The sequence below is a fragment of the Schistocerca gregaria genome, chromosome 1, assembly GCF_023897955.1.
Source record: "Schistocerca gregaria isolate iqSchGreg1 chromosome 1, iqSchGreg1.2, whole genome shotgun sequence".
Classification (NCBI taxonomy): Eukaryota; Metazoa; Arthropoda; class Insecta; order Orthoptera; family Acrididae; genus Schistocerca; species Schistocerca gregaria.
Window position 1 is genome coordinate 869911354 of NC_064920.1, and position 288358 is coordinate 870199711.

At 40.7% G+C, this 288358-nt stretch overlaps 2 protein-coding genes across 2 annotated transcripts; one reads left to right on the forward strand and one right to left on the reverse strand.

Moving 5' to 3' along the window:
• Nucleotides 1–13807: 13807 nt before the first annotated feature.
• On the reverse strand, nucleotides 13808–172980 carry LOC126273233 (venom carboxylesterase-6-like). Its single transcript, XM_049976780.1, has 10 exons — nucleotides 172740–172980; nucleotides 125657–125806; nucleotides 106989–107145; nucleotides 71426–71611; nucleotides 64048–64238; nucleotides 55048–55213; nucleotides 32446–32630; nucleotides 27353–27503; nucleotides 27053–27188; nucleotides 13808–14143 (listed from the first exon to the last, which is right to left on the reverse strand). The coding sequence occupies exons 1-10, from the start codon at nucleotides 172953–172955 to the stop codon at nucleotides 13942–13944; spliced, it is 1740 nt and encodes a 579-aa protein (XP_049832737.1). The 5' UTR covers nucleotides 172956–172980; the 3' UTR covers nucleotides 13808–13941.
• Nucleotides 172981–224836: 51856 nt separating this feature from the next.
• On the forward strand, nucleotides 224837–250386 carry LOC126279162 (uncharacterized). Its single transcript, XM_049979657.1, has 2 exons — nucleotides 224837–224866; nucleotides 248977–250386. The coding sequence occupies exons 1-2, from the start codon at nucleotides 224837–224839 to the stop codon at nucleotides 250384–250386; spliced, it is 1440 nt and encodes a 479-aa protein (XP_049835614.1).
• Nucleotides 250387–288358: the final 37972 nt, after the last annotated feature.

Below are 288358 nucleotides of genomic sequence, written 5' to 3' on the forward strand. Positions count from 1 at the left end.
AAACAAAGCAGGAGACAAAGAAAGGAATGTTGACTTCTGTGATATGTGGAATCCATCATCCATTAAGAAAGAAAGAGTAGACCAGGAAACTGTATAACTGAGAAATGTAACTGAGAAAACCGAAATTGAAAGTAGTAATTTATTGGACATTCACGACTTACTGAGAACATTAATTCAACAAAATAGTAACCTAGAAAAGCAAATGAAAGCCCGAATTAAAGAACAGGGTAACCAAATCAGTACACAAATTAGAGCACAAAATCATCAAATTAAGGTACAGGGTAACCAAATTAGTAAACAGGGAGTATACATTATTAAGAGAATTGATGATATGGGCGAAGTATTTAATATAGTTATAGGCAAAGTTAAAGGAGTGAAAACCAGAATTCAAGGGGTCAAGGACAGAGTAACAACTGTAGAAAGTCAGGTCAAGGGAATTAATGAAAGATTTGACTCTGAAATTGAACAGATTCAAGAGTATGTCAAACCCCTCATTAATGAGACTCTAATTGAATGGTTTGAAGAAATTAAATCTGAAGTACATATAAAATGCCAAACAGAAGTCTCAAATTTGAGAAAAACTGTTTAGAAGTCTGAAAAGCTTTTAGCAGAGAAAGTAGACAATTGTAAACAGAAGTGTAATAGCAACACTTCTAATATTCTCGGTCATATTAATGAGCCAGAAAAGAAAATACATGTGACACGTAGTCATGTGGTAACTAAAGTAGAGTATCATAAGTTACTGGAAGGGAAGGAAAAATTCAATTCTTCCAAGAAACATAATGAATGGCATCCATTAGACTTTTTGAAAAATTGTGAAAGAGTTTTCCCCGGGAATGTGAGTGATCAGGAGAAAATAAATTTGGTAATTAGTTCTATGATAGGAGACACCAAAAGATGGAGTATCAATCTAGTAACTGAACATATGTCTTTTGATGAATGCAAACACCAATTCATCAACGAATACTGGCCCACACAGAAGCAGAATTGCTTGTGGCGTGAGTTTATAATGGCTAAAATGTATGATGACAGCGGCAGAAGTCTATGAAAGACTTCTGTGAGTCATGGTACAAGAAATTGAGACATTTAAGGGGTCGCAGATCCAACTCCGAAATTGTCTGGGAGATTTGGAAGAAGCTTCCAGAAGACTCGGAAAGATATGTAGGAAACAACCATCGCAATTTTGCAGTCTTCCTAGAGTGCATTGAAGACGAAGACCACTGGAGGAATAACCATGACAATCGACCGAATAATTCTAATAGGAATTATCAGAATGTAGATGATGATCACAGGGACGATCACGACATTCGATACCGAATAAACGCCATAGTGTGGGGATGTGGGTGAGGCCACGGTCAGGGTGGACAAAGTGGTCGCAGGAGAAATTATCGCCTGTGAACACAAGAATTCAATGAACAGGAAAACTAAGGCCTGCGTGGGTGGAGGGTCATAGGTACGCAGAAAGAAAAAAAAGACCTGATAGAGAAAAGTTTCAGCCGCTAGGTAGGCTGCGTATGCAAATTAATGGAGAGCGCAGCCAGGCGAGTAGAGTGATGCAATGTAATGCTTACAACACGCCATATGGCGCTGGCAATGGAGCTGCCGGCAAGCCAACTCTTGTCAACAGGGGCCAGGTGAGAAACAGTACAGAGATATGTCGCAGAACGACGTACCGCAATACCGCGTCACGAGGTGGAGCAATTAACAACCATGTGTGACGACACAGGAGAGTACGGTGAACTCATAACCAGCAGGGATGATCCAGTATGCGTGAAAACAACACAGAATTGAAATCAAGTAAATCATGCTCATATCAGCACAGCAAATAAATATGAAACAAAACATACACAGAGTAGTTTCCAAGATCAGCTGGTACAGGAATGGCGTGAAGAAATGAGTAATTTAGTCACAGACTTAAAGCAATATGGATGGGAAGAGGTGACAAAGGAAGAGTTAATGAAGGTTGAACAGAAGGAAGACGAAAAGCAGTTCGTCCTAAAGCAGACGATACTTGCTAATATTATAAATGAGGAAATAATAGATGCCGCGCAAAGATCGCGAGCAGTCGACATAAATGATAGGGAAAGGTAGATGATATATTTGAATATGTATTTGATGAAGATGACAATTTGCTAAGCGTGGCCAAACTCGATATGGAAGCCACCCAATATCCTTGTGATCGGGAAGTAAATGAAATTCATGCATATAATGTAACAGGAGAAAATGAGAATATATGGATCATCAAAATAGGAGAAGATTATACAAAGTTTGAAGCCAAACCGGAGGTTCATAGGTTGTGTAATTCAGAAGATGATGTAAGAGAAACAGCTTTGGAAGAAACTAGCTTGGCTGAAACAAGTAAATCAGATACTGTATTGTCAGACAAAGATGTTGAAAATAAAACAAGTTTCGAAACAGAAGAATTGGAGGACAATTTCAGTCATGATAGATTAGGTGATGAACAGGTCACAAAGGAATTTGCAATCCGTAAAAGCAAGGAACCACCTGATATAGTACAGGTGGAAGGGCATGTTGCAAAAATCATTGCAAGTCCCACAGAGAAGAAACCACCCGATATTGACCAAAAATGAATAAGCAACATTTCTTGGGAAGACCTAATGGTTGAACAGGATCTGTTGTGTGAGGAGCAGGAAGGCTCCGATAAGAAGAGCAGTAAACAAACTGTTATACCTGTCGATATTTACAGGTGTAAAGTACAGGTTTTGCTGGACACTGGTTCTCAAATAAGTGCCATATTGAAATCATTTTTGAATACATCAAAGACCAACCAGGGCTAGTCATTATGTCTGTGGTAGGGGTATAAATCATAGGAGCTACTGGAAAACCAAGCAAGCCTATCAAACATCAGATACTTGCTGAATTTAGCATTAATGGACAAAATTTTGAACAGATTTCCTAATAGTGCCGGATCTAAGTACTGACATGATTCTGGAGATTGATTGGTTGATTAAACAGCAAGTAACTATTGAATATGCTAGTATATGATATCTAGTTGTTGTAAATAACAGTGTAGAAAATTAATTATGTCAAAATTTCTAATACTGGTATATAAGTTTCAGGTTGAATGCTAAATATGTAACAAATTAGTCATTACTAATTGGACCTAATGACACGAAACAAACAGTACAGAAATATAAAATATGTATGGACTGCCAAAGATTGCCAGAGGCAGCAAAGTAACTAAGTGAATAATATGCATATGGTGCAGTACCAAATGGACTGCACAAAGCAGCGAAAAAGGTGGTACCAAGTGTCTTTGTAATGGGAAGTGTGCTGCACTGTACAGTATAATGTAATTGGATTTGGAAGTAAATTGATTTTCTTTTCTTGTGTATGTGTAATTGAAAAGGAGTGCACTGTGCAGCATAAAGTTGAAAATTTTCTAAAGTAGGTATTTGTTGATGAAGAGAATAGTAAATGGACTGCTTTAATTTTTTCATGTTGCAGCTGAATTTTCTTACGAAATATAATAAGGTTACTGAAATACAGTTGAAACTAAGGTATACATAAAGATCTGGTATATAACAGAAAGTTACGAGAAAAACAGTAGGTTGATAAATTTCTTGAAAAATGATTACCTGATAAGTTGCTGTAGGTAAAAAAATTGTGTATTTAATGGTAAAGTTATGCTATGAAACTTCATTTGTAGTTGTTATGTTGAAATATATGTAAAAATAATTTTGTCTACTATTGCTTTGAGATATTTATGTATAAAATGTGATGTAATAAGTTTTAAAGAAGTGGCCCCTTTATAGTCAGTTGCATTTGGATGTTTTGGTAAGATTGTCTTGACAGAAATCACTACCTAAACAGGGGCATATGTAATGCTAATGTAAATATTATGCTGCCATTAATCTGTATATTTTAAAATTCTTTTGGTTTCATAATAATTTTGAAAAATTAAGAAAATACTGTAACGAGAGTAAGCTTTTGTTAAGTGTAGTTTATCTGTTTGAAATTACCTCTTTGACATAGGTGGAATAAATGTATTAAAATATATTTTGTAAATAATTATGCAATATTTCAAGTACAACTGTAATTAATTATTCCAATTTTGTATGTATATGCTGTCATGAAATTGTAGATGGTTCATACTTAGGGTTTTTGTAAGCATAAGTGTAAATTGAAAGGGTGTAAGGATCATAGGTAGAACGGAACTCTGTTCTGTGGTGGAATGGAAAAGGTGGTGGGGCGCGCGAGTGAGAATTGGCATGCAAGTGGCTTATACAGTTGGTAGCTGCCCTGCAAGTGGTGAACAGGCGTCACATTGCTCAAACACTAGAGGCCCTGAATTTACCTGAAAGACTGGATTGTTGGCCTCGGACGTGTTCTACATGATTGGCGCAGTATGGCAATAAATTAATAGCTCAGAAATTTGCAGTTTTATTGTCACCATCAAGAGGAAGACAGAGCTATGTACATCAAGAGCTGTACCTGTGCAGTGTTACTACGCAGCACCTCCTCCACCACCTTCGATATCAGCAACAGGCAAAGTACTTTATTTAGCAGTGTATCACAGTATGAACCATCCAATCTTCAATCAGTGGAATATAAGTGTTAAATGTACCTTTGTGTTTAACTGTAGTTTTCCTATTTTCTTTACCTCGGTAGGGTCCTTACCTAAACAAATTTATTCCGAGCATCCTGATGTTTATTGAAGCTTGAATAATAGTAAATTACTGGCAATAGTACTGTTTTGGTAGTAAATTCTGAAAATCATTATTAAATACTAAAGTTTGAACGTGTCAGTGTAAGAGCCACCAATTTGTGTGACCATTAGGATAAATTTTCAATAGTATTTCTGAAAGTAAAGCAACATAATTGTTTAACTGCAACAATCTTAACAGTAATTGTTCATGTTGCTGCTCCATGTCAAAGAAAGCCAGACAAAGATTGGTGTTAGTAAAACATTAACAAATAACAGTCCTAAAGAAATGAAATTTAGTCATGTTAAATAATAGTTTTGGTCACATGAATGATAGCTACAAGTTTAATATTTTTTTGTATCCTTGTTGAAACATGTGTGTGTCTTCTTTAAATAATTACTGAAGTATAGTGATAAATTCCATTAGTAACAGAAAGTGGGATTAATAGTGCTTACTGCCAAGTGACTGTAATAAGTGAAAGTAGTTATTTATTCAGTGTTGAAAATTGACTTCATCTCTTTGTGTAGACACTGTGCCTACTTTGGGCTGGTGTCTATTTTATTAATCAAAACAGTTTATTGTTATAACAGGCTTTGTCTGCTAAAAGGTTTCCAAAAGTAATTATTCTCACTGCTAATCCCCCAAACTGTATGATACAGAGAAAAATAGTTCAATACTTTACCAGTGGGTTGAGCATGGTTAAAATTTCTCTCCAAGAGTCGATGGGTTGGAATGTTAGTTCTGCGTGATTTTGTGATGGTGTTCCTGCCGCTACTTACTGCACAGTTCTGACATTCCAAATCATGGATCTTCCATCTTTACAGTGGTAGAACTTAAACGTTCTGGTACCATATTGACGAGAATGTGAAAGCACCGTTGCAACTTGACAGCAGTGTCATGAGCTTGGTTCATCAGATGAGACAAACATGTAGTGTACGTTCATCAAATTATACAATTCTTTTTCCTTTTTTTTCCTCCAAAAGATAATATATTTTGGCCAAATTGTTTGAGGCTATCAGTTCTTCAATAAGTCTAAATGTGGGCAGACTCTTTGCTCTAGTCCATTAACTTTATAATAAGCACCACTGAGATAGATTTTGAGGACACACCTTATATTAACACTATGCTTTGTTTTCAGTTACATGACACTATAAATGGATAGTGTGTTGTACTTTTCAAAAGGACTTTGTATACTTGTTAAGGTTTCAATATGAAGTTCTGTATTTTGGTGCAAGTGTATTAAAAGATGAAATTGGGCCCCCTACAAATTCAAAGTAAAACTGAAAGCTTATTGTATTATCCTGTTTGTATTGTTGTTAGCTGTGTGAGAAGTACCAACATTAATTGTTTGTAGGCTAATATTCTTAAAGTAAATAAATAATTTCTTTGCTAAACATCATTATTGCTGTGTAAATATAATACTAGTAATTGGGGGGACAGATGAGGAAATAGTACCTTTATACAAGGTAACAGCTTATGTGCTAGTTTCAGTAATTCACATTTTGCCTCTTTAAGCACAAATCCTATGTAGCAATGCAGGAAATTTATTGTCAATAAAGTCTACAGAGCTAGTTTCTAACAGCTGTTACACTTCATTGATTTATATGCTGATAAAGTCTCCTTCATGATGACATCCATGAAACAAAGTAAGTAAATGAATAAGTGGTAGCATGAAGTCCGCAATGTTAGCAGTAGTGGTTGCTTGAGAGCAGCAATCTGCAAGCCATTTACTGATGCTATGTCAACTTTCTGCCAATGACCAGAAGCAAACACATTTTCGGGATGATGAATGTACAGCCCTACATGAAATCAATCATTCTGGAGCATCTACAGCTACATCTTTACTCTGAAAACCACTGTGAAGCTCATAGCAGAGGGCAAGACCCACTGTACCAGTTATTAGAGCTTCTTTCCATTCCCTTCATGTAAGGAGCTCAGGAAGAATGATTGATTGAATGCCTCAGTGTGTGGAGTAATTATTCTAATCTTAGCCTCATGATCCCTGGGTGAGTGCCATGTAGGGGGTTTTAGTATATTCCTAGAGTAATTATTTAAAGCTGTTTCTTGAAACTTCACTAACAGATTTTATCAGGATAGTACAAGGGTTGGAACTTTAGTAGTGACAACTATATATTGACTGCCTGAACAAAATAGATACATGTTTCAAAGTTTTACTGACCATCAAAGTAGCCACTAGCATTGTGTATAACCTATTGCCACCAATGTGGAAGTAGCAGGATACTCTTAGCAGTCAGTGCCAGTTGTGTTGACAGTTCGAGCAGCATGGTCTATTGCCCGACCAAATTGTAGCAGTTCTGAAACAAATGCCATGAAGTGATTCCTTCATTTTAGAAATCGAGTTGAACTTATGAAGGCTTATGTCAGGGGAGTGCAGTAGGTGGTATAGCTCTTAGCAGCCCCATCAGTCAAACAAATCAGTAACAGCTTGCATTGTACATGACTGAGCGTTGTCCTGGAAAATGATGGTCAGGTCCTGCATAACATGTCATCACTTCTCTCTCTAAGCTGGCCGTCAGTTGTGTCCCAAAAATGAACAGCAAAGAGACAGAAGTGGTGACTCTTTCTGAAGGACCTTGACATGGAGGAATGGCATTTGTTTGGTGGTAGTTTTAATGTAGACAGAAGTGTGTAGCTGACCTTTGGAGGGATGGCTTGGGACCATATGAAATTTAATTGGAGGAAGATATTCAGAGATTCCATGAATTTTAACTGGTCAGTCTCATCTTGGATCCATATGGTAAAGATACCATCAATGTATTTAGTCCAAACCAGCGGCTGAAGACGTATGGATCCCAGGAAAGTCCCCACCAAGCGAACCATGAAAAGGTTGGCATAGGAAGGAGCCATCCTGGTTCCCATGATATTTTTCTACATCTGCCCCTCAAAGGTGAAGTAGTTGGTGGTAAATATAAGATTGATTAAGGTGATTTGGAAGAATGTCATAGGTTTCGAAACAGAAGAGAGTTGACTCAAGAAATGTTCAACAGCAGACAGACTATGTATGTGGGGGATGTTGTATACAGGGCAGTGGCATCAATGGTCACAAGGAAGGTGTATGGTGACAGTGGGAGAGGCACGGGTTTCAGATGATGTAGCCAAGTTCAAAAGCAGATTTCCTGAGCCATCAAATCCAATACTGGTACAACTGTTCCCTCCACAAAACATATTCAGAGCACAACATTGGTGACACAGTATTTTCCTCAACTGGAAAATATTAATCAGCTACTATAACAGGGCCATGACTTCCTAAAACAATGCTCTGAAATGAGATGCCCTGAAGTGAGATCCAGTCTGTGTGAGATATTGCCCTTCCAATCTCCTCAATATTCTTGTCAGCACCTATGTTCCTTCTGCACCCATCTCCCTACCCTATGGCTCCTATCCCTGTGACAGTCCCCATTGCAAGACTTGACCTATGCACCCTCCTTCCACCACCTATAGCAGCCCTGTAACTGGTAAAACATACCCGTACACTATCAAAGGGAGAGCCACCTGCAAAACGACACATGTCATTTACCAGCAGATATGTAAACACTGATTGTCATTTTACACCAGCATACGACCATCAAATTATCAGTGAGGATGAATGGGCATAGGCAGAGGGTATAAACTGGCAACACACATTCTCATGTTGCAGAGCATGCCCTATAGCATGGCAATTGTGATCACATGCACCACCTGGATTCTTCCCCAGACACCACTTTCTCAGAACTCTGTAGTTGGGACCTAGTACTACAACATTTCTTTGATTCTCACCACCCACCTGGCCATAATTGATATTAATTTCGTCTGTTCTCAGCATTTCTTCACAGTAACTACTCTTTTCTTCACACCATTTTAGTTTTCTATATCTTTCATTGTCTTTCCAATCTATTTTTTACCATCCCCCTCCCACCTGTTACACACAATGCACTTAGCTTTTCACTCTTATTAACTCATGCATGGTGTTTTAGTAGTAATCTCTGTCTTGCATATTACCCTGTCATCCACCTTTAAGCTTTTAGGTTTTCAAATCTCATCTGATATAGTGCCCAACAATCACTCTTTCCTTCTCATCCCATGCAGTAAATCTCCCCTGACCTGCCCTGATTTCCTCAAATCTACCCCTTTTCCTAGACCTCTCCAGTTCTTTTCCTTCACACCTCTTCCTTTCTCTTCAGTCCTTCTGCCTGAAGAAGGAGCCAGTGGTTCCAAAAGCTTGCCTAATTATAACCCTCTTTTATGTGTGACTTCTGCCACTGCTTGTTGAGTACATTTTTTATCCATACAATTAAATTATTTTGTCAAAAATTGATTGTTTTCATTGTTATATTAGCCCATGTGGCCATCATTTCAGTTATGTACCCCTCTTGGCAGTCTTTGTTGTCTGTCTTGTTGAAACTGTAACCTGTTTTCTATCTCGTGTGCTAATCTGTTCCTTTATTTATCTGTATCACCAAGATTAATCAACACTTTGCCCCTTTACATCTTTTCTAGTAATGATTTCTTTGGACGTAGATGGGTCCATTTTTAATTGCATATGACAAGTCCATTGTTATTTACGAATTTTCATGTAACAACTTACAGTTCACTGCACTATATGGCCTTCTGCCAACCGTCTTTCGCCAATTTCTTATCAAATTTGATAGCTATTATCTTTCCCACCCTCCACTTATCATGTTTATATGTAAAACTTTCACATTTTTGTGCATTGGTTTTCGGCAAACCGCACTGATTGATTTTTAAGTAGTTTACATGTTCTCACTTTCTATTTACCCAGTTATCAAATATTTTGTCTATCTTCACTACTTTCACAATCAGTTTCTTTTTCCCTTTTTGCCAATCATTTTTCTTGTTTCATCTGGACCACCCACTCATTGTTCACCATTTTCTATGTCATGCTTTTTTCTGATTTTTCCGAATTGTTTCCTTGCTTTTCTTCCGTTTTCCTGTCTTTTGCACCTTCTGCTTATTTATTTATTTATTATTATTATTTATCTTTTTTTGCAATTCCAACGATTTCTAACTCTACTAACTGTCCTCTCTTGCCATGATGAATCCCATCTCGTATTGCATGCATTCTTTTCGAAAACATGCTTTTGAACTACACTCCTGGAAATTGAAATAAGAACACCGTGAATTCATTGTCCCAGGAAGGGGAAACTTTATTGACACATTCCCGGGGTCAGATACGTCACATGATCACACTGACAGAACCACAGGCACATAGACACAGGCAACAGAGCATGCACAATGTCAGCACTAGTACAGTGTATATCCACCTTTAGCAGCAATGCAGGCTGCTATTCTCCCATGGAGACGATCGTAGAGATGCTGGATGTAGTCCTGTGGAACAGCTTGCCATGCCACCTGGTGCCTCAGTTGGACCAGCGTTCATGCTGGACGTGCAGACCGTGTGAGACGATGCTTCATCCAGTCCCAAACATGCTCAATGGGGGACAGATCCGGAGATCTTGCTGGCCAGGGTAGTTGACTTACATCTTCCAGAGCACATTGGGTGGCACGGGATACATGCGGACGTGCATTGTCCTGTTGGAACAGCAAGTTCCCTTGCCGGTCTAGGAATGGTAGAACGATGGGTTCGATGACGGTTTGGATGTACCGTGCACTATTCAGTGTCCCCTCGACGATCACCAGAGGTGTACGGCCAGTGTAGGAGATCGCTCCCCACACCATGATGCCGGGTGTTGGCCCTGTGTGCCTCGGTCGTATGCAGTCCTGATTGTGGCGCTCACCTGCACGGTGCCAAACACGCATACGACCATCATTGGCACCAAGGCAGAAGCGACTGTCATCGCTGAAGATGACACGTCTCCATTCGTCCCTCCATTCACGCCTGTCGCGACACCACTGGAGGCGGGCTGCACGATGTTGGGGCGTGAGCGGAAGACAGCCTAACGGTGTGCGGGACCGTAGCCCAGCTTCATGGAGACGGTTGCGAATTGTCCTCGCCGATGCCCCAGGAGCAACAGTGTCCCTAATTTGCTGGGAAGTGGCGGTGCGGTCCCCTACGGCCCTGCGTAGAATCCTACGGTCTTGGCGTGCATCCGTGCATCGCTGCGGTCCGGTCCCAGGTCGACGGGCACGTGCACCTTCCGCCGACCACTGGCGACAACATCAATGTACTGTGGAGACCCCACACCTCACGTGTTGAGCAATTCGGCGGTACGTCCACCCGGCCTCCCGCATGCCCACTATACCCCCTCGCTCAAAGTCCGTCAACTGCACATACGGTTCACGTCCATGCTGTTGCGGCATGCTACCAGTGTTAAAGACTGCGATGGAGCTCCGTATGCCATGGCAAACTGGCTGACACTGACGGCGGCGGTGCACAAATGCTGCGCAGCTAGCGCCATTCGACGGCCAACACCGCGGTTCCTGGTGTGTCCGCTGTGCCGTGCGTGTGATCATTGCTTGTACAGCCCTCACGCAGTGTCCGGAGCAAGTATGGTGGGTCTGACACACCGGTGTCAATGTGTTCTTTTTTCCATTTCCAGGAGTGTATCAGAAATAATGTCACACATTCTATTTCCTGAAACCTGCTTGTCCTTTGGAATTACTCCAAAAGGCCTAACACTTAAAGTCCCTGTTTCCGATGTAATCCCGCTCTACACCAGGCTCTTTTACAGCTTCAAACACAGCAAACTCTTGCTGTTACCCAGCTAATCTGTAACCAGTACCCCTCATCAGCCAGTTTCCACTTCACCAGACTTCTCTCCTTCTACAAAATCCTGCAGCATTCTGCCCCTCATGTGTCCTTGGATAGTATCATCTACCAAGCCAACTTCAAACTGCAACAATGTGCCCAGCTTCACCTCAAAAAGGTATCCCACCTTCACCTAAACTACCTGAACAGTAGTGTTTCCTTCCATGTCCCTCCACAGCTCCCTAAAAAGCCACACCAACCACCATCATTTGGCCAATCTCCTTAACATCCCATATCCTTCACCACTGCCTCCCAGACCAAGAATAACCCATACACAAGAACCAGTCACAACAGTACAGTGTTCTTCACCTCTCGTCTAAAGCATTCTCTCCTCCTGATTATTTGTATTATCTATGGATCTTCTTTTCAGCCCTAAACCTGCATTGATCATGCTGCTTTGATGAAGGACCTACTCCCCTTTACAAGTACTATCAATTGGAAATATTACTTTGCAACTCAATCCCAAAACCTTTCCAACAAAAACCTAATGTTGAACTCAGCCTTGAACAATTCAGACCACAATCCCAACTTGATCCACCACCACTGCTCCAAAATCATCCCTTCCAAGCCTTCCAAGAATTCCTCACATCCAACATTGCTTCAAAACCCTCCCTCAGGTCCTTACAACATGACCCTAACCTGTCCTTTGCAAAACTAAAGGCTCTGAATTCCCTAAAAGCTGATGGCTCCATCATTATCCTCCCAGAAAAGGATCTTCCACTGCAGTACTTGACCAAAAGGAGTATGTTACTGAGGGTCTACTCCAGCAGTCTGACACCTCTACATACAGTGTCTGCCATCAGGACCCCACCCCTGTGATTAAAACTGACCTGCAGTTCCTCCTTAAACCTCAGGCTCCTCACAAGGACTAACACCTCAATCCATAGAACTTCTCACCCCTCCCAAGCCACGCACACACATCTTTTACCTTCTCTCTGAGATCCACACACACAATCATCCCAGCTGCCCTACAGTTGTTGGCTTCAAAGCACCCATCAAATGTATATATGCCTTAGTTTACCAGCACCTGCAACCCATAGTACAAAGACTCATCTTCTATATCAAAGTTACCAAATCATTTAAATAAAATAGAAAGAAACTTCCACATGGGAAAAATATATTAAAAACAAAGATTCCAAGACTTACCAAGCGGGAAAGCGCCGGCAGACAGGCACATGAACAAAACACACAAACACACACACAGAATTACTGGCTTTCGCAACCGATGGTTGCTTCTTCAGGAAGGAGAGGGAAAGACGAAAGGATGTGGGTTTTAAGGGAGAGGGTAAGGAGTCATCCCAATCCCGGGAGCGGAAAGACTTCCCTTAGGGGAAAAAAAGGACAGGTGTACACTCGCACACACACACACATATCCATCCGCACATACACAGACACAAGCAGACATATTTAAAGGCAAAGAGTAAGGGAAGAGATGTCAGTCGAGGCGGAAGTACAGAGGCAAAGAAGTTGTTGAAAGACAGGTGAGGTATGAGTGGCGGCAACTTGAAATTAGCGGAGGTTGAGGCCTGGCGGATATCGAGAAGAGAGGATATACTGAAGGGCGAGTTCCCATCTCCGGAGTTCGGATAGGTTGGTGTTGGTGGGAAGTATCCAGATAACTCGGACGGTGTAACACTGTGCCAAGATGTGCTGGCCATGCATCAAGGCATGTTTAGCCACAGGGTGATCCTCATTACCAACAAACACTGTCTGCCTGTGTCCATTCATGCGAATGGACAGTTTGTTGCTGGGAATGCTTGTTTTAGTTCTCCTTTGTACTATGGAAATCACTGTTGCCACAACCAAGTCATGTTCAGTGAAACCAATTTTGATTTGGATATCCCCAAAGAGGTCAGGTCTGTTTGGTGCCATTAGATCCAACATATTTCCATCATGAGTGGGGTTCTGAACTATCTGTTCTAGGTAGTTTTCATAGAAGGCATTTAGTAATGTTTCAAGGATGCCATATCATGCTCACCTCTAACGAAACTGTAATTTTCCCAATTGATTGTTGGATGATTATAAAGTCTCCATTAATTATTACAGTATGATTGGTGAACTTAAGTACAAATGAACTGAAGTTTTACCAAAAGTTTTAGGTAGTATGAGGAGATGAGTACTGGCTGATAGAAGGAACACAAGAGCAACACCTCTGGGAATCTTGAAGTGAGACTCACATGGTAAACTTATTTTTAGACAAATGGGTTTTGTGGCTTGTCCTTTACTGAGATGAAAGTAGCCTATCAGTCAGGAAAGTAGCACTGTAAAACATTTGTTTGTGCACACATGCATGTACTCACAATACTGCCCCCTCTCATCTTTCACACGGAAAACACACACACACACACACACACACACACACACACACACACACACACAGACATGTGCATACGAGCAAAGGCTGCTCTGCCACTGAGTTTGTATGAAACACTTTTATTGTAAAATAACATGCTTACAATTTTTTTCAAATGTTTACACAGATATAATTAGAAGCCGTTAATATTTTTCACTTGCACTATTAATTCATGGAACATGTATGGAAAACATTCATAGTTCATCTTGTGGCTGTTTCATTTTAAGCTGTATTTGTGGTTCTTGGATACCAAGAGAGTCCCAGAACCCACGATTTCCAAGATCAGCACTTGAATCTGGAATAATACTTTTGCTGCTTGATATTCTGATGAAAGGAATGTTCTTGGTATCATGCTTAACAGTTGGCCATTTCAGATTCTTCACTGGGGCTGGATTTCTGTTCAGAGAGGTAACAAATTTAAAAATGAGTTATTGAACATACACTGTATCTATAAAGTATGCAGTCCTTAGTATATAAATTGCACTCTATTTTAGAAAAATAAGAAAATAAAAATTACAAAACAAATGTTAGTTTCAATATGATATACAGATATCAGTATGCACTATATTAATTATGTATATGCAGTCAGACAGGATTTACACAGACAGGACATACTGTCTACACTGCCTTCAGGGAACACAGTGTAGCAATAGTGTAAATGAAACTCTTTTATTATGCATCTCAGGCTTTGATTATGACAACGTATCATAGCTGGTTTTGACTTCTCAGCATGTCACCATCAGATGACCTGTCTAAAGAGAAATGAAAAGATGAATACTGAAATACTAAAGTAAAAATTACAAAGTCAAACTTCTATTCACAGCTACACAGATTTGAATATGTTACAAAGTACAACTGAACAATCTAGGAGAGACCCTCAAATTGTAAACATGCATGTGTTCTGATTGTTTGAATTAAAGTACACAGTTAACAGCGCAATAGAATAAGTTGTAAGGCCAGTATTGCATCACATGATCCTATGTTTCTCTGAAAATTAACCTGATCTTTCCCAAGGTTGGCTTCCCACAGTTTTCTCAGTTGTCAGTGAATAACTCATGTTACTACTTGCAACCATGATTTACTTATCTGGTGGTTTAGTAATATTGATAGCTGTCAGCAAAAGCCATCTTCAAAATTGGAATTATTGGTTTCTTTGTGAAGTTCGAACGTATTTTGCCTGTCTTGTATACCTTGCATACTAATTGGAGAAGTTTTGTCATGGATGGCTCTCACAAGTATCTGAATAATTTTCTGGGGGAATGTCATCTCCTCCAGGGACCTGGTTCCGACTTTGGTATTTTAGTGCATATCTCTCATCCCATCTTCATCTACTTTCTCTTCTCCATGCATAACATTGGCTTCGAGTTTGTTTCCGCTGCATTGACTCTCTATATATCCCTTCCACCTTCCACCTTTCTCACTTTCATCAGCTAGTCACTTGAGGTCTGAGCTCTTCCTATTCATACAGCTGCTCCTCTTTTCTCCAACAGTTTATTTAATTTTTCTAGAGGTGGCATTTATCTTAACAATTGTCATGAATGTTTCTACACTTTTCCATATGTCTTATAGCTATTTCTACTTTGCACTTCCTCTCAATATCATTTTTCAGATGCCTACATTTCCTTACGTCCGCTTCACTTGCTGTGCTTTTGTGTATCAGTTAAATACAATATCTTGCAGATTATGTACCACAAACTTAGAGAGAGAATAAATATACAAATTTATTAAGTCTGTGATTGTACTCATCCAGATGTTGAGATAAACTGTGAAATCTGTCAGTCATACGCCACAAATGTGCTACTCACATTTTGGGTGCTGCATACATTTCTGAATGATTGTAGCATCTTAATAGGTCATCTTATAGTAGACAGAAAGCTTGTGTTTCACAATAAAATTCTGTTGACCACGCAAATATATTGTTATTTTGCTTCATCAGCTTTGACAAATTAATTGTTGTCTTCAAAAGATTACAGAATTAGGGAAGTTATAAATCAATAGTGTATAAAATGCATGTTTGACTGTCAGCTGCTTTCATTTTATTACCAAATATCAACTGGTTTCAATCAAGGACCATCTTCAAGGATAAGGGTTAAAATGGTTCAAGCCACAATTTCACATTTGTCATTGTTTAAATAATGTGTAGAGCATGTCATATACTGATATTCGTGACATGCTCTACACAGTATTTAAGTAATGAAAAATGTAATAGAGTGGAATGAACCATTTTAACCCTTATTCGTGAAGATGGTCCTCGACTGAAACCCATTGATGCTTAGGTTTAAATTAAAAGCAGCTGATGGGCAAGCATTTAATACATTACTTGACAGCTGTTGATAGCCACCTTCCAAAAACATATAAATCTTTAGACCTTGGCTACACATTTATGTAAAGTCCAAAATGTACATATTGTATGTGACTATTGTAAACATATATGGACAGAATGATAATTTACAGTAATGGAGTCATATCCATGTGTATGTCAAGCTGTTGTGTCAGCATGTGAAAAGTATACTAAGGTACGTTAGGAAGAAATATGCTCCTTTTGTCAGAAAATTTCCAGGACATGCTTTCTTAAAAATAAAAGATTTCACGCACCAAGTAATGATTCTAACTATCGAGGTAGTCTCCTTGGCTATCTATAAACAGTTGCCAATGTTTCTGGAGGTGTTGGGAGCAAGCAGAGAAATTTTCAGCTGTGATGGTCATAAGCTCATTTGTCACAGCCCATTGGATGTCTGCAATATCTCAATGAAGCTCTCCTTCCAGTCACATTTTCATTCACAGAAACAAGAAAAACTCACAAGATGAGAGGCTAGGCAAATGTGGTGGATATGGGATGGCAACAAAAGAATGTCTGATCAGATATTGGTATTTAGTAACAGGTAAAGCAGTGTGGGGTCTTGCATTGTCATGCAATAAGAAAAAGTCCTGAGAACGCACAAATCAGGACGGTGACACTGCATTGCTAGTCACAAACTTTTCAAGTCTTTGATGTAAAGTGTTTGGTTCACTGTTCAACCTGAAGGAATATACTTATGAGGACCTAATATTTTACTCTCAAAGAATGTGGTCAAAATTGTCTTTGTTCTCAAAGGTTGTCATTTGACTTTCTTTGAGACATGTGATCCACGACTCCGCCATGCAGCACTTTGACACTTTGGGGGAGAGTCATACTGGTAGCATCAACTTTCTTCCCCAACAATAATCTTTGACAGAAATGAGAGATTAGGTCTGGCTCTATCCAGTAGTTCAGCAGAATGTCTTCTTTGTCTTTCCTCTTTCTATTTGTCGGTTAGTGTGTGACAGAAGAGTTTTGCATGAAGTTTCTATTTCCCTAAATCTTCTTGTAAAATCCTATGACATAAATCATAATTGAAAATAAGTTCTTCTGATATCACATGCACAGTTACCTAACAGTCTTCTTGCAGTAACTGGCTTAAGCACTGCATGCTTGCATCAGTATGTGCTGTGACTGGTTACCAGCTCTGGGATCATCTTTCACTGAGAATCTCTCCCTTCATGAAACCATTTGTGCCATTCAGAAACATGACCTCTTGAAAGTTCCTTGGCTGCATATGCTTGCTGAATCACTACCCATGTTTCACTAGAGATTTTCCTGAATTTAATGTAGATCTTAATGTTCATTCTTTGCTAACAATCAGCAGCCATTGTGCCATCTTAACTAATGTGCTGAACAGGCTAAGCACAGCCCTGCCACCTAGTGAGTTTTCATGCAAACATGGCCAAGGTAATTTCAAAGATGCGCAGATACCAGGTAACATAAAAAAAAATGTATGTTCTTTTTTATTATTGCAAACTTGAAAAAAACTGCCCTGGAACTTTTCTGACAAAGGGAGTATAATACATCTGAGAAAAACAAGGCACATATTTCTAATATTTCTAGGGAATGGGCTAATTTACACATTTTATAAGAGATGCTATTCAATCGAAATAGAGCCTGTTTTTTAATGCAAGTTGATCAGAATGCTCTAAAGCAGTCAACACAGTTTCTTTTAAAGAACAGTGCCTTCTGCAAAATCTCATTCATAAATATGTGTCAGTTATGAAGAAATGTGTGTCTATCTTCATTAATAATGAACTTTAAGAACTATATCTTAAGGAAGGCTCTGTTACCTATAAAGCTAATCTGTCACATTCAATACTTAGTAAATTATTACATGCCACACAATTTGACATTATTTTAAGAGGCGTTTATGAGTGGTTAATTGTAGACCAAGAGCTCATCATTCAATTACACCATGAAAAACTCTTGAAGCTTGAAGATGCTCCAAAAGTCATTGTTATAAAAAGAAACCAATTTACAGTTCACCTTGCATTCCTTTCTATGAGTGTGTTATTAACAATACGGACATGTCCTTTGATGCAGCAGAACTTCACATTTTAAGTAAAGGCCTTTAATATAGCATGAAAGTTTCTCAAGGTCAAAATATTGCCCTGGCTGATTATTGATGTGAAAATTGCCAATGGTACTGCCAAGCTTGACAGATATGAACAATGTAAGATAGATTGTAAGGTTAATAAGATAATAACAAATGAAACTAAAAAGAAAAATAGTTATCTTTTTACAGTAATGTCCATTAAAAGAAACTTGAAGAAGAAAATGCTCTCATCATAAAATCAGGCGAAGGCAATTCTTCTGTTATCTTGTACAAAAAGACAATGTAAATAAAACATTAGAATTCTTTCCTGATAACAATATTCATACCATTAGCAAGGACCCCACTACTAACTTCACTAAATAGGTTAAAGAGGCTTTTGATTTCAGTAATTCTCTTTCCTCCCAAACACTGTGTTAGATTACAAAGCATGAATCCTAAGACACCAACTTTATGTTTGCAAGTTAAGATTCATAATAATATTTGGTCTATTCTTCCAATCATTAAAGGAATTGTAGCCCTGGTGTCCAAGAAATTACTCGTCATTTTCATGAAATACTATACATACACAACATCATTCTCTGTGAAAAATAGGAGAGGATTATTAACTCCTTAAAAAATGTTACTTTTCATCCTGGCCATACACTTGTATTTCTTGATATTACACATTCTACCCCAACATTCCTGTAGACAAAACAAGCCATATTATTGAAAACAATTTCAGTATGTACAATAAATTGAATTCAAATTAAATTAAAGAATTTGTATGATTTTTAAGAATCTTTCTAAAGTGCAAATACTTCAGTTCCAATGGTCAGCTACAAAGGCCTTGCTGGATTTCTAGCAGCCATCTTAATTAGTAAATTTGTAATACATTTTTTAAATTCCCAGCTCATCTAGCCAACAGCATTTCTTTCTATGGACAATATGTCGATGATACCATCAATCTATTAAAAGGAGATTTGACGGGCATTAAATTACTTAGTTAGTCACTGAACTGTTTTCACACTAAAATTAAATTTACATATTAAATAGAAAATCAGCATAATAAAGTTAGTTTCCTGGACAAGAAAAAATGTTTAGTAGGTGGTAAAATTAACTTCAACATTTACAGGAAACCTCCACAATGGATAACATCATAATACCTCTTCTTGCTAACTCTTTAAGTGCTATTTGGCATTCTTTCACACAATGATCAACTGTACTGTTAAGGTTCCTAGCCCCTGTACTATTTTTACTCAAGCTTTGTACAAAAACTTCATAAAAATAAAACTAACGAGAATATATATTCCTCCACACTCAATGAAATGATCTTATTGCCAAGAAATACACTACAATCTTTGTCTTCACTTATCCTTGTACCATGGATGCCCAAACAAGACTAGGTTCTGACATTACATATACCTCAAGAACATTATATGATTCATGCCAGCCAAGCAATACAGAAAGAAATACTCTTGTGGTATGTCTCGTTGGCAAAAATGGTAACATTTGGTGTAAGCAGAGACAGATACAGTGTCATCAAGGACTGACAGACTGCAGCATCTTAACTCAATGAAAATTAGCAGAATAAATATTATAATTAAAAAGAATACACCGGAGGGAAAGAATAATATTTTAGTGAGCTTCAATCTGTGAAGATAAAGAAAATGAACAATTTTATAAAAAATAAATAGATATATTTATTCATTATTAATGTAGAATGGATGAAGGTCTACATTTTGCCTTCCTATTTGGTGTAATATTATGAATGAGGTATGTAATTATCAGCAGTATTTGAGTTTTAAAGAAAATATAAAAGAAGGAATTGAATAATGGTGTTCACATAAAACACACTCCTTCCTTATAGTGTTTGGTATGCTACTGATTTGCACAGTATAGTTGTGGAGAAATACCCTTCTGGAATTATTTTTTGTTATTCTCTTGCAACCATTATTTAAGAAACAAATGGTATTATCCATTAGCACTGGTCACAAAGATAATTTGTTTCAGATGAAGATAGTATTACAACATGCCACTGCTCTGTTTTCTTTATTCTTAGGAGTAAAATCTTTCAACTTTATAGGAAAAACAGCCTTTCCACATTTCACATTCATGTGACTTAGAAGACACTCCCACCTGGAGTTGAGCCACAAGCATGAAATTACAAGAACTGGTCTCACAATATCATCAAATTTCATTCACAACTCAGATGTGGTTACTTTAATAAATGAAATAAGAGTCCAGTTAAATAATGATGCATTCATCCACCAAAAGGCAAGAGGTTTATTAATCAGCACTAGTTTTCTTTCTATTGAGCCTATCACTGTGCACAATGTAGCCAGCTTTAGCTTCTATAATATTCTGTTCCTTGTTGCATAGGCAATATGTCAGAATTATAAATCTGCACGGCAGTTTGTGAGAACATTGGAACTTACATTCTCTAAATAAATACTTGAAAGAGTACTTAACGGAAGCAAGTGCTCTCACAATTTAAACTAATAGACAATTTTTCAAGAAAAAATTACAAACGTGGAGATAGTTGCATATTTGCAAGGGAATGCATTGCAGACCATCCACTCCAAATATCCTGTTCTTACAGTGTTGAAAAGGATATAGAATTACCTGGGATTCAACTTATGACCTCAATTTACTCTTAATAACTGTTTACAGATCACACTCTGGTAACATGCGGTCATTCTTTAAAAACTTTACTTCCCTACTTGAAACTCTAACAAAGAGAACCATTCAAAATATCTTACTCTGTGGTGATTTTAATACTGACTTGTTGAATGATGGCAGCACCCATACAACCTTTATAAATTTGATGACTTCTTTCAACCTTCATTTGAAATTAAAACCTGCAACTAGAATCACATGCCATAGTAGTAGCTGCATTGAACAAGTAGCCGCTAACATAGAATCTGTTGCAAACTCTGTACACTTAGGGTTCTCAGATCACAATGCTATAATTGTAAATGCAAAGTTACCATATAGGGATGCTTTAGTCAAAAAAGTAGTAAGAGAAAGCAGAAACTATTAAGAAAACAATATTCTAAATTTTATATCTTGCACGAGTAAAGCAAACTGGCAGACAGTCTTCACGTCACAAACAGTAGGTGATAAGTATGAAGCCTTCCTAAATATTTTCTCTTATTACTTAAATTACCATTTCCTTTTAAAACTGAAAAAAGGTGTTCCTGGTTATTCCAGAGAGTGGATCACTTCAGCCATTATTACTTCCTCCAAAAGAAAGAGATAGCTTTTCTCACTGAGCAAAACAACATTGGCAGGAGTGTTCAGTTTAAGAAATACATAAAAAGACATTCAGAAATGTTGTCAAGGCAGCCAAAAACCAACATTATGACATACTTCTGAAAAACTCAACTAACAAAAATAAATGCGCTTGGCAGATATTTAACAGTAATACAGGTAGAACTAAAAACATTACAAATAGCAGTAGCCTAGAAATAAATTAAAGATTGATTAATAGCAAAAAGAAATGGCTCATGAATTTAACTTCACCTTCACAAATTCTGTTGAAAACCTTACTAGTCACTTAAAGAATAACCCTATGCCAGCCTCTCTTTCGAGCAATCCTACTGCTTCACTATTGTTTTCACCTACCTCAGAAGCAGAAATCGAAAACCAACCAAAATATTAAAAAAGTTCCTAAAAACATTACAAATAGCAGTAGCCTAGAAATAAATTAAAGCCTGATTACTAGCAAAAAGAAATGGCTCATGAATTTAACTTCTCCTTCACAAATTCTGTTGAAAACCTTACTAGTCACTTAAAGAATAACCCTATGCCAGCCTATCTTTCGAGCAATCCTACTGCTTCACTATTGTTTTCACCTACCTCAGAAGCAGAAATCAAAAACCAGACAAAATATTAAAAAAGTTCCTTCTTCTGGACAGGATGAAATCCCTTGTTTCCTTGTTCACAGATGTTCAAGTATAATACGTAAGCCTCTATGACATATGATTAATACTTCATTTATGGAAGGCATAGTCACTAAATTACTTACCATAGCATAAATTATACTGATACACAAAAAATACTATAAACAATATCCCAATAATTATCAGCATATGGCAGTCCTCTCTGTTTTAGCATATTTGTAGTGGCTGACAAACTAAAAGCATTTCTGAATAGGTTGTTGATGTTGTGTTCTTCAGTCCTGAGACTGGTTTGATGCAGCTCTCCATGCTAATCTATCCTGTGCAAGTTTCTTCATCTCCAGGTACCAACTGCGACTACATCCTTCTGAATATGTTTAGTGTATTCATCTCTTGGTCTCCCCCTCTAATATTTTTATCCTCCACGCTGCCCTCCAATACTAAATTGGTGATCCCTCGATGTCTCACAACATGTCCTACCAACCGATCCCTTCTTCTAGTCTAGTTGTGCCACAAGCTCCTCTTCTCCCCAATTTTACTCAATACCTCCTCATTAGTTATGTGATCTACCCATCTAATCCTCAGCATTCTTCTGTAGCACCACATTTCAAAATCTTCTATTCTCATCTTGTCTAAACTATTTATCGTCCACGTTTCACTTCCATACATGGCTACACTCCATACAAATACTTTCAGAAACGACTTCCTGACACGTAAATCTATACTCTATGTTAACAAATTTCTCTTCTTCAGAGACACTTTCCTTGCCATTGCCAGTCTACATTTTATATCCTCTCTACTTTGACCATCATCAGTTATTTTGCTTCCCAAATAGCAAAACTCCTTTACTACTTTAAGTGTCTCATTTGCTAATCTAATTCCCTCAGCATCACCCAAGTTAATTCAACTACATTCCATTATCCTCATTTTGCTCATGTTGATGTTCATCTTATACCCTGCTTTCAAGACACTGTCAATTCCATTCAACTGATCTTCCAAGTCCTTTGCTGTCTCTGACAGAATTACAATGTCATCGGCAAACCTCAAAGTTTTTATTACTTTTCCATGGATTTTAATACCTACATCAAACTTTTCTTTTGTTTCCTTAATTGCTTGCTCAATATAAAGATTGAACAACATTGGGGATAGGCTGCAACCCTCTCTCACTCCCTTTCCAACCATTGCTTCCCTTTGATGTTCCTCGACTCTTATAACTGCCACCTGCTTTCTGTACAAATTGTAAATAGCCTTTTGCTCCCTGTATTTTACCCCTGCCACCTTTAGAATTTGGAAAAGAGTATTCCAGTCAACGTTGTCAAAAGCTTTCTCTAAGTCTACAAATGCTAGAAACGAAGGTTGGCCTCTCCTTAATCTTTCTTCTAAGATAAGTCGTAAGGTCAGTATTGCCTCACATGTTCCAACATTTCTACGGAATCCAAACTGATCGTCCCAGAGGTCGGCTTCTACTAGTTGTATCCATTCATCCGTTAAGAATTCACATTAGTATATTGCAGCCATGACTTATTAAACTGATAGTTCAGTAATTTTCGCATCTGAACACCTGCTTCATTTTGGGATTGGAATTATTATATTCTTCTTGAAGTCTGAGGCTATTTCACCTGTCTCATATATCTTGCTCACCAGATGGTAGAGTTTTGTCAGGACTGGCTCTCCCAATGCTGTCAGTAGTTCTAATGGAATGTTGTCTACTCCTGGGGCCTTGTTTCAACTTAGGTCTTTCAGTGCTCTGTCAAACTCTTCACACAGTATCATACCTCCCATTTCATCTTCATCTACATCCTCTTCCATTTCCATACTATTGTTCTCAGGTACATCGCTCTTGTATAGGTCCTCTATATACTCCTTCCATCTTTCCCCTTTCCCTTCGTTGCTTAGAACTGGATTTCCACCAGAGCTCTTGATATTCGTGCAAGTGGTTTTCCTTTCTCCAAAGGTCTCTTTAATTTTCCTGTAGGCAGTATCTATCTTACTCCTAGTGAGATAAGCCTCTACATCCTTACATTTGTCCTCTAGCCATCCGTGCTTAGCCATTTTGCACTTCCTGTCAATCTCATGTTTGAGTCGTATGAATTCCTTTTAACCTGCTTCATTTACTGCATTTTTATATTTTCTCCTTTCATCAATTAAATTCAATATTTGTTCTGTTACCCAAGGGTTTCTACTAGCCCCTGTCTTTTTACCTATTTGATCCTCTGCTGCATTCACTATTTCATCCCTCAAAGCTACCCATTCTTCTCCTACTGTATTTCTTTCCCCCATTCCTGTCAAATGCTCTCCCTGAAACTCTGTGCAACCTCTGGTTTTTCAGTTTATCCAGGTCCCATCTCCTTAAATTCCCACCTTTTTGCAGTTCTTTAGTTTTAATCTACAGTTCATAACCAATAGATTGTGGTCAGAGTCCACATCTGCCCCTGGAAATGTCCTACAATTAAAAACCTGGCTCCTAAATCTCTGTCTTACCATTATATAATCTATCTGATACCTTCTAGTATCTCCAGGGTTCTTCCATGTATGCAACCTTATTTTATGATTCTTGAACCAAGTGTTAGCTATGATTAAGTTATGCTCTGTGCAAAATTCTACGATGCGGCTTTCTCTTTCATTTCTTAGCCTCAATCCATATTCACCTACTATGTTTCCTTCTCTCTCTTTTCCTGCTCTTGAATTCCAGTCACCCATGACTATTAAACTTTCATCTCCCTTCACTACCTGATTAATTTCTTTTATCTCATCATACATTTTATCAATTTCTTTGTCATCTGCAGAGCTAGTTGGCATATAAACTTGGACCTACTGTAGTAGGCGTGGGCTTCGTGTCTATCTTGGCCACAATAAAATTACGGCTGTAGTTTCCTCTTGCTTTCAGGCGTTCACAGTACCAGAATAGCAAGGCCATTTTGGTTAGTGTTACAAGGCCAGATCAGTCAATCATCCAGACTGTTGCCCGTGCAACTACTGAAAAGGCTGCTGCCCCTCTTCAGGAACCACCCATTTGTCTGGTGTCACAACAGATACCCCTCCATTGTGGTTGCACGTACGGTACAGCTATCTGTATTGTTGAGGCAGGCAAGCCTCCCCACAGACGGCAGGGTCTATGGCTCATGGGGGGAGGTTTGAATAGGTATAGTATCCTTTCTCCAGCTCAATAAGGATTCCAGAAGGGGAAAATAACAATAGATGCTGTTTACAAATTTCTAGATACCACTCTCACATTTGAAGATAAGAAACAGCCAGTTGCATTGTTGTACCTTGATCTTACGGAGGCATTCTATATAGTAGACCACAGAGTATTATTACAAAAACTATATAACTATATATGATTGGTTTATAAGCTACCTACTGAACAAAAAGCGGTATGTGCAGTTATGTGAGGTCGCCCCTTCAGGAAAATCCACAGTTTCATGTTCTGATATGCAAACTGTAAAACATGGTGTTCCTCATGGATTGGTTTTAGGCCTCATCCTATTTCTCCTGTTTATTAATGACCTTTCTCTTCACTATCGACTTGCAACACCTTCCTTTTTGCCAATGACACTGATAGCTGACTCAAATGAACACAATGAAGCCACAGACAACCAATGTACAGATCTACTACATTCATGGCTTGCAGCTAATAGGCTACTTCTTAATGGAAAAATGACTGTAGGCCTAATATTTCATAAAGCCCAGAACAGAAATCTCATTATCCCAACAATACCAATAGGTGGAAATAGTACTGAACTGGAAAAGGTAACTAAATTCCTTGGAATGCCTCTGACACTCTAGCCTGGAAAAGGCACACTGACAGCATAGCTACCAAGCTAAATAAAGTACATTTTATGCTTCTGTCAGTCAGGGAAGTGACAAGTATAAATATGCAAACATCAGTGTACCATGCTCTTTTTCACTCAGTCCTATTCTGGGGCCACAGTTCTGAGCCCAAATAAAGCTGTCAATATAAAAATTATTTAAAGAGCAGAGAGATTTGTGTAAACAACTATTCCAAAAACTAGGTATTCTTCCACTTCCATGCCAGTACATATTGGAGACACTAAGTTTCACCAAGCCAAATACTGGCAGCCTGAAGCAGAATTGGGACTGTCACCAACACGACACTAGAGGGAAATAAATGTAGACACAGTTTCCCCATTCTATCAAATTATTTGCTGATAATGTAAAATGCATGGGGATTAAACTTTACAATCATCTACCACTAAACATGAAAACACATCAAGAATCCAGGACATTTAACAAGAATGACTAAATTGAAATACTCCTTTTATAACTTACATTAATATTTTGTATGTGATTTTTCTAAGTAATATATTTCCACACTTACCTTTCTGCATTATAATTAATCTCCAAAATGTAAATTCCATACTGACTAATAAAAATTGATCTACTTGTATATACTTATTACATTTATCTAGTAAATCTTAAACATTGTATAAATTATGTAATGCTTATCTGTAATTAACTTGATTTTAAATGTATCCACAAATTTTAATATTAATTAGGCCCTGTTGACCTGAATTTTGGACAACTTGTGAGTATACTAATACTATATCCTGTACTTTACAACTGTCATAGAATTGTGTGCATGTGGGTGTATTTAATTAAGTGTAATGCATTTTTTAAATGTTTAACTACTGTAATGACTTGTCCCATATCATATAATGCTCTCTGTTTGCAGAATGATGCAGTGGATCAGTGAAGAATGAATGAATGAATGAATGAAGGGGGTAGCTAACAGAATGATACAAACACCAATAACTAATTAATCAATAGAGTGCACGTCTAAAACCAAGATTATTTGCTGCCTAGGTATTCATATTTATTACCAAGATGTCTTCACTACTAAATGTATAGGACTAAACACACGATAAATAAATATATTTTATTTTTGTTTCCTTTTTAGAGTGTTGTTTTTCAATCAAATTCATGTGTAAGTTTCTCTGACTGAAACCATTGTCTGTATCTTGGACATACCAAGAACATTTTCAGAAAGATGCAACGTTCAGACTCACCCAGTTTTGCTAAAATTAATGCACATTTCCAGCATAATATTCATCATCTTTCTATCTTCTTCAGTTTCAAGTGGTGTTAAGCCAAACTTGTCATTGACATTCATAATATAAGCTGTGTCATCTGCATGAGATACTCCTAACAACAAGAAATTGAAATAGGGATTACAAATGTAAAATTTGTGAACATATTGTTACAAATTACTTTGTAAATGTCATTTATGAACAATTAATTATTTCTGCTGATAGCATGGTTTGATGGCAATAAAATTTGCTTTTAAGAAGATGAATACAGCCACTTACCAAGGTTAACATCAGTTTCTGCCATGCTTTCTGAGAAACTATATTTGCCACGGTACCCAAATACATAGAAATAAACAGGTGACTTATTGATACTAGCCTGCAGTCTTGCTGCACGTTCAACTTCTACCACAAAAATTCGATCACCAAATAACTGAAAATAAAAAAAATAAAAAAAAAGACATTATACATTACATGACACATACACCACCTGAGCCACAGATAAAGATACTTATAGTTCAAGTCTGGGAAAACCAACCAAAACTTAAAAGATTCGATTCTCTTGTGTATTACATAACTTAATCTATATGGAACATGAAATGATGTATAAAGAGTTGTAAGAGTGAATTATTCTTGAATGATGGTTCTCTACGGCATCCAGTTTACCGGAAATCCACTCATACTGATTTGTACCTGCAAGCATCGAGTAGCCATCACCCATCACCAACCATGAGTTTGCTTAAAACACTTGTTCATAGAGCACATACTGTCTCAGATCTAGATAGCTTACCTCAAGAACTCGCCCATCAAAAGACAGAATTCAGCGAAGATGGGTATTCCATCCGGCAGATTAACAGGGCACTAACAGTTAAAACTAAGAAGCAGGAAGTAAATAAAGAGGAGAACATGCTGGAACAATCTTTAGCTTTTATTCCTTTCGTTAACAACACTTCGTTTAAAATAGCAAGAATCCTCTGAAAATTTCAGGTGAAAGTGGTTTTCCGCCAACCATCGAAGATTGCGGACCTTGTGGGATCAGTTAAGGACAATCTGTTACTATGAAAGGCCGGAATTTACAAGATATTGTGCCAATGTGGTATGGCTTACATAGGTCAAACCACACGCACTGTGAAAGAACCCTGCACTGAACATGAACGTTACACTCGCCTTTTGCAGCCAAGCCAGTCCGCTATTGCTGAACTTTGTATTTCTACTGGATGTTCAATGGAGAATGAGAAAACAATGATTTTGTCCACAGCAACATCTTTCTGGGACTCCATTATTAAAGACTCCGTAGAAATACGACTGGTGGAAAATGTGTTAAACCGTGACAGCGGCTACCAGCTGGACAGTGCATGGAATCCCCTCATCTCCACGATTTTCTCAAATCAAAGGCGACAGAGTGCGTTGACGGCTGTGGCAAACAGCAACGCAGAGGGCGACTGAGTTCCGCTATTCCACCAGCGAGGGCGCTGCTGGTGGGCAGTGTGGTTCAACTATCAAGTTTTCGACGCATGCGCAGAATAGTTACAGTACGCTATATATTGTAGAATGGAGGATGTTTTCACCAGTCTGCGATGGCTCACCTGAAGATGACTGGCAGGTGTCCATTTGAAATATTGTGTGAAGTATTGAACGACGACCGGCTGCAAGTCCGAAATTTGTTTGAACAGTCAATTCACCGGGAAAATTTTATTATTCACAACTGGGCATACTAACCACAGCTTCTCAGTATGTTTATTCCTTAATGAAGTTTGTTGTAAATAGTACATCTCTTTTTACAACTAACTGCTTAGTACACAGTATCAATACTAGGAATAAGAACAATATACATAAAGATTTAAAATCACTTACTCTTGCCCAGAAAGGAGTCCAGTATTCAGCAATGCATATTTCCAATAAGTTACCAGCAACCATTAAGAGTTTAGTTTCAGACAAGGCACAATTTAAGCGTAATTTAAAAGAATTTTTGGTGGCCAATTCCTTCTATTCCATCCATGAATTTCTCAACAAGTGCAGTAGACCATTTTAATGAAAATTTATTAGACTTTAATTTTTGACAATACTTGGTTGTAAGAGCAAAGTAACTACCTACTGTGTGAATGATGGATGCATGGAAAGCAAATGTAAGTCTTAAGCCTGTAAATAGTGGAAGTTTAATTTTTAATCTTGTACATAATTTGACTGTTCTTAACTGAATAATTTACCTTAATTTTTTGACAATACTTGGTTGTAATGCCCAAGTAGCTAGCTACTGTGTGAATGATGGATTTAATGAAAGTAGATGTAAGTATTAAACGTGTAAATGTTAGAAGTTTAATTTTACTTCATGTACATAATTTTACTGTTTATTGACTGAGGATCATTAAAATTAATGAAACTCAAGTTTTTCTAATTACATTTTTGTAATGTGTTTGTTTATCTGACATGTTCCATACCCAGGAGAATCCCCTCTTATATGGGTCTATGGAACAAGTAATTAATCTAATCTGATCTTATCTAATCTTTGACATGAAGTAAGCTAATCTGAACTAGGAACAGTCTTAGGTTGGTACAACCTTGTGTCAGATGTAAACATTTCTCCTCAAGATATTCCATAACATGCTGAAATTTTTGAACTCTTTCTCACCCAGGATGCTAACACACAAAGACATTTCCTTCTTTGTTCCAATCATATTAAATTGTGTAAATAAAACATGGGTGCAAAAGTGTTTTGAGAAACCATATTAAAAAGATATTTGTATTCTAATGAGAGACTTATTGATAATTGTTATAAAATTATGGTTATAAAACTTGCAACACAATATTAGTTGAAACACTTAAGTTGGAAGTCTGTCTTGGTAAGCAGAGAACAACAAGCACAAAATGTACAGCTTGTTGCCAACAAGGAGTCACTTGGCTCAGGAATGTCCTGGATAAGAAAGAGGGTGGAAATTGTCATCATTTTATGGAGCATGTTGAGGAGAAAGCCTATTGCAGAGATGGTCATCTTCAACAGCAGTGTTTATTTGTATAAATGACTCTGAAATTACATGAGAGCTGTTACAATGTGATTCATTGAGCAGAATGAAGGTTGCTGCTAGTGTCATTACCATTAGATCATTTAAGTTGCCACAACTGAAAAAAAGAAGACAGTCAGCAGGAGATGTTCAAAATTGTTCCATCATATCATAACAAGAACTTCTTGTTGCTAAGCAATAAAAAGGATTACTGCATATTTAATTAAGAATTCTGAAACAAAATGTGCCATTAGGTTCAACTTCACTAACAGTAGTTGTAAAATTTATATTCTACCTTTTCCATATAGTCACTGTTTTACTGATAATACTGTACCAGTAATAATAAGCTCACAAACTCTAGTGTAAAAGTCACATTGTAGTAATGTGAATCATTGTCAATGAGTGAAATGATTGAATAAAATACAATTTCTTTTGAAAGAGTTTGTGAAACTTCAGCTGGCATTCTCTTTATTTCATGTACATTTTGTACAATTTCAGCCTTAGGCCATTTTCAAGTATCTAAATATCTATGTATCTAAACTGTAAATCATACATGAAATAAAGAGAATTCCAGCTGAAGACATCATGAAATCTTTCAAAAAATACTTCACAGCCACAGACCCTATCACATTGAAAATTATAAAACAGGAAATGGAGTTTTAAATTATGATTCTTCAATATATAGATTTGCAAGTTCTATTAGCAAAGGACCTAGAACTTTCAGCTTCCACTATGAACACAATTATCAGAACCTGGCCCAACATCAAAGCCAATATGAGACAGTCTGGTTCCATGGCAAAACAGCCAAATACATTTGGCCATCAGCATGTGATCATTTGGATAAACACACTGGAGAGTGGATTCTTAGCAAAAGGGCATTGGGAATTCCAACTTCAGTTTGCTACAGAAATGGAGATTACCAACTTCATTGTGTTGAATGGTTAGATTGATCAATTTAAAACTCATCATAACATTGTTTACAACCAACTGTATGGTGAAAGCATAAGTGCTGATGGTGGAATTGTGGAACAATGAAAAGAACAATCGCAAAATAAGTTTAAAGAGTGTGATCAAAATATTTTTCTTTTTAAATTTTGATGAAACTGGTCTTTTTTTTATAACATATTACCAAGTAAGACCTTATGTTTAATTTCTTATTTTGAACAATATAAAGAGAAGGACAGTAAGAGTAATTTATTCATTTTTGCTTGTTGTATTTCCTATGCTTTCTGGGTATTTTACACTTTTCTGAATTTTACACTGTTTTGGGTAGATCTGCTGAAAAGTGTAAAAAAAAGAGGTTTTACTGCAGCTACAGAATTTGCAATCGTGAATTTGTTACAATCATTGTAAAATCCTCTTAAGTCTTAATAGTATTTGCTGCTAATAATAGAAAACATAATTCAGAGTGGGATTTTGTATTTTCGAGGAAATGTTTTCAGTGATACATAAAACAAGAAATTAAGAATATCTACAGTTTTAAAAGATAATTAAAAATATACCTTACTAACCATGCATTACATAACTTACTGAAATATTTAGAACAATGTTGGAAGCTGAAGAAGTGAATTAAAATTTGTGCTGCAGCTGGGACTCAAACCTGGGTCTTCTTGTTTACTAGGCAGATATGCTAGTAAGCAAGAAGACCTGGGTTCGAGTCCTGGCCGCAGCACAAATTTTAATTCACTTCCTCAGCTTTCAACATTATCATAGATAAATTAGAGACTTAAATGTCTCAGGGAAAATTTAATTTAAGATGAAATATTTAGATTAAAGACTAAACATTTCTATTAGCTTGTAACAATCAGTGACAGTCATTGTTAAATGATACCTGTCCTTATGGCACATAAATAATGACTTATCTGTAAAGAATGAATATCAATGTGACCACGCAGATATTATACTAGGCCTATCTGTAGGGAAAAATGGCTGAATTTAATTTAGCTTATAGGAACAGAAATAGTTCACAACAACATCATAAAAGGTAATTGTCAATACATATAAACAGCTGCAAGAGGTAACAAAATATCTCCTGATTTTGGTAATTTAACTGAAGAAATAAAGTGTAAGCTCAGAATGTAAATAACCTTTAGCCAACCTCTCCAAAAATACATGAAAACAAATGATTTGTCATGAATATCAAAATAAGCGGTGTTTTCATAAACAGTAACAATAATAAACAAACTACTGTAGCATGCAAAGTAAAATTAGTTACTACTTTCAAACATGTTTATTATGAAGAAACAAATCTCAGCAGACAGATGAAAAAATCAAACATTAAGGTTTGATGATATAAGGTATAATTAATTTAACTTAATTTTAATAATTCTCCAATACAGTTTTATACAAAAATAAACTCTCGTTGCTTCTTTTTACCTGTATTACTTCAGCAGCAGTACTTGTTGATATTTTTTTCTCTCCCAAGTAATGTTTCCGAACTTTCTTCCCTATTTCATGGTGTATTTCTTGTGGAGCTGTATAATTGTAGTCCAAGAGGTATGCAGACACTTCCTCAAACCGAGCATCCAGTTCTTTCATTACATCATGTTTGGTCACAAAATCTATCATAATAAGAAGAATGAAAGTGAGGCATGTATCTGAGTACCCAGAGATATGGAATTGATATACAACTTGATTATAATTTATATTTTCATAAAAAATGTAACCAATTACACTTTAAGACTAATGACGCAACTGGACATTGCATATGCTTTGGACCTATTGAAAAAAATGGTACAAACTTTATGCATGGCAGAAACATACAAGACTGTTGGAGGTATACAAATAGTCATTTTTTCCTTGCTCCACATATATATTGAATAGGGCAGTGAGTGGCAACAGATTCTGGGGAATATTTGTACATGTACAACTGTTATCCAAATAGAAATGATATTGGAGGCCAAAACTGTATTTTTGCTTAATGAGTGGGATTTGGTGTATGTAGCATATTGCCACAGTCAAATTACATTAGTGGTATATCTAATAATCAAAAGAAATTTGCATAGGTAAGCACACAGTAGAAAAAGTTATTAACCCCCAGGAGACATCATATTAATACCATGAAACACTGCCTGCATCCTTTATTATGGCCTCAATGCATTAGAGAAGAGAGTTCACAAGTTTATTCTGATGTCCTACCAAAATCTGAGGATCTTAATTTATATGTTTGACCTACTTTTCTAAATCCTGCTAGACATGTTCTATGGGATGCTTATCAAGTAATTTGGGAGATCTGTCAAGTTGCAATAGGGTGCTTGAGTGACTGTAAATTGCATGCAGACCTTGGAGATGACTGATGCCACTTTGCATGATTGTAGTGTCCACAGCATACACATTATGCATATGTAGAAGAAAGGGCAACACTTGGTCATGGTGATTGTTGAAATAAATATCTTGATTCATGATCTCAGTAACCTGAATGAGGCAGTCCACACCATAGTACAAATAACACACCCAAAACATCACAGTGAATCACTTCTTGTCTGAACTACATTCTCCATACATTGCAGTTTAAAAGCCTCTTTGGATTATTGGTGTACTTCACACCTTGAATCATTTGCAAACAGGCAAATCATAACTCATCAGAGCACACACCTCCAGTCAGCTAATGTCCAATTTCTGTGTTGTTTGGTGCATGGTATATTTGCAGCTTTATTTGCCACTGTGAGAAATGGCTTTTTGAGAGGCACCCAATTCCATAAGTCCACTGCATGGAATTCTCTTCATAACATTCCCTAAGAAACTGGCTGTCACTGACAGCAGCAAATGCTGTTGATATACCAACAAATTGAATAACTTCAGTCATGGTGTGGTCCTGAGTGCATCAAGAGGCTCCTGGTCATTCTGTCACCCCTACACTTAAACACAAGTTTTTGTTTTCAAACAACTGACTGCCACATACACACTATTTCAGTTCCTTGACTTAACCCAGTGTTGGAGGATTATGTGACCATCTGGTATCAGTTCTACAGAATATACAGTACTCTAAAGCAGCCAGCATGCTCTTTTAAGGGGGTAATGAATGTTTTGTCAGGTAAGACTACATCAAACACACAACCTTTCCTGTTAAGTAGCAATTTATACTCAGTAGCACACTTTTTGTTTCAAGAGAGACACAATAAAATGTAACACAATTCATTTTCTAACAACAGGAGGCCTCACAGCATGGACTCTCCACAAAACAAATTTATCCACAATAATTTGGTACCAAATAAGAAGAGTTATCTCAGCTTTACCAAGAGCAAAGCATTGATCAGTATTGAAGGCACATCTATGAGACAGATTTTAACACAGAAATACTGTATTTTGAGCATAAAGTTGATCCTACAGTGATAAAAGATTGCACCATCACAAAAGCAATCAAAAAATATTGTATCATGTCAATGAGCACTTAAAATGGATGAAACACTTCTTGGAGTTTACACTTATTTAAATTACTTTTTCATAAAATCGTGAATAATGGGGTAATTTTTTATCCCTGTTTATTGTTTCTTCTTATTTAGAAATGTGTAGCATAAGGTGTGTAGAACCAGTATAAATTTTAGCATTTACTAAGCTCTAATACTTTTTATTGATGTATTTACTTACACAATTATTTTATTGACCTTGAAGACTACATGCTGAGATTACAGTCCACCTCCATTAACTCTTTGCATCAAGTTATCTTTGGCCTTTAACCACCATAGATCTTTCAGGATTTCATTCTCTCGTTGCTTCCATGGTCCATCTAGCATGCATGTTCTATCATGCATTCCTACCATCACAGCTTTGGGTTCAAGGCGTTCAGGCATCTGAGGTACATGTTTAATCCATTCAAATCTTTTTGCTTTCATTTTCTTGCCAATATTTGATTGTTGCATCATTTACAATACATTCTGGCCCTCCTTCTTCTCTACCCATCAGTAGCATCTTGCCCAAGGCCAGAGGCCTTCCTGGAGATTTAGCAGGATACCAACATGAGTGGTGATGATGGGTACAGACTCTTATCATCATGGTTCCAGCAGCACCATGCCTACAAGCCAACAGCTTTCGTGAGGTTGCACCATCAGGTACAGTGGCTGAAGGCATCTAACTCACTGAATTTTGGCAGCTACCACTGGGCGCCCCGGGAGCAAAACATTATCTTACTGTACTAGCCCTTCATTCACTGCCACCAGTTAATAACAATTAAAATAAAAACTGTTATCAATAAATGTTGCCAGCACTCACCTCCCCACTCCTGTCATCCAGTCAAAACAGAGTTCAGTGATATCCCTAACAAACTGTTAAGTGTAGTATGAAATTACATACTTGTGTCACTAGCCTAAACAGTGGTTTTATCTGCATTTATATACGTACTCTGCAAGCCACTGTATGGTGCACAGTGGAGGGTACATTGTACCACTACTAGTCATTTCCTTTTCTGTTCCACTCATAAATGGAGTAAGGGGAAAATGAATATCTATGTGATTCCACACAAACACAAATTGCTCTTGCCTTGTTTTCACAGTCCTTATACAAAGTGTACATTGGCAACAGTAGAATTGTTCAGCAGTCAGCTGAAGATGCTGGTTCTCTAAATTTTCTGTCTGGCAGCTCATCTCTGAATTGCTTCAATGTCTTCCTTTAATCTGACCTGGTGGGAATCCCAAGCACTCAAGCAGTACTCAAGAGTGGGGTGCACTAGTGTTCTACATGTGGTCTGCTTTACAGATGAGTTACACTTTTCTAAAATTCTACCAATAACCTACATTCAATTGCTTGCGTTTCCTGCTGTGGTCCTCATATGCTAGTTCCATTCCGTTTCATGTATTGAGCAACATACCAGTAATATTGTATTCAAATATTAGAGGCTTGTTTTTCCCACTCATCTGCATTAACTTATTTTTTTATACATGTAGAGCAAGCTGCCATCTATCACAGCAAATAGAAATTCCATGCAAGACATCCTATATCCTTCTACAGTAACTCAACAATGATACTTCCCTGTATACTACAGTGTCATCAGCAAATGGTCAAATATTGCAGCACACCTTTTCAGTCAGATTATTTATGTATAGAGAGAACATGAGCAGTCCTATCACCCTTCCTGGGGCTCTCCTGATGATACCCTCATTACTGTGAATAATGTACTGCATTCTATTACTTAAAAAGTCTTCAAGCCAGTCACATATATGGGAACCTTTTCTGTGTGCATGGATCTTTGTTAACAGTCTGCCATGGGGCATCATGTCAAATGCTTCCTGTAAATCTTGGAAAATGGATTACACCTGTTGTCCTTCATTCATGGTTCACAGAACATAATAAGGGAAAAGGACAATCTGAGTTTTGCATGAGTAATGCTTTCTGAACCCTAGCTGACTTGTGGACAGAAGCTTTTTTGTCTCAATGAAATTTACTGTATTCAAACTTAGATTATGCTCAAGAACATTGTGGTAAATTGTTGTTAAGATATTGGTTTGTAATTTTGTGGGTCTGTTCTTTTCCCCTTTTTATATACAAGAGTCAGCAGTGTTAAGCTAGTAAGGGAACAAAGACATAGAGTACTCTTTGTAGGACTGAGTTGAAATTCCATTTGGACCTGGCAACTTACATGTTTTCCACATTATGACTTAGTCACATAACCATCAACATTTACTGAAGGAACCAGTAAATGTTATCAAACAGATTTGTTCATCTCACTATACTACTCAGGTGCCACATAATAAACACCAGATCTATGACTGCTTTCCCTACCTGAAACTGTATCAGATAATTTATAATTAGTTTAAAATTTTTTCAGTCACTCACTCACTTGAGAACAAAATCTTTTGCAGCAGCACTGTTGTATAAAACATTCTTGGAATTCTTCCTGTGTCAGTTCAGGGTAAAACCTCAAGCTTTCAATGATTATACTCATCATCTTCATCAAGAGCAGCTAACCATCAAAACTGCTGATGTGATGCCCCTATATAGCTCAAAGATGGCTTCTGATTGGTCAGTAATTACATCATGCAGTTGCAGATGGTGTCAGTGTCTGCACTGGTGATGCCACTGCTCCCACCAAAGTGTAAACATTGCGACAAATATCTCTGGCTCTTCTCTGCACTGACAGCTCATTTTCATACCCCACTAATGTTACACTACTGGTCATTAAAATTGCTACACCAAGAAGAAATGCAGATGATAAATGGGTATTCATTGGACAAATGTATTACACTAGAACTGACATGTGATTACATTTTCACGCAATTTGGGTGCATAGATACTGAGAAATCAGTACCCAGAACAACCACTTCTGGCCATAATAACGGCCTTGATAGACCTGGGTATTGAGTCAAACAGAGCTTGGATGGTGTGTACAGGTACAGCGTACCATGTAGCTTCAACACGATACCACAGTTCATTAAGAGTAGTGACTGGTATAGTGTAACGAGCCAGTTGCTCAGCCACCAGTGACCAGACGTTTTCAGTTAGTGAGAGATCTGCAGAATGTGCTCACCAGGGCTGCAGTCAAACATTTTTTGTATCCAGAAAGGCCCGTAAACGACCTGCAACATGCGGTTGTCCATTATCCTGCTGAAATGTAGGGTTTCACAGGGATCTAATGAAGGGTAGAGCCATGGGTCGTAACACATCTGAAATGTAACGTCCACTGTTCAAAGTGCCGTCAATGCGAACAAGAGGTGACCGAGACGTGTAACCAATGGCACCCCATACCATCACACCGGGTGATACGTCAGTATGGCGATGACGAATACATGCTTCCAATGTGTGTTCACTGTGAAGTCGCCCAAGACAGATGCGACCATCATGATGATGTAAACAGAACCTGGATTCATCTGAAAAAATGACCTTTTGCCATTTGTGCACCCAGGATCGTCATCGAGTACATTATCGCAGGCACTCCTGTCTGTGATGCAGCGTTAAGGGTAACCGCAGCCATGGTCTCTGAACTGATAGTCCATGCTGCTGCAGATGTTGTCGAACTGTTCATGCAGATGGTTGTCCTCTTGAAACCATTCCCATCTGTTGACTCAGGGATTGAGACGTGTCTGCACGATCCAATACAGCCATGCGTTAAGATGCTTATCATCTCAACTGCTAGTGGTACGAGGCTGTTGGGATCCAGCACGGCGTTCCGTATTACACTCCTGAATCCACCGATTCCATATTCTCCTAACAGTCATTGGATCTCGACCAACGTGAGCAGCAATGTTGCAATACAATAAACCACAATCACGATAGGCTACAATCCAACATTTATCAAAGTCGGAAACGTGATGGTACGCATTTCTCCTCCTAACACAAGGCATCACAACAACGTTTCACCAGGAAATACCAGTCAACTGCTGCTTGTGTATGAGAAATTGGTTGGAAACTTTCCTCATGTCAGCACGTTGTAGGTGTCACCACCAACACCAACCTTGTGTGAATGCTCTGAAAAGCTAATCATTTGCATATCACAGCACCTTTTTCTTGTCAGTTAAATTTCACATCTGTAGCATGTCTTCTTTGTGGTGTAGCAATGTTAATGGCCAGTAGTGTAAATCCAGCATCACAGTTGAAGACCTTTCTACACAATCTCGTTTCTTCAATTCTTTAGTTGTAGAATCCCAGTATGTGCCAGCCTGGGGCAAAACGTTTGTTACATCAAACAGAATTTTATGTTTGTTTGTGGGTCTGTGCTCAGCAGCTGCAGATTTCTTCAGTTCTCAAATTTCCTTATCCCAATAGCTTTTTTTTCACTCTCTTTAAAAGTGTATTTAAATTTACTGTCTTCTAGACTAATAGGTGAAAACTCTGGCATTAAGATATAAATCAGTGAGCATTGGCTTGTGGTACATTGGCCAAGACACCCAGCTATCTTTTGTTGTACTAAAAAACACCTAAAAATGGCAGCCTTCCCTTTTTCTCTATCTCGATAGTGAACCAGACGGTCGGATGCATACTGTTCATATACTCATGGAAGTGTTCAAGAAATTCTGTCTCATAAGACCAGAACCAGATGCAGGAGTCGGTTTAATAATGAACAGGACAATAGGAATGCAGGTAAGCTACTACAAACAGCATAGTGAATGCATTATTGTGGCCAAGATAGATACGAAGCCCACACCTACTACAGTAGTACAAGTTAATATGCCAACTAGCTCTGCAGATGACGAAGAAATTGAAGAAATGTATGATGAAATAAAAGAAATTATTCAGATAGTGAAGGGCGACAAAAATTTAATAGTCATGGGTGACTGGAATTCGAGTGTAGGAAAAGGGAGAGAAGGAAACATAGTAGGTGAATATGGATTGGGGCTAAGAAATGAAAGAGGATGCCGCCTGGTAGAATTTTGCACAGAGCACAACTTAATCATAGCTAACGCTTGGTTTAAGAATCATGAAAGAAGGTTGTATACATGGAAGAGGCCTAGAGACAATGGAAGGTTTCAGATAGATTATATAATGGTAAGACAGAGATACAGGAATCAGGTTTTAAATTGTAAGACATTTCCAGGGGCAGATGTGGACTCTGACCACAATCTATTGGTTATGACCTGTAGATTAAAACTGGAGAAACTGCAAATATGTGGGAAATTAAGGAGATGGGACCTGGATAAACTGAAAGAACCAGAGGTTGTACAGAGTTTCAGGAAGAGCATAAGGGAACAATTGACAGGAATGGGGGAAAGAAATACAGTAGAAGAAGAATGGGTAGCTTTGAGGGATGGAGTAGTGAAGCCAGCATAGGATCAAGTAGGTAAAAAGATGAGGGCTAGTAGAAATTCTCGGGTAACAGAAGAAGTAGTGAATTTAACTGATGAAAGGAGAAAATATAAAAATGCAGTAAATGAAACAGGCAAAAAGGAATACAAACGTCTCAAAATTGAGATTGACAGGAAGTGCAAAATGGCTAAGCAGGGATGGCTAGATGACAAATGTAAGGATGTAGAGGCTTATCTCACTAGGGGTAAGATAGATACTGCCTAAAGGAAAATTAAAGAGACCTTTGGAGATAAGAGAACCACTTGTATGAACATCAAGAGCTCAGATGGAAACCCAGTTTTAAGCAAAGAAGGGAAAGCAGAAAGGTGTAAGGAGTATATAGAGGGTCTAAACAAGGGTGATGCACTTGAGGACAATATTATGGGAATGGAAGAGGATGTAGATGAAGATGAAATGGGAGATATGATATTGCGTGAAGAGTTTGACAGAGCACTGAAAGACCTGAGTCGAAACAAGGCTCCCGGAGTAGACAACATTCCATTGGAACTACTGACGGCCTTAGGAGAGCCAGTCCTGACAAAACTCTACCATCTGTGAGCAAGATGTATGAAACAGGCGAAATACCCTCAGACTTCAAGAAGAATATAATAATTCCAATCCCAAAGAAAGCAGGTGTTGACAGATGTGAAAATAACCAAACAATCAGTTTAATAAGCCACAGCTGCAAAATACTAACGCCAATTCTTTACAGACGAATGGAAAAACTAGTAGAAGCCGACCTCGGAGAAGATCAGTTTGGATTCCGTAGAAATGTTTGAACACGTGAGGAAATACTGACCCTACGACTTATCTTAGAAGAAAGATTAAAGAAAGGCAAACCTACGTTTCTAGCATTTGTAGACTTAGAGAAAGCTTTAGAAAATGTTGACTGGAATACTCTCTTTCAAATTCTAAAGGTGGCAGGGGTAAAATACAGGGAGCAAAAGGCTATTTACAATTTGTACAGAAGCAGTTATAAGAGTCGAGGGACATGAAAGGGAAGCAGTAGTCGGGAAGGGAGTAAGACAGGGTTGTAGCCTCTGCCCGGTGTTATTCAATCTGTATATTGAGCAAGCAGTAAAGGAAACAAAAGAAAAATTTGGAGTAGGTATTAAAATCCATGGAGAAGAAATAAAAACTCTGAGGTTCGCCAATGACATTGTAATTCTGTCAGAGACAGCAAAGGACTTAGAAGGGCAGTTGAATGGAATGGACAGTGTCTTGAAAGGAGGATATAAGATGAACATCAACAAAAGCAAAACGAGGATAATGGAATGTAGTCGAATTAAGTCGGGTGATGCTGAGGGAATTATATTAGGAAATGAGACACTTAAAGTAGTAAAGGAGTTTTACTATTTGGGGAGCAAAATAACTGATGATGGTTGAAGTAAGGAAGATATAAAATGTAGACTGGCAATGGCAAGGAATGCGTTTCTGAAGAAGAGAAATTTGTTAACATCGAATATTGATTTAAGTGTCAGGAAATCATTTCTGAAAGTATTTGTATGGAGTGTAGCCATGTATGGAAGTGAAACATGGACGATAAATAGTTTGGACAAGAAGAGAATAGAAGCATTTGAAATGTGGTGCTACAGAAGAATGCTGAAGATTAGATGGGTAGATCACATAACTAATGAGGAGGTGTTGCAGAGGATTGGGGAGAAGAGAAGTTTGTGGCACAACTTGACTAGAAGAAGGGATCGGTTGGTAGGATATGTTCTGAGACATCAAGAGATCACCAATTTGGAATTGGAGGGCAGCGTGGAGGGTAAAAATCGTAGAGGGAGACCAAGAGATGAATACACCAAGCAGATTCAGAAGGATGTAGGTTGCAGTAGGTACTGGGAGATGAAGAAGCTTGCACAGGATAGGGTAGCATGGAGAGCTGCATCAAACCAGTCTCAGGACTGAAGATCGCAACAAGAACAAGACCAGAACACAAATGTGTTGTCAACATAATGATACAATGAAGATGGGTGAAGGGGAGCCGAATTTAATGCATGTTCCTCAATATATTCCATAAAAAAGTTGGCCAGTGCTGGAGACGACAAAGTACCCATAGTCCATCATTTCACAAAATTTACCAACGTAGAAGAAGTAATGGGTGCAAATGATATTTTAGTCAGCCTGCATGTGGTCTCACTATTACAAAAGATCCCATGGAGGACACACTGAGATTTTTGGCAAAGCATTTTCCTAGTAAAATGATAAAGTTGTCTAACATGTTGTAATGCCCATCTATTTCATGTACAGCAGTAAATTTTCTGAAATAATGGGTGGAATGGCTACGGGTTTTCCATTGTCTCCAGCAATAGACAACTCTTTTATGGAAAATTTTCAGGAACTTGCATAAATTTGGCTCCCCTTTGCTAATCTTCATTTTATCATTATGTTGGCAACATGGTCACATGGCATATAAGCTCTTGAAAACTTCCATAAACAAAACTTCCTGGCATAGTAAAACTGTGTGCCCAGCCGAGACTCGAACTCGGGAACTTTGCCTTTCGTGGGCAAGTGCTGTACCATCTGAGCTACCGAAGCAACTCACGCCTGGTCCTCACAGCTTTACTTCTTCCTGTATCTCGTCTCCTATCTTCCAAACTTAACAGAAGCTCTCCTGCGAACCTTGCAGATCTAGTGCTCCTGAAAGAAATGATACTGTGGAGACATGGCTTAGCCACAGCCTGGGGAATGTTTCCAGAATGAGATTTCCACTCTGCAGTGTGCGCTGATATGAAACTTCCTGGCAGATTAAAACTGTGTGCCCGACCGAGACTCAAAGTCGGGAACTTTGCCTTTCGCGGGCAAGTGCTCTACCATCTGGGCTACCCAAGCATGACTCACGCATGGTCCTCACAGCTTTACTTCTGCCAGTATCTCGTCTATTACCTTCCAAACTTTACAGAAGCTCTCCTGTGAACCATGCAGAACTAGCATTCCTGAAAGAAAGGATATTGCGGAGACATGGCTTAGCCACAGCTTGGAGGATGTTTCCAGAATGAGATTTCCACTCTGCAGTGGAGTGTGTGCTGTGAGGACTGGGCGTGAGTCATGCTTCAGTAGCTCAGATGGTAGAGCACTTGCCTGCGAAAGGCAAAGTTCCCAAGTTCGAGTCTCAGTTGGGCACACAGTTTTAATCTGCCAGGAAGTTTCATATCAGCGCACACTCTGCTGACAGTTGTTGAACAGGAATCTGAAATAATGAGGGGTAATACAGACATGGGAGACTTAAAACATTAATCAGCGTGTACTACACTTACATACAAGCCCACCTAAAATATGGTGTGATATTCTGTGGAAATTCTCCAACTGCCCTGAGCATATTCAAAATCCAGAAGTGAGCAATGAGGACGTTTACTGGGAGCAAACTCAGAGACTCCTGCAAACCCATCTTCAGAAAGTTTGAAATCCTTACACTGCCTTGCCTATACACTCTTAATTCATACTTAACTGGAAGAATGCAGAAATCTGAAATAAGTGGTTCATGTAATGTTAAAACAACAGCTGATTCCTCAAACTGGGGGGCTATCAAGTACGGGATCCCACAGGGTTCGGTCTTAGGTCCTTTACTGTTCTTGGTATACATAATGACTTACCATTCCACGTTGATGAAGATGCAAAGTTAGTTCTTTTTGCTGATGATGCAAGTATAGTAATAACATCCAAAAACCAAGAATTAAGTGACGTAATTGTAAATGATGTTTTTCACAAAATTATTAAGTGGTTCTCAGCAAACGGACTCTCTTTAAATTTTGATAAAACACAGTATATAAGTTCCATACAGTAAATGGCACAACTCCAGTAATAAATATAGACTTTGAACAGAAGTCTGTAGCTAAGGTAGAATTTTCAAACTTTTTAGGTGTGTCCATTGATGAGAGGTTAAACTGGAAGATGGCAGTTCGGCTACGTATGCTATTAGAGTTATTGCAAATTTTGGTGATAAGAATCTCAGTAAATTAGCTTACTATGCCTACTTTCATTCACTGCTTTCATATGGCATCATATTCTGGGGTAATTCATTGTTGAGTAGAAAAGTATTCATTGCTCAAAAACATGTAATCAGAATAATTGCTGGAGCCCACCCACGGTCATCCTGCAGACATCTATTTAAGGATCTAGGGATCCTCACAGTAACCTCACAGTATATATATTCACTTATTAAATTTGTTGTTAATAATCCAACCCAGTTCAAAAGTAATAGCAGTGTACATAGCTATAACACCAGGAGAAAGGATGATTAAGGTTAAATCTGACTTTGGCACAGAAAGAGGTAAATTAGACGGCGGGCTGGTGAGAGGTGGGATGGGAGGTGGGGGAGGGGTCGGGGGGGGGGGGGGGGGCAGAAGGAATGGAAAAGCAAAAAAATAAAAAGACTGGGTGTGGTGGTATAATGACAGCAGTGTAGTGTTATTTCCGTGCTTTTTCTAGTCATGACATTTGTGTTAGAAGACTTGGAATCTGAAAAATGACCACTAGAGCATTTCTTTTTGCTTTCTAGAATTATCTGTCTTCTAATAAAACTTTGATATTGGTTGTGTACTAGTCTTGGTAGTATGTGTGGAACACCACATCATTTCCCATAAATAACTGCAATTTCTTGTACCGTATACAATTTACTTGTGCTTGTTATGATAGATATATTAGCTAGTGTTCAATATAATTTTTGTACTTGTATTGAATTTTCATCTTGCCCTATTGAATCAATATATTTTATTTAAATGTAAAAGAAGAATTTAAATTTGTCAGTGACACATAGTTAGGAAAAAGGACATTAAAGCAAATTTCACTGTTGTCACATTTTTGGCATAAATTATGACCAATTTTGCTAGACATTTTGCAAAAGAACTCAGATTTTAGAAAAAAAATGTAAGAATGAGCGAGCTGTTTTTTTCCTGTAACAAGATTTGAAAGATTTGGAAAGCAGTATTTTGTATGTTGGTATAATCCATTATGTGACATGAGAACTAATGAATACAAAATGTTTGTAGCAACCAGAAACTAAAGGACAAAATGGGTGATAAGACTGCTGGTCTAGCACAAGGAAGAAATGACCTAAAATCTCTTGAATATTCTTTTCCAAAGTGACGTACCTAAGGATGATGTAAGGTGTTGTGAAGGCCAAGAAGATATTAGTGAAAAATGTAAAAGGCATTGTAAAATATTGTTTCGAAAAGATTTCATTTGTGTTCTAAGCCAAAGGAGTAAGTTCCTATCAAAGTACTTTAATTTTGTTCTGTAATCTAAATTATTTTGCTATATTTTCTTTATCGCATTGCAAATAACTCTACATGGACTTAGATGTTTTCTTTTGGCCATAGGGAAGTACCAGTCAATACTAATTTCACTAACCGAAGACAGATTTATAAATGTTGATATATGAAAGAGTATAAAGAAAATGTTTATGTGTAGTGGTTACTTACAGAGGTTGGTGATGGTCAGAGGACCCAAACATCCAGACATGACAGAGAAAGAGAGAAGGCTGCCAGTTTTAGATGTTTTGGTACATTTCAATCAGTGTACCACAAGTCAATGCACACTGATTTATATCATAATGCCCAGAGTTTTCACCAACCAGTCCAAAAGAGAGCAGCTTTAAGTACATTAGTACACAGAGTGAAAAACGTTTCTGACATCAATCACTTGGGTTCTGAAATTAATCATCTGAAGTATGTGTTCCAAAAGAACAACTATGGGTCACATGATATGACGTCAGCATGTGCCAAGCGAAGGAAATATGAAAATATTAAACATTCACATGGTGAGCCAATGACTCCATTCCTTCCATTCTGCAGCACCACATCCAGCAAAACTGGAAGAGTACTGGGAAGACAAGGTACCAGATTTATTTTGTGACCTCCTATGAAGATCAAGGAGATGCTATGCCCTGTTAAAGACAGTCTCAGTCTTGGGATCCCTGGGATTTACAACATCTCTAGTGAGCGTGGAAGCAATTCCATCAGTCAGTTCATGTGCACCATTTCTGACCACTATGCAGAAGTTTTGTCTCTGGCTACTGTGTACTGGGTTTTCATGATTAATGAGGCTATAGAAATTTAGGATAAGTGAGAAAATCTTCAACTGTGACAGTGGATATAATCTTAGCAGGGCATGGAAGGTAGCTCTCAGTACAGAGAAGAGCCAGAGTTATTCGCTGCAATGTTTATGCTATAGTGGGAGTGGTGGAACCTCCAGCACTGATGGTGACATCATTTACAACAGCATGACATAATTACCAATCAATCAGAAGCCGTCTTTATGCTATATAAATCCATCACAACAGCAGTTAAGATAGTAAGCTGCTCCTGACAAGGACAATGGAGATAATTGTTGAAAACTGGAGACATTAACCTGAAATGATCCGACAAGAAGTCTGAGAATGTTTTATATGCTTGCTCATTTGTTCATTGTGTTGCATAGATTCGTCTAATAAATGCCTTAGATTTTTTCCTAATAGGATTAACAAAAGTACTTTGTGAGATAAATTTAGTAGTGAACTCTCTTTGCAGTTTTTACAGTTCCTTCTATTCTGCTTGTATATCCAATAACTGTAAGTAATATCCATTCTTCTGATATTCCCCTCTCATGTCCATTTTGCCAAAAATAAGATTATGCAGTCTCTCTACAGTCTTGGTTTCTGTTTGCAACATACTGGAATGCAAGAGCATATAAAACACATTCTGCTGTAATATGGTATATATAGGTAAGACCAACTGCACTTTGGAAGAAGGCTCTGTGGAACATCAACACTGCACTTACTTTTAGCAACCTACGAAGTCTGTAATTGCTGAACATTGTTTTTCTGCTGGTTATAAAATGGAATGCAATAAACCAACAATTTTGACCGACACTAACACATTTTGGGATACCATTATTAAAGTTCCATTGAGATAAGCATGGTGGAAAACCACAGTAACTGAAACAGTGGCTTATCAATTGGGTATTTGCACGGGATACCATTATTTCCATGATTTGCTCTCAGCAAAAACAACAGAGTAAACTGTGCTAACAATCAGTCCCCAGAGCCTAGGTCCCAGAGCAGTACAATGCCATACTTTAAACAAATACTTTCAAAAAACTACTTCTTATTTTAGGGGTGTTACGTTTTGAGGATAATGTCTTATTCTTTGGAACTTTTAGTTTGTGCAGTTTTCCTTTTGATTTCTTATTTGCTCCTTCCATAGGAAGTGATAATGTTTCCCAAATAAGTAAATGCCTGTCAAATACATGTACTCAAACCATGACTTTCCCTTACTTATGACATATTGTCACCCCTGTTATAGACTCACTTATTTTTATTTTATATTATTTTCACATAAATTGTTGATCCATTTTATTTAATATCATTGAAATGTCTTCTTCATTTTAAGATAAAATAGCTTTGTCATCATCACATTTGTTCTTTTGTCATCTATTACTTCATCTGTGAGGTGGCTTCACCTTTCTGTTGCATTTGGTAGAGAATAATGTTCGTTATTATTTTCAATTGACATATGACTAAGCAAAGCATCTGATAATTTTTTTACTTCTAGGCATTCACCCATTAGGGATGGGCATTATGAAGTTTCTCTCAACATCAGTGGGTAGTTTTCCCTTTTCATATAAGTTACACAAAAGAGTATCAAACAGTGGAAACTCCAGGTAGAAATAGCAACAATGTAGGAAAAGAGAGATTGCTGCTTACCGTAAAGAAGACACATCAAATTGTGGAGAGGCACAATTAAAAGACATTCACATATTGCAGATGGCCACAGCTTTCATCTGTAAGACACACACACACACTGAGGAAGGGGAAGGTGAAGTGGAAGGGGAAGAGATAGTAGTGTATGGGTGGGAAGAGAGATGAATGCTGTCTGGTGTAGTGTGCAGGGACTAGACTGCCAACAGGCAAAGCATCAGAAGGTTGTGGGGCAGGGTGGTGTGGAAGAAAGGATCGAAAAAGAAGAGGAGTGTGGGAAGATGGATGGGTGTGTTGGTAGAGTGTTGCACATAAAGATGGTGGGAGTCAAGAATGAGGAGAAAGTGGTAGGACAGAAGGGGTGAAAACTGTAGGGTGTGGAGACAGTGTGCACTTGTGAGCACAAGTGTGTTTGTGAATCTCTGTGTCTAGAACTGGTATAAAAATATATTTTTTCTAGCAGATGCTTTTCAACCTTTTAGTTGCTTTAAATTCACTCACCTTGCCATCTTGAACCCCCTCATGAACCATGAGCTTGCCATTGGTGGGGAGGCTTGTGTGCCTCAGCGATACACATAGCCGTACCGTAGGTGCAACCACAATGGAGGGGTATCTGTTGAGAGGCCAGACAAACAGGTGGTTCCTGAAGAGCGGCAGCAGACTTTTCAGTAGTTGCAGGGGCAACAGTCTGGATGATTGAGTGATCTGGCCTTGTAACACTAACCAAAACAGCCTTGCTAAGCTGGTACTACGAACGGCTGAAAGCAAGGGGGAACAACAGCCGTAATTTTTCCTGAGGGCATGCAGCTTTACTGTATGGTTAAATGATGATGGCATCCTCTTGGGTAAAATGTTCCGGAGGTAAAATAGTTCCTTATTCGGGTGTCCGGGCGGGAACTACTCAGGAGGATGTCATTATCAGGAGAAAGAAAACTGGCATTCTATGGATCAGAGCGTGGAATGTCAGATCCCTTAACCGGGCAGGTAGGTTAGGAAATTTAAAAAGGGAAATCAATAGGTTAAAGTTAGATATAGTGGGAATTAGTGAAGTTTGGTGGCAGGAGGAACAAGGCTTCTGGTCAGATGACTACAGGGTTATAAACACAAAATCAAATAGGGGTAATGCACGAGTAGGTTTAATAATGAATAGGAAAATAAGAATGCGGGTAAGCTACTACAAGCAGCATAGTGAACGCATTATTGTGGCCAAGATAGATATGAAGCCCACACCTACCACAATAGTACAAGTTTATATGCCAACTAGCTCTGCAGATGATGAAGAAATTGAAGAAATGTATGATGAAATAAAAGAAAGTATTCAGATAGTGAAGGGAGATGAAAATTTAATAGTCATGGGTGACTGAAATTCGTCAGTAGGAAAAGGGAGAGAAGGAAACGTAGTAGGTGAATATGGATTGGGGGTAAGAAACAAAAGAGGAAGCCGCCTGGTAGAGTTTTACACAGACAACAACTTAACCATAGCTAACACTTGGTTCAAGAATCATAAAAGAAGACTGTATACATGGAAAAAGCATGGAGATACTGACAGGTTTCAGATAGATTATATAATGGTAAGACAGACATTAAGGAAACAGGTTTTAAATTGTAAGACATTTCCAGGGGCAGATGTGGACTCTGACCACAATCTATTGGTTATGAGCTGTAGATTAAAACTGAAGAAATTGCAAAAAGGTGGTAATTTAAGAAGATGGGACCTGGATAAACTGACTAAACCAGAAGTTGCACAAAATTTCAGGGAGAGCATAAGGGAACAATTGACAAGAATAGGGAAAGAAATACAGTAGAAGAAAAATGGGTAGCTTTGAGGGATGAAGTAGTGAAGCCAGCATAGGATCAAGTAGGTAAAAAGATGAGGGCTAGTAGAAATTCTCGGGTAACAGAAGAAGTAGTGAATTTAACTGATGAAAGGAGAAAATATAAAAATGCAGTAAATGAAACAGGCAAAAAGGAATACAAAAGTCTCAAAAATGATATCGACAGGAAGTGCAAAATGGCTAAGCAGGGATGGCTAGAGGACAAATGTAAGGCTGTAGAGGCTTATCTCACTAGGGGTAAGATAGATACTGCCTACAGGAAAATTAAAGAGACCTTTGGAGAAAAGAGAACCACTTGCATGAATATCAAGAGCTCAGATGGAAACCCAGTTTTAAGCAAAGAAGGGAAAGCAGAAAGGTGTAAGGAGTATATAGAGAGTCTATACAAGGGTGATGTACTTGAGGACAATTTTATGGAAATGGAAGAGGATGTAGATGAAGATGAAATGGTATATATGATACTGCGTGAAGAGTTCAACAGAGCACTGAAAGACCTGAGTCAAAACAAAGCCCCGGGAGTAGACAACAATCCATTAGAACTACTGACAGTTTTGGGAGAGCCATTCCTGACAAAACTCTACCATCTGGTGAGCAAGATGTATGAGATAGGCGAAATACCCTCAGACTTCAAGAAGAATATAATAATACCACTCCCAAAGATAGCAGGTGTTGACAGATGTGAAAATAACCAAACAATCAGTTTAATAAGTCACAGCTGCAAAATACTAATGTGAATCTTTACAGACAAATGGAAAACTAGTAGAAGCCGACAGTTTGGATTCCATAGAAATATCAGAACACGTGAGGAAATACTGACTCTACGACTTATCTTAGAAGAAAGATTAAGGAAAGGTAAACCTATGTTTCTAGCATTTGTAGACTTAGAGAAAGCTTTTGACAATGTTGACTGGAATACTCACCTTCAAATTCTGAAGGTGGCAGGGGTAAAATACAGGGAGTGATATGCTATTCACAATTTGTACAGAAACCAGATGGCAGTTATAAGAGTCGAGGAACATCAAAGGGAAGCAGTGGTTGGGAAGGGAGTGAGACAGGATTGTAGTCTCTCCCCGATGTTATTCAATCTCTATATTGAGCAAGCAGTAAAGGAAACAAAAGAAAAATTTGGAGTAGGTATTAAAATCCATGGAGAAGAAATAAAAACTCTGAGGTTCGCCGATGACATTGTAATTCTGTCAGAGACAGCAAAGGACTTGGAAGAGCAGTTGAACGGAATGGATAGAGTCGTGAAAGGAGGATATAAGATGAACATCAACAAAAGCAAAACAAGGATAATGGAATGTAGTCGAATTAAGTAGGAAGATGCTGAGGGAATTAGATTAGGAAATGAGACACTTAAATTAGTAAAGGAGTTTTGCTATTTAGGAAGCAAAATAACTGATGATGGTCAAAGTAGAGAGGATATAAAATGTATACTGGCAATGGCAAGGAAAGCATTTCTGAAGAAGAGAAATTTGTTAACTTCGAGTATAGATTTAAGTGTCAGGAAGCCATTTCTGAAAGTATTTGTATGGAGTGTAGCCATGTATGGAAATAAAACATGGACGATAAATATTTTGGACAAGAAGAGAATAGAATCTTTCGTAATGTGGTACTACAGAAGAATACTGAAGATTAGATGGGTAGATCACATAACTAATGACGAAATGTTGAATAGGAATGGGCAGAAGAGAAGTCTGTGGCACAACTTGACTAGAAGTAGGGATCGGTTGGTAGGACATGTTATGAGGCATCAAGGGATCACCAATTTAGTATTGGAGGGCAGTGTGGAGGGTAAAAATTGTAGAGTGAGACCAAGAGACGAATACACTAAGCAGATTCAGAAGGATGTCGGTTGCAGCAGACACTGGGAGATGAAGAAGCTTGCACAGTATAGAGTAGCTTGGAGAGCTGCATCAAACCAGTCTCCGGACTGAAGACCACAACAACAACAACTATCTTGTACCAAAAGAGTCCTATCATCATACCTAATAATCATAAGAACAAAACTGTTGGTACAAAAAGTTTTAAGTCATAGTTCAAAATCTACAGTTGACTCACAACAGTTATCTGCTGCCAAGCTGCTCTTTCTACTGTCTGCAAACTTCATAAATTATAGTACGCTTTAATATGAAAACGCACTCTCTGAATACAACTGAAATAGAACACTTTTTGGCATATTCCTTTTAATGAAAAACGAGTTGCAAATAAATCATAGGTGCTACTTTACAGTTTGAAATTTCCAGATAAGAGACAAGGTAACCAAATGTTCATGTCACAATCAATGTTAACTCTTTCATGACTAAATTAATTAAAATTTCACATATTACTATAAAAAATGGTTTTCTGCTTTTGGAATGGATGCTGAGGGAGGCAACATTTCTGTATTATTGTTGTTTATAGGTTTATAATCATTTTAAATGGGACATATGTGTCCCACTGAAATTGAGGAAGAATAAATGGTTCCCTAAATTTATTCCTCCTTGAGTCCAGAGAGACATTTATGCCCCACTTAATTTTTTCTTTAACTAGGGATTCCGTAAAAAGAAGAAAGTAAGTACCATTATTATATCACATAAATTCCAAGACAATAAGTCAAGATAATAAGCATTTTCAGCTGCTCACCAGCTGAAAAATATAAGATTCATCACAACAGAGACTGAGATGGTACACCCTTAACTATAGCCTGCTCTGCATTCACAGCAGAACAGAGTATCTCACTGCAAATAATATACTGTCCAAGTCACAGTATGGGTTTCTTAAGGCTTCTGATATACGGAAAGCTAATTACACTTACAGTGACAATGTACTTACTTCATTAGACAATAAGTTAGCCGCTACTGGCATTTTCTGTGACCTGTCAAAAGCCTTTGACTGTATGAACCACAGCATTGTCTTAAGTAAATTAGGATATTATGGTCTTGCTGGCAGTGCTGTGAAATGGTTGGAATCTTAATTAACTAACAGGAAACAAAGTGTGTCATTGCAAAATACCTGTGTAGTAAGCAGTCGGTCTTTAACTGGTTGGGAATGAATTACATGTATTTTTTCTCAAGGTTCTATCTTGGGTCCACTGCTTTCTCTTGTATACAATAATGACCTCTCATCTGTTACATTGCCAAATGCTAAGTTTGTTTTGTTTGTAGATGATACAAATATAGCAATAAGTAGCAAGTCGAGTACAGATTTACAAATAGTGCCAATCAAATTTTTACAGACATTAATAAATGGTTAAAAGCTAATTCACTGTCATTAAACTTTGAAAAGACCCACTATATGCAGTTCAGAATCTATAACAGATTTCCTTCCAGCATGTATATAACATATGAAGACATGCGGATTGAAGAGGCTGACAGTGTAAATTTGGGGGATTACAACTCAATACTAAAATCATTTGGGAAGGGCATAGCACAGACTCGCTGAAGTGCCTAAATAAGTCTGTATTTGCAGTGAGAATGATATCACATGTAGAAGATATAAATATAAAAAACTTACATACATTTCTTACTTTCATTCTATTATGTCATACAGGAACATATTCTGTGGTAACTCATCAAAATGAGCAAAAGTTTTTGGTGTGAAAAAGTGTGTAGAAGAATCATTTGTGGTTAAAATCAAGCTGGCCAGAATGGCCGTACAGTTCTCGGCGCTACAGTCTGGAACCACGTGAATGCTACGGTCGCAGGTTCGAATCCTGCCTCAGGCATGGATGTGTTTGATGTTCTTAGGTTAGTTAGGTTTAAGTAGTTCTAAGTTCTAGGGGACTGATGACCACAGCAGTTCAGTCCCATAGTGCTCAGAGCCATTTGAACCATTTTTGTAAATTCAAGAACGTCACACGGAAACTGTTCAAGGAACTTGGCATTCTAACCACTGCTTCTCAGTCCATTTCTTCCTTAATGCTTTTAAACAGTAAATTGAAGGATTCATCATTAACTGAGATATTAATTTGTGTTATAATGTACAAAGGCATAATTATATTAAAAACTGTTAATATTAACATAAAAATCCAAATATCTCTTGCACATTGTGCAGCTGTAGATGAAAATGGATCAATAAATGAAATCAAATGGAATGAATTTAGTTGCAAATAATATATCTCTATTTCCAGCCAATAGCTCAATGCCAAATATCAATACTAGGAATAAGAACAATCTACATAAAGACCTAAAATCACTTACCTTGGTCCAAAAAGTGGTTATATATTCAGGAACACACATTTTCAATAAATTTCCAACAATCATTACTAACTTGGTTTCAGATAAAGTGAGGTTCAAAGTAAGTTTGAAAGAGTTTTTGATAGGCAACCTCTTTTACTCTACAGATGAATATCTTAACAGGAGTTATTAGACCAGCTTAAGTAAAAATGTCTGTTGGATTTCAGTTTAGACATCTCTTGGTCACTACAGTCAATATTATGTATTTTGCGCATGATAAAGTTATTAAAAATGCAGAACAATATTTCATTCTGACAGTGTAGTAATTCTGTAAATAGTAGCAATTCCTAGTTAACTGTAATGTATTCACCTATTTTGATAATCTCCTGACAAATGATTAGAGTATTAGATATTGTATTCAAATGTTTTATGTTTTTTATGTTATTATAAATCACCACAAGTTTTTAGAGTTTTCTGTTTCATACCAAATCAAGGCAAATAAAATAAGATTACAGAACTGAATAAAATACATTAATGTAAAAAATTTGCCACAACTATGGACAAAAGGCACTAATAGAAATTCTCTACACACACACACACACACAGATCATAAGGCAAACCAACTTAACAAATTTAAAAGTGTTCTACCACTAAATAGGTGCACAAATCTAAGTATTTCTCGCAAACAGAGTAAAAAATAGCAATAAATACCTTTATTGAGTTTAGCTATTGCAGTAATGTAAAAGAATTACACAAAACTGTCAGAACACAAGGCACTGAACATGCAACTGAAACAATTAAGCAATATCTCATGAGTTAGGTGCCACACAATGAGCCTGTTGGTTCCAAACAGTTGATAAATTCAATGTTAGATCGCAGTAGCAAACAGATGTGGGGCTTTTGTGTCCCTGTGAACTTAGAGAAATAAATTTCTGTGTGGGCCACATGTCCCCCTGGTCAGGAAATGTGAAAACATGGTATTAAGGTATATGTTTTTGTATTATTTGATGTTTTGTGCCTGATCTTTATCATGGTTTCTTGATTTATAAGTGTCAATTGTTATTAATTAAGTTAAGAAAAATTTAAATGATTTAATCTCCTTGATTTACACTAAATAATTAAAGAAATTGCTTCTTCACAGGGCTTCTTAGGGGATCAGTCAATTTCATACCTTATACTGCCTGATTCTCAAGCTTTCTGAATTCATTACTGACTCCATTTATTCTTAGAAAAAAATAAAACTATGGCTGGCCTTGACAACAGAAATTACTATTAGGCTTAATACTGCAGTACTAGTTAAAGCTGTACAAATACAAGTAACTGGAAAGTATGTCTCTGAAACAAAGTAAATATATCCATATTCACAGTGAGAAGAAAAATAACTTTTGACACAAATTAGCATAAAAATAGCGTTTACTGTGGTACAACTAAATGATAAAACCAAAATAGCAAAAAAGTCAAATTAAATTTTAATATTTGGTATTATTAGATTCTAATATTGTTAATTTATTAATTATATTTTGTAATTTAACTTAAATTATTATGAATTGATGGCTTCATTTGTTTCACTCTGTTAACTATGTGAAATGAACATTACCTGCTGCAGGGTAGAGCCCTTCTTCAGTAGTGACACTTGTCAGCCAAGGCAAGTCTTGTACAGAACCTTCAGTTATTAAGTGTGCTGGGTGTTTACTCAAGAATGGCTTTTTCCCTGCAATTTCCACTGTTGGTCCAAAGGGAGTGAATGGGTTGTATCGCCACACCTATCAAAAGCAGATTACTGTAACAATTTTTGCTAGTTTAACCACTCATGGAAGATGCAGTTGAGCGCAACCGTTATAAAGATAAGGAATTTCATTGATGATTGGTATCTGAATGTTGTTTCTTAATTTGTCATGTTACTGCATTTTCTGAGGGCCTCAACTCATACATACATTCAAACGTGGTCTTTTGGAAATCCCATAATAAAGCACACCCTGGAGGGATGTGTTTAATATAGGTCAACATAATACAAGATGATTAACTTTCTTATCCTATAACAGCTTATCAAGAATTGTACAGAATAATGATAGCCAAGAACATAATATCTGTGAAGTAGAAAATGAAAGTTGAAGTAAACTACTCCCTTCTGCTCATAACAGTGCTCTGTAATAAAAGTGCTTATGTGGAAAATATAATTGCCAACATTGCTAAAAGCAAAAGTTTCTTACTCATTTCTCTGTGAAACTACGAGGAAAAATTATTGGCGTACAAAATTCGCAGCCCGGCAGAATACAAAATCACTGAATCACTGAGTCTAGGCTACACACAAACAATATAAGACATGTTGACCAAACCACAATTAACTGACAGAAACTGAAATATGATAAAATGTCAAGGTAAAAGCTGATCTTCACTATTTTCAAAGCCATAGGCACCAACATTTGTCGAGAAAAGACAGATATCTAAATGTTAAACTGTTTTACAAAAGGATCTGTAAAACTTTTATATAATGTTGCTATTGTTACTAACAATATTTCATATATTATTCTAATTCATTAGACTGGTAACCTGAAAGGGACTGTGCATGTGGGATGTTGTAAGTACTATTGTTCATACTATTGTGCAGAAGTCGAAATCTAAGCTACCAGTAGTATATATTTCTCAGAAAAATTATTTAGTACTGTTTCTTGTCTGAACATGTCCACCACTTGCAAAACTTTATTTATCCCACTCAAATGTTGGATTATTGAAGTCCTCTGGAATGATGAGGAGATTTGTAGTAGTGAGATAGTATTCCCTCCAAAGGTCTTAGTTACTTATGGAGCTTCAAAGGTTTTACTTACTTATGGAGGTAAGTCTAGTCATCAATATAAGGGGCCAGTGATAAATTTATGCCACCCTTGATACTGAAAGTTGCCTAAAAAATTCTGCATGGAGCCTCAATTTCTATTTCAGTGGAGCTGAGTTTTTTTGTCTACTATGAGTATGTGACCTCCATTTTCCTTTTGAATATATACTTAGATTTACTCCAAAAATATCACTACTGTCAATTTTGGGTTTTAGCTAGCTGTAAGTACTTGGTATTATATGGGTTTCACTACTTTTTAGGAGTGATTTAAATTCTGTCATTTTGTTTTTAATGCTTCAGCAGTCTATACCTAATGTCATAATATTTTTTGTGTGATCAGAGAATGTGAATGGCAGGAGGGAGGGGAGCAGACAACTCGTTTGGATCTTACATTAATACTTCAGGGTCTCTATCTGGATCAAGGCAGAACTGCTTTGTTGCCCTTTTTACTTTGCTAATCATTGCTGCTACACCTCTTTTGCAGTCACTGACACAATTTTCAGTTTAATCATCTTCAAAAATGTCAGGTCTGTTTGTTTCTGTTAGATTAAAATATTTCAATTCTAAACTAAGCTACTAGTAGTATGTAGTTCTCAGGAAAAGCATTTAGTACTGTTTCATGTCTGGACAACACAACCACTTACAAAACTTTAAGTATCCCACTTAAATGCTGGACGGTTGAAGTTTGCTTGAATGATGAGAACATTTGTCGTAGTGGGGTAGGATTTTCTCTAAAGGTTTCTGTTACATCTTGAGGCGAGTCTAGTCATCATCATACGTGTGTAGTCATAAATGTATGCCACCCTTGATACTGAAACTTGCATAAACAATTTTGCATGGAGCCTCAATTTCTCAAGTTTTTTGTCTATTGTGAGTATGTGACCTCAATTTCCCTTTTGATACATACTTACACTTACTCCAAAACTATCACTGCTGTCAATTTCAAGTTTGAGCCAGCTTTACGTACTTGGTATTATATGGGTTCCATTACTTTCTAGGAGTGATTCAAACACTGTCATTTTGTTTTTAGTGCTTCAGCAGTTGATAACTAAGGTTATAATACTTTTTTAGTGTTTGGAGAAAGAGGGTTGGTGGGAGGGGGGCATACACATTATTTGGATCTTACATTAATACTTCAGGCTCTGACTCAGCTATCATTCATTATCTGTATCATATGGAGAGCTGCTTTGTTGCCCTTTTTACTTTGTTAACTGTTGTTGTTATAACTGCTTTGCAGTCACTGACACAAGTTTCAATGTGAACATCTTCAAAAACGACATGTCTATTTATTTCCATGAAACTAAAATATTTCTAATCTGAGTGGAATTCTAAGTTACCAGTAGTATGTAATTCTCAGAAAAATCACTGTTTCATGCATGGACATGTCCACCACTGGCAAAACTTTGTTTATCCCACTCAAATGTTGGATTATTGAAGTCCTCTTGAATGATGAGAACATTTATAGTAACGAGATAGAATTTTATCTAAAGGGTTAGTTTTGGAGGTAAGTCTATTCATCATTATAAGGGTGCAGTAATAAATGTATGCCACCCTTGATAATGAAACTTGCCTAAACAGTTTTGCATGGAGCCTCAATTTCTATTTCAGTAGTAGAGCTTAGTTTTTTGTCTATTGTCAACATGTGACCTACATTTCCCTTTTGAATATATACATAGATTTACTCCAAAAAATCACTACTGTCAATTTTGCGTTTTAGCCAGCTTCACATACTTGGTATTTTATGGGTTCCACTACTTTTTAGGAGTGATTCAAATTCTGTCATTTTGTTTTTAATGCATCAGCAGTTGATAACTAAAGTTATAATATTTTTTGTGCATGCTGAGGGTGTGCATGGGAGGGGGGAAGGGAGCAGGCAACACGTTCGGAACTTACATTAATACTTCACGATCCCAAATAGCTATCATTATCTGGATCATACGCAAAGCTACTTCACCTAAAAATCCCATGTATGCTTCCCACAAACAGTCAGCTACCTTGGTAGCATACTATAATATGTAGTGCATCCCTGACCCATTTATCAGTAATCTATAATAGTGCGCATTTAGGACACTGCAGCTTGTCACAGAAACTTTACAGTCGTTGGTCCTAGCATTCCAGTCAATGCATGGGGTCACTATCAATGCTGGGGAACACTAGAAATTCATTGAAATTCCATGTGCTAGGCTGGACATTTCAGCCTTTCTTACCATGCATTGAAAGGATCCAAGTTTTGACTTTGAAATAGATCTTACTTTGGTTTAGCCATAAAGTATATGTCTTATAATAAATACTGAAACACTGTGCAGGGCAAATACAAAATAAAAATGCCTGTGCCAAAAGGGAATGCATGAAAAGAAAAATGAATGTGTATCTATAGTCTTATGTTTACTTAAGTTTATGTCAAATTTTTCACTCTTCATCTATCTGTCTCTTTTTGTCCGTGACTCTGGGTGGCCGTATTGCATGTATATCAGACAACAATATGTATTTGTGTAGAAATTTTTCAACATATCTTCTGGTAAGGGAGGCAGTTTCTTTCCTTTTTTAATTGTTTCAGTCTGAAAATACATTGTAGTTTGCAGACTTGGAACATATGGCAAAATTATTTATGATTGTATTATACTGAATTCTTTATCATGGAGATGGATGCTGTATCTTCTTCTCCAAGAAAGAAGAGGTAGATACCACTCTGTTCAACTTAGACTGTTACTGTGGCAATCATGGCTAGAAAGTGTGAAGGTCTGAAATTAGATGTGTGAATTGCTGCTGGTGAAAGTATCCATCAGCCACACACCTTGAAATAATTCACATTATTCTCACCTGCTTACAGCACCAGTGCTTAAATTTTAAGTATAACTTAGAGACCAGATGAGAAGAATTATACATCTGGTTGCACTCTGCTCCTTCAATGGCTCCCAGAACAGCCTCTTGAATATGTTGAATGAAGTTTCCAAGAATACACACTGAATACATAAGTTCACATTTCTTATCCCTTGCTTCTTTCTTCCTAAAAATACTATTACTCATCAAACAAACTTCTGATGGTTAACAGACATATTTCTTTTAGCGCCTGCTTCTCCCTGTTATGCAATACAATATATTTCTCAACAAGTGAAAGGTATTGCTCTGGTTCAGTTTGAATGAAAGACTGCACCACATAGTTTTTGGTTACAGAGATGATTATCATACTCGAAGTTCTTCCTGGTCCCTACTTCCGTACTGGGCCTCTAAATCTACCACTGCCACTGCCATTACTAGCATAGAGTGAACAGCACCAGTTACTGACCTCTATGACCTCTGGATCCTTTGAACTTGTCAACAGCCTATCTGCAACACCCTATCCCCCTACTTGAATCCACTGATGAAAGCAGTGCCCTCCACAATGCTTCTCCTTACACAATTGCACAAGTCAACATCATCTGTGTGAATGGGTTGACAGTATGTGACATAAAAGTGTGTAAATAGAGAAGCGATTCAAAGCAGAATAATCATTAGTTTCAAGTGCAGTGCCACCAGCGACATTTGTGTTTATTCTCTTCCCCTCTTCTCTTTTTTTGTTTGCCTGATGTTTGCTGTGCCATTGCCCTTTTCTTTAGGATTTCATTTGCTGCATTTGAAATTTTCTATTTACAGTTATTTATATTGTATGATGTTTATGTGGTCTGTGTACAGTCGTTGTTATACCAAAAAAAAAAAAAAAAAAAAAAAAGATCAACAGGGATCCAATATTAAGGATTAGTTTTCAAAATTTTGAATATTCTCTTCAACCTGACATGTACAGGCTTGAGTCTTGTGAGCAGGGCATTTTAAGATCAGGTACATGCTGAGGATATTGTGCAGTTGAGCGGCATTATGAGTACCTATATATTTGTATGTGTGTGGGACATTCAATAATTTATTCTGAAATTTTGTGTTTTCATGGCAGACACAGATATTTTTCATGTCTGCTTAACGTTTTGCATCAAATGGGTTTGTAAAAGATTAGATAGTTATTTCTCCAAATGAGTCTACATCTGTTGAGGTAGCATCAAAGAACTGGCTTATTTTGATATCTACAGCTACATATATACTCTGCCAGCCACCATATGGTGCACAGCAGAGAGTACACATGCCAGTACTAGTCATTTCCTTTCCTACTCCACTCATGAATAGAGTGACAGAAAAACTGCTGCCTGTATGTCTCTGCGTTAGTTCTAATTTCTCTTACCTTATCTTAATCGTTCTTAAGTCTGCTTCAAGTGCTGGTTCTCTAAATTTTTCTCATTAGTAATCGTAGTTTGCAGAGACTGCACCTTTACATAAAACAGTTTGTTTTCATTTGAATATTCTCTGTTGTGAATTTTTAATTATTGTTGTGAAATATTTTCTTTTTAGATTGGAAATAATTATTCCTTGCAGACAGTGTACTTTACAATTTTTTACTCTTTTTTGGGAATTTTGCACTCAATATTTTATATTGTCATAAAAATCCCACATTATGATTTCTTAATTTGATAAGGGGCTGCTATTCTCAAGACTTGCTTTAGCGGGTGTAATAATAATAATAATTAGTTTATATTGCTTCAGTGTATACATTTGTTGTTATTGCTATTATTGACAATATTATGAAAAGGAAAGTTGCTACTCGCCATATAGCGGAGATGCTGAGTCACAGATAGGCACAACAAAAAGACTGTTACAAATAAATAAATAAAGTTTTTGGCCATTAAGGCCTTCATCAACAATTGATGTAGACACACACACACACAAACACACACACACACACACACACACACACACACACACACACACACACACACACAATTCAACTCACACACATGACCGCTGTCTCAGGCAACTGAAACCACACTTCAGTGTGACAGTCTTTTTGTTGTGCCTATCTGCGACTCAGCATCTCTGCTATATGGTGAGTAGCAACTTTCCTTTTCATAATATTGTTACATTCCATCCTGGATTTTCCATTGTTTGATTGTTGCTATTATTTCTTTTATCCACAGACTGGTAATATTTCACAGGTATCTGAGTTTTTAAAGAGCATCTGCACACTGGTACAAGTGAAAGGTTAGGTCTGCTGGCTATAATGAGCAAAACTGGAACACTTTTCACTATTACTATGCTTATCTTGTCTTGACTGACTCTTGAGGAGACCAACTTCCATTTTGGCATATCCTGTTGCACGGACTTGTCAGCCTTCACTTTAAATATATATTTATGTAAGAATTAACTTGTGTTTCAGCATTACCGTGAGTTTAGCTAGAATTAAGGTTTTTACTGTACATAGGATTGAAAGAAAATTGTGTTGGTTTATAATTCTTATAAAAAGAATTATGGTATTCATTGCAAATATTAAGTCAGTTTTCAAATGATTACTTGATCACTTGCACATCAATGTCTGAATTTTGAAGAAAACCTATGGTATAAATTGTCAATATGGAAGAAGGAAGATTTCTTCTATCCTTAGTAGATGTACAGGTTTGTGTATGCTGCTCACTTTGTCAACATGCCTAAAAGGATCATTTCAAGTTTAAAATGTGAGCACAATGTCACTTAACAGCAACAAGGTTTGTCAAAGTGAGATGCCACACCCAGTTAGCACGATGACAGCTAAGTGATCTGAACATCCTACTTCTCTTGTGAAATACAAAATACTGAAATCTGCTCCATTGTTGTTACCTGGTCAACAACGACAACTGATAACCACTAACTACAAATTATGGTTCATAGTTACCCTGAAGAGAATACAGGATAACTATGTACTGCCTTTTTTGAGCAACCTGGGGCAGTTGTAAGTGTAGGGGAAGTGGGGGAAGGGGGGGGGGGGTTGAAAGAGTGGGAGGGAGTGTCGAGAGAATCTCAGGCAGTACGCAACTATCTTCACACATTCACTGTAGTCTCTAGGTGCCCATTATGAACAATAGATAAAACCCTCACAGCACCACACTGTGTAAAGAAGGTGGGTAAGGGAACATCTGAAATAGAATCTGGATCAGTGTCACTGAATTCTGTTCATGAGTGTAGGATTTGTCCAATGTGTGATGATCATTACAGAAGACTGAGGAGGTGGTCAGTTACCAATGAATGTCTCCACTATGCAGTCCCATAGGTTCAGCAGGGATGGGGGTCAATCACGTTATTGGTCATGGATATTTAAAAACGTCAGATGCTTCTCATTGGTAATAAAGGTAATTAATTTTGGAGACAGGACCCTAGAATTTCAGCAACTGCTTCAATATTCAAGACGCCATTCCATAAGCACTCCATGGCCATCTTGTAAACATATTCTTTCAGCTGGCAGTACTCAAATGAATGGAATTGTTTGTTGCATCTGCTGAGATGGATTCAACTGAGCATGCTTGCGATCACTTGAAATTTACAGTGTGCTGTTGCAGGAATCATCTCACATACTGGATAACCTTGTGAGAGCTGCTGTTGAGAGTGGGAGAGATTTGAGTAGCAACGTTTTGATCACCCTTAGGATCAAGAAAAGTCCAAGAGTCTTACAATGCATGGGGTAAAGGAACATGTTATCCAGTGACAGATTCTGATTTCACAGATATGCAAAGCTAAGCATATTTCAACAGATTAAATGCCTTTTTGTTCTTCTTTTGCTTTTATTTTACAAGAGGGTTTTTCAGGTTCATAAGGCTATTATTTCATTCTCTGCTTCCCTTGAATGTAAACCTACACATGTTCACATATATGCAAGTGCTGTGAAACTAGTTTTAGCAGTTGATTCTTGATTTATACAATATTAGTTTTTAATTAATATTACAACAGATTTTACTTTTAATTTAGACATTGTATTTATATTCGTAAAAAAACTTGTAGATAAACTGACTTTGTTTTTATACTATAGACATCAAATTCCTTTCCCCATCTAATGTAGACTAGGATAAATACAAAACTAAGCAATGTAAAGTGACTGACTATAAAAGATAAAATGATAAGCAACCTGTATTTTTACTTCACTTATTCAAACAAGAGTATTTATCTTTATGTTAAAAACTAAGCAATAATGTCATTAATACAATACAGTGGTCTGTAGAATGTAAAATTGGAGTATTTTTCATGTTTCCAAGTCATTGGAGAAGCACCAACTTTTCATCATTAGTGATGGGTTTACTTATATTTGTAACACCTCCTAGTACTATATGGATGATTATTCCAACTTGGACTATATCAGATCACATATGTAAAGACATATTTTTCATGGATCCCACTTTCTTCATAAAGTAAATGCTAATACTACTGCAAAGCTAGACGTAGGATCTGTTGTTTGCATAGCTTAGGCCTTGTGAAGTATATCAAGTACAGGTGTAAGTTCTTTCTGAGGATGCCATTCATATCTTCTTGTGACATCATAGTTTATTATTCACAGTGCATTGCAAATACCTGTGGCCTCATCAGAAATTTTTCTTTGGTGTAATTCACATCCTCAGCTATAGTTTATGATCTACCAAAGTGGAAAGCATCATACATTGTTAGGTACTCAATTATGTTGTGGGAATGTCATGGATGTATTGAACCTAACATGTGATTTTTCTTTCAGTAATACCACTCTCTTAAGTTAAATTAAATAAGTAACAGAATCTGTATCTATCTGTGAGTTTTTATAATTAAATGAAAAGAAAATGTACTCAGACCATCATATGACAATTATTGGATAACAACAATATGTAGAAATATACATACAAAAATCTGATGATAATGAAAGATGACACACTCACATTCACTTGACAAATACATCCTATTTTGTTTTTCTAGTACCTGGAAGTGTTTAGTCATCTCAACAAGTTGCCTTGCTGGTCTTGACTTAAGACATTTCAGAATATCCTTGTGAGCAGCAGCTTCACACCCAACAAGACTGACTAACTTATCTGACTTCTCCCTTGAACCTTCAGCTATTGCCCATGGTACAAGGCTTGATCCACTAAATGACATCCCCTTCTGAAACAAGCCTGTTACAAATTATGGCAGTAGAAAATGACATGTTATATACATAAGAATAACTGCCCATAACACTAAAATAAATATTCAAATATTCATGTTAGAGACTATTATAAGGGGCAGCACAAAAATGACACTCATTGAAAACTACGCACTGTATTCAACAGGAAAGCAAATAAATAAATATTCTCAAAAGTACAACTGTACGATTTGTTTACATTTACATAAACTTCAAGTCAAATACACTTCAACCATTGTCAAATGGTGATTGAATCTCATTTGTTTATAGCACTGTCATTATGTGTTCACACTGCTGGCTATAATGTTACTGATGCACTGTCCATCACGAAATAAGGTAATATTTACATCCCACATATGCTGCACCAACTTCAACCTCATAATGGTCAGCTCTTGCTCTGTACATGTTTGTAAGCTGCCATCTTTACTGAAGACATTATGTGTATTGTAAGTGTAGGGCAAAGAGTGCACATGTGCAAAAAACACCAGAAAGAACACATGAGGTTATATGCTTGTGCTACCCCAAGAAATCAGTCATGCCAAAATACATTTTACAAAATGGACTCTGAATTATGCTTAATGGCAGTTCTTTTTTAAATAAGTACATGGTTTCCATTACAGTATAACATAAGAAGTGACTGAAATTAAAACCTTAAAAAACACCCCTTTAATAAAGATGATAACTCAGTACAGCATGGAATCTGGCCATCATGACACTGAAGAGAGTATGTCAGATATATGATGTAAATACTAACTTCTTTGATGATTGAGCAATAGTATTGTGGTGGCAGCACACTTTTACTGTGGCCGACGTCAATGAGCTGATCCTGGGTGCAGACTTTCTCGGCCACTACGAGCTGCTAGACAACATCGCAAACGGCCAGCTCATCAACGCAACAACGAATTTAAAGATAGCAGGACAGCGCCGACATGCTGCATACTACAGTGTTAAACCTGTGAAGTGTCCCGGACCGTACGCTGACATCCTTCAACAATTCCCTGACCTCACCCGCCCAGCTGGTGCACTGAGAGACATCAAACATTCAATGTTGCACCACATAATAACCACACCTGGACCCCCCACATAGTGTTGCCCACGTCGACCCGCGCCTGACAGACTTGCAGCAGCAAAGGCAGAGTTTGAGGCCATGCTGCGGCAAGGCATTGTGCGACCATCGAGCAGCCCATGGTCATCAGTGTTGCATTTAGTGCCCAAAAAAGACAATTCGTGGTGCCTGTGTGGGGACTATCGTGCCCTTAATTCGCGAACGGTGCTGGACGGATACCCAGTCCCACACCTTCAAGACTTTAGCTACGCCTTGGCGGGCTGCGCGGTGTTCAGCAAGATAGATTGCACGAAGGTGTACACCCAAATTCCGGTGACACCAAATGACATTGAAAAAACAGCCATCGTAATGCCCTTTGGGCTTTTCGAAAGCCTGTTTATGACTTTCGGTCTTCGGAATGATGCCCAGGCTTGGCAGCAGTTCGTGGACGGCGTCTTGCGAGGCTTGCCATTTTGTTTCACGAACCTCGACGACATTCTGGTGTATTCTAAGTCACCAGAACGCCACCGCCGCCACTTAACGACCGTCTTTCAGCACCTGAGTGAAACCGACATCGTTATTAACCCTGCTAAATGCGAGTTCGGTGTGACGGAAATCGAGTTCCTCAGCCATTTAACTATGCCCACCGGATCGACACCACTACTAGAGAAAGTAAAAGCAATACTGAACATGTCGCATCCGCAGACACACAAAGAATTACGACGTTACCTCGGCATGTTGAAGTTTTATCGTCGACACCTTAGCCGTGCAAGAGCCGGTGTCTAAGGCACTGTAAGGTCCTACCTCAAAAGGAAAGACACTCGTGACTTGGACAGATGCAATGGAGCAGGAATCTCACGGAAGTGACCCTGCTCGCGCACCTAGTACATGACATGAACTTAGCTGTAGTCATGGACGCGAGCGAGGCCGCCATCAGTGCAGTGTTACAACAGTGCATTGGCGGGAGTTGGCATTTTCTAGATTTTTTCTCTAAAAAGCTTTCCAAATTGCAACATGCTTGGAGTGATTATGACCAAGAGTTGCTTGCGGTGTATGCGGCAGTAAACTACTTCCGACCGTCCATAGAAGCCGAACAATTCGTCATTTTCACCGACCACAAACCCATTACCCACGCGTTCAAGAACAACTACACTAAGTGTTCACCACACCAACTCCAGCAGTAGGAGTACGCGTCGCAATTCACGACAGACATCTGACACATTTTGGGGATAGACCCAAGCATGTGCCATTATTTCACCCCCTGTGAACTTTGAGGACGTGGACGTGGACGTGGACCAAGTACAGGAGAGTGATGAAGAACTGCACCACTTCCGACATGACACTTCCAGTGGCCTGCAACTGGAGCTGGTGCCCATCTGTGGCTGTGCACGGATTTGGTGTGACATCTCAACCGGCATGCACCGACCGTTCCTCTCAGAGAAATTCCGGTGCAGTGCCTTTGACCGTGCCCATGGACTGTCACACCCCAGCACCAACACCACTGCGATGCTTGTGGCTGCGCGTCTCATCTAGCCCGGGCTTCGGAAGGACTGTCACGAATGGGCGCACACTTGCACCGCATGTCAGTGTGCCATAGTTGGGAGGCAAACCTACGCACCCGTAGGCACCTTCCCGGATTTGCGCACGTTCACGTGGACCTTGTCGGCCCACTTCCTCTCGCACAAGGCATGCGGTACCTCCTAACGATGGTGGACCACTTCAATTGCTGGCTGGAAGCAATGTCCGTCATGGACATCACAGCCGAGACCATCGCCACCACATTCATCGACACGTGGGTGGCATGATTCAGATATCCCAGTCATTTGACAACTGACCGTGGCCGCCAGTTTGACTGTGCATTGTTTAAGCACATCGTCAGACTGTGTGGCACCTGGTTACACAGGACAACCAGCTACCATCCAGCGTCGAATGGCATGGTCGAACGGTTCCACAGGACTCTGAAAGCCGCTCTAACCTGCCATGACACCTCATGGCCAGAGGCACTCCCACTGGTGCTGCTCGGCCTGCGAGTAACTCTGAAGGAGGAGATCGGCACGTCACCTGCCGACCTTGTTTACAGGCAATTTCTGACAATCGCGGGCAATTTTGTCGAAGATGTAAGGCTCCCACGTGACGCCGTGGAACCCACTCTGGCAGAACGTCTGCACACTCACATGGCTGGCCTCTGAGCACACGCACCGACGCAGCATGGCACTGGGATGATATTCGTCCACGTCGACCTGCAGCGCTGCACACACGTCATGTTGCATACCAACACAGTACAGCCACCTCTCCGACTGCCCTACAGTGGACCGCACCGCGTGATCACCCGAGGAGACAAAATGCTGGTCATCGAGTGTAACTGTAAGCCGTCAACAGTGTCAGTCAACCGCGTCAAACCAGCCTACATCTTGCCCGCTCCGTCAGCCACGCTCCATCACCTGGCAGAAGATCTGATCACGGACGACACTCCCTCTGCCAGCGGTCAGATGGAACCCGCACCCGTAGCCGGCAGTGACGCACAGCTGCAGCGTGCTGTCATCACGCCACCACGTGCGCCTCCCACCACCACGCCCAGGCAGCTGGCACGGACACCCGGACCGCGCCCACCACAGGCACACCGGTCGCCCCCACCACAGCTGCCAGCACATTACGTCACGTGCGCCGGCTGTTGCGTCTGATTCAAACAGCCGTGCTGCGTCACCAGCGCGCCATGACACCCAAACCAACAATCACGCACCTGAGCTGCCAAACTCCGTCAGAATCCGGTGCCCATGAGCCACTGTCCACTGTAGAAACCTGGCCTCCAGCTGCAAGTGCCTTTGGCCGGTAACTTCAGTCGAGCCCCGGACACCATCTCCTGCATTCCTCACAGCTCCTGGACCCGCGTTCACGTCATTTTGCCTCCACCACATCGGGCGTTGAGGCCGGATCAGCATCCACACCAGTTTACTGCATTTGATTCGCCATTGAGCTCCGGACATCGTGCTGCACACTGCCCGGCTTGTACGTAGGAGCTCTACGTGCGAGTTCCGACGGTACGGAACTCGCGGAAGTGCCTTTGAGACATCACCACCAATGACCTGCAATTGCTACGGACAGTTGCAGCCAGTGCCTGCAACTGCTGTCACTAACTGACAGCGCGAGGACACACCTACTGCACGCTCGCTGGTCCAGTGTGCTCACATCATGGGCCGCCCCCCTTCCAATGCCAACTGACCCCCACCAACGCTGCGGCACTGCCATCACGCAGCGTGCGAACTTTAAACACACACGCGCCACCGAACGATCGCCACGTTGTCGCAGCTATGGAGCTCCGCTCTCCAAGGGGGTATCTGTGTGGTGGCAGCACCGTCCAATGCACGAAGGGCTGAACTACAGCACTGCCAACACAAGTAGGGGCAGCTGTACCATTACGCCAAATTTCGGCAACAGTGTGTCGCACGCCAGACTGCGCGGGGACAAAGCAGGTGGACAGTGCGAGCTAGTCGACGCAACGTGACACATCTCTCAATTCTCCCACTGTGGACCATGTGCATCAAGTCAACATGACTCCACCGTAAACGCGTACGCTTGGTCGTAAACACAGTCGCTGTTCCGGCATGTGCGCCATACTGTTAAAGTGTCTTTCGCTTCTTCGCGGACGTTACGGTGCCTCCGATCGCGCCAGAAGCAGAACATTCAGTGACATGGCCTTTCGTCTCCCTCAGTCCACGCGGTCGGGCCACAGCTCATCACTGGAGTGTATACCCTCTGGGATCGGTGATCGACGCACCTGTATGGATGGACATTTGCGACCAATGGTTTTTGTCATTTATTGTAACGCTAGGAGGAATAAATGTGCCCTGATCTTTAGTCGTTTTTTGTCACCAAGCCTCTACTTTGAGCATAGTGTGTGGGTGCAGCGATAAAGCTGGTTCACTGCACGTGAGTGACTGTAAGCGGAGATACCACACGTTTCTGCTTAAGTATTATCACAACTGAGAACACGAATGAGGCCATTTGTGATACAACTGTTAGTTACCTCTTGACAATGGCTGGGGAGAAAACTGCTTCATCAAAAGCTCATGGGAATTTAAGCATGTGATGCAGCTGAAATCTTGGGAATATTTTATTGCTTAATATTTCCATGAGACCATTAATCTAAATACTCAATAAAATACATGATCCCAATGTTATAAAATAATCAGTTATTGATAATACAATGTAAAAGAAAAGATTAAAAAAAGTTATACAGCCTTAGTAATCAAGGCAAATGTATTTGCTCATATGCAGAATCTTTACAATTATACACAACCACTCTCACTTCATCCTTCACCAGATGTAATTATCCCAACTTCCTAGTTCAAAAGAAGATTTATTGGGCCATCGCATCCAATCCTGGTACTGCTAATTGTACACAACCACTCTCACTTCATCCTTCACCGGATGTAATTATCCCAACATCCTAGTTCAAAAGAAGATTTATTGGGCCATCGCATCCAATCCTGGTACTGCTGATCCCTCCAAAAAGCAACTTCAGGACACACCACTTGTCACCTAGTATTATCCTAGTCTTGAAGGCATCAATCAGATATTTCGACAAGGCCATGACTTCCTAAAATCATGTCCTGAAATGAGATCCATCCTGTCTGAGATTTTTCCCACCACACCTAGAATAGCTTTTTGTTGACCTTCCAATCTCAGCAATATCCTTGTCACACCCTACACTCCTTCTGCACCCATCTCCATACCCTCTGGCTCCTACCCCTATGACTGTCCCTACTGCAAGACTTGTCCTGTATATTCTCCTACAACCATCTATTCCAGCTAAGCAATTGGTAAAACATATACTATTAAAGGGAGAGCCACCTGTGAAATGGCATGTCATATACAAGTTGTTATGTCAAGACTGTTCAGCCCTTTACATTGGCATGACTACCACCAAATTATCAATTAGGATGAATGGGCATTGGCAGAGGTATATAATGGCAACACCCAATATCCTGTTGCAAAGCATGCTCTACAACATGACAATTGTGACCTCAGTGCCTGTTTCACCACATGCACCATCTGGAGTCTTCCCCCAGGCACCAATTTTACAGAACTCTGCAAGGTGGGAACTAGCGTTACAACATGTCCTTGGTTCTCACCAGCCACCTGGCTTTGATTGCCGTCAGTTTCTTTTGACTCAGCGTTTATTCACAGTAACTACTCTTTTCTTCACTCCATTTTAGTTTTCTACATCTTTCATTGTCTTACCCACTTATTTTTCTCAGGCCCTCTCCCACCCATGTTATGTACTATTTACTTAGCTTTCCCCTCTTGTTAGCTTGTGAATGATGTTTTAGTAGTAATCTCTGTCTTGCACATTACCATGTCTTCCACCTTTAAGCTCTCAAGTTTTCAAATCTCATCCGATGCAGTGCCCAAAATCAGTTTTTCGTTCTCATCCCCTCTGGTAATATTCCTCTGACCCATGGTTCTAGGGGACTTTTCTAAGCTCTACCACTTTCCCTAAACCTCTCCAGTCCTTTTCCTTCACCCCTCTTCCTTCCCCTTCAATGCTTCTGCTTGAAGAAGGAATCACTGGCTCCAAAAGCTTGTAAAAGTTAAATCCTGCCTGCTTGGTGAGTAGACTTTTTTTAAAAAAAAAAAAAAAAATCTATAATGTTATAAAATGATTTAACTGTCTGGCTCACAGCAAGCTAATATTTTCACTTCCAAATTCTTACTGTAATGTGTTGGCTACAACTTGGTGATGGATAGGTGTATCTGTCTTTAGGGAAGAAATGACACCAAAATGATAGGTCAATATTGCAAGGACTTTTCACATGGGCAGAATAAAAATACAACAAGACAACAGTTATAACATGCAGTAGATAATTAACTGCATTAATCATGTATGCTACTCTCTATATTGACCAACGATACCACCATCATTTTCAAATAATAGAATCAGTATGTAATATTTGATATTATTAAGACTGGAGCAAAGGAAAGACAGGAAGATGCTGGGCAACAGAAAATAATGGAGAGCTTTTGTTCCAAATAGACTTGGTCACTAGCTGGAAACTACACAAGATGATGATGGGCTGCAAAAAGAAAAGAAAATGTTACTTTTTCTAAGGCTTAAACAAAGTTCCATCACTTACCTTCAGAATATGGAGATAAATAGTGGAAATGTACACTGGCTCCTCCAGCTGACGTCCCCGAAATAGTAATACTTTCAGGGTTACCCCCAAATCTTTCAATGTTTTTCTTGATCCATGATAAAGCCATTGACTGATCTTTAAGACCATTATTTCCTGGAAGCAATTCATGTTCCATGCTTAGAAAACCTGAAAATAAAAGAACAATGTCAATCTATTTCCTTCTACTGTTAACTTCTGTATTCAGTACAGAAATTCCAAATAAAGAAATAAAAACATTTCAATAAATTGGGTAATTTTACAGCACTTAATATGCCAATTATTACACTGGAAATAATTACACCATGCTAGGAATGTTGTTGGGTAATTTTACAGCGCTTAATATGCCAATTATTACACTGGAAATAACTACACCTTGCTAGGAATGTTGTTAATTTAATTTTTCATCCTGGAAAATGTAAAAGGACAAAACATCTTAGGATAGTCTCTTGCTCATATCTGAGTCATATACTGGGTGTCCCTCCTAAGAGCTCAATCAGTGAAAACAAGCACTGTTCATCATGTCTTTCTACCCAGTGTCAATGGAAAGTGTCAGTTCATTTCCCATTACAAACAAAATGTTTTGAATAGGAATTTTGTTTGCCCATTCAATAGTGTGCTCCCAGGTTAGTTTAGTGTCATATAAAAGAAACAGTAAAGCACAAAGAATAACCAGCACTCCAGCAGCAACATGTGTGCTGCCCTTCCCCAGCTGTTTCCTACCATCATACAGCAGAGCTATTTCACATTCAAAATAATTTTATTTATTAGACAAAACAAATCAATGCTTTCATTTGATATCAGATGTTCCATGAAAGAGGTGATAAGGAGCATTTGTTGGGGCTGACTCCAGGTACACATTCTTAAAACCAAGTTTAAATGGGGACCGGGCCATTGGAAGACTGAAGCAGGTGCGTTGGCCCACACAACACAAACATTACCATATATGGTGATGGAGTAGGTACCAGTGATGTTACCGAATGCAGCGTGGCTATATAAGGATGGCAGCAGCAACCAGAAGACAGTCACCACTTGACAATGGCCAAGGAGTTCTCAGCTGGAAGCTCATTGATTTTAAACTACTTTACATGGCTGTAAGCCCGAGAAGCCTTCATTACTAATGGGAATGTTACTTCTATCAGGAAGTGTTTTCAGTAAACCACAGTACTGTAAAAATATATGCAGAGGTGGAGTGTTGCATGATAGCTTGGGCAAATAGAAACGATTACAGATCTCTGGTGGATACAGGGGCACATGCATTGTTTGTGAGTCTGGATCTCATGGATGAGAGGAAACTGTAAACCCCAAGGTACAGATTGCATGCGATACAGGATAATAGTATAGATTCAGTAGGGGCAACACAGTTCAAGTTCGAGGTAGGAAACATATATTTTTGTGGGCGTATGGAAGTGTTGCTGGCTGTGGGGCAGGGACTTTCTGCAAAACGTGGTTTTCAATTTCTGGTTAGGCACCATGCTAAAATCGACCTTTAACATAAAACAATTGAACTCAACAGGAATTCATTTCTAATGCATACAACAGATGTAAATGTGTTTCTATGTCACAAGGTACACCCATTGCTAAGGTAGCACCAAATAAAATGTGTACAAGGGCATTAAAAGTTGTTTTGTGTCACAGAATACCGGCAGGTATAGGAATGCTAATTTGGGTTACAATAGATCTCGATGTACCACAACAAGTTTTATGTTTCATAGAACCATTGTCTATTAGTGGCTCTTTGAATGAACAGTATTGTTTAATGCAAAGTAGAAGAGACATGCTAGGGACATAAATGGCCAATAAACCTGAATGGTTTCGGAGTGGATGAAGTGAGTCTTCCAAAGGGATCGGTAATAGCTACAATTGAAGTACTTGATGAAAAAGACATCACTATGTCAGTGGTAGCTAACAGTATCAAGCAAACCATCAGTATATCTGTATTGTAGTAAAGTCAGTCATTTAGAGAGTAACACTCAATTGGTCATGGAGTCGTTGTTAATTAAGTACAAAGATTTCCTAATTCAGAAGGTCCACTACCAACCATACTCATTACTCAGTACTGGATTTCAATGGTAATCACACACCAGTTACCAAGGCACCCACAGCCATTGATAGAACAGTTCATGGATCAGAAGCTTGAGAAAGGCACAATAGGATGCAATTGTGTTGCGATTACAGATTCTGAAATGAACATACAGTAACTGATGTGTACCCAATTTCTAATGTAACCAAGACTTTGTATAACCTGGGGTAATGTAAATTCTTTTCCACAATATATTTAAGAAGTGGTTATTGCCAAATTGGAGTATGTCTGGAAGATAGGCCTAAGTCAACATTTACAGCACCACCCACTCCCTATCAATATTCCAGATTGCCTTTGGGTTAAAGAACGCACTTGCAACATTCCAGGTCTTGTTAGAAGGAGTCCTTTAGGGTTAGAAAATGCATGGTCTATTTGGATGACACGATAGTCGATCCTACAGATTTAGATTACAATGTGAAATGCCTAAGAATAGGCTAAGAACAGCTCATCTCAGGCTGAGCATTGACAAATATCATTTTGCATAGTCACAAGTTAATTACCTTGAACATATCATTAGCCAAGATGGGGTAAGGACAGATTCTCATCTCACTTCATCTGTGTGTGATTTTGTGGTTTCACAAACAATAAAACAGTTACAATCATTAGTTGACTTAGCAAATTATTACTAAAAACTCATGGAAGGGTTTACAGAAGTTGCACAGCCACTGACCGGATTATTGAAAAAGGGGGCTACGTTTCATTTGACATCAGAGTGTCAGATTTCATTTCAAAATTTAAAAGTGATATCAACTTCAGATCCATTATTAGTTTTTCCTGATTTTACCAAAGAAATTATATCATCATGTGATGCAAACATTACTGCTTTAGGAGCCATTTTAAATCAAAATGTAGATGGTCAGGAACATGCAGTAGCAAATGCATCTCATCAGCTAAATATGGCTGAGTGCAATGGTTTCACTACAGAAAAAGAGATGCTAGCTTTAATATATGGTATTTCATATTTCTGTTATTATTTATATGGTTGCAAATTTAAAGCAGTTACAGACAATGCATGCTACAAGTGGTTATTGGTGCTAAAAGACCATTCAAGTCAACTAACAACTTAAGCACTGAAATTCAGTGAATTTCAATATCAAGTAGTTCACAAGCCTGCTGTTAAACACACAAATGCAGACAAACTTAGTAGGACAATTGCAGTGTTACAAGAATCTGCATTAAGTTTGATGAACTGGAAGAAGGCACAAGCAGCTGACAAAGAATACCAACTGTATTGCAAACAACTGCAATTTCTTAAGCACGGAGGTTTAGATCAACAAAATGCAGTCTATATGTCATTGTTCTGGCAGCTCTACAAACTGAAGTGTTTCAACTAGCACATTACCATGTGTAGTCAGAAGATGGAGGTAAAAGAGCTACCAACAGACAGATTGAAGAGTGATTTTGGTGGAGAACATGACTTAGTGACATGGAGCTACACATTAAAAGAAGTATGGCAATGAGTAAAACATCATAACACAAAAGCATTTGAGCATCAACAATGCAATGGGCAGGGTACGAGTAAGTTACCAGAGTATGTAGTACGACTGTGGATCCTACTGGCCAATCCTTATGCCCCAAAGGGTAAAACTAAGAAATTCTTGACAAAGTTTCAAGAACTGCATCAGGTACTGGAGATGACTTCACTGGACAGTTTCAAGTTGCAGTTGCCAATGAAAACATCAATATTACATGATAACCAGATGTTGTTGTTGTTGTGGTCTTCAGTCCTGAGACTGGTTTGATGCAGCTCTCCATGCTACTCTATCCTGTGCAAGCTTCTTCATCTCCCAGTACCTACTGCAACCTACATCCTTCTGAATCTGCTTGGTGTATTCATCTCTTGGTCTCCCTCTACGATTTTTACCCTCCACGCTGCCCTCCAATTCCAAATTGGTGATCTCTTGATGTCTCAGAACATATCCTACCAACCGATCCCTTCTTCTAGTCAAGTTGTGCCACAAACTTCTCTTCTCCCCAATCCTCTGCAACACCTCCTCATTAGTTATGTGATCTACCCATCTAATCTTCAGCATTCTTCTGTAGCACCACATTTCAAATGCTTCTATTCTCTTCTTGTCCAAACTATTTATCGTCCATGTTTCACTTCCATACATGGCTACACTCCATACAAATACTTTCAGAAATGACTTCCTGACACTTAAATCAATATTCGATGTTAACAAATTTCTCATCTTCAGAAACGCATTCCTTGCCATTGCCAGTCTACATTTTATATCTTCTTTACTTCAACCATCATCAGTTATTTTGCTCCCCAAATAGTAAAACTCCTTTACTACTTTAAGTGTCTCATTTCCTAATCTAATTCCCTCAGCATCACCCGACTTAATTCGACTACATTCCATTATCCTCGTTTTGCTTTTGTTGATGCTCATCTTATATCCTCCTTTCAAGACACTGTCCATTCTGTTCAACTGCTCTTCCAAGTCCTTTGCTGTCTCTGACAGAATTACAATGTCATCGGCGAACCTCAAAGTTTTTATTTTTTCTCCATGGATTGTAATACCTGCTCCAAATTTTTCTTTTGTTTCCTTCACTGCTTGCTCAATATACAGATTGAATAACAAGGCTACAAGGATAGGCTACAACCCTGTCTCACTCCCTTCCCAACCACTGCCTCCCTTTCATGCCCCTCGACTCTTATAACTGCCATCTGGTTTCTGTACAAATTGTAAATAGCCTTTCGATCCCTGTATCTTACCCCTGCCACCTTCAGAACTTGAAAGAGAGTATTCCAGTCAACATTGTCAAAAGCTTTCTCTAAGTCTAAAAATGCTAGAAATGTAGGATTGCCTTTCCTTAATCTAGCTTCTAAGATACGTCGTAGGGTCAGTATTGCCTCACGTGTTCCAATATTTCTACGGAATCCAAACTGATCTTCATTATTAAACCTACTCCTGCATTACCCCTATTTGACTTTGTATTTGCAACCCTGTGTTCGCCTGACCAAAAGTCTGGTTCCTCCGGCCACTGAATTTCACTAATTCCCACTATATCTAACTTTAACCTATCCATATCCCTTTTTAAATTTTCTAACCTACCTGCCTGATTAAGGGAGCTGACATTCCCCGCTCCGATCCGTAGAACGCCAGTTTTCTTTATGCTGATAACGATGCCCTCTTGAGTAGTCCCTGCCTAGAGAACTGAATGGGGGACTATTTTATCTCCGGAATATTTTACCCAAGAGTACGCCATCATCATTAACCATACAGTTAAGCTGCATGCCCTCGGGAAAAATTACAGCTGTAGTTTCTCCTTGCTTTCAACCGTTCACAGTGCCAGCACAGCAAGGCTGTTTTGGTTAGTAGCCAGATAAGTCAATGATCCAGACTGTTGCCCCTGCAACTACTGAAAAGGCTGCTGCCCCTCTTCAAGAACCACATGTTTGTCTGGCCTCTCAACAGATACCCCTCCATTGTGGTTGCACCTATGGTACGGCTATCTGTATCGCTGAAGCTCAGAAGCCTCCCCACCAACAGCAAGGTCCATGGTTCATTTCTCACAGAAAACAGACACGTTTCTCAAAAATCACAAATGGTCATTAAACCTCACCACATTTGACATCTAGGAGGTAATAAATGAAATCTAATAGTTACAGGATATATTCATAGACTTATCTACTGAAGCAACCAAAGTGGAGATGTTAAGAGAAGGAATGAGTATCACGAGTTTAAGTTTTACTATGAAGAACTTGGAGATCAGTTACAACAACTGACATGGATAGTTCCAGAAATGCTAGCATGAAACAAGAGGATGGCTAGATGCTGGTGGAGAACTGTTAAAAACAGTATTGGTGATAATAGATAGTGAGGGCATCACAGATTTAAATAGTAGAATAGGGACAATACAGGAAATGGCCATAAACACTTAAGCAGCTGTAAATTGGCATACAACACAGAACACTAACATGGAACAGGGAATGTTGAACATAACATAACTATGCAAAGAAGAACAACCAAGTTGAAGCAGTATACAGAAGAAACAATGGAAATGGTAAACACACATTTGACAGAGACCCAAAATCATTTGAGGATGCCAGATGAGAAATTAGTAGTAGCCAGAATGCTACAGGAACTAGCTAACAGTTTGGAAGATACCAGAATGGAAGAAGAAAGGGTACAAGAAACAGTTCACAGGCCACACAAGGTCAAAGAAGTACAACTCTGTTATCACCACAGCAGAAAAAGAACTTCTGACAGGGTTACAACAAGTTGTACCTATAGTATAAAGTAATACGGCATTTTTCTTTTATGTTTCTACAGCTAAGGTTTATTTGGATCAGGCTATGGTATACATTAAGATACAATTCCCAGTAGTAGGGTTACACTCTCATTACTTGTGTTTTATGATCCAGTCATATACAGTCAAATGCAAGCTTATCAATATAAGGTGGAAACTGGTGAAGTGTTACACCTTTTGGAACAATGGGATACACATGATGTTATGTCAGTGAGGGATCTTAGCAACTGTGTCAAGGCGTTGACAAGTTCACAAGGTATATACCGACAAGTGATCATGTGAAATGCAGTTATTCCTAAGAAATATGGAAGCACCAGAGGGCAAAGGGTAGTATCAATGCCACACTATACTTACAGCAAGTTGGCAGTCACTTAATATATTATATGTTCTCACCAAAAACAGTAATAGTAAATTGCTACAATGATAACACATTTAATGGTATGAAGAAACTAGAGTTAAGACAGAGCGAGTTGTTACTTAATGGACCACATATGATCTAGCTAGAATTCAGTTCCACCTTCCGGTTACACTTACAGGTATCGTGATAACTACAGTAACTTGACCAATGTTGTACTGGCTGAAGAGATCTTTAAATGTGTTACCCAAATGAAACCTAACCTTTCTGAACAGTACCTTTGATCCCATTTAACTACAGACAATAGATGAATTAATCATTTCAGAGAAAGGACAAATTTCATCAGATCAAATGTTATAGCATATGTGGTAATATCAAGAGAAACACAGATGGAATATCATTTCTATCAATGTATCAAATGCTAGTGTTACTGTTATATTTGCATTTATCTGTGCAGTTTATTTTTGTTTAGTAAGGGAAAGCAATCATGCAAAAGACAAAGTTCTTCATGAAATTTCCATTGAGTGGAATCATACTAGTAAATAATAGATTTGAGAGGCATAATCTGTGAAGAAGCAAACTAGGAAGATAATATAAAATTAGGATAAGATTTTTTTGTGGTTAAAGGCTCCAAATATTCAGAGAAAGTTTAAATAAATAAGACAGTTCACTTGGAGGTTAAGAAAGAGTAAAATTTGGGATGACTTTTATTTAAGTGGAGAGGAGTATTACACATCAAAAAAGTAAGGAAAAATGAGAGTGAAATTTTCTAAGTGAAAATGGAATAGCCTTGTTCAAGCACAAGGAAGTATTAATAGAAGGCAGCTGCTAGGTGTAAACATTTCAACAAAATTAGTTGCTCACTGGAGAGCAGCATCAACATGTCTGCATGGCTGTGGGGAGTACAAGCAAGGTCAGGAGAAAATTGTTAGAGGAATGCAGACTAACCTGCCTCTGTTACTTTCATAACATAATGTAAGAAATGCTAAGGAGGATGCAACAATGCATATCAGAGGTTTGACAAAGCAATTAAGACACTGAAACAAATTGGTTAAGCAAATGTAGCAAACGAAAGACTGCTGACAACTTGTAGAGAGTGGAACCAATTCAGCCATGATGAATGACATGGAAAAGAGTGTCTCCTCAATGTCATGAGTACTCCATTTCACTTGACTAGAGTCCGTCAATCAGTAAGATTGATGGTCTTCATCTCATTGCAATCAATTCTCTCATTATCATATTTTGACATCTTGTTTACAAGATTTTTCCAATACTGGTCATTCTCCTGCATCCTTATGAGATGACCACTGATTCACAGCCATAGGTAACAGAAGACAGCCTCCACTACCAGCTGCCACTGAAGGGTAGTAAAGGCACTTACCAACACCGTTCCAACCTGGGGTACAAACTTCTCTAAAATCCAGGCTTGCTTGTGGCAGACAGCCTACTAAATCACAGGGTCAGGATCAGCATTCAACACAACCTCACACCATATGACATCACAGTCCATCTCCTGGGACGACACAGGCAGTCACCTGTGAGGGACAGTGTACTTCCAGAGCAGTGTGTGAGAGACAACATACATGCTCTGTGGTCACTGTCATCTCCTTGCAAATTCAGATTCAGGTTCTTTATTGGTCATTCTGCATTATTACATGCAACAGACTTCATGTGTTCACTTAATCTATTAATTTTACAAAATAAATTTTTACATATTTAAGTTGATATTGGGCATTTCTAAAAATCCTTCTAATGAATAGAATGGGTTAGACAACAAGACGTTATATACATTTTCTTCAAATAATTTGTCAGGCTTGATTAATGCATTCTTAGACAATATGTTATATATTTTAATTCACATATACTTGTGACTATTGTTAGTTTTAGCTAATCTATTTTGTGGCACCAGCGGAGAAGTACAGGTTCTTGTATAGTAGTCATGACTTTGATTTGTTACACTTAAATTAGGTAGTTCAGCAAGTATGTAGTTAACACTGTCAGAAATATATAAATTAATAATTGTTAAAATTCTATATTTAATGAACAATGGTTTACAATGTGTCCTGTTATCTACCTTAGCCATTACTCTGATTGCTTTCTTCTGGACCATCATAATTTCATTTATTTTTCTGTCGTTTCCCCAGAGTATTAACCCATACCTTAAAACAGATTGAAAGAAGGCAAAGTACGCTGTCATTATGTATTCAAATGTCACACAACACATCAGTCTCTTCAACAAATATACAACTCTTGACAACCTAACCACTATGTGATCAACATGAGAGTTCCACGTTAGACTGTTGTCAAGTATGATGGCTAAAAACGATGTCTTTTGTTTTTCTATTTTTGTAGTTTTTGATAGAGTGAACCACATATTCTGGGTCTTTCCCTCATTTAATAGTAGACCATATGCATTAAACCATGATGTTGCATTTTCTTTTCCCAATTTCATACCACTTACAAGATTATCAAATACATGGTTTACAGATGGAAAAGTTGTATCATCTGCATACATATACGTCTTTACATCCATATTTCCTGGTAAGTCATTTATGTGTACAAGAAAGAGAAATGGTCCCAATTTAGATCCCTCCATGTTGAACCTCGAGTGTGTTTGACAGATGACTTCTTGAACTCACCACCTGTTTCTTTTTATTGAGGTATGATTTGATGAGTTTTAAACTTTTATCACATATTGCATAGTACTCAAGTTTAGAAGTCAAAAGTTAGTGGTCAACACAGTCAAAGGCTTTGCTCAGATCACATAAGGTTACCTGTGTGTGAGCATGGTCCTCGAATGCATGATCCTCGAATGCTGCTAAAATGTCTCTGACTAAGAGCTCTATGACATGTATAACTGACCTTCCTTTTCTGTAACCAAACTGTGATGCACTTAACATATCATTTAGTTCTAGGTACTCATACATCTGCTGATATATTATGCCTTCGAAGTCTTTTCCTAGTACTGGAATTAGTGAAACTGGTCTGTAGTTTGCGGGATGTGATTTGATTTCCTTCTTAAAGACTGGAGTCACATTGGATAGTTTGAGAGGATCAGGAAAAACCCCTTCTATGAGACACAGGTTTATAGAATATGTTAATGGTGCTGCAATGCAATGTACAATTTCTTTCAATAGATTGTTTGACACATTAAAAATACCTGTACTGTATTAATTTTTTTAAGAACTTCATGTTGGCGTACATTTTTAAAGTGTTTCAATAATGATCTGGCCCTATTATGATTTAGGTTTGCTCTCTTAATATAATCTATATATGTTACATAGGGTTACTGATCAACTCTTTGATATCATTAGCACAGCTTACAAAATATTTTTTGGATGTATCTGCTGGTATTGGGACTGTCTTGTCAAAGTTTCCAATGATGCATGCCTTCCACAACACAGGCAGCAACCTGCTGTGGCCTGTGCACATGGCTGATACTGTGAACTATGGCAGCCTGAAACAGTCACTGGGTACAGCATATTTTCTTTCAACTTGCTACATGACCAGCTGTCACTGCAGATATGGCAGCAAGTTGTATAAAGAGAAATAAATTAAGTAATATTTAATTCTTTATTATTGCATCTAGCGATGCCACACAAGTTTCTCAGCCTCCATCCAGGCGATACAGTAGTGAATTCCAGCCTGGGAATGGGCAACTCCCACTAAATGCATAGCTCGTGCTATGTACCAATGAGTTGTGCTATCTTTGTAAAGTTTTCTTGTAATATAGTCTTTGTTCAGCTTTCAAGGAGGACTGTCTAGCCTTGTTGATGCTATGGAGTGGACTTCCATTTTTGAACTGATTATTGTGAACTCAGTGTGTTGCACAATTACCATTTTTACCTCATTTCACAAATACTAATGACACATGGAACTGAAAGGCAATTTTGGAATCAGTATTTATTTACCTGTGCCCTCTTTTGTGAGGTTCATGAAGCTGAATATACAAAGTTCATTGTTTAAAATTTTGTAACTGGAAATACACTCCTGGAAATGGAAAAAAGAACACATTGACACCGGTGTGTCAGACCCACCATACTTGCTCCGAACACTGTGAGAGGGCTGTACAAGCAATGATCACACGCACGGCACAGCGGACACACCAGGAACCACGGTGTTGGCCGTCGAATGGCGCTAGCTGCGCAGCATTTGTGCACTGCCGCCGTCAGTGTCAGCCAGTTTGCCGTGGCATACGGAGCTCCATCGCAGTCTTTAACACTGGTAGCATGCCGCAACAGCATGGACGTGAACCGTATGTGCAGTTGACGGACTTTGAGCGAGGGCGTATAGTGGGCATGTGGGAGGCCGGGAGGACGTACCGCCGAATTGCTCAACACGTGGGGCGTGAGGTCTCCACAGTACATCGATGTTGTCGCCAGTGGTCGGCGGAAGGTGCACGTGCCCGTCGACCTGGGACCGGACCGCAGCGACGCACAGATTCACGCCAAGACCGTAGGATTCTACGCAGTGCCGTAGGGGACCGCACCGCCACTTCCCAGCAAATTAGGGACACTGTTGCTCCTGGGGTATCGGCGAGGACCATTCGCAACCGTCTCCATGAAGCTGGGCTACGGTCCCGCACACCGTTAGGCCGTCTTCCGCTCACGCCCCAACATCGTGCAGCCCGCCTCCAGTGGTGTCGCGACAGGCGTGAATGGAGAGACGAATGGAGACGTGTCGTCTTCAGCGATGAGAGTCGCTTCTGCCTTGGTGCCAATGATGGTCGTATGCGTGTGTGGCGCCGTGCAGGTGAGCGCCACAATCAGGACTGCATACGACCGAGGCACACAGGGCCAACACCCGGCATCATGGTGTGGGGAGCGATATCCTACACTGGCAGTACACCTCTGGTGATCGTCGAGGGGACACTGAATAGTGCACGGTACATCCAAACCGTCATCGAACCCATCGTTCTACCATTCCTAGACCGGCAAGGGAACTTGCTGTTCCAACAGGACAATGCACGTCCGCATGTATCCCGTGCCACCCAACGTGCTCTAGAAGGTGTAAGTCAACTACCCTGGCCAGCAAGATCTCCGGATCTGTCCCCCATTGAGCATGTTTGGGACTGGATAAAGCATCATCTCACGCGGTCTGCACGTCCAGCATGAACGCTGGTCCAACTGAGGCGCCAGGTGGAAATGGCATGGCAAGCCGTTCCACAGGACTACATCCAGCATCTCTACGATCGTCTCCATGGGAGAATAGCAGCCTGCATTGCTGCGAAAGGTGGATATACACTGTACTAGTGCCGACATTGTGCATGGTCTGTTGCCTGTGTCTATGTGCCTGTGGTTCTGCAGTGTGATCATGTGATGTATCTGACCCCAGGAATGTGTCAATAAAGTTTCCCCTTCCTGGGACAATGAATTCACGGTGTTCTTATTTCAGTTTCCAGGAGTGTAAATCCTGATGTCTATATCCAGTGAATTAATATCTCTACTGGTACTATACAAAACCAGACCTCAAGAATCATCCCCTACATTACATCAAGATATTTCTACAAAATCAGTATGAGTGTTAGTAAAATCTTCTTGGCTAATGCAAAAACCACTGTCCAATTAGTAGTGTACACTCCTGTTCCTCATTACATCCTGCATAGCATTTATATGTCAAATAGGTCTGATAAAGAAATGCAAATACATCTTTCAAATTTTAGTAACATTGCTTGTTGATTGGACTGTGGGAACAGAAGCCAATTACATATGTGGTCTCATGATGGCATCCTTTGTTGTCTGCAAAGATATTAATTTCAGATTGTCTTTCAGATAAAGATGATTTACAAAAGCGATTGTGTAGCAATAAAATGTAAACATTTTGGAATTAACCTGAATTTGAATATAATGAACCAAATTTGTGTCTAGAGAAATTGTTAATCATGAAATAAAAAGGAAACAGAGAACTTCTAAACAACATGCCAGCATAAAAGAAAAGATAAATACATAAATTTCAAATCATGATATTTGTGGATTAAGTGGCTTGTGATCAAGTTAATAAAAATTATAACAAACAAAGATATAGTGAGTCATAATTGGGGGTGGGGGCTGCTAGGAATCAGGATTTAGACAATTCTCCAGTTGATTTTTTTTAAAAAAGAAAGAAAACAGCTCAGGGTGATTTACTGAGAGTGGCTTTATCCAATAGGGGAGAGAAGGAATTGAAGCTGCAAGCTGAAATAAAATCCAATAATGACATTTTGAAATCTGAAATAATATCCTATAGCATTTTTTTATAATCTGAATTGCTATCTACAATAAAATCCAACAATGACCTTTTAAAGTCTGAAATGCAAAAGAAAAGTAAGCAAATCAATAGTCACATCTCAGAATTAAAGCATGCACAAAAATCTGCCTTAAAGGGTATCCAGAAGCATTAAAATCTGTACAAAAATCAGTAGATGGAAAGGTTAATAATTGTTATTATGTTAGCAGTCTGACCTCTTTTTTTTCTTTTTTTTCCTTGTGCTCACTGTCTATGATGTGTGAACCATCTTTGTGTAGAAGTTCCTGTCTGTGTGGGTACCATGTAATATGTTCTCTCTGAATACAAGTATTATTTATCTTTACCACCACAGACCTATCTCTGCTACAAAGTTTTGGTCCTACAACAGTATATCTGTGCAGTAACCTAAGTATGTGATGTGGGCAGGAAGATAAATAACTGAACAAGCATTTCAACTCTTGGTTTTTAAAAGAAATCAGTTATGTAATTTAGCATCTGTGAATTTGGGTTTCAAAAAATATCTTCAAATGTAAGTTTAACCAAAACCACTACTCCAGTGGTACACAAACTAAGAAAGAAGGATAATTACAATACATGGAAGTTTGGAATGAAACTACCAGGTCACAGGTTTTTTCAAACCTAGTGCTGGACTGGGGCAGGTTACAGAGGATTTAGGTTCACTATGTAGAGGCTTTACTAAGGAAGATACCGTGGTTATTGTGGGTGGGCCGAGCAACAGTATTGACAGAGATCTGGGGTACAGCATAGTGTGTGACCTGGCAAATATTGATTGGGCATCGAGTCATACCAGTGTTGGGTTTGTGTCGGTTCTGGAGCGCCACGACCGGCCTCATTTGAGCTCTTCTGTCAGGAGAGTTAATTTGGAGTTGGAATGGCTACTTGGATCTGATGTGGGGTCACACATTGGTGTGGTTCCTGTTGATTCACTCTGTAGGTGGGACTATACTAGACATGGCCTACACCTCAACAAGAAGGGAAAGGGTAAACTGGCTGGGCTGATAGCAGGAAATTTAAAGGGGGGAGGAACTACATCTCATGGTAGTAACTCTTTTTTAGTTTAAGATCAGTGTCCAGTGGGAAACTCAGCCAGGCAAGTACTAAAGATGTTAAAAAAGTTCAAGATACTCACAAAAGTAAAATGAAAAATGTTAGTATATTTCATCAAAATATTGAGGGATTGAAGAATAAAATTGATGAGCTTCTGCTTTGTTTAGAAGATATAGAAACTGAGAATGTAATAGATGTACTATGCCTGTCTGAGCATCACATTGTCACTGATATGCAAAAGGTTAGCATCAATGGGTACAAATTAGCTGCACATTAAGTAGAGATAATATGATGAGAGGAGGAGTTGCCATATATGTCAAAAGCTTCCACAGCGCAAAACATTTAGAAACTAAAAAATTTTGTCTAGAGCAACATATGGAAGCATGTGCCACTGAACTAAAACTAAAAGATGGCACTTTCATAATTGTAACAGTGTATAGGTCCCCCTCAGGGAATTTCCAGCTATTTCTAGAAAACTTGGATGCTTTGTTGTGCTAACTGTCAGACACGGGGAAGCAAATTATCATTTTTGGGGATTTCAATGTTGATTCCCTGAAAGAGTGTGATAGGAAGAATGACCTTGTAGTATTACTCAGTTCTTTCAATTTGAGCTCCGTCATTGATTTTCCTACTCGGATAACAAAGAACAGCACGACATTGATAGATAACTTTTTTATAGACCAAGATAAGTTTAAGGACATAAATGCTTATCCTGTTGAGAATGGTCTTTCAGATCATGGTGCACAGCTAGTTACAGTACATGGCATAGCTCCACGCAGTATAACAAATCAGAAATTCAAAGCAGTGTGTTCAATTAACAATATAAATACTGCAAACTTTAGGGAAAGACTAAAGGAGCTAGACTGGGATGAAGTGTATATGGAACCCAATACAAAGTTGAAATATAACTTATTTCACGATACATTTTTAAGGGTATTTGAAAATTGTTTTCCCAAGAAAACAGTGAAACATAATTCCAAGAAAACATATAAAAAACCTTGGCTAACTAAAGGAATAAGAATATCTTGCAACCGTAAAAGAGAACTGTATCTAACAGCAAGAGGGAGTACTGACCCCGAAATTGTTCAATATTATAAAAACTATTGTGCAGTACTAAGAAAAGTTATTAAAAAGTCTAGAAGCATGTGTATCATGTCTGAGATCAGTAACTCTGATAATAAAATTAAAGCAATTTGGAATATTATTGAAAGGGAAACAGGGCAACCAAGAGCACAGGAAGACTTTAGTGCCATAAAACTGAATGACAAGTGTGCTAACAAACAATCTGAAATTGGAAATATTTTCCATAATCATTTTTTAAATGTTGTGGAGAAAGTAGGATCTAGATTTTCACTAGAAGAGGCAAGGCTTCTAATAGAAGAGGCCATACCTGTGCAGTTTCAAACAACTGTATTTCCACGAACCTCTCCCGCTGAAATCAGTAAAATAATAAACTCACTGAAAAGTAAAAGCTCTTACGGAATTGATGGCATTTCCAGCAAGATACTTAAAGCTTGTTCCCCACAGATAAGTAGGATTCTCAGCCATGTATGTAATACCTCTTTGGAGCAGGTTGTTTTTCCTGATAGACTGAAATATGCCATTGTAAAACCATTGCATAAAAAGGGGGATACATCGGATGTCAACAACTATCGCCCAATCTCTCTTCTGACAGCTCTATCAAAAATTTTTGAGAAAGTAATGTATTCAAGAGTAGCCTCCCATATATGTAAAAATAAAGTACTAACAAAATGTCAGTTTGGTTTTCAGAAAGGCTTTTCAACAGAAAATACCATATATGCTTTCACTGATCAAATATTAAATGCTCTGTATAACCGGACATCACCCATTGGTATTTTTTTTGATCTCTCAAAGGCCTTTGACTGTGTAAATCATGGAATTCTTTTAGATAAGCTAAATCATTATGGTTTGAGGGGGGCAGTGTACAAATGGTTTAATTCATACTTAACTGGAAGAATGCAGAAAGTTGAAATAAGTGGTTCATGTAATGTTAATACAACAGCTGATTCCTCAAACTGGGGGGCTATCAAGCACAGGGTCCCACAGGGTTCGGTCTTAGGTCGTTTACTGTTCTTGATATACATTAATGACTTACTATTCCATATTGATGAGGATGCAAAGTTAGTTCTTTTTGCTGATGATACAAGTATAGTAATAACATCCAAAAACCAAGAACTAAGTGATGTAATTGTAAATGATGTTTTTCACAAAATTATTAAGTGGTTCTCAGCAAACGGGCTCTCTTTAAATTTTGATAAAATGCAGTATATACAGTTCCGTACAGTAAATGGCACAACTCCAGTAATAAAAATAGAATTTGACCAGAAGTCTGTAGCTAAGGTAGAATTTTCAAAATTTTTAGGTGTGTCCATTGATGAGAGGTTAAACTGGAAGCAACACATTGATGGTCTGCTGAAACGTCTGAGTTCGGCTACGTATGATATTAGGGTTAGTGCAAATTTTGGTGATAAGAATCTCAGTAAATTAGCTTACTATGCCTACTTTCATTCACTGGCTTCGTATGGTATCATATTCAGGGGTAATTCATCGTTGAGTAGGAAAGTATTCATTGCTCAAAAACGTGTAATCAGAATAATTGCTGGAGCCCACCCACGGTCATCCTGCAGACATCTATTTAAGGATCTAGGGATCCTCACAGTAACCTCACAGTATATATATTCACTTATGAAATTTGTTGTTAATAATCCAGCCCAATTCAAAAGTAATAGCAGTGTGCATAGCTATAACACCAGGAGAAAGGATGATCTTCACTATGCAGGGTTAAATCTGACTTTGGCACAGAAGGGGGTAAATTATGCTGCCACAAAAGTCTTTGGTCACCTACCAAACAGCATCAAAAGCCTGACAGATAGTCAACCAACATTTAAAAATAAATTAAAAGAATTTCTAGATGACAACTCCTTCTACTCATTGGCTGAATTTTTAGATATAAATTAAGGGAAGGAAAAAAACTAACTTAAGCATTAATGACATGCAATATTTTGTGTAATGTAATATCTTGTACAGAAATCTTTCATTAACCTGACACGTTCCACATCATTGCGAAGTGTCGTATTCATGATCTATGGAACAAGTATTAATCTAATCTAATCTAATCTACTCCTTCTAATGTGCGAAAAATTATGGAAGTATGCCATAGGTGCAGGAACTCTATGGATGTAGAGAAGGGTACAGATTGTAAAGGGACAACTTCCTCTAGCATTACTTCTCATGAACAGAAGTAACCAATACCAAAAATATTTTTTTGAGTTTTGAGTGGGTTAACACTATCTCAGCTGTCTTTTAAGAGAATTTCATATGATTTTGTATATGATGTGTTATAATTGAAACTAAAATCTGTATAAAGAAATTACTTTATTACAATCGATATGTACTAGCTCTGTATATACAATTATAATTACTCTTTTTAGAAACATTTGAAATTTCGAATATTTAGCACACTTAAAATTTCTATTATTATTTATGCAGTTTGGCATTATTTAAAAAATAATAACATAAGTTAATAGAAATTCATTTGTCAAGAAAATCTGCAAACCCTTTGGAATTTTGTTAGTACCACAGAGTGAAGTAGTAGTGGGCATGCCTCCAATGTGATCGGATGTGTTTTTACTTTTGGTAAGAACAATGTAATCGTCAGATTTGTTGATATGGAAATTGTAAAGACAGTCTGATATAGAAAAATTTGATAGAATAAAATTTTGAGTAAAACAAAAATTCAGAGAAGGATCACTTCAAATTTGTTACATCTGTTGAAACTATGAGAATATATAATGACAAAAATTTTGGCTTCAAGAATCAGCCCTTAAAAGTGAAGAACTGGAGCCAACTACAACAAAAGAAAATAAGTAAAAAGTTTATTTTAAATCTTACTCCTCTCAAAGCTTATTAAAAGAGTTAACCATAAAGACAGTGACAATCAACAAATGGCTAGATAACTATTGGTGGCGTCACCTGGGATAAATTGACTAATAATGAAGTTTTGTCTGCTGCAGTTTATATATGAATGGATTTCTGTTCATGCAGAGGAAGAAGGCCGAGGGCTGTCCAACAAAGTTGTACCAACAGTGACGATGTACTACCAAGAATGATAGACTGGATCGAATGAAAGAGGACTTTACAACTACAACCAAGGACATAAAAAAAGGTAAGTATGAACTATTAATTTGTTTGTGCACTCATGTGCTTGTTAACAAAATGAATAGAGATGAGGGCAGGAGTGAGGTAGAAGGGAAACCTGTAGGATCCAGTCAAGACATGTCTGAGTCGATTGGAATCGTAGTCAGCAAAGAAACAGCACAAACTGATATTTTGCAATTAATTTTGTGAAAACTAGAGGAAATGAAGACAGATAACAATAGCAAATTTAGTGCAGTTAATTATCAGTTAAGTTAAATAAGAACCAAAAACAATAGTAAAATGGACAGGGTCAAAGAGCAAATGTACCAACTTAGTAATCAGGTTTCAGAGCTAAAAAATGGGTTGTCAGAGGGGTTAAAAAGCGTGAATGAAAAAGTTGATGTTTTAGAAAATAAATTTTTTGTTTTCAAAACTGTGGTAGTGAGTGAATCGGCAAGACACTTGAAGAATGTTAATGACATCAGAGTTCAACAGAAGGCCATAGTGGAAAGAATGGAAAAAAACATCACCAGTTTAGGCCACAAAATTTCAAATTTTGAAAACAAACTAACATAAATGCTTTAGATCAAAAAATTTCAGCAGTTCAGTAAAACTGCATTCACAAAAATCTGTATTCAAACAATCCTATCAAAAGTTTTTCCATCTGACAATTTACATCCACGAGATTTTCTGCACCACTGTAGAGATAGTTTTGTCAGGCATGTATGACAATCAAAAAATTAAATTTCTTAAAAGGTATCGTGAAGGTGAAGCTCTATTATGAGTAATTTTTAAATTTACGTCAGTAGGAAACATATCAAAGTTTCGAAAAAAAATTTATTAAATTTTTGTCGGAAGCTGAGTAGGGGAGAATTAAAATTGAATTTTTGAATGGTCCTAATTATAGGAATAGGGATGGTACTTTGAAAGAGTTTTGTAAGAATCCACTTAAAAATTAACACACCTTGGAAAACCATTTGATAAAATGACCTTGATTGATGCACTTCAAAGGAGGTTCCAGATAGGTTGCAGTGAGATATAATACATGGCCCTAACAACTGTCTTGAACGATTTTTACGATATGTTGATAGGCCAGATAGGGCTGTAGAAAGAAGTATGTATCATAACAATCAGAATGATAGAAATCACAATGGGAAAAACTACATAAACTGAGATAATGGTAACTTCTATTAGGATCAAAATATCAACAGGGACAGATATTTTCAACACTAGCAGGATAGGAATAACAGGGATAACCTTGGGCAATTTAATAAAAGAAACAATCATAGAGGTACTACTCAGGAAACGGCAGTCCGTCTCAATGAAGGTCCACAGTTTTGGAGCAAAGAACCACAGTTACACTCACAATTAGACAATAATAACAGTGTTAACGATATGGCACAGATACCTGAAATTGAACAAAAGTAATATCACACTTCTCATTTATGTTTTGATCAAAAATTTTGGGATATCACAATTAATTATGATGACGTAGGTGCTAATCGCAAACCACAATATGATAGTGATGAAAATTTTAATGTAATATGTATTAATGATTTCTTCTCATGGTCAGAAAACAGTGTTATTGATGTATGTAAATAAGGTGATGACTGTATTTGGTCAATGTGAATGAGAGTTGTGGCATAACTGAGGTTGGTAAGTTTTGAGGCTGGTAGCTTATTGTAAATGAATGAAGGTGAGGTAAGTAACTTTGATGGAGGTGGGACTTATGTTGTTGATGAAGTAATTTTGGAAGAACCTGATAATGATGATGATGATGATGATGATGATGATGATTTTGAAGAGTGTCATGTATTTGTGGAGTTTAAGAATAATGAAGTTTCAGAGTTATTTGTGATTGATGTTGACAATACAGGTAAGATAAGTGATGTATGTGATATTGTAGGTGAGAGTCATGGGATACCAGTCCAGTCAATACAGTTTTTCATTAATGTCATGCAGAGTAATGATCCAAACAGTAAAGTCGAGTTATCTGCAAGCCTGGAGAATAAAGGTGGAAACTTTTTGAAGTTTGTTTTATACCATATTGATGATGACATAGATAAATTTACATTCTGGAATAAGTTAGCAGTGGTTAGTCAAAATTTGTATCCAAACTTGCTGAATGAAGTGAAAGAAGATCTAAGCAGAAAATGTAATTTTGACAGGAAAATGTTTTTTGTTCCTTCGTAACAAGTGATGTTAGTGGTGCCATGGTAGCCATTCACTGTACTCAATCTCTACCTGACAATATGAGTAACAAAAGTAATTCTATGATACCAGAGAAGTTGATAAAACCCTGTAAAAACAGTGTGGATATAGTATTTGATGAAATTTATAGCGATCTTTTACACAAAGTGTCTAACAACAGATAGGATGATCCAGAGTTTTGGTGTGATTACACTAAAATTAAAATTGATCTGCGAGAAGGCAACTCTTTGATTGATACAGATAGCCAGATTTGTGGTGTATCTGAACAATATAGAGATAAGATTAAGTATAGTAAGAATTTTGTGGAAATGCCCATTGTATATGTAAAGATAAGAGGACTACTGGTAAGCAACAAAAACTGGTAAAATCCTAGGTACTGTTAGCTTTTAATATAGAAGACAAAGCCTTTGAACACATATGATTAGTAGTCCCTAGTCAGGAAGAAAATATATACTAAATTTGCAGATTTATATGACTATATAAGTGTGTAAAAGTTGATCAAGAATGCAGTATGTTAGATGATGTGATTTCTAAAGTTCTGCCTAATCTATTGATTGAATTTAAATCTATGATACACTATGTTTGCAGATTCATTTGACTGTATAGTTCTGTGTTTTTTTTTTTTTTTTTTTTTTTTTTTTTTTTTTTTTTTTTTTTTTTTTTGTCAGGAATGTAGTATCTAGGATGAAGTGATTTCTAAAGTTTTGTCTTACATATTGACTGAGTTTAAATCTATGATGCACTACATTTATAGGTTCATACAACTATATAAATATGTTTTGTAATAGATTTGTGCTCTAGAATTTGATACATATATGCCATGAGACTAAATGAATAAATACTTTTATAGTTTTGAAATGGAACAATGTAATTAAATGTCTAGTAGTGAGTCCTCACATTTTGTACTGTAAAAAATTAGAAATAATATATCTGTATATCTGTGTGTATCACCTTATTAATTCATTTTTTTTGTCATTGTGTTTAGCTCTGTTTATTAAAGTTTTGTATGTGAACCATTTTAATCATATCTGACATAAATCCTATATACCTGCTTTTGCAATATAAATAGGGAGAGCATATGCTGAGTGATGTGAGGGAGATATTGAACAGCATCTTTAGTACACAAAACAATGTTTCAGAATTTTATGTAAATGCTAGATAGTAAGCCAACAGGAAATTATCTATCCTTTGGACCATGTGATGAGAAATCTAGGGGAAAAAAGGGTCACAATAACTGCTGATTTCAACATATATCTAGCCAGTGAAGCCAATAACTCAACAAAATTCATTGATATGATTCATATATTGGGTTTCAGTGCAAATTTCACTGATTTTACTCAAGTAAACGAAATGTCTGCAACATGTATAGTTAACATTTTAACCAATTACACTTACAATGAGGCAAATAAGTATTGTTTAGATTTAGGACTTTCTGATCATTTTGCTCTGTTTATGGAGTTACCAAAAACAATAGAAACATGCTCGAAAAAAATCCTACATCAAATGCCAGTTCAGAAAAGAAAATATGAAATTATTCCATAATAGATTAGATAAGGTCGAGTGGAACTATACAGTCAAATGAATCTGCAAACATAGTGTATCATAGATTTAAATTCAATCAATAGATTAGGCAGAACTTTAGAAATCACATCATCTAACATACTGCATTCTTGATCAACTTTTACACACTTATATAGTCATATAAATCTGCAAATTTAGTATATATTTTCTTCCTGACTAGGGACTACTAATCATATGTGTTCAAAGGCTTTGTCTTCTATATTAAAAGCTAACAGTACCTAGGATTTTACCAGTTTTTGTTGCTTACCAGTAGTCCTCTTATCTTTACATATACAATGGGCATTTCCACAAAATTCTTACTATACTTAATCTTATCTCTATATTGTTCAGATACACCACAAATCTGGCTATCTGTATCAATCAAAGAGTTGCCTTCTCGCAGATCAATTTTAATTTTAGTGTAATCACACCAAAACTCTGGATCATCCTATCTGTTGTTAGACACTTTGTGTAAAAGATCGCTATAAATTTCATCAAATACTATATCCACACTGTTTTTACAGGGTTTTATCAACTTCTCTGGTATCATAGAATTACTTTTGTTACTCATATTGTCAGGTAGAGATTGAGTACAGTGAATGGCTACCATGGCACCACTAACATCACTTGTTACGAAGGAACAAAAAACATTTTCCTGTCAAAATTACATTTTCTGCTTAGATCTTCTTTCACTTCATTCAGCAAGTTTGGATACAAATTTTGACTAACCACTGCTAACTTATTCCAGAATGTAAATTTATCTATGTCATCATCAATATGGTATAAAACAAACTTCAAAAAGTTTCCACCTTTATTCTCCAGGCTTGCAGATAACTCGACTTTACTGTTTGGATCATTACTCTGCATGACATTAATGAAAAACTGTATTGACTGGACTGGTATCCCATGACTCTCACCTACAATATCACATACATCACTTATCTTACCTGTATTGTCAACATCAATCACAAATAACTCTGAAACTTCATTATTCTTAAACTCCACAAATACATGACACTCTTCAAAATCATCATCATCATCATCATCATCATCATCATTATCAGGTTCTTCCAAAATTACTTCATCAACAACATAAGTCCCACCTCCATCAAAGTTACTTACCTCACCTTCATTCATTTACAATAAGCTACCAGCCTCAAAACTTACCAACCTCAGTTATGCCACAACTCTCATTCACATTGACCAAATACAGTCATCACCTTATTTACATACATCAATAACACTGTTTTCTGACCATGAGAAGAAATCATTAATACATATTACATTAAAATTTTCATCACTATCATATTGTGGTTTGCGATTAGCACCTACGTCATCATAATTAATTGTGATATCCCAAAATTTTTGATCAAAACATAAATGAGAAGTGTGATATTACTTTTGTTCAATTTCAGGTATCTGTGCCATATCGTTAACACTGTTATTATTGTCTAATTGTGAGTGTAACTGTGGTTCTTTGCTCCAAAACTGTGGACCTTCATTGAGACGGACTGCCGTTTCCTGAGTAGTACCTCTATGATTGTTTCTTTTATTAAATTGCCCAAGGTTATCCCTGTTATTCCTATCCTGCTAGTGTTGAAAATATCTGTCCCTGTTGATATTTTGATCCTAATAGAAGTTACCATTATCTCAGTTTATGTAGTTTTTCCCATTGTGATTTCTATCATTCTGATTGTTATGATACATACTTCTTTCTACAGCCCTATCTGGCCTATCAACATATCGTAAAAATCGTTCAAGACAGTTGTTAGGGCCATGTATTATATCTCACTGCAACCTATCTGGAACCTCCTTTGAAGTGCATCAATCAAGGTCATTTTATCAAATGGTTTTCCAAGGTGTGTTAATTTTTAAGTGGATTCTTACAAAACTCTTTCAAAGTACCATCCCTATTCCTATAATTAGGACCATTCAAAAATTCAATTTTAATTCTCCCCTACTCAGCTTCCGACAAAAATTTAATAAATTTTTTTTCGAAACTTTGATATGTTTCCTACTGACGTAAATTTAAAAATTACTCATAATAGAGCTTCACCTTCACGATACCTTTTAAGAAATTTAATTTTTTGATTGTCATACATGCCTGACAAAACAAAGATGCTGTAACTTACCAAATGAAAGTGTTGGTATGTTGATAGGAGACAATAAAAAACACACAAACACAAACACAAAATTTTGAGCTTTCGCAGCCTAACGTTGCTTCATCAGGAAAGATGGAAGGAGAGGGAAAGACAAAAGGATGTGGGTTTTAAGGGAGAGGGTAAGGAGTCATCCCAATCCCGGGAGTGGAAAGACTTACCTTAGGGGGAAAAAAGGACAGGTATACACTCGCACACACACACACACACACACACACACACACACACACACACATCCATCTGCACATATACAGACCCAGGCAGACAGTGCAAAGCGAAGGAACTTGCCCCCCTTCTTGCAGCAGTCTACCGTAGGTCTCTAGAAGAGTGTAGCATTCCAAAGGATTGGGAAAGGGCACAGCTAATCCCCATTTTCATGAAGGGATGTCGAACAGATGTGCAGAACTATAGACCCATATCTCTAATGTTGATCAGTTGTAGAATTTGGAACACATATTATGTTCAAGTACAATGACTTTTCTGGAGACTAGAAATCTACTTTGTAGGAATCAGCATGGGTTTCAAAAAAGATGATCGTGTGAAACCCAGCTCGCGCTATTCATCCATGAGACTCAAAGGGCCATAGACATGGGTTCGCAGGTAGATGCCGTGTATCTTGACTTCCGCAGGGCATTTGATACAGTTCCTCACAGACGTTTAATGAAAAAAGTAAGAGCATACGAACTACCAGACCAATTGTGTGAATATATTGAAGAGTTCCTAGATAACAGAACGCAGCATGTCATTCTCAATGGAGAGAAGTCTTCCGAAGTAAGAGTGATTTCAGGTGGGCTGCAGGGGAGGGTCATAGGACTGTTGCTATTCACAATACACATAAATGACCTTGTGGATAACTTCGGAAGTTAACTGAGGCTTTTTGCGGATGATGCTGTGGTATATCGAGAGGTTGTAACAATGGAAAATTATACTGAAATGCAGGAGGATCTGCATTGACCCATGGTGCAAGAAATGGCAATTGACAAGTGTAATGTGCTGTGAATACATAGAAAGAAAGATCCTTTATCATTTAGCTACAATATACAGGTCAGAAACTGGAAACAGGTAATTCCATAAATTATCTGGGAGTAGGCATTAGAAGTGATTTAAAATGGAATGATCATGTAAAGATGATCGGTAAAACAGAAGCCAGACTGAGATTCATTGGAAGAATCCTATGGAAATGCAATCCAAAAACAAAGGAAGTAGGTTACAGTATACTTGTTCGTCCACGGCTTGAATACTGCTCACCAGTGTGGGAGTCATACCAGATAGGGTTGATAGAAGAGATAGAGAAGATCCAACGGAGAGCAGCGCACTTCATTACAGGATCATTTAGTAATCACAAAAGATGTGGGTGTAGTTCTACTAGATGGTGTTTGAGCTGCTGCTCAAATTTGGGAAGCTCCTGGACAAATGGTTTCAGTGATGGTGGGAGAGCACTGAAAACCATGCAGTTTTTGTAATGGATTTCTTTTTGTACAATACTACGTTTTTTAATTCATAATGGAAGTCCATCTTCCTCCAGGTATTGTGGGTATGGTATGAATCATTGGCTTTGCATAGTTTCTCCTTTTCACCAAGGAAACATAACAGGGAGTAGATATATATACAATCAGTTGTTAGTATCCATAATTTTCTAAAAAATGTTTCTGCAAGAATACCTAGGCTGGACTCCACTCATTATCATCATAACTCTCTTTTTGGTAATGAATATTTTTTTGGAAAGTGGCTGATTACCCCAGAAAACTATGTCATACAACAATGCACATGGTAGTAACTAAAGCAAGAAGTTTTTGTGGTGTCTCAGTCACAGACAGTGGAAACGGTGTGAGTAGCAAATGCTGCTGAGCTGAGTTTCTTGAGAAGTTGTAAAATATGTTCAGATGATTTTAGATTGTTGTCAATGTGTACACCTAGGAACTTGGATGACTCAACTTGTAGTAATCCACTACCATTACATTTAATACTTAATTGATCCTCCACTTTTTTACTTACTTGGAAATGAACAAACTGTGTCTTATTAACATTTAGTTATAACTCATTGCTTATGAACCAATTAAGTACTTCATTAAAGACGATACTGGGCAATTCCTCAAGATTGTGGCTGGTAGTTTTGTTGATGAGGATGGAGGTGTCGTCAACGAAAAGAATAAAATGAGTTTTGAAGACATTATGCAAGGGAAGGTTCATTGATAAAGAGGCGGAAGAGATGAGGGCCAAGTACAGAGCCCTGAGGAACATAACAGCCAATAGAGTCCCAGTTAGATGATACAGAGTGCCGCCCAGAATCGTTCAAAATGGCCTTCTGCTTTCTTCCAGTTAGGTGGGATTTAAGCCATGAGTCAGCTGATCCACTTATGCCATAATATTCAGCCTTTGTTATGAGGATTTCATGGTTAACACTATCAAAGGCCTTAGAAAGGTCACAGAAGATACCAGTTTATTATTAAAAGACTCAAAGATTTGATGGGTGAAGGAGAAAATATTCATATACCCTGTTGAAGTCCAAACTGGCTACTGTCTAATACCTTGTAATGAATGAGGTGGTTAACAAGTCTTTCTCAAGAATTTTAGATAAGGTTGTTAAAAGGGAAATCGGCCAATAGTTGGTAATGTCAGTTTTATCACGTTGCTATTGTGCCAGCATACTCTGAATGAGGCATGTTTAGTGCTATTGTATGCTAGAACATCCACAAGAAAATGGTTCAGATATTTTAGCACCAATTAATGACCTTTTGGCACTTTTGCAAGATTACAAATTCGTTTTCTCTTGAACATATTTGAAGAGATATTTACTTTCACTGATGTGTTATACAACATTCATTAGAACCAAACAAGTCATATTTTGCAATGTGAACAGAAAATCCAAGAAACTTGTCACTCCATCGCCTTGATGACTGTGAACAAGTTTTCCAAGAAACCATGTTGCAAGTAGGAGAACCTTCAAACAAGAAAATATCAACTATAAACACATCTATTGGGAAGCATTTGATAGCCACTTGGATTTAAGATTTCGAGATCTTGGATTTAAGGTTTCAAGATCTTGGATTTAAGATATCAAGACTATTCTAAATAAAGTTTTGCCATTTGAAAACTATGAACAATATTCTAAATAGTTCCTTGAAAACAACTACCAAAGTTTCTTAGATACACATGGAAAGTTCTTTAATGCCATTCAATTGAAAAATGAGCAGACTGCAGGGTACAGTACTGAAGGGTTAGGAAATAAAACCTTGAGTGAAGCTGCAAAACCACAGAGCACTAATTCAATGCTAAACAAAAGTTTTCAGCAGTTTAATATGTTAATGTCATTACTGTATAGAATGCCTGAGAGCAGTGCTGTTTTTTGGGAGGAATGCTGGGGGTTGCGTACCCCTAAACTATTTCATCAACAAAGTAATTTTTTTAAGATGTTAAGAGCTTGGAAGAGTGCCAAAGATTTATTTCAAGGATGTAAATTTTTTATTTAACTTTTTCATGTTGGTAATCACAATACAAATGATGCCAGTGCAGCTTTTGGTGGGAAAAGTGATGTCATTGGCTGTTTCAAGCATTTTGAAGCTGCGGCTACCGTTCTCGACAACTGAATTGCTAGCAGTCAGTTCGACAAGCATCTAGTGCCATCGCCCGCTAATAGTGGGTGATGGTAGTGCTAAACAGATATGTGTACACTCAAATGCTGAGCTACCGATAGATGTCTCTACAGTCCCGCTACCATGATGATGTTGATGACTTCATGGCTAAAAGCAGACGGGTGGTATTCCACGCTTCAGTTATAAGTAATTTCCACTGCATTATATTCAATGTCGGAGAACCCTCAAACTATTTTTTAGAAAAAAAGCACTGCCTGAGAGTTTTTTTTGAATCGAAAAATGTTTTCAGAGGTGATGAGCATTTGTAGCTACTCTCAAAATTTTTCTTGAAAAGAGAGAATGTCTCATCTAGGAATTATTTAAATCGGAGCTCACAGAAGCTCACAGAAGGAAAGAAAATTTCTTTCAGGAGATGGTTACCAAATCTGCCAATCTGTCAGGGGTGAATTTAAAGCCAGAAACCATTTATTTTCTACGAAACTTTGCTTATGGTAGTATAAATTGATATTAATTCCAATTATTTCAATATTTATTCTTTCAATTTAAATTACTACCAGCTGTGCCTTCACTCTTTAATATTTATTCTTTTATCTTCAAATAGTAGGGTACCAGCTGTGAATCACAATGAGCCTGTCCATTGATTTACCATTTGATGGTAGCCACAAAATGCATGGCTACTCTGTACTGCCTGGCTCTTTCCACTGTCCAGATGAATGCATACACTCATTGCAAACTAAAGGTGTTCAAAATATATCATTGGTAAAAGGGGACTGTGCATTTTAACACATTGCAAGACACAGTTACAGGTGCATCTGAACAGCTTGGCAATCATGGCCAGTCTCCCCTAGCTCTTCCCTGGTGTGGCTGTCCCATTATGTGGAAGGCCAGGTAGAAATTCTTACCTGCAGCAAATGTGCAGGTGCTGCACTCTTGTGACGCCTTGCACCAATACAGAACATTCTGCCCACCTAATTTATATAAATTACACCAACACAAATAAGCACAATAAGTCAGATCAAATAACCAAACAACCAAGGAAATAAAATCACTGCAAAAATAATGTCCACTGAAAACAAAGGAAACATAAATTCAGTTAGTAACTGAATAGTTATGAACCCTGAGGCCTATGTTCCTCATGGAACAACACAGATCTTTTAAGATGTAGGGGCCTGGTGAGTGTGGTCAATTCCCAGCACAAATGAAGCTATAATGTGTAATCTCTAACTTATTTACTTACTATCTGTCGTTTGATGACTCTGCATGTTTGGACTGGTATGAACATATTAAAAAGGAGAGATCTGTTCACTCAACATTATTGTGGTTCATGAGAAACATTAAACACACTTGAAGAGTCATTACATGATTTTGTAGCTAGCTGCCAGAGAATATTAACTTTATCTTACTACCTTTGACCTTCTGCAATTCAAACTTAAGTCCCGCAGTACAATTAGTGGCACTGCATTGCAGGATCACTGCATCAAGAAACAGCATAAAAGTGACTGTAAGAAGACATTCAAGGTAAACAAAATGAACTCTTCATGGAGGTACCCTCAGGAAGACAAATATAAATCTGAGTCAACCATGCAAATTTATTTCGGTGCCCTGAGGACATGGATAAGAGGTATGGAAAGAAGAGACTTTTATCAAAAATAACAATTTTCAGAAATCAGTAGAAGAAAATATGGCATTGCCTTGAGCTGAAACCACACTGCAAACAGCAGCATCAGTGCATGATGGGAGTGGCGACTGGGTGGGGTTAAGGAGGAGGCTGGTGTGGGGTGGGGAGGGATAGTATGGTGGGAGTGGCTGACAGTGAAGTGTTGCAGTTTAGATGGAGGGCAGGAGAGAAGATGCATGTGGAAGGGGGAGGGGGTAAGTAGTGTAAAAGAGATAAAATAAAAAGAAATTAAAAGAATGTGTGTCGCGGTGAAATGATGGTTGTGCAGTACTGGGATGGGAACAGGGAGGGTGCTGGATGGGTGAGGACAGTGACTAAGGAAGGTTGAGGCAGAAGGGTTACGGGAATGTAGGATGTATTGAAAGGAAGTTCCCACCTGCGCAATTCAGAAAAGCTGGTGTTGGTGGGAAGGATCCATATGGCACAGGCTGTGAAGCAGTCATTGAGATGAGGGATATCATGTTTGGCAGCGTGTTCAGCAACAGGGTGGTCCACTTGTTTTTTGGCCACAGTTTGTTGGTGGCCGGACATGCAGACAGACAGCTTGTTGGTTGTCATGCCTACATAGAATGCAGCACAGAGGTTGCAGCTTAGCTTGTAAATCACATGACTGGTTTCACAGGTAGTCCTGCCATTGATGGCATAGGTGATGTTAGTGACCGGACTGGAATAGGTGGTGGTAGGAGGATGTATGGACAGGTGGTACATCTAGGTCTATTACAGGGGTATGAACTGCCCCACTGCCATTGTCTTTGTCCCATTTTTTTCTCCCCCATTGCTACTGTCTCTTTCTTTCTCATTTATAGTCTGCTGTCTTTATCTTCAGTCACCACTTTCTCCTCTCCACAAATGTTCTTGAGGATGGTTTGTTTGGGGTTTTGACCCTTAGACTGCGAAATTTTAACAGCTGGGTTTAGGGGATGGGAGAAAGTGGACAAATTTTTTCCTGTTAAAGTTCACCGTTCTGTGGGGGAGGAATGGACAGGTGTGGAAGGGGAGGGCCTGACACACCCCCTTCCTCCCCAAGCCTATATACAGTTTCCACTCATCTCTTTTTTTCATTTCCACTGTCTCTCCTTTCTTTTTCTACCATTGCTACTATACCTACCTATTCAAATAGCAATCATACTCATAAGTGGAAAGAATTTACTTACCATGTAACAGTTTAGAGTTCAAAAAAGCTGCTAGAATGAGAACGTCATTTATAAATTCACTCATCAAGCAGTAGTGCCTTAAATAATAATGTATTATCAGCTGGTATTTTTGCGATCCTTCCAAGGTGTCTGTATAGATCATGATACTCTCTTAGAAGACTCAAGTCCTCTGGTATTGATGGTATTATGCACAGCTGGTTTGAATGATGCCTGACAAACAGAATGTGGAAGGTCATGCTGAATAATTCTGACAGTGTCAGAAAGGTAGAAAATTTTAGTGACTGGGGGGAGAAATCACTGAGAGAGTCCCAAATGATTCCTTTTTGGGTCCACTCCTATTTCTTATTTATGTGAACGACCTTTCACTAAATGTTCAACCAGGAAAACTGGTACTTTTTTCAGATGATACTAATGTTATAATAAATCTCATTACAGAAAAAGCAACAGAAAAGTTGGTGAATGATATTTTCCAAAGGATTATTAAGCAGTTCTCTGAACATGGACTCTCCTGAAATTTTGAAAAAAAAAAAAAAAAAAAAACACTAAATTCAGCTCTGTGCAATGAGTAGAGTCATATCAAAAATTGGTGTGACACATTACCAGGAGTCAGTAAATAGAGTAGAATGCTCCATATTATTGGGTGTACCTGGCAGAAGCATATTACTGACCTTCTCAAACAGTGAAATGCAGTTACTTTTGCCCTTCATGTAATTCCTAATCTTGGAAACACATGTATCAACCTCCTGACATATTCTGCATATTTTCACTCAGTAATGTTGTAGAGAATAATTTTCTCAGATAACTTATCTCTTAGAAATAAAGTACTGTTTGCACAAAAGCAAGCAGTAAGAATGATACGTCATGTTCACTCATGCATGTCATGTAGGTATCTTTTCAAGGAGCTGGGTATTTTAACTTCACTCTCACTATAAATACATTCAAAAATGAAATTCGTCATTCATAATCCATTACAATTTGAGGAGGACAGTGACGTACGTGCCTGCAGTGCTAGACAGAAAAATGATCTTTATTACCAATTGGTAGAGCTGTGAGTGGCTCAGAGAGGAGTTCAATATACAGCAACAAAAGATTTCAGTAATCTGGCCAATAACATAAAATGTCTGACAGGCAGTGAAGCAAGCTTTAAATCTAATTCATATTCAGAAATCCTGGACAACTCCTATTCCACTGAGAAGTTTCTACTTAAAAACAGGTAGCCAGTAAAAAAATAAATAAAATAATAAAAATAAAAAATAAATTAAGTGTAGATGCATGAGTAGGACTAAAAATAATAATGTCTTCATTAATACTGACACTAATCACCTGTAAATATCCCATAAACTGACTCATTTCACATTGTTTTGGTAAAAGAGTCATTCAAATGCTCTATAGCACAAGTAACTAACTAAATAATTAAATAACCACCACTCTTTCTTTTTTACTGCCACCATCAGTATCTCCTCTCTCTTTTAAGTCCACTACTATTGTCTTCATCCATTCTCTTTTCCTTCCACTGCCAGTTTCTCTGACCCACCAGCACTCTCTCTGCTCTCTATCTCTCCCACTAGTGCTGTCTCCTATCTCTTCCAACATCACTGTCTCTCTGCTACTCTCTTTTGCACAAAAAAGTATGAATATGTTAAAATGCTGAAATTTTTGCTGAGGAAGGCACAATGAAGTTTGAGGCAGCTGGTTTCCCACTTTTTTGTCAGAGTCTTTTAAAGAGAAACCTATTCACCCTATATGTGCTCTGACAGGAGCACTTTTCAGCAGTTCCCTTCTGTTCCCTATTACAGCATGGTGTAATGCTTATATAAAATGAATTCTGTAGATCAGTAAAGTTTTTACCCTTTACTTGTATATTATGACACACTCACATACTTTGACACTTAAACACAACAAAGAAGTATGCACAATATGAGGGAAACACAAAATTGTCTCCCATCTAATGCAACACTACTTTACAAAAAATGCACAACATTTTAGGCCACACTTACAGTATAACAAAAAATGCAATGTTTTATTTGTAAGTACAATGAATTTCATACAGTCACACGATAAAATCATTTCTTGTAAAGTGTTTACCCCATCTTGTGCCCGTTATAGAGAGACAGTGCACTGTAAAATCTGATTGGTGAAATAACTGCAACGAAAAACATAGTCTGGTGTCCTCGGAACCGACCCCAGAACCCTTGTCATGTGTTAACTAGATAAGTTAAAACTACCTTTATATGTCGAACTGGAGGCTGAAAGTCTGTAATTGATAATGGTATTGAGAAAGTTTTAAAGCTCTTTGAGAACATCATGTTAAGAATATATAGGAAAATTTTGATTATTTGGCATGAGCAGAAATCATACAAATGGCATCCCTACAAACAGGTACTCTTGGTACCAAAAATTCCTGTTTTTTGTTTTTTTTTTTTCCCCAGGAACTGCCAGTGAACAAATGGTGCATTTATGAGCCAACTAAGCCAACCATACACAACACATAATGCACAAGAACCAACCAATTTTTTTCAATTTGCCCAGGCTAGAGGAAGTGTGTAATATTTTAATTTTGACCCTTTACTGAAGGGTAGCTACAATATGCCTGTTCTCCCTATTGGTATATAAATGGCCACTAGGCCAAGGGGTACCCAAAACACTTGATCCTTTATCTCTATGATCAGTAGAACCTGAGATATGACCTCCTGATAAATTGCATTGTCACATATGGCATTTGGGAATATATTGGTGCTGTGCACTGTCATGCATGAACCAATGAAACAGAAGAACAAGCACTGTTGTGTTGCTGAACTACTGAAAAAATTCTTGAAGAACAAACAACATAATAATCACTTAGGAATAAAGGAGACAACTCACCAAAAGTCAGAGGTGCTGCATTGTCAGTAGCTACACAAACAGATGGTGCAGAGCATAGCTAGCTTTCAGTATGCACTTCTTTGTTCAAGCTTGGGGGGGGGGGGGGGGGGGGATATGTAGGGGCTTATCAAAGAGTGGGCAGCCATCTATGGAAAAGCCAGGGATGCAGGTAGAGGGAGCAAGTGGCAGATAGGTGGGCACATGATTTTGTAGTCTAGGGTGTGAGGTAACAGCATAACAGCATGCAACTAGCTGATTTGGAGGCACAAATTCAGCGGCAGTAACGGGGCAGGGGACAGGGGATGGTGTACACACACACACACACACACACACACACACACAATTGGGTGAGGGTGGGAGTGCCTTAGGTTTATGCCAGGAGGTTATGAGAACAAAGGATGTGCTGTAAGGATGATAGGTCAGAAATGCTGGTGGTGGTGGGGAGGATTCATGGGGCATGTATTGTGAAGCATTCACTGAAATCTCACATGTTGTGCTCTGCTGCATGTTGTGCCACTGAGTGGTCCACTTTGTTTTTGCCACCAGTTTGACAGTAGTCATTCATTCCAGTTGACAGCTAGTTGGTTGTCATACCACCACCAGCATCAGTTTTTCTGAGCTGCACAGATGGGAGCTATTCTTATAGCATATCCTTTGCTCCTGTAACCTTCCTGGCCTCAACCTAAGGTAACTTACTGCCCCCCACCCTCCTCCCAATTGTGTGTGTGTGTGTGTGTGTGTGTGTGTGTGTGTGTGTGTGTGTGTGCGTGTGTGCGTGTGTGTGTGTGTACACCATCTCCTGCCCCAGAACCCTGACCCAATTTTTGTCTCCACATCAGCTACTTGTTGCTGTTATTTCATGCCCTAGTCTATGAGATCACATGCCCAATCATCTGCCACCTGCCTCCTCTGCCTGCATCTCTAACTAGCCAACAGACGGCTTCCCACTCTCCCATGAGCTGCTATATGCTCTTCCAACCCCCTCCCTGCCTCCCACCTCTCTCCATCCCTCACCCCATGCTACCACACACACACACCTCACCCCAGCACACTCATAGTGGGCTGGGAAAGAGCTGGCAGTCAACTGAGCACAATGAAGGGAGATAGGAGTGTGCATGTAGGTGAGTGTGTCTGTGTTTGTGTGTATATTTTTCCTGCATGCTTGAAAAAGTAAGTGCATTCCAAAAGCAAGTAATGCTCTGCACCTTTTGTTTGTGTACCTATTGAAGTTACAGTGCTTCTGCCTTTTGGTGAGTTGTCTTCTTTATTCCTAAATAATTTGTCATTCTCTACCAGAACTTTCCATACATTATTAAACAAAATAATAAGATATTTCTATGTAATTCTGAGATATTATATGATGAAACATGAGAGAGAAAAATAATATTGAATTGTTTTGGAGCTTATGGAAAATAAATAATAAACATCTACTAACTTGTTCTCTTGTTAAAACCTTTGGTGTGACATATTAAAGAAAAAAATAAGTGATATAAATCATATAGTTAAATGAAAAATGTCTTAGTAACTTGCGCATGATAATAGATTATGTATTAAATGTGAATATCAAAATAAAACTATAGCCTAGTTGCATAAATCATGTTTCCTACCCAACTTCGGAAGTTTTGATAATAGACATTTATTTATGTAACTGTAACACATCATCAAATTCTTCACAAATATGAAAAACTGATGTGGAGATACAGACAACCCATTCTTTCTGTAACAGACAGTTGGCCAAGTGTAGAATCACAAAATTTGCACAGAATTTTCGAAAGTAAGTTCTAGTATGTAGATATTATTATAACAGCAATTGGTTTTGAACTAAGAAAGGGAGAAAAACTGTAGGTGGTTGTAATTTAAGCTACAGTTTTGCTCCCTTTCTCAGTTGTAATTTAAGCTACAGTTTTGCTCCCTTTCTCAGTTCATGTGAAATTTCTCCTCCATCCTCAACTTTGCTTAAATTTTGCTGAATTTGAATTAAGTGAAAATACCACAATTATTTGTTTGAACAGACTACATTAAATACTATGGCTCAAGCAACATACTTTATAAGATAAAGTTTTGTTATTTCAGTCAAACATATTTTATAAAAATATAGTGCAGTTTTTTAATACAAGGGACTAAAATAAGAGATGTATTAAAATGGACATTTATTGGTTCTGACCTAAAATTCCGAGTCGATAGTTGATGGTAACAACAACAACATCTCGATCCATTAGATGTTCAGGTCCATAGTAGCTACCAGCTCCACTCATAAATCCACCACCATGTATATAGACAAATACATCAAATAAAGATGACGGATTGTCTGCTGACGGTAGCTGAAACAGATAAGAATCTCATGGATTGTTAATTTTGACAGGATATATAATTTTAAATTCAATTTCTGAGAAGCTTCTAAGTATTATTATGTGATAATTTTTGCTAGTGTGTAGGCACACAAACAAAATTCAGTTTCAATGAATACTATGTGACCACAGTAAAATGGAATGGCAACCATAACTGATAAAATTACAAACAGAAAGGATACATAACAGAATCCAGTCGTACATCAAAAAAAAAATTATGAAAGGTGTACAACTTTGCTTCCACATCAGGCAGTTAGCTTGGACCTCAGTCTACATAACCTCATTCAAACATTAGTCAGTTTGTGTCTGCCTCACAAAGTTGTTCTTGACTGAAAATATCAGTTTATGAGCCTAATTCTTGTCATTTGCGGGAGGTGTTACTGTTTTGTTTCAATATGAAGAAGAAAACAGCAGCCGAGTCTCATTGAATGCTCTCAAGTATGTATGGTAAGGATGCTATTAGTGAAAGAACATGTTGTGAGTGGTTTCAACACTTCAAGGACGGTGATTTTAACATTGTAGATCAGCATAGTGGTGGAAGGGAGAATGTTTTCGAAGATGTAGAATTGGAGACATTGCTGAGTGAAGACTCACATCAAACTCAAGAAGAATTGGCACAATTAGAGGGAGTGACACAGCAAGCCATTTCAAAATGTCTCAAAGCTATGGGCATGATTCTGGAAGAAGGAACTTGGGTCCCGTGTGATCTGAAACCAAGAGACATTGAACAGTGTTTGTGTGTTTGTGAACAGTTGCTTCAGAGGCAAAAACGGAAGGGATTTCTGCATTGCATTGTGACCGGGGATGAAAAATCGGTTCATTACGATAACCCTAAACGCAATAAATCATGGGATATCTCGGCCATGCTTCCACATCAATGTCCAAACCGAATATTCATGGCCCCAAGATCATGCTCTGCATTTGATGGGACCAGCTCGACATCATGTACTATGAAATGTTAAAACCAAATGAAACAATGACAGATGCTCGTTATCAAATACAATTAATGTGTTTGAGCAGAGCATTAAAAGACAAATGGCAGGAATACAGTGAGAGGCGCGATAAAGTGATTTTGCAGCATGACAATGCTCGATCCCACATTGCAAAAGAGGTCAATACGTACTTGGAAATGTTAAAATGGAAGTCCTACCTCACCCACCATATTCTCCACACATTGCTCCCTCTGACTATCACCTGTTTAGATTAATGGTGCATGGCCTGGCTCACCAAAACTTCCATTCTGATCTCATGAAGAAGTCACAAATTGGATCAATTCGTGGATCGCTTCAAAAGATGAAAAATATTTTCGTACACTGCCTGAAAGATGGGAGAAAGTAGTGGCCAGCGATGGAAAATACTTTCAATGATACGTGTGTAACCAATTTGTTTCATTAAAGCCTCAAATGTTGGGGAAAAACAGTGGAAGCAAAGTTGTACACCTTGTATGTAATGTAAAGCTGAAATCAAATAAACATACACATACAAAATTAGAATATTAGTTCATTCCAGAATACTCATTCCATAATTTCATAATTTCTTGACGATCTTGTGATATGTTTGAGGGGTTGAAAAAAAAAGTCTTGATAGGGTAGCCAGATGCTTAGATCAGTTAACAATAAATAACATATATTTAATTGAGTATCAGGATAGAAATGTTAATGGTGTAAACCTATTCAGATTTGATAATATCTTTGTTTCTTTATACCTATGTTTTATACATGGCCAAGGTGAAAGATGCTCATTCTGCAGTGAACAGATGCACCAAGGTGGAAAAAGTCATGGGATTCCTTCTAATATCATGTCAGACATCGTTTTGCTCATCAGAGTGCAACAACTTGACATGGCATGAATTCAACAATATGTTGGAAGTCCTCTGCAGAAATAATGTGCCAAACTGCCTCTACAGCCGTGCATTATTGGATACTGAACTGTAGAAAGGTGGTAAGTGCCAAATTCATGAAAAATGTGATAAGTGGTTTGAAAGGCCCAGGATAACATGGAGGATTACATATTAAAAGTACTATGTCCACCAAGAATTCCAATTGGTTACACTTGCCACCGCTGTATGGCAATGGTGCTAAGTTGCCTGATTTCATAATAATGGAACAATGTGCCATTCAGCTGTGTTTGTTTCACTTTGCTGCTATGGTAATTTTATGCATAGACTGCTTGTCTGTCCTTTTTTGTAAATCATTGCTCTTCAGCTTATAAGGTATATGTATACACATTGCAGAATATTATGATCATATACAGTCATATAACATTCTTAAGAAATGAAATATTATACACCTACATGTTATCTTCAAATCATTTTGTACATATATGATGTCCATATGTTAGGTTATGGTGGATGAAAGCCACATGGGTGGGAGACAGAGGAAGAATGGTAGCGGATCATTCAGAGATGAACAGAAGAAATTAAAGATGAAAGGTTTCCTGTATGAAACACACAAAGAGAGAGAGAGAGAGAGAGAGAGAGAGAGAGAGAAGAGAGAGAGAGAGAGAGAGAGAGAGAGAGAGAGAGAGAGAGAGAGAGAAAGTTATACCAACTAGGAATCATCCCTCACCACAGGTACAGTTCTAAGCCCTTTAGTGGCTGTAAATCTATGTAAGGAAATGTAGGGAATGATGGGTCTTCTTAGTGTCACATCAGTACAGCATCATCAGTATGGAACCTACAACAAATCTGCTGAAAGTTGCCAGCAGGGAACAGTTTGGTTTTCTATTCCAAATGGTACAGAGGATCTTGTTGCAGTTTTCAAAACCATTTTTATGAATATTTTTGCTGCTGGAAAGAAAAGGGTGAAAATATTTATTAGGAAGAAAAATCTTGGAGAGAGAGCATTGACCAACCACAGAACAATACATATTCAATCACAATACAGAAATGAAGACAAAATGTGTATAAAACAGCTCATGAATGACTTTCCCTGGGAAGTTAGTCATTACAGCTGAGCAAGATCAAGCAAGAAATACCTCAGTCCTGACCTTAATATTTCAAGAATGTACTCCCACTTTAAAAATGTGTTTCCTGAAAGCACCATAAGTTCCAGTTATCATTGTAGAGTCTTTCTGGAAGACTTTCACAACCTTTCCTTCCACAGACTTAGGATAGACACCTGAAAGACATATGACCTACTGAACATTAAAGCAAAAGCAGGTTCACCACAGTCACACATGCGTTTAGAGATTTACCATAGAAAGGCCAAGATGGCACAGAGCCTTCTGAAGAGTTACATCAGTTCTTCTCATTTCCCTGAGAGTGACATCTGCTAGATATCGACTGATCTGTATCATGTTATGTTTTTGGCCACACTAATGCATTCCCAGATGTTTTATCACCACCAGTTATCTTGTTACAACTTGGCAGTATCTGTAGGTGACACCCTTCAGTCTTACATGCACATGTGGGATAAGAGTATCACTAGTGGGGGTGGAAATGAAATCACGTCATGCATTCTGAAAGTATTAAACACCAGGATAACAATGAAGAAAAACCTTATTGTTTGGAGTGACAACTGTGCTACGCAAAACAAGAATTGAAAGATGGCATTTTTTTCTTTTTTTGGTGGCAAATTGTTGTTCATATGAATAGAACAACTTCCTAGTTAGTGGGAACCACTTCCTCCCCTATGACTCTGAGTTTGCCTTGATACAGAGAGGAAAGTCAGTGATGAAGGCATTTGTACCCAGTGACCCATGCAAAATGGTCAAGGAAGCAAAGGTTGTTAGACCTTTCAAAATAATGTCTATGAATACTTCCAATTTTTTAAATATTCAAGATGTGGCAGATGAGATACTCTCTACAGAAAATCTGAACACTTCAAAAGCTGTCAGCATCACATTTGATTCAACAGATGTAGCACGTGTAGCAATAAAAGAATGTTACACCGGCATGGAAAGGATCCATAAGGTGAATGTGCTCAAAGGAAAACATGCAAGAAACATTCAATCTGCTACCTTTGAATTTATTTCCTAAATCCATTCAATTACAGATGAAAATAAGAAAGATTTAAAGGCTGTGATACCTTAACTGGAAAAAAATTAGCAGAAAGAATATTATATGCTGATCTGTGAAGACTGACTAAGAACATAGCACCTAGAATAATGTGATGGGACTTAGCACCTTTCATAAATGTTTCTGTTTCAATTGCCTTCAGCACCAAACACTTCCAACTGTGTCATGAAACCATCACTTCTTTATGACAAAATACTCTATATTCAAAACAAAGATTCCAAGACTTAGCAAGTGGGAAAGCGCCGGTAGACAGGCACAATAAATAAAAAAACACACAAACACACACACAAAATTTCTAGCTTTCGCAACTGACGGTTGCTTCTTCAGGAAAGAGGGAAGGAGAGAAGCAACCGTCGGTTGCGAAAGCTAGAAATTTTGTGTGTGTGTTCATGTGTTTTTTTATTTATTGTGCCTGTCTAACGGCGCTTTCCCGCTTGGTAAGTCTTGGAATGTTTGTTTTGAATATATTTTTCCCATGTGGAAGTTTCTTTCTATTTTATTTACATGACAAAATACTCTCATTTGTAATGTGGAAAAGTTTGAGGAATAAATAATTAAAACACTGCACTACAGACAGTTCATTTGTAATAACTTCAGTTCATAAATCTGGCACTCTGTACCTTTCTACAGTTAAGTATCAAATTGTGAAAGTGTTGCTGGTGCAGGAGTTTCTGCACAAACTGACCTCTTGATCATGTCCCATAAATGTTTTATGGGATCATGTTGGTGATCTGGGTGGCCAAATCGTTTTTTGAACTGTCCAGAATATTCTTTCAAACCAATTGTGAACAACTGTGGCCAGGTGACATGGCGCACTGTAATCCATAAAGATTCCACTGTTCTTTGGGAACATGAAATCCACAAATGGCTGCAAATGGTCTCCAAGTAGCTGAGCATAACTATTTCCAGTCAATGATTGATTCAGTTGGACGAGAGGACTCAGTCAATTCTGTGTACACACACCCCACAACATTATGGAGCCATTACCAGCCTCCACAGTGCCTTGTTGACAACTTCGCTCCATGGCTTCATGGAGTATGAGCCACACTCGAACCATGCCAACAGCTCTTCCTATCTGAGATCACAGCTCATCTGACCAGGCCACTGTTTTTAAGTCATCTAGGGTCAAACTGATATGGAAATAAGCCAAAGAGAGTTGCTGCAGTTGATATCATGCTGTTAGCACAGGCACCTGGGTCGGTCATCTGCTGCCATAGTCCATTAATGCCAAATTCACTGCACTTTCCTAATGGGTATGAATTTCATATGTCCCACATTTATTTCTGCAGTTATTTTATGCAGTGTGATTTTCTGTTAGCACTGAAAAATCTACACAAATGCTGCTGCTTTTGATTGAACTACTTAATGGAAAATCTCATATAAAGATGTGAAACAATTACTAACAAAGAGATAGAGGGGCTGGCTAGTACTTACCTCAGCTCAGTACAGCCGATAGAAACACAAAAAACAACCGAAAATTTAAGTTTTTGTGTTTCTATCGGCTGTACTGAGCTGAGGTAAGTACTGGCCAGCCCCTCTATCTCTTTGTTAGTAGCTGCTTTTGATTGTTAAGTTAAGGCCATCAGCCATTGTCATTGGTGAAAGATAGTGCTTGGATTGCTAAGTTAAGGCCATCAGCCATTGTCCATGGTGAAAGATAGTGCTTGAAATCTGGTATTCTCAGTACACTCTTGATACTGTGAATCTCGAAATGGTGCATTCCCTAACATTTTTTTTAAGTGGAATGTCCCACACATCTAGCTCCAACTACCATACTGAATTCAAAGTTTAATTCTTGTTACGTGACCATAATCATATCAGAAACTTTTTCGCATGAATCACTTGAGTACAAGTGGCAGCTCCATCAATACACTGCCTTTATACCTTGTGTATACTATACTCCTGTCATCTGTATATGTGCATATCACCATCCCATGACCTTTGTCATCCCAGAGTGTATTTTATGGTCAACAGGCCCTTATTTTTTGGTTTTTTGGTGTAGTTTCCTTTTAAGCAAGTAATTTTGTCAAAAATTTATCCATAGGTAACAGATTCATATATATCTCACAATCATTTCTATGGTGTCATCATATTTTCCAGTTGACACAATGTAGTATCACAGGAGGTAGTCAATGTTGTAAAATCTGATGAACAGTAAGAACAATCCAACAATTCATACTACAGATACACCAGTACTCGTCCTTTTGCAGCAGCTTTGTGAGCAGCTGTATGTTCCTTATAAAATATTATATTTTCCTATTGTAATCCAATTGCTCCAGAAGATATCTGTACTATTCAGCTGTTATTTTTTACTCTATTCAAGATAAATAATAGGAGGAATCCCTTTCACAGCACAGAAATCAGTGGTCAAACCCATTATGACAAATGAAATCAACTTCACCTTCATTGATGAAGTTGAAAACTATATTTTGCATTTACACACTGTTTTCATCTGTGGTAGTGGTTTTGGGACATCCTCCGTATGAGTTACCTTCAAAAGACTGTAACCACATTCACATAAAATTGTCCATTCCTTAAGTGATAAAAATGAAAGAGTAAACACCTTTCAGATACTTGCTTGCCTTGCTGAGTACACTGTTCATTCATGCACAGCAAGGACTTTGATTGTAACCTCCTATGGATAGCTATTGTGCTCACTGGTTTCAGACTTTTTCTTCCTGCAGGAATTCTTGTTTTGCTCTTCACTACCTAGTTGGACATGATCACAATCTGCTCACAACATGAGGACTGGGACTTTTAGATGTGTTATTGGTGTAAACTATATCATTGTCAGTGAATTAATAAAAATTAGCATGGCAGCAACAAAAAATATAGTCTGTCATCGTCAAACCAAACAATCTTGCAAAATAATACTAAATTTGTTTTCCAACAACTACTTTCAACATCTAATCTGATGGCTCCCATGTAAGAGGAATACCGTATTTTAAACACGTCTACAAACAGAACTAACCTTCTGAGAATGCCATTCAGAATACTGAGGGCCACTTTCTTACAATAAACAGTAGTATCACAGCATAACTACAATAAAGTCCCAATCTAAAACCAGGGTTGACAGTTAAATATGACACCAAACAGTGAATGCATGTTTGTTACGAATGTCAGCATAGAGGTAGGATAGAACTGAACTCCAGAATAAACATTATAAACATAATATACTTCATGAACCTTCCAGAAGTGATAAACTGTAGGTAGCAAATATTTGCTGGTTGTCTGGTTTGAACTGATGACCACAGAAAACCAACCCGTTATGCTAACCACTATGTTACATTGCATGCATCACAGCTTGCAGCATTGCTTCCTGTCCTCATGAAAGTTCTCATTAGAGCTGACTGCAGCGCGCCTGGATCTAGATTTACCAATGGTCCCTTGTCTGATGACACAGACAGATCCTCGCATTCTCATCATGTTGTTTCACCCTCTTCACTATGATGAGCATTGTTTAGCTTCTTCCATCAAAGCTTCATGATCGTTGAGTGGGTCTTCAGTTATCCTGAAGCCCCCATTGTGCCTCTGGATTGCAGTAGGGCTTCATACAGAGGACATAGATGACATGTCTGCACTGTTGTCTTCTTGATGAAGGGTCATAATCCTTGACTTATTATCCAACAACTGATGTAGGATATGATATGGCCCAAAGTATTGCTTTAGTAACTTTTCTGATAGTTCCACTTCCTGAATAGGCATTAAAACTCATACCAGGTCTCTTAGGCTGTATTTCACTGGTCATTGCTCTTTTTTATATCATTCTTGCTCTTTCCCCAGGGTGTCCAGGATCTGATGTCAACCAGCTGTCTTCTTCAGTCCTGGAGTTTAGGTGTTTCACACAGTCATCATGAATATCATCTGGTTGAAATGGAAACAATGAACCCATTACTGCTTCAACCTCATGACTTTGGAGCAGAAAGAATGGTGTCTTGCTGCCCTGTGTTACATGCAAAGTCTCTCTGTTCAACATCAACATACGTTGAGAGTATATCTTAAAGTATTCTGTGAGTCCACTTGTCTGTGGATCGCAGGAAGTTGTCTTTCCATGGTGATGTCACAATGTCAAATTACCTCTGGTACTAGTCTCAACTGGAAAACATTTCCACAATCAGAGATCATCACATAGGGTGCTCCATGTTTCAAAATGATAATTTTTACAAGGAACTTAACAATTAACAGTACTCTGCAGTCAGCACAGCTTCAGTGACAGCATAGTGGGTAAGGTAGTCAGTGCAGAATATTATCCATCAAGTCTCATTTGTCAACTTTGGGCCAGTTTGATGGAATGGTGACCCAGAGGTAATCTGTGACATATGCTTCCATCATTGCGATTCCTTGCAGTTGCTCTCCTAATGGTTCAGTAGACACCTAGCAGAAGACACCTGCATTAGCTTCTGTCTAACATCTTTACAAACCCCAGGTGACCAGATTTTGGAGCAATGTGGAAATACTGGCCATAGATGAGCTGGGATGGTGAGCAACCCTTTCCATCCCACTGGATCGTAGGTCCTCTTGTACAACACTCGGTTTAATAATTGGAATTCCCTTTTGGTTGGCACCTCCTTCTACAAGGCTTCTATGGCTTTCAGCAGTGCTGGAATTCCTTCTGTTCAGCAATAATGTCATTTCATCCAGTGGAGACTGAGATTTCATCTACACAGCTGTTTTCTGCCAAAGGATTCCTTATTTAAAGCAGTTAGCATCCTTGTCTTTGTGTTAACTTTTCTACACCAATGTGACGTCATATTCCTAAAGCCTCAGTATCCATCTTGAAAATTGACATGACGGGTCCTTCAAGCTACTCAGCCAGCACAGAGAATTTGGGTCATCGCAACAGTGAATAGTTTGTCAAATGAATATTGCCAGAACTTGTTGATGGTCAAAACAACTGCAATACTCTCTTTCCACTTTGTCAAGAAGTTCCTCTCAGTCTTGGAGAGTACTCTTCAAGTGAGAGTACTCTTGAAGCATAAGTTATTATCATTACAGCAGCTTTCTTAATCTTCACTAGAACTGCAATTATCTCATAATTCCTAGCAGTTGTGAGAAGTTCTGTCTCATCATTATCGTCATACAATGCTAGCACTTGATTAGACATTAGCACCTCTTTAAGGACAAGAAAGATCTTACAACCCATTTCAGGAAAATTTGCTGTCTCCTCACAATACTTCTTGCAAGAGATATGCCTGGATACAGGGGTCCAGAGGTTCTTTTTGAATCACCAGTAGAATGGGTACATGTCAAGAAAACTTTTCACATCATTAATTTGCTGAGGTGTTAAAAAATCTGTGACTGCTCTTAATTCCTCTGGATCGGGACAGACTCCATTGCCAATCCCTAAGTGCCCAAAGATTTTTATTTCTTTGGCAGGCAACAGGCACTTTTTCAGTTTCAGGTGGAGACTTCCGGTCTGAACACACTTTAACACAGCTCTCAGTTGATCTACATGTTCTTCATAATTTATCTGTATCAAGACCGACTCCATTGCCATTCACTAGGGGCATCAAGGTTTTTATTTCTCAGGTGGGTACAGGCATTTTTTTAGATTCAGGTGGAAGCCAGTGATCTGAACAAGCTTTAACATGGTTTTCAGTTGACTTAAATGTTCTTCAAATGTCTTCTAAAAACAACACTGACACCCAGATAGCAAAGACAAGCAGTCCATTGAAGGTATCAAAGTAGGTTGTGCATCATATGTTCAAAAGTTCCTAGAGTGTTACACAGTCCAAATGGCATAGCTTTAAACTGATAGATGCCATCAGGAATTATAAAGACAGTGTTTTCCCAATAAGCCTTGCCAACTTTGATTTGGCAGTAGCCTGAATGCATGCCCATAGTTGAGAAACACTTTGTTATTTTCAAACAGTCTAGAATGTCTGCAATGCATGGCAATAGATAGACAACTTTCTTCAGGATTTTGTACAGTCATCGACAGTCTATGCAGAAATGCTATGTGCCAACCTGCTTCTTTACCAGAAGCATTAGAGAGGACCTAGGACTGTGAACGTTCAATGATGTCATCATGTAGCATCTTTACAACTTATTCCTGGATTATCTGTCATTCATCCAGTGACACTTTATAAGATTGCTGGCTCATTGGTGGATGATTCCCACTATTGTTACAGTGTTCTATTGTGAGCCATTTTCTGTTTTTCCTCTGTATTTGAAAACATTCAAAAATTGATGCAGACTGGCTATGTATCACCAATGTTGTTCCTCAGTCAGATAGGGCCTACTGACAGTTGCCTTCCCTGCATTTACTGTAGTGGTAGTGATACATGATCTATTGTTGATGACACTAAGTTACCCATACTGGACTGGTTCAGTTCTTTCTACACACATACTGTTAGGAATTAGTTGTGGTTGCTCAGGAAATTAGTGATCCGAAGTTCAGCTCAATCACCTACAAGCTTATTATCCCCAATGGCATGTAGATTTATTTTGTGAGCTTGTAGGGTAACATGATTGGTTTCATAAAACAGATGAACTATAACTGTGTGCAGTTGACAGTCATGAATATAACTGTTAGGATGGTGGACATATGGCAGTGTAGTAGTCAGCAAAAACTTGCCTGCTTCCTCTGCAGTAGAGTATATGTTCTGTGTGTCCACAGTGGAAACACACCAGTGTGTTGTCCCTGTCCTCCAAATGCCCGTTTTTCCATGGGGCATCACACTTGGCACCAAATTTGGTAGTGCTTTTGTTGGTCAGGTGTTGGATTGTTGGCTGCAGCATAAGTCCAAGTTGGCCAAGTCGTTTGTTCATGGCGCATTTGGCTGGTGGCGGAGATCAGCACTCCTATTCATTAACATTCTCTACTACCTCCTGATGTGTCAGTTCAATATTTATGCCTGCTACATCTTGCTTAGTTGGTCTGACAGTTCTGGATGCCATAAAATATGTATCTCTTCTCTCACTCCCTGATGTATGAGAGAAGTGAAGTCATTGTTGTCTCCACAACTGCCTTAGTGTGACGAAAAAAGCTAGGATATTTTTACCTCCTCTTGTTTTGCCATCTGCCTCCTTAAAATTCGTTTTTTCACTTTTAACTAATTACCATTAATAAATGCAAGTGTAATGAATATTTTCATAATAGAGAAACGGTGACCCTCAGTTTTAAAGTAAATAACACCAGATCTAAATTTGTGGTTAGTTTTATGTAAGTAAGTGATTTTCTTATTTATTTTGACTATTCCTAGTTAGTATCTTTTGTTATAGGATGAAATTGTAATTGTTTCATATCTTAAATTCTATTGTTGATGTATAAACAAATATAAATTCTGTACTAGCTAAAAACAAGTAATAGTATTCTTAAAGTATTTATTTGGCCCTATTCAAAAACATATTAGCAAAACCAGGCCTTAATTAGTTCCAAAGAAATTAACAGTATTGTCAAAAGTACCTATTTTTTATGTAACTATAGTTGTTAATTTCATGATTTAAACAAATACTTTGGCTTAACCTTTCTAGTAGAAGTAACTGTTAAAAAGAACCAATTTTTCAACGTATTCAGTTAATTTTTATGAGTTAAGTTTTAATTGTAATTTCTGTAAATTTAACTTTGAACAATGTGTAGTTTCAGCACCTATTATTGTGGGGATGTATAAGGGCCCAATTATTGGTCCCAAAACATTCAGTCCACAGCCGAGTTTTGGACCAGAAACCTGTGTTGGTTAGAACAACAACAATCCTTCAACTTAACAGTGGAATAAGGGTTAAACAATTAGGACCATGTGTAAAAACAATGACAGTGTCTGCTCCATATGTACCTTTCTGTTCTTCAAGAACTGCAAAATTTGTGGTTAGGCACTGAGGACACCAAATAAAATAAATAAAGCAGGCAGAACCGCTACAATAGGCATCACATTTGGGGGGTTGGTCACACATTTTTCATCTGATTATTTTCTGTTGCATTTCCTTGATGCACTGGCACAACTTGATGAATTCCTCAGTTGTTGTATCACTCTTTAGCACAACAGATTGGTACATGTTTCCTGCAGCTTCTTTCATGTAGTGTGAGATTTTGTCAGCTTCCATCAGATTTAATTCCACAATGTGGCATACACCAAAACATTCTGTTTGCAGGACAATGTTTCTTCCCCATGACATTGGGCCCTGTTCTTCAGATGTTCTTCCAATAAGTAGATTTGCTGTTGATTGTACCAAAACATTTTCCTGTGTTCAGCTTGGAAGTGATCCCAGCTACTGAGCTTTGTTGATCTTGAGCCACTGCTGGACTCTGCGGTCCAAGTAGGAATACATATCTGACAAACACACCATGCAATCCCATCAGTTGTATATGCTATCCCATCAGTTGTATTTGGTAAATCAGTTCAATACCTTCAGCCATTTATCAGCTTCTGACCAGCATCTCCACAGAACACTAATGGAGGCCTGAAGTGCAGCTGATTTACTGGTACCTTGGAATTGATTAGTCACCTCTATTTATGGACTGTGGGATCAATGTACTGCTTGTATTCTGTTTCCTGCCTATGTAGGCAAAGGCTTTTACATTTCTTAATGGGAGCCATTGTAATGTAGATGTTCTTAAGTAGTTGGAACTCCACCAAACAATGTCATGTCATAACCAAACTCAAATCCAAATTGAAAGGGAGAGTTATCAGTGAAATACAACACTTAGTATTGAACCCAAGTTTACTATAAATACCAATGTACAGCCAGAACAGAACCAAAATCCGAGTTGGAGGGCTCAGTTATTTATATAAACATCAAATATATCAGATTGCTACTATTTATACAAATATAGATTATTTCAGAACTTACAAAAATTATAGAAAATATTGTGAAAAGGACAGTTGCTATCCACCATATAGTTGAACTGCTGACTTGCAAATAGACACAACAAAAATACTGCCACAAATAAGATTTCAGCCAGCAAGGCCTTTGTCGGAAATAGATGACAGACACAGACACATTCACACAAATGCAGCTCACACACACACATGACTACAGTCTCTGGCAACTGAAGCCACACTGCAAGCAGCAGCACCAGCGGCAACTGGGAGGGTGTAAGGAGAAGGGGCAGGTATAGTGGGATAGGGATGGGTGACAGTGAAGAGCTGCAGGGGAGCATGGAGGGATGAGGTGGAGAGAGTGTAGGGCAGCTATGTGTAGTCAGGAGGGCAGGGGAGAGATAGGGAAGGGAGGTGGGTTAGGGGAAAATGAGAGAAGTAATAAGACTGGCTGCAATGGTGGAATGAGGGCTGTATATATATATATATATATATATATATATATATATATATATATATATATATATATATATATGTGTGTGTGTGTGTGTGTGTGTGTGTTATCAATTTCTGATGAAGGTCTTGCTGGACGAAAGCTTATTTGTGACAGTCTGTTTAGTGCCTATCTACAAGTCAGCTTCTCCGCTTCATGGTGAGTAGCAACTTTCCTTTTCACTATATTGTTATATTCCATTCTGGATTTTCCATTGTCAAAAACTATAAACATACGATACTTCAAGAACCTCCCAGAAATGAAAAACAATATGTAACACATAACTGCTGAAGATCAGGTTAGAACTGGTGACCAACATCGTGCCAGCTGGCGATGCTAACCACTAAAATGACTCTTAATGCACAACAGTTCATGGCAATAGTAATAACACATGAACAAAGACTCTTTCAGCCTGTCTGCATTATGTCCATGTGTAATCATGAGTAATATAAGTCTCTATAGCCTATAGTGGCATTTAATTAGACTGTTTACAATTTAAAATAAAATTAAAGAATAACTAGTGCACACAAAAAATCTATCTACTTTTCAGATACTAAATGGGAGCAACTAATTAAAGTAGAAGAATATCTAAATTTAGGAACATGATATGTTCCAAAGGTTCAAGAACAAGAAAAGAGAATTTTCATAAGTGTTAGACAGTAAACAGGAGAAAAAGGGCAGAAGAAAAGTTGTTAATCAGTAGTATAACATTTTCCAAACACTGACTAATTATAAAGACAAGGAACAGTGCATGACTGAAAACATCAATAAATAATGTACTATGTTTCAGTTTCCAGAGCACTGCTGACTGTGGAATGTTGGTAACTAATTATTCAGAAATAACAGATAAGCCCAAAAAAATTCATTGTATGTGTTGAAACAAAACACAAACAATGGCAAATAAGTAATAAAGATAGAATGGCAGGAGTCAATGAACAGGAAATCAATAAAATGAAGGTGTACAAACAGGAAATTAATAAAATATACACTAAAAGCACATGAGCATCTCTAAGACATTTCCTTATGGAATGAAGAAATGACAGAGGGTATTTAACACAATTATTAAAAATGAATCATTGTGGAGGGAGTTGAAACTATATACAAAGCCTGAAAATGCTGGTTAAAGTTCTAGATGGTCCATCAGCAAGTGTATACTTCACCAGTCTTCCTATCACCACTCATCTTTCTGTAATCACTATGCTGATGAAACTGGCAGGATGAACAGAACAAAGTTGTTTTTAGTGATGTGAACATATGCAATGTTAGAGAGGTGTGACAATTCCCATGAGCATATTTCTTGCATTACTCAATGTACCATCACATCTCCAGTATGATATAAATGAAATGAGCATGTGGCATTGTCGGCTGGGAGGCCCCATCCAGGGAAGTTCGGCCACCGAATACAATTCTTATCTCAGTCAATGCCACATTGGGTGATTTGTGTGCCAGTGATGAGGATGAAATTATGATGTGGACAACACAACACCCAGTCCATGAGTGGAGAAAAACTCCAACGTGGTCAGGAATCAAACCCGGGCCCTCTGCTTAGCAAACACGTAACCACTCAGCTATGCAGGCAGACTCCAGTATGATCACATTGTCTGTCTCCAAAGGAACATATGTGGGACTTGATGGATCAGCATTTTTGTTGGGCTTATATTACAGGCAACACCTTTAACAACAGAAGGGAAGTAGCACCAAACATTATCTTTCAAAATGACACTTCATATTTCAATGATAATTAAGTATTATTGTAGAACTTAGTATTAACCCACAGCTGACTGAGTCCAGGATTATAAGCAGATTTGCTGACAACACAGATAATATAAGAATAATTCATGTTGGACCCCATTTTGTGCTATTTCTTGTTTCCCACTAGGATACCCAAACTTTTAAAGAACAGTAAGAAGAAAATATTGAAAAAGGAGACAAACCTGACAGAAACATTAAGATATAATTTAAATAGATAACTTTTGGAGAAATGTGGAAACTGGGAGGAAATAAATTAGTACAAATTAAAACTAGTGGTATGGCAAGAAGCAAGAATACAATGCAGAGTAAGCTTTACCCTTCAATGTTCAAAATCACTGTTTCTAGGAGAGTGACTCAGTTCGACCCAAGTGTCACAGAATAAGTATCTCTCTCTGTACTGTTATGGACCCATGGCACACCACGTTGCAGAATATTTGCATAAAAATCTTTTTCTACTCACTGTGATAGCCAGGCACTGTTAATGCCATATAATAATAATAATAGCTATATTCAACATTGAATGGTACGCTGCACATGTACAAAGAAACAGTAATGATTAAAGTTATTTGTACAATACGCAAGGCACACTCTTCTGAATACGTCATTAATTTACAACAAAATTGCAATAAGATGTTTACTGATTTCTATTCACATAATTTCACAAAGCATTTGTTGTTCTTCATATAAGTATGGTACTCTTCTAATGAGTAGAAAGGGTGTTTTACTGAAAATTTCTTAAGTTGATGTTTCAGTCCAATTGTAGGAAGAACCATGACTGCACAAGGCAGTGCATTAGCTAATTTTATACCTGCGTACTGAGGTCCCCTTTTGTAAAGTGCTGTTCTGTGGCTGCCAATGTAAATTCATTTTTTATTTCTTGTATTGTACTGGTGGAAATCTGAATAAGTGTTTGGGTGCAGTCTTTTCACAAGCAATATGGCTTTTAGAATGTATGTGTTTATAACAGTTAACACCTCTGTTTTTGGAAGCAAGTTGCGACAAGATTCCCTATATTTTGCTCCACAGATTATTCTCACACCCCTTTTTTGAAGAATGAGTAGCTTATTTAGATTAGCTTTGGTTGTTGCCCCCAAATTTCAATACCGTAGTTCAAGTGAGAGGAGAAAAGAGCATGGTATGCAGTCTTAGGACTACGGTGTCTCTACAGAACTTGCTAATAGTACTGATTGCAAATATATTTTTTGACAACTTAGTTGCTAGGGAGTCAATAAGTCAATATGTGTGTCCCATTTCAGGTTGCTTTGGATTGTTATGCCAAGGAACTTTACACTAGATTCTTTCTTTACCAATTTGTTGCTCATGTATAATTTAATTTCAGTATTCAAACTACTTTTGTTAAACTCCATAAAACATGTTTTACTGTTGCTTACATTTAAATGGCTTTCATTAAAAAACTGAACAATTTCTTTTGTCTCATTATTGCACTCAGCCTCTATTTTATTACATGATTCCTTTTTACATACAATGGACATGTCATTAGCATACAGAACAATTTTGGAATTTATAGTACAGTATTTAATATTATTTACATAGATCAAGAACAGAAGGGGGCCCAACACCGTGCCCTGGCGCACACCATATTTTATGTACGTGATCTCTGATTTGTAGACACCACTTTCCATTTTAAGTAGAACAAATTGTTTTCTATTGCTCATATAACACTTTATTAGGCCATAAGCAGCACCTCTAATGTCCATTTTCCATAGCTTGTCTAATAGGATGTCAATGTTCACACAATCAAAGGCTTTTTCCAGATCTAGGTATACACCTGCCACATGTTCCTTGCTTTCAATATCCCCTATCACCTCTGCAATTAGTTGAGCAGCTACAGTTCAAGTTGATTTACCTTTTAGGAATCCATTTTGATTTTCGAACATCAGGTTGTGTTCGTTAAGAAAGTTTATAATCCTGTTGTATATAACTTTCTCAACTATTTTGGAAAATACAGGAAGGATTGAGACTGGTCTGTAGTTTTCTATTTTGTTGTTGTCACCTTTCTTAAAAATGGGTGTTACCTGTGCTATTTTGAGTCTGTCTGGAAAGGTGCCTGATTCTACTATATTGTTGACTGCTGCAGACAGAGGTACAGAGACATTTTGCTTACAGGCTTTTAAAACATTAGTATTTAGGCCATCATGCCCAGCTGAATTAGAGGGTTTTAGAGAGCTTATGATGCCCATTATTTCTGCACAGTTTTTGGGGGCTAGATGGATACTATGGTCACATGTATTACCTTTAAAACTGTAGTGCATGTTTTTATGTTTGTCATATATGGCTTCCCCTATGGTAGAAAAATATTCATTAAAAATATTTGCAATTTCCAGTTGGTCTTTTATGAGCATACCATTGTGGTTAATAGTAAAGTCCATACAGGATTTGTCATTGCAGGTTCTAAAACTGTTTATGACTGCCCAGATGCCAGCAGTTACATTGTGTGAGTTTTGAAGCTTATTTGCAACATAGTTGCTCCTGGTCTGTGAGAGTAAGTCCTTATAGTGTGCTTGATATATTTTGAAGGCTTCCTTTACCTCAGGAATCTCTCTATTATTCAGCATTGCACTGTGGAGTAGTTTTAATTTTTCCCTCACTTCAGTGACATTACTATTTACCCAAATATTTTTGTTAATATTTTTTGTTTGTTTCATTTTTGTGATTACAACTGGGCATGTGGTATCAAGGCAGTAATAGAAGTCAGCAGCAAAGGTATCATATGAAAAGCTATTATTTTCAAACCATTTTATTTGTGCTAGCATGCAGTTTAGTCAATTTATGTTGTCATTATACATTATTCTTTTAGTTACAAACTGTTGCTTTGTAGTGACACTGGGGGCCTCATGGAGCTCCAATTTAAGCTGTACTGCATGGTGATCTGAGATGGCTAGTTTTAAAACTGATGCACTGTTGGATAGGTGGGTCATGTTTGTTATTATGTTGTCAAGACACGTTTTACTATTGCCAATTTCTCTAGTGGGTTTCCGAATGAGTGGGGTCAGGTTACATTCATCACACAGACGATGTGAAACTTCTATTCAGATGATAGATCACATATACTCTCTCATAAGTTATCCTATGTTTTACTGTGTTCTCTTCACCAACAGTGGGGATGGACCACAAGAAATTGTCTGTATGTACAGAACATTACACAATATCATCAGTACAAGAGCAACCCCATAATATTAGAAGCTACATTTAGAGGACAACCTGGTAACTGTATTATGGAAGTCATTATTAATCTGATTCATTTACTCTCATATGAGGGTAGTTTGTAGGTTGAGGCTCCTCTCTTGTCACAACTATTCTTCAGTAAAAATAGTCTTCAGTTCTTGACTTCATTAAAGAAATATATGTTAGGTCACATACTTTTCACAGGTAATAGGTTAAGCACCTAAATTGCAAAAAAAATGATAGAACATGAAACTCTCAGTTCTATTGCATATCTACCTTTGGAGTGAACACATTGAGATGGAGACAATCTTCATCACCAACAATACGTGACTGCTTTGGATTAGCTATGAAAACATACTGGATGCAAGGGCTACCATAATTCTCTGCATCCCATACACCCATCCATGACTTCATTGGCTCTGGCTCCTGCAACCAAAGGACAGATAGTACACATATGTGCTCACATGTAGTGTTTTGTTTTGTAGATACAAACAGTGTGAGAAAATGAAAAATATTTTTATGTTGTGCACTGTACTCACAAATGATATTTTTATTCTGCAACCTATAGGTAACTATTAATGAATGCCATATGAGCTGTTCAAATTGGAATGAAAAGTCTTACTCATGTATTTTACTGAAGAGTGTTAAGTTACACAGATGATATTCAGCTGAGAACAGCTATATCTCAGTACATACTATATATATAAAAGTACTGAAATACTTCAGGCAAAACACAACATTAGCAAAAGTAATTATTGAAATAGCAAACTGAGGGGATGTACTCAGTATATTAACTGAAACAGGAGAAAGGTAAATGAAGTTTTCAATCTGCTAACATTCATACAAGAATAAAAAACTTGCAATTCTGGGTCATCTTTATTTTATACAATTTATCAATTCATAGTGAGACTTCAAAATGCAATAGCCATACCAGCAATTGTGACAAGAGATATTCGCTCAGGACCGTGGGTTTTTACTTTTCATATACACTCCTATTTACAAATCAAGTTACTAGAAACAATTTTAGAATGCTGTACTGCAACTGTTCTAAGAGACAACTTTAGTACACAAAGGTAATCAAGTACATTAAATTTCTGTTACTTTATGACAATGCTTATGTGATGCAGACCCACAAAGAAACACTTTAATTGAAAATGTACATGCAATTATTAAAATTGTTATAAGTGATACAGTTCACAGTTGACTTCTGGTTCATAGTCTCCAGCAGACACAATTTTTGGTGACATGTCACCGTCCTGAGGAGCATGGTTGACTTATCTCCCCTCCTCTCCTGCACAGTGCACCGTATGTGGTCTATGTCAATGGTCATGCATCAGTCTCTGTAAAGGAGTTGTTTGGTGGCCCTCCCCAGCTGTGCCAGAGTCGATGTAGGCACACTGACCACCTATTCTGGCAGCTCATTCAGTTTCTTGAGTGTCTTATCTTTAATGCTGGTTCCAAAGCCTTGCTGAGAGTATAGCCATACTCCCAGTCGACAAAATAGTCCCTGTAGCAAGTTTGGATGGCCTCTCTCACAACACAGCTCCAGTATTTCAACGTCTATGTCAAAATCACTGTGCTTTTATATTCATTGTATGAGTCTTGGAAAAAGAGTACTCTGTGACCACTGACTTTTTTGACACATTAATGGAGTGTCCATAGTGGTTCTTAGCAGTGATATTGTAGAGATTCGAGAATTTCTGTGTAAATTCTAGAATCACTCGGCTTTCTACTGTCTCGAACACACAATATTCTAGATAAGAGTGTGGGATGGTAAAATCCTACCTTCTGCACGTCACATGTTTGTGTGTGCAGGTTTAGAATTAGTCACGGTAAGAACATAGAGGCGGCAGTCAAACGGCACAGACGAGTACTTGTCGGGTATTCCGTAGATGTGTTAGTGAGTGTGTAATGAAGAGCCATGGAGTTTACATGCCGCTCTGTGCTTATTGTGCCATTGACTATTGTTAACTATAACAAGAACAGTTGAAAAGGTACTCTTGTAGATCTTGACTCAGCCTTATTAGAGGCAAGACGTATTTTAGACTCTTTTTCTGAAAGTCATTGTGGCTAAGCAGACTTTCTTTTGAATGCAACACAATTTTTGCTTCTAACGACTGTACGAGAGACTTGCTGGAAGTTCCATATTTTGTTGAAAGTGAGAATTTGTTATTGTACTTCATACTCAAATACATCGTTGATTGCATGGATACTTCGAGTAGAAAGAGGCTTGGAAGTTCCTGTATCTAGTGTTATTCCAAGGGGAAGAAGTGAAGAGAGTTTCCAGCAGCTGGCTATCCAGTAAGATGAAGTGGCTGCAAACCCCAAGTAAGTGGAATGTGGTTTGGGGAAATAATCAGTATAACACAGACTCACTCACACTCTTTAAGTCGTCAAAACGTTCGAATATGTAAGCCCTTATGAAGCACCTTGGTCTTGTTCTTTACCTTCATGTCTGGGTCAGCACTGATTTTCCTATAAGAGTCATCATCTAGCAGCTTGACATTTTCTCACTGTAGTTCTTGTGGCTCAGCATAACAATAGCGTTTACCTTTGTCAGCAGAGAAGACAACAATGCCAGATTAGATTAGATTAGATTAGATTAGATTAGATTAGATTTTCGTTCCATAGATCCGTGCTGAGGAGATCCTCGTGGATATGGAACATATAAATTTTTTTAAGCTGAAATAACAATACTACGATTATGAATATATACAATACATCATTTATTTCTATTAAAAAATTCTTCAATGGAGTAGAAGGTGCTTTTAAGTCCTTGTGCAGATCATTTTTGTTCCTAGTATTGTATGTATGAACTGAGCTGTTTGTTGGTAAAAGAGATATATTATTTAGGACAAAATATACTGAGAGGCAGAAGTTACTATGTCCAGTTCTTTGAAGAGGTTTCTACAGGACATCCGTGAATTTACTCCGCAAATAATACGTATTACACGCTTTTGGACTCTGAAAACTTTTGTTTGACTTGAAGAGTTACCCCAAAATATTATACTTTATGACATTATGGAATCAAAGTAGGCAAAGTATGCAAGCTTTTTCATTTTTATGTCGCCTATGTGTGCTAACACTCGAATTGCAAATACAGATTTGTTAAGGCGTTTCTGCAGTTCTGTGGTGTGCTCTTTCCAACTGAATTTATTATCAAGTTGTAATCTGCTCTTCTTCGTACTTTTTGCATGTGCTGGGTGGAAACCTCTTCCAGGTTCTGAATTGCATCTAGTGATTCTTTTCGAAGTTTAATGTCGGTGAGTTGGCTTTAAACCATTTATTAATATCCATGAAAATATCATTAGCAGGTCTTTCTAGAACTACACTCGACATACTACTTATTGCAATACTTGTGTCATCTGCAAACAAAACGAACTCTGCTTCTGGCAGTATAACTGATGAGAGATCATTAATGTACACAAGAATAAGCAATGGCCCTAAGGTGGATCCTTGTGGGACACCACATGTAATTTCTTCCCATTTTGATGATGACTGATGACTTAATTCACTAGTCCCTTGCACTGATACCCTTTGTTTCCTGTTAGCGAGGTATGATTTAAACCATTTTGCAACACTGTCCATGACACCATAGAATTATAATTTACTTAAAAGAATGTTGTGGTTCACCCAATCAAATGCCTTTGACAAATCACAGAAAATACCTGCTGCTTGTAATTTGTTATTTAATGAATTAAGCATATTTTCACTGTAGGTGTAAATAGCCTTCTCGATATCAGAACCCTTTAGAAATCCAAACTGTGTTCTTGATAATATGTTATTTGCGGTCAGATGGTTGAGCAGCTGCCTGTCCATTACTTTTTATAAAAGTTTTGAGAATGCTGGCAAAAGTGAAATTGGTTTGTAGTTTGATGGTATCTCTTTATCCCCTTTCTTGAATAGATGCTTAACATATGCATATTTTAGCCAGTCAGGAAATGTCCCAGTTATAATTGACTGGTTATACAAGTAACTTAGAATTGTACTAAACTCACAAGAACATGCCTTAATTAAATTTGTTGATATTTCATTGTACCCACTAGAATGCTTTGTTTTTAAAGATTTTATAATGGAAGTTATTTCTTTTGGTGAAGTGAATGATATATTCACGTACTTGAAGCTATTTGTGAAGGCTAGTTTCAGATATTCAAGGGCATTATTTACTGATCCTGAAAGTCCCATTCTATCAGTAACGGATATAAAGTACTTGTTAAATAGATTTGCCACACTATGCCCATCAGTTACTAATGTGTCATCTAACCTTAGTGCTATTTGCTCCTGTTCCTTTCTGGTTCTACCAGTCTGCTCTTTCACTATATCCCATATTGTTTTTATTTTGTTCCCTGACATTGCTATCTTCTTCTCGTAGGGCATTTGTTTAGACATCTGAATTACTTTTTTAAATATTTTACAGTATTACTTGTATTTACCTAGATCATCAGCATTGGAGCTATTCTTGGTCGATAGATACATTTTCCTTTTTGTCTTACAGGAAATCTTTATTCCTTGTGTAGTCCATGGTTTTATTATAGACTTGTGTTTAATTTGAGTAACTTTTAGAGGAAAACAGTTTTCAAACATGGTACTGACATTGTTCATGAATGTGTTATATTTTTCATTCTTGTCATGAGCACTGTAAACATCTTTCCAGTTCATATCTTTGAGCAGTTTTCTAAAACACTCAGTGTTTGGTTGATTGACTACTCTCCTGTACTCAGATTTAAGAGTCTTGATAATCTGCTTAGAATTTACATCTAAAACAAGGAGCTGCATGTCATGATCTGATAGTCCATTTATAACAGGTTTCATGATATGGTTTTGTTCCTTTGATTTGTCTATAAAAATGTTATCAATGGCTGTCCTTGAAGATTTGGTGATCGTAGTTGGAAAGTTTACAGTGTGAGTTAGATTGAAAGACAACATTACTAACTGCAGTGAATGTTTACTGGAAGATTGCATTAGAAAATCTGTGTTAAAGTCACCAGCAATAAAAATTTCTTTGGTTATTCCTGTTAAATAACCCAAAAGAGCTTCTACATGTTTTAAGAATAGATTATAATTTCCTGCAGGTGCAGTCTCTAAGGTCCCAAACAGCTGAACTGTCACTATTGGCGGTGTTTGATGTTGCACGTTTAGTTGTTGTCTGAGAAAGACAAATTTTGTGACATATTTCTTCAGGTGCTTCACGCAAAGTCACTTTACAACTCATTCTGCTCTCCTGACGTCCACAATCTGTATGAATGTATGAGAGGGGCCCTACCACTACAACCAATGGAGAAAAACGATGTTATGGACAAAGGGAGATCCACAGCATTTTTCACTATACAGCAGCATGCTATTGGTTGAAATTGAGAACATCCTGAAAAAGTATTGAACAAAAACTGTCTTCTGCCCAACAAACAGTACATGGGCATTACTGTGGAGCATCATATCTGATCATGGTTTATGGAAGGCAGGAGTATACTAGATTCTGTGCTAATGTGACTCAACTAACACAGACCAAAAATGCGGCCTGTCTGCCAGATTCGTTTAATTGAATACGACTGTAACAGGATTTTTGTACGAGTGTCAAAATATTGGTACAGTGTTGTCAGAACGACCATTGGAATACTTTCCAGGATCAATTTTATTAACTAGGACTGCATCTGCAATCTCAGAATTAATATTTATCGAAAGAAAAGAAACGTTATTTATCATGATTTTCCGAAAGACTAGCACTTGGAACGTGAGTGGATAGCTGGATGCAAATGTGCGGACAATATGAATGTGAAAACTGCAAGTGTGTTCATTCATCTTCAGCTTGAAGACTGTGAATGAGGTTTGAGCAATGAACTTGTAGGGCTACCCTCAAGAAAGAAGTTGTACCCACAGCAATCCATAGTGTAAACATTCCGAATTGGCATTGGGGAGAAATTGCAGAAAACGGGGAAATAACATTCAAAATAATTATAACTCAAGAAGATCCTTAAAATAAATAGATTGACATCAATTGAATCCTGTTTTCAGGCAGTTCTGAATTACTCTCTAACATCGAATGACTCGTTATATTGTGTAGAAAATAAATAATGATGCCCAGGTTATTATCTTTTGCTCCTTGATATTCTAGTGTGTTTAATATTAGTTGGGACTTTTGACATTTGGCTGGCCGGAGGGAGACGTAACGCCATTCCCCAGGTAAAATCACCGGCCGGAGTAGACGAGCAGCTCTAGGCGCTACAGTATGGAGCTGAGCGAACGCTACGGTCGAAGGTTCGAATCCTGCCTCAGGCATGGATGTGTGTGATGTCCTTAGGTTAGTTAGGTTTAAGTAGTTCTAAGTTCCAGTGGACTGATGACCTCAGAAGTTAAGTCCCATAGTGCTCAGAGCCATATGAACCAGGTAAAATCAATGGCGAGCCGGCTTTTCTTACAACGATGCCAGCAGTTCGGTTGGTAAAGCGAGACTGTTGTCACACCTCACACGATTAATAAACGATACCACGTGGTACCACACATTAGATGCTCTCGTTGTAAAATCGTATTGAAGTGCTCTGTGGTAGTTAAGTATTGTGAACAAGTGTTCTCTGTTGGGGCTGCATTAACAGTGCACTACATATGAATACGAAATTTGCAATAAAAATTTCGTCCAAGAACGCGTTCACTGGCTGGAAAGATAACGTTCTGCTGCAAAATATTCTTCGGAATTCGACAATAGTAATGAAGAAATGATACGTGATGTTGTGTTACTGCTGCAACTGGAATAAATGGTAGGGAAGATACTTTGCAGGTGTCCTTTACCAGTGGTAGTGGAATAGAACCACTTTTATTACATCTAGGAGAAACACTATCCACTTCCATTTTGATCTTTTGACTGAGCTGCGATTTGCCCCATTTATTTAAATGCATACCATGTGTTATGAAGTGCTGTCTTTCAAGATCGTCAGTACTGAGGAAAAAAGCATTTGTTGTGGTCTTGCAGATCTTTTTATACACCCTGTTTGCTTTTTGAATTTCTCTGTTCACACAAGAAGATTCAGTAAGGTCATGTCTGTGTGGTATGCCTACAACAATAACTTTTTGATCCTCTGTTTTACATAGCGCATCTCTTAGCACTCTGTTTGCTACTATTACTTCATTCTTATATACATCATTTGCGCCGCCCAATATTACAATGCATTCACTTTGTGTCACGTGATTATTGTTTTTATAGTCTTTCAAAACTTCTTTTAGGCCTGCTCTAGGTTTCACAACACTTGTAACATTGAGATCCTGCTGGAAACGAAGAATTCCTGCAATTCCTCTTCCGTGGCTGTCAGCAAGCAAAACTGTAGGCCTACTAAAGTTTTTAGGAGTCACTTTGTTTGCAACATCGAGACAGTTACGTTTTACTGACTTATTACACTTTGTAAATTTCCCTTCCGCCGATCCCGATTCGTAGTCTTGGTGTGAGTTGCTTGTTTCAACATTTTTAAGTTCACAATCCGTAATAAGGTATTGAAATAGATTTCTTAACGGAACTTATAACTCACTGGAAACAAATTTAGGTTTTGCACATTTCTTTGGTTCACTGTACTCCTGAAGTCGACCGAGTTCTTTATGTGATGGGTCAGATAGACTTTTAATAATGTTTTCCAACAACAGAGCATGTTCTCTTGTGGCTTTCAGTTCTTTTTCCAGTGATTCGAGTACTATGATTTCACGATTTGCGCGGCACATTTCACTCGCTGCCAGGCGTCCGTTGCACTTTGTTCCACACGTACACGAAATGTCTTCTTGATTTATTTTCGCGAAGCACTGCGAATGATACCAAATATGCAACACTGAACAAATTCTAATGCCACTTGATACGATTTTGTCGCATCACTTGAACTAATTGTGGCGCGCTTTGGGGAATAAGTAGCTTCTCTTGTTGCCATGTTGAAATCTGCTTCTTTTGTCAAAACACAACAGAGTATGTTAATCACGCAAACAAAGATTTGACACTCGGCGCGGTGGCTGACGGGAGGTACTGCTAACATTCTACTGTACTTGAAATTGCGACAATATCCTGAAGAAGTGTATTATTAAACTAACAACTCAGTGCAACAGAAGTAAATATTTTACGAAACAGCCCATTCTCAGTATAAAATAAACTTGTAATTTCATCACTTATATTGTTACAAATCCCACAGCAGTTCTTGTTTCACCAGCTATCGATGGCTGTCAATAATTACACTATTTAAATGGAAATATCTGTAGACGCTTGAATATCGCAATAGATATGGAAGTTTCGTATATTAATCGTATGGCAAAACACTGGCATCTTTGCGCACTATCATTTGCCAAAATCTTGTATCGATATCTACCATTTTGAGATGCGTCCTCGTAGAAATCGAAACAAGATTTTGGCAAATGATAGTTCGCAAAGACGAGAGTGTTTCATCATATGATTAATATGCGAAACTTCCATATCAATGGTGATATTAATACAAGGTGTAAAACTTTGCTTCCACTGTTTTTCCCCAACATTTGAGGCTTTAATGAAACAAATTGGTTACACATGTATCATTCAAAGTATTTTCCATTGCTGCCCACTACTTGTCCCATCTTTTGGTGGGTAGTGTATGAATCCCGCGACGAAAAAATTGTTCATCTTTTGAAGCGACCCAATTTGTGACTTCTTCATAAGATCAGAAGTGTTGGTCAGCCAGGCCATGCGCCATTGATATAAACACCTGTTAGTCGGAGGGAGCAATGTCTGGAGAATACGGCGGGTAGGGTAGTACTTCCCATTTTAACATTTCCAAGTATGTTTTGACATATTTTGCAACGTGGGGTCGAGTGTCGTCGTTCTGCAAAAGCACTTTATCTTGCCGCTTGCTATATTGCTGCCGTTTGTCTTTTAATGCTCTGCTCAGACGCATTAATTGCGTTTGATAACGAGCATCTGTGATTGTTTCACTTGGTTTTAACACCTCATAGTACACGACGCCGAGTTGGTCCCACCAAATGTAGAGCATGATCTTGGAGCTGTGAATATTCGGTTTGGCCGTCGATGTGGAAGTATGGCCGGGATATCCACATGATTATTTGCGTTTAGGGTTATCGTAATGAAGCCATTTTACTACCGGTCACAATGTAATGCAGAAATCCCTTCCGTTTTTGTCTCTGAAGCAACTGTTCACAAACACACAAACGCTGTTCAACGTCTCTTGGTTTCATTTCACACGGGACGCAAGTTCCCTCTTTCTGAATCATGCCCATAGCTTTGAGACGTTTTGAAATGGCTTTCTGGGTCGCTCCCCCTAATCATGACAATTCTTCTTGAGTTTAACGCGAGTCTTCACTCAGCAATGTCCCCAATTCTGCATCTTCGAAAACATTCTCCACCACTATGCCGGTCTACGACGTTAAAATCACCGTTCTTAAAACGTTGAAACCACTCACGACACGTTCCTTCACTAATACCATCCTTACCATACGTACGTGTGAGCATTTGATAAGATTCAGCCGCTGTTTTCCTCATATTGAAACGAAAAAGTAATACCTCCCGCAAATGACGAGAATTATTCTCGTAAACTGACTTTTTCAATCAAGAACAGCTTCATGATGCAGACATAAATGGACCAATATTTGAATGAGGTTATGTTGACTGAGGTCCAAGCTAACTGCCTGATGTCTGCGATCTGTTTCTTTCGACCACTACTTACCGTAGTCCCCACCTACCAGCAAACGGCGGAAGCAAAGTTGTACACCTTTTATATATAGCATTGTATGTGATTCATATGAAATATGAATATTTCAATCTAGTTTTTTCACTGATGCATGGGTTCGTGACTGTGTGCTTTACATACATCCCATTTTCTCGAGTTTGTAAACAGACAGCGAAATCCTTCCAAGTTTAAAGATTAATTCAATACATTATTTACATTTATGCAGCAACATGTAACCTAACACGCACCAAACACAAATTTATAGCAATATCTACTTTTCACTGCAATCTACGAATTCCTTGCAGTAGTTTATCTACTACCGAAGTATCACAATATCTATGACCATTAACGAAACGAGATGCGATTCAGCATGAAGCTGACGAGTTAAACTATTAAGATGTGCGAGAATTAGAGTTTATTACAGAAAAGTTTCTTTAAAATCGTTTGAGATAGATTGCAGATTGGAGCAAAGAGTTGTCAAAATGTTTTATAATGGGGAATATATGGTGTCTTTTAAACGAAAACAAAAGGGTAAAATGGAATTCAGAAGACATCGCCCATTCACTGACTTTAAGAGCTCTTTCGCCAAAAGCATATTTAGCTGTGGCCTTGAAGTATGTGCTTCACAAATATTGAAAGTGATTCTACTGAACTCGTTAATGACATCTTCGATGGCCTGCACTCTAGAATTAAAAAAACATGACTGTTCACCTCTGCGTAGGGGATGTGGAATGAATCTCACAATTGTGGAGAATAACCTAAAGAGATTCCTAGACCTTTGTTCACGAATGTGGGTTGGCGACAGAGAAAGATTGATGCCTTTCCAAAAAGGTTCTATCGCATCAGTACAACCCTTCTTTGGTCTTTTTGAAAGCGTAAAAAGTATGAAAGTCCAGATTAAATCAAGATTGGGTGGAAATTTGTTTTCTAGGGTACATGGATTAGACATATTTTACAATAACCCTATGCCATTCGAAGTAATTAACACCGCGCATCTTCTTACATTGATGGGTAATGCAAGTGATATTTCTTTCTCAGGAAACACATCAGTTACTAAAAAATTAAACACAGTCTTCTCAGTGTGAAATCGACTCAGTTTCTGTCTCCCTAAGTTTCATTACAAATGACCTATGTGTAAATGTTGTTGATGTATAGCCAGAATGAGAAATCTCAGAATCAGTGAATTTCGAAGAAAATTTATTAACGGATATGGTATCAATGTGCAATGAGTCTGTAGTCCCAGACGTGGTGAAATACACTGCAGGTTGTAAGTGCCAAAACATTGATAAATCGTTAGGTTTTCCAGTAGAAAAAATTGAAGTAGGAGAGCATTATGCAGACTGGATATCAATTATATCTAATGGGGGTCTCTACTCTCCAACGCCAGCATGGGCAAAGTATTGAAGTTTGAAAAAGAATTTGTTACTTTTCATGGAAATGGAGTGTGCGAACAAAAAAATGTCGTAATATATATATAACAGATGTATGAGGACAAGCCATAGACACATGGTTGACGACATACGCAAGTTAGAGTCTGGCCGTGAGTCATCCACGAGTAGCCAAATGGCAAGGTAACTGCCTGCAGTAAGTGGGAAATCTCCGTTCGAGTCCGGGTCCAACTCAAATTATCATTGCCATTTCAGTCTACAGTTGATGGTTGTCCATAATCAATTGCAAATACCATCAAACTACAGACCAATTTCACTTTTGCCAGCCTTCTCAAAAATTTTAGAAAAAGTAATGTACAGGCATCTTCTCGACCATTTGACCACAAATAATATATTATCAAGAACACAGTTCGGATTTCTGAAGGGTTCTGATATTGGGAAGACTATTTACACCTGAAGTGAAAATGCACTTAATTAATTAAATAACAAGTTACAAGCAGCAGGTATTTTCTGTGATTTGTCAAAGGCATTTGATTGGGTGAACCACAACATCCTTTTAAGTAAATTAGAATTCTATGGTGTCATGGACAGTGCTGCAAAATGGTTCAAGTCATACCTCACTAACAGGAAACAAAGGTTGTCAGTGCAAGGGACTAGTGAATTAAGTCATCAGCCATCATCAGAATGGGAAGAAATTACATGTGGTGTCCCACAAGGATCCATCTTAGGGCCATTGCCTTTTCTTGTGTACATTAATGATCTCTCATCAGTTACAGTGCCAGAAGCAGAGTTCGTTTTGTTTGCAGATGACAAAAGTATTGCAATAAATATTATGCCAAGTGTTGTTCTAGAACGATCTGCTAATGATATTTTCATGGATAGAAATAAATGATTTAAAGCCAACTCACTGACATTAAATTTCGAAAAGACTCACTATACGCAATTGAGAACCTGTAAGAGGTTTCCACCCAGCATATGCATAAAGTATGAATAACAGCAGATAGAAGAGATTGACAGTCTTAAATTCCTGGGATTACAACTTGATAATAAATTCAGTTGGGAGGAGCACACCACACAACTGCAGAAACGCCTTAACAAATCTGTGTTTGCAATTCGAGTGTTAGCACACATAGGCGACATAAAAATGATAAAGCTTGCATACTTTGCCTACTTTCATTCCATAATGTCATATGTTATAATATTTTGGGGTAACTCTTCAAGTTAAACAAAAGTTTTCAGAGTCCAAAAGCGTGTACTCCAAAAGCTACTCAGATTGTCTCCTACGTCGTTAATATAGATCAGTAACAATAGAGAGCCTATAACACTTCCTTGGGGAATGCTGTATATTACTCCTGTTTTACTCGATGACTTTCCATCTATTAGTACGAGCTATAACCTTTCTGACAGGAAATCACGAATCAAGTCGCACAACTGAGGCAATACTCCATATGCACACAGTTTGGTTAGAAGACACCTGTGAGGAACGGTGTCCAAAGCCTTCTAGAAATCTAAAAATATGGAATCAATTTGACATCCCCTGTCGATAGCACTTATTACTTCATGAGTATAAAGAGCTAGTTTTGTTTCGCAAGAACGATATTTTCTGAATCTGTGATGACTGTGTGTCAATAAATCGTTGTCTTCGAGGTACTTCAAAATGTTCGAATACAGTATACATTCCAAAACCCTACTGCAAATCGACCTTAGTGAGATGGGCTTTTAATTCAGCGGATTCCTCCTACTTCCCTTTTTGAGTATTGGTGTGACTTGAGCAAGTTTCCAGTCTTTAGGTACGGATCTTTCTGTGAGCGAGTGGTTGTATATAATTGCTAAATATGGAGCTGTTGTATCAGCATACTCTGAGAGGAACCTGACCGTTATACAATACGGACCAGAGGCCTTGGCTTTATTAAGTGATTTAAGCTGCTTTGTTACACCCAGGATATCTACTTCAATGTTTCTCATCTCGGCAGTTGTTATTTATTGGAAGTCATGGAATACTTTCTTCGTCTTCTTTGATGAAGGAGTTTTGGAAAACCGTGTTTGATAACACTGCTTTAGTCGCACTCTCGTCAGTGACTTCACCGTTGTTATTACGCAGGGAAGGTATTGATTGCGTCTTTCCACTGGTGTGCTTTATGCATGACCAGAATGTCTTTGGGTTTCCTGCCAGATTTCGAGACAGAATTTCGTTGTGGAAATTATTAAAATCATCTCGCACTGAAGTACACGCTATATTTCATTTCATTATCTTCTTGTACATCACTTTCATGGTGTAGGAACTGTCACAACAAAGTTATCAAACAAGTACAAGTACTACAAACATAATAATGGAATATCACTTACAAGGCAGTTTTAAAAGTACAAATTTGGACATATAAATTAAAATTTTTGGCAATAAATTTACACACAATCAAAGTACTCATCTATGTCATAGGAAGTTTTGCTTAAAAGGTAATTTTTAAGCTCAGTCTTGAATTTTACTTCATCTATTATTTCCTTCATCTACACTGGCAGAGCATTGTAAAGTTTTATTCCAAAATAACCAACATGCTTTTGGGTTTGTGTTTTCATTACCCTTTCTACATACAAATTCTTATGACTTCTAGTATTATAATTGTGGCAGTCCTCATTTTTATGTAGATTTTTCATATGTGCTCTTGTACAGAGAATGCTTTCAAATATATACAGTGATGCTATTGTGAGTATTTATAGTTGTAAAAAAAGGGCCTACAATGAGTTCTTGGAGAATTGTGTTATAATTCATATAGATCTTTTCTGAAATTTGAAGATATCTATTAAGCTCGATTTAGTTTTACCCCAGAACACTATGCCATAAGACACAAGGGACTGAAAGTAAGCAAAATACACTAGTCTAGTACATTCTGTGCTGCATACTCTAGATAATGTCCTCAATGAAAAACACACTGAACTGAGCCTGTGGGATAAATACTTGGGATGACCTTCCCAGCTTAAGTTTTGATCAATGTGCATGCCCAAAAACTTTGTGAATTGCACACTTTCTATCTCCGTATCAATTATATTTAACAAGATGTCCATATGTTAGGTTGCTTTACCATACTGTTTATAATTGATTTTACTTGGATTAAGTGTTAACCCATTAGTATTAAACCTTTGTTGTATATTTTTCAGGACTATGTCAGTCGTGGAGTTTAATGATTTTTTATCATCACTTACAATTACGCTCATATCATCCTCGAACAACATTATTTTGGTAGAAATATTTAGATTTTTTATGTCATTTATATAAATCAAGAATAATAAGGGGCCAATAACCCTGCATTGTGGGATGCCTACTTCCAATTTCTTTGCATCCGAAACCCACTTTATTTTTCTGATTTTTACATTCTGCGATGACTGCTATCATGTGAGTTCTATCTTGAAGGTAAGATTCAAACCATTGCCTCACAACTCCCCTGACACTTATTGCCTCCATTTTGTTTAACAGAATTTGGTGATTTACTGTATCGAAAGCTTTAGATAGATCCAAGTTAATTCCCACTACACATTTTTTAGTGTCGAGATTCCTGAAAATCTCTTCAGTATAGGCATGGATAGCTGATTCTTTACTTAGGCTTGAGTGAAAGCCATGTTGATTGCAGTTCAGAAGTATGTAAGCACCTAAGTAATTTATGAATCTGGTTTTCATTAATTTCTCTAGAATTTTTGAAAATGATTGGAGAAAAGATACTGGTCTATAATTTTCTACCTTGTGTCGATTTTCTTTTTTAAACACAGGTCTAACCTGAGAGATCTTCAACCTCTGAGGAAACACACCTTTGCTGAAAGACAAATTGGCAATATGTACCAAGGGCTTTATAATTTGTTGGGCAACTTTGTTATTATTGACACAGGCACTTCATTCACACCTGCAGACATGTTTGATTTTAGACTCTTTCTCACCTTTAATATTTCATTATCATTTGTGGGAGTTAACAACATACTACTGTCTACTTTTGAGGCTGTTAATTTCTCATGTTGAGTAAAGTTTTTACTTAAAGACACAGGTAGACTTAAAAAGTAACTATTTATGTAATTTGCCAGAGTTTCACCTTTTAATTCAATATTTTTACTGTTTTTGAGTACTATTTCCTGATCCTTGAGGCCCTTACCTATTTCCCTTTTCACAATTTCCCAAGTAGTTATTGATTTATTACCTGATCTTCTTATTAATTTATCACTGCTTAATAATTTTGCTTTGTAATTACTTTTCTATATATTTTTTGTAGTTTGCTACATGTTCTTTAAACTTGGGGTCAGTACAACTTTTTAGTTTATAGTTAAGCATTTTCATGATCCTGGAGGAATTTCTAATACCTGTTGTGATCCAGGAATTAGCATGTAAATGCCCATATGAGTTTGTTTTGACAAGTTTTTTTTTTTTAGGAAAACACATTTTAAAATTCAACATAAACATGGAAGTAAAAACATTATATGCAGCATGTGTGCTAGTTTGTAACAGTACTTCTGCCCATGATTGGTTGGTTAATCAGTGTATTTATGAAGTGAATGCAACTATTTGTGGAGATGGTTCTTCTGTACATTTGATATGAACTATTTTTGATCACAGGGGCTATGGGAAATCCAAGAATGAGTGCATTGTGATCACATATTCCTAGGTCAACATTTATTACATCTGTATCTATGGCATTTATATTTGTGAAAATATTATCTATGAGACTTTTTGAAGAGTTTGTTACTTGTGTAGCGTCAGTTATATGCAGACGCAAGTTGAAGGTCTGTAAAACATTCAGGAACTGACCTTTGGATGCACCTTCTGTCAGTAATTGACATTAAAATCTCCACTTATAATTATTGATAATTTTTTATAATGTAATATATCGAGCAATATCTCTAATTTATTTCTAAAAATTGCAGGATCACCTCATGGTGATATACACTGACGTTATTATTTAACTGTATGGCTGCAGCCTCAAAATGTTTTTCTTCGCTCAAGGACTCAGTTACAGCCACTTTTAACCTTTACTCCAGGTTTTACATAAATGCAAACACCACAATGTCTGTTTCCTTTCCTGCAATAATGACTTACTAATTTGTACAGGGAAATGCAAATATATTCTAGTTCATAACTCATGCACTAATGTTACTGAATACAAACACATTCTATACTAGCTTTACTGGCTACAATCTGAAGTTCTAATATTTTATTTTTAATGCATTGTATATTATGGCTCATTATTTTTAAATGATTGAAATTAGCTTGCGAGGAGTTTGTACTTATGCTTCCCAATGTTACTGGCTGTTCCTTATTGAGCCTGGGTATCAAAAACCCTTAAGAATTACATGTTTCCTGCTCCTTGTACTTCTTACCACTATACCTGTTGTTCTGGCTGCTGTTTCATTGGATGCTGGAGGTGTTTTTGAAGCTGATGTTTCTTTGGATGTTGGAGATGCTGCCAGTTTTGATGTTGAATTCGTTTTTGTAACTGATGTTCCAACTGATACTGGAACTTTTGCTGAGACTGTAGTTTCATTTAAAACTGGAACTATAGTTGGCACTGACGTTACTGTGGATGTTGAAGCTGTGTATAAAGCTGATATATAATGCTTTGATGGTGTTGATTGTTCTTCTGTTGATGATGTCTGAGTGGTACTTTGTACCACTGGTCTTGCCAATGTTCTTCAGATTGCTCAACTAGTCACAGATACTGTGCTTGAATCTGAACCTGCTGGAGAAGGTGGTACATATGCTGCTGATGATAATGGTTCAGCTGTTTGTGATTATTTTGACAACACTGATGAGTTGGCTGTTTTGGCTGCTGTACTGGGTGACTCTTCAGATTGTTTTACTTCTTCTAACGTCGAAGAATCTAATGTTGTTACCAATGATTGTGGGACATCAGGTCTTCCTTTTTCCACTAATACTGATACTGTAATAAGGTCGTTTTCAGACAGTGTGATAGTATTTCGTCCTACTTTTTTCCCTTTCATGTTTCTGTGAAGTCCATGCTCTGTAAAATGCTCTCTGCAATCACTATTTATCCTAACATGTGTAGTATTAGGCTAACCTTGACATATCTCGGCGATAAAACTGTTGGCGGTAATAAACTCAATATTCACGCAAGAGGTTTCCATGAGATCATACCTACGAGGGATACTAACAACAACAAAATATCACTTCAGATATTTTACAAATTACTTGTTTTAAAGCTGTTGTAGCACGTTAATTTTATTGAGGTGTATACCGTTGGCGCCTCCAATTATTACACATGTGCTGCTATTCATCAAGATTGTTTGGAGCTATTTAAAATTTCATATAGGAGCGCTCCCCAAGGGTGATATAGTGTTTTTAAATGAGCATTGCTCTCCCAGTTTTCAATTCCTTTCCTTAAGCCTAACTGGTGCAAAGCAACAACTGTCATCTTGTTAAAAATAGACAATACTAGTTTCACACTTTGCTGCTCAATTGAATTTGGATGTAGGGACTAAAGTATGAAAGTGCTGTCATATTACAGCACTTATTTCTTTTCTGCTACATGTAGTTATTTCAATGTTGTGACACAAGTACTTGTAAGACCTCACTTCAAGTTATCAACGATGTCAGCGAAACAAAGCTTGTACTCCTTTTGTTTAAAGCACTTGTTGCAAGTATATTTTAAAAGATGAACAGTATCCACAAAATATATTCCACAGGATGTATACATTTTGTCTTTATATAAAGTGTGTCAGAAAAGTATGACATGGCTTTTTTATTAATTATATTATTGTCAACTACACGAAGAAACACAAAAAAGTCGAGTGTTGTTTATCCATAACTTGTTTCAGTTCGTCAGTCACATTCATAAGAGAGGTCGCCATCCTGCGATTTTCCTGGAAACCCAACTAGTATTCATCTAAAAGGTTATTTAATGTTAAATAACTGATAAGCCGTTCGTAGACTACATATTCTAAACCCTTGGATATGCTGGTAAAATACAAATGAACCTGTAGTCGGAAGGTTGTTTGGCAGATTCCTTCTTGTGTATGGGTTTTCATGAGTCCTTATTGGGAAAACGCCAGAGTTCAGAGAATGGTTGAAGATGACCGTTATTATGGGCAGCAGAGAATCGTCAACAACAATGATCATTTGTACTGTTATATTATCATGTTCTGCGACTGCCGAACGAGAACACGCACCACCCTTACTGAACGTCAGGTCTTGTCAGTTGCAGACAAAATTTTTCTACAGGACGATGTTCTTTAAAAGTCCTTAGTTAGTGAGTATTGTACTTCTCACAGATTGCCTAACTGCTTTTAGGTAAGATATGGTTATGATAGAGATAGAGATATTACAGAGATATGATACTGCTTGAAGAGTTTGACAGAAAACTGAAAGACCTAAATCGAAACAAGGCCCCAGGAGTAAAAAACATTAAATTAGAACTACTGACATCCTTGGGAGAGCCAGCCCTAACAAAACTCTACCATCTGGTGAGCAAGATATATGAGACAGGCGAAATACTCTCAGACTTCAAGAAGAATATAATAATTCCAATCCCAAAGAAAGCAGGTGTTGACAGATGTGAAAATTAACGAAATATCAGTTTAATAAGTCACGGCTGCAAAATACTAACGCGAATTCTTTACAGACGAATGGAAAAACTGCTAGAACCCGACATAGGGAAAGATCAGTTTGGATTCCCTAGAAATATTGGAACATGTGAGGCAACACCGACCCTACGACTTATCTTAGAAGACAGATTAATGAAAGGCAAACCTACATTTCTAGCATTTGGAGAAAGCTTTTGATAATGTTGACTGGAATACTCTCTTTTACATTCTGAAGGTGGCAGGGGTAAAATACAGGGAGCGAAAGGCTATTTACAATTTGTACAGAAACTAGATGGGAGTTATGAGAGTTGAGGAGCATGAAAGGGAAGCAGCAGTTGGGAAGGGAGTGAGACAGGGTTGTAGCCTATCCCCGATGTTATTCAATCTGTATATTGAGCAAGCAGTAAAGGAAACAAAAGAAAAATTCGGAGTAGGTATTAAAATCCATGGCGAAGAAATAAAAACTTTGAGGTTTGCCGATGACATTGTAATTCTGTCAGAGACAGCAAAGGACTTGGAAGAGCAGTTGAACGAAATGGACAGTGTCTTGAAAGGAGGATATAAGATGAACAGCAACAAAAGCAGAACGAGGAAAATGGAATGTAGTCGAATTAAATTGGGTGATGCTAAGGGAATTAGATTAGGAAATGAGACACTTAAAGTAGTAAAGGAGTTTTGCTATTTGTGGAACAAAATAACTGATGATGGTCGAAGTAGAGACGATATAAAATGTAGACTGGCAATGACAAAGAAAGCGTTTCTGAAGAAGAGAAATTTGTTAACATCGAGTATAGATTTAAGCGACAGGAAGTCGTTTCTGAAAGTATTTGTATGCAGTGTAACCATGTATGGAAGTGAAACATGGACGATAAATAGTTTCAACAAGAAGAGAATAGAAGCTTTCGAAATGTGGTACTGCAAAAGAGTGCTGAAGGTTAGATGGGTAGATCACATAACTAATGAGGAGGTATTGAATAGAATTGGAGAGAAGAGAAATTTGTGTCACAACTTGACTAGAAGAAGGGATCGGTTGTCAGGACACATTCTGGGGCATCAAGGGATCAACAATTTAGTGTTGGAGGGGAGCATGGAGGGTAAAAATCGTAGAGGGAGACCAAGAGATGAATTCACTAAACAGATTCAGAAGGATGTAGGTTGCAGTAGATACTGGGAGATGAGTAAGCTTGCACAGGATAGAGTAGCATGGAGAGGTGCATCAAACCAGTCTCTGGCCTGAAGACCACAACAACAACATGGTTATGAGAAGTCGGGTGCCGTTTGTGTCTCCTGGGAGCTGCTTCTCTTACACTCATAAGGTGTTTCAGGTGCTCCGTAAGCCATTGTGCAGGTTTTCTCCTTATCCTTACAGGTTTTAGAGGAGTATGATTACTGTATAAATTATTAAGGCTGTAGGTGAAATTAGATATTTCGTTATTAATGGTGAAGCTATTTGATGTCATTGTCCGCCAAGAAATATCTTAGGCATCAGTTGTACGTTCTAAAAGCCGCTTCTTCCGGTTTCTTATTTGGGCTTTGCGACGATCAGCTCACGATAAATACATCAGGAGCGGACAAGCCAGGTGCAGTGATCTGAACCATAAGAATTACACTATTTGGAGAGTCAAGTGTGAAAATATCTGTAAACGTATGGGAGTCAGTTATATGGTGAGTGGACCCAAGTGGAATCGGTGGCCACAACTTGTAATTTAGTGGAATTTTGTCGGCTTGGAGAATACTTAATTCATTCTTTTCAACTTTTCCAAACTATCATAGTGAGTTGTCATAAGCCCCACGTGAGGAAGAGGATTAACTACATTTTCCAACATGGATCAGCTGTTTTTTGCATTTATACAAGTTCTTACGCCAGTGACGTTATTCTGTGTGGCTTTTGTACCACTTGTATTGGTACACTCACAGTCGAGGAAGTTCTTTGAATTGTGATACGTGGCATCTTCGATTTTATTTCGATGTAATTATGAATGCATTATCACTTATTTTGAGGCCCTGGGTCTCACAATGTAGATAAGTTAACCAGAATTGCCGGCCGGGGTGCCCGAGCGGATCTAGGCTTTACAGTCTGGAACTGCGCGACCGCTACGGTCGCAGGTTCGAATCCTGCCTCGGGCATGGATGAGTGTGATGTCCTTAGGTTAGTTAGGTTTAAGTAGTTCTAAGTTCTAGGGGACTGATGACCTCAGAAGTTACATCTCATAGTGCTCAGAGCCATTTGAACCATATTATTTTTAAATACAGAATTAGTTTCTCTTTATTTGTAGGTGTACTGAAATTCTCGACGTGAAGTTATGTTGAATTCTTTATGGATGGAAAGTCACATGTTGGAGTGCAGCATACTGTCATCTGCACTGGAGGTAACGACAGCAAGTGGGTTTGACAGGTTGAGGAACTATGACTAGATTTCTAGAACAAGAACTGAGTACTGGAAGGTAGGTCAGTGTCAATACAGTATCATGCACCCCTGTAAACTGTCGCTTAGTGTTGACAGTGCATTATGTACAACAGTACATTGTGAAATAGGTTTGGATGTTATAAATTATCTCAGAGTTAGACGAAGTACCTTTGTTGTGTTCATCTGCAGCTTAATTGTTAAATTCAGAGTAAGAATTTATCTGGCCATGGCAGAGGCGTAATTATGAGGGTACAAGGAGAGTCTATCATGCCCCAGGTTCCACTTGCAGAGGGGCACCAAATGGTCTCCAAGACGAACAAGATTTCCCAGAAAATATGTAATTGTTAGAGTAAATTCTAATACTCCTTTTAGACTTTTAGAGGTTTCTATTTCACTCAATATTTATTTTGGTATCAGTGCACATGAAATGACTACATTTTACAGATCAAGAGCACATGTGGCTCTGAAGTACCAGGTACCGAACCATATTAGTAAGTGGTGTAGCCCTCGCAAGCAGCAATGCAGGCGTTGATTCCGACATGTAGTCGATCGCGCAGATGGCGAATATTGTACTGGGATACTATATGCCACGCCTACTCGACCTGTTCACATAGTTCAGTATGAGTTGTTGGTTGACAGTTCTCATGTATCACTTCCAGCCCCATCACATCCCACACACTCTCTATTTCAAGTCGAGAGATCATGGTGGTCAGGGATGTTGTTGCGTTTCTTGCAGAGCACGTTGGGTTTCATAGGCAGTGTGTGAACGAACAATTTCAAGTTGGAACAAAATATTAATTTCTTTTTGCAAGAATGGCAAAAGAATGAGTCCAACAACATTCTATAGGTATCGAGCGCTGGTTAGCATCCCCTCCAGAAACACCAAAGGTGAACGAGAGTTGTAGGTTATTGGACTCCAGATCGTAAGGCCTCAGGAGGGGCCAGTGTGTCTTCGACAAATGCACTCTACAAAACAGCACTCACCAAGGTACATTGTCCGCACGAATGACCATCACTTTCATGCAGACAGAATCTACTTTCATCACTGAGGACCCCAGCACGCCATTCCATCCTTCAAATGATCCTCCGACAGCACCAGACGAGCCACGCATATCTATGCTGTGGTATGAGCGAAAGACAGACTAGAGGTTTGCATGCCCGTAGTCCCACTGCTAATAACCAGTTTGCACCAGTTAATGTTGACTCATTTGGGCTCACAAGCCCTCTTATCTGTGGTAACTGAACGATCTGCCACTGTTGCCCTTACAATACGATGACTCTAACGAACATCTGTGCTGCGGGGACGTTCAGAACCTCGTCTACAGGTGTGAGAACGTTCACATGAGCACTGATACCAACGTCGTTGCCCAACTGCCGCAGCATCTCCAATTTGTGTGGCAATTCTCTGAAAGCACCACCTCGCCTCTCGGAATGCCACAATTTGACGCCTTTCAAACCCGCTCATTTAGTTGTAGGTAGCACGAATGCATCTCCATCGGATGGTTGCCTCCTTGCCTCATAAATTTGCCCCACACTAAGCCTTCTGGCTGTGAGCACTCCCTATTAATGGATAGACACAATGGCACTCTGTTAGCTATGCCACTGCGCTATTTTTTGTCTGACGACTGTGAAACCATTATCAGTACATTTACTACACCCCATGTGGCACACGCCACCATCAGATCAAAATGTACATCGTCTTTGCAAATATCTGTTTCTGGAGGGGATCGCCGATGAAGTGCAGTGTTGTGACATGGGCGCCGTGGATGATGGGGAGGGGGGGGGGGGAGGTGCCAATAAAGTTTTATGTCGAGGTGACGAATGGGTAGGGGGGGGGGATATCGGCAATAAAGTGTCATGTCCTAGGCGCCAGTTACGTTTGCTACGCGACTGGGTTCAAATGGGTCAAATGGCTCTGAGCATTATGAGACTTAACTTCTGTGGTCATCAATCGCTTAGAACTTAGAACTAATTAAACCTAACTAACCTAAGGACATTACACACATCCATGCCCGAGGGAGGATTCGAACCTGCGACCGTAGCGGTCGCTCGGTTCCAGACTGTAGCGCCTAGAACCGCACGGCCACTCCGGCCGGCTACGCGACTGGGCCACGGGAGATTATCAGAAATGTTTCAGAATTGTACATCGTGGTGCCAGGAAATGGCATGCAAGTGCGCAGAATCCGTATCCATAGTTCGATACTAATATCATAAATCCGAAAGTAACTCTCTGTTGTTGAAAACGATCTGCCCTCAGATCACCAACCCGTTATGCTATACATTGAAGAAACACTGCAGCACATTGACCAACGCAGGATGCTCGACTACAAGCGCGCGAATTGGACATTGTTCAAGGAAACGCTTGACAGTCACATCCCACCTACCCACGCAATTAATGAGACAGCCCAAATAGATGATGCTGTTGAAACCCTTACTAAGGCCGTCCAAGACGCAATAGCCGGCACCATACCAATCCGCACACCACAACAATACAGTGCTGCCCTGCCCCAGGAGATCCTGGGCCTTATCTCAATGAGGAACCGTCTCAGGAGGTATTGGCAGCGTACCAGGCGCCAGCACTTCAAACGGCACATTAACAGGCTCCAGGGAATAATCCGGGACAAAATACAAACATTTAAAACACAACAGTGGGACCAAAAACTCGCAGGGCTAGACACCACGCGAGCTGGCGTGTGGCAGATGGCCCGACACTTCACCAGGGAGAAACACTACACACCCACGCTACAAGGACCCGACGGACCGGCGTATTCTGCGGAAGAAAAAGCTGAACTGATGGCCCTCACACTTGCAGCGTCATTCACACCGAACATGGACCCGTCAGATCCAGCGTTCACACTTGCAACAGACCAGGAGGTCACTCGCATCCTGGCCCAACCAGCGCGCAACAACATCCGCCAGGCTAGCACAGCTGAAGTGAAACGGGCCATCATGCATACCACTGCTAGGAAGGCCCCTGGTCACGATGGCATTCAAAACCGTGTCCTCCAGGAGTTCACGGATAAAGCAATAGAATATCTCACGCACATCACGAATGCCATACTCAAACACCAACACTTCCCCGCCTTTTGGAAGACGGCCAAGGTCCTGATGTTCAGGAAGCCGGGGAAAGACCACTCCCTCCCACAAAATTACCGACCCATCAGCCTGCTGAGCGCGCTCAGCAAGATTGTTGAGAAGGTAATACTAAAACGACTCACTAGGCACTGCATTACAAATGACACCCTGAGGCCGGAGCAATTCGGCTTCAGGAATCACCACTCGACAACACAACAACTCCTCCGCGTCGTCGAATACATCACACACAGATACAACATGAACAAAGCAACTGGTGCGGTGTTCCTGGACATCGAGAAGGCTTTCGATCGTCTATGGCACAACGGCCTCATACGCAAACTAAATGACGCAGGGTTCCCTGACGGGCTCGTACGTCTCATACACAAACTAAACGACGCAGGGTTCCCCGACGGGCTCGTACGTCTCATACACTCATATCTCACGGACAGGAGTTTCAACACTGACGTGCAGGGCAAACAATCAATACGACATGGTATACAGGCAGGGGTGCCCCAAGGAAGCATCCTAGGGCCCTTACTGGTTAACCTCTACGTTAACGACCTCCCAGATACACATAACACGACGATGGCAATCTACGCGGATGACACTGCCATCCTAGCGCAAGATTGGAAGCCGTCTAACATTAACTCACGACTACAGACCGCACTCAGAACGGCAGAGCCCTGGTTGGTGAAGTGGCGTGTTAGAGTAAACGTCGACAAGTACGAAGCCGTTCTGTTCACCAGAAGACCGAAACTACTGCGCAAACATCAACACTGCAATCAAATAACACTACACGCACGCCCAATACGTTTCCGAGAGAAGGTCAAATACCTCGGTGTCTGGCTGGACCGGAAACTACTCTGGGGGGACCACATCCAACACGTGACCAACAAAGCAAACGCGAGGCTCAAACAACTCTACCCTATGCTTAACAGGCGTAGCACACTGAATAGGAGGGTGTCCAGGTCCATGTACACCACACTTATCAGACCTCTGATGACGTATGCTGCTCCCGTTTGGGGATACGCTGCGCCCACACGTGTGCGCCGTCTGCAGCTCATACAGAATAAAGTACTCAGAATCATAAGCAACGCTCCGCGCTACACGCGCACCGCGGACCTTCACCGGGAATATCGGCTAGATACCATCTTGCAGGTATTCCAAAAACTCTCCACACGACTATACAGAAACACGAGACACTCGCGTAACCCGTTTATCCTTTCTCTGGGTAACTACGACCACAACCATAGATGGAAACATAATAGACCAAAAACACTATTAGCACGAAACTGAACATCTATGGTCCATAGCACGCTAACATGACAGTACTGGCGAGCCCCTGCAACTCAGCTACTACTGGCAACACCAGATGCTTAACCCGCCGAAATACCGGCAATCGCAGGGAAACCGTACTGCACACAGCACGCAAACCGGCCACACACACCCCCCACACTGTGAGCTGATCTATGACCGATCGCCCACTAATATATGAGGACAATGAAATGTTTCAGGGACGCAGCAGCAGCAGATCCTGGAACGAGCGCCAGCAACGACAACGGTAACGATGCACGATACCTCGCACTAACATAACCACACCTTGCATGCGCTGTCGCAGCTAGCAATCCGCTGCTGCCCTTACTACCCGTCCTACTGTCACAGAGGTTTTTTTCCCTTGGCGCTTGCCTTGGCACTTTTTTCCCTCTGCCCTTACAACCGCTACCCTTCGATCGTTTTCGACCACTTCTATCTCCTGATGGACCATGTAAATGAGTAATCTTACCCAGACGCATGGATAACATCATAGCCTGCATCCTGTGACTCCTGATTCTAAAACTAACGTGTTATACGGAGGTGACAGGAGAACTTTTGGTTTGGTCACCACGTTGGTGCGGGCGTGGAGGGGCCCCATCCTTAAATTAAAAAAAAATCTCTGTTACCCTTTCACGACTAAATCGCTGAACCAGTTGTGATAAAAATTTGTATGGAGATAGCTTGAAAGCTGAGGGAGAACATAGGCCACTTTAGAAAGCGTGTAATATAACAGTGTTATTGATTTGAAGAATATAACACAAAATATGGAACAACAATTACTCTTGAAAAAGCTTTCTATACTTTGACGTTTCAACTTAAGCAAATTTGTGAAAATGCTTTTATTGTTCGGCATGTTCTATATAATATGATTCAACTTAATGAATAAAATATTTACACAACCCTTTACGCCGGCCGCGGTGGTCTCGCGGTTCTAGGCGCGCAGTCCGGAGCCGTACGACTGCTCCGGTCGCAGGTTCGAATCCTGCCTCGGGCATGGATGTGTGTGATGTCCTTAGGTTAGTTAGGTTTAAGTAGTTCTAAGTTCTAGGGGACTAATAACCACAGCAGTTGAGTCCCATAGTGCTCAGAGCCATTTTTGAACCTTTACGTGTTTAATCTACACTTTCTTACTAATATCAGTCACAAACCTGCCACATTTTAGCCACTGAACGTCATGCGTCTCTTAGAACTTCTTTGTTGCGTTGAAAGTTGCGTGAACACGTTGTGGACATAACGTTGCTGTTCCACAATCTTGGGTTCCTGCATTCAGTACCAGCACATAAAAAGCTTGGTTTTTGTTCTGGTCACGTCTGGATGTGTACACTATCATCATCATCATTATCATCATCGATGTGCAAGTCACTGAAGTGGCGTCAAATAAAAACACTTGCACCAAGCTCCAAATCTTTCCAACCGGGGTATTCTGGCCAATAAAGCCAAATACATATATGATTTCATTTTACTGATATGCGAGTGTTGCCATGGGTAACAGCTTATACAATCCTCAAGGCCTTTAGTCCATACTAATATAATAAATTCGAAAGTAACTCTGTCTGTTACGTTTTCACGACTAAACCACCGACCTAATAACCATGAAATTTGGCGTGAGATAGCGTGAACCTTGATGCAGAAGATAGGCTACTTTACAAAATGGGTAGTACAAGACATTTATTGGTTTGAAGAATATTGCGCAAATTAAGAAAAAATTTTTACTCTTTGAGAAAGCTATTTAGTTGAAACTTCCTGGCAGATTAAAACTGTGTGCCCGACCGAGACTAGAACTGGGGACCTTTGCCTTTTGCGGGCAAGTGCTCTACCAACTGAGCTACCGAAGCACGACTCAGGGCCGGTACTCACAGCTTTACTTCTGCCAGTATCCGTCTCCTACCTTCCAAACTCGGTCGGGCACACAGTTTTAATCTGCCAGGAAGTTTCATATCAGCGCACACTCCGCTGCAGAGTGAAAATCTCATTCTGGAAACATCCCCCAGGCTGTGGCTAAGCCATGTCTCCACAGTATCCTTTCTTTCAGGAGTGCTAGTTCTGCATGTTTCGCAGAAGAGCTTCTGTAAAGTTTGGAAGGTAGGAGACGGATACTGGCAGAAGTAAAGCTGTGAGTAGCGGCCATGAGTCGTGCTTCGGTAGCTCAGTTGGTAGAGCACTTGCCCGCGAAAGGCAAAGGTCCCGAGTTCGAGTCTCGGTCGGGCACACAGTTTTAATCTGCCAGGAAGTTTCATATCAGCGCACACTCCGCTGCAGAGTGAAAATCTCATTCCAGCTATTTAGTTTTCCACTTTTGAACTTCATCATATTTGTGAAAATGCTTTTATAGGCTGATATGTTGTACATAATATGCTTCACCACAATAAATACAATGCTTATTTAGTTCTCAATGTGCTTAATTAATATTTATATACTAAACAGCAGTATTATTAATTGCAAAAGTAGCCCACTCTGTTACATTTTCACGACTCTATAGAACCGCTGAACCGATTCCGATGGTATTTGTTATGAAGATAGCTTGAACAATCAGAAAGACCATAAGCTAGTTTAGAAATTTATATATTTTTGAATATTATTAACATTTTTAAATATGATAGACTTGAGCGGCTTGTAGGCAACGCTGACGCGATGGTCAGCGACTTTTAGTGTCTATAGATTTTTCTGTGACAGTGCAAATGCAGTGTTATTGTGCGTGTGGTTTATGATTTTGGGTTCCTACACCATCTGGTGTAGGTGGAGAGTATTGGTGGAGATACAACAATAAAATCGGACAGTGAGCCCGATACCCATATATAATAATCTTCGCAGATGTAAATCTGATTTAATGCATAAGTCCATGAGAGCTCAAAGTGTAAAGGCTACTCGAATCAAACAAACCTCAGAGCAAATCTCTAGTCCGCTGTAACTTGGATGCAGAACGTCAGGTGGCCTTCAGAGCTACAGTCATTGGAACATTTACAAGCCCACCGCATTTTAGACATTGAGCGTCATGTGTCTCTTACAGCTTCCAAGACACTTGAAGATCCACAACAGCGTCGTTTGAAGGCTGTACAACAAACAGAGTAGTACCTTTACATGTGGAGTGAGGGAGGCTTACGGTGAGGCTCCATTTGATTATGATCTATTAACTGACTATGTTAATCACGCATTAGTCACAATACCGGGATGGAACAAAAATATAGGCAACATAACACAGTCAAATGGAAGGAAGAAACGGTTGGTTGGTATGAGTCTCTCTGGTGGCAAAGTCTCACATCCAGTACTAGGTGAACCAGAGGAACACATTAGGAACCCTTGGAAGCGAAAAGTCAGATCACAATGAAGACCCAGTACACACCAATGTGCCACTAAAGATGAAATGTTTGGTATGAAAACTAGTGTGAGAGAATTAAGTAATTCCCTAAAAACTATTTCTGCATTAATGTAATGAACTAAGACATATTTAAATATAATTAGATAATATATGGCATTCTTCCATATTCGACATACAGCAAAATTAATAGAAACACATTCATCAGGTATGGACATACTGGCACTGCATAGATTTTTATACATATGTCTCCACACCACCATATACACATACATCTCATAAAACTACTAGCTTACTTACTCAACATCATTCATCATAACAAAACTATTGATATGCGAGTGAAACAGTGGGTAACAGCTATTACTTAATAATTGTATATGTAGGTTTCTTCAGATATTCTCATAGTGTAAATTAGGAATAAGCAAAATTTGCGTAAAACAGCTGAGTTTGAGATGTATCACGCTTTCCGCATGTACTTGGAAAGTGTTGTGGTGCTCGAACACTTCAGTGGGTACAGATAAGATCGAATGTCAGTAACAAAAATATAGTGGTAGTCAGTCCCACTTGAGCCAGGGAGCAGATGTACTGATGCCTAGCAGATATAGCAGCAGGGACCCTTCCAGCTGAGCCAAGGGGTCAGTGCATAGTGACGGCATCGCAGTATGTACGCTGCGTACTAGAGTCCCACAGTTGCAACTAAAGCTAAGCTCGCATACTCTTTACCAACTGCATGGCACACTAGAAACCTTCGAAAGCAAAAACTCAGATGAAAATAAAGACCCAGTAGACTCCAATGTGGCAGTGAAGATGATGAGATATTTGATATGGACACTGGTGAGAGAGAATTAAGTAATCTTGATCACATTGGGCACCACAGCTGATACTAATGGTAATGATTAATGAAAACCAGCTCACTTGTATTATTACACATTTATTGTGTTAAAACCATTTTATTTCATTGAACATCTTGGCAACCTGATGATATTCAACATAATGAAGCTGGCCATAACACAGTAAATTTATAATAATACAGATTAATCATTAACAAGAGAATTAAGTATTACAGAAGTTCATAGTGAGATACAAATTCAACATAATTATTGCTTGATGAGGAGACAATAGAAGAATCGCCCTGTGTTGAGTTGGTAGAAACAGAGAGAGGAGAATCATTGGAAGTCAATCTGAGTGGGTCAATACCTGCGGGGATTGAGGAGACTGAGGTAATTGCAAAATTGGTTGTGGAGTAGTTGGCTCCAAATGTCCAGCAAAAGGTGCAAAATGTCTTACTGTGGCCACTAATTGCAACACTAGCTAATCTCAAGGAGAAATTACGAAAATATAATGAAAACTTGAATACCAAAATAAAAAAAAACGAAATTGGTAAGGGTAATGACAAGGTCATTTCAAATATACACGCTGAAACTGAGGTAGCCAATGCTAAGGTAAAATTGAAATTTTTGCAATTAAAACGGAAGTGAAGTTGGGCATTGATGAAAAGTTTTCACAGTGTAAGTTGCAACTGGTAACAGGTAGATACGTTATTAACTAAGATTGTTGCCCAGGTATATTCCGATACTGCTGCAGTGCTTAGAAATTGTGATGTATGCATTAAAGAATTAGTAGCAAAAATCTTGGAAAGTCTGCAAGAGAATGAGACTGTTTATCGCATCTTCACGGCAGCGATAGAGGTAAATCAAGCAGTTTATGGAACTAAAATTAACAGCTATAACTAGCATAAGTGATAAAATAAGTATGGAACAGAGTAATAATTTTAAAGTTCATGTGAAAGAGAAGATTCATGAGCTGGCTGCAGAGTGATCAGCAGATAAATCATTTCAAACGGAACAGGTTGTGCATAATCGGACAATGGATGTGCAACTGATTAAAAATGAACAAGATATCTCTCTAAGTTGTCAAGAAGGGGAGTACAGGTTTTGTATGGTACTTCAGTGGAAGCAGCTTCTATTCATGTACTAAATTTAATTTCTTCGATCCACACAGAAATGTGCTACCAAAATGGTTCATAAAGGAATTCCTGGATGCATTGCCTGTATCTTGGTCAGAGAAACAACAAATTTCTTTTGTGGTACGGCAGTTATGAGTGGTACCATTAGATAGGCTAATGATGTGTCTAGTAATTTACCGATTAAAGGGAATTTAAGGGCAAATTTTTAAAAAGAATATAGATCTGCAGAAATTCAAAAGGAGTTGTTGGTCGATTCCTGGAATGGTAGCAAATATCAAGCAAATCACGGGATCACGAAGGAATTTTGTGAATTTTGGTGGAAGTCGATAAAATATCCGGTACGGCTATCAAATTGTTTGCAGCACGCGCAGAATGAATACTGCTGTTCTAAATACATTGTGAATTGGTAGCTGCGACTGGGGACAATTACGACCAGTATGTGAAATTCCTGGAACTGGTTGAACGCAGCTGTCAGTAAAACACGGAGTCCTGGTGAAAAGAGGTGAGAACGGCACCGCTCGTGTGCGGCAGGGGCCACATGCCGACCACATGTGGCAGGCGACAGAACATTGTACAGTGTGAGGAAGAGATGGAATGCAGTAATTAGCCTGTTCCTGATGACACATTAAACTAGACAGTATCTTGGTGCGGGATCAGACAGAGGTAGAGCAATCTGGGGTCCCACTAGGTATTGGAAATGTGATGAAGAGTAGCTATGGAATGTGCATAAACACAGGACAACCAGCAGTTCCTGCAAATAACCTGAGGGGCGAGATGCAGCCACTGGTTGGACAGCACGCCCAGGAGCCAGCACACCAGAATAGTTAGCAAGTTCTTCGAGCGCCTTTGGAAAAGAAATGTGGTGATATAGCCTCGGAGTGAGCCGTCACAAAACAAGACAGAAGCATCCACGAAATAGCAGAAGGGGTGACCAACACAGGCAGCATGCAAATGACCCTGACATAATAGAAAGGTCTGAAGGGTGGTGATGTGATTGGAATCTTGAGACTGTTTGAAGAGCAAAGACCAACAGCAGCGGAAACAGTAAATGATAAATGTGAATTGACTAAGTGTGGGAATGTGCGGTCTCAAAATTAGATACTCAAATTGGTAAGAACGAAAGTAATATGAACAACAAACTTGTGAATTTGCATAAGCAGAAGAAAGTAAAAGCACGAGTGTACAGAGAGAATAAAGCGGTGTCATCCTTATACGTTTGCGTTTAACGACAATTCCGAGTACGAACGTGCCTTAAAATTAGAAACGACAAAACTGAGCCGCCTGCTTAAAGAATAACAGTGTCTGCAGGTAGGAAGAGCAAAAGAAAAAACTACCCTAGTTAGACCAAATTCTGGTGTTGTTGTTGTTGTGGTCTTCAGTCCAGAGACTGGTTTCATGTAGCTCTCTATGCTACTCAATCCTGTGCAAGCCTCTTCGTCTACGAGTAACTACTACAACCTACATCTCTCTGAATCTGCTTACTGTATTCATCCCTCTGTCTCCCTCTAAAACAGTTCTCCCACCCCACGCTACCTAAATTGGAGATCCCTTGATGCCTCAGAATTTGTCCTACCAACCAATCCCTTCTTTTAGCCAGAGTGTACCACAAATTTCTCTCCAATTCTTTTCAATACCCCTCAATAGTTATGTGATCTACCCATTTAATCTTCAGCACTCTTCTGTAGCACCACATTTCAAAATCTTTTATTCTCTTCTTGCCTAAACTGTTTACCGTTCTTGTTTCATTTCCTTACATGACTCACTCCATAGAAATACTTTCAGATAGGCCTTCCTGACATTTAAACCTTTACTCGAAATGCTCTTCTTGTCATTGCCAGTCTACATTTAATATCCTCCATACTTCGACAATCATCAGTTAGTTTGCTCCTCAAATAGCAATACTTTAAGTTGCTCATTTCCTAATCTAATTCCCTCAGCATCACCTGATTTAATTCGACTACATTCAACTATCCTCGTTTTGCTTTCGTTGATGTTCATCTTATACCCTCGTTTTAAGATGCTGTCCATTCCGTTCAACTGCTCTTTCAAGTCCTTTGCTGTCACCGACAAAATTACAATGTCATCGACAAACCTTTTTTATTCCTTCTCCGAGGATTATAATTCCTACTCCAAATTTTTCTTGTTTTTCCTTTACTGCTTGTTCAATACACAGATTGAATAACATCGGGGATATGCTACAACCCTCTCTCATTCCCTTCCCAATCACTGCTTCCCTTTCGTGCCTCTCGACTCTTATAACTGCCATCTGGTTTCTGTACAGATTGTAAATAGCCGCCGGCCGGGGTCGCCGAGCGGTTCTAGGCGCTACAGTCTGGAACGGCGCGACCGCTACGGTCGCAGGTTCGAATCCTGCCTCGGACATGGGTGTGTGTGAAGTCCTTGCGTTAGTTAGGTTTAAGTAGTTCTAAGTTCTAGGGGACTGATGACCTCAGAAGTTAGTCCCATAGTGCTCAGAGCCATGTGGACCATTTGTAAATAGCCTTTCGCTCCTTGTATTTTACCCCTAACACCTGTAGACATTGAATGAAAGCATTCCAGTCAACATAGTCAAAAGCTTTCTCTAAGTCTACAAATGCTGTAAACGGAGGTTTGCCTTTCCAGGTCATTACTGCCTCGTGTGTTCCAGCGTTTCTCTGGAATTCAAACTGATCTTCCCCGAGGTCGGCTTCCACCAGTGTTTCCATTCTGTTGTAATGGATTCGTATTAGTATTTTGCAGCCGTGACTTATTAAACTGATAGTTCGGTAAATTTCACGACTGTCAGCACTCGATTTCTTTGGAATTGGGATTATTATATTCCTCTTGAAGTATGAGGGTATTTCGCCTGTCTAACACATCTTGCGTACCATATGGAAGAGTTTTTTCAAGGCTGGTTCTTCCAAGGTCAGTAGCTCTAATGTATGTTGTCTACTCCAAGGGCCTTGATTCGACTTATGTCTTTCAATGCTTTGTCAAATTCTTGTAGTTTCATATCTCCCTCCTCATCTTCCTCTACGTCCTCTTCCATTTCTATAATATTTCTATCAAGGATGTCTCCTTCCACCTTTCTGCTTTCCCTTCTTTGCTCAGGACTGGTTTTATTCATATAGGCGGTTCTTTTTTCTCCAAAGGTCTCTTTAACTTTCCTGTAAGCAGTATCTATCTTACCCCTTGTGATATATGCTTCTATATCCTTACATTTGTTCTCTACCCATTCCTGCTTAGCCATTTTGCACTTCCTGTCGATCTCATTTTTTAGACTATTCCTTTTCGCCTGCTTCATTTATTACGTTTTTATATACGGAAGGGTCAAGGAAACGGTACACCTGCGTAATATCATGTAGGACCCCCATGAGCACTCAGAAGTGCCGCAACACGTCGTGTCACGTACTCGACTAATGTCTGAAGTAGTGCTGGAGGGAACTGACAGTATGAATCCTGCAGGCTGTCCATAAATCCGTAAGAGTACGAGGGGATTGAGGTGTCTTCTGAAGAGCACGTTCCAACGCATCCCACATATGCTCAACAATGTTCGTGTCTGGGGAGTTTGGTGGCCAACGCAAATGTTCAAACTCAGAAGAGTGTTCCTGGAGCCACTATGTAGCAATTCTGTACGTTTGGGTGTCGTGTTGTCCTGCTGGAATTGCCCAAAATGGTTCAAATGGCTCTGAGCACTATGGGACTCAACTGCTGTGGTCATCAGTCCCCTAGAACTTAGACCTACTTAAACCTAACTGACCTAAGGACATCACACACATCCATGCCCGAGGCAGGATTCGAACCTGCGACCGTAGCAGTCGCACGGTTCCGGACTGCGCGCCTAGAACCGCGAGACCACCGCGGCTGGCGGAATTGCCCAAGTTCGTCGGAATGTACAATGGACATGAACAGATGCAGGTGATCAGACAGGATGTTTACATACATGTCACCTGTCAGAGTCGTATCTAGACGTATCAGGGGTCGCATATCACTCTAACCGTACACGCTCCACACCATTATAGAGCCTCCAGCAGCCTGCACAGTCCCCTGCGGAAATTCAGGATCCATGGATTCATAAGGTTGTCTCCATACCCGTCCACATCCATCTGCTCGATACAATTTGAAACGAGGCTCTTCCGACCAGGCAACATGTTTCCAGTCATCAACAGCCCAATGTCAGTGTTGATGGGCCAAGGCTTTGTGTCGTGTAGTCACCCTGGGTACACAAGTGGGCCTTCGGCTCCGAAACACACGTCGATGATGTTTCGTTGAATGGTTCGCACGGAAATGCTGTGTCCCAGTGCTCGTGCGCCGATTACAACATCACGTTCAAACTACTTAAATCTGGATAACCTGCCATTGTAGCAGCAGTAACCGATCTAACAACTGCGCCAGACACTTGTTGTCTTATATAGGCGTTACCGACCACAGCGCCTTATTCTGCCTGTTTACTAATCTCTGTATTTCAAAAATGGCTCTGAGCACTATGGGACTTAACTTCTGGGGTCATCAGTCCCCTAGAACTTAGAACTACTTAAACCTAACTAACCTAAGGACATCACAAACATCCATGCCCGAGGCAGGATTCGAACCTGCGACCGTAGCGGTCGCGCGGTTCCAGACTGTAGCGCTTAGAACCGCTCGGCCACCCCGGCCGGCCTATCTCTGTATTTGATTGTGCATGTCTATACCAGTTTCTTTGGCGCTTCAGTGTATTTTCTCCTTTCATCAATTAAATTCATTATATCTTGTGTTACCCAAAGATTTCTACTAGCCCTCGTCTTTTTACCTACTTGATCCTTTGCTACCTTGACTATCTCATCTCTCAAAGCTACCGATTCTTCTTCTATTGTACTCCTTTCCCCCGTTCTTGTCTATCGTTCCCTAATACTCCCTCTGACGACTTTTACAACCTCTGGCTCTTTCAGTCTATCCACATCCCATCTTCTTAAATTCCTGCCTTTTTGCAGTTACTTCAATTTTTCATTACGAATAAATTCTGGTCAGAGTCCACAGCAGCCCCTGAAAAGTCTTACAATTTAAAACCTGGTTCCTATATTTCTGTCGATCCATTATATAATCAGTCTGTAACAGTCTGGTGTCTCCAGGTCCCTTCCACATTTACAACCTTCTCTCATGATTCTTAACCAAGTGTTAGTATTCATTAAATTATGCTCTGTGCAAAATACTACAAGGTGACTTCCTCTTTCATTCCTTTTCCCCAGTCCATATTCGCCTACTACTTTTCCTTCGCTCCATTTTCCTACGATCTAATTCCATTCGCCCATGATTATTAAATGTTCGACTCCCTTAACTATCTGAATAATTTATTTTATCTCATGATACATTTCCTCAATCCCCTACTCATCTGCGGAGCTAGTTGGCATATAAACTTGTGCAACTATGGTAGGCGTGGGCTTCATGTCTATCTCGGCTACAACAATGCATTCACTATGCTGTTCATAGTAGCTTATCCGCATTCCTATTTTGTTATTCATTATTAGACCTACTCTTGCATTACCCCTATTTGATTTTGTATTTATAATTCTGTATTCACCTGACCAGAAGCCCTGTTCCTCCTGCCACCGAATGTCACTAAGTCCCACTATACCTAACTTTAACCTAACCATATCCCTTTTAAAATTTTCCAAACCTACCTGCGCGATTAAGGGATCTGACATTCCACGCTCCGATCCATGGAACGCCGGTTTTGGTTCTCCTGATAACGACGTACTCCTCAGTAGTCCCCATCAGAGATTCGAATGGGGGATTATTTCACCTCTGGAATATTTCACCCAAGAGCATGTCTTCATCATTCTGCCATACAGTAGAGCTGCATGCCCTCCAGAATAATTACAGCCGCAGTTTCCCCTTGCTTTCAGCCATTCACAGTACCAGCGCAGCAAGGCCGTTTTGATGGATGTTACAAGGCCAGATCAGTCAATCATCCAGACTGTTGCCCCTCCAACTACTGAAAAGGCTGCTGCACCTCTTCAGGAACCACATGTTTGTCTGGTATCTCAACAGAAACCCCTCCACTGTGGGTGCACCTATCTGTATCACTAAGGCATGCAAGTCTCCCTACCAATGGAAAGGTCCTTGGTTCATGGGGGAGGGAGGTAGATTTTGATAGGGGGGTCGTAATTAACAGTCTTTTAGCAGAAGATGACCCAGTTCCCCTTGCGTTCTATGTAGACCCTATTGTTGCCATAACTATATGGTATTTGAAAAGTATCTTAGTGGTTCTAAGGTTTTGGAATAAAAATAATATAGCAGTGTCATCAGTCCCTAATGTGATAATTTTTGGGGCTACGGGAAAGATAAAAAAAGCTAATAAATTAAAAGCACCAGTTTGCTTTTGTTCTAAACTATTACTTTTATTGTTAACCGGTTTTCGGCTTACAAGGCCTTGTAGGCCTTGTTGCTGTTTATCAAAAAGTGACACCTACGAAAATTGTGGATGTAGTACTTGACACACATTCATAGTCACTCCAAAGCTCAGTGTGAACTTGATAGTTGGAGTAGATACTTTGAATATGTGTATCTATGGAACAAATTTTGATTTGGCTGTTATGAAGCTGCATATACAAGGTAGATCCGTAATAGAATCTTTTATACAGCAAAAGGGTTGTGTGAGGAGTGCATGAGGAGCCCAATATCCCTAAAACAAGGACAGTAAGTAAGGGGGAGGGATTAGTTCTGGTACAGAGAACCAGTTGAGAAAAACAGAACAGGACATGGTCATAAGAGCGCAGAAGCATAGTAGAGAAGAGGTAATGTAGAAGCATATGGATCTTCTCACTCTCTGAGAGACTTCTCAGTGCTGCAACTGGGCACATCTCAACTGTCTAGATCAAAAGTTCTCTCCTTGTTCTAGCCTCTTCTGTGATCTATTTGCTGTCATTCTATCTAAGAAGTATAGGAAGTTAACATATCATGAATCTAGCTGGTGGTCTAAAGGTTAATATGGAAATAAGGCAAGTAAACTTACATGGAAGGGTATAAGGAATGGGTGATTGCCTTGAAACGTTAAAGCACAAAATTAGAAACCAGTATATGAGTAATATGAACAGAGCGGTTGAACGTGATTATAAAGTGGGGAATATATTTTATAGCCATATGGTTGACGGCATTGTGAGGGTGTAAGGAAGTGTGGACGCTGAAATACGATGTGAGGTGTTGATGAGATGACAGCATTGGAAATTTTTTGATTTTAGTGAAAAAAAGGTTAGTAAAGAAGTCTGATAAAGAAGCAAGTATGAAGCAGAAGTAGGTAACACAAAACTGTGCTTTATATTGGGCCAGCTGATATTAGGTTAAGCAAGTGACTAAAAAAACGTGTGATTCGGACTGAGATGTATTGGTCTCCAGAGTAGTGTAAAATTTGCATGTTGAGAGAAACGTACATTTAAGGTTATGATAGGTGTCCACAAAGATTGAGCAGACATGAGTGCCAGCAATACTTTAAGCTAATATAGCATATATAAATACATGTGCATATATGTTTGTGTGTAAAGTTCCCAGCGTTGCCAACATTTTGCGTCTTTTAATTTTCCACTGATGCTATCTTGGATTTTTGAATTTCCCACGAGTTCTATCGTGGATCCAGTGACTGTGACACAGTCTAGCAGCGTCCATGTGAATTACGCACCAGAACAACATAGTCGTAGTACTATCTGGTAAACCCGCCGAAAAGTGAAATTCGAAGTCTTGCTATGAGTAGAATGAATGAAATATATCAAGGACGTGTGAGTTGTGTAAAATAGGAAGAGAGAAGAGAGACTAGTTTGGGCAGAAAATGGAGGTTGAAGCAAGGGGTTGCAGTATCCCCTCTACTTTTCATCGCTTTATGGTTGAGATAATGACAGGTTCAAATGGCTCTGAGCACTATGGGACTTAACATCTATGGTCATCAGTCCCCTAGAACTTAGGACTACTTAAACCTAACTAACCTAAGGACATCACACAACACCCAGCCATCACGAGCCAGAGAAAATCCCTGACCCCGCCGGGAATCGAACATAATGACAGGGGTGGCAGTGTGAACAGGAGACAAAAATGTGAAAGCAATTATGTTTGCTTATTATTTATTGGCGTGGTGAAATTCAGGAGGAGAGTACAAAAGGCTGAATCTACAGTAGGGTGTGGTTGGAGAATATGAATTGAAAAGTAATGCAAAGCAGTGTGGAGTGATGGTTAGAATGATGAGGAAGAGGAGCGTAGTAGCAGATGTAAGTAGGAGAGTGCAAGTACTAAAGAAAGTGGAAAATTTCGAACATCTGGACTTTATAACAGAAGACAGCAGGAGGAATGACAAGGACATAAGTGAAAGGAGATGGCAACCCCATGTTTTCCCGCAGAGTGTAAGAAGCTTCATCTGGAGCACGGAAAATTTTATATTGAGCGTTTTCTGATCTAGTACTGCCATAAGCATCAGAAACGTGGGTAATGAAGAAAAGGCAGGTGAGCGCGATGCAGGCTTGCGAAATGAAATTTCAAAGAGACAGATTGGGACATACTACAACACACAGAGTGAGGAATGTGGCAGTGAGAGAAATAGTAAGAGAGAATCCCATGCAAGGGACCATAGAAAAGATAAAAGTAATATGGTACAGGTTTATTAAAAGAATGAGAGCTTGCAAATTCTGTAACGGGCTCAAGAAATAAGAATAGGAAGTGAAAGATCACGAAGAAGACTGAGAAACAGACGGCTTGTTTCAGCGAAGAAATGTGTGATGAAGAGAGAAGACTGCGACAGAGTGGAGGAAGAAACGAGGTGAGAGGACAGAAAAAGATGGTGAGAACTGTGTTCTAAACAGTGGCTAGAAAATGTAGACGATGGTGACGATGACTTGATTCAATCACAAGTTATACAACGATGTGCTGTGCAAATATTTTCTTTAAAAAAACTTTACAAAGAGAAAAAAAATGATGTGCATGGCACAAAACATACAGTCATGTATAAATGAAAGAAAAAGTGGTCATCTGGCAAAATAATAAACTCAGTCTATTACGTTAATTACTTGTGTTATGAGGGGACTTCATAAAGCAAGTTTCTCTTTTTATGGCAGGTCAAGTAGCTTTAATTCAATTCTGTACGACGCTTCAAACTGAAACAGACACATCACGCTGTTGCCATTGGAGAACCGCTGTAAGAACGTCCACATCGTTGGAAAATCGCCTTTCCCTAGATGTTTTTGCAGCTTTCTGAGGAGATGGAGGTCGGCCGCTGGTGGCCGAGCGGTTCTAGGCGCTTCTGTCTGGAACCGCGAGACCGCTACGGTCGCAGGTTCGAATCCTGACTTGGGCATGGATGTGTGTGATGTCCTTAGGTTAGTTAGGTTTAAGTAGTTCTAAGTTCTAGGGGACTGATGACCTGAGATGTTAAGTCCCATGGTGCTCAGAGCCATTTGAACCATTTTGAGAAGATGGACATTGCATGGTGCAAGCTGTAGGCTGTACGACGGATGCGTCCAAATCTCCTATCGAAAATATTGAAGAAAACTTGCGTTTTGTGTGCTTTTTGGGATGTTGTATTGTCGTGCAGGAGAACAGTTTCTTTGCTTAATTTTCTATGCCTCTTGTTCCTTATGGCATTGCACAGCGACGTCAGTGTTGCATAGAGCTCTTTGTCATAAACTCTGCGTACCCAGCTTCTACATAGTTGAAGAAACGGTGTTCATGACATTCTCCGCTGATGGCGCAACTTTGCATTTCTTCCGCAGAGATGAGGAGATGTTCCTCCATTGGACAGACGCTCTCATTGTTGCAAGTGAGAACTGATGGACCCATGTCTCATCGGCCTTAATGATTCGGCTTAGGAAATCATTGCCTCCCACAGAGAAACCCTTGAAGACAATCCAGAACCGCCATAAAACTTGCGCCTTTGTGTGCAGGTGACAGCGATCACTGAACCCAACTCGAGTCCAATTTCCGGTACTCCATACGGTCGTGGACGATGGAATGAGCTCTGCCTCTTGAGATGTGCGTCTGTTAAATAACGTACGCAATAGTTGCACTGCAATTGCTGTGAATCACTTCCTAGATTGCCTAGGAATTGTGATCTGTGGTCGATGTTAGTGGCCTTCCTCCGCAGTCAGCGTCACCCAAGTCTGTGCGGCCTTGGTCAGATTGTCGCCACCATTTCACTACGGCTGGACGTGACATTGCATGCGGATCATATTCCGCCTTAATTGCATGGTGAGCGTGCGCAGTCTAGAAGTTTTGCCCACAAGATTGTACTGTCCCGAGTACTTTAACTTTGCAGTACGTTTCCAGTTGTCACACCGCTACTCGCACCCTTTGATGCACCTGTTACGGTCATAATGGCGTCACGCGTGACATTGCTAGTGTGCAGTAACACTCACCCTTATACGCACCGCAGAAGAACTGTCTCTAATAGAAACCTGGCACATGTACCCTCTTCTTGCAATGCGCCACTCCCGTTACATAATGGTCTTGCCGTAGGACGTCATGTATAAATTAATTTCCGAAGTCCCAATATATTTCATAATATGAAACGTTATCATTACGCGCCAGTTCTTCCCCTCCTCCACCCCCCTCCCTTGGCCATGGCTATGGCTCTCTCTCTCTCTCTCTCTCTCTCTCTCTCTCTCCCTCTCTCTCTCTTTTTCTCTGTCTCCTCTCGCTTCCGTATCTGTCTAGCAATGCGTATTTGTATACGCCAATATGCTTTTAAATTAAAAATGAGGATCCTATTTATCTTCTCAAAAAGTGACAATACCATGACGACGAATTTTGGAGTAAATATTTTATAAGTTTCCGCAGCTGTAATGTTGTTCGTTTTCGAGGAAAATTATTATTATTATCATTACATATGGAGTAAAGGTCTGACTTGGTTACTTAATTGTAAATTTGATTTGCACCAAGGATATGCCATACGTGCATGACTGATAAAACTCGGTATCTATTGATGTTATGCTTCTAAGGATACAGGATACAACTTGGTAATAACTACAATTTTTTATGAGTTCCCTTACGTTTTAGGAACTAATGCGACGGAATATGCATTACTCTGTTAGCCGTCGAAAGTTTCCGCATTTGTGTACATGTATATAAGAGCGATTGATGCAGCGATGCCGGCCGCGGTTGTCTCGCGGTTCTAGGCGCGCAAGCTCTAGGGGACTGATGACCACAGCAGTTGAGTCCCATAGTGCTCAGAGCCATTTGCGGTTCCAGACTGTAGCACCTAGAACCGGTCGGCCACCCCGGCCGGCAGGCTGGTAGAAGCAAGCGAACAAGGTACAATAGATGTAACTTAGTCTCCCCTCCAACCAGTACTTTTCCTGCGAACAAGGTACAATAGATGTAACTTAATCTCCCCTCCAACCAGTACTTTTCCTGCTCACGATTTTCGGTCGGTAGGATCTGCCGCATAAATTAAAAAGAAAAAAGGAAGTTGGCAGTCGTTGTGCCTGTAGAAGCTGTACTCTCTTCCAATAAGCTGAACCCTCGTGTAAACAAATGTACAATCTCTTCCACAAAATTTCGGGCGAACTGCCGGATATTTGTAACTTCCTGCCACAATATTTCGGCACAGAGTCTTATGGCCATCTTCAGGTGGTACTGGAGAAAACGCACTGAGCTCTGGTATTTAAGGCCCCGCCGGAACATGCGTGGTGGATTCACTTGGGATTGCGCATGTGCTACTTAGGGCGTTCGATTCTGCTGCGCCGCGCGCCCTCCGTGGTGAAAACTCGCCACACCGATATCAATTCGATTTTCTTTACGCGGTTCTATCTCAGGACTACTCACGAAGTTTTTCAACGATTGGATTCCATGCCGAATTCAACTGAAATCCGCCGTCTCTATTAATAAGGGACTCACTGTCAGACAGTCGTATCTCCGCGGATCTGGTAAATCTGTCATCGCCGAACACTGTATTTCCACTGGTCATGTAATGAATTGCAGTGAGAGCAAAATTGTGGTCCATACGTCTAACTTTAGGAGATCTGTTATTAATGAATCCGTGGAAATACGACTGTCTGACAGTGAGTCTCTTATTAATCGAGACGGCGGATTTCAATTGAATTAGGCATGGAATCCAATCGTTGAAAAACTTCGTGACCTCCGTAGCCAGCGTAGTCTTGAGATGGAACCGCGGGAAGGCAATCGAATTGATATCGATGCGGCGAGTTTTCACCACTGAGGGCGCGCGGAGCAGCAGAATCAAACGCGCTTAAGTAGCGTACGCGAAACGCCAAGTGAATCTGCCACGCATGTGCCAGCCAGGCATTAAATACCAGAGCTCAGTGCGTATTCGTCAGTATCACCTGAAGATGGCCAGAAGACTCTGCGCCGAAATGTTGTGGCAGGAAGTTGCAAACATCCGGCAGTTCGCCGAAATTTTGTGGAACAATATGTACGCCACGACTCAGAAATGTATAATCTGCCAATTGGCATCGGACGAATTGTTCACGCACCTAGTGCCGGAAGACGTTTGAAAGTAGGCCGCGCTTATGTAGCAGACATTTGTTGTTATTCTAGTGTGAACGGAACTCTGACACTTGCTAAAGCATCGAAAGCCTCAATTCTTTACTAAGCTCTGTGATAAACGTTTAACCCATGTAGTTCTTGTAACAAACTTTACTAGACATTCGGTTTTGCTGTGAATTATTGTTATTAAATCTAATTACAAAAGCTTTCTTTGGCTGTTCTGCCGGGGGACCGAATCACCTAGGTACGGTTCTCTCTTCCTTTCTTGCACCAGCAAGGGTGTAATACCGCCACTGCTAGCTGGTTCGGAGACTCGTACAGCGATTGTGGCCACTGTAGCTGCGCCAGCTGCCCGCTGCCGGTGTACTTTTGCCCGCGTGCCGCTCTGCCTCGCGTTGTCCGACCTGCCTGAGCTATACAGCGCTATTCTATGCCCATATAAATCTACATCTACATCAACTTGATTACTCTGATATTCACAATAAAGTGCCTGGCAGAGGGTTCAATGAACCACTTTCAAGCTGTCTCTCTACGGTTCCACTCTGAAACGGCACGCGGGAAAAATGAGCTCTTAAATTTTTCTGTGCGAGCCCTGATTTCTCTTATTTTATCGGGATGGTCGTTTCTCCCTATATAGGTGGGTGCCAACAGAACTTTTTCGCAATCGGAGGAGAAAACTGGTGATTGAAATTTCATGAGAAGATCCCGTCGCAACGAAAAACGCCTTTGTTTAATGATTGTCACTCCAATTGACGTATCATGTCTGTGACACTATTCCCCTATTTCGCGATAATACAAAACGAGCTGCCCTTCTTTGTACTTACTCGATGTCACCCGTCAGCCCCACATGATGCGGATACCACACCGCACAGCAATACTCCAAAACAGGGCGGACAAGCGTAGTGTAAGCAGTCTCTTTAGTAGTCCTGTTGCACCTTCTAAGTGTTCTGCCAATGAATCGCAGTCTTTCGTCAAATCTACCCACAATATTATCTATGTGATCGTTCCAATTTAGGTTATTTGTAATTGTAATCCCTAAGTATTTAGTTGAATTCACAGCCTTCAGATTTGTGTGACTTATTGCGTAATCGAAATTTAGTTGATTTCTCTGAGTACTCATATGAATAACCGCACGCTTTTCCTTATTCAGGGTCAATTGCCACTTTTCGCACCATACAGATATCTTATCTAAATCATTTTGCAAGTCGTTTTGATCATATGATGACTTTACAAGACGGTAAATGACAGCATCATCTGCAAAATACCTAAGACGGCTACTCAGATTGTCTCCTATATCGTTAATACAGATCAGGAAAAATAGAGGGCCTATAACTCTTCCTTGGGGAACGTCGGATATGACTTCCCGTCTATTACTACGAACTGTGACCTTTCTGACAGGAAATCACGAATCAAGTCGCTCAACTGAGGCGATACTCCGTAGGATTTGGTTAGAAGACGCTTGTGAGGAACGGTGTCGAAAGCCCTCTGTATCTAAAAATATGGAATCAATTTGACATCCCCTGTCGATAGCACTTATTACTTCATGAGTATAAGGAGCTAGTTGTGTTTCACAAGAAGGATATTTTCTGAAACCGTGCTGATATGTGTCAATAAATCGTTTTTTTTTTTTTTTTCGAGTTACTTCATAATGTTCGAATACAGTATATGTTCCAAAATCCTACTGCAAATCGACGTTAGTGATATAGGCCTGTAATTCAGCGGATTACTCCTACTTCCCTTTTTGGGTATTGGTGTGACTTGAGCAATTTTCCAATCTTAAGGTACGGATCTTTCTGTGAGCGAGTGGTTGTATATAATTGCTAAATATGGAGCTATTTTGTCTGCATACTCTGAGAGGAACCTGACTGGTATACAATAGAGGGCCTATAACTCTTCCTTGGGGAAGTGATTTATGCTGCTTTGTTACACCGATGATTTCTACTTCTATGTTTCTCATCTTGGCAGTTGTTCTTTATTGGAATTCAAGAATATTTACTCCGTCTTCTTTGGTGAAGGAGTTTCGGAAAACCGTGTTTAATAACTCTGCTCTAGTGGTACTGTCATCAGTGACTTCACCGTTGTTATCGCTTAGTGAATGTATTGATTGCGTCTTGCCACTGGTGTGCTTTATGTATGACCAGAATCTCTTTGGGTTTTCTGCCAGATTTCGAAACAGAATTTCGTTGTGGAAATTATTAAAAGCATCTCGCATTGATGTACGCGCCATATTTCGCACTTCTGTAAAACTTTGCCTATCTCGGGGATTTTGCGTTCTTTTAAATTTGGCATGCTTTTTTCGTTGCTTCTGCAACAACGGTCTGACCCGTTTTGTGTACCATGGGGGATCAGTACCATCACTAATTAATTTATGTGGTATATATCTCTCAACTGCTGTTGATACTATCTCTTTGAAACCATTCCACAACTTTTCTATACTTACATGATCAGATCGGAGGGAGTGAAGACTGTCTCTTAAAAAGGCGTTAAGAGCATTTTTATCAGCTTTTTTTTAAAATAGATATACTTTGCATTTCTTTTTGATGGTTGTAGGTGATACGGTATTCAGCCTAGCCAGCAACTGCCTGGTGGTCGCTAATCCCTGTATTCGTCACAATACTCACTATTTGTCCAGCATTATTAGTTGCTAAAAGGTCAAGTATACTATCGAAACCATTTACACTTCGAGTGGGCTCACGAACTAATTGTTCAAAATAATTTTCTGAGAAAGCATTCAGTACAATTTCGGATGACGTCTTATGCCTGCCGCCGGCTTTAAACGTATAATTTTTCCAGCATATCGAGGGTAGATTAAAGTCACCACCGACTATAATTGTATGAGCGGGGTACTTTATTAGAAATGAAACTCAAGTTTGCTTTGAACTGTTCAGCAACTATATCTTCTGAGTCGGGGAGTCAGTAAACCGATCCAATTAATAGTTTAGTCCGATTGTCAGGTATAACCTCTACCCATACTATTTCACACGAACTATCTACTTCAATTACGCTACAAGGCAAACTGCCTCTGACAGCAATAAATACTCCACCACAAACTGCATTTAATCTATCCTATCTGAACACTGTTAGATTGTTTGAAAAAAAATTCGGTTGAACTTATTTCCGGCTTTAGTCACCTCTCTGTACCTACAACTATTTGAGCTTCAGTGCTTTCTATTAGGGCTTGGAGCTCTGGTTCTTTCCCAGCACAGCTACGACAATTTACAACTACAATACCAATCGTTTCTACTACTACCTTACTGTGTTTTACCTGCCCGCTTTTAGACGGACGTCCCTTCTGTGATTCCCTGAGACCCTCTGACCTGAAAAACCGCCCAGTCCCTTCCAGACAGCCCCCGCTACCCGTGTAGCTGCCTCCTGTGTGTAGTGGACTCCTGACCTATTAAGCGGAACCCGGAAACCCACCACTCGACGACTCAAGACAAGGATTCTGCAGCCTACGCGGTCACAGAACCGCCTGAGCCTCTGATTCAGACCCTCCACTCGGCTCTGCAGCAAAGGACCACAGTCGGTTCTATCGACGATGCTACAGATAGTGAGCTCCGCCTTAATCTCGGAAGCAAGACTGGCAGTCTTCACCATTTCCTGGAATAAATGATGACTAACTAACAACCTCAGCTGCCGACAGGTGTAGTTGATATACCTCGATGTGGACAGCTGAAAATGTGTGCCCCGACCTGGACTCGGACTCGGGATCTCCTGCTTACATGGCAGACGCTCTATCCATCTGAGCCAGCGAGGACACAGATGAATAGCGCGACTGCAGGAGATCCCGGGTTCGAGTCCCGGTCGGGGCACACATTTTCAGCTGTCCACATCGAGGTATGTCAACAACACCTGTCGGCAGCTGAGGTTGTGAGTTAGTCATCATTTACTCCAGGGAAAAGCTGCACGGTCATGAACAGTAACTGTTCTTTCGAGAACAAGTTACTGTCTTCATATATATATTTACCATTTCCGCTAGCCGCCAAAAACCAGACAGAATCTGCCCCGATCCAAAGCGACACACGTCATTGGTACCGACATGAGCCACCACATGCAGTTGGCTGCATCCTGTACTCTTCATAGTATCCGGAAGCAGCCTTTCCACATCCGGAATGACTCCCCCCAGAATGCAAACTGGCTTCCTTCTCGCCTCACTCTCGCCGCTGCCGCTACTTATAGTGCTACAAAAATAGTGCCGGAAAGGGACTAGAATACCTGGAAGCGTAGCTTGCCGACGGGAGGGCGGGCGTAGGGTACGCCTCGGAAGGCGAAGAAGGGACGGCCGGAGGAGGATCGCAAGGTGACGCCGCGCAGAGCGCCCTGCTCTACGTGCACCACGGGCCGCGCCGAGTAAGCGGCCGCTGCCGTCAGCAGCGGCAGCAGCAGCAGCAGCAACACGGGAAGGCTGCAGCGTGACATGGCGGGCGACATAGCCGAACTGTGGACCTGCGCGTCTGCTGCCAGCAGCCACAGGCTAAGAAGGGCGGGGAGGGGAGGGGGCAGCTGGCAAGGACGCGCTCACCTTGCCCAGTTGGACCAGGCTCCGCGCCATCGCTCAGGCAGATGTAAAGCGGCGTGATAGCCGGGCTGCTAGGCCGGTATTGCTCTATCAAATTTCTTTGTCAAAGATTTCATCAAAGATGTGCTCAAATATTCCGTCAAATATATTTGACAAAGATCTTTGACGTAGCGCTAGAAGGGGCATTGCACTGTCATATTTTTCCTCAAAGTTCAAGATGGCTGACAACAACAACTTGTTATTAACTGCAGTAGTTGCATGTACTATAATTGTACTGTGTGTACATGCGGAAGAGAAGCGGGGGAAAAAAGGAAACATACCTGGATGAAGCCGTGCGTTATACGATACGATAAAAGCATTCAACAAAACTTTTTACGTGAGCTTGTAGTGGCAGACGTCAAGTCGTACATCAATTACTTAAGAATGGATGAGCACACATTTCTGTATGTGCTCAATGAAGTGTATCCTCATATCACAAAGAACAATATTCACTTAAGAACTGCTACATCTGCAGAAGACAGGCTCACTGTAACACATTACAGGATAGGGTTAGGTTAGGTTAGGTCAGGTCTTCAATCTTCGTAATCTATTTTTGTATTCAGTGTGCCCCACGTTGTAAAGCGCCTCATCGGGTTCACACATCTCTATTAATTTTGTAGTTGTCGGTACACACCAATTGTATTTACCAGCAATGTTTTTAAAAACACTACAGACGACAGAATGCAGCGATGTTAGCGCTCTATGTGGTAACAGAAGACAAGCGACTTCTTTGATCAAATGTACGGCGAGGCCCTAGATTTCATCAAATCTTGAACGACATTTGACAAAGTTCCCTATTACACTACCAAATATCTTTGACAAAGCTATTGGACAAAGATATTTGACAAAGACATTTGATAGTGTAATAGTCTAATTTGATAGTGTAATGCGAGCATAAACCCTGACCTCATTCCCCCCCCCCCCCCCCCCCCTTCAGACGAGTGACCAAACTCACTGCTCGTAATAGGTGCACGCCACGTGCTTGCGTCCAAATCAACCGCCTACACTGTTGTGCTTGATGTCAGTCAATGAACAATTGATTGAGTCGAGTATGAATTTCTAAAATCTTGAGTAGACTACAAGTAAACACATGATTCTTTAAAGAATCGAATTCCCGCGTATAAACCACCTAAAAACGTCTGATTGCTTCACAGATGTGTTAATGCGATAAGTATACTGACCGAAAAAAGTCGCAACGCTAAGAAAGATTTGTGCAATATAAACAAAAGTTGATAGGCGTGTTTCTACATCTCAAAGATGAAACGAGGGTAATCCCAAAAGTAAGGTCTCCTATTTTTTTTATAAGTACATAGACCCGTTTATTTCTACAATGGTTTACATCAGTTTACAGCTTGAACATTTAGCAATTTTTCGACGTAATCACCATTTCTGTCGATGCATTTTTGTAGACGCTGTGGCAGTTTGTGTATGCCCAAGACCATACAAGATCGCCGCCTTGCTGTTCAGAAAGTTATGAACCTCTTCTTTCACCTAGTCGTCGAAGCTCAATCGTTGGGACCACAGTTAACTCTGACAGGTACTGTGAGACTCTGATAAAAGTCAAACGGGCACTTCAGTTCCGGAGAAGATGAATGTTGAGCAAGGGCGTACACATTCTCCATGACAACGCTCGCCCACACATCGCTCGGCAAACCGTTGCTCTCCTGCAACAGTTTCAGTGGAACATAATCACCCACCCACCCTACAATCCTGACTTGACGCCCAGTGACTATCACCTGTTCCCTAGGTTAAAAGACGAAGTGAATGAAGAGGTTCATAACTTTCTGAAAAGCATGGCGGCGAGCTGGTATGATATGGACATACAAAAACTGCCACAGCGTCTACACAAATGCATCGACAGAAACGGTGACTATGTCGAAAAATAGCTAAAAGTTCAAGCTGTAAATTGATGTAAGTCATTGCAGAAATAAATGGATCTATGTACTTATAAAAAATAGGAAACCTTACTTTCAGGATTACCCTCGTATCTATTCATATTTCACGCCAGTCGCGTGAGAGTGACGTTAGCAGCTACAGTATGAGGATGCAAATCAGATATGCCTTAAATACGAGCTGTAACGGTCGTGAACGTTACGTTTGAGATTGTACGTGGTGATTTGATGTTAGTCAAGAACGCCTTTAAGGCAACAAAGACACAATTATCAACACTTCACTGAGTTTGAACCTGAATATTTCTTCTGCGTTACTGCAGAAAAAACTTGGCAGGAATGTAGCCACTGTACTTGGCTGCCGACGCAGTGGTCACGAGAACGTGAAATCGCAAGAAGACCGGGCTCTGAACGGTCACATCGCACTACCGCGAGGAAAAACTGTCGTGTTCGGTGTATGGCTATGACGCATTGTACTGCAGTTTGAGCTGCGGTTGGCACCACAGTCACGCAACGAACTATTACCAATAGGTTACTTCAAGGACAGCTCCGAGCCAGAAACATAGCGTGCACTCCGCTGGCCCAAGTCCACAGTCATTTGCGACTTAAGTGGTCTCAAGCGAGAGCTAGTTGGCGGGCAGGGTGGAGGTCTGTTGTCTTTTCTGATGAAAGCTGGTTCTGCTTCGGTGCCAATAATGGACGTTTGTTTTTGTAGAAAGAGGACAGTTGAGGGCCTGCAACCAACCTGTCTGTCTGCTAAACACAGGACCTACACCTGGAGTTATGGACAGGGGCGAGATTTCGTATGAAAGTGGGAGCACTCTCGTTGTTCCCAGATGACGTGACTGCAGATCTGTAGCTCAGTCGCCGGCCGGAGTGGCCGAGCCGTTCTAGGCACTTCAGTCTGGAACCTCGCGACCACGGTCGCAGCTTCGAATCCTGCCTCGGGCATGGATGTGTGTGATGTCCTTAGGTCAGTTAAGTTTAAGTAGTTCTAAGTCCTAGGGGACTGATGACCGCAGAAGTTAAGTCCCATAGCGCTCAGAGTCATTTGAACTATTTTTTTGTAACTCAGTGGACCTGTTGTGCTGCCATTCATGAACAGGCATTCCAGAGGATGTTTTCCAACACGACAACGCTCGCCCACACGTCACTGCTGTAGCCCAACATGCTCTACAGAGTGTTGATATGTTGCCTTGGCCTGCTCTATCAGTAGATCGTTCTCCAATTGAGCACATACAGGACCTGATCGGAAGACAACTCCAGCGCCATTCACAAACAGTATTAACCGTTCTTATATTGACCGACAAAGCGCTAGAGCCACGGAACGTGTAATGAATCACCCTCCTCTAAAATTACCTTTTTTTATAGATATAACCGATATCATGCATACTATCGATTCTTGCATAGGTTAAAATTATCTCAGCTGTTTCATCAAAAGAATTCATATGCTTTTGTGTGTGATGAAATATATTTCAGGGTAAAATGTATAGAAAAGAAAGTAATGTGTTACAATTGATATGTTCTAACAGTTAAAATTACTCTCGTTTTGAAAATTTTTGAAATTACGAAATTTCTGGTATACTTAAAATTCATATTATTAATTGTACAATGTAACTCTAATTATTAAATTCAATTCTGGATTTATTTATAAAATAATGATATAATTTGGTGAAGAGTCTGCTTTGGTAAAGAAAGATTGTAAACTCTTTATTGTTTGTAAAGTCTTTAGAATAATGTGAGTACCGCAGAATGTAAGTAGTGGTGGGCATGCCTCCGATGGAAGTATACGTTTTCTAAGTTTGTCACCCACAATGTAATTATTGGTTTCTTTTAACGTGGAAAATGAAAAAACGGTGTGATGTTGAAAGATGTGACAAAGAATAAAATTCAAGAATAATACAGGCAAATCTTCGTCAGTTGTTTAGTCTTCAAGACACTACAAAATCGAAAATTCAGCTGCAAGAATGTACCCCTAGACAAGACTTTGAGCCATCAACCACAACAACGAGATAATGAAGATAAGTAAAAAGTTGTTCTTTTGCCTCTCGAAGCTTTCAAAATTTGTGCAAAGAATGAGAATTTTAAGAGTGATGTGTGGAAGTGTAAGATTACAAACTCCATCCCACAAACTGATATCCAGAACCTGTAAAACAAAATACATGTAATGTTGTGTGCTTGCATTCATCGTTCTGGCGTTTACACCACTTATTAACGAACCACATTTGCTGTGGCTGATCTCGCACTTACATTAACCTGTGATCTTGCAATGTTAATCACTCAAATGCGTTACCTAGAAAAATGTATTCCTGAAATTTCATTACTCTATAATTTTTTTGTGTTGCGAATTTTTTTCCCACCAATGTATGTACTTGATTTCAAGAATGTATGAAAAAATATTATGAAAGATTTGAAAATACGTTTAAAGTTTGTTGGAAGTTGCTAAGTGCTCACATTTCGAAATACTGAATGAATATAGTGTGGCTAATTTGCGCTCCATTTTAAGCAAATTCTAGTTTTTCACTCATCTAAATCTGCTATTACTGGTAGCAAACCCGGTGTTATTCTTGCAATCTTGTTAGTGATGACTGGGAAAGAAAGGAAAGGGAGGAGCCTAAGCCTCGTTAAGAAACCAGGGTTCCTCTGCCTCCGGATGTCGTGGGGCTCGTTGCCACGGTTACTCAAAGGTACCTACGACGGAGAAGGTGGACTTCGGTACGGTGTCGGTGGCGGAAGAGCAAACCAGTAGCGCCTGCACTCCAGGGGAGTGCTACAAAAGGCGTCTGATTCCATTTTAGGGGCGCCAAAATTTAAACAGTGAAAGGCAACGGGAAACCACCACTGTCATTTTTTCAAGAACATCTCATAGCTACTCAATCTTGAATTAGATTCCAGAGTAAGCTCCCACTCCAACTTCTGGGGGGTTTGAGAGGAGCCTCACAATGTACAGACGAATCTAACCCATCCATGCGGATCATTAAAAGATGTTGTTGTTGTGGTCTTCAGTCCAGAGACTGGTTTAAGGAAGCTCTCCATGCTACTCTATCCTGTGAAAGCTTCTTCATCTCTCAGTACCTTCTGCAAACTACATCCTTCTGAATCTGCTTAGTGTATTCATCTCTTGGTCTCACTTTACGATTTTTACCCTCCGCGCTGCCCTCCAATACTAAACTGGTATCCCTTGATGCATCAGAATATGTCCTACCAACCGATCCCTTCTTCTAGTCAAGTTGTGACAAAAATTTCTCTTCTCCCCAATTCTATTCAATGCCTCCTCATTAGTTATGTGATTTACTCATCTAATCTTCAGCATTTTTTGAAGTACCACATTTCGAAAGCTTCTATTCTCTTCTTGTCTAAACTATTTATCGTCCATGTTTCACTTCCATACATGGCTACACTCCATACAAATACTTACAGAAACGACTTCGTGACACTTAAATCTATACTTGATGTTAACAAATTTCTCTTCTGCAGAAACGCTTTCCTTTGCATTGCCAGTCTACATTTTATATCCTCTCTACTTCGACCGTCATCAGTTATTTTGCTCCCCAAATAGCAAAACTCATTTATTGTGAAACGTCCCCTTAGAACAATTATACAGGACTGGTCTATGTGAAACGTCCTCTTTGAACAATTATACACGACTGTGCTTAAACTGACACACAATAGTTTTTAGCGCAACGCAATCTGACTTCCAAAAATCCCTACGAAAGAATGGCCCTGACTAACATTAACCTATACGTTTCACAAATTACTTACCTCACAAAAATCTTCGTTACTCGAACTACTGCAATACAGCGAGCGCCACTACTGCCAGCTAAATAAAAGATTCAAACTACGGAAGGCACTAACTACTGACAGGTATAGTTCGCAAATGAAAGATTTTAATAGAGAACAAACAATGTATTTACCTTAGTAGTCATAATATATATATCACTTCATGACACCAATTCTTACAAATTTCAAAACTCCGCCATCTCTCTACCCACGTCCACCATTGCTGGCGGCTCACCTCCAACTGCCCAACGCTACGCGCTGTTAGCATCCAGCTGCCGCTGCCCAACACTACAATGGCAGACAACAATGCAAACCAGCCAGAGACTGCACACGGCACAGCCAGTGATTTTTATACAGAGCGCTACGTGGCGGCGGCGTTACCAATAAAAAAAAACCTAAACAGCCTACTTACAATTGGTTTAAGCGTCTCATTTCCTAATGTAATACCCTCAGCATCACCCGATTTAATTCGACTACATTCCACTTTCCTTGTTATTGAACTTAACTTCTTCTACAATACAATAGCTGGCTCTACAATAGATGTAGACGTCCGTCGATCTAGCCGGAGATGTGGTTCCTCTCGGTCGGCTGGTACTTCGATCGGCGGTGCAGTACAGCGGCTTCGGTGATATCTTCTCGGAGACTCTGCTATAGCGGTTGCCATTAGCACCGGACGAAGACTGGTCTGCCTTCGACCGGCCGGGCCTATATAGTGAGCTGGAGCCAAGAGAAACCCGGCGTAGGAATCCGTGGCCGGATATGTCGCGGCGACCTCTGCAAGGAAAGGTTCCTATTAATCGACTGGAATCTTCTGCGTGTTTACCTGAAGGCTCTGAGCACTATGGGACTTAACTTCTGAGGTCATTAGTCCCCTAGAACTTAGAACAACTTAAACCTAACTAACGTAAGGTCATCACACAACACCCAGTCATCACGAGGCAGAGAAAATCCATGACCCCGCCGGGAATCGAACCCGGGAACCCGGGCGTAGTTTGCCTTATGTCTTCGCCTGTTTGGCTGTTGGTTTGTTTCCCTCATACCTAGCTGTTATGCGGTGCTGCCTGCCATTTAAGGGAACCCGATGGCAGGCAGTACAATCCTCGTTTTACTTTTGTTGATGTTCATCTTATATCCTCCTTTCAAGACACTGTCCATTCCGTTCAGCTGCTCTTTCAGGTCCTTTGCTGTCTTTGCCAGAATTACAATGTCATCGGCTAACCTCAAAGTTTTAATTCCTTCTCCATGGATTTTAATTCCTATTTCGAATTTTTCTTTTGTTTGCTTTACTGATTGCTCACAACACAAACTGGATAACATAAGGGTTAGGCTACAACCCTTTCTCACTCCCTTCCCAACCACTGCTTCCCTTTCATGCTGCTCGACTCTTATAACTGCCATTTGGTTTCTGTACGAATTGTAAATAGCCTTTCGCTCCCTGTATTTTACCCCTACCACTTTCAGAATTTGAAAGAGAGTATTCCAGTCAACATTGTCAAAAGCTGTCTATAAGTTTACAAATGCTAGGAACGTAGATTTGCCTTTCCTTAATCTGTTTTCTAAGATAAGTCGTAAGGTCAGTATTGCCTCACGTGTTCCAACACTTCTACGTAATCCAAACTGATCTTCCCCGAGGTCGGTTTCTACCAGTTTTTCCATTCGTCTGCAAAGAATTCGCGTTAGTATTTTGCAGCCGTGGCCTAAATTAAAAGGATAACAACCTGGAATGTAAGAGCAGTGTTGCAGACAGGAAAGCTTGCTGTTGTGGAGAGAGAAACGCATCTTCATGACCTAGACGTTCTTGGACTCAACGAGACACTCTGGAAACAATATGGCCAATTCGTGACTGAAGCAAAGAATATACCTAGTGTATATTTCTGAAAGTGATAGAAATGGCGTCGCTATAGTGATTCGTAAGATCCTTGGTAGTGCTGTCATGGATTATGAGCCCGTTTGTGATAGAATAACCTCCATTAAAATGTAAGCTTCTCCTTGCAATATCAACATCACTCTGGTTTATGATCCCAATGCAGCTTCTTCGGACACAGAAGTTGAATTTCATGAGTTGCTAGTAAAAAATTTTCAGAAAGATATCTAAGTAGGAATTATTAGCTGTCCAGGGTAATTTTGATGCGTAGATAGGTGAAAATATGGACTTCGGACACATGAGTTCTCTGGTAGGATTTTACGACCTGGGCGTGAGGAAAGGTTGTAGGATCGGTTACTGGAATTTTGTGTGAATAACAACTTATCCATCTTTAACACACTTTTCAACGTCGTCCACGACGTCGCTATATATGGATTTATCTTGGGCATAGCGTCGGAAATCAGATTGATTCCATTTTGGTGAGGCAACATTGTCATACTTCAGTCCTACATTGCACGACCTGTTCCAGTGCAGACTACGCTTTCCATGAAAATCCAGATATAATTGAAGTTGATAAAGAAGACAAGAATAAGACAGATTTTTATTACAGAGAAAAACAGCCTCAAAGAGACTGGAGAAAGAATAAGACCCAAACTCGGGCAACTAACGGAGAAAGGATTAGTCCTCCAAACATGGGACAAAATGAAGGAAATAACTAGTTTGTGTCTTCCCGAACATATTAAGATCCATCAAGCAAAGAATCCCTGGATTTCGAACACTACTCAACTACTTATCGAAGAGAGAAGCACGCTGAAGAAACGTGGCATACAATATGCTCAAGATGTAGTAGCATATCAAGTACGTGGTCGCAGAATACACCGCACCTGCTAAACTGACAACACACAGTATCTCACTCGTATTTGTAATGAAACTGACCAGTGTCCAAAGCTAAATGAAACGCGTGACATCTTCAAGAAGATTGCCGGCCGGAGTGGCCGAGCGGTTCTAGGCGCTACAGTCTGGAAGCGCAAGACCGCTACGGTCGCAGGTTCGAATCCTGCCTCGGGCATGGATGTGTATGATGTCCTTACGTTAGTTAGGTTTAAGTAGTTCTAAGTTCTAGGGGAATGATGACCACACAGTTAAGTCCCATAGTGCTCAGAGCCATTTGAACCATTTCAAGAAGATTGTCCAGCATCGATGCAAGGTGCCTCCCGGAGGCGCAGCAACAACTGGACAGTCACTGCAGGTAAGTAAATCTACCTGGCCTTCCACACAATGCTACGGCCGGACAAGGGCAGATGTGGGGTAGACGAGTTTTGACCGCCAAGCAGGACAGATGTACTGTACCTGTAACTGTCTCTCAACAGCCCACTTTTACCAACTATATACTTCATTTTCAATCTCCTTTCCCTAGCAACGAATGTAGGCCTTTGTCTGGACTATGGTAAGAGCGAGGCAGCACGGAATAAAAAAAAAAGGTTCAAATGGCTCTAAGCACTATGGGACTTAACTGCTGAGGTCATCATACCCCTAGAACTTAGAACAAATAATACAACCGTCGCAAGAATACCCACCTCAAATGTAAACCAAATTAATATAAACATTTACAATGCCAATCCACTTTCTCCTTAGATAACTTGTGTACATGCCTATATTTCTTTCAAACCTGATCAGGAGACCTCACTACCCGTGGGGCCATTTTCTAGGATGGCCTTCGGCTGTGCGTCTGAGGTATGACTTTTGAGGTTATCTTATTGAGGTTCTAATAATTGTACCACAGTGACCTGTAACGACCGTGCCTAAAGTCAAAGTACCTGTTCGCACACCTTATACCGTTGGGCATAAATACATATCTTCTTTAGGGGTCCCTAAACTGACGAATTAAATCATCCAAATGAGGCTTATAATACCACAATTCTTCCAATACAATAACAGCTGCAGAATAATTAATCATGTTGCCGTAAAACGTTATAGCAACTTCATCAATCCTCTGCTGGTTGTTAGGAACAAGGAAGGCCAGGCGTAGGTCGTCGAGATAATTTCGGAAATGGTCCCAGTTGGCATAAAAAAATTCCAACGCAGACATTAGCTGTAAACAAATACCTTTATTCAGAAAGTAACATTACCTTTCCTCTTACAAAATGTCACATGACTCTATTCCTTACAACAAAGGTAACATATTTAACTTCACTCTGAACATTATCGTTTTTCTCAGGTTCATCAACAGCAATTTGAAGTCCAATATAAAATTGATTAGTACCTTGAAAAAGGCGATTCTTAACTTTACACTCCTTCTCTAGATCTGTCCACGACTTAACTTTAGATATATCAGCACTTTGTTCAGGCTTAGAATACGTTACAAACTTAAATCTATTCCTTCCAGTATATTTACCCCAAGGAACACCAGTTGACCTTTGCGGATTCAAATCGAAAGCACCCATTTTATTACCACAAGCTATACGTATTTTCTCTAGTGCACCCTGATCTTCAAATATTTTTTTGTTAACTTTATCGTCCAAAGTTAGTCGTTCAATCCTAACATTAACCTCATAAACATATTTTACAACTTTATTAATAATAACAGACCGATATTTGTTACCAAAAAACTTAAACTCATCGGTAATATCACAGTGCTGCAAAGTAGAAAATTTTTTGGCTTTTTCATCATGTTTCTCAAACGCTGCCATTTTCCCATACTCAAAGCGAACGCCATCGGTTTGTGTGAATTCAGTACGCCATCTACACATCCGACCGAAAATTGGTCTAGTTAAATTCGTCCGGCGGCGTATCCAACGCCGAGGTCCTGCGGCACGAAACTTCCGGTGCATCCTCATCCGACGGTAAACAGACAATTTCTTGCGGGGCTTCCACATCCGACGCGTCCGACGCATCCACATCCTCCTTAAATGAACGACAATGAAGAATATGACAATCTGCATGCACGACCTCAAGACTGGAAATTAAAGCTTCATCTCCAATACTAAACTCATTCGATACAAGTGTAACCAAGCCACGATGTGTAATAACCATGACAGGTTTGTTTTTAACATTAATGGTAACTGGTCGACCTTCAACAATACGCTTCAAAAGAGAAGCATACTGACTCCGTCTCGACCACTCGAACTCTTCAAACACAACTACCTTGTGAACTCGACTATCGTACCCACCAAATCCGAATTCGGAACAAAAGGGCAAATAAACATGCTGCTTTTTGGACAAAACCTTTTCAATCATAGTCGACTTGTCATAATTGTATCGCCAAATAAGTACAACTGTTTTTTACGAACCTCCGTGTACTGAAAGGCCTTGTTATACCACCGTACCACGCGTTCTTGTAACTTTAAATTTAAGAAAATTTGGCATAAAAGTGTTCAAAATATTTCTCATCTACGTCTTGAAAAACTTAAAAGTTCTGCTTCAGTACAAAACTCCAAAACATCGTAATAAAGAAAACATCAAATTCAAAACACTTCAAGGATTTACCAGAAAATCATATTTTCAATTTTCGAGGAACAGATGTTCAAGTTTTTAATCGGCTGATTGCGTCAGTGAAGACTCGATACAACAATGACTCAGTAAAACTTTTTAAACGTTGGAAAAAAATTAACTCTTGGATATCCTACTGACATTGATGAAATATGCAGAATTTTACAAACCTCTTTTTGATGGGGAGATATTGATAAGCGATAGTGACATGTTTTTTCAACCTTGGGAAAGACGAAATGAGTACACAAAAACTGTTCCCAATGAACGAAGTTTTTCTTCCCTACGTCGATTCAAAAGATTAAAATCAACAGTTTTGGAAGCTCGGCTCAAACGTATTGCTATTTTGCACGTTTACTGTGACTTTACCGATAAACTTTATCTTAATTTATAATGGCTGCTGGAACAAAAATCAAGTCACTCACTTTTTAGATCACAAAGAATGGCAGCTGCAAGGAGTTTGTAAGTTTGGCGATGCTAAGTTGTGCTTCTGTTTCTTAAGTGTTATCGGTAAATTTAGGTACACTTTGTGTCAATTGTCTTATGTTTACTTGTGCGTTCATCTTCAGTGATCTAACAGCTGTAGCACTATAGTAGCGTGACGAACGCTCATTGTTTGTGTCAACTGAAAAATATAGGTTAGCGAGTGTATTTGAATATAAACAACGTTATGGTTGTTGTTGTTGTTGTTGTTGTTGTCTTCAGTCCTGAGACTGGTTTGATGCAGCTCTCCATGCTAATCTATCCTGTGCAAGCTCCTTCATCTCCCAGTACCTACTGCAACCTACATCCTTCTGAATCTGCTTAGTGTATTCATCTCTTGGTCTCCCTCTACGATGTTTACCCTCCATGCTGCCCTCCAACGCTAAATTTGCGATCCATTGATGCCTCAGGACATGTCCTACCAGCCGATCCCTTCTTCTAGTCAAGTTGTGCCACAAACTTCTCTTCTCCCCAATACTATTCAATACCTCCTCATAAGTTACGTGATCTACCCACCTAATCTTCAACATTCTTCTGTAGCACCACATTTCGAAAGCTTCTATTCTCTTCTTGTCCACAATATTTATTGTCCATATTTCACTTCCATACATGGCTACACTCCATACAAATACTTTCAAAAACGACTTCCTGACACTCAAATCTATACTCGATGTTAACAAATTTCTCTTCTTCAGAAACGCTTTCCTTGCCATTGCCAGTCTACATTTTATATCCTCTCTACTTCGACCATCATCAGTTATTTTGCTCCCCAAATAGCAAAACTTCTTTACTACTTTAAGTGTCTCATTTCCTAATCTGATTCCCTCAGCATCACCCGACTTAATTCGACTACATTCCATTACCCTTGTTTTGCTTTTGTTGATGTTCATCTTATACCCTCCTTTCAAGACACTGTCCATTCCATTCAACCGCTCTTCCAAGTCATTTGCTGTCTCTGACAGAATTACAATGTCATCGACGAACCTCAAAGTTTTTATTTCTTCTCCCTGGATTTTAATACCTTCTCCAAATTTTTCTTTTGTTTCCTTTGCTGCTTGCTCAATATACAGATTGAATAACATCGGGGAGAGGCTACAACCCTGTCTCACTCCCTTCCCAACCACTGCTTCCCTTTCATGCCCCTCGACTCTTACAACTGCCATCTGGTTTCTGTACAAATTGTAAATAGCCTTTCGCTCCCTGTATTTTACCCCTGCCACCTTTAGAATTTGAAAGTGAGTATTACAGTCAACATTGTCAAAAGCTTTTTCTAAGTCTACAAATGCTAGAAACGTAGGTTTGCCTTTCCTTAATCTTTCTTCTAAGATAAGTCGTAAGGTCAGTGTTGCCTCACGTGTTCCAACATTTCTACGGAATCCAAACTGATCTTCCCCGAGGTCGGCTTCTTCCAGTTTTTCCATTCGTTATGGTATGCTTTCACAAAGCCTTATTACTTCCGTACGTAATTTATACCATAGCGGCAGGTATCTCCGCTAACGCGTGCTTAAAGCTGCGGCATTGTGTGGCAGACAGATAACGTTGCCGCTCTTATTTTCCTCCTCAACGTGACGTAATAGCTCACCTATCTTTCCTGCTTTCTTCGCACCTCACACACTGCTGAGGTCGAAGCTTAACTCAGCACTGACAACTTACATCGACTTCTATGGATTTCTAGGGAGAAAATCTATGACATGTGAGATTACCAAAACTTCAAATAAAAGAAACGTGGCCTAAACAAGAAAGTGATTACCAAAAACTTGAAAGTTTTTAATGTTTTAGGTTTTAGAATGTCTCAAAGTTTCATCCGTAGCGCTGTAACAACAATGTACCGTATACAAAAGTTGGACCTGTTCTCAAGGCTGTAACAACACCCAGTCGCTGTGTCCTACGAACACTGACCCATCGCCGAGCGTATTTTTCTTTAGATGAGCCCCCGCAGGGGCCTCCCTTCTTGGGAGTATGTGGGTGGCAACCTCATGGCCCCTTAGCTTCCACTTACTTGTGTCAGATGTCTGCTTTCTTCTTTCCTGTCAGCCTCTATTGGTCAACTCTTGCTGCTTCGACCCCGACGGTATAAGGTTGCGAGGCCTGAGGGTGTCTTTCATTTTCATTTTCTTTTATAATAAATGGCTGTTAACCGAATGGTTCCCGGTATAAGGAGACCAAATTTACCAAGTGTCAACGGCCAGCAAGGGGCGGATGAGTGGGTAAGGAAGGGGCACCCCCTTGTCCCAGTGATGAGAAATTGTCCCTAACGGCAGAGGAACCATTAACATTGTCCACGGCAGGAGGATGCAGAAGGCAACGGGAAACCACTGCATTAACGATCCCATCCAGGATCTCTAAACAGAAATATGGCTACGTCCAATTAAAAATTTTCCGGAGTTTCAATTCCACCATTCTGTTCTCCGGTGGGGCTGGAGGGTGGGGGTGGGGGGGGGGGGAAATGTCTTGGGAAAGGCTGTAAGGAGTAAAGGAAAGGAATAAAAGAACAGATGAGAATTGGAACATGAAATGTCAGAACCCTATTAAAAGCTGGGAAACTAGAAAAGGTTAAGATGCTGATGGAAAAGTCACAGCTGGACATATCAGGAAAATGTGAAACTAGATGGGGCGGTAACGGTGATTTTATGTCAGGAGATTTCAGGATCATTCACAGTGGTAGTGCTCGAACAGGAAGAAATTGCGTCGCTATAATTTTGAGAGGAAAATGGAAGAACAATGTGTTGAACACATACCCCAGCAGTGATAGGATACTGATGATTAAGATTAAAGCACAACCCACGGATTTGTATGTAATTGCAGTTTACGTACGAACAACAAATAACAAGTAGAAGTAGTATGAGCAAATTGATGACTTAATGAAACTGGTTAAAGAAAAGGACAATCTTATCATAATTGGCGATTTCAATGCACCGATTGGTGAAGATAACAAAGGATTATGGAAGGGCAAGTTCGGGCTAGGAAAAATGAATGCTAGAGGAGAAAGGTTGCTAGATTTCTGTGAACAGTATGAGATGATAATCACCAACACCTGTTTTGAAATGCCCAAGAGAAAAAGATATACATGGAAAAGTCCAGCAGATGGCAAAAGATATCAGATTGATTATATCCTGGTCACGAAGAAATTTATGAATCAAATAAAGTCAAGCCACTCATACCCCGGATATGATATAGACAGTGACCATGTTCTAGTGATAGCAGACTATAGTATCAGATTTAAGAAATATAAAAGAACTAACCAACACAGATGGTTTGTAGAAAAACTTAAGGAAAGGCAAGTAGCTGTGCACATGAAAGAATTGACCGATTACCTGATAGATAACAGGGAAGGAACTGAAGGATTCAAAGAGACTGTAGAAGTAGCCGCTAAAGAACTAGTAGGATTAAGGAAACTAGAACCGAGGAAACCATGGATGACCCAGCTGCGCGTCCTCTTGCACTGATGCATGTCTGTATTCGTCGTGGCATATTATCCACAACTACATCAAGGCACTGTTGTCCCGGATTGTCCCACTCCACAACGGCGATTCGGCGTTGATCCCTCAGAGTGGTTGGTGGGTCACGTTGTCCATAAACAGCCCTTTTCAGTCTATCACAAGCATGTTCGATAGGGTTCATGTCTGGAGAACGCGCTGGCCACTCTATTCGAGCTATATCGTTACTCCGAAGGAAGTCATTCGAAAGATGTGTACGATTGGCGCGCGAAATGTCGTCAATGAAGACATATGCGACACTCATCCGTGAAGACAATGTGATGCCAATCCTGAGCGGTCCATTCGGCATGTTGTTGGACTCATCTGAACCGCACTGCATGGTGTCGCGGTTGCAAAGATGGACCTCGCCATGGAAATTGGGAGGGAAGTTGCGCACCATGCAGTCTATTGCGCACAGTTTGAGCCGTAACACGACGTCCTGTACCTGCACAAAAGGAAGTATTCAACATGGTGGCGTTGCTGTCAGGGTTCCTCCAAGCCATAATCCGTAGGTAGCGGTTATCCACTGCAGTAGTAGCCCTTGGGCGAGGCATGTCATCAACAATTCCTGTCTCTCTGTATCTCCTCCATGTCCGAACAACATAACTTCAATCCCAAACACCTGGACACTTCCCTTGTTGAGAGCCCTTCCTGGGAGAGAGTAACAATTCGGACGCGATAGAGCGGCGGTATTTACCATCTAGACATGGTTGAACTACAAACAACACGAGCCGTGTACATCCTTCCCGGTGGAATAACTGGAACTCATCGGCTGTCTGACCCCCTCAGTCTAATAGGCACTCCTCATACATGGTTGTTTACATCTATGGGTTTAGTGACGTTTGTGAACAGTCAAAGGGGCTGTGTCTGTGATAAAAATCCACAGTTAACGTCCAACTTCAGGCTGTGTGTATAAGTCCACTGTTTGGCTAACTGTCTTAATTTTGTGGTATCTACAGCTGCTGAAAATCAAGTTTTCAGGAACTCCATAGGGACTATTGGGACAGTTCATAAGCTTTTTAGGTATCCGAAAGGGATTGGTATTCTTTCACACTGCATTAAGAGTTGTGACAGATCACCTAGTGCAAAAACTCTGAAAAAGCTTTTTGCAAATCGGTGGATACAGCGATTTCTTGGAGCTGCTGGAGCCATTGATTGAAGCACTGACAGCTATATGAAACAAACAAAAACAAACACCTTCTAAGCAGGCCATGAAATCCCAGCGGTTCCGACCGGCCGCCGACTCATCCTCAGCCCTTAGGCGTCACTGAATGCGAATACAGAAATGCATGTGGTCAGTACACAGCTATTCTAGCCATTGCCGGCTTTCGTGACTGGACAGCTGTATCAGGATCGTCAAATGATTCCTGAGGAAAAGCTACAGAGAAATTCATTAATAGCTGGACATCTCAGTCTTGGTTCCCTGGGTGGCTAAGATCCAAAAGCTAGAGCAAACTAGTTGATGTGTGACCCTCAAGAATATTACGAGTAGCGATCTTATGCCCATTTTTAAATTCTTTTATAACAGATTTAAAATTTACAGAACATCAGAAAGTGCTGTGTGGATTTACTTCACTGTTACCAGTTTCAGCCAGTGAAAATATCTTAAATAGTGAAGAATACGAAGAGTTCAAGGTCTTAATTGAATTTTACATGGAATATATGGAATGTGGAGTTGGAAATTTTCTTGCTGAGTTGCATTTGTGGAGAAGAAAATCAGTGTAAGAAGATTCACCTGCCATGTCAGGACTGCAGTTACACAAGAAATGTCCACAATCTTCTGAAGATACTGGTCACACTTCCTGTAACTACAGCTACTGTAGGGAGGTCATTCTCCACAATAAAGAGAATCAAGACATACCTGCGAAATTCAACCTGAGAGGCAAGATTTGAAATTTATTGTTCCACATTATGTCATATAACAATAATTATATTGTCAGTTATTAATATTTCCAACTTCTGAAAATAAATAATGTTTGCTGCTTTATCAGTGCAATTAAATTGATAATTTCGTTTTATCCTTTCAGAGAAGAAATGGGTTAGCCATCTTGTCCATGCATCGTTCAATGCCTATTGCACTGTTGGAGGTGACATATAACCTGGCCAACAGAAAGAAGAAACTGGATATGTTGTTATAAGGAAAATGCGTATTATTTTCTGGTACCTTTGTTTGTGTTGTAATTATTTTAAGCCATGATTATTTATTTATTTATTCATCTATAAGAAAATATGCTTGGTATGAATTTCCTCAATAATTCGTACAATGATTCTTATTTTTAGTCCTGACACACTGCTAGGATAAAAATTTTTCAGGAACATTAATCTTCAGGCTCACTAATGATTTCTCCCTTTATTTATATGCCTGACATGTTTTACTTTTTTTCCACATCAACTAACCTGAGAAAGAAAACATTTTAAGTTGACTATCACATAACGTGCAATTTATAATGTTAAATGCTCGCCATTTACGTCAACACATGTGACGCAATTGTTCTACTACAGTGCTTTCATTCACAGTGTGTTACATCCAGGACAGGGTTCAAAGATAGATCCATCGCATGTTATGTCCGGAGATGGGTCCTGTGCCTGAAGGTGGACTTGGGCGGACTTGGTCAGGTTTATGGAAGTCATCCGTGACACATGCACAATCATGTCACTGTTACTAGGTATTCATTTTCAGCTGCCGAAGATCATTTTACAGGACTGTTGGTAAGATATCATAGTTTCCAAACTGTAACCACGCTTGAACTTCATAAACAGCAGGCCTCATAGACCTGTTGAAACATATGTACTGTCTGTGTTACAAAGAATGTGTGTTTCCTTTGGTATTCAATGTAGTTGTTTTATCCCTTTAAAGTTTGTCACCATAATTCATCAGAGAGAAAAGTGCAGGGAGAATGTATGCCATGCGCTAGAAATACATTTCTTATACTGGAATTTTATTTATTTTATTTACACATCAAGGACCTAATTGAGGAGCAAATCTCCAAGGTCATGGAACGTGTCAGTACATCAAATTACAAAATAAAAGTAATAACAAATAAAAGTGTGTTTTTATCCAGAAAAAAATCCATAAGTTTAAGTAAAAGCAATCAACAATACAACAAGAATCAGTTTAATTTTTCAAGGAACTCCTCGACAGAATAGGAGGAGTGACCCATGAGGAAACTCTTCAGTTTCGATTTGAAACCGCTTGGACTGCTGCTAAGATTTTTGAATTCGGGTGGTAGCTTATTGAAAATTGATGCAGCAGTGTACTGCACTCCTTTCTGCACAAGATATTAGGAAGTGCGATCCAAATGCAGGTTTGTTTACTGCTGAGTATTAACTGAGCGAAATCTGCTAATTTTTGGGAATAAGCTAATATTGTTAACAAGAAATGACGGAAAGGAATATATATATATATATATATATATATATATGATCACACTGACAGAACCACAGGCACATAGACACAGGCAACAGAGCATGCACAATGTCGGCACTAGTGCAGTGTATATCCACCTTGCGCAGCAATGCAGGCTGCTATTCTCCCATGGAGACGATCGTAGAGATGCTGGATGTAGTCCTGTGGAACGGCTTGCCATGCCATTTCCACCTGGCGCCTCAGTTGGACCAGCGTTCGTGCTGGACATGCAGACCGCGTGAGACGACGCTTCATCCAGTCCCAAACATGCTCAATGGGGGACAGATCCAGAGATCTTGCTGGCCAGGGTAGATGACTTACACCTTCTAGAGCACTTTGGGTGGCACGGGATACATGCGGACGTGCATTGTCCTGTTGGAACAGCAAGTTCCCTTGCCGGTCTAGGAATGGTAGAACGATGGGTTCGATGACGGTTTGGATGTACCGCGCACTATTCAGTGTCCCCTCGACGATCACCAGAGGTGTACGGCCAGTGTAGGAGATCGCTCCCCACACCATGATGCCGGGTGTTGGCCCTGTGTGCCTCGGTCGTATGCAGTCCTGATTGTGGCGCTCACCTGCACGGCGCCAAACACGCATACGACCATCATTGGCACCAAGGCAGAAGCGACTCTCATCGCTGAAGACGACACGTCTCCATTCGTCCCTCCATTCACGCCTGTCGCGACACCACTGGAGGCGGGCTGCACGATGTTGGGGCGTGAGAGGAAGACGGCCTAACGGTGTGCGGGACCGTAGCCCAGCTTCATGGAGACGGTTGCGCATGGTCCTCGCCGATACCCCAGGAGCAACAGTGTCCCTAATTTGCTGGGAAGTGGCGGTGCGGTCCCCTACGGCACTGCGTAGAATCCTAGGGTCTTGGCGTGAATCTGTGCGTCGCTGCGGTCCGGTCCCAGGTCGACGGGCATGTGCACCTTCCGCCGACCACTGGCGACAACATCGATGTACTGTGGAGACCTCACGCCCCACGTGTTGAGCAGTTCGGCGGTATGTCCACCCGGCCTCCCGCATGCCCACTATACGCCCTCGCTCAAAGTACGTCAACTGCACATACGGTTCACGTCCACGCTGTCGCGGCATGCTACCAGTGTTAAAGACTGCGATGGAGCTCCGTATGCCACGGCAAACTGGCTGACACTGACGGCGGCGGTGCAGAAATGCTGCGCAGCTAACGCCATTCGACGGCCAACACCGCGGTTCCTGGTGTGTCCGCTGTGCCGTGCGTGTGATCATTGCTTGTACAGCCCTCTCGCAGTGTCCGGAGCAAGTATGGTGGGGTCTGACACACCGGTGTCATTGTGTTCTTTTTTCCATTTCCAGGAGTGTATATATTGAGAAGCCAAAGTCAAAATACCCTGACTCGTGAACAGAGGTCGACAAGAGGTTCGTGACCTTACACTACTTATTGCTCGAACCGCCTGTTTCTGAGCCAAAAATAACCATTTAGAATGAGAAGAGTTACCCCAAAATATAATACCATACGACATAAGCGAATGAAAATAAGCAAAGTAGACTAATTTTCGTTTCGAACGATCACTCACTTCACATACCGTTCGAATAGTATAAACGGCACCATTAAGTCTTTGAACAAGACCCTGAAAGTGGGCTTTCCACGACATTTGACTATCTATCTGAAAACCTAGAAATTTGAACTGTTCAGTTTCACTAATCATATGCCCATTCTGTGAAATTATAACGTCAGGTTTTGTTGAATTGTGTCTTAGAAACTGTAAAAGCCGAGTTTTACTGTGATTTAGCGTTAGTTTATTTTCTACAAACCATGAACTTTTGTCATTAACTGCACTATTTGAAACAGAGCCAATGTTGCACCCAGCATCCTTTACTACCAAGCTAGTGTCATCAGGAAAGAGAAAAATTTTAGAGTTACCCGTAATACTAGAGTGCATATCATTTATATAAATAAGAAACAGGAGTGGCCACAACACTGATCCCTGGGGTATGACCCGCTTGACTGTACCCCACTCAGACCCAATATCACAGCCATTCTCAACATTGTGAACATAGACCTTTTGCTGTCTGTTGCAAAAAGTAAGAGGTGAACCATTTGTGAGCTACTCCCCATATTCCGTAATGGTCCAACTTCTGGAGCAATATTTTGTGATCGACACAATCAGACGGCTTAATTAAATTTTAAAAAATGCCTAGCGTTCTAAACCTTTTGTTTAACACATCCAGCACCTCACATAGAAAAGAGAATACAGCATTTTCAGGTGTTAAACGACTTCTAAAACCGAACTGTACATCAGATAGCAAATCGTATTAACAGCATTGCATTCCACACGGCTAATATGTCAAAAATTGCTCAGCGCTAGCATTATAACGTGCTTAAGTGGAGAACCATATAGCCCTTGGAATGTATTTATGTTCTATGATCATTTCTCTCTTTCCGATATCTTCTTGTTATGGACATCAAACACTGAACAGTACTTCACAACTGTTAGCACAAGTGATTTACGTAAAATGTTACAAACTCTTTTTCAAAGTCAGTGACAGGGGTTTCTGAGGTACTGCAAACAATGTGTACATATTTTCTTGACGGTTGTTGTGTGTGGAAGAGACTATGTTCTGTTAATGCAGTTAGAGCAGCGCGAAATATAATTTTATATGTCAACCGCCACTGCTATGCGTTTGTCTATTTCGTCTTAAAAAGTAGCTGTTTCATGCACTTTCCATTGATGACGATCATTTTATAGGACTGATGCAAGCATAGCATAATTTCTGAATCATAATCTGGTGTGGAAGGTAGGTGCTTTAAAACTCGTGAAAGCTATATAGTCCGCGTATAACAAAAATACATGTTCTTTCTTTGGTGTAAAATTAGTAGCTTTATCGTCTTAAAGTTACTCGCCATAGTGATTGAGGTACAGGACTTGTGGAGTAGATGTACGTGAGGTGCTAGAAATACACTCCTGGAAATGGAAAAAAGAACACATTGACACCGGAGTGTCAGACCCCACCATACTTGCTCCGGACACTGCGAGAGTGCTGTACAAGCAATGATCACACGCACGGCACAGCGGACACACCAGGAACCGCGGTGTTGGCCGTCGAATGGCGCTAGCTGCGCAGCATTTGTGCACCGCCGCCGTCAGTGTCAGCCAGTTTGCCGTGGCATACGGAGCTCCATCGCACTCTTTAACACTGGTAGCATGCCGCGACAGCGTGGACGTGAACCATATGTGCAGTTGACGGACTTTGAGCGAGGGCGTATAGTGGGCATGCGGGAGGCCGGGTGGACGTACCGCCGAATTGCTCAACACGTGGGGCGTGAGGTCTCCACAGTACATCGATGTTGTCGCCAGTGGTCGGCGGAAGGTGCACATGCCCGTCGACCTGGGACCGGACCGCAGCGACGCACAGATTCACGCCAAGACCCTAGGATTCTACGCAGTGCCGTAGGGGACCGCACCGCCACTTCCCAGCAAATTAGGGACACTGTTGCTCCTGGGGTATCGGCGAGGACCATGCGCAACCGTCTCCATGAAGCTGGGCTACGGTCCCGCACACCGTTAGGCCGTCTTCCTCTCACGCCCCAACATCGTGCAGCCCGCCTCCAGTGGTGTCGCGACAGGCGTGAATGGAGGGACGAATGGAGACGTGTCGTCTTCAGCGATGAGAGTCGCTTCTGCCTTGGTGCCAATGATGGTCGTATGCGTGTTTGGCGCCGTGCAGGTGAGCGCCACAATCAGGACTGCATACGACCGAGGCACACAGGGCCAACACCCGGCATCATGGTGTGGGGAGCGATCTCCTACACTGGCCGTACACCTCTGGTGATCGTCGAGGGGACACTGAATAGTGCACGGTACATCCAAACCGTCATCGAACCCATCGTTCTACCATTCCTAGACCGGCAAGGGAACTTGCTGTTCCAACAGGACAATGCACGTCCGCATGTATCCCGTGCCACCCAACGTGCTCTAGAAGGTGTAAGTCAACTACCCTGGCCAGCAAAATCTCCGGATCTGTCCCCCATTGAGCATGTTTGGGACTGGATGAAGCGTCGTCTCACGCGGTCTGCATGTCCAGCACGAACGCTGGTCCAACTGAGGCGCCAGGTGGAAATGGCATGGCAAGCCGTTCCACAGGACTACATCCAGCATCTCTACGATCGTCTCCATGGGAGAATAGCAGCCTGCATTGCTGCGAAAGGTGGATATACACTGTACTAGTACCGACATTGTGCATGCTCTGTTGCCTGTGTCTATGTGCCTGTGGTTCTGTCAGTGTGATCATGTGATGTATCTGACCCCAGGAATGTGTCAATAAAGTTTCCCCTTCCTGGGACAATGAATTCACGGTGTTCTTATTTCAATTTCCAGGAGTGTACATTTCCACATGAATAATACATCGGAGGACCATACTGCTTTAATATTATAGTGAGTTTAAGTGCAGAATGTTTTAGCCTTAGGAATGTGTGTTATGTTCTAAGCTCATTCCTCTCTTTCTGATAACTTCTCGGTGCAGACGTCAGACACTAGAACAATACTCATAAAAGCATAAACCACACGTTTCTTCTTATTTCTCCGAACCATCAATTATAGCACTACAATACTGTCAAATGTTTCGGCCTCATATGTGTTCTACGCCAATAAGGAGTGCTAACCTCCTCAGTCAGCATGCATCTACAGAGATCATTTGTTCTTGGATGGGTGCCATGAGTAGGAATGGTATGGAACAGTATTCACTGAATGTTAGTTACGATACTGGGCTGATAATGACAGTCTATATCACTGGCGTCTGTGGGTTGTGCCGGTTCGGATCACGCATGCTCTCTCGAAAGCAAAATATCGGAGTGTATTGATTATCTCTTCCAGTTTCCATACGCTGTAATTTCTCCCACATTTTGTCAACAAGAAACATAGCCTCTGTCTTTTTTTCTACCACTCTGTGTGTGTTGTGCGAGCAACTTACCTTGCATAATGCAGTGTCCAGCTTTCTGTGATAGCCAATGAATCAAAATTTGTTAATCTCAATTGAGAACAACGTATGAAATTTGATGTGTAATTCCATTGCATGTCTAATTCCACTAGATCTGTAAATTAAAGGATTTCAATAATTACGACCGATGCTGCCACTTATCCAAAACATACTGGTGTATGAAACTGCTAATGAAGATATAACGCAAGAAAGCTGTAGTGCGAATGATAGTCTGGGATACGGTCTTCTTCCAGAGCAGGAGATGAATCTATACACAGGTGCACGGGAGCGACTACGATCACTCGCCCCCTGCTCCAATGAATAAATATGTGTACTTTTAATGGCATAACATCATACACTCCATGCTAACAGGTACACTGTATTTGTTTTCGATGTATCAGAAGAGAGCGACACAATAAAATCTCACCAAACTCTCTACCAGGTGACGTAAGCAAAGTGCTATTACAGTGCATGGTATAGAGATTAAAAGTTTGGTTGCACGTAGTTCGTAGTTTTTCTATGTTGAATGGTAAAAAATAATGAGAAGAGAGAGAGAGAGAGAGAGAGAGAGAGAGAGAGATGTCTGGATGACAGACAAGAGAGCAGCCTGGAAGACGCAGATCTCCTATGGACTGCACTACTTGTAAGTTGTTTGGAAACGCACCACAGTGCAATAGCAAAATCCTCGTCCTCCTTTCATCTCCCGAAACTGCCTCGGGTTGCATGAGTAAACTTCGTTTGTCACTGGCCTTACACATTGTACACGACTGTTACAGGTATGACAACATGTTCCCATTTTCACTGTGTGGTCAAGACACGGTCTCGTCACATTACCTCAGCTCTTCCTGTTTCTGCACAGGATGCAGAAGGTGGTAGATGTAGCGCTCTCTGACTTCTGCCCAGTTCCAACTTAAATTAGAATGATCACGTGAACAAAGCTGCAGACAGAGTGGGGCAGAGACTGAGGAACGCTTGTAAAATGCAGAGATTCTGTCCAAAACACACTGGAGTTTTGCTGTATGGAGTCCCTAGCAGATACGTTCGAAGAGTGAGAAATATCTAGCAGCTGCTTGGGGGAGTTGCGAATGTCGGCTTAATACCACGTTCCGTAGCCGAATCACTTCCTAAACTCGGTGAGAAGGGTCATTTTGTTACGAGCTTATACTGATGGCCACGTGCAGCCACACTTTCGATATCTTAAAAAACACCCTGTGATCACCATCTATATTCTTTGTCAGGATATTTGTGTGGAGGACCATTTCATTCGGATGCAAAGCCCCATACCTTAATTTATAGAGCATGTATAGTTTTTAACATGAATATTGTTAGCGATGCTTGTGTGTGCCTGTGGAATTGAAACTGTTTTTTATGTAGGGTGACAGTAACATAATCATTGCGGTTGTGTTTTTAATAGCTTATCTCTCATAAGACAATTACGTCTCTCATCCTAGATCAGTGATGCCACTTGCAAGAAAAACATATGGAGCTTCTGCGTCCATCCCAGAATTTTCACTCGATATTGTTTGTGCCACTAGAAATCAGTTACTGGCGAAGCATTATAGTTAGAAGGGGATGTGTGACAGATTCACCATAATAAGTAGTCTTATAAAGGATTTGTTGTGGTGTAAATTAGTGTAGTCAGTGTTCCTCCATGTGCAAAAAAATGACTATGGCTGGTCTTTAGGGAGGTGTGGATTTGATGTGGAAAACTGAGATTTCAACGCATCTATAGCCATAAGGAGGATTAAAGATTTTAAGTGGATAATTATGTGTGTTCATAACAAGGACATAGATCTATACGGACATTTGATAATTCCAGAGCAACAGCCATCAGGAAGAGGTGAAAATGAAATGAAATGATCGTATGGCACTGTTGGCCGGGAGGCTCCATGTGGGGAAGTTCGGCCGCCGTATTGCAAGTTCTTTTTAGTTGACGCCACTTCGGCGACTTGCGCGCGTCAATGATGATGAGGAACACACAACACCCAGTCATCACGAGGCAGAGAAAATCCATGATCACGTGGGGAATCGAACCCGGGACCCTGTGGGCGGGTAGTGAGAACGCTGCCGCAAGACCACGAGCTGCGGACTGTCAAGAAGAGGTATTTCCAATATTTAGTTTACTGTCAAATGTCACCAGATTTGGACTGCAATCGTGATATAAATATGTGGCTTGTTTCCTAGGACGACTCTGGTGGCCATCCGGGTGCATGGCGAGTGAGTGACCAAAACGAACTAACATTTCCAGCTTAAGCTGTGAGCCTTCGCTGAGTCTCCCAAACCAGTTAGGTGGGGAATGGGAATGCAGTTGATCTAATGGTGTAGCCCTCTCGGCTGGTGAATAGCGAACTTATACTCGGTATGTGTTGGGGGACCTTCGCGTGTGCTGCGAATATTCTCCGGTTATTATGTTAATATTTTTGAAGATTCAGTATCAATAGCTGGCAAGTGTTGATACTGGACGTATTGATAACATCTGAATTCCTATCACTCGGGTCATCCTGGACGTCCTCTACGACCGGGCGGTCCTCTCTGGCAGGCTGAGCTCGGCTGCAGACCTGGCGCAAACGCTGTGAAGCGCGTCCATGGCAGCAACTAATGGTGCGCCACATGTGAACTGGGGCATGGGGTGTGGGAGTGTTTCAATAATCTCTGACACGTAACTGTGAAAACTGCTATTATGGAATGGAATGTAGTATAAGTATGTGGTGTCTACTGCTTCTCAATATAGTCCGGTGGACTCTGTATTGCAGCGGAAGTGAGCGAGTGGTATTCGTTGTTATTATTATCCAATCACATGGTAGCTGCTTCCTTGTCCCCCTCCTCCTCGTCTTCATTCTTCGTTCCAGTGTAGCTGTGATAATCAGCTTAGGGATTATATAATGCTTTTAAATCCAGTCGCAACATGAAATTGCCAATTGATGAATTTATTGTTCCGATAGTTGTATTGGGAGCACAGACGACACCCCACCCCTTCTGCAGTTTGTTTGAGGATGTAGCAAGCAATTCAGCTGAATTCTGTAATTGTCAGCTATCTCCAACATAATGGACTTCCTACCAAATGTCCTAACTGTGCCAGTATAAATCTGGAAAGGGGAAGAGTAAAGTTCGGAAAACCAGGTATTTGATACCTGTCGTGGAATCCACTAATAGGATGCAAGGAAAAACTGCCCACACAAAGAGGGTATCGATCTAATCTATTAGTCAATCAATCTGGCAGAGTGATGGAAAATTTCCAAGACACTCATGGCTGTGGACTTAGCAGGTATCCATGGCTGTGGACTTACCAGGTATCCAGCTATCCAGAGGATTCCAATATGATCTAACGTGACCCCTTTAGCCTGCTTTCTCTGAATATCATGTAAAACATACGGCCGACGAATATGTTCCGGCGATATTGAGGATATGAAATTTTTTCCACGTGTAAAGCAATTATACCAACATGTTGACCACAATGAGTTTATCGGTGGTAAAGCGTTTTCGTTTTACACACATTCTTCAAAAAACATACTAAAATAAATGAGCGTTGTTTAATGTACGATATTTTGTCTTTGTAGAAATGACGTAGCACAGAGTATAAATATCAAAATGAAGAAATCTTTCAATTTGAATGTAAAATAATGCATTTTTAGTGTAAATTCTAATAATTATATCTCTAACAAGAAGTTGCGATCATTTGTTTATTTGCCAGTCCACGCAAGTATCCGAGAAGTGTGGCATAAAAATCCGGGAGGCATGCCTCTCAAACGGCTGCAACAGTACAAAATTCTCATATTCAGTTTATTTTTATTCCGTAATTTCTTGTCAGACCCAAAAATTCTGAATTTTTAACACAGAGATCTGCATTTACGACCCAAAGACTCCCAGAATTGTATTTAAAAATAGTTGAAGCCTTTATATCTGTGACTGTAGGACTCCGAGAACGTGTTGGTTTATGTTTCATGTGACACTGTTCACTATTGGTATGGAAATATCTTTACAGAATCAAAACTTATGTGAGGTGAGAGAATTCAGCTTCTCACCCCGTAAAATTCCATTCAGTAAGATCCAGTAAAATGTCCTGAGTAAAAAATTACCAACTATGTGTATGAACGTAAATAAATCAACTCCAGTTTTTGCTTTCTTTATACCCAAATATCTGTTAAAATATGTTGCCCAGTTTAGATTTTTGTCAGTAGGTACGTACATTAATAAACTTTGAATGCGTAGTAAAAGCTGATGACTTCTGATGCTATGCAGAGGTTCCTTGAATATACTGTCACAATCTTTATGATGCGAACGTGATACAATTGTCATATATAAATCTCCTTTTTTCTTTACAAAATATTTTCGATCCCTTCAGGCAGCTGCAAGTTACAGTTAGTTGTTTTCCTTTCTTCAGTATTTGTGATGTGAACCGATCTGCCAACGATGCTAAATAGCTCATATGCGATGTGATTTTTTTGTGTGCTGCGTTCACATGCCCATAGCGCCACGTATGACTCTTAATAAACTACCAGTGTCAGTCGTGGGGAGTGTGTCCCCTGTGTAATTGTACTTTAAGTATCTATGTGTTCTGCTTTTGGGGCAGAGTTGATGAACCAACCCAGCATTCGCCTTGGTGACAGAAACAAAATAGCCTATAAACCACGTCCAGGGTAGGCAGTTAATCAGACAACGGTCGCATGTACTGTATTCGACTCAGGTTGTTCAGTCGCCTTGGCGAGAGTGACAAAATAGCCTGTAAACCATGTTCAGGTCGTGCGATTTTGTTCAATTAGTGCGATTTGCCAGACAACGGTTGCATGTACTGTATCTGATTCCAGTCGCTCAGTATTGACCGTTGGGCTGCATAGTCAGGTCAAGATAATGGTTAACATCCAGTTCAATCATTTTATCCTCACATTTGAATACAGCCATATGTTTTACTCTAAACGTATGATTTCGTTGACTATAGTATTCTGACGGTGCACTTGAGACGTGTAGGTAGTAATGTTTCTTATCAGAGGTAATTGGATAGTGAGGTCTAGTTGATCGTTCACAGCTGAGCTATAGGGGGTTATTTTATCTCAGATTAAAATGCCATTGTAAATGAAGCGGTCATTGTCTTTTGCACTTTGGACGGGCATTATGAAACTAAGGGCTATGACTACAGTAATATTTCAAGTTTTTTCCTCCTAACTCTGCAAAAACAGTTAACAGCAAGTGAATTACAGGAGGCGGGGACAGTAGCAGTGGTATCAGTAGTGTTTGATATTCACAGAGCTACCAGAGACGACTAGTAAACAGCTCTATCTGAAAGCAGCCGTGTTGAAGGAGGCTCTCTGTTATCTATGTTTACTCCAACATCTCCTGGTCTTTAAATATCTGAACCTGAAAACAGCTTACTGGAGACCTCCCTTGCATACTTCGTGTCGAAAGACAAAAGTGTGAAAGTGCTTTATTCAGAGACTATTTCTAACACGCGTATACAACGCTCTTAGCACGGCCTGGAAATCTTTGTAGAGAGAGAAATGAGGCTGGCTCTTCTTCTTCGCTGTCGTGTCGCGTGTTGAATCAAACCGATACCATTGTTTTAAGGTGGTCTATGGTAATGTGGTGGTAATATGGTTGGTTTTACGTGTGTTTTAATTTTTTATAATTAATTGGCTTACTGTCGGGTATTAACCGGAAGTTGGAGGTGTTGTTACTATGGTAACACTGCACAGGAAGGACTGCAATTAGCTAGCTCCATCTGTCCACTGCAGGCGGCTCCATACTTTTATCAAGAGGGCTGTCGGTACTGTAAGATGGAAAGAAAGGCCCTAGCGTGTCCAAGTTGGGTGATGAGTCTTATTGGCAGATAGAAAACAAGACGGACTTCGATGGACATCATCAGGTTCGTCCTTCTGTTGCTGCAATAATTTATAATCATCTTTCATCGAGCAAGCTAGCAGAATGATTAATATAAAGGAGACGTGCGAAAGAGCAGAGTTAAAACCCACGGTCAGCCATCCATCCTAAATCGCTTATGTCGAAAACCATAATGGTTCCCCTGAAATCTGCACGACCGATTTACTTGTCCATTCTGGTATAATCCGTCGTAGTGGTCTGTCTTTGACGACCTAACCATCGACTGGATGTTAAACCACAATATTATTTACTAATTTGGTATCTACAAGGTTCAGTCTAGGACGGCCATAAACTACAGTGGTGGAGAAGCACAATATTATTTGTACTTCTACGCTCTCGAAGAAATGGACCGCGATCCTGCCAACTACAATCTGCGTCTTCTGCAGCGAACATAATGTGATACCATAGAGTACATGCGCAGAAGGCTTCATTGGGTGACAGGGCTTAGCACCCGTTGCTTCGCCCGCGTCGACTGCTTTGCACAGATTTCGTTTCTGTTTCCGTTACGGAATTGGTATATTGTTCACAAATTGCAACACCTTCTAAGCTTTTCATGGTAATTAAGGCCACAGAAGCATCGTCTATGCCGAATATACTTCTGACCGAAAAGGAATTATGTTAGTTGGAGTCCAAAGTCTTCGTTTATCGTGCCTTTTGTGTTCTTGTGGTGATATTTCCGTGGAAACTTTCATCCCATATCACACATTTCTCTGTACCGAACCGAGGGGAGAAATACCAATTTTCATATATTTAGCTTCAAAAATATTTTAATACACTACTGGCCATTAACATTGCTACACCAATGAGAAATACAGATGATAAACGGGTATTCATTGGACAAATATATTATACTAGAACTGACATGTGATTACATTTTCACGCAATTTGGGTGCATAGATCCTGGGAAATCAGTACGCACCACCTCTCGCCGTAATAACGGCCTTGATACGCCTGGGCATTGAGTCAAACAGAGCTTGGATGGCGTGTACATGTGCAGCTGCCCATGCAGCTTCAACACGAGACCACAGTTCATCAAGAGTTGTGACTGGCTTATTGTGACGACCCAGTTGCTCGGCCACCATTGACCAGACGTTTTCAATTGGTGAGAGAGCTGGGGAATGAGCTAGGCCAGGGCAGCAGTCGATCATTTTCTGCATCCAGAAAGGCCCGTACAGGACCTGCAACATGCGGTCGTGCATTATCCTGCTGAAATGTAGGGTTTCGCAGGGATCGAAAGAAGGGTAGAGCCATGGGTCGTAACACATCTGAAATGCAACGTCCACTGTTCAAAGTGCCGTCAGTGAAAACAAGAAGTGACCGAGACGTGTAACCAATGGCACCCCATACCATCACGCCGGGTGATACGCTTCCAATGTGCATTCCCCGAGATGTCGCCAAAGACGAATGCGACCATCATGATGCTGTAAACAGAACCTGGAGTCATCCGAAAAAATGACGTTTTGCCATTCGTGCACCCAGGTTCGTCGTTGAGGCGCTCCTGTCTGTGATGCAGCGCCAAGGGTAACCGCAGCCATGGTCTCCGAGCTGATAGTCCACTCTGCTGCAAACGTCGCCGAACTGTTTCTGCACATGGTTGTTGTCTTGCAAACGTCCCAATCTGTTGACTCAGGGATCGAGACGTGGCTGCACGATCCATTACAGACATGCGGATAAGATGCCTGTCATATCGACTGCTAGTGATACGAGGCCGTTGGGATGCAGCACGGCGTTCCGTATTACCCTCCTGAACCCACCGATTCCATACTCTGCTGTCATTGGATCTCGACTAACGTGAGCAGAAATTTCGCGATACGATAAACCGCAACAGCGATAGGCTACAATCCGACCTTTATCAAAGTCGGAAACGTGATGGTACGCATTTCTCCCCCTTACACGAGGCATCACAACGTTTCACCAGGCAACGCCGGTCAACTGCTGTTTGTATATGAGAAATCGGTTGGAAACTTTCCTCATGTCAGCACGTTGTAGGTGACGCCACCGGCACCAACCTTGTGTGAATGCTCTGAAAAGCTAATCATTTGCATATCACAGCATCTTCTTCCTGTCGGTTAAATTTCGCGTCTGTAGCACGTCATCTTCGTGGTGTAGCAATTTGAATGATCAGTAGTGTATAACGAGATATTTTCTAAAAAATTTTCATGCCCTAGTTCACTCTCTTAGGGGTTGAATTTCCAAGAACAGTGAAACAGTTACCTTTTTGTTTCTATCGAGAAACCAAATACAAATTTTCATAGATTTAGCTTTGAAAATGCTTTCACAATGAAATGATGATGAGTACTGATGGAATGTGATAGCATGCAACTGAATTCGAAACAGTTTGTTGTGGAGCTTGTCGTGAAACTGGCTCTATCCTTTGGGTCGTAATTTCAGATAATGCGAAAATATGTTTTATAGGCTCGGAAGAAACGAACATCCGGAGTCTGAATTTGTCCAGTCGTTCCAGGTGCCATGAATTGGACGTCACAAACTTTTCAGGAGGGATAGTTTGCTCTAATGTAGTGCGATTTTTATATGCAGACCAGGAATCAAGCAGAAGCGAGTTATTTTCACCAGCTATTGGCCAAAAGCAGTGCTAAACCGTCGCCCATTTTCCCACTCTTGATTGCTGTGAATATTCCATACTGCCCTTGCGAGGTCACACAAGCAGTGGTGCAAAGTGCTGTTTTACCAAATTTATTCAAGATTGTGGATCCAAGATGGCGTCGGCAGATATGACAATGTCAGTCCAACATCATCCCCCATCTATTTTCCTACCCCCTCCACCCTACACCCTAGCACTTCCCCTCCCCATCTCCATCACCCCTCCCTCTCCCAGCTAGAAATAGGTGGGAAATGCTCAACATGTCTCTTTATTTCATCATTTTTGAGATGTGCAGGTGTTATCCTGTTGGAAACCGCTTCCTAAAATTTTCTTATATGTGTGTTCATGTTGGTGTGTGGAGACTGACTGGTCTGGTTCACAATACTGCCATCAGAGAGCGCTACAAATTGGTGAAAAGGCAACCTCACCCTACCCTGCTCAACCTGGAAACTGGCAGGTAAAGCTCAGTCTGCACTGAGCTGTTGGTGGGGAGGCATGTAGGATTCATTTTGGAAGTCCAAGTATTACCCTGTTGGAAGATGTCCTGTCATACAACAACTACATGCCTTAATTACATAATCACACTGCTAAGCCTTACCACAGATCATCAGTAGTAGCCCAACTAGATCATTTAAAGTAATAATAAACATCTACCTGTACAGCTGTAGATCATATAAAGATCGAATACCCAGTGCTAAATACAGATCGTGAAAAATTGAGAAAAAATGGTAACCCAACATAGCTATTGATTTAAAAAAAACCTCTCCTACACACTCCTAAACTTTACCTACAGATCATATAAAGATCCAATACACACAAAAAACATAGAGCAAAGATCCTGAAATACCGCAAAAAATTGTGTCCCAACAAAGCTATTGATCCTAAAAAAAGCCAATCCAAGACACCCTAAACTTCATCTACAGATCATAATGCTGACTGCTGGTGGCAGTAGTCCAATGGCATGAGCGCCATGTGCACTGCCTTGGAACAGCCGAGTGAACACCATGTGGTGGCCGAGTGAGCTATTGCATTAGATGCCACGTGACACTACACTCCTGAGCCATCTAGCATCAGCCAGCTGTACCTCACGCCACCTCCTAACCCAGCCAACTTCCAGTTACGACCAGGTGACCTCACGGGAGTTGCACATGGCTCGGCTTTCATTCTCATCAGCAGCGCCGGTTGCCTCTTGATGTGGGTGCTCTATTACTCCTGCAAACACCCTGACAGACCTGTGCAGGTCGCGCTGCGTGCCATAATTCCCTGAAGACGTGCATTGGCAGCAGCTTGCCTTGTACTGCACCAACCTCTAGGCCACCCCCAACAACCTGTTTTGTTGATTAGTGTAATAGCAATCTGTACAGCCTGGGGGCTTGCACAGGTAGCTCATAATGCTCTTGGGACATCCATCGCTGACTGCACGCAACTCCATGGTTAATCAACAATGAACAAAGTGATTCCTGGAAGGTCAGGTGCACTCAAATGCCGCTGACCACCTGAAACAATGACAAAAAACGAAGTACTTCCTGTATTCACACAGAAGTGGGTGCTTTAGGTGGTTCAGACCCACTCATCAGGTTGTCCAGACTCGCAAAAAGCCATTTTATTCCTCTTGGATTGAGTGACGAACACCTGAGCACTTAAATGTCACTGACCTCCAGAACTGAGGGAATTACAGGACATTTCTCTTGTAGTGAATAATAAGCTTCCCACTACAAATTGTTAAGCGTATTTCTCAGAGCCAAACGTTCTTTGCATGGTCCTAAAGATGTATTTTCGAGACATGTCTGAAAAGGCTGAAGGCTGCTCTTTCCCTGTGAACAATTGCGAAATACCTGTCTTCAGACGACCGCATCCGAAATGTACCTGAGTTTGCAGATCTGAATTTTCCCCAGGGTACCATCCTGTAAAAGCATTGGCATCAGTTCCAGTGGAGCTTATTGAGGTGGCAAGTATTTATAAACCCACCCCTCCCACAGTCCCTGTCATATTGCTCTAATCTGCAGTTATGTTACCTCTGTGCCCTGGCATTTATTAAACATCAAGACTATATTTTAGTAGAACTGCTATAAGACAACGCCATCTAGGAGAGATACAGAACACTCATAAGCTGCCTCAACGCATCTAATGTAAGATGACACTCTCGCATAGGGAAAGTTATGTTCACCGGCAGCGAGGACCGTACTGTCTCATAGCAAGCCAGCCAGAGTTGCGACAATCTCACATACATAGCCTTTCCTCTGATACATCTCCTCCTAAAACTGGAGTGCTTGCACACACATACCATCAGATGTCTCCAAAGGATCCAACTTAAGTGTGTGGTTGAATTAATATCTGCCAAACCTCTGCGAAAGACTTGATTCCAAGTCGCAGACAGCGCTATCAGACAACATTTCTGCTAGAAAGCATTACACTACAGGGTGAGTCACTAACTATTGCCACCAAGAATAATTCCGAAAGTATGTTAGCAGCTGAAAAGTATCTGGGACGAAGGTTGCATGGTACAACAGTGGCCATAATATGCCATTGGATTTTTGTTGCTAGGTGGGGTCACTTTAGAGATATGAAGGTCAACTTTGTTTTTTTAAATGGGATGCAATAGTTTAGTACAGTGACTTTTGTCACCTCAGTTACTAGCGTCCGGCTCAACTTTGTATACAATGTAATATGCTTCTCCTTTTACCAATTTCTTGTGACGATCGTAAGTTGAATTTCCTTGACCCAATTACAATTTCTGCTTGTCTCGCCTGTCCACACATTTTCATTAACTTTATTATGTATGAGAGCAGCATTAATTATCTGAGAAGTTGTTTGTACATCACATGCATCCTCCTCCTTCCTATACTCCATTGTCTCATCTGGATTGTGCAGCATCCATCTCAGATTGTTAGTCCGTTAGGTTCGCATACTGGATAATTATTGGGAGAGGCCACATTCTGACCGCTCTCCCTACTAAACATTGCTCACCTCTGTTCCTTCCATTGTTCTAACCCATCGTACATCTGAACGAGTTGTGTTTGCCACTCCCTGTCTTCTACCAATTGAAAACTAACTTTGACAGTTGGCCCTTTTGTTACCGGACAAATTAATATGATTGACTAATATGCAATACTTTAGCAGCCCAGACTGGTCGTTGTTTCAACAAAGCCTACACTTCCTTTGCATATCACATCTAATTGTTGTTTGTCCTCGAGTTTTATTATTATTATTATTATTATTATTATTATTATTATCATATTGGTCCTCGTTATTCCTACACCATAAATAAAGTTCGTCTTTTCGTCTCAAAAATTTAGTTCTATCACATTCTTCTAAACTGTACGCTTCAATGGACTTTTCTGTGCAGCACGTGTAACAAATGTTCTTCTCTTACCAGACCTTTTACATATTCAGTCCATTCGCACTGTTCTTTGCAGAAAGATCTCGTATTCTTTTCTCCTCCTGGTCGGTATGTAGGAGCACTCACGAATTTCTGATACATTTCCCTCTGCTTACTGCGTGAGCAGAACTCAGTCTCAAATGCACCCAAAAATGCTTCCTAGGTTCCACAACCTTCCATTGCGCGAACAACCCATTAACATGCGTCAATGCTGAGGTTTATTTCCGCAGTTACCACACGGTTCATTTCAAGGAGTTATGCAGGAATTAATTCCCTACACGCATTCATAGATGCCCCTAGATGGCTTTTTACCTTCCGTTCTAACTTGTCTAGTTCGGCGCTCGCGTGGCTGCGTCATGACTCTCCTACATTTAATACTTTCTAAACCTTAAATATGCTCGTTGATTTTGTTCGTTTAGATTTCAGACTTTCTAAGTCTTTGTTTTTAAGCACCATAATTTGTTGGTTTATGTTCATCTATAAGATTTGGGTTTTACTATGAAAGTCCGCACCAGTTGATTTTAAAGCATTGGCCAATTTGTTGTCAACTTTTACATCTACATCTACATGACTACTCCGCAATTCACATTTAAGTGCTTGGCAGAGGGTTCATCGAACCACAATCATACTATCTCTCTACTATTCCACTCCCGAACAGCGAGCGGGAAAAACGAACACCTAAACCTTTCTGTTCGAGCTCTGATTTCTCTTATTTTATTTTGATGATCATTCCTACCTATGTAGGTTGGGCTCAACAAAATATTTTCGCATTCGGAAGAGAAAGTTGGTGACTGAAATTTCGTAAAAAGGTCTCGCCGCGACGAAAAACGTCTATGCTGTAATGACTTCCATCCCAACTCGTGTATCATATCTGCCACACTCTCTCCCCTATAACGCGATAATACAAAACGAGCTGCCCTTTTTTGCACCCTTTCGATGTCCTCCGTCAATCCCACCTGGTAAGGATCCCACACCGCGCAGCAATATTCTAACAGAGGACGAACGAGTGTAGTGTAAGCTGTCTCTTTAGTGGACTTGTTGCATCTGCTAAGTGTCCTGCCAATGAAACGCAACCTTTGGCTTGCCTTCCCGACAATATTATCTATGTGGTCCTTCCAACTGAAGTTGTTCGTAATTTTAACACCCAGGTACTTAGTTGAATTGACAGCCTTGAGAATTGTACTATTTATCGAGTAATCGAATTCCAACGGATTTCTTTTGGAACTCATGTGGATCATCTCACACTTTTCGTTATTTAGCGTCAACTGCCACCTGACACACCATACAGCAATCTTTTCTAAATCGCTTTGCACCTGATACTGGTCTTCAGCGTTTCTGTATTGATTTGAATTTGCGCAGTCTGTCCCTTCAGAATGTCTACAGATTAATTCAGTTCAGTACGAATCACTTTACTTATGGTGTCTTATTTTTTACTACGAGCTGAATTTCATAATTAATTTTCTCCTCAGGGTTGCGGCAAACAGTTCTTGAGTCTTAGTGTATGACTCCAGCTCGTTGTTAATAACTTTTACGTTAGTGCCTGTCTATAAACTCAAACAATTTAGGAATTTATTTTTATATCCATTGATTTATCCAAAGGATCAATTTTACTAACGACGGATTAGTTCAAAGAATCTATTTAATATTTTAATTCTTTGCTAATTGATTTTTGCAAAATCCTAGTTTTAAATTCACTGCTCACTGATTTGTTTAAACAATCTATCTTACAATTTAGTTTCCTGTCCTATTGACTGTGCCGGCCGATGTGGACGAGTGGCTCTAGGCGCTTCAGTCTGGAACCGCGCGACCGCTACGGTCGCAGGTTCGAATCCTGCCTCGGGCATGGATGTGTGTGATGTCGTTAGGTTAGTTAGGTTTAAGTAGTTCTAAGTTCCAGAGGTCTGATGACCTCAGATGTTAACTACCATAGTGCTCAGAGCCATTTGAACCATTTTATTGACTGTAAACTGATTTTTCCAAGGAATTTAACTTTCATTGATTTGTAAGTTTTCCCCACGTGATTGGATGAAGTACCTGCTAATTCACCATTCAGCATTTGAAACAATTTCATTATCGCATCTGATTCGATCCTTATTCTGTTTTTGTTTCTATCTCGCCTATATGACCTGTAACAGTCTCTCCCAAATATTCCTAGTAGGATCCTGTATCTTGCAGTTGCTATCTAGCTCTCCACTAACCTGAAGCATAAAAATCGTATATGGAGATATTAGTGTGGGCCTGAGCAGTATGTTGCAGCAGCGCTGGTAGATGGCTTTGGCTTTAAGCGCTATGGGACTCAGAACTACTTAAACCTAACTAACCTAAGGACATCACACACATCCATGCCCGAAGCAGGATTCGAACCTGCGACCGTAGCAGCAGCGCGGTTCCGGACTGAAGCGCCTAGCACCGCTCGGCCGCAGTGGTCGTCCGCTGGTAGCGGGCAAGTGCGGGATGTTGCCACTGCAGTAATTCAACAAGGCCAACACAGGTTAGTTTGCTGAAACAGCGAACTCGGCGGTTCTGCCCAGACTATTGTGGGAGGGGTAAGGAAGATTTTCACCCTGACAGTGGCAGCTGTGCTCCAGGATACGTGACTGGTAGTGGCGCATGTGCAAAACAAGCGTGTCACTGCCTACTATAAGTACTGGACATTTTTGTAATGAAATTCGTCTGAGTGTCGCAGCCCAACGAGGTCGATGTGCTGGACGTGGACGCCACACAGACCTGCCAATAGAAGTCACCCGTTTGAGGCTATGGCAGGGCAACAGCTCTACGCACTAAGTCCCTCTCCAGACGTAGTCCCACGGCACACTTGTCCACACCAGGTCATCTCCAGCAGTATTGCAGATTCCTTCTCAGGAGGCAGTGGGTCGTTCGCTGCGCACGCCATCCGCCATCCGCCATCCGCCCTCACAGGATAACCGTCTCTGCACGGTGGGCATGACCCGTCATCACACAGCTTTGTGTCACCAGGGACCGCAGCAGATCCACTGTCGTGGAGAGCACGCCTTTGGCTCGTTAATTGCACGGGTAGCATGCGTAACGAGGCCGCTGGCGTGGTGGAGCACCGCCATCAGCTTCGTGCGGCGCGCAAGTAGCCTGCCCAGTGGAATACAGTGGCCTGCCAGCCACAGACCCGGTGTATCAAGCAGAGCAAATGTGTAAATAAACGAACCTGTTGTGTTTGCAGCTGACTTTCCTTGGAGCCTCCTGGGCTTCCTCCTCGCCTCCTACCCTGTACTGGTGGCGCTATAGCTTGGTCTCAGAATTTGCCACGTCTCCTTCACTTAAAGCAGCGTCTGGACCACGACCTACAGTGTCAACACGGGGTGAATGATGAACCACTTGGTTATGTTTTCGGGGATGTAATAAAGGTGGAAGTGAGGCGTGACTGTCATTGTAATCTGAAGGTTACCTTGCTTAGGAGGGAGGAGTCGACTGACTTAGCTGAGTTTAAGGGTCATTGTATAGAGCAGTGTTTGCTGTCTGTAAATGTGTGACTTTTTGTATGCACTGGGCCCATGTGGCCATTCCACGAAGTTAGGGATGGAATGCAAAGAAATTGGTGGCGCTTGTACCGATACGAAGTTATTCAGGCCCCAAATTGTGCACACGAGCCAGTGGCAAAGAAGTAGGATTCTTCCAAAGCCAAATGGGAAGACATGTGCCTCTACTTGCAAGTGGAGCAAACACAGCTGTACAGTGACTTGCCACAAGGCGCAGAGTTGTAAAGGCACATTAATGTGTACGCAGTGTAACTTATTTGGGAATACTGCGCCTTGCAAGGAGTCAGTGCCTCTAACTTGTTGCAAATGTCGTCCATTTGATAATGTTGCACTGCAGTGTATAGAGACTAGGTGGCTCGCGACACGACTTTAAGACTAGTTTGTAGTCATCTTCTGGAGTTGTAATTTATTTTCGTAGGTAACAGAGAGGATGAATGTGACAAAATGTCAACGACGACAAGTTTACCAGAGACAGAAGAATTAAGTATATTGTTGGAAAAGGTACATCACTTAACATCGTCAGCTGACAATTATGGATTAACCGTTAGCAGTCCAGATACTGCAGTAAGAAGTGGTTCCACATGCTACAGGATTAATGGTTTCCTGTTCTGGAAGATCATGTGAGGATGTGCGGTCATTCCTAGAGGACCTTACGATGTCAGCAGAGATGGGTGGTTGGGCCACTTGTTGTGGGAATCAAAATTGCTATTAGCGGGAGAATTAGAAACACACATGAAGCATACAGAAGGATTAAAGAATGCAACAAGCTTTGAACAGTTGGAGAAGGGGATGTTGCAAAGACACCAAACCAGAAAAGTGTGAGGTATTTTGTGGAGCAGATGAGCACTGTTGTGATGAGGCATGGGAAAACTATAGAAGATTCCGCATAAAAGATAAGAAAATGTAATCAACACAAATACGAGTTGCGGCAGAGTGATGCAGCAAACACAGTTTTGTTGCAAGAAGCTGAGCAGCGTGCGTCCGATGCTTTTCTGAGGGGGCTGTGACTGGAAATGTCAAGAAGGATGTGTACAGGTACACTAAAGCATCCGTATTCTGCTATAAGGTTAGGGATGGAATGCACAGAAATTGACGTCTCAACAGGGGTATAAGTTAGACTTTGAGTGCTTTCTGCGAACGTTAAACATTACAGGTGTGGATACAAGGAGCATTTGCAGAGGCAATGTCGCCACCCACATGGAAATAGAGGAAATGGGAGATGTCGGAGGCAGAGTTTTGGTAATGGACATAGGGGTGGACGAAGAAAGAGGTGCTAAGCAGCCGTCAAACACAAGAGGGAACCCGAAGTCCACCTAAAAGCATTCCCATTAAAATTAGATGCAATAAATGTGCATGCAGCACATGTGCAGTAATGGATGTTGCAAGAGGTAGAGAATAGGAGCTTTTGTTGGACACAGGAGCATATGTGGCGGTCACCAGCAGAGATTTAGTGGGACGGCAATGGAACTCGCCATGCTACAGGTAACACGAGGTTAGGGATAATGATGTCAGATCATTGGGGTTGGCAGACATAAATTTTCGTATAAGGCCTGTTCGATTTGCACAGTGTGTAGAGGTAGCACCGCATGAAAATGAGAGCTACAGCATGATCCTGGGCTTGGACTTTTATCAACAGTGTGCTAAAATTGAACTTAGGCAATGTGTAGTAGAACTGCAATGACATTTCCACTAGAGGAAGCTGTTGCTAGTGTAGAACTGTCACGACAGGCATCTAGCACATTGGACAAGCCAGTTGAACCATGTGCAATTGCAATTAGACGTGATTCACACGACAGTGTGCCAGATGGAAGTTGCTCGGGTGAATGTGGAGCCACATTTACCCGTGGGTATGTTATGTGTTGTAGAGTCTCGATAAGAGAACAATATACTGGATCCAGCAACTTGTGTGTATTAAGAGAAGTATTCTATGAATGTAAGAGAAGTATGGTAGGAGAATAGCACCTGTACCTAAGTACAGATAATTTTGTGGCTGAGTAAGTTAAGGAATGGTATGTTGCCAACAAGTTTGGATATTGCACGTAAAGATGAGTGGTGCACAAGCAGTGTGAACCACAGGTACTGTGAGCTTCTGTTAAGACTGAACTATGTAGGAAAGTGGAGCATCTAACGGAAGCAGAGAGAGTGATGGAAGAACTGTTGTTCGAATTTTTTCCATGGAGTCCACTGGTAGGAAAGCCCAGACTTAACACCGAATACCAAATCAGAGAATGAAGCAGCGGTGTATCGGAAGTCATAACGCATTGTTACAAGGGAACCTCCCCATCGCACCCCCCTCAGATTTAGATATAAGTTGGCACAGTGGATAGGCCTTGAAAAACTGAACACAGATCAATCGAGAAAACAGGAAGAAGTTGCGTGGAACTATGAAAAAAATAAGTAAAACATACAAACTGAGTAGTCCATGCGCAAGATAGGCAACATCAAGGATAATGTAAGCTCAGGAGCGCCATGGTCCCGTGGTTAGCATGAGCAGCTGCGGAACGAGAGGTCCTTAGTTAAAGTCTTCCCTCGAGTGACAAGTTTACTTTCTTTATTTTCCCAAAGTTATGATCTGTCCGTTTGTTCAGTGAGTTAACATCTGAGGTCATCAGTCCCCTAGACTTAGAACTACTTAAACCTAACTAACCGAAGGACATCACACACATTCATGCCCGAGGCAGGATTCGAACCTGTGACCGCAGCAGCAGCGCGGTTCAGGACTGAAGCTCCTAGAACCGATTGGTCACAACGGCCGGCTATGATGACAAATTTGTCTTGTAGAGCAGAAATGCGACTTAGTTTGCTTATATAAAAACTGATCTCATCGGTGCATTGAAAGTATATGTTTACGAGGTGCCTTGTACCGAAATTAGAGATTAATTCTATTAGGACGTGCTCCTCATACAACCACAGTATTTTTACAGCCCTCGGGGCGTTATTAAGGATCATTATTGCTTTTAACGAAGGTTATTCTACAATGAGAGTCTGCGCTGTTTCTGAAGTCATTCAGATTTTGCCTTGCTTATACGCGGCTCTTGTAGAGACGTAACAGCGACTCTCATCTCCTTAGTCAGCTTTATGATTTCGTTCATATCCACTGCACTCCTCATGTCACTGAACTTTGCTACAAGTATCCTATTTAGCCGATTTATATGTGCGACACGATATGTGTGTACCTAACCATCTGGGCATCATTTCTGTGGTTTAAAGGCAATTATTCCATTCGGAGTCAAAATTACATGTAAATGGTTTCAGTGCTGAAATCATCATCACTGCTACGAACATAAATTATTAGGTCCATTAATTCATCATTACTGGTACAGTCTCAGCGACTTTAACTGAAATACATTCACAGCCTCCTTAGCGGACGGATAACTTCATGTACCCTGCAACGACCAATTTGTATTAAATGGTTCAAATGGCTCTAAGCACTATGGGACTTAACATCTGAGGTCATCAGTCCTCTAGACTTAGAACTACTTACACATATCTAACCTAAGGACCTTACACACATCCATGCCCGAAACAAGATTCGAACATGTGACCGTAGCAGCAGCGCGGTTCCAGACTGAAGCGCCTAGAACCGCTCGGCCACAGCGGCAGGCCATTTCGTATCAGCTAATGAAGTATAATCGTTAATTCTATGAGCCATTCACGTATATATGACTGAAGAGTCATATATTTGTTTAGGGTCGATTCCATGTGTTACTTTCCTGGAGAGGCGTGAAGCGCACATGTCTGAGAACTGAAATTTAATATATCGAAATGCTTGCGATCTTCTTTCTGTTTTGACGTAGAACACACAGGAAAGGCTTCTCCACTTCCGTCAGCGTATCTTGCTTTACGTGCAGGGTAGGGGCCTCGTAATCTGATGATCATGGATGTCTCCTTGTTCGGATTTTTTTCTTAAGTCGTACTTCCATTATCAAGTTTAACGTCAGAATTACTCTCTAATGACTTTGCCTTTCCCGAAGGCTAAACGAGCGTCACCTAAGAGACCCTCAGTTTCTTCCTTTTCCGTTCTTCTGAAGTTATTCTTGTCAACAACCTGAATGCGTGGGGTGTTTAGTTGATTGTGTGTTGGTTCACGTACTTATCTGAACTTGTAATCTTTAGGGTTGTGTGGATGATATTTTTCCGAAATTCTGATGGTATACCTCCATACTCATAGTTTCTGCATAGTAGCTTGAGTAGTCCTTTGGTTGCCCCTGCTCCCATTGATTTTAGACATTCTCATGGAGTGTTGTCTTTGTTTTCCACCTTCTTTAATCAATAGTCTTACAAATCTCTGTTAAACTCTGACTTTGTACTTGACCTTCTGCGTCCTTCAGATTCGAGTCCAGTTTCTTCTTCTAGCACGTCATAGACATTTCCTCACCCAAGAGGCCTTCAGTGTACTCTCTTCACCTACCGGCCTTCTCCTCTGCGATTAACAGTGAAATTTCACTTGCTCTCTGAATGTTGATACCTTTGATTTTAACTTCACCAGTATTGTTTTGACTTTTCTATTATGTTGAATCAGTCCTTCGGACAATAATTTCTTTTTCAATGTTGTCGCATTTTTTCTGCAGTCATTTTCCCTTGGCTTCTCTGGCCTTCTATTTGTTTAATTCCTAAAAGACTTGTATTGATAAGTTACTGTACTTACCTGAACTATTTTTGTACTCCCTTCTTTCGTCGATCAATTGAAATATTTCTTCTGTTACCCTCGGTTTTTCCACAAATATCTTCCGAGTATCTACATTTGTCTCTCCAGCTTCTGCTATTACCCTTTTTAGAGATAACTACTCTTTATCAGTTGAACTTTTTGTTAAGGTATTCATTACCGCCGTAGCTACAGCCTTAGATAACTTCAAATACGTCTCGTCACTCCTAAGTATTTATTTCCATAATTCAATCATATAATTCATGTAACACGTAATTTTTCAATTTGGGTTGTCGGAAGAAAACTTAAGAAGTTTTATTGGTGAAGTAAGAAAGACTTGAGGACGACAAGCAGTCTTTCTCGAATGTCATGCTATTTTGCAATGGTGGTCAGCAGCTACGGCGAAAATTGGTGCCTAGCAGTTAACCTATTAACAAATTAATGACTGCAGTTACCATGCATATGGGACAGGAGGCCATTCCATCTCATTATCAGGAACATTATATGCCAATAATTATTAATAGCAATTGCATAGCCTGAAGTTTTAAAAGAATGGAAGGGGGATCGTTCACAAACGCTGTTACGCAAAATTTTGTTTCTGTTTCGTCCTGCATTTTGAACCTCACCGTTGCTCACAGCAGCCTATTTTATTGCTCTAAACTTGTTTTCATAGCTCTTCATACACCTATACTTTCGTTTCATATTCATTTCTGCACTTAATAGCAAAATTAATTTATCAAGGGATGAAACCCACCTCTGCTGTGTGTGTTCAGCGATCTTACACATGATGCAACTCGTTTCAGAATTGCATCGCTACTTTATTCGGTGTAGGCAGTGTACAGTAAGCTTTCTACGTAACTCAGTTCAAAATTAAAACAATCATCAACAAATAATGGAAGTGTTTCACTGGGCAAACAACCAATATAGATGACTGTTTTTACCTCCAGTAGGTCTCTTCGCTAGCCTTGTTCCATTTAACAACTGTTCCCGTTTGTTGCAGATGGCCTGCGCTTGCATACTCTATACATTGCTGAATTAGTAATTTGCATAGATTAACAGATCATGTTGTTGATTTGGAAGCCTGTAAATAATGACTCTTGCTATTTATATGAATACATTGATCTTAAGTGTCGAGTATTATGGCGTAACATTCACTTGGAGTTTTGTAAAATGTGTGTTATATTGGTATTTCACACACACTTGAATAAGTTAGATATACGCCTTCTAGAATTCCATGTCCACAGTTCGCACCATACAAAAATGTATACCGCTCGGATATATGGTACTGCTTTGGTGTCTAATTTCGACCTGTATGACAAAACAATCCACATGGGTTACTGCATGCTTTATAACTGAAAATTTACATTATACAGATTTTGTACTGCACCTTTTGAACGTCTCTTTCCCATTATTTTTGTACAGCGAATAAGTGAAAAAGATATCTGTAGCCTCAGAACTGGTCAGGTGAATGGAAATATCTACTCGTGGCTGCGCAAAACTCATTTTTTGTTCTCCTGAATAAAGGCGTGGAGCTTATCTTCTTAAAAATGATTATTTCCTTTTGGTTACGTACGCTCAAACAGTTTGGTATTGTGATACTCGATGTTTTTTCTGGAGCAATTGATATAATTATGTTTCCAGCTGCTTTACCTGGCTGGCGATTCCGTTTTGGTGCTGCAAAATTTCAGTCAAGTCAGTCGTCAAAATATAGTGCAGCAAAATAAAGACGTCAACCAAAGTGTTCTTTTGTTTCAGTATTGTTGCAACACATCCAAAAGACACTGTTTTCCTTGTGTTATAGAGAGTATCTCGTTTTAAATTTTGTAGAAATTAATCTCGTCCGACCGCGAGGGCAATAATTAACTATTTGAATTAATTTTTCATTTAACGGTACGTTTGTGATCCGACACAATAGTTCCTCGAGTACCTGGTTGCTAACGGGAAGGGCGCAACATTTTTTTTTTCAGTAATTAACGCACATAATGGTCATCTGCTTTGAAGATAAAATGAATGTGTTGCGATGGGGCTAGCTCGTTTATGGTGTCGTCATATCTGCTGTGCATATGCGGTATGCCGCCAGCAAAAGAGTCGAGCAAGGCTCCACTTCTCATCTGTGTATCGTACACATCAAGGTCGGACAACAGGACTTCATAGAAAGGACTATCTCGTATCGTTCAGTTACGACCGACTCAGACCACTCCGAGAGTACCGCTATGCAAACGTAAGAGCGTATCCCGTTATAGGACAAAAAAAAAAAAAAACTGTGCGAACAGCGATCGACGTCGTTCTCCGAAGATACACTTGTGTGTACGTATGCCGCTAGCCTTGACCACAGATAGACCGACAATCAGCGGCGTTTAATTGGCAGCGCGTTATTTTCCAACGAGTGTAAATTTAACACGTAGAATCATATTGGAGGTGTTTCAAGAAGTACTGCAACACAGTTTTTCTCGACTACTTTCTGTTGAAGAAATGCGGAATTTGTTGTGGGACGTGATGGAATATTCCCGCTTCAGCCCCTATAGTTTCATGAAGTTCCGATGGGTGGTGGCGTCATACGTAGACTTCAAAATGATGTCTTTAACAGAGGCGCGTTCTAAGCAGAGAGCTGTGACTGGATAATTTTGGCAATAACTGGAGCGTCGCAGATGTTCATAGGCGCTTGCTGTCAACCAGTAGAGTGATACCATACGGGTATGGAATTTCTCCCAGCAAAGTGCAGTAAGGCCATTGGACGGAGATTATGTTGAGAAACAGGGTTTTGTAGGCAAAATAGTGGGGACTAATGTGGTGCATTGGAATCACGAATAAAACCAACCTGCCTTCGGAAAAAAATGCCTAGCTTTAGTTATTGAACGCCCCTTGTACAAGGACTCTGTGTCGAACGAAACCTGAAGGGATTATGGCTGAGTCCCGGCGATTTGAAGAGAAATGTTGGGACGCACGAGGAAATACTGATCTTGTGACTTACCTTAGAAGATAGACCAAACAATAGAAAAAACTACTTTTATAGTATTTGGTGATTTAGAAAAGCTTTTAACAATGTTTTCTGGAATAGAGTCTAATGTGTGTGTCTATTGCAGCTGATGTAAGGAAAGAAAAGAAGTTTTTGCAGGGCTGGGATGTAGCCAGAGAGGCAACTACAGTTCTTTATATATATTCTATCAGTGTTAACGAACTGTTTGAGTTGATTACACGCGGAGACTCATTATGTTACATAATAATGTCAGGGGCCTAATCTATCCCTTTATAAAATGTTTTGAGTTTACTTTTACCTAATATCGGCAAACTTCTACCTCTTCATCAGTTTCAAAATACAGGATGTCTCACAAGAAAGATGGGTCAAAATAAAATAGAGACTGAAGTCTATCGACAAAATCTATATTTAAAAGGGGCGTTAAAAAAGAAACGGGCTTGAGGCATAATTACAGAAACCAGTACCTGTATGTTAGAAGTATAGACCATGACTGTTGAGCCACTTGTCCCACTGTGACTCAAGGCGATGAATGGCTGTCTCATAAAATTCCTGGGGCTGCGATGTTAACCAGGTCCTCACATAGAGCTGCACGGCGTCGTCCGAGGTGAATCGTTTGCCCCTCAGAGCCTTTTTAAGGGGGCAAAAATGGCGTAATCACAGGGAGAGAGGTCTGGACTATATAGAGGGTGGCCGAGAACCTCCCATTTGAATTTCTGCAGGAGTGCCGCCACTGTGTTGCTCGTATGAGGCTTTGCATTGTCGTGGAGCAGAATGACTCCACAGGTGAAATTGTCTGGTCGTTTTGATTTGATCGCTTGGCGAACGGTGATCAAGGTTTGTGAGTAACGCTGGGCATTTACTGTTGTGCCGTACTTCAGGAAGTGAATCAGAAGGGGGCCATCTTGGTCAAAGAAGAACGTCAGCATAACCTTTCCTGCACTCGTGTGGACGACGACGTCCAGCTGCACGTGCGGAACAAGTCACAGTGGGGCAAGCGTCTCAACAGCCAGGGTCACCTACTTGTTGTTGGTTTCCGTAATTATGCCTCTGGTTCGTTTCTTTTTGAATGCCCCTTCTATTATTGGAATATATACAGTTTAGGAATCTACTTCTTAAATATAATGTCACCTAAATACAGTCCCGCACGCCTACAACTCTCATTTAAACGATGAAAAAATACTTAGCGTGATGGCTCGACATTTAGACACTGGGATTGCTGCAACTTCGCTTTAGATTTGACATATTCTCATAATAAAAAGCCCATGAGTCTTAAATCTCGTCAGTTTGTGTCGTCCCTCCTGGAGATCAATTTGGCAGGGAAAATTTCACGAACTCTCAGTACAGACGAGTTTGACGTTTCTCCTGTGGCTCCATCTTGCTTAAAATATGTTCTTTCGCTGTAACCAGGAAGTTTTGCAATTCAGGCACCAAGAAGTCATTTAACATCGTCACATAACGCACCAAATTCACTGTAACTGCACGACCTCTCTCCCAGTTATTCCTACAGCCAACATCGCAGCCCATACAGTAACTTTTGGCGAATGAAGAAGTTTCTCATGCTTCTGTTTAGGATTTGTTGCACCCCAGTAGCAGCAGTTTTGGTTATTGATGTGACCGTTCAGTTGAAAATGAGCCTCGTAAGAAAACAAGAAATTGTTAAATGGAGGGCACTCACGCACATCATTAGCAAACTGGAGTGTGAGGCTTTAATTCTAACACCAACCGGATTTTGTAATGGTGCAGTTTAAGGTCTCTTTGCAAAATTCGGTGTAGTGATGGTCTATGTACATTTAAAATATTGCACGTAAGATAAATGGAGAGGTTAGGATCCTGACAAACAGACCCACTTACCACTTACACTCTCTGCGGATTCACCCGTTCTTGATGACCTTGGTCACCTAGATTTCAATCCGGCCCCTGTTGAACCAGCCTCCTCAAACCTTTTGATCCATTTCGGGATAGCCGCTCGGTTAGAGGCGTCATGTCACGGATTGCGCCCCCCCTCCCCCCGCCGGAGGTTCGAGTCCTCCCTTGACATGGGGCATGGGTGTGTGTGTTGTTCTTAGCATAAGTTAGTTTAAGTAGTGTGTAAGTCTAGGAACCGATGACCTCAGCAGTTCGGTCCCTTAGGAATTCACACACACGTTCACACACAGTTCCGGAGAAGAACACTTCAAGCGTCATTTACATTATGCAATCCACGATCACTCCAACATTTCCTCCACGGTACAATCACCGAATCACCGTTTTTGTAAAATTCTTGCACACAGAACGCTCGTTCCGCGCAGTGCTCCGTATCGACTGAATTCCTAAAGTCCAAGCCAGCGATGAACGAGCCCCTACTCTACTCCAATTTGTTGCGCATGCGTAGGGCTCTTCATATCTTTCTTCTGAGATACCCCGTATAACTGGAAGCAGCGTTTTTCACTTCAAACATCAGGACTCTCCGACTAGAACTCGGTCTCGAAGTCTACAAGAAAAGCTCATATGAAATAGCGTGTCTGAAAAGTTATGTGTTTAATAAGTTTAACGAAACGTATGGAGCATGAGACGTGCTGATGCAATTTAAATTTAAATATATTCAGAACACCAGAGCACCTCCTGCTTACTATGTGCCTTAAATTTACTACATTCAATTTATACTGAGGTGACAAAAGTCATTGGATAGCGAACTGCGCATATACAGATTGAAACTTCCCCTTACAAAAATTATACACGACTGTGCTTAAACTGACACACAATATTTTTAGCGGAACGCAATCTGACTTCCAAAAATCCCTATGAAAGAATGGCCCTGACTAGCATTAACCTATACGTTTCACAAATCACTTACCTCACAAAAATCTTCGTTACTCAAGCTACTCCAATACAGCGAGCGCCACTACTGCCAGCTAAATAAAAGATTCAAACTACTGAAGGCACTAACTACTGATAGGTATAGTTAGCAAATGAAAGATTTTAATAGAGAACAAACGATGTATTTACCTTAGTAGTCATAATATATATATCACTTCATGACACCAATTCTTACAAATTTCAAAACTCCGACATCTCTCTCCTCACGTCCACCACTGCTGGCGGCTCACCTCCAACTGCGCAACGCTACGCGCTGTTAGCATCTAGCTGCCGCTGCCCGACACTACAATGGCGAGTATTACAACAATGCTAACCAGCCACAGACTGCACACGGCACAGCCAGTGATTTTCATACAGAGCGCTACGTGGCGGCGGCGTTACCAATAAAAAAACCTAAACAGCCTACTTACAAGATGACGGTAGTATCGCGTACACTAGGTATAAAAGCGGAGCTGTCATTTCACACCTGCACGCACGCGCATTCCGAGTTGCGATGTCGAGACGAAAGGACGTGTTTGACGATCGAGCGAAGGGTGTGGTGGATCAGTGTCCGGCGGGCCCAGCTCAGGCGACTGGGTTGCTCCCGTCGGCGGCCCCATCCGGACCCCCACTTATGCCGACCCGGCGCCGACTACCTGACAATGATATGGATATCTCTTCTGGTGACGTTTCTCGCTCCCAGGAGCTCATGCTCGTGCGCATGCACAAGCTTGCGCATGGGGGTGACTACCCCGGTCGTGAGGACGACGTCGCTGCCGTGCTTGCATACTGCAGGATCCGGAAGGGTGCTGCACTGCCGGGCGCGGGGCGGCAGGAGGCAGGTGAGCCGGTGGGGGCCACGCCAGGCGCAAAGTCTGCGTCCCTGGCGACGGCCGTCTCACTGGCTGCGCCACAGGGCCCGGCCATGCAAGAGGTCGGTTCCCTCGCGGCTGCTCCTACGGCCCTGCAACAGCAAGAACCCGTAGCCACGCCAGTTTCTGCCCGGCCCTGCGCGGAGGGCACTACCGCGGTCTGGGCGGGTGCAAAGCCAGCTCAAGAGGCCGCCGTGATTGCCGACGTCGACGAATTGCCAGACGCAAATCTTGTGGAAGCCATTGCTGACGCAGACAGACGTGACGCTGACGATGCTCGTGTGCTCCGGAAGCGCCGTGCTGACGCGGCTGACGATTCTGACGTCCGCTCCCAAGCCTCCGACACTGCTCGGCCCCTAAGGCCTCCCGAACCGCCGCTGCCACCACGGCACAGGCGGTCGCGACGACGATGTGCGCGAGGGAACAGCGCTCCTCCACAGGGCCTCCTGCCGTGCGTCACCCTGATGAGGACAGGTTCATCACCCCTGCCAGGCGGCACACGGCAAGGGCGGCTGTCCTACAGCCTGCGCTGCCGCTGCCGACCGCCAACGCCTTCCAGGACACGTCTGATGACGTCCCGGACGATGCCGGGGTTCCGCCCCAGAAAGCAGCGCCGCGCCCCCCGCCGATTGTGATCCAATGGGACGGCCCTTATAAGCCGATCGAGCAGAAGATCACTCGGATGGCGCCCACTGCCAGCGTCAGGACTGCCGGCAATGATCTTTACCGGCTCTCCATGACCACTGTCGAGGACTACCGTGCAGTCATGGATGTCATCTGCAAAGATGGCCTCCATTGCTACACGCACGCGTCGGAACCGTTCAAGCTGTTGAAGGTGGTTTTCCGCCGCCTCCTCCTCCAGTTTGCGGCGGATTATCTACGTGAAGAACTGGAGGACATGGGCTTCGGCATCCGCCACACGGGGCTCATGAACTATCCACGCACCCACCCTCCCATGCCGCTGTACCAGGTCGTTCTTGTCGACAACCTGGAAAATCGCAAGATCTTTCAGGAGCGGCGGGTTGGGCGGGTCGACGTCGAAGTGGAGCCACTGCGGGCCCAGTGCTTCTCTTGCCAACGGCTCGACCATGTGTCTCGCTACTGTTCGATGCCGCCCCGCTGCGTCAAGTGCGGGGCCCAGCATCAGAGCAAGGGATGCACGCTCCCACGAGAGGATGAACCGACTTGCTGCAACTGCAGCGGCGCGCACGTCGCGAGCTACCGGGGATGGCCGACATCAGCACCATGGCCGGGCTGCCCCTTCCCGCAAGGTGCAGCATGGCACCAGCTACGCTGATGCCCGAAGGGAGGGGGCGCCCGCCCCCTCCCCTCAGCAGCCTGCTGCCTCCGATGGAGCTGCGCCGCAGCGGCCTGCCTTGTCCGCAGCGGCTGCTGCCCCTGCACCCACGCCTCCCGCACCAACTGCCGCCGACGGCCGCGGCGTGACGCCCCCGCGGCGGAACGTCCGGCCACTGATGCCCCGCTGGCGCGACGGCGGTCTGCCCCTCGGGCTGTGCCCCCGCAACCACCGCCTCCTGCGGTCCCATCGCCGCTTGCTGTTCTTGCATTGGAGGCCGCCCCAGGGGCCCCCACGGCTCCCGATGCAGCTGACCTCCGTACGCTCCTGCGTTCGTTGAGCCAGCTGCTCGAGCAGCTGCCGGTGCTCGTCACCGCCGTCACGTCCGCCCTCCAGGCTGGCGTTGGTTCTGCTGACCGCCATGGATAATGAGCATGTCTATGGGCTCACAGTGTGTGGTTTTAACGCACGCGGCTTGGTTCCCTCGTCTGCGAGACGCTTCTGAAACCTGGTGTGGCCGTCGGGGTGGCGAACTATCGCTGCTACCGTACCGACCGGCCCACCCATGGCGGAGGCACCGCCATCTATGTGAAGATTTCGCTGAAGCACCATGAAGTCCTGATGCTGCCTCTTGCTGCGGTGAGGCCACTGGGGTGGCTGTCACCACCACGGCGGGCATCATTACCTTCGTCGCCGTCTGCAGGCCACCGAGGGGCCACCTCCTGGAGGCCGACCTTGATGACCTGCTTACGCTGCGTGGGAAACTGTTCATTGCGGGTGACTTGAACGCTAAGAGCTCGCAATGGAACTCTCGCGTCACCAACGTCAGCGGGCGGCGCCTTCTTCGCATCACTCACCGTCACGGCGCTGTCGTCCTGGGTCCATTTGACCACACCTTCTTCCCCAACAGGGGCCAGTCCGACGTGTCGACGTCGCAGTCCTGGAAGGCGTCTGGCCCTTTACGTCAGCTACCGTCCGCTGTGCCCTGTCCTCCGACCACCTTCCGGTGGTCTACGACATGGACGTCGTCGGCGCCTCCCTGCCGCCTGACCGCCGCACCTTCTGCAGCATTGATGAGGCCCGATATCGGGGCGAACTGCTCGGTCGCTTCGACGGTGCCCCAGATCCTGCCCTGGAGGGGGCCGATGCTGCGCTGGCCTTGTTTACGCGGCACACTCTCAGCGCTGTTGCCGCTGTGTCTCCCCGTCAGCCGCGGCAGCCTCGCGAGATGTCCCGGCAGCTTCCACTGCACATCTTGGAGCCTATAACGGCCAAAAACTGTCTCTTCCGTGAGTGGCAGGTCACTCGCCAGCCTGCGACCAAGTGCCGCCTCAATCGCGCACGGCGCGAAATCCGGGCCGCTATCGACCAACATCGGAACCGTGACTGGGCTGGCCGTGTGGCCACCCTGACCACGACTGATGGGAGTGCCTGGCGGACCGCCAAGCGCTTCCCCCGCCGCCATCAGCCTGTTCCTCCGCTCCACGTCGGCGGCGAGGTCGTCTGTGCCTCGGACGCCAAGGCCAACGCCCTCGCCGACGTGTTCGCCGACAACTTCCGCCCGATCGCGGACGTCTTCGATGCCCTCCACGTCCGTGTCGTGGAAGAACGCCTGCCGGTTTTCCTCGCCGCCAGGGCCGCTGACGATGTGATCGCATCCATCACCGCCGATGAGGTTAGACTTCAGCTCCGCCGCCTCAACCCCAGGAAGGCGGGTGGCTCCGATGGTGTCACGTACCGCCTCCTGTGGTTATTGCCACCGGCACTCCATCAATCACTGGCGGACACTTTCAACTGCATTCTCCGCTCCGGGATCTTCCCTTCCGCGTGGAAACACGCGGAAGTGGTGGCTATCCCCAAGGCCGGCAAGGGTCCGCGTCGGGCGGAGCACTACCGGCCGATCAGCCTGCTCCCGTCTCTCTCCAAGATCTTTGAGAGACTGTACGTGGAGCGGCTGTTGCGCCACGTCACTGCCGAAGGGCTCCTTCCAGCGGAGCAGTTCGGATTCCAGCGGGACCACTCGACCACGCAACAGCTATTACGGCTGGTGGAACAGGCGATGCGGGCGCTGGAGTCGCGGGATTACCTCGACGTCTCCAAGGCGTTCGACTGCGTGTGGCACGAGGGCCTCGTGTACAAGCTCCTTGTACATGGGGTCCCGACGTCACACGCCCTTCTGCTGCGGTCCTACCTCGCGGGCCGCACCTTCCACGTCAGGGCCGCCGGCGGCACCTCCACCGACCGGACGATTCTTGCGGGGGTGCCACAGGTGTCGGTTCTCGGCCCCCTGCTGTACACCTTGTACGCCGCTGAGGCACCGCGGGTGGCGCGCGTGGAGTTGGCTCTTTATGCCGACGACACTGCCCTGTTCACCCGCAGCATGAACGTGGTCGCGATGTGCCGCCGACTCCAACTAGTGTGCGACGTCCTGGGGGCAACTCAAATTTAACGCCGCCAAGAGCCAGGCAGTCGTCTTCACTCGGAGACGGCTGCCTCCTGCCCTGCCGCCTGTCTCGATCTCGGGAGGCCCCATCCCGTGGTCACCAACCGGCAAATACCTCGGTGTGACGCTGGACAGGCATCTCACCTGGCTGCCGCACATCCGAGACATCAGGGGGCGGGTGACTGGGCGTCTCCGAGCGCTCTACCCGCTGCTGAACCCCGCATCCACCCTCCCCCTCGGCACGGCCTGACCGTGTACTTGGCCCTCGTCCGGCCGGTACTCGAGTACGCCGCCATAGTGTGGGGGAATGCCGCTCCGTCGCACGTTGCGATGCTCCAGCGTGTCCAGAATAGGGCGCTGCGACTCGCTCTCCACAAGCCGCCTCGTTACTCCACGAGGCTCCTTCATGAGGAAGCTGGCGTCCCGTTGTTGCGGGATCGCTTCAGGCAGTCCGCCAGGGTGTTCTATGCCTCTGCAGAACACTCTGGCAGTCGTCTTATACGCGGACTGGGACACCAAGTCCACCGCAGGACGACCACGCGTTGGCCTGATCTGCTGCGGGAGTAGTTTCTTCCATGGCCCCTATGACGCTTTTGAGGCAGCGTCCTCCCCCACGCAGCCGCTCACATAGGCCAATCCTAACCGTGAGGCCAAACAATAGTTCTTGAGGTCCACACAGGAACAGCAGCTTCGCTGCTTAGCCTGTCTCATTCCTGGTAGATGTAACCAGAGATTTGCAGTGCAGTGCAGTGCAGTGGAGCTGTCATTTGCAGTAGGGTGATTCATGTAAAAAGGTTTTTCCGACGTGATTACGACTGCACAGCGGGAATTAACAGACTTTGAACGTGGATTGGTAGTTGGAGCTAGACACATGGGACATTCCGTTTCAGAAATCGTTAGGGAATTCAAAATTCCGAGATCCACAGTGACAAGAGTGGACCGAGATTGCCAAAATTCAGGCGTTACCTCTCACTATGGACGGCCTACGCAGTGGCCGATGAGCTTCACATAAGAACCGAGAGTAGTGGCGTTTGTCTAGAGGTGACAGTGCAAACAACAAGCAACATAGCGTGAAATAACGACAGAAATCAATGTGGGAAGTACGACGAATGTGTCCGTTAAGACAGTGCGGCGAAATCTGGCGTTGGTGAGCTACGGCGGCAGACGAAAGATGCGAATGCGTTTGCTAACAGCACGAAATTGCCCGCAGCGCCAAGCCACGGACCCATGTTCTCAACAAGGAACCGTGCAAGACGGTGGTGGCTCCATAATGGTGTGGACTGTGTTTACATGGAATGGATTGGGTCCTCTGGTCCAACTGAAGCGATCCTTGACTTGAAATGGTTAAGTTCGGCTACTTGGAGACTATTTGCAGCCATTCATGGACTTCATGTTCCCATACAACGTTGGAATATTTTTGGATGTGTTATGTCACCTGGCCACAAATGTTCGAGATTGTTTTAAGGCACATCCTGAACAATTCGAGCGAATGATTTGGCTACCCTGATCGCCCACATCAATCCCATCAAACATTTATGGGATGTAATCGAGAGGTCAGTTCTCAAACAAAATCTGCACCGGCAACGCTTTCACAATTATGGGCGGTCTATAATTTCCGCGGGGTACTTCCAACGACTTTTAAGTCCATGCCACTGCGAGTTGCTGTACTGTACCGGGCAAAAGGAGGTCCGTTACGATATTGGGATCTATCCCATAATTTTTGTCACCTCAGTGTAAAAATATTTTATCTATAATTTCTTGTTTATAGTAAGATTTGTTTATTTCTTTCCATCCCAAGATTTGTTCATTTTTAGATCCCCTGTGCCTCACCCTTCATCATGGTGCTAAGAAAAGTTGATGCCGAGTGTCACGTTCTCAAAGTAGAATGGCGAGTAAAGTACTCTTTTGTGGAAACATGGAACCAGAAAACTACTTGCGTAATACGCAGCGAAAGTCTTTCCGTTTTGAAAACATGTTATCTTCGGCGTCACTGTGAAACAAAACATCTCTCAACATATTCAAAATGTTCTGGAAAGTTACAACATGAGAGAAGGGGTGAAACACTTTACCAATGGCTACTTCATCAGAGAGTGTATTACTGAACAGCAAATGACTTGTCCTAAGGCAGCCGATCTGTTTGGAGGTTTCAGGGTTTCGTTAAGTTCAGTTATGCGGAGAACAAAAGAAATTGTAGGAACATAGCGCTACAGATAGGCGAGAAAACTAGAAGCTTCTTGTGTTACTCTCTGGCTCTGGATGAGTCTATCGATCCCTCTAGTACCTCACAATTCTCGTGTGCAATCGTGGTGTCAATTTAGACCTTCAGATAAAGGAAGAGTTGGTATCCCTTTGCAGCATGCATAGAACAACAACTGGAAAAGACACTTTCATGGAATTCAAAAACTTTTGCGAAGTATAACCCTCGATGAAATCAGCGCCTAGGTGTTGCACTTCGTGGAGGGATAAAAAAGGCTGAAGTGAGGAAGGTTCTGGTGGGTCAGATCAGGATTCAGTTGGAAGATTTGCAAATTCGGGATGCTCTGTTTATTTACTGCATCATATACCAGAAAATACTTTGTGGGAAAAAGTTTGATATTTCTTGTTTACTGTGACCATTCGCTTGGAGATAAACATTTAATCACTGTCAGTGCCACGCTTTTCTTGAAGCAATTGATTTTGAATTCTGCAACTTGCCTCATCACACAGCACCGAGGTGCATCAGCTGTGGTAACGTCCTATGTAGCTTTTACAAACTAGGAAAATAAATAGAAATTTATCTCACTGAAAAAGGTAGAAGTGATTCACAGCTGTCAGACCCTACATGGTTGTTAAAAAAAGTTGTCGTTTTTTGTCGACATCACATCCCATATGAGCCAAGCTGAACTTCTACAGAAACATCAAGGGATTTTTGAGAAATCTGTCATTGTTTGAAGCATAACTGGAACGACGAAATTTTTCTCCGTTTCACTCCTTCAAATATTTTCACTGCTAGTATTTGGCCAGCAAGGGGAGGAGAGTTGGTGGCGAAAAGATCCTGATCACCAGACTTTGCGACAGTGCACTGGTTTAAATACCAAACTTCTTTGCAGGATCTCATTAAGTGAGTTGGCATTTGCTGGCACAAGGTTCCACCCTCTTCTTTCTCACATCACCATCATCATCATAGAACACAAACATTACACCATTACACTGCACACACACACAAACACACACACACACACACACACACACACACACACACACACACATACACACACACACAATAAACTCATGTAACATTACAAATATTTTAACGGAGAATGTTGCAAACAAATACACAAAAAACAGCTTAAAATGTTTTGTGTTACAATCTTAGAAGATATCAACTTTGATTTTCCGAAAATAAATATTCGGAACTCTAAGAAACATTTTTGGAGAGAGTTCCAGAACTTGACAGAATTTAGAGTAACGCTGTGCTGTTCCAGATCCCTTTTGATTGTAACGTTGATGATGTGCCAGTTGAACTACAGTTGGAGCGAGCTCACTGATTTGCAAGAAAATGACTTGTTGAAAGAGAACCACAAAGCAAGAAAACTTGTTGAATTTTGCCGCTGCTTATCTGAAGCTGAGTTTCCGAAACTGAAGAAATTTCCCGCTGGCAAGACATGTATGAGGTATGTTAAGTCAGCAAATCGAACGAGATTGACTCATGAACATTTGAAAATAATTGTCTCGATTGAATGTAGCAATATCAAACCAAACATTGATTATATCTTAAACCCACTCGTCAGTTTCGCAAATCTCACTAACGTTTTTTTGCTGATGAGTATGTTAGATTGGCATATGTGCTTAGTAGGTGTCCTTTTTCGTAACGCGCCTTCTTTTATAACTTTTATAGTAAATAAATATGTTGGTTGTCCTTGTTCTTTGTGCACTGCATACCACTCACTAACAATTTACACGCAATGCTGTATATAGTTTATCGTCTGTTTTCCCCACAACCTTCATTCTAAACTACAAGTACTGTACATCATTATCAGGAGAAAGAAAACTGGTGTTCTATGGATCGGAGCGTGGAATGTCAGATCGCTTAATAGGGCAGGTAGGTTAGAAAACTTACGAAGGGAAATGGATACGTAAAAGTTAGATATAGTGGGAATCCGTGAAGTTCCGTGGCAGGAGGAGCAAGACTTCTGGTCAGGTGTATACAGGGTTATAAACACAAAATCATGTAAGGGTAATGCAGAAGTAGGTTTATGAATGAATACAAAAATTGGAGAGTGGATAAGCTACTACGAACACTTTAGTGAACGCGTTATTGTAGTCAAGATAGACACGAAGTCCACGCCTATCACAGTAGTACAAGTTTATATGGCAACTAGCTCTGCAGATGGTGAAGAGAATGAAGAAATGTATGAAGCGATTAAAGAAAATATTCATATAGTTAAGGGAGACTTAAATTTAATAGCCATTGGAGACTGGCATTCGATGGTAGCAAAAGGTAGAAAAGGAAACGTACATTTACATCTACACGATTACTCTGCAATTCACATTTAAGTGCTTGACAGAGGGTATCTACTTCTAAGAAACTCATGCTAGCAGCTGTTCGTGTTTCAAATTCTGGAATATTCCATTCCCATTCCCCGGTTAAGGAATTTCGGAAAACTGCGTTCAATAACTCCGCTTTAGCGGCACAGTCGTCGCTAACAGTACCATCGGCACTGCGCAGCGAAGGTATGGACTGTGTCTTGCCGCTTGTGTACTTTACATACGACCAGAATTTCTTCGGATTTTCTACCAAATTTCGAGACAATGTTTCGTTGTGGAACGTATTAAAGGCATCTCGCACTGAAGTCCGTGCCAAATTTCGCGCGTCTGTAAATTATAGCCAATCTTCGATATTTCGCGTTCTTCTGAACTTTGCATGCTTTTTCCGTTGCCTCTGCAACAGCGTTAGGACCTGTTTTGTGTACCATGGGGGATCAGTTCCATCTCTTACCAATTTATGAGGTATGAATCTCTCAATTGCTGTTGCTATTATACCTTTGAATTTGAGCCACATCTCGTCTACATTTGCATAGTCAGTTCGGAAGGAATGGAGATTGTCTCTTAGGAAGGCTTCTAGTGACACTTTATCCGCTTTTTTAAATAAAATTATTTTGCGTTTGTTTCTGGTGGATTTGGAAGAAACGGTATTGAGCCTAGCTACAACGACCTTGTGATCACTAATCCCTGTATCAGCCACGATGCTCTCTATTAGCTCTGGATTGCTTGTGGCTAAGAGGTCAAGTGTGTTTTCGCAACCATTTACATTTCGCGTGGGTTCGTGGACTAACTGCTCGAAATAATTTTCGGAGAAAGCATTTAGGACAATCTCGGAAGATGTTTTCTGCCTACCACCGGTTTTGAACAAGTATTTTGGCCAACATATCGAGGGAAGGTTGAAGTCCCCACCAACTATAACCGTATGAGTGGGGTATTTATTTGTTACGAGACTCAAATTTTCTCTGAACTGTTCAGCAACTATATTATCGGAGTATGGGGGTCGGTAGAAGGAGCCAATTATTAACTTAGTTCGGGTGTTAAGCATAACTTCCACCCATACCAATTCGCACGGAGTATCTATTTCGACTTCACTACAAGATGAACCAATACTGACAAGACACAAAGACTCCATCACCAATTCTGCCTAATCTATCATTCCTGAACACCGTCTGAGACTTCGTAAAAATTTCTGCAGAAATTATTTCAGGCTTTAGCCAGCTTTCTGTACCTATAACGATTTCAGCTTCTGTGCTTTCTATTAGCGCTTGAAGCTCAGGGACTTTCCCAGCACAATTACAACAATTTACAACTACAATTCCGACTGTTCCATGATCCAAGCACGTCCTGTATTTGCCACGCATCCTTTGAGATTGCAGCCCATCCTGTACTTTCCCGAGGCCTTCTAACCTAAAAAACAACCCAGTCCACGCCACTCAGCCTCCGCCACCCGTGTAGCCGCCAGCTGAGTATTGTGAACTCCTGACCTATTCAGCTGAACCCGAAACCCCACCACCCCATGGCGCAAGTCAAGGAATCTGCAGCCAACACGGCGCAAAACCGTCTGAGCCTCTGATTCAGACCCTCCACCCGGCTCTGCACCAAAGGTCCGCAGTCCGTTCTGTCAACGATGCTGCAGATGGTGAGCTCTGCCTTCATTTCGTAAGCAAGACCGGCAGCCTTCACCAAATCAGATAGCCGCTGGAATCCAGAGAGAATTTCCTCAGATCCAAAGCGACACACATTATTAGTGCCGACATGTGCCACCACCTGCAGCTGGCTGCACCCTATGCTCTTCATGGCATCCGGAAGGACCCTTTCCACATCAGGAATGACTCCACCCGGAATGCACATGGAGTGCACACTGGATTTCTTCCCCTCCTTAGTCGCCATATCCCTAAGGGGCCCCATTACATGCCTAACATTGGAGCTCCCAACTACTTATAAGCCCACCCTCTGCAATTGCCCGGACCTTGAAGGCTGAGAATCATCCACTGAAACAGGCCAGGCAGTTGCATCTGGCTCAGCCAGAGACAGTGACCGAAACCTGTTTGTCAGACGCATCGGGGAGGCTTTCTGATCAACCTCCGGGGACGTCTTTCGCTGCCTGCCACGCCTTGGAACGACCTCCCAATCAACCACAGGTGAGGGCTCAGCCCCACTGCGGGCAGCAACCGGAGCAACCACAGCGACAGACCGATCTGGGGACAGATGGGACGAGGTTGACATCCCCGTGATACCCAAGTCCGGCTCCCCCCGTGGTGCCCAGTGGCAACAGCCTCAAGCTGCACGACCGAAGTCAGCATCGCCTGCAGCTGTGAGCAAAGGGATGCCAACTCAGCCCTCATCCGAAAACAGCAATCAGTCCATGTCCATTGTAATCGATGTTGAACAACAGTTACTGAAATACGAGTCCATGCCTAGATAATGCAAGGGAAACACGCAAAAGAATGTATGAACTAACCTGTACAAATGCCTAATGACTGCTCTACAATCTGCCTGAATTTACGATTACAGTAACTAAAACTCGAAATTACACCTCCTATACGCAACTCACACGCAATTTAAGTAAGAATCTACTAAGTAAACACAGAGGAGAAGCTATATACATATCTTTCTGCACTGTCGATGTGCACCAACTGGGAGCTCAGGCCACACTGGTCTCTGAGAGCCTAGAGAGTAGTAGGTGAATATCGACTGGGCATAAGGAATGAAAGAGGAAGCCAGCCGCCAGGTAGAATTTTGCACTGAGCATAACTTACTCATAGCTGACACTTGATTTAAGAATCATAAAGAAGGTTGTATACATGGAAGAGACCTAGACACAATGGAAGGTTTCAGATAGATTATGTAATGGTAAGACAGAGAAACAGGAATCAGGTTTTAAATTGTAAGACATTTCCAGGGGCAGATGTGGACTCTGACCACAATTTATCGGTTATGAACTATCGATTAAAACAGAAAAAACTGCAAAGAGATAGGAATTTAAGAGATGGGATATGGATAAACTGAAAGATCCAGAGCTTTTAGACAGTTTCAGAGAGAGCATTAGAGAACGATTGACAAGAACAGGAAAAAGAAATACAGCAGAAGAAGAATGGGTATCTTTGAGAGATGACAGAGGATCAAAAAGGTGAAAAAGACGAGGGCTAGTAGAAACCCTTGGTAACAGAAGAGATATTGAATTTCATTGATGAAAGGAGAAAATTAAAAATACAGTAAATGAATCAGGCGAAAAGGAGTACAAACGTCACAAAAATGAGATCAACAGGAAGTGCAAAATGGCTAAGCAGGGATGGCTAGAGGACAAATGTAAGGGTGTAGAGGCATATATTACTAGGGGTAAGATCTGCAAACCGGAAAATTAAAGAGACCTTTGGAGAAAAGAGAACCACCTGTATGAATATCAAGAGCTTAGATGCAAAAACCAGTGTTAAGCAAAGAAGGAAAAGGAGAAACGTGGAAGGAGTATATAGAGGATCTATACAAGGCCGATGTACTGGAGGACAATATTGTGGAAATGGAAGAGAACTTAGAAGAAGATGAAATAGGAGATATGATTTGACAGAGCACTGAAAGACCTAATTCGAAACAAGGTCCTGGGAGCAGACAACATTCCATTAGAACTACCGATAGCTTTGGGAGAGCCAACCATGACAAAAATCTACCATCAAGTGACCAAGATGTATGAGACTGGCGAAATACCCTCACGCTTCAAGAAGAATATAGTAATTCCAATTCCAAAGAAAGCAGGTGTGAACAGGTGTGAAAATTACCAAACTATCAGTTTAATAAGTCACGTCTGCAGATTACTAACACGAATTCTTTACAGACAAATGGAAAAACTGGTAGAAGCCGACCTCGGGGATGACCAGTTTGGATTCTGTAGAAATGTTGGAACACGCGAGACAATATTGACCCTACGACTTATCTTAGAAGATAGATTATGGAAAGGCAAACCTACGTTTCTAGCATTTGTACACTTGGAGAAAGCTTTTGACAGTGTCGATTGGAAGGCTCTCCTTCAATTTCTGAAGGTGGCAACGGTAAAATACAGGGAGCGAACGCTATTTACCATTTTGTAGATAAACCAGATGGCAGCTATAAGAGTCGAGGGGCACGAAAGGGAAGCAGTGGTTGAGAAGGGAGTGAGAGAGGGTTGTAGCCTATCCTCGATGTTATTCAAACTGTATATTGACAAACAGTAAAGGAGACCATACAAAATTTGGAGTAGGATTTAAAATCCATGGAGGAGAAATAAAAACTTTGAGGTTCGCCGATGACATTGTAATTCAGTCAGAGACAGCAAAGGACCTGGAAGAGCAATTGAACGGAATGGACAGTGCCTTGAAAGGAGAATTTACGGTAAAATCAACGAAAGCAAAACGAGGATAATGGAATGTAGTGGAATTAAATCAGGTGATGCTGAGGGAATTAGATTAGGAAATGAGACACTTAAAGTAGTAGATTAGTTTTGCTATTTGAGGAGCAAAATACTGACGATAGTTGAAGCAGAGAGGATATAAAGTGGCAAGGAAGACGTTTCTGAAGAAGAGAAATTTGTTAACATCGGGTATAGATTTAAGTGTCAGGAAGTCTTTTCTGAAAGTATTTGTATGGAGTGTGCTATGTATGGAAGTGAAACGTGGGCGACAAGTTGTTTAGATAAGAGGTGAACAGAAGCTTTCGAAATGTGGTGCCATAGAAGAATGTTGATGATTAGATGGGTAGATCACGTTAATAATGAGGAGGTACTGAATAGAATTGAGGAGAACAGGAATTTGTGGCACAAACTGAGTAGAAGAAGTGATCGGTTGTTTGGACACATTCGGAGGTATCAAGGGATCTCCAGTTTTCTATTGGAAAGAAGTGTGGAGGGTAAAAATCGTAGAGCGAGATCAAGAGATGAATAAACTAAGCAGATTCAGAAAGATGCAGTTTGCAGTAGTTACCCAGGGATAGGGATGAAGAGGTTTGCACAGGAGAGAGTAGCAAGGATAGCTGTATCAAACCATCTCTGGACTGAAGTCCACAACAACAACAAGAGGCGGTCGCCTGCAGCCGGGTCGCGCATTAATTGTCTGAAGAGTTTGCTAAGTTAAGGATCATGAGACTGAAACTATTACGTCGGTTCATAGGGTAAAAGTAATTAATGATTCAATCTGATTGCGGAAACGTGCACGTAACTATTCATGAAATTAGTCGACGACGCAGCACGGTGCTTGTTGGTCAGTAACTGCCGTTAGCGTAACATATTGCTATTAGAACATAAATGAACGGGCTTCTGAGAACAATGATAACTCGATGAATTAGAAGCAAACTCAGCAACGGTTTCTCTCACTTGAAACTGGAATAAGGTTAACTATTAATGCATGCGTGGATGACTCCAGGCTTTGTCAGGAAATGTGTTATGCACCCAAAGGTCAATAACACAAAGTAATATGATCCCCAGTTCGGTAACACCCTCGATGGCAACCATCCGCCTTCGCTGGACACTTTAAAAATGTTCCTGATCAGAGACAACATGTGACTTAAGTCCTATGCGCTTGCAGACAGGCAGCCTCTTCGATACCCCTCCGATTCCGGATGGCCTACCAGCACACGCAAGAGCACCAGCGTAGACTGCCTGCAGCCCTTTAGACTCCTGTCACTGGTTCTGCCTGTACAAGTACATTTCTAAGGTACTCAACCAAAGCGAGCGGTGGAACCGAAGGTATTGCCGAATTGGATGGTCTAAGGGGACCTCCTTGCCGCTTAATACACGCTTGTGTCAATGTCGCACCTCTCCATGACCACACTCTGGGGGTCATGAAGGAGGAGGGCTGAAAACGCATAAGCATTCTTTGATGCTTCGGATCACTTTTAAATTTCGGCGAAACTGTTTTGAACGATCCCTTGTGGCTCCATTCTGTATATCAGATCAAAACTTGCTGTTGTACTGTACTCCAAAATAGTGTGATCACGTTCAATGGTGTTGCATCACTACAACGTCCTTAGAAAAGTACTGAATCGTCCGGGGAGTGTCAGCAGTGTCAAAGGTTTCAAGAACGTCATCACACTGAAAAATGTCGTTTCCGACTGCGAAATGTGTGAGAATCACTGTCCTAAAGGAAGAGGTTGTTTCATTGACGCCCTTTATGCCACACCCAAGGCTTTTTCATGTCGATTCTGATCACCTGCATCCACTCATGTCCATTCCGATGGACTTGGGCAATTCCAGAGTCAATGCGACGCCTTAGACGTCCAGAATTACTACAGAGTGGCTCCAGGAACACTGTTCTGAATTTAAAAACTTCCTATGGCTGCCAAACGCCACAGACATGAACATTATTGAATTATTGAGCATATCTGGGAATATTGCAGCGTGCTGCTCAGAAGAGATCTCCTCCCCCCCTCCCCCCCCCCCCCCCCCCCCGAATTCTTACGGATTAAAGGACAGTCCTGCAGGATTCATACTGTCAGTTCCCTACAGCACTACTTCAGACATTAGTTGAGTCTAGGCCACGTCGTGTTGCGATACTTCTGCGTGCTCGGTGGCGGGGCTACACGATATTATGCAGGTGTACCAGTGTCTTTGGCTCTTCAGTGTATTTGCCAAGTTTTCTTGAAGGAGCAAACCATACATCATCAGAAACTGAATACCTTTCAATATTGTCTCGTATTCCAGAAACAGCTGACTCGAAATGACATAATACATTGGATACAGAAATGCCAGTTACACTCTGCATCTGCACTGTGTTATACAAAATATAAACATGTTTCATAATCTCGCAGAAAAAAAAAATTAGTAGTAACAATATGCCCCAGACAAGTATGTCCCGATTAAGGCCTTTAGGGATGAGAAAGACCCACCATGGTTTAATAGCCGTGCTAGAAAACTGCTATGTAAACAAAGAGAACGTCATCTCAGATTCTAGAGAAGTAAAAACCTAGCTGACAAAGAAAAGCTGAACGGAGCGAAGCGTAAGAAGAGCAATGAGAGCAGCTTTCAATGACTTTTAAATTAAAGCTTTGTCAGCCTATATGAGTAAAAACCCTAAGGGACATATGTAAAAATCAGTAAATGGGTCAAAATCACCTCTTCGTTTACTCGTAGTGACCATATTGTCACCGAAACGGAAGGTAACAGAGACTAGGCCGAAATACAGAATTCAGTGTTCCAAAATTGTTTCACCGCGGAAGATCGTAACGCGGTCCCTGCTTTCAATCGTCGTACGAACTTCGAAATGGGATGTGTTGAGATAACCGATCGCGGAACAAAAAACAACTACAATCGCTTAGTAGTGGAAAGGTGTGAGGACCAGATGAGATACCTATAAGATTCTACAAAGATTATGCGAAAGAACTTGCTCCTCTTCTAGCACTAATTTATCGCAAATCGCTTCAGAAACGAACGGTACCTAGCGACTGGAAGAAAACGCAGGTCATTCCCGTATGTAAGAAGGGCCGTAGGACAGATGCACACAATTATAGGCCTATACCGTTGACGTCAAACTGTTGTAGAATTATGGAATATGTTATGTGCTCTGGATTTATGACGTTTTTGGGCGTTGAAAATCTCCTCTATAAAAAATCAACATGGATTCTGCAAACAGAGATTCTGCGCAACTCAGCTCGCTCTGTTCCTCCATGAGATTCACAGCACCGTAGACAACGGCGCTCATATAGATATGTTTCCTGACTTCAGGAAGGCAGTTGACACCGTCCCACACAGCCGTTTAGTGAAAGAAATACGAACTTTTTGAGAATCCGAGCAGATTTTCGACTGGATTCAGGACTTCATTGCAGACAAAACTCAACACGTCGCTCTTAACGGAACGAAATCGAGAAATGTAAAGGTAACTTTCGGTGTTCCCCAAGGAAGTTTGATAGGGTCGTTACTGTTTGCAATATATATAAATGATCTAGTAGAAAGCCTCGGATGCTCTTTAACGGTCTTGGCGAATGATGTTGTTGTCGATATAAAGTAGCAGTGCCAGAAGATAGTAACGATTTGCAGAATGACCTACAGAGAATTGATTAACGGTACAGGCTCTGGTAGTTAATTCTGAACATAAATAAATGCAACATGTTGCGCATACATAGGAGAAGAAATTCATTATTGTACAACTACACTATTGACGACAAATCGCTTTAAACAGTATTTACCGTAAAGTGTGTAGGAGTAACTATCCAGAGCGATCGAAGGTGGAATGACCACATAAAACAAATAGTGGGAAAAGCGGATGCCAATCTCAGATTTATAGGAAGAATCTTAAGGAATTGTAACTCAGCCACGAAGGAAGTGGCTTATAAGGTGCTTATTCGACCGATTCTTCAGTATTGTTCGTCTATTTGGGATCCTACCAGGTAGTACTGATAAAAGTGGTAGAGAAGATCCAATGAAGAGCGGCGCGTTTCGTCACGGGATCTTTTAACCGGGGCGAGAGCGTTACGGAGATGCTCGACAAACTCCTTTGGCAGACGTTACAAGAGAGGTGTAGTGCATCACAGTGAGATTTAGTATTGAAATTTCAACAAAGCACTTTCCGAGAAGAGTAGGATAACATATTTATTCCCCTCACATACGTCTCACGTGATGATCACGAGAAGAAAATTCGAGAAATTAAAGCCAATACCGAGGGTTGCCACACGCTATTGGCGAGGGAACAGGATTGAAGGGCTCAGTTAGTGGCATAAAAGTACCCTCCGGCACTTACCATTAGGTGGCTTGCGAATGTGATGTAGATGTAGAACAAAAAGTCCGGGTTTTGAAGTAAATGTCTTAAATCAAATGCTTCTCTTGTTGTAAAATCATCTCAAGAATCTTCATCCTGCGTCTTATCAAACCATTCCAATAAGTGCAATAAGTGTAATTCATTTTCGTGAACATTACTTATTACATGCTGCTGGGAATTCCCTCTAGTTGAAGAGACTGAAGGAATTCTTTTGTTACAGGGTGGACATAGCAAATCATTTCGTTTAGGTAATGAAGAGAAAATCGTTGTAAATCGATAAATATTTACGAAGAACAACTTAACCGATTTTATGTTTTTACTACAAGCATCCTGAATGACCAACTTCATTTGGTGCGCTTAACAATGAACATACTTGGCATGTGGGAAAGTACTCTGCATCAGAAGATGTACACCACCATGACTGCCACTCATTACTGGGGCGCCATTGTATGCCTGAGAAATGAATTTTTCTTGAATATGGTAAAGGTTCGACACTTCTTTTTGGAACTCACTGAGCCCACATGCTGTCCTATCATTAACATTTTGAAAGGAAAGGAATCTGTCAACAGGTTTCTTTCACTTCATATACCGCAGTACAATGACAAATTGACTTCTGCCCATAATATTGTTGTTTCATCTGCTGCACAGAAACAAAAGTGGCTGCCTTAATGTTTTTAATCAAAACATGATAAATACAGCCCAAAAGTTCGTTTTGTATCATTTGTGACGTACATTTACATAAGCACAAGTAGAACTGCTTAAATGGTCATCTAGCACGCTGTCAAGATTTCCTAGAAGAGATACCGAATCTAAGAAATTGTCACGGTTTGATGACTGCCGTTTCTCATTATGAGCCCTTAGCGTTATCGCATTAGCTCCAGAACACATTAAGCACTCTACTATTCTGTTTAATATGTTTCTATTCTTAGTAACTAATTCATTATGTTTCTGAATTGACATTTTATACGATGACTCAATCCAAGCAGCAGTGTTAATTATGCCAAACATTTTGTATTTACAAGCATTTTCCAAATGTAGTCCACGTTTTTCATGGTTCTTAATTCGTTCACTTACAGGCGACTGTTGCCCAGAATCCTTCACCATCGAATAACACACAATGGAAACAAAATAATTTTGTTTCTCTTCATTCATAGTTAACCAACACTTTTTACAGCACCATGTATTCAGAAAGTGCTCTAACCGTTTGATCTCTAGCTTCTCTTTCACACTTAATAAACGGAAGGGCGTTTTAAGCAAACACTCTGCTTTGTTCATTTTAAAATCTCTGTACGAACACTCAAGTTTCAACCACACAGCTCCATAAAATTGGAAACTACTGAGACGTGACGTCGTTCGCAGTTTTCCACATTCACCGTTGATGAACGACAGAGACAGCAGGGTTCGCTGTGGTGCGGGGAAAGAGGGGTCCCCAAGCTCGTAAGCTGTAGTAGCGCGAGAACCGAGGTGGAGAAAGGGCACAGATTGGTCACATCCATTGAGCTCCATATTAAACTATCGAGACTTCTACACGACGCAAAGCTGTGATGTGTGACGTCACAGTCGTCATATGAAACCGGGGCAAGGTGTGAAATTGTTCAGCGACGTAGAAAAAATACAGTTACCACTTATGTACACTATATGACGCTGTGTGTGTTTAGTTTATAGTTCATTGTTAGCTATTGCCATGTACATACTAGCCCTTCCCTGTAAGATCAATTTCACAATCATTCTGCTGTGTGATGAGTGTACTGCCGCTAAGGCTGCCGACAAATTATGCTTCTCAAAAGACTTAACTCTGTGCAATAGATTTTTTGCTTTAACTTTTCGCATTTTATTTCCTGAATGACGAAACTATATAACGATGCAAAATAACCAAAACATTGACATGAAAAATTTCAAATTTCTTATTACAGTTACTTCATCAGATATGTGGCGAACTTTCACATAACACATCTGACGCATAATGCATTTCTTTCTATACTGTACGTAAAGAGAAAAGTTCTGTACACATCATTAGGCAACAAAACAGCTAAATCGTTGCTTTGTTGCTAATTTCAGCTTCTAACAGAGGAAAAATCGTTTAATGTTAACACGAATCACTTAACGGGTTGTTATGTTAACAATTAATAGGCACGGCCGGCCGGAGTGGCCGAGCGGTTCTAGGCGCTACAGTCAGGAACCGCGCGACCGCTATGGTCGCAGGTTCGAATCCTGCCTCTGGTATGGATGTGTGTGATGTCCTTAGGTTAGTTAGGTTGAAGTAGTTCTAAGTTCTAGGGGACTGATGACCTCAGATGTTAAGTCCCACAGTGCTCAGAACCATCTGAACCAATTAATAGGCACGAATTTTGAGAAAGGAAGGAGGTGGTGAGCCTATTAGCACATGAACATCAAATTTTAATTTTTATTTATTGTTTTGCTTCATTCAATATATATTCACATGTCATACATTCGCAAATGTGATTAGCTTCCCCACCTTCTGCCTCATGTCAGAATAGTTACTCTGTGCAGCAGCTGTTGTTTCTTTTGTGTTTGTATTTAACTAATCTGAAGGCGCACAGTAGCAACACGTTGTATTAACTGTGACTCATGCATGTCTTCACAGTCATTGGCAGAGACTAGCGTATACGCTTTGCTATATACATTGGCTTGTTCACCAGGGAAACAACAAACTGAATTAATAAGTCTGCCATAAAAAGGGATTGAGTTTAAAGTAGGTCTCACCAGAGCAGAAAGAAAGCATTATTCTATATGCTGTACTATTTTAAATACTGATGGGTGAAGCAAACCACTTCTGCCAACCTTCATAGTAAAGGCAGCTAGATTTGCTACACGAGTCTTGCAGTAAGTGTCATATTGGGCACATATAGGGAACAGTAATAAGCCGACTGGTATACACAGAGCAGTGTTGACTCAAGAGTCTCATAGTAACTAGTATCTTCACTGCTGTCAGTGAACTTATCACTGTGTTTCTTTGGAACATGAATTCATGAACATTGAAAGAGCTATCTTTTTCAATGTCATCTACATTACTCTTGGCACTTTCAGTTGGTTGGTTGGATGATTTGGGAGAGCAACATTGTTCTCAGAGCAGACTGGAGCTGTAATGAAGTGGGATTGTTGTTCCATCCAAACATAGATATGATGCAAGAGAACAAGTGTTCTAGATGACCTTGTGAAAGTCTGCACGTTGAAAAATACTTCAGAGGTTCAGTATCTCAAAACAGAAACTCCTCGGAGAGTCTTCAACCACTTTTTATAAACATAAAAAATCCCAACACAAATGTTTTTAGTCGATGTACTAATGCACATACACAATCAATCCTTAATGTTTGAAGGAAGTTTTCTCCACGAAAAAGATTTTCTGTCCAATAATTTACATTTTCAGTTCTCAATGACTGTTTAAAGCCCTTACTATGAACAATGCTGGAGCTGTACACATCAAAAAGTTTGTTAATAATTCTGCTGAATTCTACAGTGGCAGAGGCGTTGGGTGCAACTAACTGTCTAGAAATTCAATGGCTTCGACAACACTGGAGCTCATTGTCTTGTCTGCTAAAGAGACATTCTTTCTTTTTCCTATTACAGAAATTCACATGTGAACTAGAGAGTGAATTGCCAAATTTTACAGATTCGCACTCTTGCAGATAATGTAACTTCAAAATAAAGTCCCACTTCACATCTCCAGCTTCACAGTTAATAATTTTCTTTTCAGCTACAGTATTACGAATTAATTTCAGCATATGACATGGATCAAGAATTGTATGAACAATACTGTCTTCGGCAGGAAGCTTGAAGTATGGGGTAAAATTTTCCAGATTCAGTGAGCACCCAAGATTCTTCATTGTATGAATGTTGACAGCAACACCATCACATGTTACCGATCTCACATAAACACTTACAGAAAACAGTTTCAGAAAGCTACCATAATTTCAGTCATTACATCTGACGACAGATTAATCACAAGAAAATACACAATTGGTCACTTAATGATGCTATCTGAAAAACTAAAGCTTCAGTAGCCAGTTATTCTGCATCTGTATTCACAATGTTGCCCACATCAACATAGCCTGCATACGCTTTTTGGTTGTTGTTCCACACAAGCTGCTTTCTAATTGACATACTATAAAAAATAAGTGCACACTCTTTAAGATATCTTTTGTCACTGATATTATGTTTTAGAGAGTTGAAAAACTCTTGTAGATAGTCATGTCCACAATTTACTGGTGACACGAAGCCACGAAGAATACTGGGATGGGGAAAAGAAACATAGGGCGTACAAATCTATACTGCCTAGGGGAACAGAAATGCAGTGAGAGCAAATTGTTTGGTTAGTTCACTGTATCGCCTGGATAGCTTCTTTGCAGCACTGTTTTTCAATTGGGTAACAATAAAGTCTAAAGGAGAGCCACTTTCCAGGTTGTCATTTAGACAGTTTCTTTTTTTCAGCGCTATAATCAGTTCTGCCATTGTTTCCATCGATTTTTCAGGCCGCTTTAGTGTCATCTGCAATCGTCTCACTTGTTTTCTTAAGGGCCAAAATTCTGTGAGAGACATCAGTCTGAACACTTGCATCACATTTCTCCTGATTGCCATCGGGTTTACACAACGTATTTGTCATTTGGATCTCATTCGTTTCCTGAAACAAAATTAATAGAATCTGTCAGCAACAATACGAGCTACTAAAAATTCAGGAAGACACATTAACAGCAATATGTATCCTTGTTGCTGGTTAAATACGTTGCTTTACATCAGGTTGCCTTCTCCGATTGATTTTCACATGCAAATAGCCTGGAAAACTGAATAAACTTGGTATAGCGTCATCCTTCAGCAGTTGTCTATCAGCTCCTAGTCGAAACATGTAGCTGTCTTTTGTAAAATGAGATCTACAAATGACTCTGTCTTTTGATGAAATCCAGTATTCCCTTCGTACTGCATTCACCCATTGCCTTAAAAGTTCTAGACGTGGGCGAGGAAAACTAAAAAAATTTAGATATCTTTTTTACGGTTTTTGAATTCATCGAACTCTGTTTGCTTTACCAAACATTAAAGCATCTGTAACTTACGGGTGGAACTGCATCCGTGTACAACATAACTCTCGACCATATTTGTTAAAAAGGAAAGAGCATCACTTCAAAGTCACAAGCAAAACGACCTGAAGTACTACTGCCCTGTTACAATATAGCGACTCCACAAAGAGCGTCACGGTTTTCTAGTCGAAGGAGCCTTTTAGTATCCCTCCAGTTTAGTATTGTGCTCACTGGTCATGTCACTACGATTGCAGTTTATGAGCCGGCGGTGTGTGGAGAGTGAGGGCCTTCTGCCTCTGGACTAATGGCAAGGCTGGTGTGCGGGGAAAAGACTGCGGTGGCGCGTCAACCGGGGCCCTGCAACAGTGTTAACTGGACCTGATGACGTTGGGGGCTCTGTTAGTCATACCACGCCACAATCATGTCATACACGAACTGTTTGATAGAACAATGAAAACAATATATGACAAGATTTTTGGTGGGGCCGGGCCCCTTTGGCCCTTTAGAACGAACCGCCGCTGCTTACACCTCACTTGAACTTCTGAACACAAGCCTTTTTTTCCGCCTGAGTCGTTACCTCCTGTATGAGCCCGAGAGTGACGTCTCAGGGCACCACATTTTTGCACCATTACAGATAAAGGTTGTAGGCACCTGTGAGCCAAATTTCAAACTTTCGCGTTGCAATGGGAGACAATTACGGTGTTTCAAAAGAGTGATCCTTTAACGTGTCACACGGTGTAGCTCTGCAAATGATAAAGTTACTGAAAGAATGCATGACGACATTAAAGAAATTACTCAGACAGTTAAACGAGGGGAAAATTAAATTGTGATGGGGAAATGGAATTCGCTAGAAGGAAAAGGAAGAGAAGGAAGAATAGTAGAGAACATTGACTGAGGAAAGGTAATCAAAGAGGAAGCCGCCTGGGAGAATTTGCACAGAGCATTATTTAACCACTGCTTGGCTTAATTATCATGAAAAATGTTGGACCTATGGAAGCGACATGCAGACACTTGAGGGTTTCAGATTAATTATATAATTGTAAGACGTATATTAAATACCCTCAAACTTCAAGAAGAATATAATAATTACAATCCCACAGGAAGCAGGTGTTGACAGATGTGAAAATTACTGAACTATCAGTTTAATAAGTCACGTCCGCAAAATGCTAACGCGAATTCTTTACAGACGAATGGAAAAACTGGTCAGTTTGGATTCCGCAGAAATGTTGGAACACGTGAGGCAATACTGATCCTACGACTTATCTTAGAAGATAGATTACGCAAATGCAAACCTACGTTTCTAGCATTCGTAGACTTGGAGAAAGATTTGACAATGTTGACTGGAATACTCTACTTCAAATTCTGAAGGTGGCAGTGGTAAAATACAGCGAGCGAAAGGCTATTTACAATTTGTACAGAAACCAGATGGCGGTTAAATGAGTTGAGGGGCGTGAAAGGGAAGCAGTGGTTGGGAAGGGAGTGAGACAGGGTTGTAGCCTATCCCTGATGTTATTCAATCTGTATATTGAGCAAACAGTAAAGGAAACAAAAGAAAAATTCAGAGTAGGTATTAAAATCCACGGAGAAGAAATCAAAACTTTGAGGTTCTCTGATGACATTGTAATTCTGTCAGAGACAGCAAACGATCTGGAAGAGCAGTTGAACGGAATGGACAGTGTCTTGAGAGGAGGATATAAGATGAACATCAACAAAAGCGAAACGAGGATAATGGAATGTAGTCGAATTAAGTCGGGTGATGCTAACGGAACTAGATTAGGAAATGAGACACTTAAAGTAGTACAGGAGTTTTACTATTTGGAGAGTAAAATAACTGATGATGGTCGAAGTAGAGAGGATATAAAATGTAGACTGTCAATGGCAAGGAAAGCGTTTCTGAAGAAGAGAAATTTGTTAACATCGAGTATAGATTTAAGTGACAGGAAGTCGTTTCTGAAAGTATTCGTATGGAGTGTAGCCATTTATGGAAGTGAAACCTGGACGATAAATAGTTTGGACAAGAAGAGAATAGAAGCTTTCTAAATGTGGTGCTACAGAAGAATGCTGAAGATTAGACGGTTAGATCACATAACTAATGAGGATGTATTGAATAGAATTGGTTAAAAGAGGAATTAGTGGCACAACTTGACTAGAAGGAAGGATCGGTTGGTAGGAGATATTATGAGGCATCAAGGGATCATCAATTTGTACTGGAGGGCAGCGTGGAGGGTAAAAATCGTAGAGGGAGACCAAGAGATGAATACACTAAGCAGATTCAGAAGGATGTCGGTTGCAGTAGGTACTGGGAGATGGAGGGGCTTGCAACCAGAGGTTGTTGAGAGTTTCAAAGGAAACACTAGACAATGATAGACTGAAACATGCGAAAGAAATAAGTTCCAGTAGAATACAAATGGGTAGCTTAGAGAGATGGAATACTGAATCCTATGGCGTATCAAACAAGTAAAAATACGAGGTCTTGTAGAAATTGGTACGCTCCCTGTGATTTATTAATTGTTCAGGGGTTGGAAGGATTGATTAAACACCATTCGTAAAATACATATTATAATTAACTAAAAACGTAGAACAAGAGTGACATCTATTTTTAGAGAACATTTAAAACAGTTACCATAGGATTTAGTAGCGAGAACAATATTCTGAATAATACAGAACAAGGAACTTTAGTCTTCATTAGAGATGTGAAATAACAGTTATTCTGAATTTATAATGACAAACCAATGCCCAAACTGAATGTAATGGAACAAGAATTACCAAGCAGTTTTTAGACTTTAAAGGGACAGGAAATAATTTTACTTATTAGAGCACCAACTGGGAGAGATCAAATGCTCCAAGAGTAGCTAGAGCTAAAGTAAAATTTTTAGAACAAGAACAGTTACAGAATAACAGGAAACCATATGAATTAGTAGAAATCACGTTAGCCGCTAAGGCGAAAATACAGTATCACGTCCGTCGCCGATTGGCCAATCGACCCGCCATACTGACCTTTAGGCTCCCTCTTAGGAATACACACAACGATCGAATACACGTAACTATTAAATACCAATTCAAGCAGCCAATCTCAATGTAGGGTGTGGATGCAAGTTAGGATAGGTCGATGAAACAAAACCTATAGATGAGCGAGCTAAAAACGCAATGAATAATTTGTGTTAAGAGCTGCATCTTCTTCTCCCTGAATAGTAAACAACTCATGAGGAGCTCCAAAATAGGTTAGTTTAGACCAACAACTGAATTTGAACGGGAGGAGACCATGTACAAAAAGTAGCAGCGCCAGAAAATTTTAAGTAGGCTCGCTCACACTGCTTTTAAATTTGAACAAACACATCCCTGGGTAAATGTGTTACTATTTTACTCGTTAATTTGAACTTTATTCTTCCAGCCAAAAAGAAGATAGTTACACAACAGAGCGGCACTAAGCAAGTAGATTTCACAGTTTAAGGTACAAAAATGCTACAGGATAATCAATATCCACAGCACTAACGTCTTAAACAGAAAATAATCAGCAGCTTCAATACAATCGGGATCAACAGGTTAACGACCAGGCAGGCACGGTCATCAAAATCTATCATTAACAGAATATCTCAGAATGGACAGAAGTGTCGCAAATCAGAGAGCACTAACAATTCGAGGCTGAGCAGTTCCACTCTACGGAAGTTAGTAAAATTTCGGCTGCCGTCAGTACAACTAGAAATCTTTATGATTCTGGCGGGAATCATTAGTACGGGGCCACGAACTATTTGTCGAATTAGCCTGCGTCAACCTCCACGTAAATGCAGCACAGAAACGGAAATGTGGTTCGAATGATTCCATACTAAGTACGTCCTCAGCGGATTCTTAGTCGGCGCAGAAGGCAACTGATCAGGGTGGCGGTAGCAGACTGGCGCAGAAGGCAACTGATCAGGGTGGCGGTGGCAGACTGGCGCAGAAGGCAACTGATCAGGGTGGCGGTAGCAGACTGGCGCAGAAGGCAACTGATCAGGGTGGCGGTAGCAGACTGGCGCAGAAGGCAACTGATCAGGGTGGCGGTGGCAGACTGGCGCAGAAGGCAACTGATCAGGGTGGCGGTAGCAGACTGGCGCAGAAGGCAACTGATCAGGGTGGCGGTAGCAGACTGGCGCAGAAGGCAACTGATCAGGGTGGCGGTAGCAGACTGGCGCAGAAGGCAACTGATCAGGGTGGCGGTAGCAAACTGGCGCAGAAGGCAACTGATCAGGGTGGCGGTAGCAGACTGGCGCAGAAGGCAACTGATCAGGGTGGCGGTAGCAGACTGGCGCAGAAGGCAACTGATCAGGGTGGCGGTAGCAGACTGGCGCAGAAGGCAACTGATCAGGGTGGCGGTAGCAGACTGGCGCAGAAGGCAACTGATCAGGGTGGCGGTGGCAGACTGGCGCAGAAGGCAACTGATCAGGGTGGCGGTAGCAGACTGGCGCAGAAGGCAACTGATCAGGGTGGCGGTAGCAGACTGGCGCAGAAGGCAACTGATCAGGATGGCGGTGGCAGACTGGCGCAGAAGGCAACTGATCAGGGTGGCGGTGGCAGACTGGGGCAGAAGGCAACTGATCAGGGTGGCGGTAGCAGACTGGCGCAGAACGCAACTGATCAGGGTGGCGGTAGCAGACTGGCGCAGAAGGCAACTGATCAGGGTGGCGGTAGCAGACTGGCGCAGAAGGCAACTGATCAGGGTGGCGGTAGCAGACTGGCGCAAAAGGCAACTGATCAGGGTGGCGGTGGCAGACTGGCGCAGAAGGCAACTGATCAGGGTGGCGGTAGCAGACTGGCGCAGAAGGCAACTGATCAGGGTGGCGGTGGCAGACTGGCGCAGAAGGCAACTGATCAGGGTGGCGGTAGCAGACTGGCGCAGAAGGCAACTGATCAGGGTGGCGGTAGCAGACTGGCGCAGAAGGCAACTGATCAGGGTGGCGGTGGCAGACTGGCGCAGAAGGCAACTGATCAGGGTGGCGGTGGCAGACTGGCGCAGAAGGCAACTGATCAGGGTGGCGGTAGCAGACTGGCGCAGAACGCAACTGATCAGGGTGGCGGTGGCAGACTGGTCAGCGGACGAAATTCCGGACGACCATACCTCCAAAAGCAGATGCTATTCCAAATAGACCACGTCTTTAGGACTGCTCGGCTATGTTTCGACCAGGCATCCCAGCCAGGGTCACACTCACCACGTCCCTCGTTTTGTGTGATAATGACGTCTTCTATGGGACCAACGTGCCTTGCAAGCCAGAAGGCTACGGGCTAACTCCGCACCGCTTCAGTGTGCAACCGCCATTGAGCTCGCTCCGCCACGCACCGCCCCGTACTGCCAGAATCCTCTTTGCTACTCCACGCCCGCCCTCTCTCTGATTTGCTCCGTGCACCTGAATCTTTGTCTCACGTCAGAGGCGGGCTACGAGTTACTGACAGGTCATGGCACAACTCAGAAATCTTTGGATATCACAGGAGGTAATGAATTTAATTGATGGAAGGAGAATATACGAGGGTTGGAACTTTAATAGTGGCAACTATTTATTTGCAGCTCGTACAAAATAGATACGTGTTTCAAAGTTTTACTGACCATCAAAGCAGTCACCAGCATTGTGTATAGCCCGTTGCCAGCGATGTGGAAGTCGTAGGGTACTCTTAGCAGTGCCAGTTGTGTTGACAGTCCGAGCGGCGTGGTCTTTTGCCGACGAATTTGTAGCAGTTCTGAAGCAAATGCCGTGAAGTGTTTCCTTCAGTTTAGAAATCGAGTTGAACTCACGAGGGCTTAAGTCAGGGGAGTGCAGTAGGTGGTATAGCACTTAGCAGTCCCATCAGTCAAACAAATCAGTAACAGCTTGCACTGTACGTGCTTGAGCACTGTCCTGCAAACGATGGTCAGATCCTACAGAAAGTGACATCACTTCTGACTCTATGCAGTACATTTTTGGAACACAACCTACGACCAGCTTAGAGACAGAAGTGATGACACTTTCTGCAGGACCTGACCATCATTCTGAAGGATAATGCTCAAGCATGTACAGTGCAAGCTGACTGAATGATGGGGCTACTAAGTGCTATACCACCTACTGCACTCCCCTGACTTAAGCCCTCGTGAGTTCAACTCGATTTCTAAACTGAAGGAAACATTTCACGGCATTCGCTTCAGAATTGCTACAAATTCGTCGGGCAATAGACCGCGCCGCTCGAACTGTCAACACAACTGGCACTGCTAAGAGTATCCTACGACTTCTACATCGCTGGCAACGGGCTAAACACAATACTAGTGACTACCTTGAAGCTCAGTAAAACTTTGAATCACGTATCTATTTTGTACGAGCTGTAAATAAATAATTGCCACTATTGAAGTTCCAACCCTCGTATAAGAATACAGCAAATGAAGCAGATGAAAGGAAGGGAATACAAAATGGTTCAAATGCTCTGAGCACTATGGGACTTAACTTCTGAGGTCATCAATCCCCTAGAACATAGAACTACCTAAACCTAAGTAACGTAAGGACATCACACACAACCATCTCCGAGGCAGGATTCGAACCTGCGCCCGTAGCGGTCGCACGGTTCCAGACTGTAGCGCCTAGAACCGCTCGTCACATGGCTTGCAGACATTAATGACTCATCAGCTTAGTACTGTAGGGAGCTGTGGAGGTACATATCATAGAGGGAGACCAATAGACGAATACAATAAGCAGGTTGAAACGGATATAGATTGAAGTAGTTGTTCACAGATGAAGAGGCTTTCACAGGATGGAATAGTGTGGAGAGAGGCATCAATCCAGTATTCGGACAAAAAACGGCGACGAAAACAAAAACACCAACAACAGCAATACGTTTGCTGTCAATTGTGAGTCTTTCAGGACTGTTAAGTGAATGTGATGTATGTTCATCACATTTCATTGGTTTCTGCAAGCAAGAAAGTGGATAAGAGAACCAAGGGACTCTCCTGTGATCAGTTCATCAAATCACGTGTCTAATTAGCTGAATAGAAGGACATGAAACTGAGCGCATTTTTAGAAGTAAGACAGCAATATATTGACGGATGATCACCTCATGGTATTTACGAGAACCATTGCTTTAAGAGTGGAGCTGTCACGACATACGGTTAGGTATGGAAGGACATTTTCTCCATGTGCCCGCTGTAAACATTTCGTAAGCTTCTCTGGAGGATTTCTGCTTACAGAAGCAAAATTTTAATCCAAGTCAGCTCTCCTTGTGAACCAACTCAGTTTCCTTCAAACAACTGGCAACACCATAGTGCTATGTTACGATGCTAGTAGCAAGTGCATATTCCAAAGTGTTTTAGTTTTTTGTTAGCAACGCTTCACAGACAGTCTTATCATAATTTATGATCATTCATTTCTTTCACATTAATTTTCATAGCGTCTAAGATTAGCTAATGGTGAAAATCATGTCCCTCCTTTCTCTGTCAAAATCACAAATTTATTAACATCCACTACATGCTGCAAGTTTTGGATCTTAAGCCACTGTCCAGAGGTACTTGCACGTGTATGTGCGCCAACAACATTTCTACACTGATCACGTTCTCATTTCGTCGTATGTACTGAAATGGTCGTATGTCAATACCGGACGGGAGGCGCCCGGCCTTTGTTATTCGGCTGTCCAAGGCAAGTCTTTCTATTTGATGCCACTTTGACGTCTTGCGTTTCTTTGTGAAGATGAGCTGAAATGATTAGAACAATACTATACCCAGTCCCCGAGTAAAGGAAATCTTCGATCCTTCCGAGGATTGAATCCATGACCCGCAACCTAGAGGCAGCGACGCTAACCTATAGAATACGAGGCGTGTACATTTAGTCGTTTGTAAACCTCAACAGTGCACCACAGATATGTTTGTGTCTAAGAACCTCAAGAAATAATGTCTACAATGACAACCTATAACATTGTCAAACGTATGGACTGTCAACATGTTGGCAAACGAAATAATTGTAAACAATACAGGTCACGTTACGTATCAGCACTTGCAAGAAGTACATTAAGCTGTCGCACATCTCCGTTAATCTATCTGTGCTAAAGTGTTTGTTGACGCATACGTACGCTGAAATGAAAACGTGGCTAGTACAGAAATGTTGTGGATCTACAAGCAGGTACTACTTGACAGTGGTAAAAATCGAAACCAGGAGTCTACAGAATGCAAGTAAATTTTTAATTTTGATACAAGGTTTACAGCCTGGATAGAACCTTGGCTTTAACCTTTGTGTAATTTATTGTTCCTCTCCACTGTCTTGACTTTGTATGTTGACACTGGCTGTAATGACATTGTTATTTTGAGAACCGCGAGCTGACTCTTATCTGAGAAGCTGCGGTTCTGTGACCACTTTTATGTAAGCCAATACATTAATGTAAGAGTCAGACTGATTACACTGACAGATGAAAAATGTCCACATGATATTTAGTATCACTTATTCACAAACGTTGTACAGTAAGCCCTGAGAAAGAGATATAAACTGTTTCTGGGATCTGAGCAATGGGCATGATTATTGCAACTGGGTATGATTACTGGCATCCACCGTAGCTCATTCGGGGGAGGCGGGGAGGGGGTGCATAGATTCGCAATGTTTTTCAGTAAGTTGAATAAACACAACTAATACACGTAACAGAGACATTAGTCGTCAATAACATATTCTCCTTCACTATTTACAACGATCTGCCAACGCTGGGGTAGCTTTCCGATCCCGTCGCTGTAGAAATCACGTGGTTTTGAAGCGAAGAACTTGTCCAGCCATGTTCGGTACGCATATTCATCCGGAAAGGAAGTTCCTTAAGGGTTGCTCGATAGAAAGCGGAAAAGATGAAAACATGAGGGCGCAATATCAGGTGAATAAGGTGGGTGCGGAATGGCTTCCCAGTCCAATTCCTGTATACTGTTTTTTGTCAGTCCAGCACAGTGGTCGTCAAACGTTTTTGCTCAAGGGCCAATACTAATAATATGATGTGGCACCTCGGGCCGCAGATTTCCGGGTCTTTTTATTAACTGGCAAAACATGTAAATGGTGTGTTATGGACGTCCCATAGACTAACTATAGTAAAGAAGCGAGAGGTTTATCACTCACTGACTTTCCAGCACTTATCGTTGAATTCGATACCATTCGTACCACTATGTGTAGAATGTTCTCTGTTTCAGATTGTTGCCACCATCAATGACTCGTAAATTGTAAGGGTGTAACACTGTAATTGCCCGACGAAATGTTGCTGCATTGTCTTTGTGAACAGAAGGTTAGTTGCAGCAAATATACTTATACTTAAATGTATTAAGTAACATGAGACACGATCACAACTGTTTTCTACATGTTTTGAAAGTCATTTTTCTTCAACTCACTTGACTGAACTACAACAACCTTAATTTTATTTCATACTAGATGAGGTACCTGGAATTAGCTGGAAATGTATTTATTCCAATTTTATGTTGTTCTGTCTCTTCCTTCCTTCGCTCTCTGTCGTCCATCTCGACTCTCCCCTCACTCACCATCTCTTCACCCCTGTATCTGTCCATTTCGCACTCTCCCTGTATGTGCCCATGTCCTCCTCCTCTTCTCCCTCCACATTACCATCCCCCGCACAAATAAGACGTTGCCTTTGCTTACCCCAAAATATTTCTTTACAGATTGAAAATATGTGTACCAGTGTGGTTGAAATCAATCCGAGGGTTTAGAAGGAGAAGTGGAAGATAAACACACACACACACACACACACACACACACACACACACACACACACACACACACACACACACACACACATTTTAAGAGCTAATGACCAATTGTTTCTTTTAACAAATATGTACCGCATATGACCGTCTCTATAATGCGTATTCATGAATCCAACGCACTTTCATTTAAGACTGGTACAATAGCAGATAACTGGTACTAGGCACACGCACCCATTTGTTGTCAGCACTGAGAAACAAACAAGAAAACATGTCCCTTATTATGTCCCCTCCCACTACAACGACAAATCTAACTGCCCCTGTACCAAGTGGCACCTGTAGAGGTGACAGAACAACTTTACGCACTCATAATTCTTGGAATATTTTTCATTTGCCGAAGGAGACAGGTACACCCGAAAGCTGCAAACCATTTATTCTTAACCGGTTTTGGATATATATTATTTATCCTTCTTGAGAAACTGTAAACATTAACACCTGTTAAAATGAAACAGTACTTTCGGAAACAAACTACTCGCAACTTTTGGATGTATGTGACTCCTTCGCCACATAACATAGCTGTGCAGTTGCTGACAACAATAAGCCATGTTTATGACACTGCAATTCTGCAATACAGGGAAAAAGATTTTTAAATGCCCGTCCGCCGGTTTGACAACTATCAGATTATGAGGGATATATTCTGTCTCTCCCAAGTTGTCAACAATTACATTTTTAGTCGATCTTCACAGGAGTCGAATGTTGAGACCGACTGGAATAATCGTTGTGGTAGCATGTGTCAGTGATGACATGTGCCATTCACAGACTTTCACAGAATGACTGTCACCATGTTTACGAGTGTTGAAAAATGCATAAAATGCTGCTGATCAAATTTCAGTAAACTGGAAAAAAAGCATACAGTGCATCTGACTAATTCATTCCAGTTTAATTATCTATGTGAAAATAAAATTAACAGTACTTGCATAATCTTACAGTATCCATGTAGCTAGGCAGATGTATAAGAAGAGTGAAGGGAACGAAGGGAAATATTAGTAATTTTGGGCCACTACAAAAGCCAAATTTGGTATCAGTGTATCTTGTTCCTGAAATTCATTTTAAAGTACATTCACGAAAGATGAGATAGATGTATTATTAAAATATTATATTACATTATTCAAATGACCACAAAAACTTTATTATAATTGCATTAATATCAAACTTTCAAAAAATGTAGATATAAATAAGACATTTAAAAAATAAGAAAAGGACTGGTGCACTGCACATGCGACAGGCTATATAAGAAAGCTACAGGTCTCTTATTGAATCTGGTTTTTATTCATTAAAATTGCAGAACGAACGTAAATACAAATATATAATTATTCATAAATGTGACTTGTGATGTTGAACTTTTTTGGCTATGTCGTCTATATCTGCGTCGTTTGGGCTGTATGCAATCCTCATTGCGTCTTGTAAATAACTGGACAACCGATTTTTTACGATGTTTATTTCTCAGGTACTTCATTTTTTAAAATGAAGCTTCACAAAGGTAAGTTGAAGGAAATAGTGTTAAAATGAACTGTGCACAGTCTCGTAAATTTTTATAATTGTTAGGCAAGCATTTACAAAAGTCAGTGTGCTATTGTGTTTCACGATGTTCTATAAACAGAGCTTTAAGCTGTGTGTCATGCTGAAGTTCGATGATTTCATGTAGTAAATTAGTTTCAGGAAATCCAAATTGACAGAATAATTGGAGATCATCATGTCCAACATGCCAAGGGTTCTCTACGCGAATGAAACAGCTTCGAATATTTCTTATGTCTGCAAATCTGTTTTTTATTTCTTCCAAATAAGCCTCCAAAAATTCTTTCATATTTTGGCAAATAGTTTCGGCGATAGTTAAGCCTTATCGGAGCATAGCAACAGTTGGAAAATTAAACAGATCTTCTACTTCGAGTTGATTTATATATAATTGCGGTCATTTGCCCAATTACCTTGTTTAGTCCTTGTAATTCCAAGTTAAGTGTGTTGAATATTTGTGTAATATCGGTCAAAAAAGCTGTAAGTATCCACCATTCATCATCATCAAGTTTAGGATAATTTTTGCCCGCTTTGTTGTAAGAATAAAATAATTTCAGACTTCAAATTTACAAACGGTGCCAGCACTTTTTCTTTGCTTAGCCATCTGACAGCAGTATATTGGAGAACATCACTGTAACAAGCTTGCAATTCCTGCAGAAGTTCTTTAAATTTTCGGTGATTAAGTTCACAGGCACGTATGAAATTTATAAAGCTTATAACCGTATGCATCACACTGGTATTTGAAATTTGACATGCCAGACTTTCTTGATGCAGTAACCAGTGAATGGAGAGTAAATTTAGCAAATTCCATTTCTTGTTAATCAGTGCTATCAAACCATTGTTAACGACCGTCATTGACGGACAACCATCTGTACATACTGATATTAATTTTCTCATAGATAAGTTAATTTTTTTACAAATTCTTTAGTTGCATCCACAAAATCATATCCTTTTGTGTGACAGTTCATGGTTACAATTGCTAAAAAATCTTCCTCTATTACCCCATCATTTGTGCAGTAACGCACAAATAATGAAAACTGAGCCATCGAAGCTAAATCTGTACTGGAATCACAAGCAACACTGAAGGTTTTGCGTAGTTTGCCTTTATTAATTACTGTCTCAAACATATATTTTGAAATATCTCCTATACGACGTCGACAGGTAGATTCTGAAAGTGTGAGCTTATGTATTTCAGCTGATATTTGTTTACTGTTGGAGAAATTATGAAACAAAATTTCAAAAGCAGTCAGCATACATTGCTCCACTAATTCAGCATCAGTGAAAGCTTTCAAATTTTTTGCCAGAATATTACATACTCGGTATGATGCTCTTGTGACAACTCACTTTGCCTAACTGCTGCTAACATAACGTTTTGTTGAAGACAAATGGTAGATTTTAGATGAGCAATTTTTTCCTTTCATGCATTTGAATTCAAAGGAAAAGCTACTGTAAATAAACTGCGCTTACTTGTGTAGTGGCGAAATAAATTGTATCTCTTCAGCCCCTGGCCGGCAGAAGTGGCCGTGCAGTTCTAGGCGCTGCAGTCTGGAACCGCGAGACCGCTACGGTCGCAGGTTCGAATCCTGCCTCGGGCATGGATGTGTGTGATGTCCTTAGGTTAGTTAGGTTTAAGTAGTTCTAAGTCTACGGGACTAATGACCTCAGGTGTTAAGTCCCACAGAGCCATTTGAACCAAATATGAGCACAAATACACTCAGTACGCGGCGAACGCTCAGTGGCACCGAAACTTAGTTCACGACTGACACACTGACAAGACAAAGCTAAAAATGAAGCGCCTGCGGGACAAGCCCACCGCCGACAAACGAGCGGCCGTGGGCACGCGGCGCGTTTGATGCACGGCTCACATTGTTGCAGACCGCTCACATCGCCAGATTTGCGTTAACACCGGCAAGTGGCGCGTTAAATGGAAGTGATGCATGCTTTTCAGTAACCTAACCACTTCCACTTAATCACAGTTCTACGCAGTTTCCGTAAACAAAGCACTGCTACGACGGAGAAGTAGGTAGCTAATGCTACCCGTGCGAAGCCGAGGAGGGTCGCGAGCCGCACGAGAACGTGATCCGGGGCGCGCGCGGCGCGCGGGTCGCAGTTTGACGGCCACTGGTCTGGCAGAACGCGAGCGGCCGTTGTCGCGGAGCAGCGTCACTTCACGCACGCTTCCTGATCGTTGTTCTCGGACTGCGTCTGCAACACGTCTCAGCTGTTGACAATAAGTGTAAGCATTGATGGTTACACCTCTGGCAAGCAATTCGTTGTACACCACACCGTCGCTGTTCCTCGAGATGTTGTTGTGGTCTTCAGTCCTGAGACTGGTTTGATGCAGCTCTCCATGCTACTCTATCCTGTGCAAGCTTCTTCATCTCCCAGTACTTGCTGCAACCTACATCCTTCTGAATCTGCTTAGTGTATTCATCTCTTGGTCTCCCTCTACGATTCTTACCCTCCACGCTGCCCTCCAATGCTAAATTTGTGATCCCTTGATGCCTCAGAACATGTCCTACCAAGCGGTCCCTTCTTTTTGTCAAGTTGTGCCACAAACTGCTCTTCTTCCCAATTCTATTCAATACCTCCTCATTAGTTATGTGATCTACCCATCTAATCTTCAGCATTCTTCTGTAGCACCACATTTCGAAAGCTTCTATTCTCTTCTCGTCCAAACTAGTTATTGTCCATGTTTCAATTCCATACATGGCTACACTCCATACAAATACTTTCAGAAATGACTTCCTGACCATTAAATCTATACTCTTCCTCGAGATACATAACATTATTTTTGTGGATGAGTGCTGGCCTTTCTACGGAGATTTTCTGCTTTGTTTGGGCTCAACCATTTCTTTCTCTTTCTTATGTTAGCATAAAACACCAGTTCTCTTCACCAGTAACAACACAGGATAGGAATGGTCGTTGTTGTTCAGCTACAGACATGCATATATAGCCACCCGCTGATGTTCTTGACTTTGGCTTACAGCATACAGTACCCATAAACACGAGTTTTGAACCTTCCTCATTCTATGAAAATGTCGCGCGATGGTCGAATAATCACAGCTCATTACTTTTGCCAGTTCTCGAGTACACAGACGTGCATCATTGTGGATTAATGCGTTTAAATGATCTTCATCAAACACCGAACGTCTTCCTGAACGTGTCAAGTCACTAATGTCAAAACGATGCTCTTTAATAAGAGTAAACCATTTTCTTTACGTACTCTGTCCATGGCATTATCCCCATACGTGGCGCAATTGTTTCTGGCTGTCTCCGCCACCGTCATCCCTCTATTGAACTCAAACAGAAGAATATGTTGAAAACGTTCCGGTTCCTCCACTTGGCGCTGCATTTTATAGCATCCACAGCTCCACTCACCATCTCCAGATGACAAAGTTTAAACTCAAATAGTAACAGTGGACTGCAAATATAAAATGACGATCGACAAATAAACCCACAGCAAACGGAATACGGACAGGAGAAGCAAAGCTGCTACGAATTTAAGCGCCAACGTAACATATTATGTGTTGGTTAGCATCGAGGCGTGTCAGGCTGCAACAATGGCCGGTTAGAGAAGATATCTGAATGCAAACGACTTGTCATTCGCGGCCCTTCCTCCCCCTTCTCCTTTTTTCCTCTACACTTACACAGAGGTGATAAAATTCATGGGATACCTCCTAATATCGTATTGGACCTTCTTGTCTCTGTCGTGCACCAGCTCGACATGGCATGGACTCAAGAAGTTGTTGGAAGTGACTTCCAGAAATATTGAGCCATGCTGCCTCTCTAGTCGTCGATACAATGAAAGTGTTGCTAATGCAGGATTTTGTGCACGTGCTGATCTCATTTCCAGTCAACGATCGGTTCAGTTGTACCAGAAGACCCAGTCCATTCCCTGTAAACCCAGCCCACACCAAATGGAGTCACCACCAGTTTGTACGGTGCCTTGTTGACAACTTGGGTTCGTGGGGTCTGCACCACATTCGAAACCTACCAGCAGCTCTTATCAACTGACCGCGCCACGATTTTCCAGTCGTCTAGGGTCCAACGGATATGGTGACGAGCCCAGAAGTGGCGCTGCTGGCATAACGTGCTTTTAGCAAGGGCACTTGGGTCTTTCGTCTGCTGCGATAGCTCATCAGCGCAAAATTTCGCCGCACTGCCCTAACGCATACGTTCGTCGTACTCCCACATTGATATCTGCATTTATTTGGCGCAATGTTGCTTTTATGTTATCGCTGATAAGCAAACGCTGCTGTTGTCGATTGTTAAGTGAAGGTCACCGTGTTGTCCGCTTTGAGAGGTAGTGCATGAAATGTGGTATTCTCGACATACAGGGTGCGTTCCGAAAGTAATGCAATTATTTTTTTAAAGTAATTTATTGAACAGATTTGCACAAACACTTAAAATTCTTCAAAGTACTGTCCTTGGGCCTCTACACATTTTTTCCAGCGACTCTGCCATGACCGGTACGCGCCCTGGAAGGCGTCTTCTGGGACCTCTCGCAAGGTCTTCGTCACGGCGGATTGGATCTCGTCTATGGACGAAAAACGGGTTCCTTTCAGGGCTGACTTAATCCTAGGAAACAAAACGAAGTCAGCTGGGGCGAGGTCAGGACTATAGGGGGGGTGGGGCAGCGTTGGCACCTGGTGTTTGGCCAGGAACTCGCGGACTCGTAGCGCGTTGTGGCAAGGCGCGTTGTCGTGATGGAGTTGCCAGGTAGCGGAGATGTCCTTTCTCGTCCTGGCGACCCTTTTGCGGAGTCTTTCCAGCACATCCACGTAGTAGGCAGCGTTAACTGTCTGTCCTTGAGGAACAAACTCCTTACGGACCACTCCTTTGCTGTCGAAAAAGACAATGAGCATTGTTTTCACTTTTGATTTGCTCATTCTTGCCTTTTTGGGCTTGGGGGACTGATCAGTGTGCCACTCAGAGCTTTGGCGTTTTGTTTCTGGGTCGTATTCAAAAACCCAGGTTTCATCACCAGTGATGACGTTGTCCAAATAATCAGGTTCAATTTCAACACGTTCCAAAAGTTTACTTGAAATTTCCGCTCGGTTGGTCTTTTCGTCGTCTGACAACACCTTGGGCACGAGCTTGGCGCACACTTTCCTCATCGCTAAATCTTCAGTAACAATGCGAAAAGCAACAGTAGACGACAAGTTCAGTTCATTGGCAACCATCCTGATACTCAATCGACGGTCAGAGTCCAGCAGTTGTCGCACACGAGCCACATTGTTGTCGGTTTTGCTGGTTGACGGCCGCCGAGAGCGTTGTTCGTCGTGAACCTCTTTCCGGCCTTCCTTAAAGGCCTTTAACCACCTCGAAACTTGTGAGTAGGACAGAGCAGAGTCCCCGTAAGCCTCACGAATCATTTTGTTAGTCTCTTCAAAAGATTTGTTCAGTTTAGCACAAAACTTAATCGCGTAACGTTGCTCGATCGTCGATTCCATTTTTTCCGTGACACGGTCGGCGCGCAGAGGTTTACAATAACAGACGTCCTGCCGCTTCCACAGCTCGGAGAGCACTGAAACCGGTTTCGCGGCAAAGCTTAGCGTCCCCCCCCACCTACTCCATGTGGCCCGCTCCCACTCCGACTACTAGGAGCGGCGCGGGAAATTCAATTGCATTACTTTCGGAACGTACCCTGTATTCTTGACATTGTAGATCTCAGAATATTGAATCCTCTAACGAATTCCGAAATGGAATGTCCCACGCATCCAGCTCCAACTACTATTCTGCGTTCTAAGTCCGTCAATTGCCATCGTGCGACCACAGTGACGTCGGAAACCTTTTCACGTGTATCACCTGAGTACAAATGACAGCTCTGCCTATGCGCTGCCTTTTTATATCTTGTGAGAACGATACAACCACCATCTGTGTATATGGATATCGCTATTCCATGACTATTGTCACCTTGTTAGTTTTCGCTACTGCACTGTACACAAATTATGTACCTGGCCGGTCCTCTCAGCTTGGCGCCCCAAGCGCCAGCCTGTGTCACCTGAGCCTTAAAAGCAGTCATGGCTACAGGGACTGAATTTTATTGATTTCACAAAAAACTAATGGCTATCAGTGCTATATGAGAATACTGAAATGACAAAAAAAAAGTACTCCAGCTTCCAGAGGGAGGTGGGGAGTGTGGCAAGTACCCTCTCTTACCGCTACTCCTCCCCCCCCCCCCCCCCCCCCGGCCACTTAGCCGTGTAGACGCTATGGTTATAACTAACGCCAAGGAAAATTAATGTATATCTGTTCTTTTGTGGTATGTCATGTGATACAGGGAGTATTAGTTGGTGTGAGTAGGCAAAATTATCATCCCTCCTCTACTATACAAACCGTAATCACTGGTCAATTGTCCGTCCCCGGTAGCTGAATGGTCAGCGTGACGGATTGTCAATCCTCTAGGCCTGGGTTCGATTCTCGGCTGGGTCGGGGAATTTTCTACGCCAAGGGACTGGATGTTGTGCTGTCCTCATCATCATCCTAACATCCTCATAGACTCATCGCCGAAGTGGCGTCAAGTTGAAAGACTGGCACACGGAGAACGGTCTGCTCGAGGTGAGGGGGCTACCCATGTGATTAAATTAAAAAATCACTGTTGAATGTCTCGTCTGAGCTAAAATCACGAACTACATTCACTTTGTAAAGTAGGCTGTTTAGGTTTTCTTATTGGTAACGCCACGTAGCGCTCTGTATGAAAGTCAATGGCTGTGCTGTGTGCAGTCTGTGGCTAGTTTGCATTGTTGTCTGCCATTGTAGTGTTGGGCAACTGGATGTTAACAGCGCATAGCGTTCCACAGTTGGAGGTGAGCCGCCAGCAGTGGTGGATGTGGGGAGAGAAATGGCGGTGTTTTGAAAGTTGTAAGACTGGGTGTCATGAACTGCTATATATATTATGACTTTTGGACACTAGTAAGGTAAATACATTGTTTGTTCTCTATTAAAATCTTTCATTTGCTAACTATGCCTATCAGTAGTTAGTGCCTTCTGTAGTTTGAATCTTTTATTTAGCTGGCAGTAGTGGCGCTCGCTGTATTGCAGTAGTTCGAGTAACAAAGTTTTTTGTGAGGTAAGTGCTTTGTGAAAGGTATAGGTTAATATACTCAGGGCCATTCTCTTGTATGGATTATTGAAAGTCAGATTGCGTTGCGCTAAAAAATATTGTGTTTCAGTTTAAACACAGTCATGTATAATATTTCTAAGGGGACATTTCATATGTCGACCCTTAGCCGAGAATACCTCACTGGAATCTTCTGATATTTTCTTGTAGTTTGTGCAATTAGTGCAGCCTTTGTTTATTGCTAGCGCGTGATTGTAGAGAGAATTTCCTTTGTAGTTGTAGTTTTTCATTCTTGTACAGTACAACAGTTGTGGCATACATGTAGATTTGCACCAAGTATTTCGCAGCTGCGCTTGCAATCAACAAGATATTATTTTCAGTGTTATGTTAATGTGCTTTCTTATTTTGCTCTTGAAACAGGGGGGTGCACGCTTACTTTGTGTACCATGTGTCTGGCAAACACAAGCATCCCTTGCTAATATGGTATTTGCTTAAACAACTTTACACATCGGTACCATATTTCTCTAACACATAAATTACACAGATATCTGATCATTTAACTGAGAGAGATAAACATTTTTTTTTTACTACGCCAGTGGCAGATGTTTACGTAATTACACAGCTGGATAACTTTACACTTATGAAATTGTATTTTGTCTGTACTGTCTGAACCCTTCATATTTTTCGGAACCATTGTGATACTATGAGAGCTATGAATGATGTATTTGGTATGGGATCACGATTTTTAAAGTGCCTTTGAGGTCGATGACCTTATTGAAATGAGCAGAGAATTTTTTTTAGTTTTTGAAATTACTGGAGGAAGCTATGACGATTGAGAATTGACTGAGATGTTATGATATTATTACAACGACGATGTGTATTATGCTGTTGAGATATGTTTATAATCAATAAGATGATGCTACCGTGTATGAGGAATTTGATTATGCTACATATTTCTTATGATGAAATATTGAGAAGTGTCAACAAATATGTATATGTATAATAAGGTAAGGAATAATGAGTAGTGGTTGGGGACTCTGATTTGTTGGAAACCAAGAATCGTACTTTAAGAATTATGAAATATGTGTACATGCGTGAATGTATTACAATGCTGTCGAAAATTTTTTGGACATTGTTATATTTATAGGATTTTATTTTCTACACATTTGTAACGCAAATTCTCAACCTGTGAAATTATTTTTATATGAGACTGTCACTGTAGCGGAAACTGCTGTCGTAAATATTTCAGTAAGAAAGCTAAGTGACCTTGACATAATGCGTTTTCGGCCCCCAGCTGAGAGATAGTCGTCTGACAAAAGAAAGCCATTAGGCGGAGAAAAAAAAGGGCCATTATCCTCGCTATTGACATTTCTTTGTCAAAAGCATCGCAAATACGACACGTTCAAACTTGAAAACATATGATTACACTGTGGTGCTCTTAATTTATGATATTTACTGAAATGCCTAATGAAATGATGAGAAACATTTTACATCTATTGTCGTTCTAGTTGAGAGATTGCTCATTTTGTTTAATATCTGATTTCCAGCTGTGTTACAACATTGGTTTTATAAAATAAAATTAAATGCATTTGCTAATGTGAACACTTTCTGCCAACAGATCTATTAAATAATAAATTTATGATCTATATTCTTCGAAAAAGGAACACTTGGAATGGAAAGAACAATAAGAAGGGATTAATAACAGTAACTGCATACATAATTTTCTTTTCAACTACTTGGTAATTTTTTTGGGAGAGTTAGTTATCATGATGCATTGCTCTAGTGTTAAGATGTGACATATGTATTAAACATGGCCATTTTTACTCTAATATTTTTTTCTGCTTGAGCTTTGTCATGTTTAGATATAAGTTATTGCATTTTCTGCTGCTGTTTTCCAGGAATAATGTTACTGAATTTGACTTTGTATTACTCTGTTAAGGCACTTTTACTACAGAATTATTTTTCTTGCTTGGTGTGCATTGCCTTATATTAGTTGTAATATTTGCTAATTTATGCTGCTTGTTTTGCCAATTTGCATTTTTTATCATTGCTGTTTGTGTTAATTGTCTTGCGCTGCTGCATTACCTCATCCCTTAGTTTATGCATCTGAGCTCAGTAGATTTAAGTTAGCTTAAGAGGGGGTAGACTGTATAAGAGAATGAGTTGCATTGAATTCGAAGAAATGCATTGAGAAGTTATATGAAAAAAGTACAGAAAGCAGGTATAGAGAGGACTTTTTGGAAATAATGAAGAACGAAGGGAGTTCTCCGAGAAGTAAAGAAAGTTATGTTTGCAAAATACTGCAATAAAAGAAATCCTGTCCTTTCCTTGTGTTATCCCACTATGTGTTTATGTACCCTTGTGTATTTGTCTTTTTCCTGTCTTTAAGTGTTTAGCTAATAAGATTTATGTTGTAGAATTTTTCAAATACTATGTTAATTACTTTGTAAAGATGTTTAGACATTATTAATTCTGTTCTGTTTCAATGCTCATGTGTGAAATTAACGTTTCGAAAACTATTCACATTATTTTATATATTTACTTATTTCATAATTCCTGTAACACTGATGTATATGTTTATTTCTATTCTTTTGTAAACTCTGTGTTACTACAAATATTATCTGTACTGCTATGTTCTTTAATGATGTATTTTGTACATTTTTATTGTATTCTTATGTTATAAAATTGTAATTGACATCAGTTCATCAAATTAAGTAACTTGTAAGTTACATTTCACTGCACACGTTCTGTTGGTCATAGTATATGGACAATATGTGAGAAGCAGGGACTGTTAGTGTTTGCACATGTGTTAATAATTCAGCAAGGGACTGGGTAATAGCATTGCTGGTTCTAAGGACAATTCCAAAAACTTTGTGAGTGCACAAGTTTTGGTTTATGGACTTGCTATATTGTCCGCAAGACTCTTCAATGGTGACTGTGCTCCTGCACAGTTGCAACAGATGGCTGCTGGCTGTCCCTACAAGGACTACAGTGGGTCTGCATCTTTGATGTCCCACCAATACCATGATTTCTACAAGGACTACAGTGGGTCTGCACGTTTGATGGCCCACCAATACCATTATTTCTACAAGGACTATAGTGGGTCTGCATCTTTGATGGCCCACCAATAACATAATCTCTATCAGTACTAAAGTGGGTCTGCTCTGTGATGACCTACCTACCAATATTCTTCAAAACTTCGACTGACTCTGCTGTGGGTTTGCTCTGTTGTGGCCCATTACCTGTCTGCATGTCAAGAGTCAGCACTGTCTTTCCGTTGGAAGGACAACACTACTTCTTCAAGAGTGCATGGAAATCCACTACTTCCTACTTCTGTGTGCATTTTCTTTTACTGTTCAGACTTTGAGAAAAACACTGCAATTTTACTGTGATGAATGATCAGGACTGTCTTTATGGACTGTGAGAAAATTTTAGCTTTTGACCAACATTGTATCGATAAGTGTGTGCATTTCATTTCTTTGTTATTGTAATTATGAAAAAAATTTTCAAATCTGTATTGGTCACTGCCCAAAACAATTTGTAATTTTTTTTGTGGAGAGCATGGGGGCTATGTAAGTAGGCTGTTTAGGTTTTCTTATTGGTAACGCCACGTAGCGCTCTGTATGAAAGTCAATGGCTGTGCTGTGTGCAGTCTGTGGCTAGTTTGCATTGTTGTCTGCCATTGTAGTGTTGGGCAGCGGGATGTGAACAGTGCGTAGCGTTGCACAGTTGGAGGTGAGCTCCCAGCAGTAGTGGATGTGGGGAGAGAAATGGCAGAGTTTTGAAAGTTGTAAGACTGGATGTCATGAACTGCTATATATAATATGACTTCTGAACACTAGTAAGATAAATACATTGTTTGTTCTCTATTAAAATCTTTCATTTGCTAACTATGCCTATTAGTAGGTAGTACCTTCTGTAGTTTGAATCTTTTATTTAGCTGGCAGTAGTGGCGCATGCTGTATTGCAGTAGTTCGAGTAACGAAGGTTTTTGTGAGGTAAGTGATTTGTGAAACGTATAGGTTAATTTAGTCAGGGCCATTCTCTTGTAGGGATTACTGAAAGTCTGATTGCGTTGCGTTAAAAAAAATATTGTGTGTCAGTTTAAGCACAGTTGTGTATAATATTTCTAAGGGGACGTTTCAACTTTATCTATTGAAATACACTAAAGAGCCAGAGAAACTGGTACACGTGCCTAATGTCGCGTATAGCTCGAACAAACACGCAGAAGTGTCGCAACACAACGTAGGGTGGACTCGACTAATGTCTGAATTGATGTTGGAGGGAACTGACACCATGAATCCTGCAGGGCTGTCTATAAATCCGCAAGAGTAGGAGGCGGTGGAGATATCTTCTGAAATGCACGTTGCAAGGTATTCCAGATATGCTCAGTAATCTTCATGTCTGGGGAATTTGGCCGCCAGGGAAGTGTTTAAACTCAGGAGAGTGCTCCTGGAGCCACTCTGTAACAATTCTGGACGTGTGCGGTGTCGCATTGTCTGCTGGAATTGCCCAAGACCGTCGGAATGCTCAATGGACAGGTGATCAGACAGAATGCTTACGTACGTGTCACCTGTCAGAGTCTATCTACATGTATCAGGAGTCCCATAGCACGCCCCACACCTTTACCAGCTTGATCAGTGCCCTGCAGGGTCCATTGATCCACAAGACTGTCTCCATACCTGTACACGTCCACCCACTCAATGCCATTTGAAACGACACTCGTCCGGCCAGGCAACATGTCTCCAGTCACCAGCAGATCCAATGTCGGTATTGACGGGCCCAGGCGAGGCGTAAAGTTTTGTGTCGTGCAGTCATTAGGGGTACACACGTGGGCATTCGGCTCCGAAATCCCATATTGATGAGTTTTGTTTAATGATTCGCATGCTGGCACTTTTTTATGGCCCAACGGTCAAACCTGCGTCAATTTGTGGAAGCGTAGCGTTTTTCTGTCACGTTTAACGATTCTCTTGAGCCGTAGTTGGTTCCGTGCCTGCAGTATCTTTTTCGGCCTTAGCGATTTTTATTGCCTGTTTACATATCTCTGTATTCGAATACGCACGCCTATAGCAGTTTCTTTGGCGGTTCAGTGTACGTTCCCATCGACCTATGTCAAGTAACAGACAATGCCCCTCGTAATTGCTATCCCGGAAAAAAGTATTACTCCGAAAGCCGACACACCAAAGCATGTTTGTCACCAACATAATAACAATAGTAGCAGCTGACAATACAAACTACGGGGCGTCCAGTGTACTGTCGGAGCGTGTGCGACGGCTACCGTCTGGAAACGGAACGGTTAAGGAAATCAACACTGGAACATATTTTAAACAGTAAAGTGCTAACAGTTCTTGATTTTAAGACAGACTGGACATTCATCATTGATGATGGTGTTTATCAGTTGAGGAGGGCTGAGAACTTCACCTAGTCACGTCAAAGGTTACTCTGTGGCATGCTCTAACGCTCTGTACCACACGACGTACCATTTATATACAGCAGATGATGCAACTTAAAAGTTGGGAAACCGGTTGTGTGGGTCTTTAATCGCCTTTAATAAATACTGTTACAGCGGACTATAGGACTTTTCATTCAGTTTTATATTTTAACAGCTGTATTTAAACATCTGTTGTACTGTATGAATTGTCAAACAATTATGTTCACCCGAGGAGTTTAATACCTCTGGATGTAATTTTCTTTTGTTCTGCGTGTGCAAACTTACTACGTCGGTTCAAGTACGCCATATAACTGGCTAGATAAACTATGTGATCAAAAGTATCCGGTCACCTGGCTGAAAATGACTTAAAGTTCGTGGCGCCCTCCATCTGTCATGCTGGAATTCAGTATGGTGTTGGCCCACCCTTAGCCTTGATGACAGCTTCCACTCTCGCAGGCATACGTTCAATCAGGTTCTGGAAGGTTTCTTGGGGAATGGCAGCCCATTCTTCAGGGAATGCTGCACTGACGAGAGGTATCGATGTTGGTCGGTGAGACGTGGCACGAAGTCGGCGTTCCAAAACATCCCAAAGCTGTTCTATAGGATTCAGGTCAGGACTCTGTGCAGGCTAGTCCATTACAGGGATGTTGTTGTCATGTAACCACTCCGCCACAGGCCCTGCATTATGAACAGGTGCTCGATAGCGTTGAAAGATGCAATCATCATCCCCAAATTGCTCTTCAACAGTGGGAAGCAAGAAGGTGCTTAAAACATCAGTGTAAGCCCGTGCTGTGATAATGCCACGCAAAACCACAAGGGGTGCAAGTCCCGTCCATGACAAATCGACCACACCATAACACCACCGCCTCCGAATTTTACTGTTGGTACTGCACACGCTGGCAGATGAGGTTTACTGGGCATTCGCCATACCCACACACTGCCATCGGATCGCCACATTGTGTACCATGATTCGTCACTCCACACAACCGTTCAATGTTTACCCTCCTTACACCAAGCGAGAGGTCGTTTGGCATTTACCGGTGTGATGTGTGACTTATGACCAGCCGCTCGACTATGAAATCCAAGTTTTCTCACCTACCGCCTAACTGTCACAGTACTGGCAGTGGATCCTGATTCAATTTGGAATGCCTGTGTGATGATCTGGATGGATGTCTGCCTATTACACATTACGACCCTCTTCAACTGTCGGCGATTTCTGTCAGTCAACAGACGAGATCGGCCTGCACGCTTTTGTGCTGTATGTGTCTCTTCACATTTCCACTTCACTCTCATATCGAAAACAGTGGACCTAGGGATGTTTAGGTGTGTGGAAATCTTGCGAACAGATGTTTGACACAAGTGGCACCCAATCACATGACCACATTCGAAGTCCGTAAGTTCTGCGGAGCGCCCCATTCTGCTCTCTAACGATGTCTAATGACTACTGAGATCGCTGATATGGGCTATATGACATTAGGTGGCAGCACAATGCATCAAACATGAAAAACGTATGTTTTTGGGGGTGTCCGGATACTTTTGTTCACGTAGTTTATACTGGTTCACAATTTAAAGGAAGGCGAAAGCATACCATTTACAGTGGGGCTCTGTCTAGTAAAACGCGTGGTGTTCGAACCATTCTGTAGACTGGTGTCTCCTTTTGGTTCATGAATACTTGTCAACGGTAAAATATTACGATTATGTGTTTGCATTAAGAATACAAACGGATTTTGCTACAAATATTCATCCCTGCAGCAGAAACAATGTTTTACAAACGCATTTGTAGATACTAACATAAATTATGAAACGACTGGGCAATAATATTAAATTTTACCTTAATCCTTCATTTTGTAACGTTTAGTTTCAAACAGAATGTAGTCTTGTCTCGAGTATGATAATGAGTACATTAAATCAGTACTTTTCATTTTGTTCCACTTCAGACATCGTCTCCCTAGTACGGTAACCATTTGACTTAAATGCCATTCGTTATTTCCTTTCTACGTGTGTCGTATTCGGAATGAGCAATATTCTATTCCCGCACGGCAGTCCTGTTATAGGTTTTCTGTGGTTTCCTTAAATCAATGCACATGAATGTCTTAGGTAAGGCCACATTCAATTTCATCCCTTACCTTTGCCCAAAGAAGATGGTAGTTACAGGTAGTTACTAATGTTTCTGATGAACTAAAGTTAAATTCCAACCTTTCTTTATTCTGGTTTGATGCTCACAAAATCTGCGGGTCAATTCAACTTACCGATACCAGACGTCAGCTTCGTCCCCTGACGATTTAGTATTCACATTCGTTAACTTCACCAACTCACAACCAAACTGTCGCCTTTCAACCTAGCCTAGGCCAAGAGAAATGTTACCACGACCACGACCTAGATTGCAAAAAAAAAAAAATTATCGCTAGTTTATTGCTATTTTTCTGTTTATGCATTCAAGAACGTCGTATATTCACAAGCAGGAAAACTGATATTATTGCTTTTACTATCTGATGGCACAATGCAAAAACGAAACGTTACTGTTTCATCAAGTACGAGGTCTGCTCAGAACATTCCGGAACTTTATCTAAAAAAATTTTCTGCGATTATCTTTTACTTTTAGCTCATGGACTCCTTCGAAATACTCTCTTCCACAATTGATACGTCGCTCTCAACGCCGTTTCCAATTCCGGAAGCTGTCTTGGTACACCTCTTGCTGGACTGCGCCAAGCGCCATCTGCGAATTTCTTTGCTCTCGTCTATCGTTGCAAATCTTCGTCTTTTCAACGGGGTTTTCAACTTTAAAAAAGTCCACAGGTACCAGATCTGAAGAGTACGGAGGCAGCACAGTGATTTCGCTTTTGTGCAATTGTCACGCACCAACAGGGTGCATTATCGTTATATAAAAGCCATGAATTGTCTCGTCACTGATCGTGCCGTTTACTTCTTACATTTTCGACGCAACGTGTCCCAATAGTAACATAGATTAACAGCTTGTCCCTGTGGCACGAATTCATGACGAACTAATCCTTCAGTCATAGCGTTGGCATTTGGCCTGGACCTGACGAGTTTTTTTTTTTTTTTTTTTTTTTTTTTTGACTTGTAGAACCTTTCCCTGACAGATTTTCGAGATTGAACCTTGGTCTCAACATCATATCCGTAGACCTCCATCTCATCACCAGTTATGATTCTCTTAAGAAACATTTCGTTCTCATTTACGCGATCCAAATGCTCTTTACAGATTGCAAAGTGAAGGTCTTTCTGGTCTCAACTGATGAGCCTCGGGACGAAATTGTTTACAGTCGCTGGGTTCCCGCAGAGCTTTCCCCTGCAGTGCGGAGCACGGTGAGAGGAGGTTCATGGAGTGCAGAAGGCGATGAGACAACGTGGAGGCAGAGAAGGTATTAGAGCGCCATGTGGATGCAACGGACATCTCGTCATCTCGGGGGGAATTGGCGCGGGAGGTGGATTGTGCCGCACGGCACACAGGCGGTAGTCATGTAAGTAGGCTGTTTAGGTTTCGTTATTGGTAACGCCGCCGCCACGTAGCGCTCTGTATGAAAATCACTGGCTGTACCGTGTGCAGTCTGTGGCTGGTTTGCATTGTTGTCTGCCATTGCAGTGTTGGGCAGCGGCAGCTGGATGTGAACAGCGCATAGCGTTGCGCAGTTGGAGGTGAGCCGCCAGCAGTGGTGGATGTGGGGAGAGAGATAGCGGAGTTTTAAAATTTGTAGCGATTTTTGAAAGTCAGATTGCGTTACACTAAAAATATTGTGTGTCAGTTTAAGCACAATCTTGCACAATTTTTCTAAGGGGACGTTTCATATGGCGATCCTGCCAGGATACCTCACTGGAATCTTCTGATTTTTTCTTGTAGTTTGTGTAATGAGTCTAGATTTTGTTTATTGCTAGCGCGTAATTGTAGAGAGAATCTCGTTTGTAGTTGTAGTCTTTCATTGTTGTTCAGTAAAACAGTTGTGGCATGCATGTAGATTTGCACCAAGTATTTCGCAGCTTCACTTCCAATTAACTAGATATTATTTTCAGTGATATATTAATGTGTTCTCTTATTTTTGCTCTTCAAATTGTTTTTTTCTGTGTTGTCGTGTGAAATATTGTGACAATAATGGCGTGTGAAAAACGTAATACTAGGCTCCAAAGTAAACTGAGAAATGACATTGAAGACGAAAGCAGTGTGTTAGCGCCACCATGTAATGAATCAACTAATGTTCCAAGTAGTAATTTGGTAATAGTGCATAGGGAAATAGAGCGGGCTGCAAATAATGGCATAGGCAGTGAAACAATTAGTGAACAGGGAAGCATTATCGATCGATCGATCGGCAACAGCTCGCGTCAGGAATCCGAAATGACAGGACACAATATAGGAAATACTGTACATTCAGGTTTTGCGTGCTTACCGTTTTCTCAAATAAGTCAAGACACATTTTTTGCTTGTCAAAATGTGAATGTTGCTGGTGCAAATGCACTGCCGAAAAGCATAGAGTAACAAATTCCAGACACTAATACATTATTATTGCAATTAATGCAACAAATGAAACAAAATCAGAGACAAACACAGCAAAATCTTCAAAAGTTAGACACAACACTTGAACAAAATCAGAAACAAATGGGACAAAATCTTCAAAAGTTAGACACAATGGAACAAAAGCTTCAAAAGTTAGACTCAGTGGAACATACGCTTGAACAAACACGTGAAGATTTAACTACTGAGTTGCATAAAATCGAATCGAAATGTCAAAACGTCTGTAATGACGTAAAAACACAAATTTGTGAGCATTTTCAACCTATTTTTTCGCGGCATGAAAATGTATTACAGAATCACGAAGCAGCCATAAAAGAACTGCAAACTATTGTTCATGAAAATCATGAGACGTTGCAAGCTAAAATTGACTCAGTTGCATCTACCGATTCGGTTACGCAACTTGCAAAAACTCACGAAAACTTAAAGGACACAGTAGATACGATTTCAACACAAATGGACACTCTGAAACTTGGTTGAGAAAAACACACAGAGGAAATAATTTCACTATCGGATAAAGTAGCCGAACTTTCAGATCAGTTCACTAACTTATCTACAAAGTTAGATGATGATCTGAATGACACAAAACCTGTAGCCCTCACTTACACTGAAGAGTATGAACAAATGAGAAAATTCAAACAGAATCAAAATCAAATCAACACACAGTACAAAAGAGAAATGCGGGAAGTACAAGATCAGTTGGCTCAAGTAATACAAGAATTACATATTTCAGAGGACACTCGCGCCCCAGTACGGGAAGAGGGACATAGAAATACAGAACAACCACAAAATAATAACACAGGACATTTCGGAAATCATGAAAGAAATTGGCAAGGTACACTGAATTTTGAGATGGAACCGCCGAAACGATGTAACAATGACCGACATGCGACTCGCCGACATGATGATTTTGACTATAAGCTGTTCATTACTACACGTAAATTCAAAACATTTAAGAATTCTGGCAACGACTTTCATCCACAAGCGTGGCTTCATCAATTCTCTCATTATTTTCTCCCCAACTGGTCATTAGAGCACAGATTAGAATTTATGTGTGGCTACTTGGAGAATGAACCAGCTGTAAGAATGCGATCGGTCATTCACGATTGTCACAGTGAAGGAGAATTTTATCATGCCTTCCTCTCAGCATATTGGTCTCAAGCTACACAAGGCCGAGTAAAACATAGCATCATTATGATGAAACATTTCGAACAATCTGAATTTTCCAGTCTTGTGAAATATTTTGAAGACATGTTACATAAGAATCAGTATCTTTCAAACCCATACAACCCCTCAGAACTCATCCGCAGTTGCTTAATCAAATTGCCTGAACATTTATGACAGATTATTTTAGCAGGACGATTCAAAGACGACATTGAAGCTTTTCAGGGACTGTTACAAGAACTGGAAATTGACACTGACAATCGCGGAACGCGAAAACAGGAGCACAAGAATTACAGGTCACACCTGTCACAATTCCGTGATGACAGAAATAATACACGACAAGGCTATTCGTACAACGTAAATCGTGACCAAAACAGACACCAACCGTATGACAACCGTTGGCAGAGTAATAATAATTACAGGGAAAGATCACCTCTCCGCGGTAATGACTATCACGGAGACTACCATAGAAACAGACAATATGGGAACCAAAACAATTATTATTACGGGAAACAGAATAACTTCAGACGCAACGGTCCACCGTGCAGTGATAATTCAGGGAGAAATTCTCTACCACGTGACCGACAAGAAATTAATTACAGAAATTACCGACATGACGACAGACGATATGATCGTAACGACAGACCTGAATTGCATCAGAACTGGCGAGCTTCAAACAGGACAGGACCTACTCGTCAAGGTGAATTTGCAGAAGTTAGGTCTCCTAATCCCAATAACGACGCGCGCCAACAAAGAGACAGACAATGACTCGCACCCCAGGCAGCCAAGTGCGCCGGCTGGCTCAGCGAAAAACAATATAGACGCTAACCTTGAGAAAAATTTTAACATTCCTTACCGACGTATACAACATGATAATTGCTTTGCAGTTTAAACTCTGTCCACTAGGAAGAGTAAAAGATTGCACCACATTTCACATGTAAAACCGTTTATTGAGAGATAATCTGCTTTTTAACTTAGTCTCTGCCATAAAATTTTTCACTTCACGTTACTAGTATGCTTTGTCAGACTTAGAGACTGTTAACATGCAACAATGTTTTGAAGTTCACTATCCAGTCTAGAACCTAGGGAACATATTTAAGCAGAAATTACGAATGCATTGTTATAGTGAACAGACGACACAGTGTTGTTATTTATACATTTTTGCTTGTTATTTGCACGATAAGGTAACGACTATCAGGCTTACATACTTAGAACATTTACCAGTACTACTAATGAGATTCTAATGCAACATTTTGTGTTTACTTGAAAATACCTTCTAGATTTAAAGTACTTTCTGAGAGATACCAGATGACACAGTGGTTAGTTTATTTGACAGCTACATAATTATATCACAACGCTACTAATATGTGGCACAATTTACATTGTTGCTTTTGCGGGTTATCTATTTTATATCTGCACAGTTTTTCTGAATTCTTCTGGAAAGGAAAACATATTTCAGTAGTAACTTTGTGGTATAGCTACAATGAGACAGCCATTTCTGTAGCACAACAACACGTTACGGTACAGTACTTACTTCATCACGGCAATAAGCGTAGTAACTACGATATCTCTACGCAAAGCATTTCACTTTTGTTTGTCATGAGGTAAGTACATTGACTTCTGCAGAACGTAGCTTTCGGAGGACGATAACTACGGCACTTCCACAGAGATTATCTTACAACACGACGCGCAGTTTAGCGCTACAGTACACGTATTTGAGTGATTAATTTTGTACTTAAAACATTTATTTTTAAAGATATTTGAAGTACAATGATACAAAGGTTTTCCGTGATACATTTCATTCCATTGCTGTAATCTGTAACACCTGAGAATATAATTATATTAATCTTCAGGGGGGTGCACGCTTACTTTGTGTACCATGTGTTTGGCAACACCAGGAGCCCTAGCTAATATGGTATTTGCTTATACAACTTTACACATCGGTACCATATTTCTCTAACACATAAATTACACAATTAACTGATCATTTAACTGAGAGACAAACTTCTTTTTTTACTACATCAGTGACACATGTTTACGGAATTACAAAGTTGGATAACTTCACACTTATGAAACTGTATTTTGTCTGTACTTTGTGAACTGTTCACATCTTTTCAAAGCCATTGTGATACTATGAGAGCTTTGAATGATGTTTTTGGTATGAGATCATGATTTTTAAAGTACGTTTGAGGTAGATGACACTATTTCAGTGGCAGAGATTTTTTTTAGGTTTTGAAATTATTGGAGGAAGCTATGACGATTTTGAGATTTGGCTGAGGTTTTATGATGTTATGATGACGATGTGTATTACGCTGTTGCCGTATGTTTAAGATCAATAAGCTGATGCTATATGAGGAATTTGATTATGCTACATATTTATTATGATGAAATATTGAAGAAGTGTCTACGAATATGTATATGTGTAATAAAGCAAGAAATAATGGGTAGTGGTTAGGGACTCTTGTTTGCGAAAAAGGTTGTTGGAAACCAAGAATCGTACTTTAAGAGTTATGAAATGTGTGTAAATGTGTGATTGTACCACAGTGCCGACGAAAATTTTTGGTCACTGTTATATGTACAGGATTTTGTTTCTACACATTTGTAACGCAAATTCTCGACCTGTGAAATTTTTATATGAGACTGTCACTGTAGCGCAAACTGCTGTCGTAAATATTTCGGTAGGAAATTTAAGTGACCCGCATGTAATGCGTTGTGAGCGGCCAGGTGTGCCAGCCGCCTTGAGAAAAAGTCATTAGTTTGTGCGTTTCAGAGATACAGGTGGAGAAAAAAAGGAGACCATTAACTTCGCTATTGACATTCCTTTGTAGAAGCATCGCAAATAAGAGACGCTCATTACTTGGAAACGTATCGTACTCTCTGATATTACTGAAATGCCTAATGAAATGACGAGAAATAGTTTCTGCTACACACCTGATCATGGCTATTGACTTTCTAGATGAGAGATTTTTTTACTACTTATGAAATGCCACATGGCAATTGAATGATGTTCTTATGTTTATACTTTGTACATAGTTGCTTATTTCATTTGATATCTGTTGTCCAGCTGTGTTGCAGCATTGGTTTTATAAAATAAAATTAAATGCATTTGCTAATGTGAAAACTTTCTGTCAACAGATCTATTAAATAATCATTTTATGATCCACGTTCTTCGAAAAAGGAGCACTTCGAAAGGAAAGAACAATAAGAAGGGATTAATAACAGTCACTGCATACATAATTTTCTTTTCAACTACTTGGTAATTTTTTTGGGAGAGTAAGTTATCGTGATGCATCGCTCTAGTGTTAAGATGTGACATATGTATTAAACATGGCCATTTTTACTGTAATATTTTTTTCTGCTTGAGCTTTGTCATGTTTAGATATATGCTATTGCATTTACTGCTGCTGTGTGCCAGGCATAGTGCTACTGAATTTCACTTTGTATTACTCTGTTAAGCCAGTTTTACTACGGATTTATTTTTCCTGTCTGTTGCACAGTGCCTTATATTAGTTATAATATTGCAACTGCTTTGCCAATTTCCATTTTTTTGGTCATTGCTGTTTGTGTTAATTGTTTTGTACTGCTGCATTGCGTCGTCCCTTAGTTTAGCATCTGAGCTCAGTAGATTTAAGTTAGCTTAAGAGGGGGTAGCCTATATAAAAGAATGAGTTGCGATGAATTGGAAGAAATTCACTGAGAGGTTATACGAAAAATGTACAGAAAGCAGGTATAGGTAGGATTCTCTTGGAAATAAATGATGAGGTAAGATACTGGAAAATAAATGATGAGGAAAGAAATATGTGAACATATAAATACAGAAAGCATGCTTCGATAGGATTTTTTTGGTGGAAACAAATGTTGAAATAAGACGAAAGATCTATGGAATGAAGTTTTGGGTTGGACTGCAGTACCAAATGTTACCCTGAAAACAAACCCTCTCCTTTGCTTTTGTGTTATCCCACTATGTATTTGTGCACCCTTGTGTGTTTATTTTCTTCCTGTCTCTGTGTACTGTTTCATAGAATTTTTTCTCTTCTAATACTAAGCTACATTCACTATGATGAGGAATACTGTTATCCTCAAATATAATTTGCATTAATAACATGTTATTTACTTTGTAAAGATGTTTACACATTATTTATTCTGTTTTGTTCTAATGCTCATGTGTGAAGTTGATGTTTCAAAAGTTATTCTGACCTTTTATGTATATACTTATGTCATAATTTTTGTAACACTGATGTATTTGTTATTTCGATTCTTTTGTAAAGCCTGTACTACTGCTAATGTTATCTGTATTGTTATGTTCTTTAATGATGTATTTTGTACCTTTGTTATTGTATTCTTATGTTATAAAATTGTAATTGACACCAGTTCATCAAATTAAGTAACTTGTAAGTCACATTTCACTGCTCACGTTCTGTTGGTCATAGTATATGGACAATATGTGAGAAGTAGGGACTGATAGTGTTTGCACATGTGTTAATAATTCAGCAAGGGACTGGATAACAGCATTGCTGGTTCTAACGACATTTCAAACAAATTCTTTGTGAGTGGACAAGTGGTGGTTTATGGACTTGCTATATTCTCCGCAAGACTCTTCGATGGTGATTGTGCACCTGCACAGTCGCAACATTTGGCTGCTGGCCGTCTCTACAAGGACTACAGTGGGTCTGCACCTTCGATGACCCACCAATACCATTATTTCTACAAGGACTGTAGTGGGTCTGCACCTTTGATGACCCACGAATACCATTATTTCTACAAGGATTGCAGTGGGTCTGCACCTCTGGTGGCTCACCAATACCATAATCTCTACTAGGACTACAGTGGGTCTGCTCTGTGATGACCTACCTACCAATATTCTTCAAAACTTGGACTGACTCTGCTGTGGGTTTGCTCTGTTGTGGCCCATTACCTGTCTGCATGTCAAGAGTCAGCACTGTCTTTCCGTTGGAAGGACAACACTACTTCTTCAAGACTGCATGGAAATCCACTACTTCCATGTGCATTTTCTTTTACTACTCAGACTTTGAGAAAAACACTACAATTTTACTTTGATGAATGATCAGGACTGTCTTTATGGACTGTGAGAAAATTTTAGCTTTTAACCAACATTGTATCCATAAGTGTGTGCATTTCATTTCTTTGTTATTGTAATTATGAAAAAAATTTTCAAATCTGTATTGGCGACTGCCCAAAACAATTTGTAAATTTTTTTGTGAGGAGCATGGGGGCTATGTAAGTAGGCTGTTTAGGTTTCTTTATTGGTAACGCCGCCGCCACGTAGCGCTCTGTATGAAAATCACTTTCTGTGCTGTGTGCAGTCTGTGGTTGGTTTGCATTGTTGTCTGCCATTGTAGTGTTGGGCAGCGGCAGCTAGATGTGAACAGCGCGTAGCGTTGCGCAGTTGGAGGCGAGCCGCCAGCAGTGGTGAATGTGGGGAGAGAGATGGCGGAGTTTCGAAATTTGTAAGACTGGATGTCATGAACTGCTATATACATTATGACTTTTGAACACTAGTAAGGTAACTACATTGTTTGTTCTCTATTAAAATCTTTCATTTGCTAACTGTGCCTATCAGTAGGTTAGTGCCTTCCGTAGTTTGAATCTTTTATTTAGCTGGCAGTAGTGGCGCTCGCTGTATTGCAGTAGTTCGAGTAACGAAGATTTTTGGTGAGGTAAGTGATTTGTGAAAGGTATAGGTTAATGTTAATGAGGGCCATTCGTTTGTAGCGATTTTTGAAAGATTGCGTTACGCTAAAAATATTGTGTGTCAGTTTAAGCACAATCTTGCACAATTTTTCTAAGTGGACGTTTCAGTCACAAAGACCCGCCAGTTTGTGGAGGACTCAGCCAAAGCATTACTGCGTGGCAGTGCCGGATGTAAGAGGGGTAGCAGAGAGCTCACCAGGACTGGATGGCGCCAGTGAGTGTGCATGACCCGAAGAGGGCAGATCGGGAGTCGTAACGGTTAGGTGGGCGTTGGTGGAGATGTGGGAGGTGAGAACGGTGGTATTGACATCATGTGGTATCTTAAAGGTTCTTTTAAAGTGACGGACGATAGCGCCACTCATAGTCTGGTAGTCTCAATGCTGTCCCTTGATGAGGAGATACCCTGAAGTTAAAATATTTGTTAAGAAAATCCTGAACATCAGGGCAAAACATCACGAGTGTGAGGTGAGTGGTCCGACGGTTTAGTGGAGGGCAATTGGAAGACGTCATCAACTGGTAAACGTTCTTGCAGAGTCCACGCTGGCTTAAGGTGATAACCAGACGTTGTCATAGATTAACCATATAACAGAACATCAAAAGGAAGCTTGTCCAATCAAAGTACCTTGTGAGGATCCAAGTACAGGGATTATAACGCTGGTCAGTTTATGTCAACGTATAACATCACATACTTGTAATACATCAAAAAAGTTTTGCATCATGCTCGTTCCCAGAGCTCTTTAAGGTAGACATTGACTTTGGATATTGTATCACAGACACTGTCCCTTTGACTGTTCAGAGATGTCACTAAACCTGCGCAAAGAGGTAAACAAGCATGCCATGAGCAGCGCCTATTAGATGGAGGAGGTCTGACAGCCGATCAGTTCCAGTCATTCCACCAGGAAGGAGGTACACGGCTCGTGTTGTCTGTTGTTCGACCATGCCTAGACCGTCAATACCGCGGTTCGATAGCGTCCACATTGTTACTTTGTGTCAGGATGGGCTTGCAACATGGGAAGTGTTCAGGCATCTCAGTGTGAACTAAAGCGATGTTGTTCATACATGGAGGACATACATAGAGACAGGAACTGTCGATGACATGCTTCGCTCAGGCCACCCAAGGGATACTATTTCAGTGGATGAATGCTACCTATGGATTATGAGTCGGAGGAACCCTGACAGAAACGCCATCACGTTGAATAATGCTTTTCGTGCAGCCAGAGGACATTGTGTTACGACCCAAGCTGAGCGCAATAGGCTGAATGATGCGCAACGTCACTCCCAATGTCCATAGCGAGGTCCACCTTTGCAACCACGACACCATGCAGTGCAGTACGAGGTGCATTCAAGTTCTAAAGGCTCCGATTTTTTCTAATGAACTACTCACCCGAAATCGATGAAACTGGCGTTACTTCTCGACGTAATTGCCCTGCAGACTTACACATTTTTCACAACGCTGACGCCATGATTCCATGGCAGCGGCGAAAGCTTCTTTAGGAGTCTGTTTTGTCCACTGGAAAATCGCAGAGGCAACAGCAGCACGGCTGGTGAATGTGCGGTCGCGGAGAGTGTCTTTCATTGTTGGAAAAAGCCAAAAGTCACTAGGAGCCAGGTCAGGTGAGTAGGGAGCATGAGGAATCATTTCAAAGTTGTTATCACGAAGAAACTGTTGCATAACGTTAGCTCGATGTGCGGGAGCGTTGTCTTGGTGAATCCGCACACACGCAGCCCTTCCCGGACGTTTTTGTTGCAGTGCAGGAAGGAATTTGTTCTTCAAAGCATTTTCGTAGGATGCACCTGTTATCGTAGTTCCCTTTGGAACGCAATGGGTAAGGATTACGCCCTCGCTGTCCTAGAACATGGACACCATCATTTTTTCAGCACTGGAGGTTACCCGAAATATCTTTGGTGGCGGTGAATCTGTGTGCTTCGATTGAGTTGATTGGCGCTTTGTTTCTGGATTGAAAAATGGCATCCACGTCTCATCCATTGTCACAACAGACGAAAAGAAAGTCCCATTCATGCTGTCGTTGCACATCAACATTGCTTGGCAACATGCCACACGGGCAGCCACGTGGTTGTCTGTCAGCATTCGTGGCACCCACCTGGATGGCACTTTTCGCATTTTCAGGTCGTCATGTAGGATTGTGTGCGCAGAACCCACAGAAATGCAAACTCTGGAGGCGATCTGTTCAACAGTCATTCGGCGATCCCCCAAAACAATTCTCTCCACTTTCCCGATTACATCGTCAGACCGGCTTGTGCGAGCCCGAGGTTGCTTCGGTTTGTTGTCACACGATGTTCTGCCTTCATTAAACTGTCGCACCTATGAACTCGCTTTCGACACATCCATAACTCCGTCACCACATGTCTCCTTCAACTGTCGATGAATTTCAATTGGTTTTACACCACGCAAATTCAGAAAACGAATGATTGCACGCTGTACAAGTAAGGAAAACGTCGCCATTTTAAGTATTTAAACAGTTCTCATTCTCGCCGCTGGTGGTAAAATTCCATCTGCCGTATGGTGCTGCCATCTCTGGGACGTATTGACAATGAACACATCCTCATTTTAATACAATGCACATGTTTCTATCTCTTTCCAGTCCGGAGAAAAAAAATCGGAGGCCTTAGAACTTGAATGCACCTCGTACAAATGGGCCCAACAACATGCCGAATGGACCCCTCAGGATTGGCATTACATTCTCTTCCCTGATGAGTGTCGCATGTGCCTTCAACCAGACAATCGCCGGAGACATGTTTGGCAGCAACCCTGTCATGTTGAACGCTTTAGACGCACTGTCCAGCGAGTGCAGTAAGGTGAAGGTTCTCTATTGTTTTTGGGTGGCGTTATGTGGGGCCGACGTACGCCGCTGGTGGTGATGGAAGGCGCCGTATCGGCTGTATGATACGTGAATGCCATCCTCCGATGGATAGTGCAACTATATTGGCAGCATATTGGTGAGGCATTCGTCTTCATGGACGACAATTCGCGCCCCCATCGTGCACATCTTATGAATGACTTTCTTCAGGATAACGACATCGCTCGACTAGAGTGGCCGGCATGTTCTCCAGACTTGAACCCTATAGAACATGCCTGGGATATTTTGAAAATGGCTGTTTATGGACGACATGACCCACCATCCTCTCTGAGGGGTCTACGATGAATCGCCATTGAGGAGTGGGACAATCTGGACCAAGAGTGCCTTGATGAACTTGTGGATAGTATGCCACGACGAATACAGGCATTCATCAGTGCAACAGGACGTGCTACTGGGTATTAGAGGTACCTGTGTGTACAGCAATCTGGACCACCACCTCTGAACGTTTCGCTGTTTTGTGGTACAACTTACAATGTGTGGTTTTCATGAGCTATAAAAAGGGCGGAAGTGATGTTTATGTTGACCTCTGTACCAATTTTCTGTACAGGTTCTGGAACTCTCGGAACCGAGGTGATGCAAAACTTTTTTTAATAGGTGTATTTTAGAGCGTTGTGGAGGAATACTTTAGGTGTAGAGTGAAGAAAAGGAGGAGGTATACGGAGGAGGACAATGTGGCACTTTACATTCAAGAAACAGTGGGGCTGTGGCCAGTTTTGTGAGACGTCACAAGGATCAGACAGTTCATCTCAAAAACAGACTGAAGTTAGATCCAGAGATGCATGGAGGAATCGCGAAGAAGAGTGTGTAACCGCTGGTTTTGCTGTTACGCTTCGGCGAATTGATCATAGTCAAAGAGAGAAGACATGACATTGATGCACAAGAACTAATCGCCACAACGTTTTCGATGCCTTTCATATGAAGTATGTCGGCGATGAACAATGCAATGTCATTGAGATGTAATCTAAGTGCCAAAACCGTTAGGGGCAGGTGTCCTTGGATGAGCTTTGGATATAAACTATGAGTGGTCAGTGGTCCATGTAAACAATCAGAGGGCGCCCTGTGATGTCTTGCTGGAAGTAACACTGCTTCGTCAACTGGTATTACACTATGTGATAAAAAGTATACGGACACCCCCAGAAACATACGTTTTTCATATTAGGTGCATTGTGCTGCCACCTACTGTCAGGTGCTCCATATCGGCGCCCTCAGTAGTCATTAGACATCGTGCGAGAGCAAAATGGGGTGCTCCACGGAATTCGTGGACTTCGAATGTGGTCAGGTGATCGGGTGTCACTTGTGTCATACGTCTGTACGCGAGATTTCCACTCTCCTAAACATCCCTAGGTCCACTGTTTCCGATGTGATAGTGAAGTGGAAACGTGAAGGGACACGTACAGCACAAAAGCATACAGGCCGACCTCGTCTGTTGACTGACAGTGACCGCCGACAGTTGAAGAGGGTCGCAATGTGTAATAGGCAGACATCTATCCAGATCATCACACAGGAATTCCAAACTTCATCAGGATCCATTGCCAGTATTATGACAGGCGGGAGGTAAGGAATTCTAAACTCAGATTGTAGACCGCAGAGACCGGCTGGACAGTGAAGGGGGAGGCGTGTTTATAGCGATAAAAAAGTACAATAGTATAGAAGGAAATTAACGGAGATCCGAAATGTGAAATAATTTGGTTGAAGGTCACGGTTAAAGCAGGCTCAAACATGGTAATTGGATGTCTCTATAGGCCCCCTGGGTCAGCAGCTGTCGTGGCAGAGCACCTGAAGGAAAATTTGGAAAATATTTCGAGTAGATTTCCCGACCATGTTATAGTTCTGGGTGCAGATTTTAATTTGCCGGATATAGACTGGGAGACTCAAACGTTTATAACGGGTGGCAGGGACTAAGAATCCAGTGAAATCTTTTTAAGTGCATTATCTGCAAACTACCTTGAGCAGTTAAACAGAGAACCGACTCGTGGCGATAACATATTAGACCTTTTGGCGACAAACAGACCCGAACTATTTGAAACAGTTAACGCAGAACAGAGAATCAGCGATCATAAAACGGTTACTCCATCGATGATTTCAGCCGGAAATAGAAATATTAAAAAAGATAGGAAGATTTTTCTGCTTAGCAAAGGTGACAAAAAGCAGATTTCAGAGTACTTGACGGCTCAACACAAATGTTTTGTCTCAAGTACAGATAGTGTTGAGGATCAGTGAACAAAGTTCAAAACCATCGTACAATATGCATTAGATGAGTATGTGCCAAACAAGATCGTAAGAGATGGAAAAGAGCCACCGTGGTACAACAACGGAGTTAGAAAACTGCTGCGGAAGCAAAGGGAACTTCACAGCAAACATAAACATAGACAGATCCTTGTAGACAAACAAAAATTACGCGAAGCGAAATGTAATGTGAGGAGGTCTATGCGAGAGGCATTCAATGAATTCGAAAGTTAAGTTTTATGTACTGACTTAGCAGAAAATCCTAAGAAATTCTGGTCTTATGTCAAAGCGGTAGGTGGATCAAAACAAAATATCCAGACACTCTGCCGGCTGTGGTGGGTCGTGCGGTTCTAGGCGCTTCAGTCTGGAAATGCGCGACCTCTATGGTCGCAGGTTCGAATCCTGCCTCTGGCATGGATGTGTGTGATGTCTTTAGGTTGGTTAGGTTTGAGTAGTTCTAAGTTCTAGGGGACTCATGACCTCAGCTGTTATCCTCAGAGCCATTTGACCCATCCAGACACTCTGTGACCAAAATGGTACTGAAACAGAGGATGACAGACTGAAGGACGAAATACTAAATGTCTTTTTCCAAAGCTGTTTCACAGAGGAAGACTGCACTGTAGTTCCCTCTCTAGATTGTCGCACAGATGATAAAGTGGTAGATATCGAAATAGACGACAGAGTGATAGAGAAACAATTAAAATCGATCTAAAGAGGAAAGGCCGCTGGACCTGATGGGATACCAGTTCGATTTTACACAGAGTATGAGAAGGAACTTGCCCCTCTTCTTGCAGCGGTGTACCGTAGTTCTCTAAAAGAGCATAGCGTTCCAAAGGATTTGTAAAGGGTACAGGTCATCCCTGTTTTCAAGAAGGGACGTCGAACAAAAGTGCAGAAATATAGACCCGTATCTCTAACGTCGATCAGTTGTGGAATTTTACAACACGTATTATGTTCGAGTGTAATAACTTTTCTGGAGACTAGAAATGTACTCTGTAAGAATCAGCATGGGTCTCGAAAAAGACGATCGTGTGAAACCCAGCTCGCGCTATTCGTCCACGAGACTCAGAGGGCCATAGACACAGGCTCCCAGGTAGATGCCGTGTTTCTTGACTTCCGCAAGGCGTTCAATACAGTTCCCCACAGTCGTTTAATAAATAAAGTAAGAGCATATGGACTACCAGACCAATTGTGTGATTGGATTGAAGAGTTCCTAAATAACAGAAGGTAGCATGTCATTCTCAATGGAGAGAAGTCTTCCGAAGTAAGAGCGATTTCAGGTGTGCCACAGAGGAGTATCGTAGGACCCTTGCTATTCACAATATACATAAATGACCTTGTGGATAACATCGGAAGTTCACTGAGGCTCTTTGCAGATGATGCTGTGACAATGGAAAATTGTACTGAAATGCAGGAGGATCTGCAACGAATTGACGCATGGTGCAGGGAATGGCAATTGAATCTCAATGTAGACAAGTGTAATGTGCTGCTAATACAAAGAAAGAAAGATGATTTTTCATTTAGCTACAATATAGCAGGTCAGCAATTGGAAGCAGTTAATTCCATAAATTATCCGGGAGTAGGCATTAGGAGTGATTTAAAATGGAATGATCATATAAAGTTGACTGTCGGTAAAGCAGATGCCAGACTGAGATTCATTGGAAGAATCCTAAGGAAATGCAATCCGAAAACAAAGGAAGTAGGTTACAGTACACGTGTTCGCCCACAGCTTGAATATTGCTTACCAGTGTGGAATCCGTACCAGATAGGGTTGACAGAAGAGAGAGAGAAGATCCAACAGAGAGCAGCGCGTTTCGTTACAGGATCATTTAGTGATCGCGACAGCGTTATGGAGATGATAGATAAACTCCAGTGAAAGTATATTGCTCCCTCCTATGTATATCTCGCGAAGAGACCATGAGGATAAAATAAGAGAGATCAGAGCCCACACAGAGGCATACAGACAATCTTTCTTTCCACGAACAATACGAGACTGGAATAGAAGAGAGAACCGATAGAGGTACTCAAAGTACCCTCTGCCACACACCGTCAGGTGCCTTGCGAAGTATGGATGTAGGTGTAGTAACCTGGATTTCATGGTTGAGCGGCTGCACATAAGCCACCCGTCACGCCGGTGAACGCCAAACGACGCCTCACTTGGTGTAAGGAGCGTAAACATTTGACGATTGAACAGTGGAAAAACGTTGTGTGGAGTGACTAATCACGGTACACATTGTGGCGATCCGATGGCAGGGTATGGGTATGGAGAATGCCCGGTGTACATCATCTGGCAGCGTGTGTAGTGCCAAAAGTAAAATTCAGAGGCGGTGGTGTTATGGTGTGGTCGTGTTTTTCAGGCAAGGGGCTTACACCTCTTGTTGTTTTGCGTGGCATTATCACAGCACAGGCCTACATTGATGTTTTAAGCACCTTCTTGCTTCTCACTGTTGAAGAGCCATTTGGAGACGATGATTGCAACTTTCAACACTATCGAGCACCTGTTCATAATGCACCACCTGTGGCGGAGTGGTTACACCACAACAGTTGTTGTTGTGGTCTTCAGTCCTGAGACTGGTTTGATGCAGCTCTCCATGCTACTCTATCCTGTGCAAGCTTCTTCATCTCCCAGAACCCACTGCAACCCACATCCTTCTGAATCTTCATAGTGTAGTCATCTCTTGGTCTCCCTCTTCGATTTTTACCCTCTACGCTGCCCTCCAATACTAAATTGGTGATCCCTTGATGCCTCAGAACATGTCCTACCAACCGATCCCTTCTTCTGGTCAAGTTGTGCCACAAACTTCTCTTCTCCCCGATCCTATTCAATACTTCCTCATTAGTTATGTGATCTACCCATCTAATCTTCAGCATTCTTCTGTAGCACCATATTTCGAAAGCTTCTATTCTCTTCTTGTCCAAATTATTTATCGTCCATGTTTCACTTCCATAAATCTACACTCCATACAAATACTTTCAGAAATGACTTCCTGACACTTAATTCT

What these genes read in the sequence shown, in the direction of transcription:
- LOC126273233 (XM_049976780.1), bottom strand. Translation starts at nt 172,955, where the DNA reads ATGTCGCCCGCCATGTCACGCTGCAGCCTTCCCGTGTTGCTGCTGCTG. An exon ending in TTTATCTCCATATTCTGAAG is followed by an intron (nt 64,239 to 71,425) that starts GTAAGTGATGGA and finishes AATTTGTAACAG; the next exon opens with GCTTGTTTCAGAAGGGGATG. An exon ending in CTGCTGCTGAAGTAATACAG is followed by an intron (nt 27,504 to 32,445) that starts GTAAAAAGAAGC and finishes TTTTATTTTCAG; the next exon opens with TTATTTGGTGATCGAATTTT.
- LOC126279162 (XM_049979657.1), top strand. Translation starts at nt 224,837, where the DNA reads ATGGATAATGAGCATGTCTATGGGCTCACA. An exon ending in AGCATGTCTATGGGCTCACA is followed by an intron (nt 224,867 to 248,976) that starts GTGTGTGGTTTT and finishes GCGGATTCTTAG; the next exon opens with TCGGCGCAGAAGGCAACTGA.